We start from the raw sequence: 288,358 nt of genomic DNA on the forward strand, positions 1-288,358 counted from the left end.
GTTAACTGACTAAAAAATACTATAACAAATTACTTCCGTTTGCCACGTTATTTATATAGACCTAGGTAGATTTTAAAAAGTGACACAGATACAATTAATAATATATTAGTTCGGCATAAAAGTTGCTGTCACGACATCGAACAATAAATTAAAATTCGTAAAATAAATTAAAATTATAAAGATTTGTTTCTTTATAAAGAAACGCAAGTATACCAAATTTGGGCCCAATCGAACTCCAGGAAATGATATCATAATAGTGTACTATATTATGGTACCACTCGATATGCTTTAAGGTACCATAATATTGCAATGTCACCGAGATCCGTAGTATACCAAGTTTAAGCCCTATTGCCGCTATGTACCTAATATTGCTATGTCATCAAATATGGTACTATAGAAGGTACCACTTTATATGCTCCATGGTACCATGATATTACAATGTCACTGAAGATATAGTATACCAAGTATAAGCCCGATCGAACGCCATGTATCGTAATATGGTACTATATTATGGTATCACTTGATATGCTTCATGGTACCATAATATTGTAATGTCATGAAAAATAGTATATATCAAATACCGTATGATACCGAAAAAAACAGCGTCCAGTTGGCTGGAAAAGGACGATCGATGACATTTCCCATGTAAATTTACATATAAAATGACAGCGATATTCATTTCATAGCCATCGCTAACGCCGTTTTTTCCCGATTACACGATATGAACTTGGTATGAACACAATCGAACGTCAGGAAGTGGTCTCTTAATAGTAGAACAATACTTATTATATTGTCGCCGAATTACAATGAAAATTCAGGATTCAATTATACAATCAAACGTCAGGAAGTGATTGTAATTTAGCTCATAAGATTTAATTCCAACTAACACGGCAAACTGAAAAAATCAGCTCTGATCTATTTTAATATGTTTAAATGATTTGGTTTGGTTTGGTTTGAAGCTCGTAAGATTTAACTCCAACTAACATGGCAAGTTAAATACTTAAACGTTTGAAAAAAGAGCTCTTAATATGTTTAAATGATGTAGCAAATTTGAAGGTAGGCTTTATCAGGAAGTATTACGATATAAATTACACAATGGCAACACTGCACAAAATTCTTTTAAATTTTGTTTGTAGAAAACTGTTTTCTTTTAAATTTATTGCCCTCTATTATGTAGTAGCGAAACTACCACATCAAAATATCTGATTTGGAGACAGACTTTTAAAGCCTGTCTCCTTTTGCTACCTACAATTTTATACATGTAACGAGGCTTCTGTTGCGTAGCTAGATATTCTGTGATATAACGCAATTTTAACAGTTGCTATGGAAAAAAACATGAAGTAACAAAGAGTGCCTTGGTCTTGGGCTTGCATTTGCTTGTCACTATATACAAATAAAAAACTTACTTTGCAATAAAATCAAATTTATTTTATACTCATACGGTAAATTTTTATTTTTACACCTTGGATTAGCAATAAATTAGTAAAATATAGATACAATCAGAAAAGGGATATAGAGTATTTAATTATTCCTGTTTAACGCTATTTTATCTACTCCTAACCTTTTAGAACATGCCCATATATATGGCATCATCATTGTATTCTGCTAACCTCTGTAATACAAACAAAGAAAAATCTTTGTATTGAAATGCTGTAATGTTAAGGGCAGAGCCGTATAACCGTTAAGTCATAACAGTAAATAAATATAAAAGTTTGAATTGTATGCTTCTTTATATTGAATATATCAACAGTAAAATGTCACAAACTGACATTTTACATATTCACACCTTAAATATATTTTAATGCAATTAATCCACTAATAATTACGAAACAGCGGACTGTTTGAAATAACCGGAACAATCTTTGTTTTGGTTTCTATAACTCGGCAATATAGATAATGTTACATTCCTTTTGCAATGAAAACGCGCGCAATTATTTAAATTAAGTGCCTTTTTTTTCATACGTAATCATAACTGCATAAAAACTTGCTGTGAAATAAGACATAGTAAGTGGTTTAAGAACACTGTCGATAGTGTAGTAAACCGTTTTAAAAAGAATTAATATACGAGGGAAATGTTTTTACATTTTTACAGGATGTCGCTTTGATAAGGATCAGAATTTAATATAGCCTGTTCAGTACTGATATTATAGTCTGTCCAACGAGAAGATCCTTAACAGTGATAGATGTGTCTGTCATTTTAATTTCAAAGTAGTTTATTTTATTTTACAAAGAAATAAGTTGGTACAACTGGAACGCATAGCGATATCTGTGGCGATATATTTAAAATTTGATTGACAAGATGACAAGTGATTACTTCAAAATTGTATAAAACTGAAAAAATGTAATCGAGTTATTTTATTTAATAAAAACGGTATGTGTTAATACAAAACAAACAAGAACAAGGCACTACATACCAAAAAAATATAAAAAATAACTATTATTTACTTTCAAGCTTTATGAAACTACCCGCATTTATGATTATATTTATCAATATAACTTATGTACAAATACAAATTTGTAATATTCCACAGGTATAAATAAAACAACATAGGTAAATACAACAACTATTTTATTAATAATAACACCTACCAAATTTTATACCTTAAAGGTGGATTAATTACCTTTAATCTTAATTTTTTTAAACCAGTACCTTTTGACATTATTTTTCTGCACCAGTACTAAAATCCATTATTTACCTATCGTGTGATGTCGATATTTTACAGCTACTCCAGTTTTTAGTATGTGTTTAGTTTGATCCTTATATACGAAATGCACTTATCTACGACGAAATGGTATACAAACTTTATCGATGGCAACTTCATTGGTGTATAAGACTTTCTGCCTGGGCAGCGTGTATTAACCATAAACTGTGCTCTGGGCCTACAGTTAATTTTCACTCGATTTTTCCTCCACTTGACTTCAAAAGACACAAAACACACGTAATAATACGAATCAAAATGCATCATCTTTCAAAATGCAGGGTATTTAACAAAAGTTGACACAAAATTATAACCAATAATTTGGCAAGACTTTGACAAGCGTCAAAAATGACAAAAATCTAAAGGCGAGTTCATACGCATCGGCGTCCGTTTGTCGTTCATCGTTCCGTCAAACCAATAAAATTGAAATACGATCTGTCATTTTTTAAATAAACCAATAAAACTAGTTAAAAACAACAAGACACGACGCATGACGGATTTATATTTAAACCCATCCATAGATAACTTAAAAATTATTAGAAACTTTTTTTAGTAAAATAAATAGATTGGTATGGGACGTCATCTGCTTTTCTTCTGTCATCGTTTGTCGAAATCTTACCTGAGAAAAAAAACAGAGTTTAGTTTACTTAAGTAATAAATAATGAGTTGAATGTTTGGTTACATCGATTAGATTTACCGATTATCGGGTGGTCATAGCGCAGAATGCTTAGGTTAGGTTAGGTTGCTGAGATTTGGGATCATGTTTCCCAAAAAAAATCAACCAATTCAAATTATATCACTTACTCGAAGGCCTTGTGCCCATTGGGATACCCCTGTATTATTGTACTAAACCTTCCTCTCATTCTTTCTTTGCGTTAAATCACTTCCAGCTCTTTGCAAAATTCCCGATGTCGCTGATGTTGGCTTCTGCTGCTTTTTCTAGTCCCTCCAAAAAACCTTGCCCTAAAGTTTTAAAGCGTCGGTATTCCAGTGCCGGACAGTGGCACAGCAGGTGCTCTATGGTTTCTTCTTCCTCTCCGTATTCTCTGCAGTAGTCTTCGGTGGAAATCTTCCATCTCACGAGGTATACACCCGTGAGGCAGTTTCCAGTGATGACACCTACAATTATGTGTACTAGATTTTTTTGTGCTCTAGTAGTTGTTTTGTCTTTTTGGTATCTACCACTGGCCATAGTCTTCGAACTGTAGAGCAGTCCTCACGGTGTTGCCACGTGTCTTAGCGCAGGATGCGTATGTACCTTGAACTCATGATAAGCACATTAAACTCAGCATACAAGGAATGGGGCCTTAGTAGGAACATCGACAAAACGGAATATTTGGTGACCAATTCTATTAATAATAAATTTGATATTTTCATTGCCGATGACTCAAAGCTCAGACAGGTTGAATAATTTTTGACTGGACAAAACAGAAATATCTACTAGAATAGAACAAGGGCGGAAGATTATAGAAGCACTAAATTACATCTGGCGAAGTCTGTCCCAAGCAGCATTTGGACGTCGGGACAACGTTGTGTCACGCGACCAAACGTCGGGGCGCAACGTCGGCACAACGTCGTGCCAACCCTAGTCTGCACTAGTTTGGAGAATAATTTTTGGGTCGAAACGACGTTGGATACCGACGTTGGCTAGAAGCCTAATTTAGTACAAACTGCAACGTTGTTTAAAATCCTAATTCACAGAAATACAAAACTAATATGGCGTCTAAGTCGCGTTTTATCCTAAATTGGGATAATTATAGTAAAAATATTATTTTTATGATTTAGTTAGAGACATAAGTCAGATGGCAGTCAAGGAAAACAAAACAAAGGTATTTAAGTGTGGAGGATGTTTGAAGATAATAATTATTGAAACACTTTAACCGACTCTGTAACTCGTTACCCAAGGCAAAAAAGTTAAACGCAAACAACTTTATTGATAAATGTATTGTTTCTACTTTGAAAAATACTAATGGGCCTTAAAATTAAAGAAGTTTCAAATATTTTCTTGAATTTTTTTTAGTAAAATGAGAATAATTTATTCGCAGTCGAAAAAATTGTTTCCGCGTGTTTTTTAGGGTCAAATATTTCAAGTTAATGTATTCAAAAAGCAGGAATTGCATTTTAGGAACGAAACATTTTCTTATTTAACAACATGGCGGCTTTCACTTTGTTGTTTTGGAGATTAAGATGGAGTAGTTCGAGTAGTCACATACTGAACTAATAAAGTCGCAGTTCGGCCTTAACAGGTAGTATACTAGTCGCAAGATTGCCTAATTTAGTCATCCTAAAGTCTAGCTTGTGCCGCCCTCTATAATCTAAATAAACGAGGGAGTGGATAAACTATCGGTAATATATGTCGATGTATATTTAAATTTAGTTTTTATATACCTTTCTTGTAATCCCATTTTAATTAATTTTTTTTTTTTATAAAAACAAAAACAGCACTGAACTGTCTGACTGAACAGAACAATGAAGTGAAAATTTAAGATTTAAGGTTATGGTTCAATACAGTTGCAAAAAGGTAGTGACTCGACGTCCTACCAACGTAAGAATAAGGAAATCTAAACAACGTTGGAATTAGTAAAACAGACGGCGTTTGCATAACGTTGGAATAGGTCCTGAAACTGACGTCGGAAAACTCTATATTGTCCAACGTTGTAACTACGTTGTCCGAATCACCTAAAGATCACTTAAGCAAAAAAGGTTACAAGACAACGTTTATTCGACGTCGCAGAAGCTTCTACTTTGCTGTAGTACTAGTCCAACGTTGGCACAACGTTATAAAAACGTTTAAATTTATTTTAATACCCAAGGTAGGGAGCTAACTATTTTTTGTAACTAATCCAACGTTGTGTTTAGTAAACATGTGGTCGCAAGTCGTGAAAATGCTACTTGGGAAGTGTTAAAGCACTTAGGAAAATTAAGACACCCAAAATCTCATTCAAATCGGAATAAAGGTTCTTAAAATATCCGAAAAAAGTGTTTATATTCTTTTAAAGTTTTATGCCCACTAGTTGACAAACAAAGCACTTTTGTATAGAAGTAATTTATGTCGAATGAACTTATTTTGATTCTAAAAATACGTAGTAGTTCTATGTCCACGAAATATTGCGACACCCTATATACATATAGGTCTCAATAAAAACACAGTTGTTTTCTAGGTATTTTAAATAATGCCATACTGCAACTTTTCAAAACCACATTGTATATAGAGGATTTCCTAACCATATCGGAACTACCCGACAAACCGGGTCTATACTCATACACACAAGTGAAAATCAACAAAAGCCATTTCAGGAAGTAAACACTTCGTTTATAGTTTTACTTTTAGAGTCACTCCAATTAAATCGAAGAGAACCAGTCTTCTGCCACTTTCCCAATAGGACAAAATATCTTGTTTAAAGGAATTTTACTACAGGTGCGACAGTGTGTGTGTTGGTATGGCTGTACGATTGTTAATTTGCTCTCGATTTCTTTTAAGTGAAACTATTTTTGAGAAGAAATTTGCATAATTTGAATTTTGAACTGTCGCTTTCTTGATGACAACAGGTCTGGTTTTTGGGATGATCTAATCTACATACCCAATTGAAATTAAACCAATTTTTAATATAATTCTTGTCGTTCCTCTATATGTATTGCTATACAGGGTGTTTCAAAAAACATGTGCCTTCTCTCGTGGGAAGATTTCTCACGTAAAAATAAGATTTATTTTTCATATCCTCATAACTCCGATTCTGCTTTGTTTCGTAGATTCTTCTTAAGGTGCCGTGCAGAGTCCTGCGTAGGCGTTCATCTTTTTCTTCCTCATCAAATGGTTCTATTAATTGCAGCGACTTGGAGTGCTTGGAAGTCCTGTATGCCTGTCCAATGACGAATATTTCTCAGCCAGGATAGCTTCCTTCGGCTTATTCCTCTTTTGCCTCCTTCTATTTTACCCTGGAGAATCAGACGCTCAAAGTGATAGCGTTCTCCACGTAGTATGTGTCCCAAATAGGCTATTTTCCTCTTCTTGATGATTTCGAAGAGTTCACGTTCCTCTAGACCAGCTCTTCTGAGAATATCTTCATTTCTCACACGGTCGACTCAGGGCACTCTGTCCACATTTCGAAGGCTTCAATTCGGTTTATTGTTGCTGCCTTCAGTGTCCATGCTTCCACACCATATATCAAAACGGACCAGACATAGCGCTTCACCATTCTGTATCTAAGGCCGAAGTTCAAGTTCCTATCTGTGAGAAATCTTCGAAGTTTCAGAAAAGTAGATCTTGCTTGTTCGATCCTGCATTTGATCTCCTGATCTGGATCCCACGTTTCGTTAACCATGCATCCCAAATATTTAAATTGTGTGACCTGCTTGATGACCTCTCCATTTAAGCGAATTCTGGTGTTTGGAATGTTGTTTCTGCTAACAGCCATAAATTTAGGTTTTTTAGTATTTATGTTTAAACCCAGTCTTTGGCTTTTGTTGTTAACCTAATTTAGAAGAATTTGGAGATCATTTGCATTGTCTACCAATATCACTGTGTCATCCGCATATCGGATATTATTAATTTATTAGCTTCGTAGCTACAGGGTGTTAAAGTCTTATTATCTTTTCGATTTATTATAATTTTCTTCCAAGTACTTTTAGCGTTTCGAATGAAATTTTGAGGGTAAAAGTTACTATAAATTCGACATATTTATTAAAGCTAAAAATGTGTCGACATGTTCACCATGGACGTGCATATGGGTTATTACTGGAATATTTTTCTAAAATAAGCATGTACGCCACTGACTTTTTTTTCTTTTGTTAGCGACATAGTGTAAGCAGCTTAAAGCCGATTAAAATTTGTCTCTTTATATTTTGTCGATTTCGGCCTCCTTGATGAGATAAACGCAATTTTAATAATTTGCCTTGATCCAAGTATAATAGGAACCTTTAAAAAAATTTAATATCATTACCTTGCGAAAATTTTAAATAAGCACTCAATGATTTCTCATCAAAAAAAGTTCCTATAAACATGTGTATAGAAATCCATAATTTTAGAATTACAGGACGTTAAAACTTTTTAAAATTAGGTTCTTTGTAATTATCTTAAATACCATTATTTTTTTCTTTCAAATTGCTGTAGGTTGGACTAATAGTAACAATAACTAATAGCAATAATATTTAACAAGAAATTAGGTAAACTATATTATAATTTATTAATTTTATTTTTATTTTATTAATTGTGATTAATAAAAATGCGTTTATCTCATCAAGGAGATAACTTTTAATTGGAGTACAGCCTACACAATTTTGATATCAAAAGATAAAAGTCAGTGGCGCACATGTTTTTTTTTTTATTTTTATTTTATATGGGGAGTTATATGGTATTAATATTTTCCCATAAAAAAATAAGAAGAAAAAATATTATTTTGTATATTATGTATATTAAATATTTGTCTGTAAGACACGTTTGCTCAAAATACGAAAAAAGGTTCAAAAAGAACCCCACTAAACCGGCAGTACCGACCGTAGTGGGTGTTGTATAAGAACCAAAGCGACATTCTCCCGAGGACTTTCTTCGATACGGATATACAAGAAGTGGTGCCGCGGCGCGCGTGTGTCAGTGTGAACAGCGACTAAGTTTACTATGGTGATCGGTGATCGGTCCTTGCGATAACAATCGAGTGAGTTCTCTTGAGTGGTACCTTGACTCTCCGTGCGCTCTTATTGGATTACTTTAACGATGGTAAGGAAACAAAATGTGGTGATGTAATTGCGGTAATGATATATGTCGTCAAATATAATCGAAAGTGATCGATTTTTTTGTGATTGTTCGATGTTGTGACCTGTGGCCTGTGGCTATCGTCAGCAAATACGATATGATCAAAATTAAAAAAAACGGCGTCAAAGACGGATAGGAAATGAGAATCGATGATAATTTTGACGAGGTGAATGTCTAGACGTCATATCATTTTCCAAAAATTAACATAAACCTGGTCAAAATTAACACTAATTATAGAAAGATTAAAAAAGGATAGAATGTTTCCATGCACACAAATTTGTAAAACTAATGCAAAAAGGACATATCGTACAACAAATATGCTTTTTGCACATGCTGCACACATTTTTTCTACGATCGAATTGAAATTTTTATTAAAAAGTTTTTACAGTAATTTACAGAATATTATTACCACTAACAATGGCACTTTTATTTTTTTAATATTTTTTTTGAGTTCATTTTAATTTTAATGGTGCAGTTCCAAAAATTTACTAAGGTAATTGATGGACAAACTCCACTTCCAGTAGTCTTTTGAATTTTATTTTAACTTGTGCTCGTGGAGGTCTCGGGTTCTTGTTTTTCTCTTAAAACTCTTTTCCGGAATGTTGCTGCGAGGTGTCCAGTACTAGTACTGGGTTTATCTTCCAAGATTTGACAAATGTTTACCATAATTTACATTGTAAAAAATTGACTTTTAATGCAGTAGATGGTGTAAAAAATAGCTACTTTTTGCAGGACCGTAGAAAAAAATATTTATTCTCGAAATTACAGCATTTAAAAATAAATTTTACTCAATATGAAAAAATACAATCTTCTTAATCTCAACTGCCAGGAAGCGCCATTAAAAAATAAAGATAACTTTGGCAAAATTATCATCGATTTTCATTCCCCAGCCGTCTTCGACGCCGTTTTTTTTTGACCGCATGGAACTACCAGTACATAATAATGAAATTATTTTATCCACAATCATATAATAATGGGGGTTTTATACACTCATACGAAGTTCATACGAAGTCATTCCATTATTAAATTCGGCTAAAACTTTTCCGTAATGGTCGCTAGACTTCGCAGGCAGTAAATGGCTAGTTACTTCTTGAGCTCTCGCAAAAAAATGCTGCAATACCTTCATCATCTTGAATTTTTCCGGGATCTTTAATAAACCTTTGAAAATTCTTAAGATACAGGCTTGAAGCATGTTTGTATCAGTACTAAACAACATAGTAACTAAGTTGTTAATACGAAAGAACACAGTTACTAGTTACTAAACAACATATATATAGAAACAAAAAATGTAATAAATTTTTGCGAAAGTCTCTTTTTGGACGAATAAAAAATAAGTCGTCGTTGATGTAGGGCTGAGGGTAGATTTCTCACTTCTTGTATTCGTTCTGTATTTCTTTTTGAGAGTCATATCTTAAAGTACCTAGCAATACATAGACATACCCCAAATTCTATTCATATCGGAATATCAGACACAGACAATAAAGTTTATAGTTCATTCGCCAAATTTTACGGCAGACCTAATAAGCAAAGACAGAAATACTATTAAAGCTGTATTGGGTCTACTAACCGAACATTGTAAGACATCTAAAGCTAATATGAGATCTTGACAATCTGAAGGAGAAATGACAGAACATATTTTATGTCAGTAAGACAGCCTTGAAAATGTGCGGTTCTTTGTATTAGGCAATGACAGGCCACGGACAAAGCGCTACATGGGGAGTCCAAACTCCAAGTTGCTACAATTTTTGAAAAGGAGGACTAGAGATAGTCACCTCAAAAATTGTTCTTCAAAAAAGGCATTTTTTAATTTATTTTCAATTTTGATTAATATCGTTTTTGAAAACTAAAAAAATATCCAATGATCTAGGGTAGTGTAAGGCGTTCAATAATAAGTTATTATTGTCTTTTCTTTTTGTAATAATTTTGGGTTGGTTAAAGGCGATGTAATTTCAACATAGCTACAGTATTGTAATATTCTCTAAACGATAAGTATGACGAAACTATAATTGTTCCTTTAGACGGCTGAAATTGCTGTGACTAGACAAATTATGTTGAAATTCTTAAGAGGAGTTCGGCACTCTCGATGCTCTTGTCGTCTTTGATCAATATGAAGCGATATTTACTTTGTACCACTTTTGATGTATATCTAAATGTACATATTCATACATACATGTGTTTACATTTTTTCGTTCAGTCACAAATTACCTATAACAGATGCGAAAGAAAGCGACTGCATCGGAAACCGCTCGGCAAACCCGACACGCCTATTGAGTGGTGTAAATACACCAGTCGTTTAGTCCGGAAACATATGCTGTGTCGTATTCGCTTGCTGGAATGATTATACAGAAAATAATTATTATACAGAAAAGTCCACAGACTTCGAGACATAGGAAAATCAAGTCCATTTAGCGTGTGTCCAAATTTTGACAAGTTTTCAAAAATGACAGTTTTGTTTAGACTGACGTTTAATTTCACCTGACTTCTCGGTGAATGATTTCTTTTTATGAGGGTACATAAAATCTAAAATTTACAGCCATGAAGAAATTCAAAACTTGGAGCAGTTAAGGCAGAAAATATTTAATGCCTTTTACCCCTGATATGTTATCCAATGTGAGGAGGGGATTTTATGATCGTTTGGGTTATTGTTTAATGCAAGAGGGAGGCACTTTTGAACAATTTTTGTAATTTTTTAAATTTCATTATCCTGTTTTTTTTACCGTTTACCCATTACCTACCTTGAAGAAAATGGGAAAACGAAGGTCCTTTTCAGGACCACAAATATTTTGATTGAGAAAATTGGTAACTTTTTTTTGGATTAAAAAACAAAAGTTGTTAATATAATACCAATTTAAAAGTGTTTTAGTAGTTTTAATACACACTATGATATAAAATTTATTATTATTATAATGTACATTATTAATACTATTGTTCATTCGAAATGGCATTAAGGCCCAATTGCAACAATGATAATTTTTTTTTAAAGATAAGTAGAGCTTAGAATGAGCTGTATTTATATTTACTTTAATATTCACCTTAAATGAGGGAATTTGACTGATACAATTTTTGAATTTGAATTGTTTTTAATGATACTAACAATTTTAGTTCAATTTTTAATAAAATTTATTTAATATTAATAGAAATCCAAGAGATTTGAAACCTAATTTAGCGATTTATAACATTCTCAAATGAATTACAGGTGCCCTTATTTTCTATGAAAATCACACAGCTTTTTTCATAGTCGCTGCAGTTGCTATAGCTATAAAAAACTAATTTTTTAAGGTGTGAAAATTGCGACACACGCTAAATGGACTTGATTTTTCGTATGTCTCGAAGTCTGTGGACCTTTTTGTATGCCTCGATAACATATTGGTGCAGATTATTTTCACCCAAACAAATAATAACCCAAACTATACATTGATGCGGATTGTCTATGAACTCTTTCTGAAGGTCACAGAAACCTGAACGCGTAATTCGGTGTTCTTTCGCATCTGTTATAGGTAATTTGTAGTTCAGTTCGCTGTTTCACAGATATCTCTTTCGAGAAGAAATTTAAATATTATAATGACGAATAATTATGAATACTTTAATATTTAAAACAAACTAAAATTTAAAGCTATTAATAATAAAAAACGACAGATATTCAACTAGTAATTGTAAAACGAATTAAAAAATTTATACTGGGCTGTTTAAACTTTTCACTGAACCTTCACTGTAGATGCACAATTCTTTTAACAAAAGTTGATCGGAGATCAAATTGTTTCATTCTTCATCTTCGGTGTACAAATTACAGGAAACAAAAATTAGAGACACAATCCACAATTATCACTTTGGACGATTCATTACAAGTTGATCACTCGAAGTAAGTGTAATCGATACTTTAACCCTATTTGTGTACTTCGAATAGTACTAGACATACTCTACTTTATTTTATCGTATTATCACCATCATCTTCAGCTTATTCAACCATTTTCAATTATTGTGTAGCCTCCATTACATATTGAGATACTTTCTTTGTAGTTTGACCCATTGTTGTCTATTTTTGGCTATGCGGGCCCAAATTATCTCTGCTAATTTCCTAATATTATGGTCCCTTCTCAGGTTCAGTCTTCTTCTAGGTCTCTGAATTCCTCGTAGGTACCATACTGTCATTTTTGTGGTCCATCTGTTTTCCCTCCTGATTACCAGGTGTTCTGTCCATTGCCACTTGTGTGGTAAAGAATAGTGTATAGATGTTTCACCAATATAAATTTTCTCACATTCTTAGGTATTGCTTAGAAATTGACATGCGCTTCCAGTTTTCAAAAAATATCACTCAATACTTGAGCTCAATATGCCAAAAATTACAATGATTTTAAATATTTCTTTTATATCCCAACAGAGTTATAAAACAACCAACTAATCACTAGCTAGCATTTCTATGGTATTTGTTTCAGGCACTGATTACCTCTTGATCCGCGAACGATTATATTTTTTCCTATTACCGACCGATCGTTTAATCTAAAAACTATTTTCAATATAAAACAAGATCCGCAAAGGCAACACCATTTTAAGACAAACCAGCAATCCTCGAGTTTTCTCTTAATTTTCACTCGTTTTATTTTGCACACCATGTCATGCTCTGCTTTGCACTAATTCCACTTGTTCTAACTAAATTATGATTGGCGGAAATATATGTTTTGTATTATTTTACTAATACTCGATTTGAAAGTGGTAGTAGTATATTTGACACTTTTTTTATTCCATTATCGTTACATATACCTGGGCGATTTCAAATAAAATAAAGTTATTAAATAATGCAATGACTAAAGAATCCAAGGACAAATAACACCCGAGAGCAAATTGTGACGCTGTCACCAAACAGTGCCGTGGCACATATTTTTCTTAACCTAGCTGTTTGAAGCAATATTTATATTTTTTGATAATTGTTTTGACTACGCCTATGGTGTATCATTCTAATTAATTACGAAAAAAACGTATTAAAATGTTAACAAAAGGTACAAAACTAGTATAGTCTCTCCAACGAGAAGATCCTTGACTGTGATAGATGTGTCTGTCATTTTAATTTCAAAGTAGTTTATTTTATTTTACAAAGAAATAAGTTGGTACAACTGGAACCCATAGCAGGAAATTAATATATGTATTTAAAATTTGACTGACAAGTAACTTCAAAATATTGTGAAAAAAACTGTTTAAAACTGAAGAAATGTAATCGAGTTATTTTATTTAATAAAAAACGGTATGTGTTAATACAAAACAAACAAAAAAAAGACACCACATACCAAAAAATATAAAAAAGAACTATTTCTTACTTTCAAGCTTTATGAAACTTCCCGCATTTATCATTATATTTATCAATATAACTTATGTACAAATACAAATTTGTAATATTCCGCAGGAATAAATAAAACAACATAAATAAAACAAACTATTTTATTAATAATAACACTTACCAAATTTTATACCTCACAGGTTGATTAATTAACTTTAATCTTAATTTTTTAAACCAGTACCTTTTGACATTATTTTTCTGCAGTACTAAAATCCATTATTTACCTATTGTGTGGTGTCGATATTTTACAGCTACTCCAGTTTTTAGTATGTGTTTAGTATGGTCCTTCTACCATATTCGAGATGCACTTATCTACGACGAGATGGTATACGAACTTTATTGATAGTAACAAGATAGTAACTTTATTGGTGTATCTGTATAAGACTTTCTGCCTGGGCAGTGAGTATTAACCATAAACTGTGCTCTGAGTTCTACAGTTAATTTTCACTCGATTTTTCCTCCACTTGACTTCAAAAGACACAAAACACACGTAATAACACGAATCAAAATGCATCATCTTCTAAAACGCGGGTATTTGACAAAAGTTGTCACAAAATTATAACCTATAATTTGGCAAGACTTTGACAAACGTCAAAAATCTAAAGGCGAGTTCATACGCATCGGCGTCCGTTTGTCTTTCATCGTTCCGTCAAACCAATAAAATTGAAATACGATCTGTCATTTTTGAAATAAACCAATAAAACTGGTTAAAAACAACAAGTGGCGACGCATGACGAATTTATATTTAAACCCATCCATAGTTAACTTAAAAATTAATAGAAACTTTTTTTAGTAAAATAAATAGATTGGTATGGGACGTCATCTGCTTTTCTTCTGTCATCGTCTGTCGAAATCTTACCTGAGAAAAAAAAACAGAGTATATCGACCTATAGCACATATCAAGTACATATAGATGTTAATTGAAATTGAAGAATAATTATCGAATTCAATAAGAAAACGCTAAAAAGTTGGAGTGGACTGTTTATTTACCTTTGAAACGTAACTCCTGGCTCTTTCTTATCGCTGCTGCTTTTACACTTGAAAGCTGAACAACTAATCACCATTGTAATAAAGTTTATACAAAGTTTACTACACACAAACTATTAAAAATCGCTAAAATTGTCGCTGGTGACCAAATGATGACTCATTGTTTGCCATCAAAACAAAAAAAAAGGTCACAAATTCTGCTGCAGCCAGTTAAGGTGCGTATTCATTATCCGAACGAACGAACGAACGAACGAATGAAAGTGCGGTATATTTAGACGGGGACCGAACGCATGCGGCCGTTCGTTCGTTCGTTCGCTCGACCATCCGTTTCGAGTCGGTACATCAAAAGCGTTCGCCAACAAATGCCTCCGGTCTTCTCGTGCGGTCCTATCGTGCGGTCCCCGTCCATACCACTAGCGAACATTCGTTCGTTCGTTCGTGCGGATAATGAATACGCACCTTTAGGGGCGTTACATATCCTTATATTCTTTAGTCATTGAAATAATGTCTAAGAAGTTTCATGTTGAGGCAAGTTTCTAATGCCGGGTCCAGACCAAAGCGAAAAAAAGTAAACACGATTTTGAGATAAAAACAAGACAAAGTTGAGACAAAAAATGGGGAATTCTGATAAGACAAACTTGAGACAAATTGTCCACACCGTAAGGAAAAAAGTACAACAAAGTTAAAAGTTTAGTTATTGCGAATTAGTTTTATTGGTCATGTATGATTTCACTGGTCTCCTACTGTTGGCAGCACACACCATCCACTCTGCGTCGACAACTTGTTGTAAAATATACGCACAAAACATAGACACTTTCATCTTTACCGACTCGAGACGGGACATTGAAAAGTCTCCGAATTTTGAAACAAAACAAAAAAGAGACAAAAATGTCGCAGAAATGTATTGGATTTGTCAGAATTTTGACACCAAGTATATTTTATTATATTTATTATTTATTTATTTATTAAAATTTCTGAGATGTTAAGTCGCTAAAACTGTATCTATTAATGAAGTGAAAGGCGACCTATAAGAAAAAATGACTAATATGATCGAGCATCAAATTCGCTGCTAATTTTGTTCTAAAAATGTCGATTATATTGCTACTGTCGATTATGCTCTGCTACTTATGGAACTTTCTTTTCGTTTTTGTCGGTTATAAAAGTAGGTACTATTTTATTTAACCAAAACATTACCATCTAAACGAACAATATAAGTTCGAATGAGAATTTAAATTTCTCAACATATAAACAAAGATCGATATTTAGGTGATTTGTGATTGCAGATTATATTGGAGATATCGATACAAATAATGTATTTCTCCAGTATAATTACCAAACATAATATAAGTAATTAAAAATGGGAAATGGGTAAAAGTAACAACATAAATACATATTATACTGCATCGGAGCAAGATTTTAGTGTTAGTGATTGGTAGTGATGCTAAAACAAATTATCGATCAAAAAATTGTATCAAATTTTACTTAGGGTGTATTCCGTTACTTACCTTGGTTATGGTTATACCGTGCTGGCAACTGTTACTCTTAGGTCGGTATTTACATGTGTGGAAGTAAATCGCATAGGGATCTTATTAAGTCGGAGTGATAGAAATGCGACGGGAGTGCTGTTGCGGCGTTGCCGGTACGTCTTTCCCTATCAAGTAAAGTAAAATCACGATCGCAAACCGCTTATTTTTAAAAGACTTTTTTTCGAAAAGATAACTAGATAAAATCATTAGAAATGCTTCTGAGCATCTTTAGGGTGTATTTTTTTTTATAACGAGAAAACGTCAGTAATCGCGATAATTTAAAAACTCAACTTTTTAACACAACACGCCATAACTCAAGAAACACTTTAGATATTGAAACTTTTTTTTTTATTTTGAAGATAGGATCTTTTACAATATGTTTACATAAGAAAAATTCGATAAGGTTGTTTTTTTTTCATTCAAAAATTGTAAACAACCCATCTATTTACTTTTAGAGCATAACAATTATTAGCAGTCGTGTAATTTTTTTATTGATAAAGATTTTTACTAACTGTCTACGAAGAAAATACAGCAAAAATATTAAGAAAGTTTTTGAAAAAAACTACAATCAATTATTTCTAATAGATTTCGAGATATCGATTTTTGAATTATATAAGCTATAGGGAAAATTACAACGACTCGTTAATAAATGAACAAATACAGTATCACGAGACGTAATTAAATCGTGAAGCTGAACGCATGATGTACACCCCTCCCTAGAACTTTAAATACTGACAGAGGCTGAGTCGACCGGTCAACTCCGACAAATCTGCTATATTCCCTTCCACGTCTCTTAGCAATGTGCACAGTTTTTCCATTCATTTCATACGTTTGACACCATGTTTACTGTTCCCTCTTTGTTCAGTACATTATAAACGCATTGTACTCTTCTTACATACGGAAATCTCGACCCAAGACTAACCTTTGCCAGCCCTTAGTATGTCCCGTTTCTATCGGTTTCATGAAAGTTTTCTTATTACGGAACACGGTTTCTGAAAAATTCGGTTATAACTGTCACCAAACTAACCAGCGCGACAAGGCTGGTTTTTCTGGTTTTGTTTGTCAATCCACAAAACATCCCCCTTTAGAACTTTTTCATTAATGGCCATAAGCGGGAGTAAAAGCCCAACCGCCCGAACAAACACTAGAGGCGCCACCGGTCATCAAATGGTGTAAAAATTGCGAAAATTTAATCATCTAATTTTGACACAAGGGGTCGCGCTTAACTTTTTTAATTTTAATTCAATATTCATTGTTTTCAAACTATATTATTAGACTTCGTTGTAGGTATTTTGTGAATGTAGAAATGTTTTCTTAGTATAAAGTTGCATTATAATAATTCAAATTATATTACATACATATTTAAGATTCAAATATTATGACATATATGTCAGTTGCCGTCTAAAATGTCATCTTGATAACAAAAAGTTAGTTATTGTCAAATGTAGTTAAAATCATGTTAAAATATTAAAATTTACAAGTTATAATTAGATATTTTATATTATTTCAACAACAAACACATAATAGTACAGCGTAATGTTGATATGCAGGTCCAAGACAAAAAGTGCCGTTATATTTTTCAGTTTTCGTTGTCAGCCGCAGAAGTTTCAGTGATTTTAGTGTTGTCGGATATTTTTGTTTGTGAAATAGAATATTGCGTTTGGATTACAAAACTAAAAGTGGAAGTTTTATTGCAATGTAAGTAAGCGTTTGTGTATTTTATATTTAACTTTTTTCACCTACGACAAATATACATATATTGAAATTTTATAATTCGTTTTATTTAAAAAATGTTAGAAAACAAGCTTGTAATCCTGTAATTGACAATTGTTATGTAATATATTCCATTTAAATGTAGTATATTACTTTACAATTAAAAAAATGTAAATTTAAAAAATATATACAGGCATTAATTGAAATTTTTTGAGTACGAACAAACACGAGAGGCGCTTTATTATTTACTTTCATTTCTTAACATGACAGACGAAGTTCTAAAGGGGGATGTTTTGTGTGTCAATCAATGTAATTTATATGACAGAAATCAAGCAAATATTGGAAGTTTCATTTGAATAAGAAGACTAAGGAAGGAGCATATCAAAAATCTTAGGTACACCGCGATGGGCTTCAAATATGGCCAACTTAAATTCCGGTTTATCAGTGCTGTTCTAATTTTATTTAAAAAATGTAAAACTATGATGTAGGGTAGACGTGCGGTAGACTCAATAATTCGTTGTTTTATTTTACGTTGTGAATAAATGTTGGTAGTTATTAAAATTGTTATAAAAATATATAATTCTAATAAAAATAGATAAGTTATAATAAATATTTATTAACACAAACATCCGATACGCTACTGAAGCAGGTAAGTCAAATTAACGTAGCTAAATTCTTTGACATCTGATCTTTGACAAGTAGTAAATAAAAGCTAAAATGCAAGAAAAATATTTAATTTAGTTAATTTAATTGAATTTCATAAATGATCGGTTTACTACACGTATGTATATTATATAGTCACTTACTAGCGAAAAGTTGTTCCATTATTTCACTCGATTTTTGCCGAGATCTACCGCACGCTACACAACCAACTATTTTAAGAGTCTTTTTCGATAAATCGCGATATTGTAACTGTTAATTTAAGTTCTGCCACAATTTCCATCTAGATTTACTACCTTTATACAACTATCAGTAGTAGAATAAATAATAAATAACATAAAATAAGCTCCGTAAAGACTGACAAATCCACAAAATTTGAAATCAAATTCAAATGTGTCAAATGAATCGTCAAACAGAACTGTCAAGGATTCCCACCCTAGAGTGCTTTTTCCGCCCACCATGCATGAATACTTGGATAGCATTATGCTCCTTCCTTAGTCTTCTTATTCAAAGGAAGTTCCAGTGGAATTCTCATTTAATTTCTAAAATTTGTTATAATATTTTGTATTTATATCCAAAAGCAATGTGGAGGTAGGCAGTAAAGGTAAATAAATTAGACCATTTAAACTTATCATGCATCCATTGTTTGTCAGGAACATTTAAAGAAAACATGAAAAACAAGACAACAAGTAATCGTAAATGTTTTGAAAGCTATAAAAATATAAATATTGATTAGATTTGTTTATTTATTATTCATCCGTTTTAATATTGGACCTGCATCTTCACATGAGCTGTCTAACGAGTTTAACAGTTTATTAATAAAGTACTTTTCAATATAAAACTCCATTGAAAAGAAGAAGAAACGTAAAAGCAGAGAATAGGTACATTAAAAATGCATAAAAGATAAATTTTATAATAAAAGTATTGAAATTTAGAAAACGTCAACATTTGACATTTCCAGTATTTAACCAAACCGTTCCGTATCAAACCGATGTTTTCAGGAACCGCTCTTTACCGTAGTTTACCGGTCTGATTTGCCTGGTTTTGCAACGGAATACAGCCCTGTCATTACTCGCTGGCGAGTATTTGATACCGAGAAAGTTATGCGAGAAAATTAAATAAAACATAATAATGTATGGTTGAATTTTAGTCAAATTTGTTTTGGTCCAAGTCTTAAAAATCAAAAGGCGTTAGTAGCAAGTAATTATTAATTTTGATTAACGTCATATTTTTTGCTGTTGTTAAAGTATCACATTTTCCGGTAAATATTATTATCACCCTTTGCGTACCATTGAACAAATTAATATTTTTGCTTCTTTAAAAACAGGGAAAATATGACGTTAATTAAAATTCTGTCAATAACTAATCTATCAGGAAAGAAAAACAAAATTATATTACCATAGAAATACGTTTTGATTTTTAAAACTTTCATATATTTATGTTTTTTTTTAATTTTCTCTAAAAAGGTATCGAAATGTCGAAAGTATAGACGGAATTAACAATTTTAGATGAAGCAATTTTTTAAGAAGCAATTTATAAGAAGCAGCTGATAAATATTTGCATTTCTTAATTTTATTCCCAACCAATTGAGCAAAACCAGAATAGCAACGAAACCATTTCAACCATTGTTGATTGCTCCGTATAATGAAAAAAATGATCCATTTTTTTATAATATCCGTTCCAGTAACGGATATTTCAACATCCATTCTATGAATGCAAAGGTCAGCTAATAATACCCTTTCCTCAACATCTATTACAGTCTACTTACCTGAATCATGATCTTAGACGTATTGCAAGGCTACCGATATTTCATAATACTAGTGGCACTTTGTATATGACGTTTCTTGATGATACATTCATTATTAATTGCAATAATATTCGTAGATATCTTGATTTGGACATTGATCGCGTTCTATTTAAATGTATTATAGTTATTGTTATGGGTTATTGTTCGATAGAAATTCTATAACGTTATTTCTTAAAGGTTCTAGTGTCAAGGGCGAACAGAGACCATAAACCTACGACATAAAAAAATAAACGAATTGAACCTAAAGGTTAACTTTCTACAGTGATCACGATTTCCATACATGCCGCACCTAGTTATAGTAGATTTATTTATGAATAAGTAATGACACAAAAGAAATATTTGGTTTTATAATTATCCTATAATATTACAAATATACAGGGTGGTCCGAACTGTATTCCGGAAACTTCGACAGCATATTCTGCAGATAAAAATCAGTAAAAAAGTTCGTATAAACGTATGTCCTAAAATGTTTAGTTTGGGAGATACAGGGTGTAGAAGTTTCATTTTTATTCCGATTTTTTCCAAATATCTGATGTAACGTCATTATTTGGATGAAAATTGGTTCCTGGGAATTTTTTGATATGAGAAATGTGATTTTGATGTCAATATGACTCCTATTTGTAGGGGGCGCCACATACATGTGTTTTAACTGTTTTGAAGACTAATCACTTTTCGTCCGTACCTGTATATAACTACTGAGTGAAAAAATATACATTTCTATGATTTTTTACGTAACAAAATCTGTCTTGATAAAAATCGCTACGAGCAACCGTTTTTAAGATATTTAGAATGGTAATAGCCAACATACTTAATATGTCATTATTGTCAAAAAATAACAACTCAAACATGCGTTGAGTACAGGGGTGGATGGGGAAGTGGAAACCGGCCCGGGAAAAACAGACAACCGGCCCAAATCCACAAAAACATATTTTATTTATTAATATAAGGTGCCCCATATAAGGTAAAAAATGTTTTGGATTTTTTTTTTGTTTTTAGTTAAAAAACATAATTTCTTGATAATTTGGCAACATAGGTAAGTAGATTAAATTTACAAGAAAGAAAATCCAGAGAAGATCCAGTGATCCATTCTCAAAATTTGAGCAAAAAATTATTTTTTTTTTGGAAATTTTCAAAGTAAAATAACTGCATTGCATTTTGGACTTATTTGAAAAACGATGAAGAGAAAATATGTTTCATTTATCGAGATCTACCACTCCTTAAAATACTTGCACGTATTTCTGGGACAACCTGTATATAAGTAAGGGTGTTTTTCGCTTGTGCGAAAAAGCTCTTTTGCCTCCGATTTAAAAAAAAAATAAATTGTCTTGATCAAAATTTCCTAAAGACCTCTGAATCGGACATCTGAATTTTTACTACAAAATGGCTCAGTTTTACAGGGTTCTACTCAAAGATATTTAAACTCAGATGCCCGAGTTTAAATATCTTTGGTTCTACTGCTTTATTTCCATTATCGATAACGGTAATAACGTAAATAACGATAATTTGATCTTGAATAGGCTATGATTCTGAGTCACGATTTTGAGAAAGTTTAAGACTTCCTGATTAATTTTAAATTAAACCAGTAAAAAAATATGTAGGTGTCGCCCTCTAGAAGTAGTTATATTGTCATAAAAATAAAATTTCTCATGTCAAAAAAATCCCAATTTTAATACAAATATTGACGTTTGTTAAGAAATTATTTGGAAAAAAATCGGAATAAATATGAAACTGCTACACCCTGTATTTCCGAAACTAAGCATTTTAGGACATATGTTTATAAGAACTTTTTTATTTATTTTTATCTGCAGAATATGCTGCCGAAGTTTCCAGAATACAGTTCGGATCACCCTGTATAGTAGGCTTAACGTCAAATGTAACAAATGAAACGATATCAGAGTTAGATTGGAAGTAAAGTTGTCATTTTATTAAAAATTAAATAAATATAAATAAATGTTTATTAACGGACTTGCCAATTTGTACAAAAATAAAAGATAAAAATACAACAAATATAAAAATAATGAAAAACTCAATATTCAAGTAGCGTACAGCATCAATATAATTTAGTGTTAATATAATAGTTAATAAATTGGACACTTAAAACGGACATTATAAGGAAACTGCAGGTGGCTCAACGCTCAATAGAACGAAATATGCTGGGAATAACCAAAATGGACCGTAAAAGAATAGACGACAAAAGACCCAGGAAATATGTCATCCATAGAATAATCAAATCACTCAAGTGGCAGTGGGCAGGATACCTGGCAAGAAGACGGACAACAGATGGACCAAAAAATTACAGTATGGTACCCATAAGGACTTAAGAGACCTAGAAGAAGACCGAACATGAGATGGGACCATGATATTAGAAAATTAGCAGGAATAACGGATAGCCAACAATAGACAACATAATAAGTCCAACTACAAAGAGAGTATCTAAATATGTGAGGAAGACTACACCATAATTGGAAATGGTTGAATAAACTGAAAATGATGTAAAATGATATGCTGAATGATATAGAGTTATGTAGAATGATATGAAGAGATGAAGAATGGAACGTAGTGATTCCCACGGGACCAACGAGACGAGACTTTCATAAAGTCTTGTCTCGTCTCGTCTCGCGTCTCGTACGAGAGTCTCGTGAAAGTATCGAAATTTCTTCAAGTATAATCCTTGTTCCAGTGAGATATGTATTTATAATTTGTACAAAACAACCTTGGGATCACACGACATGTGTAAAGAAACCGGAACATTTTTGTAATTTATCTAATTTTTCTTGTTTATTTTTTAATAACTAATCGATATTTATTAGGCTACAACTAGCATTTAAACATTCAGGGTGTAAAAAAAGATTGATCTCAAGTCACGTGTTCCTAAAGTTGTTTTGTATGAGCTATAGTTGGCTATAATATAAAAGTAGAATGAAAAAATTACAAATGTTCAAAAATAAACCATATATTTCATACTAATACGTAAACACAAAACAAAAAACCAAAAACTTAAAAGCCGTCTCGGTCGCAAATGTTTTTGTTTTTCACCCAGTCATTTAGGCATAACAAACATCGTGTAGATTCATTATTAAGGCGATTTCTGTGTTTTCTAATGGTTAACGCAGCACGAGAGAATAACCTTTCCGCCAGGACTGAGGTAGCTGGTATACTCAAGAGCTCTCGTGCCATCAAACTTAAAATGGGAAGTTCAGAACCATGAGTACTCCACCATTGTAATGTGGTTTTAAATCAACAACATTTTGACATAATACACCAAGTCCATGTCTGCCTGTAAGAGCTACTTCCAACATATCATCACTGGAATTCCAGCGTGTAGGTAAATCCAACACAGGTGTCAGTTGCCGAGAATTACCAGTTGCTTCACACGCACTTCGGAACTTAAGTAAAAGTTTGTTTTTAAGTAAAGGTTTTTCAAGTGTTCACCTGCGAGACTCTCGTACGAGACACGAGAAGTCTCGCACGAGACTCGAGACGAGACCAGTAAAAGTATCGTCTCGTATTATCCGAGTATCGTCTCGAGTCTCGTCTCGAAAACGAGACGATACCATACGAGACTCTCAAAAACGAGACTCTCGTGGGAATCACTAATGGAACGGTGGAATATCCGTGGGGGCAGGAGGATAAATAACCTGAGCTAAGCGGATGATACCGTGATTATAGCCGCCAGCAAAGAAGAGTTGCAGGAAGTCATGACTGCACTGTGCTCTATTAGTGCAGAATATGGCTTGGAACTAAACAAACGGAAAAAAGACGATGATTGTTGACCGCCTTCGAAATAACGAACCTAATGTCCGAACCGTGGCTGGATACGAGATTGTGAGCCAGTTCAACTATTTAGGTTCTATGATAGCAAACTTTGGAGGATGCGAGGCTGAAATCAGGCGCAGAGTGGCAACGGCGAGGAATGCAACAGCAAAGCTGACTAAGATATGGAAGACTTCAGCAATTACACAAAGAACTAAACTACGCATTGCGAACTCCCTCATATTCCCCATAGCTATGTATGGCTCCGAAACATCCGAAAGTGATAAAATACAAAGAATAAAAATGGATGGCTCATCGAACAAACATTTTCCATTATAGAGTAACTAAAAATTGAGACACGTCTGGTTACCAGATTAAATCAGTCCATCCTCCGATATTTTGGCCATATTGCCAGGAGTGGCACCTCAATTGAGAGACTGATGGTGGAGGGGAAGGTAGAGGGAAGACGCGGAAGGTCACCTAAGAGGTGGGTAGACCAAGTCAAAACCCTAGTGGGCCACAACCTCCCCGAAGCTTCACATATGGCGCAGTGTCGAACAACTTGGTCCGAGGAAGTGAGGGGAATCAACACATGATGTCACCATACTCTCACGTAGAGTGAAGGACTGAAGAGAGAGAATGATATGGTGATTTGGTGTTCGTCATTTCCAAGTCAACTTGAAGCCATTTTTTTTCGATCATATGAAATTTTTTACCGCAATTCCGAATATAATAAATCTCAATTATTTTCTAATGACTTAATTATTTTAATAAAGAAAACATATGCGCCTAGGAATATCTATTTTTTTTTTTCATTTCTTGGTATTTTTTTCAATACACGTGTCTATAGAAGTAATTATAAATAAATGCTTTGAGAGATTGTTCTAATTAATCAATATGTTTTTAATTTCCAAATAACGAATTTAAATACTAGTTACTATAGCAATTTAACACATGACATGATAACTATACATATTTAGAAAAAATATAATGTTTTAAAATACTCTATTATTTAATGAAAATAATAAATAAAAAAAAATTGTGTGTGCACTATGTGCGAATATTTTTTGAAGTGAAAGTTCTACTTACTTTCATCTGCCCGTCGGTCCGTCTGAGGACTCCATTCGGGTACCTCTATCCACGTGCCGAGTTTTGTTCCAATCGACCCATAATTAAGAAAAATCCTGACGATTTCGTCTGTTTAGAGGAATCGGTTCGAAACGTCGAGGGCGTCATCCTGTAGCCCGGCCTCAATTACGCCAAAACCGATCCACATTTTTCTTCAATATCAAATCATTAGTGCCACTCTGATGAAGATGTAAACTAAACGTAGCGTCGTATCAAACTTTGCAAGGTGGGTTGGGTTGGTTTTACACTGTGACAATTAGTTTTGACGTAAGAAATGTCAAAACTAACTGTCACAGCGACTCGTGTCGTACACAATCAAGTTGGTTTTGGTCCAATCTATCGACATACCAAATTTCATTTAAATTGGACGATTTTTTTATTTAATTCATTGATGACTGGGTTTCCTTCCAGCCTAAACAACCATCATTCTACAGCAACAATTTTCTGTGATTTTCCTAAGGCGTTCGATTGTGTAAATCATAAGATCATGATTAATAAACTGCAGCACTATGGGTTCAGGGGATCATCTCTCGAATGGTTTAAGTCGTATCTGAGCAACAGAAGTCAACTTGTGAGGGTGGATACCACGTTGTCTTCTAGCAAGCCAATAGAATGTGGAGTACCACAAGGCTCAGTGCTAGGCCCCATTTTGCTTCTTCTTTTTATTAACGACATAGCTAACATAAACATCAGTGGCAAAATATGTCTTTTTGCCGACGACACTAGCTTCACTTGGAGCAACAAGGACGTCGCGGCACTTCATAGGATTATATCAAATGACTTAATCACCATTAAATCTTGGTGCGATTCGAACCTCCTGAGTCTCAACATTTCTAAAACTAAAGCTTTGTCGTATAAAAACTCGCTGCAGCCTTTTGTACTTAATAACACCACCATTGACGTCGTAAAATCTGTAAAATTCTTAGGGGTTATTGTAGACAATTCTCTGAAATGGGACATGCATATCGAAACTTTGTCGAAAAAATTGAGCTTTGTCTGTTTTGCGTTAAGATCTGTTTCTAAGGAGCTGAACTTGTCAGTGGCTAGAACTGTTTATTATGCACTTTTTGAGTCGCACTTCAGGTATGCCCTTCCATTCTGGGGTATGTGTTGTGCGACTCAATTTGACCGCATTTTCAAGCTCCAGAAGAGAGCTGTTCGATATTCACTGGAACTAAACAGCAGAACTCATTGCCGGGACTTTTTAAAGAATTAAAAATATTGACTCTTCCTTCCTTATTTATATTTGAATCCTTTGGCCTAATACGTAAACATGTATCAGCTTCTCAAGAAAGGCCATCTCACACTTATCTACTCAGGAACGCGGAGCAAGATCTTTATCTACCTACCCCACGCTCAGAGTTAGTTAAAAGTTCAATATAATACAACTCGAAAAAAATGCCATTTGAAATCAAATCACCTGCCATTTGAAATCAAATCCATAACATCATTTTTTTCATTTCGCAAAGCATTGAACTCTTATTTACTAGACAAGGCTTTCTACGCCGTAAATGAATTATATTTTGAAAGTCAAATTTGATCTTGTAAACACTGGTCTAATGTTTGCTATTGCTATATTTACTAATGACATCGAAATGAATTTATTTAGAGGTCATTGATATTTCACTATAAACTAGCTAAATATTTTTGAATATTATTTTTATTTTTTTGTTCTTTGACATTGTTTATTTTAACAATAAGACTGACAATATTATTTGTATAATGTTTTGTATTATCTTTTGTTTGTTTGTTACTGTACCTTGTTTTTTACTTTGTTTGTTAGTTTCCTTTGTCTACAAATTGAAAATTTTTTTGACAATAAAGGCCATTTATTTATTTATTTATTCTTAGCGCACGAAACGTCGTCTAAATATCATGAAAAGATAAACACAATCCGGGTTTCAACCCCTTAGCTCACATAGGGCCCGAGTTACGATGCTCCGTCTTAACTTCCAATCGTTACCACTTTTCCTGGCGCCTCTCGTGTGTCACGGCCTTGAACTTTTACTCCCATCAAACAATTTTGCTAACAAGAGAAAAGAAAGTCAGTGGTGCACATTTTTATTGAAACATTTTCCAGTGATAGCCTAAATACACGTCCCTAATGCATCTCTTGACACCATAGACAAGGAAAGAAAGGGGACGCGTAATCGACATATATATACGTGAGGAATCTCCTCACGAAGATGACACATACTTTTTAGAACACGCTGTATATACAGAGTGTCCCAGAAATAAGTGCAAGTATTTTAAGGAGTGGTAGATCTCGATTAAAGAAACATATTTTCTCTTTATCGTTTTTCAAATAAGTCCAAAATAAGGTTATTCTAAAAATGATTTTTTGCTAAAATTTTGAGAACCACTGGATCTTTTCTGGATTTTCTTTCTTGTAAATTTAATCTAACACCTATGTTGCCATATTATCAAGAAATTATGTTTTTTAACTAAAAACTAAAAAAATTCCAAAAAAAATGTTTTCCCTAAAAAAGCCTCATAGGCGTGTTTCTGGGGTTAAACTATACTACCAGTTAAAATACTTGCACTTATTTCTGGGACACCCTGTATAGCTAAAATTTGAAAGTACCTATCAGGTGTTTGGGTATTAACAAGTTTTAAAAATTAACAAGGCGCTGTTAGTATTTAAAATAAATTAGTTTTAATGATATTTGAAAATGGTAAACACACCCAGTTGAAATGGCTTACTTATGTCAGACTAAATTAAATGTTTTCTAATTTATCAGATTTTATCTGGACTGAATGAAAATAATAATAATTGTATTTTTAATAATTATTATACATATTTTTAAAAATATAAAACGGCATTAGTAAATTACTAAATGATATTAAAAGCCATTAGAACTAATTATTTTTGTTATTCAATATAACTTGAAATAATTGATACATATACACATAATATCATACTTTCTATTAGTTGATTTGAAAGAGAGTTATGGACTTGGATATATTTATATAATTTTGTTAACAGTTAAGTAAGCAATACACTATTATTTTCAGCATGACCGAGTTAACTTTTTCTAGAAAAAAGAAAATTAGTTTTTGTACCAGAATTTAGAGAGCGTTTAAGAAAAAAATAACATAAAATTGGTCACTTATATCATTTTTCTTTATTTTGTAACTTTGAGATATTGCTGTAATTTAATTTCCTTGAATATTGAGTATTGTAAGTTTGATATTATTTGGTTTTATAGATATATAAGAAATTGTTTTTGAATGATTTAAAACCATATGTTGGCGGATTGAGTTTCTGCTAAAACAATTATAGGGAATAACCCTATACACTAAATTAGGTTAGGTTAGGTTCGTGGGTTTTGGGATGCTGTTTGATTCCTCACTCGGAGGCCATGGGTCCATTGCGATACCCCTGTTATTATTGTACCAAAACCTTCCTCTCATTCTTTCTCTGCATTAAAGCACTTCCAGCTCTTTGCAAAATTCCCAATGTTGCTGATGTTGGTTTCTGCTACTTCATCTAGTCCCTCCAGAAGACCTTGCCCTAAAGTTTTAAAGCGTCGGTATTCTAGTGCCATATAGTGGCACAGCAGATGGTCTATGGTTTCTTCTTCCTCTCCGCATTCTCTGCAGTAGTCCTCGTTTGAAATCTTCCATCTCACGAGGTTTACCCCCATACGGCAGTTTCCAGTAGGTTCTTTCTGTGCTCTAGTAGTTTTTTTGCATTTTTGCTACCACTGGCCACAATCTTCGAGCTGTAGCGCAGTCCTCACGGCCTCACGGTATTGCTGCTTGGCCTAGATGGTAGTTTCTATAGCTTCCTTTAGTGTTTTGATCGTCACTATCAGTGTGTGGTGGGTTGTCTGCCACGGCCTCTCCACTAGCCCCCTCTTTGGTGAATCTCTCCGCTTCTTGGTTGCCAACCACTGTATAACTTTTGCATTTTTGGTTTCGTTTCTGATCACTTTACATAATCCTAAGATATTAATTATGTTTCAAAAATATTAATAAATAAATTTAAAAAAAAATGTATTTTCAGCCTTTTTTGAAAAAATTAATAAAAATACAAGAAAAATGTTCTGAAATCAAAACTATGCTAAATATTTACTATTGTTGGTCTGTACTTAATTTGCTATACATATCATAATCTTAAACAATACAGGGTCTTCAAAATTCTATGCCAAACTTTCTAAAATAAAAAAATCATTTTTCTTCTTTTTTTTTAATAGTATACACAATAACATAGTAGTAGCCCTGTATATTATTGCTTTGTTAGATGGAGAATTAAAAAATGAACATTTTTTTATATTATGTCAATATTGTCTGATGGATTGGATTTTTTTTGCCCCTCCCTAAAATTACAGTTAAGGGTTGGAACCTTTGGTTTTACGCGGCAAAATAAAACACTAAATCACCACAATACACCAAAACACTTTTACTTTTACACTGGACGCGCGTTTCGCTAACCATGTTAGCATCACCAGCAAATGATTATAAAGCGGCGTTTACACGATGCAAGTTTTGCTTGCGCAAATACTTGTTTGCGAGTACTTGCAACTGAACATTTTAAAATTGTATGTTTACACTAGTCAAGTTATTGTGAAGGAACTATGGATACCACAGAGATTGTTAAATGTGGTGTAAATATTTTATGTCATACGTTAAGTGATGAATTGCGTACTGTGTTAGAAAAAATAAAAAAACAAGGGTATGGGCAAACCATGGATAAATCTGTCGAAAACATATTTATTCCAAAACTCTTTCAGAGGCAGCATCTCATAATTTTATTTCTATAATGTACTCTTCTAACGATCTACAAACATTCGTGCTTTTCGTAAATTGTTAAAAACCTCATAATTTGGTAGTGAGACAACCTGCTTGGGGCCATTTTTTCGTGCAACTGCTACTGCAAGAACTTGACAACGTGTTTACATGTAATACGAGGCATGTTTTTTAAGTAAGTACCGTTTTGGAATTAAAAAAAAACGTGCAAAGATATCACAATAATTTTATTTTTACATGAAAGCCTGTACCTTAATCTACTTTTCTACATAATTTCCGTGAATATTGAGGCACTTGTCATAACGTGGCACCAGTTTTTCAATACCCTCCTCATAAAATTCTGCCGCCTGACTGGTTAACCACTGTATCACAACTGTTTTGACTTCGTTATCGTCCTGAAGACGCTGACCGCCCAGGTGTTGGGCGCCAGATCAGGGCTGTATGGAGGATGATCTAGAGTTTCCCATTTAAAAGATTTGATGAGATCTTTGGTCCGATTAGCCACATGTGGACGGGCATTGTCATGCAGCAAAACAATACCCTTACTCAACTTGCCACGTCTTTTGTTTTGGATTGCACGGCGCAGATTGTTCAATGTCTCACAATAAGATGCTGCCTTGATTGTCTCATTACGAGGCAGAAACTCCACTAGCAATACTCCTTTTCTGTCCCAAAAAACTGCACATGATTCTCCGGGCAGAAATTGTTTGCTTAAACTTCACTGTTTTGGGTGATGATGAATGTCGCCATTCCATGGACTGTTGTTTCGATTCTGGTGTGACGTAGGCCACCCATGTTTCGTCACCAGTAACAATTTTGTCTAAAAAATCTTCACCTTCATTGTGGTACTGCTCAAGGAAAGTCAATGCACTGCCTAAACGTTGGGTTTTGTGCAAATCCATCAACATTTTCGGAACCCAACGTGAACACAATTTCCGGTAATTCAAGTTCTCGGTCACAATGCGATACAAAACACTACGAGAACATTGAGGAAAGTAGTCGCACAATGATGAAATTGTAAAGCGTCTGTTTTCTTTCACCTCTTTGTCCACTTTCTGCACCGAATCTTCATTAACGACCGAAGGACGCCCACTCCGTTCTTCATCATGCACATTTGTGCGGCCATCTTTAAATGCTCTCACCCTTTTCCTTACCATTCCATCACTCATAATGGTTTGTCCGTAAACTTCACAGATCTCACGATGAATATCGATCGGTTTTACGCCTTTAGCACTAAGAAATCGTATGACAGCCCGTACTTCACAATCGGCGGGGCTCACGATTGTCGGAGGCATCTTAAACACTCAATAAACAACGTATACAATGAAGAATCAGACTGGACTGGCGTCTGTGCATAGACAAGAGATGTAGGTAACCAGCGCGCATGCGCGGAACGCCGACCGTAGCGCTGCGGCGGCGGAATCGTAAAACGGTACTTACTTAAAAAACATGCCTCGTATTTTCGTTCTGCAAGTACTAGCGTGCAAGAAAAGTAGTCCGTCGATCAACTTTACTTGCAAAGTAATTTTTCTTGTACAATCAGTTGGGCAATTACTTGAAACACAGTTTACATTAAGCAAATACTTGCAATCAAGTTCTTGTGCAAGCAAAACTTGCATCGTGTAAACGTAGCTTAAACTAAATCAGTCATTTAAAAAAAAACCTAGCTGTGCCCATGTAGGATACTTTAATAGAGTCTATTACGCTGTACTTTCGGGTCGCTCTCAGGGGTCGGTTAAAGCGGGTGTATTTTTTTTTTTTTCTTTCTTTGTGAGGGGGTGATTGAAAAATCTTTTATAGACGAATAGTGATCATTTCCATAACCATCTCGAGAGAGACGGTCATAGAAATATCCCCTAGACAGTGTCGGACTCGGTTTTGATACCCACTAAAAAATGTCCACCTCCGAGGAATAAGCCGCCGAAGAATGGTCAGCTATTATTCCTGCTAATATGTGAGGAAGAAAAAAGGGGGGTGTTGTGGGGTGATGGGAGGACTATATTACCAGAAGGGGGGGGGGACAAAATTTATTGTCTAGAAGAATGGTTTTAAGATGGGAGTATTTGACCCCAAGTAGCATTTTCACGACTTGCGACCACATGTTTACTAAACACAACGTTGGATTAGTTACAAAAAATAGTTAGCTCGCTACCTTGGGTATTAAAATAAATTTAAACGTTTTTATAACGTTGTGTCGACGTTGGACTAGTACCACAGCAAAGTAGAAGCTTCTGCGACGTCGAATAAACGTTGTCTTGTAACCTTTTTTGCTTAAGTGATCTTTAGGTGATTCGGACAACGTAGTTACAACGTTGGACAATATAGAGTTTTCCGACGTCAGTTTCAGGACCTATTTCAACGTTATACAAACGTCGTCTGTTTTACTAATTCCAACGTTGTTTAGATTTCCTTATTCTTACGTTGGTAGGACGTCGAGTCACTACGTTTTTGCAACTGTATTGATAACCTTAAATCTTAAATTTTCACTTCATTGTTCTGTTCAGTCAGACAGTTCAGTGCTGTTTTTGTTTTTATAAAAAAAAACTTAATTAAAATGGGACATAAGAAAGGTACATATAAAACTAAATTTAAATATACATCGACATATATTACCGATAGTTTATCCACTCCCTAGTTTATTTAGATTATAGAGGGCGGCACAAGCTAGACTCTAGGATGACTAAATTAGGCAATCTTGCGACTAGTATACTACCTGTTAAGGCCGAACTGCGACTTTATTAGTCCAGTATGCGACTACTCGAACTACTCCATCTTAATCTCCCAAAACAACAAAGTGAAAGCCGCCATGTTGTTAAATACGAAAATGTTTCGTTCCTAAAATAGCAATTCCTGCTTTTTGAATACATTAACTTGAAATATTTGACCCTAAAAATCACGCGGAAACAATTTTTTCGACTGCGAATAAATTATTCTCATTTTACTAAAAAAAAAATCAAGAAAAGTTTTAAAACTTCTTTAATTTTAAGGCTCATTAGTATTTTTCAAAGTAGAAACAATACATTTATCAATAAAGTTGTTTGCGTTTAACTTTTTTGCCTTGGGTAACGAGTTACAGAGTCGGTTAAAGTGTTTCAATAATTATGATCTTCAAACATCCTCCACACTTAAATACTTTTGTTTTGTTTTCCTTCACTGCCATCTGACATATGTCTCTAACTAAATCATAAAAATAATATTTTTATTATAATTATCCCAATTTAGGATAAAACGCGACTTAGACGCCATATTAGTTTGGTATTTCTGTGAATTAGGATTTTAAACAACGTTGCAGTTTGTACTAAATTAGGCTTCTAGCCAACGTCGGTATCCAACGTCCTTTCGACCCAAAAATTATTCTCCAAACTAGTGCAGACTAGGGTTGGCACGAGGTTGTGCCGACGTTGCGCCCCGACGTTTGGTCGCGTGACACAACGTTGTTCCGACGTCGAAATGCTGCTTGGGAAGTTTCTATAGTCCTCGGGATTGTAATCGAATATTTTTAGGGTACTATTGGGGATAGTACCGATTTTCTCGTAGAACTTCAAGGCACGATCTCGAAGGTATTTGGGGATGGGGTCGATGCGTAGGTCGGTACGGATGTCAGAGTTGCGTATATACCAGGGAGCTTTGGTGATATAGCGGAGGATTTTGTTTTCACAAACTTGGAGTCTGTGGATTTGGCTGTCGGAAGCTCTACACCATACTGGGGCTGCATAGAGGAGCTAGGGCGAATGACTGTTCTGAACAGCAGGACTTTATTTGAGAGGGAGAGAGTGCTCTTTTTGCTGAGGAGGCCATGAAGGCTAGCATAAGTGACACGGGCACCAGAAATTTTCTTGTCGATATGAGGAATCCAGGATAGCCGTCGGTCTAGTGTGACTCCGAGATACTTGGCGGTTTCCCCCCAAGGGATCTCTTCGTCGTCTATGACTAGCGGAGGAGGTGGTGGGAGCCTCATTTGTCCGGAGACGAACAAAGTTTGGGTTTTTGCTGCATTGATTTTGATTTTCCAATGAGAAAACCAATCAAGCAGCTGGGCTATGTGCGGTTGGAGCCTGCTCTGAATTCCATTGCTCGAGGCAGTGGAGTAGAGACAGGTGTCGTCTGCGAATAACGCAAGACGAGTCTCCAGGGATTTGGGGATATCGGATGTGAAGGTATTATAGAGTGTGAGCGACAGGACTGAGCCCTGCGGCACCCCCTCCTCTATAGCGCGAGGAGTGGAAAGAGAGTCACCGATGCGGACCTGGAATCTCCTATCGACAAGAAAGGATTTAATAATGAGAGTGATCTGTTGGGAAAAGTGGAAAACGTGGTGAAATTTGTACACAAGGCCCTCGTGCCAAACCTTGTCAAAGGCCTTCTCGATGTCAAACATGACAAGACCAGTTCCTCGCTTGGCGTTTAAACCCTGCGTAACATATTCCACCACGCGTGCGACTTGCTGTTCGCAGGAGAGGGATTGGCTAAATCCGAACTGCTCCTGAGGGATGATCTCGGCACTAGCCAAGAAGTTAATTCTAGAGAGAATAACCTTCTCAGTCAGTTTCGAGAGGGAGGAGAGGAGGCTGATGGGGCGCCAGTTTTCTGAGAAAGTGAGGTTCTTATTTGGCTTTGGGATTAGGATAATTATGGCTAGTTTCCAAACGTTTGGAAATTACCTGAGGGACATTATCTGATTAATGATGGCGGTAAATTGAGTTATAAGAACCTCGGGGAGGTGTTTCAGTGCGATGTTGTTTACTTGGTCGTGACCTGGGGCTTTTCTGCTGCGCAGTGTGGAGATGATGGACGAAATTTCTTTAGGGGTTGCTGGGGGGATGGGGGCCTCGAGAGGGGGAATGGGGGCTACAAAGTTTTCGTAGAATTCTTCTACAACTTCATCGAAATCGATGTCGTCATCGGGATTTCGCAGAGCTTCAGCATTTGCCATAAAATTGCGAGCAATTTGTTACAAAACCATATAAATTATATATCACTGTAATCACAAAACTTCAATCTATTTCCGTATTGTAACGGAATTTTAAATAATGTCTTTATTTTCAAGAAAATTTAGTCCAAACATAAGGAATATTTTGCTGATGTTTGACCATCAAAATATTAAAAACAAAGAAGTTGACTAAAAATATGCTACAATACATTTATAGTATAACCCTTTATCTTTAATTTTCTTCTTCATTTGTGTAAAAAATACCTAGCCAGTTTTGCATAAAACGTTAAATGCCGAACGCTTATTTCGCTACTTTTTCGGACTAGTGAAATGAACCCTTAATTATTTAGTTAACAAATTAGCAAGTTTTACAAAAACCATGTTGCATGCGAATTTATCTACTTAGTTGTTCGCTCGATTGGTTTGATAAATTATTCAAAAATATCCGAGCCAGATCCTGCTAATTTGCAATTTGTATAACGAAAAATTATTATTAATAGATCATTAGCATCCATTATCGAAAATAGCATGCAGAGAGAGAAATCTGTTCTTGTTTCTATTTGGCTCGTTAAAACCGGAGACGAAAGTCGATACACATATACATCCGCAAGGAAAGTCGTACCGATCCTAAGGAACAAGACGGCGCTGAAATCTGCCTAGTACCAGAAGTACTAATTATGCAAATTTCAAGTATATTTATTCTTTACTACTAAGCGGAAATATATCTCAGTGTGATAAAAACTAGACTCTAAATTAATATAATATATAGTCTGTCCAACGAGAAGATCCTTGACAGTGATAGATGTGTCTGTCATTTTAGTTTCAAAGTAGTTTATTTTATTTTACAAAGAAATAAGTTGGTACAACTGGAACGCATAGCAATATATTAAAATTTGATTGACAAGATGACAAGTGATTACTTCAAAATATTGTGAAAAAAACTGTATAAAACTGAAAAAATGTAATCGAGTTATTTTATTTAATAAAAACGGTATGTGTTAATACAAAACAAACAAGAACAAGACACTACATACCAAAAAAATATAAAAAAGAACTATTATTTACTTTCAAGCTTTATGAAACTACCCGCATTTATGATTATATTTATCAATATAACTTATGTACAAATACAAATTTGTAATATTCCACAGGTATAAATAAAACAACATAGGTAAATACAACAAACTAATTTATTAATAATAACACCTACCAAATTTTATACCTTAAAGGTTGATTAATTAACTTTAATCTTAATTTTTTTAAACCAATACCTTTTGACATTATTTTTCTGCAGTACTAAAATCCATTATTTACCTATCGTGTGATGCTACTCCAGTTTTTAGTATGTCGTGTTTAGTTTGATCCTTATATACGAGATGCACTTATCTACGACGAAATGGTATACAAACTTTATCGATGATGTATAAGACTTTCTGCCTGGGCAGCGTGTATTAACCATAAACTGTGCTCTGGGTCTACAGTTAATTTTCACTCGATTTTTCCTCCACTTGACTTCAAAAGACACAAAACACACGTAATAATACGAATCAAAATGCATCATCTTCCAAAACGCAGGGTATTTAACAAAAGTTGACACAAAATTATAACCTATAATTTGGCAAGACTTTGACAAGCGTCAAAAAATGACAAAGATCTAAAGGCGAGTTCATACGCATCGGCGTCCGTTTGTCGTTCATCGTTCCGTCAAACCAATAAAATTGAAATACGATCTGTCATTTTTTAAATAAACCAATAAAACTGGTTAAAAACAAGAAGACACGACGCATGACGGATTTATATTTAAACCCATCCATAGATAACTTAAAAATTATTAGAAACTTTTTTTAGTAAAATAAATGGATTGATATGGGACGTCATCTGCTTTTCTTCTGTCATCGTCTGTCGAAATCTTACCTGAGAAAAAAAACAGAATATATAAGATAAATTACCCACTATACAGGGTTGTTTACCACATAAGACACAATATACAGGGTTGTTTACCGCCTAGGAGTATCTTAGTTAAACGATTAGATTTTTGCAAATTGTAGTTTTGGGTTTTTGGTTGAAGGACTACTAGAGCCACAATTTAAAAATATTTTTACAAGATACAGAGTAGGTATCCCAAATAAATAAAAATATCAAAGTGGTATTTTTTTAAATGAAACACTCTGTATATTATTCTATTTTTAGATTCTACGATTGAAAAATTGATTGAAATTTGATTAAAGTTTATCACACTTCAACCTTACCGTTTTTGAAATATTTTCAATTTTGTGAAATTGCAGTAAACAATTTAAGACTTCATTTCTCCAAGGGTATCAAACTTAAGTATATTTATTGATCAGATATTTTGTTGCAATAATAAAAATTATACTACCTCATACAGAGTTTCCAAAAATTTATATTAAATAATTACTAGCTTTAAACGGCAATAATTTGTTTAATTTAAATGGAACACCCTCTATATTTTATGAGAATCAGATGCACAATTTAATTGTCTATCAAATTGTATTATACCATTTTTACCTATCTCTTCAAGTTTTCGTAGAAACTACATTTTCTTATAATTTAGACTTCATTTATCAATATACCCATTACCCATGGAATTTTATATTATTTTTAAAGATGTAACAAAATTTTTAAAGAGTACAGATGTACAGATACTAGTATTGTCGATATAGTTCGTTTATTTCATAAAAAAACTAAAAAAAACTGTTTAAATATTTATAAAAGAGAACCAATTACTTAATATGATTCTAGTATTCAAACTACATTAATTGACTGTTTGCGTTGATTAATAATAAATTGCTCCAAATCTTAAAAAATGACTTTTGTATGTGTATTAGACTGTGCGGGAAAAAGATATCCACATTTATTTAAAATAATTTATTAACTAACGTAATTAAGTATGTACTTAATTAATATTTTGGCAAAAATAATGGTGATATATTTAATTAAAGATATACTCTTTTATAAAGATTTAAATAGTTTTCTTTTTATATACAAATGGGCTAGTAATATTATCGTTTTTAGCACCTGTACATTTTGTACATTTCTTGCTTTACAAACAATCTAAAATGTCAATCTTCCATGGGTATATTGATAAATCAGGTCTAAATTATAAGAAAATACATTTTCTACGAAAACTTGAAGGAATAGGGAAAAAATGATAAAATACAATTTGATAGACAATGGCATTTTGTATCTGATTCTCCTAAAATATACAGGTTGTTCCATTTAAATTAAACAAGTTATTGCCGTTTAAATCTAGAAATTATTTAATATAAATTTTTGGACATTCTGTACGAGGTAGTATTATTTTTATTATTGCAACACAATAACTGATCAATAAATAAACTTCAGTAAATATTTGGTATTAAAAACTTTGACACCCTTGGAGAATGAAACCTTAAAATTTTTACTGCAATTTCACAAAATTGAATATATTTCAAAAACAGTTAAAAAAGATTTAAGTGTAATAAACCTTAATAAAATTTACCTTTATTTTAATCGTAGAAACATATAATATACAGGGTGTTCCATTTAAAGAAAATACAACTTTGATTAAAAACTATTATCTCAAAAAACTTCATTAACTCATTATTTTGAAAACGAGAAATGATAAAATTTCTGTTTATTTAGATACAGTTGTAAATATCTTCCATAAATCTTTAAAATTTATTTATTTTCAAGGTCAAGGTCATGGTAACATGATCCGATGCTGTTAAGTAAATTCCATTTAAATTTTAAACTAAATTACTTGCTGTTATATCTAAATAATTTAATCACAGCAATTTGATGCTGATATTAAACCGGAAAATTGTAATCGAATTGAAAAAAGTAGCTATTTTCAGTTTTAATTTAAGGAAAGATGTCTTCATGGTAGAAAATTTAAGAATTGGGAAATTAGATCAATCGTTACAACACGATTCTGTTTTTTTTTCAGAAATACCTAAGCTTTAATAAATCGAGCGTAAAAGTATGTCAGAAATACGAAAAAATGTTTAGGTTTCATAATCGGCTAAAAAGAATAATAGAATGTGAGTATTTTTGGCTAAAATTATTTGATTGACAATTATATCATTAATTATGATACTTTAACTTTAATAATTATGTATTAATTAAACGGTTAACATAGTGCTAATTCATAAAGGCTATTAATGCTCGAGCAACATGTGTTGCGGCATTGTCTTGGTAGAAAAAAAGTTCATCGGTTTTGAATGGGTTACTCCCATGGAGACCATACTTGTTCTCCGTTGCATTAACGCAGCAGTATTTAAAAAAAATATTTATTTTATTTTGTAGATTTTCTTTTTCTGAATAGAAATATATGCATATCATATGTCAACTTTTGATATTTTCGCATTTGGTTTATTCCTAGATCTTAATATACAGCCTTTTGTACTTAACAACACCACCATTGACGTCGTAAAATCTGTAAAATTCTTAGGGCTTGTTGTGGACAATTCTCGGAAATGGGACATACATATCGAAGCTTTGTCGAAAAAATTGAGCTCTGCCTGTTTTGCATTAAGGTCTGTTTCTAAGGAGCTTAACTTGTCAGTGGCTAGAACTGTTTATTATGCACTTTTTGAGTCGCACCTCAGGTATGCCCTTCCATTCTGGGGTGCGTGTTGTGCGGCTCAATTTGACCGCATTTTCAAGCTCCAGAAGAGAGCTGTTCGATATTCACTGGGACAAAACAGCAGAACTCATTGCCGGGGCTTTTTTAAAGAATTAAAAATATTGACTCTTCCTTCCTTATTTGTATTTGAATCCTTTGGCCTAATACGTAAACATGTATCAGCTTCTCAAGAAAGGCCATCTCACACTTATCTACTCAGGAACGCGGAGCAAGATCTTTATCTACCTACCCCACGCTCAGAATTAGTTAAAAGTTCAATATTATACAACTCGAAAAAAATGCACAATCACCTGCCATTTGAAATCAAATCCATAACATCATTTTTTTCATTTCGCAGAGCATTGAACTCTTATTTACTAGACAAGGCTTTCTACGCCGTAAATGAATTATATTTGAATTGAAAATCGAATTTGATTTTGAAAACACTGGTCTAATGTTTGCTATTGCTATATTTACTAATGACATCGAAATTAATTTATTTGGAGGTCATTGATATTTTGCTATAAACTGACTAAATATTTTTGAATATTATATTTTAATTTTTTTTGTTCTTTGACATTGTAAACATTTATAAACGTTTATTTTAACAATAAGACTGACAATATTATTTGTATAATGTTTTGTATTATCTTTTGTTTGTGTACCTTGTTTTTTTTACTTTGTTTGTTAGTTTACCTTTGTCTACAAATTGAAAAAATTTTTGACAATAAAGGCATTTATTTATTTATTTATTTATTTATACTTACGTGGATAAGTAAATCACTATGGAAACTGTCGCAAACATACATTTATCTTCTTTTTTTTCCTTTTAGAACTTCCACACACCAAATACTTTCTAGTCATTTTTACGAGTCCAACGAAAAAAAAAATATAATTGCACAAACTTAAAATTAACTTCTCACTGAACACACTTGCATCTTTGGCTATATAAAAGCGGTCAATAAAAGAGTGATTAATACAATTTTTAAATAAAAAACACAAAAAACAAGTAATGTGATAATGAGCCACCCTCGTTCCATTTGAAAAATTGAGATATGATTAAAAATACGATTTGGGCATCTTTTAACCTGTCATGACAAGACATGGAAAACATTAGACGATCAAAACTATTTTTCCAAGGCTCCTTGAATAAAAATTAGTGTTTTCAACACTGCCATGGCCCTCTATTGAAATTTAAAATTCGATTTTTCTAACAAAAATGTCAAAAGTTGACATATAATATGTCACTCTATTCAGGGTGTCACACAGTGCTTCGAACATATGGCTCTAGAGGACAAAAATCCAAAACTTCTCTTTTATTGTAGGCAATTTATTCAAACTAGGTTTATTTGACACAAATGATGAGTACTCTCATTGTATTAAATGATGATGTTCTTAGTCCCACGTTTATGAAAAAAAAATCTTATAAATAATAAAAATGTTGGAGCTGTGTTCCATCTAAGGAAATAATAATTTATAGTATGAAAACGGTGTAAGTATTAAATAAATCCCTGTGATAAAAAAGAATTGAAATAACATTAGAACATTCCTACAATAGATTCCTACAATATAAGCCTAATATAAGATAAAAATATTTTTCTTTAATTAAAAAGAAACATTAAAGTTATATTTAATTAAAAAAAAAACTTAAGATACTATAAATTTACTTCAACAAAATGCATAGATCGTAACTACTCTGATTCAGAAGAATCACTGCTGACAGAATCTTCCAAATTTATAGTATCCAAATCACAGGTAGATGAAGTATCCTCACATATAAGATATTTCTGTACATCATTTTCTAATATGTTACTTTTTCGCGTTGTTACTGTTCTTTTTGTTGGTATGAGGGGTTCGGATGTTAATAGATACCTCTTTAATAGACCATATCCATATATTATTTTTTCCTTTTCTTGGGTATGAGGTTTTATAATAAATTGAAAGATGGAAACTTTTTTTATGCGACGTTTCGCTCCAACATAGTGGACTTTTTCAGGCACGAATTTCAAGTGTGTCTCATTTGACTGGAAGGTCCATCAATATCTAATAAAGAACACATTTTTTGAAATACAAATAATTTTGAGTTCTTGTCCTTATGATCAAGCCAAGTATTAACAAGATCGGCATTGCTTATCAATTTTACTCCATCTGGAAAAGTATTATAAAATAAAGTTCGTCGCAAGCAGACGCAGGTGAACTATACAAAAATTAAAAGTGTATGAATATGACAACAAAAATATTCAATAAATACGATATGTTTTGATATGTTTTTTTTATATGCCTTTTTGAAGTTTGAAAACGTAAAATTTTTATACCCATTTAAGAATCATCTTAAAAAATAAATAAAAACTAAACAATCACGAACTTGTTTAGAAATAAATTTAAAGTACATACCTTGTTTAACAATATCCATAATCCAATATAAATAGTGGCTTTCAATTAAGTACGTACCGTTTAACTCCATAATATGCAGAACTACTATGAATATTATTATTTTCACTGATAAGATAATGATCGCAAAATTTATTTTTAGTGAAACTATTTGCTAACAAAAAACGCTGTTTATGAAAAATAATATACAGGATGGTTGAACATTGCTATAAGTGTAAAATTACATATCCAGATATTAGTAAATTTTAACTTATTTTTCGATTTTTGTCCATGGGACGAAGCACTGTGCATCATATCGAATAAAATAGAAATATACCGAGGGTGCCATTTAAAAATCAAAAGTTTTCATTTCCGGTGAAACAGGAAGTGACCAAAAACAATTGAATACGTCCAATCAATCCTAAATTATATTATATACTACCATACCAAATCTCGTTTTTTTATCTGAAAAAATAAAAAAGTTATGGGGGGTGAGCCACTTTCGAGACGCACCCGGTATAGACATTTTTCTTAAAGGTGTTCTCCTTTTTTTGTCGCTCATTATATTATTTACAGTTTAGTTACCATTATTCCTGTCTAACCTCAATTTTAAATTGGTCATATTATACTGAATAGATGTAACAGATTGAACTAAGTAGGTATAAGTTGAAATCATAGGTTGAAATGGATATCTCCTGAAATATAAAGTTACCACAACGTTTACCTTGAAATAATGTATTTGTTTACATATATAACTTTCTTAAAAATATCTACAGTATGTACCACAACAAATGAAGGATTTTTTTTTACACAATGATAAATTAAATCCTATGCCTACTCAAATGTGAGTAAACAATCAACACACTCACGCAAATTTAACAATGATCGTATTTCAAAATCGCAAAAGTAGGCGTTGTTTTGGTAACTATAATTAAATCTTATTGTTCTATCTAATTAACAAATTGACAAATTTAACAATATAGGTGTCATTATTAATCGTATAGCAGTAATGACACCATTTATAATCAAAGTGGTATAGACATAATTTTGTAATTATGTTTATTTCAAAATGCTAAGGTATATTTATGCTATTTTACAAGACTTTAATACTTTTAATTGCAGTTGAAAATGTACGTTATTTTTTAATAATATAAACGTTAAAAATGTGTCAGTTAAAAATACGTTTTTTTTTCAGATTCCACGAGAGCACAAATGGCACATCATCGTCACTTGTACACTTCTCCTGGTAGCTCAAACACAAGCACAAGGCGAACGAACATACGACACAGGAGAATGGATACCAGTTACGTCAACGCCATCCAAATCAAATGTACCTGTCAACCAAAATCAAGAACAAGTAGCCAGCGATAGAATACTCAATTTGGAAGTACCCGTCCAGAAATTTCCGGTCAGCAAAGAATACAGACCTATCAAACATGAAAAAATAAACCCGAATCATGTTCCGAGAAGACTGAAGAACCCGTCAGATTATAAATTCGAGACACCTCCACCACCTCCGTCTAGAAGAGTCCCTCAAATTAATTACTATGCTGAAAATTCTTCACCTTATACTTTTGAACACCCTCCTATACCATCCGCATCGCAAATAGTTGAGCAAGTGAAACAGAACTATCTGGCGTCGACTCAACAGAAACCTAACGCACAAGCTTTAACCAAGAACTACGTTCCAGTGCCGAGTATTAATCCAGAGGTACCTCCAGTTAACGCTCCTAGTGTTTATAATCAGTACCAGCCAGCACTAAACTCGAGCTATTATCAGTCTTTAAATCCAACAACCATAAACGACGGATTATATCAAAGTATCAATGCTATTAACAAGGTTAATGAGGTTATAGCACAAAACTCTCCTTCAACAACCATCCAGAAAACCTTACCGGTTTTAGAAAAACATACATCATCATATGAAGCACCACCACAACCAAACCAGAACGTCCAGTTGGTATATGTACCGGTAGAAAACCTAAAACCAACCCAACCACCACCAGTTCAACAATACCAAGCCCAACCTCAAAACATCAACCAGTTAAAATCATCACAAGCTGTTTATAGTTCTAAAATTCCAGCCCGTGAACCGCAACAGTTTGGATTCTCAAACCCTGTTAAATCAAATAGTTTTAACTATATCAACACACCTTCACCACCTGTGAAGAGTCCCGTTGAAAATAAACAAAAGAAACTCGATAATATCGAGAAAGACTTTGTGCAACAGGCTTACTACGCTCATAAATTGCAAGAAACGCTTCAGGACGAAATCAATCCGCTGTATCAAGATGGGACTACGGCCAAACCGAGACGTAAAGCACATCAACCACCGCTAGCTCTATTTTTAGAGTCACAAAGTGAAGCCGAAGTTTCTGATGCGCTAAATGTGCTTAAGGATGCTAAATCTATAGCTGTGCAGGATAGACTATCTCCTAATTCTCCAAGTGTATTTATTGGACCTTCAAGTTTGGAAGTATCTGAAGGTTATACCAAGTTTCCTTTGCCATACTTGAATAACTTAAACGGTAATAGAATTGAGCGAAAAATTGATCAACTACCTTTCTTCGTGGCACCAGTAAGTTACAGTACTCCACCTGGATACTCGAAAATCCCACTACCGTCTCCTCACGTAGGGTCTGTCGTGGTTTCCATACCCAGAGCTCCTTTAACAACTACAACTCGCCCGACTTATTTCAATCCAAATCCCTTTGGCTTAAATTATAACGGATACAATTTCGATTATCAGACACCAAGTCCTGTACAAAACTACGTAAACCCGAACTATCAAACTTATGATGCTGAAACAAATTCATTCCAAGCGACTCCAACAACGGAACAAGCCTCAGTTAATGGACAAAACTCTTTTAATGTCAGACAACCACCCCTTTACGAGACTCAAGATGCTTTAAGTAATCAACCTCAAAGAGGTGTACAAGAGAATTCTACACCTTTAAATACATACAAACCTATAGAAGAGAGTTATTCACGTGTACCACAAAACAATTATAATATCCCAACTACAACTCCACGCCAAAATGAAGTAAAAACTAACACCGAAAACGCAAATTCGTTAGATTTAGCTATAAACAACTTTGAATTACAACAGATAAACAATCAGTTTGAGCAGGAACATAGAAAAGTTAAGCATTCTACCACGACAAGACCACAAACTATCTCTCAGTATGATTTCGTGTCCAGTACAGTACAACCACTTCACACACAGAATGCTCAAGAATACAACACAGAAGCTCCCAGCAGAGGTAGGGTAAGAGATAGGAATAGAGGAACTGCTAAAGTATCTACAAAACCTCCTCTGGAAGAATACAAATATACAGTTCTAGAAGAATTCCTGGCTTCCATGAACAAACCCACAGAAAGTTATTTACTGGGAGGGGCGTTTGAGGATTCGTCGAAATTATTCGGTAATGAAGAAAGGACTGCTGTAAACCCTAATCAACCTTTAGAAAATGCAAAGGATGGTGAAAAAACAAAACCAATCCAGACAGGTGCACTTGAAACTCCCCAACAAGTTAATCAAGGTAATGTAAACATCGAAAATATTCCTGCATCAGTTTATAATTTGGGACAACAACAACAAACATATACCCTACTGGACAATACTCAGAATTCTCAAAACTTGCAAGGTGTATTACCAGTCAATTACAGTCCCACTGGTGCTGCACAAGATCAAAGAGAAAACAGTCATCTCGGTACTGTACAAAATAATCAAGCCGGTATTTCTGAACAATCCACCGATTCTCCAGCAGTTCAAACAAAGAGACGTAGATTACTTAGAAAGAAAGTTCAAAATACAAACAACGAACTGGAAACTACTGCTCCCGGTAGACAAATTACGTCTCCAGGTTTAGAACAAGCTCAAATACCAACCCAACAAGTCTTTGTTCAAAACATAAACAACGAAAATTATAACGCTGCCCCAGTTGAATCAAGTGTTCCAATTGAAAACTATAAAATTCCGGTTGATCCAAATGTTGCAACTGATCAAAATATTCCAATTGGTTCAAATGTTTCGCCTGATCTACAAGAACGATTAAAAGAGTTGGCTCCAAACTTGTTCCAGCCTAATTTCGATCAGACTTATATTAGCTTGCAGGACCAAGCAGTTAGAACGTTATTGACACCTAATGCTTTACCGCCTGCAACACAGGAAGAGCTTGTTGTAACTCCACTGAAAGATAAGCAGGTAATTTCTACTACGGAAGCTTATACAGAAATCATACCAAGCGTTGAGCCTGAAACTGAGAAGTCTACTACAGTTAGGGGACGAACTAGAGGTAGAGTACGAGGTAGAGCATCTACTACAACACCTGCTTCAACTGTTACGAGTAGTTCTCGAAGAACTGCCGGTAGAAGAAGGCCAACTTATACTAGAACTACGACGGAAAGAGTAACTTCAAGCTCCGAGTACGAACTTAAAGATGATTCAGTACGAACTAGTACGAATACTAGGCAAAGAACTCGAACTAGGGGTCGTCAATCACAGAATCAAGTCACCAAGAAACCCGCTGCAGTCCAAACAACAGAACAACAAGTTAAAGAACAACCAGTGGAACAAATTTATTATGCGAATGTAAATAATGAACAAATCGTACAAAATGTTCCACAATATACACAAAGTGATTTCCAACAAATAAATACACCGGTAGAAGCTAACCCCGAAATTAATGCCTATAATTATATACCAGTACAATCTTCAACAGCGAGGAACGTTTTAGTGGAATACGAAAATTATAACTATAACCCCACTTTGTCATCAAACATACCAATACAGAGTATCCCTACAGAAAATGCTGAATTACCTCTCGTACAAGAAATTGTTGAAGTCAAACCCATTCAAAACGAACAAGTTCAACAATATAACAATGCTAATATTCGTTCAGCTGGAATTCTTAACAACAATCCTGAAACAACAACCGCAAAAACTACTCCTACACGAGGAAGAGGTCGTACTAGAGGAAGATCTAGATTCACTCTTTCTACAACTACAACCACCACAACATCAAGACCTGTTACTAGACCAGCTACCACAGCTCGACCAGAAGCAGTGGTAAATGAAGAAACAGAGTACTACGGTTTTATAAGAAGTCCAAATTATCCTCAAAGAAATATTGAGGCTCAGGTTACACCTTCGGAAACAATCGATCAGCCAGCCATTCAATTTGTCGGAGAAATTAGACCTAAGTATACACCTACCAGAACAACAGCGCAAGCAGATGAAGAATTAGTATCTGTAGAAACACCCAGACCTAGAGTAAGATCAAGAACAAGACCTCCATCTTCAAGAACCACAAATACTTACAGACAGAATGACAATGATCTGGGAAACTCAAGAACATCTGAACAGTCTACAAGAAGACCTGCTAGGACTCGTGGTAGAGGATCGGCACATTATCAAGGAACAGAAAATCTTAAAAGAGGAAGCAAAGAAGAGGATGTGGCTAATCAAAATTATCCAGTAAACTTTCTGCAAAAATTTGAGTCAACGGCTGCTCCCCAAGTGACTACGCCAAACTTTCAAATAACTATAGGCCCCAATGAAGATGAAGATCTACTTGACCAGTCAGCTCATTCGTCGTTTTATCAAGCTAAAGTTTTACCAGCTCCAAACGATATTTCTGATGCACATGGTGCTAAAAAGGCATCGCTAAATAAGGAATACACAAAAAGTACTGAAGAAAAAGAAAATGATAGAAATGAAGAAATTTTAGACAATACAGAAAAGGATGATGATGTAACAGAAAGTTTGGTAACTACTCCTAGTCCTGAAGCACTTCCAATGTTAGGTACAACGAAAAAGTATGACACTGACTTCTCAGAGAAAGAATTTGAAGAAGTGATATCAGATTTAGAAAGCATACAAACCTACCCAACTGATGAGAGTGTTGTAACAACAACATCTACCCCTAACAGTAAAAGAAGAGGCGTTTGGAAACTTGTAAGACACGAACCAGTAGAACCACTTGAAGGATCCGAGTCGCAGAACTACAAAACTGTGTTGAATGGTTTTGAAACTATTGCAAAAGTTTACCCGTATACTAAGAACATTTACAGTGCCAAGAAGACATTCATCCCTACCACAGAGCTTAGTAATATAGTTTCAGAAGAAAATAGTTCAGATTCTGATGATAATAATGAAAATAATAATGAAGATATTATTACAACAACAGAGGATGATAAGAATGATGAAGAATCTTTAACCACGACAACTCAAGCAACCTTCAAATCTCAAGAGAGCATCTTTGATTCAATTTATGAAATGTTTGGATTGTTTAATAAAGAAAATCAAAATACCACTTTAACTGAACAAAGTACTACGATTTCAACAACTACACTAGTGAATCCAACGTTTCCTGACGAGATAACTGAAGACTCTAGTACTTCAGTTAATATTAATACAGATAAATACATCACTAAAGAAACTGAGGAAGATGTTAGTACTCCAACAACGACTACTGAGGTTTTTACGAGAAAATACGATGTGCACCCATGGAAAATGAAAGTTATTAAAACGTCAACTTCAACTGAAATATCTCATGAGACAGAAATTTGTTATAAGGGTCGATGTGTTAAATCAAAGGGAAGAAAAATGTCGAAATAAATGGACATAAACAGAAATTTCACTCAAATTTAATAGTGTATCATGAAAAGGCATGCTCTCATGATAACATAAATAATTATTTTGTATAGGTAGGTGTTTCCTACCAGATTGATGTACATAATATGATAACGTGACTGTTGTGTGTGATATAATAATAATTATAAAATTACGTTACTTCGAAGTGAACCAAAATACAATTTTTATTTACAAAAAAGAATTGTAATTTTGGATCACAATCATTCTGAAACAATATACTCATAAGTATTTTAGTGATGCTTGCCTAAAAAAATATTTTTATTTATTATTTCCTCTATTACAAAAATCATGTTATTTATTTTTCTAGGTAAACAGAAACTTGTATTACATTTAAAATAATGCAAATTTTTTAATATGTATAAAATTTATTAAAAATATAAGACAATAAATTAAATATTTTATAAGTTGTTTGATGGAACGACCAAAAATATGTGTACTTATTATTGGTTAATTAGTTCTATAATTTATCAATTATTTTAATTGTCATTTAAGAAAAATATGAATATAATAGGTTTCTTAATTTTATTTATTATCTGTAGTATATAAAAGTTAATAAACATTTATAATATAAATAGTGTTTTATTTTCCATATATAAAGAGCATTTCCAAATTCATAAGATTTTGATTTTAAAGTAAGATATGATGTCTACTAATTTCAACAAAATTGTAAATTTTATGGCAAAGTTATTTAAGTATAACTACATTTAAAAAAATTATTAGAAAAAAAAATTTTTTTGAATGTTAACTATTTAATTCAATTATGTTTTACTGATTTATAAAACGATGATTTAATATTATTTATAATACCATTTTAAGAAAAGATTCTAACAAATAAAATTGCTCAAAATCTTAAAATGGATATCTTGTTAGAGCATCCTGTATAAAACTAATATTTTTATTTACGTATCCATTTACACTTATTTATGAAAAATTATATTATTTACAAAATAAATCTATATAAACTAGATGATACTGTGGTGATACCTACTTCCAGATCTAATATCAATATGTTTCTTTTTATTAAATGCATTGTCTTTTTGTTATTTATATCAACCATACTAGCCAAAGTGGACGAGACAGTAAGTATTTAAAGTAAATTATAATATACAATCACTAATATACTAAATATTTTTTTACTTAATAGATTTTAGTGTAATTCAAAACGAAATATTCCTAATTTCACTTTTAAAAAATATATAAATTACTAGCTAATGAATAATAAATAACAAAATGTACAAAAGAATAAATAACAAATTGAACTAACAAACAAAAGTAAAATAATATTATTTTGACTATACATTTCTTTTTAGCAAAATTTACATTATTCTTTTGTCTATATTCAAAAAACTATATATCTATTTTTGCTATGTTTAAGTATCTTGCTGTAAAGTTTTGAATAATGATGAACAAATGCAAGACTCTCTTGGTCTTGGTCTTGCACAAAAAGCAAGGACCAAGACTAGCATTTGATCTGAAAACCCAAGACCAAAACTGACCAGTGCTAGACCAAGGCTGAGACCAAGTATCTGCAAGACCAAGACCAATAGAGTCTTGCATTTGTTCATCATTATTTAAAACTTTACAGTGAGATACTTAAACATGGCAAAAATAGATATAGTTTTTTAAATATAAAATAAACACTTAATCAAAATTTATTCATTTGCTACTCTTCGATAGTAAAGAAATGCACATATATTTTTATACCTATGTATATTCTGTATACAGCATCTTCCAGATGATCTCAAAAAGTCACTGCAAAAATTACATGATACATGCACTGAAGAAACCGGAGTGCAAGAAGGTAAGAGATTTTTTTATATAGTTTTTCCAACTATTAGTTTGTCCAATCTCAAATTTAGATTAACATTTTATTTCTTTTAAACAAAAATATTGAAAATATTATCAGATTTTTTTTTGTTTCATTTTAGAATTAATTGAACAACTAAAAAGTGGAAAATTTGTTGAAGACTCCAAACTCAAAGTAAGTATAACGGTATAGCTAAAATATTATAACTCGATGATGTAATGCTTGCCGTGAACTGCTATGTCCACGTTGGTTTTGTCATTTCGGGATCAACCAACCTCTCGCGACCGGTATCTGGACCTTTACCCTTCATCAAGTGAGCCCTGGTCGATTTCCTAAAATGACAAACACATATAACTGGATATAGAAAAGATTATTTTTTACATATTTATCTTTGATTAAAAATACCTACGAACAATTTTTTCAATAAGTGATAAATTTTGTATTGATTTCAGTGCTACGTAAAATGCCTCATGATGAAAGCTGGAGCTGTAAGTGTATTTTTTACTCGTCTCTAAAGTCGATTCACACATATCAGTCACATCTGTGACGGCTATTCATACATATCAGTCAAGAATTGTCCGCGCTTTAGTATAAATATACTATTTTTCTTAGATGGACACTGAAGGAAATATTGGTAGTGATGCAGCCAACAAATTCATCCCATCTGAAATCAAAAATGGACTAATATGTACGGTGGTCCATATATGCAACAAAAGACTAAGTAAGTTTGGAAAACATACTTAATAAGATTCATAAAGATATTTATATTGAGAATAAACTTTCAGAAAACGTGACAGATCATTGTGAAAAAGCTTTCTTAACAATGAAGTGCGTACATGAGGTTAACCCTGACGTAAGTAAAATCATAATCTTAATTTAATTAAATTAATAATTTAATTTCTTTTCCATAGGTATTTTTCATAGTTTAGCTCTTGCAACATATTCTGGGTAAAACTATTAGTAGAATAACCTTTACTAATTATTAATATTTTGTTTAAATAACAAAGTCAGTACCTACTGAGCTGACAGACACGTGCAAGGATAATATTGTTTAAAATGTATTTACAGAATGGTACATTTTGTTATTTTATATTATTTGTTCAAAAATAAAATATTTTATCTTAAAAAACAGTATTTGTATTTTTAATTATTTTATCTAAGTACATTTACATATATAATTAGGTAAATATAATTACCTATGTCGCATTAAAAAATACATACAACCCTAAATTTTCACCCTTCTACCATCAACCCCTATTTTTTAATAGGGATTTTTTAAAATTTTTTGTTACCATACTCCTTCAAAACGGCTTGACTGATTTTGATGAAATTTTATATGTAAATTCAGTAGGTCTGAGAATAGGTATTTATCTAGCGTTATGGTAGAATAGCTCTCTAGCTAAACTTCGCCCTATACCGTTTGTTTCAATTTTTCAACTTTCGAAATTAATGTATAAAGACGTTTTATTATTATTATTATCTATTTTTTATACCCCTAAGTGATAAGGGTGGTCTCCCCAATTTTTTGGATAAAAATTTTTATTTTTATTTTTTATGATGAGGCATTAAAAAATACATACAACCCTAAATTTTCACCCTTCTACCATTAACCTCTATTTTTTAATAGGGATGTTTTTTTTTAATTTTTTGTTACCATACTCCTCCGAAACGGCTTAACCGATTTTGGTGAAATTTTATATGTATATTCAGTAGGTCAGAGAAAAGGTTGTTATCTATTTTTTATCCCCTAAGTGATAAGATTGGTCCACCCCAATTTTTTTGACTTTTGGACAAAAGTTTGTGTCTATTTTTTTTAGGATGTGGCATTAAAAAATACATAAAACCATAAATTTTCACCCTTCTACCGTTAACCCTTTTTTTAATAATGATTGTTTTATTAAATTTTTATTACATATTACTCCTAAACGGTTTAACCGATTTTGATGAAATTTTATATGTAAATTCAGTCGGTCTGAGAATAGGTTGTTATCTATTTTTTATACCCCTAAGTGATAAGGGTGGTCTACCCCAATTTTTTTATTTTTTGGACAAAAATTTTTATTTTTATATCCTAAGTGATAAGGTTGGTTCACCCCAATTTTTTTTTACTTTTGTACAAATTTTTTTGTCCATATTTTTTTAAAATGTAGCATTAAAAAATACACACAACCCTAAATTTTCACCCTTCTTCTATCAAGCCCTGTTTTTTAATAGGGATTGTTTTATTAATTTTTTTATTACCTATTACTCCTCCTAAACGGTTTAACCAATTCTGATCAAATTTTATATGTAAATTCAGTCGGTCTGAATAGGTTGTTACCTATTTTTTATACCCCTAAGTGCAACGGTGATCTACCCCAATTTTTTTTATTTCTTGGACGAAAATTTTTATTTTTATTTTTTTTATGATGAGGCATTAAAAATACATAAACCCTAAATTTTCACCCTTCTACCATCAACCCCTATTTTTTAATAGGGATTGTTTTTTATAATTTTTTGTTACCATACTCCTCCGAAACGGCTTTACCGATTTTGATGAAATTTTATATTTATATTCAGTAGGTCTGAGAGACGGTTGTTATCTATTGTTTATACCCTAAGTGATAAGGTTGATCCACTCCATTTTTTTTTTACTTTCGGGCAAAATTTTTTGTCTCTATTTTTTAAGATATAGCATTAAAAAATACATACAACCCTAAATTTTCACCCTTCTACCATTAACCCCTGTTTTTTAATAAGGATTTTTTTTAATTTTTATTACGTATTACTCCTCCTAAACGGTTTAACCGATTTTGACGAAATTTTATATGTATATTCAGTAGGTCTGAGAATAGGTTACCTATTTTTTATAGCCCTAAGTGGTAAGGGTGATACACCCCAAATTTTTATTTTATTTTTTTGTAAAACGTTTTGTAAAAAATTTTCGCAAACAAAATTTTTTGTCTCCATTTTTTAAGATGTGGCATAAAAAAATACATACAAACCTAAATTTTCATCCTTCTACTATGAATCCCTATTTTTTAATAGAGATGTTAGTAATTCAATCGAGTTACCATACTCCTCCGAAACGAGTTGACCGATTGTAATGAAATTTTATTTGTATTATATTCAGTAGCTCTGAGAATATATTGTTATTTTTTTATACCTCTATTTTTTTAAGACGTGGCATTAAAAAATACATACAACCCTAAATGTTTACCCTTTTACCATCAACCCCTATTTTTTAATCGAGATATAAATAATTCAATAATTTGCAACCCCGGTCGATAACTGATCAATTATATTATTCAGTTATCCCCGCCAGGCATATAATCGTGTCGCTTAAATTCTGACCAAGTCAACAGCACGGAGTAGGGATGGGATGAATCCTAGAAATAATTTATATGGCAAAACATTTGTCGGGTCAGCTAGTTAGTGTTATAATTTTATATTTTGCACGCAATATTACAAATATGACACTCATTTTTTTAGCGTAATTTTTCTAAAACACGTCTTGACTTTTAATTATTATTTTTGCTATATCATTACCGAAAAAAAACTATTTAACTATAGTATTACCAAACACAAACCATGATTAGAATTGCCAAGTATAATTAGTAAACTAGTTATTAAATATACAAACATTGGATCAATATAAATCAAACTAATTTTTGAGGTGAAAAAATATTTCCGAATATTTCAACAAGTGAGGTAGTAGCATCATTAAAATGTCTCAGTTTACAAAGTATTTTGTTTTTTTGTTATGTGCTTCGAGTACACTGGCAATGTTTGATGAATCCGTAAGTATACTTAATTACAATTAAGTACAATATATACATTTATATTACACTACCCAAAACAATTATCGCATATTTGAATAGAAAAAATTATAACATAAATATTTCTAAATGAACCATGCATTTTTCTGCCTTTCTCTTGTGAGTTTATTTAGAAAAATTAGGCTATGCGCTGACAGGCAATTTTTAATCGGCCGACTATTTAGTTGCATATTTGTAACCAAAATATCCCTATGGAGCCGCGCTCACAAGCAATCAAATAATCGGCCGACATCGACTTCATAAGCATGTTTTCACTTTTGCAACTAAATAGTCGGCCGACTCAAAATTACAGGTCAGGAATTTCCCTTCACCAGTATCCATACTATTTAAAATCGTAAGTCAGGGAACTCAAAGTGTCTTGTTTTTCAAATGATAATTGTTTTTAGAAATGCGATAATTGTTTTGAGTATGTATTTAAATATAAAATTATTCGATAAATCTTATGAAAAACTTTCAACGAAAACTGTAAAAGGTAATTTTATTCTAAAAAAATACCTACTATTTCTTTCTTAAAAACATCACAAATTTAAAAATTGATAGTTTCATGTTGCTTTATTGTTAGTTAAAAATAAGATTGATATATGGTATAAATTGGTATAAAACATTGGTTTTGGTATAAAACTATACACAGTATGTCCCCCAGGATTGTCTTTACTAGAGGAAAAACTTTTTTATTATTGACATTTTGAGAAAAATGTATTCTTCACAAACATTTTTACTTTTCCAAATTTTCATACCGTTTTAGAGAAAATTGAAAAAAAAAAAACTTGAAAATATGGTTGATTTTTTTCCTGAGTGTTTCCTGAAGTCCTGAACATCAAGACGCGTTTCTATGGTGATATAAGTTCGTTATTGTTATATGTTATTGATAGAATTTTAATTAACGTCATATTTTTTTCTGTTTTAATTGTTAAAAAAGAACAAAATTGTGTTTAGTTCAATGCTAACGAAAAGGATGATAAGAGTTATCGAAAAATGTAATACTTTAACAACACCAAAAAAAATAACGTTCATCAAAATTAATAATAACCATCTATCAAAGAACGAAATCGAAATAATATTACCATAGAAAGACCTTTTTAGGATTTCCTTAGGATAATCCGGGACATGCTGTATATTAAAAAATTCAAACACACAAAGTATCTTTTTTATTTAAGGCTATAATTAATATTAAATGTCTTTGAAAATCATAACTTATATATATAATAATAATAATAATATTACAGGTAACTGTACGGGGTGTCCTATAATGACATATTAATATCCTTGTTTATATCGGGTGCGTCTCAAAAGTGGCTCACCCCTATAACTTTTTATTTTTTCAGATAAAAAACAAGATTTGGTATGTTAGTATATGACATAAATTAGGACTGATTGACATATTCAATTGAGCGTCCGGATTGCACAACGGCCTTAGCGCGTGGCCGCGGGCAGCCCAGTATGCAGGCGAGACAGCGACGCGATGTTATAACGATAATTATAACGAACAATATAAATAATTTTAAACCTGCCGTCATTTCGTTAATAATTATCGTATCGTGTTGATTTTTGCATAGACATACTCATGAGTCTTTAGCCCTTCCGACAAGCTTAAATAACTGGATTATTTTTTATATTTTCGATTTGTTTACATTGCCCGAGCATATTATAACTTTGAGATAAAAATCTCTGTTATAAATTTTAAAACTGACAGATATGAATACTATCATTTAATTAGTTACAACATATTCAAAATTTAGGTCTATCGGTTTATGTTAGCAGTAATAACGAGTATAAATAAAAAAATGGTCAGTACAACGCTCGCCGTTTTTAGCGCACGTTCAGCTTTGGTTTTAGTTTTAGCGCTATTTTTACAGATAATAAATTCTGAACTTTGATCAAATGACAAGAACATTATCATTGCCGATATCTCCTAGTTATAATGTAGTTCTATTTTTAAAATATTTTATTGTTTTAGCTTAAAAAAAAACTTAAATTATGCGGCTTTTTTGCGAGAGCTACCGGCACTGCGTTAATAAAGAGATGGCTATGTACGACAATCGAAAGACAGTATTTGCGATAGTCTTTTGTTTACACGGAGTATAGAAAATTTTTGCCACAGCTTGTTTACTACCAGTAGTATTTGTGCGTTTTTTTTAAATTATTTATTATTAAATAGAGGGAAATGCGACCGAAAAGAAAGGTCAAAAGTTAGTAGAAATCCGGATAAATGGAAGTGCAATATTTCCAAAAAATCTCGTGACGAGGTAAAATTACAGTCTATTGTGGCTATTTGATTGACGTACATAGCCATCTCTTTATTAACGCAGCTCCGGTAGCTCTCGCAAAAAAGCCGCATAATTCAATTTTTTTTTAAGCTAAAACAATGCAATATTTTGAAAAAAGAACTAAATTATAACCAGGAGATATCGGCAATGATAATGTTCTTGCCATTTGATCAAAGTTCAGAATTTATTTTCTGTAAAAATAGCGCTAAAACTAAGACCAAAGCTGAACGTGCGCTAAAAACGGTGAGCGTTGTACTGACCATTTTTTTTATTTATACTCGTTATTACTGCTAACATAAACAGATAGAACTAAATTTTGAATATGTTGTAACTAAATGTATAACTAATTAAATGATAGTATTCCTATCTGTCAGTTTTAAAATTTATAACAGAGATTTTTATCTCAAAGTTATAATATGCTCGGGCAATGTAAACAAATCGAAAATATAAAAAATAATCCAGTTATTTAGACTTGTCGGAAGGGCTAAAGATTCATGAGTATTTCTATGCAAAAATTTATACACGCTACGATAATTATTAACGAAATGACGGCAGGTTTAAAATTATTTATTTTGTTAAATCGGCGCGTCGCGTCGCGTCGCAGTCTCGCTTGCCTACTGGGCTGCCCGGGGCCACGCGCTAAAGGCGGGTTCTCACTTGTCAGTTTCGCTGACGCAGTCTGACTGATTCATTATCAATGAAAAATAAAAATCAACGATTGTATTCACACGTTTCATGTTTTGCTACATTCAGTATTCAGTTGGTCCAAACATTTTGGTGGTGATTTCGCAGACATGAAAATGGTTAAAACAAAATTGAAACCAGGTGTTCGCGAAGTTTTTAATTCGCGAAGTTTACAATTAGCAAATGAATTACAGAATATTCTGGTGAATCAGAAAGAAGAAAACGTTTTTTTTAAAGCAGATACGTCTACAAGAAACCGTTGACGTTCTATTTTAACAGAACGTCAACGGTTTCTTGTAGACGTATCTGCTTTAAAAAAGCGTGTTCTCATAATAGTTTGAATTTAAATATTTTAAATAGTTTGTTTTTCTTTATTCTTTGAATTTTTTTTGCTTCCGACGATAGACTTTCCGAAACGTTAAGCATTTTTTTCTTTGTTAAGCCAATTTGTATAACTGTAAACATAACTTCTGATAAGCAGTGTCCGTTTAGGTTTAACGCAGAAGTATTTACAAAAAATAACTATTTTATTTTGTAGATTTTCTTGCAGTGCAGTGGCGAAATACCCATAAAGGATTTTTTTGGAGATATACATTAAAATAATTAATTAACTTTAACTTGTAAACTGAACAAATCACGCAAATGTAGTTCTCACGCTTCAGTTTCTATTCATTATTCGATAATGATCAGTCAAAAATGAAAAAAGTAGAACTGGTTTTCACTTTAACTGAAAGTACGAATTTACTGATCATTTAACATGAAAATGTGTTCTGACGTTCATTATTTGTTCAGTATCACTGAATCAGTCAGACTGCGTCAGCGAAACTGACAAGTGAGAACCCGCCTTAAGGTTGTTGTGCAATCCGGACGCTCAATTGAATACCGTCAATCTATCCCAATTTATGTCATAATATGCTAACATACCAAATCTCGTTTCTTTATCTAAAAAAATATAAAAGTTATAGGGGTGAGCCACTTTTGGGACGCACCCGGTATATTCTTAACAAAGTTAATATTTAAGCAGGCGATTCCTGGACCTATTCTGAGAAAAAATAACTTGATATAATCCTTATATAATGTATATCCTGAGAATTTTAGCTTAAAAATACCATGTAAAAATACCTTATACACATGATATGCAAATACCTATTTGATCCATTTCAAAATGAATTGAATACTTTCAGTGGGTGGAGTAGGTAAAGATAAATATTATTATTTAATCATATTAGAGAGTTAAAACAGGTATTTCTTGTAACTATATAACAAAATACCATTATTTGCGAGAGAAAGAGAGAAAGAGAGAAAGATTAATATACTTAGTTAGGTCCTTTCACTATCAATTAGAAAAGCCACAATATATAGGGAAAGTAAAATAGTAAATGATACAGATACTGGCACAGTCTCATTATATACCGGGTGCGTCTCAAAGGTGGCGCGCCCCCTATAACTTTTTTATTTTTTCAGATCAAAAACGAGATTTGGTATGTTAGTATGTGACATAAATTAGAATTGATTGACGTATTCAATTGTTTTTGGTCACTTCTTGTTTCACCGGAAATGACTTACAACTTTGGATTTCTAAATGGCACTCTCGGTATATTTTTACTTTATTCGATAGAAAATGATGACACTCTGGGTAGAATGACATATTATATGTCAACTTTTGACATTTTCGCTTAAAAAATAGTATTTTTGATTTTTTTTTAATCATATCTCAATTTTTTCAAATGGACAATTGTGGCTCATCAGCATATTTGGAAAAAGCATATTTTTACGAATAATTTGATACCACACACTTGGTATTTCGAGTCAAGTTGTCGTTATGAACCGCATGTTACAATTTCGAATAAACCATGTGCGAAAATGTCAAAAGTTGACATATGATATGTCATTCTATTCAGAGTGTCATTTTCTATCGAATAAAGTAAAGGAATTACTGAAGGTGTTATTTTAAAAACAAAAGTTGTAGTAATTTCTGGTGAAACAGGAAGTAAAATTAAAAAATATTATTTTTTTTTAATTCCAAATTTTCGCAAAATAAACTTCATAGACGTGTTTCTGGGGTCCAAATATACCATCCCAAAAAATATTTGCACTTGTTTTAGACTCACCCCGTATATGAGCACTAGATAAATACTTGATTAACATACCGATTAGCTGGGAGCTATTCTCTAAAAAGCAATTTTTTTTCATCTAGATGGCTGAATATTGTGTACTTCTCTAAAATTAAAAAAAAACAATCTCAAATAAAGTTTTTCAAAATTCACCGAATAAACCCACTTTTTAGATATTTTTTATTACTTAAAATGTTAAATTTGCAGATATAGTCTGTCCAACGGGAGGATTCTTGACAATGACAGTCGTGTCTGTCATTTCAATTCACAGGCGAATAGGAATGTCTGTCATTTTTGGATGTCTTCTGTCTAAATCTTCCCTGAGTCAGGACAGACTATACAAAAATTTCTTTTTTCCATAGCAACAGAACTGTTAAAATTGCCTTATTATCTATCAAAAATAGTAAATAAAATAGTACTTTAAGCAAGGGTAGATTATTAGATAAATTTTTATATTTCTTTTCATAAGTTATTCGGGATTTAAATGGAAGTAGTTTGGATATGGCATTTGTTGCCTCAGCCTGAATATATGTTGGTATAGTCTATAAAATGAATAACTTTGAATTTTGACCGTTATTTTTTACCAACATGACAAATATAAAATCCCTCTGTCAAAAAACTTACTGATATTCTTTACGTATTCTTTAAATTGAGTGCCTGAACGAATCAGATAGGTAACTCTTTTTACTTTCGTGAAATAGAAAAGGAAAATAATAAAACAAGTGACAGTTCTTCCTCTTCTTGCAAAAATCAACACGAAACAATGCCTTCTATTAAAAGATCAGCCTACGGGCGAGATTTATGACGTCACGCTAGTTAGATATAACGGATTAATAAATATGTTGTAGAATACATGGAAAACATAATTATTCCTCAGATTTTTGGTTTCTATTTTAAAAATGATATAGTTTAAATGAAATATACATAATATACAGTTAATAACTACAACATATATACCTATTTATAGTAATAAATACTTTGGCAAATAAACTATGAACCATACATATGCAGCAAATGTTTTACAATGTACAAATAATGTATGGGTACATAAGATAATGGGTAAAATGTAAATATATTTTAAATTTTGGGGTTTGAAAATCGATCTAATTTAACAAAAAACATTGAATATCTACTAATAGTGATGTATTATTATTTGCATTCACAAAATTTATATGTATATTTTGCAAGTATCAATGTTCGAAAAATTATATTTACAAATAATACAATATTATCTAAAAAGGCGTCAGCGATGGCTATGAAATGAAGATCGCTGGCATTTTATATGTTAAATTATTCTAAAAATTTTGATTTTCTTGGGATTTTTTAGGTTCGGGAAAAACGCTGATTAAGTTTTCATTTGGGTTTTCATTATTTTTATTTGGTTTAAAAAAAACGTTTCGGCTAACTATAGCCTTCACAGTGTTGTGTCATATGAGAAAAATAGTGTCGAATATAATCCAAAAATTACATATACAATATAATTCACACCTCATAATGTTTACTGCAATTAATAAACTAATATAAACTTATCAAAAGATGACCACATATTTTTAAAATTATTATTCTTAACACTAAAATTATCTACATTGACTATGGAGTACGCAGTAAACATTATGTGCGTGGTGTGCATATTTTATATGCAATTTTTGGATTATATTCGACACTACTTTTTTCATATGACACAACACTGATGGAGGCTATAATGTTAGCCGAACCGTTTTTTAAACCAAATAAAAATAATGAAAACCAAATGAAAATCAATCAGTTTTTAAACCAAATAAAAATAATGAAAAACCAAATGAAAAATCAATCAAGCGTTTTCTGAACCTAAATTCAAGAAAATCAAAAAATTTAGAATATTTAGAATCAAGGTTCAAGAATATCAAATTTTCCAAGATTGTAAAATTCTAGTTAATTATTTTATGTGTACAGTTATTTAGGGAATGTCATCGATGTTCATTTCCAAAGCCAACTAGACGCCGATTTTTTTCGATGATACGGTATAATTCTTACGTAAAATGTAAATAACATTAGACCAATTAAAACAAAGAAATATGAATTTCTTAGTATTTTTAGTAACACCTTTATTCTTAAAACTTAATTTTGTATTATGCAAATATACCAATTTTATTGTTATTTTATTCATATTGTATTCAGCCATCACTTAAATATTTGATATTAATTTGGTATTATAAATAATCAATACTATTCCTTAAAATTACTGAACAAATATATGTTATGCTTAACATACATTATATATTATCAAACAAAAACACATTCTTCTTTTAAACTGTATCAGTCTTGTCTTTACAAAATCTTTTTAAAATTTGAACTCAAAATAATAATCTTTTTCATGATCTCTAATACACATATTCTTTATTTTCCCTAGATCATAATACCTACTTACGTGTTTGAATCTATCGAAGCTGAACCAGCAACACTTGGAGTGGAGATTCCACAATATGAATAAAATAAACATAATTGTCCAGTTTTCATTAATACCATCATGGGAGAATATTACTTTTAAATTTATTAAAGATATTTTCAATAAAATTCTCTTGATTTATAACTCGTACCCACTTTTCTTGCTCTTCCGGACACTTTAGGCTGCCTAGTATAATAACTATCCTTAGTAACCATCCTTTCCACCAGGAACACAACAAAGATGAGGCATAGCACCAATAACACACTCCACTTAAGCTTTATTGATGAATTGTTAGAGTCTTAAAAACACACACAAAAATCACGATAAGTAAAAATGTATGGGCACTTTTTAGGTTAAATCACTTGCACAACGTGTAATTTTAAAATTTCTATTTTTTTGTGCAGAAACCGAGAGTGACCATATATCTGGTAGTAGTTTATGTCACTTCAACACCAAAATAATTAGTTTTTTGCACTACAATAATAAATAATACCAAAAATCAAAGAGTGAAAACCAAAAATCAACCGACAAAATATGAAACGGAATCTAACCCAATATCTAAGTATGTACAGCTGATGAAGTAAACAAAAGTCCGCCCGTAGGCTGATCTTTTAATAGAAGGCACTGCACGAAATCGCATAATTGTCAAGAGTAAAATGTCATCAGCTTTTGACATTTCTAAATATCAGACCAATGCCGTCTCTAATAGAACAGCCTCGGAGCGAGATTTATGACGTCACGCTAATTAGATACGGATTGTTGTAGTAGGATGTTGTAGAATACATGGAAAACATAATTATTCCTCGTATTTTTGGTTTGTATTTTAAAAATGATATAGTTTACATGAAATATACAGTTAATAAATATAATATATACCTATTTATAGTAATAAATACTTTGGCAAATAAACTATGAACCATACAAATGCAGCAAATGTTTTATAATATACAAATAATGAATAGGTAGGTACATAAGATAATGGGTAAAATGTAAAATATATTTTAAATTTCGAGGTTTGAAAATCGACCAAATTTAACAAAAAACATTCAATATCTACTAACAGTAATGTATTATTATTTGCATTCACAAAATTTATATGTACATATATTTTGCAAGTATCAATGTTCGAAAAATTATATTTGCAAATAATACAATATCATAGAAAAAAATGTGTCAGCGATGGCTATGAAATAAAGATCGCTGTCATTTTATAATGTAAAATTATTCTATAAAATTTTTGATTTTCTTGCGATTTAGGTTCGGGAAAAACGCTGATTAAGTTTTCATTTGGTTTTTCATTATTTTTTGGTTTAAAAACGTTTCGGCTAACATTATAGCCTTCATCAGTGTTGTGTCATATAAAAAAATAGTGTCGAATATAATCCAAAAATTGCATATAAAATATTCACACCACAAACCACATAATATTTACTGCAATTAATAAACTAATATAAACTTGTCAAAAGATGACCACATATTTTTTAAAATTATTATTCTTAACACTAAAACTATCTACATTGACTATGGAGTACGATTTCAGCCATAGTCAAATATAAGGAATAATTATGTTAGCGTGACGTCATAAATCTCGCTCCGAGGCTGTTCTACTAGAGACGGCATTGCGTCAGAATGACCGCAAGTTGCTAACCTAATAAAATTAACACTAGAAAAGCCCGCGGGAACTGTCAAATTCAAAGTTATTCGTTTCACAGACTATAATATACTTATTTCGTTTTGTGCCAATTCTGGCTCCAATTCAATCAACAATCGACACGAAAGAGAATTAAAAAATATTGCCTCAAAACTGACAACTAAAGAGACAGCTTTATTTATTTGTCAAATTACGTAGAAACCAAAGCCAACCCAGCACAATATTTTTTCTACTCGTAATAAATTCCTTGAAATAATTTCTGAATATTTTTTAAAACGTAACTCGCTATGGAATTTGTATAAAAAATAACTAAAAGTAAACTTTTGATTTTTTTAGACATTGTCAGACGATATGAAGAAAATGTTCAAAATTTTACACGACATATGCGTTAATCAAAGTGGAGCAAGCGAAGGTATAACAATGACAGATTCATAAATACTTTATTACTAAATTGTTTTTCATACATTTCAGCGCTAATTAATAAACTGAAAATTGCAGAATTTCCAGAAGGAGATAAAAACATTAAGGTAAATAACTATAAAATTAAAACAATGATTTTATATATACTTTTATTTGTTTTTAGTGCTATGTAAAATGTCTACTGGTTCAGACAGGAGCTGTAAGTATATGATTTTTGTATAGTTCATATCAAATAAACTTTTAGTCACGTGATTAAGCTTGACCAGCACAGTGTTGCCCACTTTTACATATTTTCTTTAAATCGAAATATTTTGGAAACAAAAATAAATTAATTATAAATATATAAACACTTCTTAACAGCACTTAAGGGACATAAAGGGCCTTTACTACCACTTTCCCGTTCAAAATATTCTAATAAAGTTGCGATGAGTTTTTACGGCTATTAAGCCATCTTGTACCCACTTTGCACTAAAAGAGGTTCTAAAAAGAACAACATTTTTAGGCTAAAGTATCACAACACTGTTTATTTAAACCAAAAACTCGTTATACAAAACTGAAGTGTCAAAACAAATGACAATGTCAGGAAATAAATAAATAAATATGGCAACTTGACATTTTTTACAGCAGAGCTACCACCTGAATCCCCAGCGCGAAATTTAAATTCCAGTTAAGTTTACTTTTCTTCTTTTTTTACAATTTCTGTATATGTTAGACTCATATACAGGGTTGTTCACCACATACAACACGGAGTATTGTAGCTAAACGATGAGATTTTTACAAATTGTAAGTTTGGGGTTCATTGAAGGACTATTAGAGCTACAATTTAAAAATATTTTTACAAGATACAGAGTGTCCCAAATAAATAAAAAATATCAAAGTTGTATTTTTTTAAATGGAACACCCTGTATATTATTACATTTTTAGTTTGTACGATTAAAATAACGGTAAATTTGATAAAGGTTTATTATACTTAAACCTTACCGTTTTGAAATATTTTCAATTTTGTGAAATTGCAGTAAAATTTTAAAGCTTCATTTCTCCAAGGGTATCAAAGTTTTTAATACTAAATATTTAATGAAGTTTATTTATTAATCACTTATTGTGTTGCAATAATAAAAATTAGACTACCTTATACAGAGTGTCTAAAAATTTATTTTAAATAATTATTAGCTTCAAATGGCAATAACTTGTTTCATTTAAATGGAACGCCCTGTATATTTTATGAGAATCAGATGCACAATTTAATTGTCTATCAAATTGTATTATACCATTTTTACCTATCCTTCAAGTTTTCGTAGAAAATGCATTTTCTTATAATTTAGAACTCATTTATCAATATATGGAATATTGACATTTTAGATTGTTTTTAAAGCAACAAATGTATAAATGAGTAGAGGTAGTAATATTATCGTTTTTAGCAAAACGATAATATTACTATTTCATTTGTATGCAAAAAAAAAGTATTTAAATCTTTGTTAAAGAGGACCATTAATTAAATATAACACCATTATTTCCGCCCATATACTAATTAATTACATACTTAATTGTGTTCGTTAATGAATTATTATAAATAAATGTGGATTTGAGTTTGAAATCAATATAAGACAGTAGTCTCTGTTGTTATAAATAAGCATTTATAACAACAGAAATATCATTTTTAAGGTGTTACTTTATTCACACTGTCTCATGTCCATACAAATTTCAGTTTTTTAGTAACGAGCAATTATTATTAATCAATTAGCAAACAGTCAGTTAATAATGTTTGAATACTGGAATCATATTAATTGGTCCTCTTTAACAAATATTTAAACAGTTTTTTTTTATTTTTAATGAAATAATATTATTATATCGACAATAGATAGTATTACTGTACATTTTAAAATTTGTTACATCTTTTAAAATAATCTAAAATGTCAATAGTCCATGGGTATATTGATAACTAAGTTCTAAATTAAAAGAAAATGCATTTTCTACGGAAACTTTAAGAGATAGGTAAAAAGTGGTATAATATAATTTGATAGACAATTAAATTGTGCATCTGATTCTCCTAAAATATACAAGGCGTTCCATTTAAATTAAACAAGTTATTGCCGTTTAAAGCTAGAAATAATTTAAAATAAATTTTTAGACACTCTGTATAAGGTAGTATTATTTTTATTATTGCAACAAAATATCTGATCAATAAATAGACTTCAGCAAATATTTAGTATTAAAAACTTTGATAATTTTGGAGAAATGAAGCCTTAAAATTTTGACTGCAATTTCACAAAATTAAAATATTTCAAAAACGGTAAGGTTTAAGTGTAATAAATCTTTATCAAATTTACCTTTATTTTAATCGTAGAAACTAAAAATGTAATAATATACAGGATGTTCCATTTAAAAAAATACAACTTTGATATTTTTTATTTATTTGGGACACTCTGTATATTGTAAAAATATTTTTAAATTGTAGCTCTAATAGTCCTTCAACGAACCCAAAACTTACAATTTGTAAAAATCTAATCATTTAGCTACAATACTCCGTGTCGTATGTGGTGAACAACCCTGTATACATAGTGTCTCACATAAGAATGCACACTACAGAAATCCCATAAACCAGAATAGATATAGAGATGATTAAATTAGAAAAAAGTTGCACTTTGGTGAATCAAGTGAATCAACCTTACATCGAAATGTTTTTCAATTTTGCCTAAATATTTTTTGTCAATATAAGTAGTATCTATAAAGTTTTTTTAATTTTAGATGGACTTACAAGGTAATGTCGACGTTGAAGCTGCCATGGACGCGATTCCTGACGCTTTGAAAGATGGAATCAGGGTTGGTGCACAACACTGCGTTGCAAAATTCGGTAACTTTATATTGCTCACACAATAAATACATAAGTTAGCAACATCTCATTCTTTTAGACCACGTGACCGATCATTGCCAAAAAGCTTACTTATTAGTTCAATGTCTGTATGAAGTAGATGCAGAAGTAAGTAGTATACATTTTTATAGATTATAAATTAAATAGTGTATACAGGGTGGCGCTTCTCATACAGTTTAGAGCATTTTTTGAACATATAGAAAATTCTACAGGGTGTCCCAATAAAAAAAGTTACGCATCAAAGTTGAGTTTTTTTGTGATAAAAATAAAGGTGAGTTTTATTAAAAAAACATATCACTAAAATGTAATGATTTTGGCATATTTCACATTTTGTGAAAGAAAGCAGGTCCGTCCTGAGGGGTGGAGCAGAGGAGCAGTTGCTTGCCAAATTTGAGGGTGGCGGCGGCGGTTTCGGTACAATTTGGGTTTCGACGAATTCGGTACATTTTGACAAAATTCGGTACGTCAGTACTACATTTTGGAAAAATGGTCATTTTCGGTACGAAATTTTCAACAGTATAAATGCAACTATAAAAGTAAACTGCTTCAGAATGAGAAACTCGACATCATTGAGTCCACAAAAGCTTTAAAAGCTATCGACGATTATTTGTCAAAATAAAGACTGGACAACCATTTTAGAGAAATATTAGTGGATGCTGCAGAGCTGACAAGAGCTGGAAATTGAAGCAGTTTTTACTAATGACATTAGAGCTCGTCCCAGAAAAAAAAACTAGACAGTTTTTGTATGAATCAGTGATGGATGAGCCAATTTTAGATCCACAGGAAAAGTTTAAATTCGAATTTTTTTTTTGTTCTCCTGGATACAATCCATAACTAGTTATTAAAGTTGAACTAATTAGACAGCTATGTTGAAGTAACGTCAGACATATCACAGCCACCTAGATTTTATCAAAATAATAAAAATCTACTGACACTAAATCATAAAAATGAAAATATCTAGAAAATTTTTTGTTGGATGTGTAGGCAACCCTAGTAGTATTTTGGAGAGACATGAATTCCCGATTGAATATCGGAATAATATACTGTGTGTTCTATTTAAAATAAAAGAGTAACTTGCTTTTAAAGGTGACTATATAATGTTCAATATTAATTTCGTCTCACTCTGTATAATTTTTTGGTTCAAGTTTTAATTTGATTTAAAATTAATAGTTATTTTAACTAAATATTAGGATATACCGGGAAAATTCTAGTTTAGGTGGTTTTTATCGAAATTTAAAAATTATATTCTTTATTTTTTGAAAATGTTAAATATATCAAAAACCTTGCATTTTAGTCATATACTTCTCTAATGAAACTCACCTTTATTTTTCTCCTATAATCCAAAAATCAATTAATATATAGGGTGTTCCATTACAAAAAACACAACTTTAATTCGTAACTTTTTTTGGGGACACCCTGTAGAACTATCTATATTTTTAAGAAATGCTCTAAATTAGCTAAATCCATATGCTCACAAAATTTCACTTCAATGGAAACTGTCTACAGGGTGACTGAAAAAAGTGTGAGTGGATCGGGAATGTTTCTTCGTTCTTTTAAATGGAACACCCTGTTTATAATTTAATTTTAGCTTCTGTTCTGATCACTTTACTAATCCTAAAAAAGATATTATTAAATATGTTATGAATAGTAGCAGTTTTTAAACTATTTAGTAATAAACATATTTTCTATTATTGTTAAATTTAAATTAGTAAAATTAATTATATTTTTTATTTATTTGTAGGCCTACATGATGGTTTAACTCAAAATTCTAGAAAAATTTTTAGAAATGCAAAGTTAGAAGGTCTAAAATGAACCAAATATTTGTGTATTTAAACAAATTATAAATAAATATTAATATAAACAAAAGAGATTTTCAATTATTATTATTTTTTTTTCACATCCAATATTCAATCTTTTTGTCCCTATAATATGCAGTTATTTCATTCTTTCAGGGATGAAATAAACTAATAACTACGCCACTGCAAAGTTTCATAAAAAAAGATTCTCGAGAATAGACAACCCTTTATACAGTAAAAAGGGTATTAAATTGAAGTTAGCTATAGATAGATCAAAAAAGAAGATGTTGTTGGGATAACCTTAACATATTTCGTTATTTTGTTCAAATTTGAATAAGACTAATGAGATAAAACAGTTTTTAATTTTAACTACAATATATTCCACTAAAGATTATCCATGGAAAAAACAATTCCTAGCAGACACCGAAAAAGGAGTTCGCCCAAGAATCCCAAGTTGGCTGGAAAACAAAAAGTAAATACAAGACAAAAGAAATCTACAAAGAAAATTAATAATGATCGTGAAGCAATAAGTACTATGCCGCCGGAAACAAATAAAACTAAGTCTGAAAAAGAAAATATACTACCTTGCATATATTCCTATAACTGGGAAGAATTTAAAGATAGATTTTTTAATACAGAACCAGATACTAGTAACGTAAAGTTGAAAAAATGCTTAGGGAAAATGCAAGGTCAGGATAACATAATACATTTCACCGCATTACAGTATACGAGAAAAGCAATAATCGATTGCTTGTTAAAAAGACAATGGGACAATTTGGTAAAACTCTTACAATTGCTGTTTCAGAGATCCGGTGATCCAATATTTGTATTACTTCTACGTAATGTAAGTTACATATGGTTGTGAGCAGGCAGATTTTGAAAAGAATATTAAAATTGTTATTTTCAGGTATGCGAAATACTCAAAAATTTCCATCCATACATAAATTCAACAAATATAGGAGACGAAATAAATTTAGTCAAGGAGAAATATAGTCAAAAAAGATTAGCTGATGATTAGCATGCAATTGTTTCTAGATGAGACTGTTTAATTTAAATTGTATTTTTGACAAAAACCTTAATAAAAAAAGTGCAATTTTTTTGTAAAGTTTACTTTGTAGTTTTTGAGGTTATTTTCTATCTCACCTACTTTTTGATTGAAGAAACTAATTAGATAAAATTATAAACCAAATTTTATTCTTATAAATTAAATATAAAAGAGATAAAATTTACTTTTATTTTTAATAGATAAATTTTGTCAATATTGAAATGTCAGATCTGATGACAAGTTTTTTTTTGCTTTGTCAACCAAAATTTTCTACTTAACCTCACTTTTAGGTTACATAAACTCAAAAAAAATCTAGGTTTAACAAGAAATTACAATTTAATGTTAACTTATTAGTAATTCTTTTTTATAAAAATGTTGAGTGAAGTTGACGAATTATTTAAAACCTATATTCCGTACTATATATTAGTTTTTCTACCGATTTTCATTATTGTTTCACCAACGAATCCAGTATCAGCATCTTATGAATTCCCTGCTTACCGCATGCAACATTACGACTTACACGGAGTCCCCTACGGTAAATCCACAGTTTTTTTAAAGAAGTCTCTAATTCATACTCTTTTTTTTCAATTTTAGGGAGTAGAGTCGCAGCTATAAACCTTGAAGCTCGATCATTGTCGACTTGGAGTTCCTCAAGACACTGTATAGTTACAAGACTGGCCGATTTAACGTATGAAACCTTTTCAAATGTTAAGAACAAAGTTGGAGCATTGGTATTAGCGTTACCTGAAAATCTAACTAATTTTACTGCAGAGAAACAGGTATGTATTCAATAAAAACAATGTTAGTGTATGAGACGTTGGATATATTCTAGCAACATCTTATATTGGAGAATAAAATCGTATTTGATCAAGAGACTCAAATTCCTGTTTATTTTGTGAAACCTACAAAGGAATTTAATGGAATTATAACAGAATTAGCTTCAAATATTGATACGAATGATAAAAAGAAGTCAGCTACAGAGGCACTTTTTGGTTCAGTTGCAGCAAATGGTTATCAGATTGTTATTTCGGCCAGTACACCCAGTGTACAAACAAACAATAAAATCGCGACAATCCATGGTTATTTACAAGGATCCAGGTCAGACGGTAAAGTGCCTACTATTGTAATTGTTGCGTATTATGATAGTTTTGGAATAGCACCTGTAAGTTAATAAAAATCCATAACGTTACTCTTACAAATTATAAAATAATCAATTTTAGGATCTTTCTTATGGAGTGGACTCTAATGGATCAGGTTTAATAGTTTTATTAGAATTAGTCAGAATTTTTTCTACACTATATTCTCATCCATCGACAAGGGGCAAATACAATATTGTATTCGTTCTAACGGGAGGTGGAAAATTTAATTACCAGGGAAGTAAGAAGTGGTTGGATGATCAATTAGATGCAGCTGAATCTTCTTTAATACAGGTACCAAAAGAGATATGATAAAAATACAGGGTGACGCCTCTCAAACGACAGAGACGCACAGTTTGTATTGAAATGAAATTTTCTGAGCATGTGTAGGTTAATATAGAGCGTTTTTTAAAAATATAGAGAGTTTTACAGGGTGTCCACAAAGAAAGTGACACATCAAGTTAGGTTTTTGTAACGGAACACCCTTATGTTAATTGATTTTTGGATTCTATATTATGTAGCGAAATTTTATTAATCTTAATTGTAGGATGCTGCAATTGTGATGTGTTTAGATACTTTAGCAACATCGGACACTATGTTTATGCATGTATCAAAACCACCCAAAGAAGGCTCGGCAGCTTCAATTTTCTTTAAGCATTTGAAGGCAACCAGTGAGAAATTTCCAGGAAAAACAGTTGAAGGTGTCCATAAGAAAATTAACTTGGCTGAAGACATTTTGGCTTGGGAACATGAAAGATACAGTATTAGAAGGTAGGTATAAACATTTACCTATTAAACTTTTAGTTACATAATCGAGGGCGCGATATTTAAATTCATTGTTGCCAACCATGGACATATTCGGCGCCGGGCTGACTAACTGAAAATTAAATTTCACGCTGGGGATTCAGGTGGTAGCTCTGCTGTAAAAACTGTGAAGTTACCATATTTATTTATTTATTTCCTGATATTGTGATTTGTTTTGACACTTCCATTTTGTATTACGAGTTTTTGGTTTAAATGAATTTTGTTGTGAAACTTTATGCTTAAAAATGTTTACTAGCAGACTTTGCAATGGAACATTGTTCTTTTTAGAACCTCTTTTAGTGCGAAGTGTACAAAATAGCTTAATAGCCATAAAAATCTCATTGCAACCTTATTAGAATATTTTGAACGGGAAAGCGGTAGTAATGGCCCTCTATGTCCCTTAAGTGCTGTTAAGGAGACGAGTTTTGTTGTTGTAAATAATAATGGTTTATATAATTATAATTAATTTATTTTTGTTTTCTACAATACTTTGATTATAAGAAAATATGGTAAAAGTAGGCAACGCTGTGCGGGTCAAGCTTAATCACGGGACTAAAAGTTTATTTGGTCTCGCTAATATACATTAGGATGTCCGATATTTTCCAAACTGATTTTTTTTTGCTGCTGCCCTCTGAAATTTTAGTCTTGGCTTTAAAAAAAATTATCCAACGTAAACAAGCTCTTAATTTTTAATTTAAACCGTGCTGAAATCATGATACTTTTCTCATTTAAATAACATGGGATTTTCTGACACTTTACATTTAGTTTTTTAGCTCCAAAGCAAATGAACGTACAGCTTCGACAAAGACATATTCATATAATACAAAATTTTACGCTCTACAAAAAAGGTCTCTTTGGTTTTTTCCACAAAAACATTTCTTTAAATATCATTCACGGTCAAATTTATGCACATAGTGTATAATTAAATTTAAGATAAAAACCATAAAATAATTAACTAGAAAGAAGTGTCAACTCTGTGTCAAATCGTGGAAACACGATACGCCACCGAAAGCCTTCGTTGTCGTCTGGAGAACTAATTTTCCCATTGACAGGTTGACATGATGGCTTCATTTTTATTTCCGTTTCCGGTTATTCAATGGCGGGCCCTCTTTCAGTTTAAATGTATTTTGTACTCTTTCTTATCATAAATAAACAAAACAAAATTTTATTCAAACATATTTATTTGAAATATGAGACAACGCGACTAAATAAATATAAAAAATAAAGAATTGAATGATTTCTACAGCAATTACTTAATTATATGCAATTTTAACGTAAATTAGTAAGGTCACAGACTAACCTAAACAGATGCGACAAACAATGCAAATGTGAAAATTACATTTTGGCGAATGCGCCAGGCAAATTTTTCCGTTAGATTTGTCATATAGGCGAATTTTACAGCGGACCAGCAAAGTAACCTCCATTCGTTTACTAAGAAGCCACGCCTCCTTTGTGTAGAAAATAGAGTATAAAATATAAATATACTGTTTAAAAAAGCGTCCATTATTCCCAAAGAGACCTGGTTTATAAATCAAAAAGAAGCAAAAAGAGACTTTTAGTCGGATAACAATCAGATTGTATCAGTCAGATTTATTGCATTATTGACAATAAATCGCGCATACTGGAAATAACTAATGTTGGCTATAGTTAAAAATGATCTTACCTTGCTGTAAATTGTTTCCATTTTCAAAAAATCGCCGATCATAAACATAAGAAAATTTTCCTGCATCTAAAAAATACAGAAATAGTGTTTATTTACTACCTATTTTTAATATACATGGGACATACCTAGTACTGCAGAAAAGTCTTTTTCTCCAGGATTTTTCATGTAATATATATTTTATATGCTTTATTACTTTACAAAACAAAACTAAACGGAGGGAACATGGAGAGAATTAAAATGGCGTCGAAATTTGTTCTAGAACAAATCTGAAGTTGTTTCTGAAATCTGTCAATTGTAAACTGTGAAGTTAGACAGAAACATTGCTGTCCTTGTCTAGGCGGCCATACTTGTCGTTAGGAGAATGACAGACATGAATGAATGACGAATGAATGTTTCCAATTTTCCTATTTCACTGTCACCCCCCTGATAAAAACTACTCGAAATTTGTTCATTCTTTTCAATTGACACACATATTTGAATGTAGAATGAGTAAGAGGGGGGTTACACTGCGACCTTAAAGATCTATTGTGTGTGCCCCCCTTCCTTGAGTCATCACACAGTCTATAACCCATCATACCCCTGTTGTAGAGAGGACCCGGTATTTCCCATCCTCCTCTGACAACAGTTCTTCCTCCGAGGGTACACACCAAAGACATTATAAAGATAGACCGAACATCTCATTCATAAATACTCGTTGGTAGTGTATCAAACATTCCAATGTGTCAAACAAGGACAGAAGAGACAGAGAAGTCTAAAATTTCCGACACCGGCAACTAGGAGCATTTCGATTGTTCTATTGGCCAGTGGCGTATCGTTTTTTGGAAAGCATTTAATTAGTAAAGTAAAAGTAAATTAATTAGTACAATTTTTACTCCATATTAATATACTACATTAACAGTTTTTCATCAGATGAGTTTTGTTATAAGGTCTAATATAATAATATAATTAATATCCCACATATACCTATGTTGAAACGTTAGTAGGTGCTTTTCGAAAATCGCTCCTACGTCGATTTTCAATTTAAACTTTCAGTTACTTCTATATAAACTTTCAGTTACTTTTGAATATTTACAGGGTGACTCAGGCTTCCGAAACAGTTCTATATTAGGTGTGTGGTTGGTGACTTTTCTTTCAATTTTTTTTCAGAATATGGAGGCAATGGTAAAGCACATTTTAGACATTTTTGTAAACATAGGTGGCCGGAACATATTTTCAAACTAAAGTTGTAGATTTGCCATTAAATTTCCATTCCAGAAATACCTAGGGTTGCCACCTGTCCTTTTTTGAAAAGGACAGTCCTTTTTTAGAATAACTTGTCTTTTTGACTTTTTTTTTACTTAAAAAGTCATTTTTATTTTCGTATTTTCCCTGAGAAAATTACCTACAGCAACAGAAATATTCTTTTCGTCCAAATTTAATTAGAGTGTTATAAAACTTATAAATAAATTTTTCTTGTTTAGAATAGGCAACATTATTTAGAACTTCCCGTTTAATCTGAAATGAAGATCAAAAATGGTAAAACTTTTTAAGTCTAAAAAAACCTAAACTGTTTTAGTTTTACCATTTTTGATCTTAAAAAGAACTTCAAAATTAGTAATTAGTAACGATTTAGTTAGTTCGCAATCGATAGCTTCCTGTGAAGTACTGTGTAATAGTTGTTTAATCTTGTATTATTAATAACTTCCTATACCTAAAATCAATATTTAATGAGAAAATTGATTCATTAAAAGTATCAAACCTGTGTGCTACAGTATGGGATTTCTGTCGCATAATAATGAATAACGTTTGCTTCATCTACGTTACCGTAGATGGAGCTCAAGGCTTGGTAGGGTATGTATAAATAAACAAAATACAAGAAGCAACAAATTATTAAGGCCTAACCCCTACATATATGCTTATTTTCTGCATTAAGTTCATCAGACTGAAGGGAACAGCCATTCGACGGCCGGTTTCGGAGATTTATCTCCATCGTCAGGCCGACTTTGCTGTAACCCTCAATACGACAAACGAAAAGCATAAAAGCAGAAAATAGCATTTGAGTACAAAACGTACTACTATGGCGAGAGCAGCTAGTAGTAATAGGTAAAAAGCTTTTTTGGAGGCCTGGGTCACTCTGTATATAGGTATGTATAAAACTAGTAGCCTAAGAATTATTTACAGTTTGTCCCATTCTAAAAAAAAGGTAAACACACCGTACAAATAACTCTAGGAAGAGATATTTGTACAGTGGTAAAAAATTGTCTAAATAAGGCCGAAGGGGCAGATATAATAAAGCAATAAAATGTAAAAAAGGTCGGGTAACACCTTTGTTTATTTGTTGAGCAAAATTTCTTTAGAATATCGTATATAATGACTAGAAATGACGCAATTTTAAGAAAAAAATGTCACTTTCTGGCTTATAATAAAATTTCAAATGCAACGTTTATATTCAAATTTGTTATGATCTACAACAGTTAGGTAGTCATTGAGACGAATTATAATTCAATTACTGGCTACTACGTTCTTGTTTTAATAGATTAATTACAAATATAATTAGAAATTATTTTGATTGTGAGAGGCTCCCTTGTGGGACGCCTATGTACAATGACGAAAACAATACTCACCTGTGAAAAAGACAAATTCGGGTAATTTGAGCTTATTTTTCCACACACTTGACACTGTCGTACCATACTGAATCCGCAGATTCAAAAGTACGTTAAACAAAAACAAAACCACCGAAAAACACTGAAAGTTCACTTTCGTCTTGATTCCGACTTCAAACACACCGCAAGCTAAACGTAGTACGCTATAACGGACCAAGGGCCGTCGCGAGGGGTGGTGGGACGGACGGCTCATTTCATTCTGGAAGACTAGCAGCAGACGTTGCCAATAGTTCTAGACGTTTCAGCACATTAAACAGTAAACATGTCCTTTAATAGTAACGCATATATCCTCTGGTTAATAACCATATTATTACGCATGCTTCTTTAAAAATATACTATTAATTTAATTAAGAAATTGAGATTTATTGATATCCGGTAAAGGTTTTAAAGTCACCTTTTTCTGCAAATCAAACTGAGTAGATAGGCGCAAATTTGAGATGCGGCAATGTCGCCTTCTCTATCTCAGTTGGTTTTTACAGTACGTAGTCAACCTCCGATTGTTGGATCGGGTTAAAATGTCTAATGTGATATTTGTTCTTACTAAATCTATGGTACACACCCTTCCACGGTTGGAGTTTGGCCCTCCGTGCCGCCCTTCACAGTCGAGGAGCTTGCCTCCGGCTGAGGAACCCGTGAGGTGGAGGCTGGATCTATCTCCATTTTCTCCACCTCTTTAACTTGGTCTCTTCTTAGACCTGATACCGGTGTTGTCCCGTATCTATAATAGAGGATATGTCCCTCTTTCTCTATTGCCTCCTTCGATTTCAGGTCAATTTCTATTATGAGGACCTGATCATGACCCTCCTCCCTCGAGTTGATGACTCGCCAACTCGATGTCCTTACATTGAAGTTCTGACCCTGGATAAGGCTCAGCAGATAGGTGGCGTCTTTCCCCTTGCTCCTCGGCAGAAAGACCGTGATGGCAGGCCCTTTAGGGATGTTTTCTCCCTTTACTGCAACCAGTTCCGGCCCCTGTCAATTGTTAAGCTTAGGTGCGATTTCCACCAACCAATTCGCCGATTCTTGAGATACACAATCTATGAGGATCATGCCCACCCGAAACTGTATCCCCGCAAAACGTAGCTGACCCACATTTTGTAGATCGTTGTGTTGCGATCTGATTGCCACTACTTCGTCCAGTATAGCGTCTTCTAGAGACGTTTGTTAGTCGGTGCGGTGGTCAGAGCAACCTCTCGGAAATCCTTTGGCAGCACCGCCATTTTCACTTGTCCAGCAATAGCGGCAAAGCTGGTGAGACATATTGGCTGGTGAGACCTTTGAATAAGAAGACTAAGGAAGGAGCATAATGCTATCCATGTATTCATGCATGGTGGGCGGAAAAAGCTCTCTAGGGTGGGGATCCTTGACAGTTCTGTTTGACGATTCATTTGACACATTTGAATTTGATTTGAAATTTTGTGGATTTGTCAGTCTTTACGGAGCTTATTTTATGTTATTTATTATTTATTCTACTACTGATAGTTGTATAAAGGTAGTAAATCTAGATGGAAATTGTGGCAGAACTTAAATTAACAGTGGCACTATCGCGATTTATCGAAAAAGACTCTAAAATAGTTGGTTGTGTAGCGTGCGGTAGATCTCGGCAAAAATTGAGTGTAATAATGGAACAACTTTTCGCTAGTAAGTGACTATATAATATACATACGTGTAGTAAACCGATCATTTATGAAATTCACTTAAATTAACTAAATTATATATTTTTTCTTGCATTTTAGTTTTTATTTATTACTTGTCAAAGATTAGATGTCAAAGAATTTAGATACGTTAATTTGACTTACCTGCTTCAGTAGCGTATCGGATGTTTGTGTTAATAAATACTTATTATAACTTATCTATTTTTATTAGAATTATATATTTTTATAACAATTTTAATAACTACCAACATTTATTCAAAACGTAAAATAAAACAACAAATTATTGAGTCTACCCCACGTCTACCCTACATCATAGTTTTACATTTTTTAAATAAAATTAGAACGACACTGATAAACCGGAATTTAAGTCGGCCATATTTGAGGCCCATCGCGGTGTACCTAAGATTTTTGATATGCTCCTTCCTTAGTCTTCTTATTCAAAGGGTGAGACGAACACTGAAAGGCAATGAAACAATAACCTTAACTTATAGTTTTGATCAATTTATCATAGATGGCGCAACATTAGTTTGCCATATTAATATATATCCCTTTTTAGTCAAAGTCAAAAGGCGCAATTAGAATTTGCGGTGAATGATGTGAATGAAAAATTTGATTATAAACTATGTGCATAATTTTGACCACGAATAACTTTTATGGAAGGAATGTTTTTATGGAAAAAACCAAAGAGACTTTTTTGTAGATCGTAAAATTTGTATTAGAATATGTCGGTCTTTGTCGAAGCTGTAGGTTCATTTGCTTTGGAGATAAAAATTAAATGCAAAATGTCAGAAAATCCCATGTTATTTAAATGGGAAAAGTATCATCATGATTCCGGCACGGTTTAAATTAAAAATTAAGAGCTTGTTTACGTTGGATAATTTTTTTAGAGCAAAAACTAAAATTTCATAGGACGGCAACAAAAAGAAATCAACTTGGGAAATAACCGACACCCTAATATATGTACATAATTTTTTTTGTAATTTTGTGTAAAATATTTTAACCTTACTTTTAGGTTACCAGCGTTTACTTTATCAGCAATAAAACATCCTAAAGATCCATGGAGATTTACCGTTCACGATAATAGAGACAACCTGAAAACAGAGCGATTGATACAGAATGCTCAAATCGTTGTTGAGACTGTAGGAAAGTTTGTTTTTAATCTTTCGGAAGGAGATAGTTTTAATGGAAACTTAGTAAGATTTTTTTTTCAACAATTCTAGATTTTTTTATTAAAATAATTTTAATTTTCAGGATGTTAGTAAAGCGAATGTGGAGAACTGGTTGAAAAGCATCTCGAATCAGCCAAGATCAGCACAGTTACTCACTAACAAAGATAATGGTTTTGTATCGTCATTACAACATTATTTGAACAAATACTTACAGGAGGTCAAAGTTACTTACGCTGTCGCAGACAAAAGGGACCCAGACTACCAGTTTTATGGTAGTACACAAGCAACAATGAATATATACAGGTAAGTTTAGAAAAATAATAATATAATATACAGTATGTCCCTGGATTGTTTTGACAAGAGAAAAAAACTTTATTATTGTCATTTTAAGAAAAATGTATTTGTCATAAAGATTTTTGCTTGTTCCAATTTTGATGATTTTTTAAGCAATTTGTAGCTGCATCATTTGACTTTCTAGTGTCTTTTTCTAAATTAAAAACGCAAGTTACCATCTGTCAATTATACAAGGGAAAACAAAATATTGATATTTTGGTGGAAGTTTGAAACACCCTGTGGAGTATATTGGCAAAACAAGGAATTTAAAAATCAATTTATCATCTAGGTGTATCTTTTCTTGATAGTTTGTTTTTGATTGATCTCAATAGCTTTATTTTTTTTTGAAAATATTCCCTTTTGAAGAAGACACTAACATGTTTTCGTATTTTTTACATTACAACCATGCCTTTGCTTTTGGTCCTAGTCAACAGACCTACAAAATAGTGGTTATGATTTATGTAATGCCAATGTCTTTGAAAAATCATATATTATTGTTTATTGTGCAGTTACTCTAGCAGATATGGGGTTTTAGGTCCAATAGTCGAACTCTACCATGACCAATTAAAGCAATAATAGCCGATTGTTCAGAACTTAAAACCATCTCTACCAGAGTAAACATCAATAAACAATAATATAGTCCGTCCAACGACAAGATCCTTGACAGTGATAGATGTGTTTGTCATTTTAATTTCAAAATAATTTATTTTATTTTACAAAGAAATAGGTTGGTACAATTGGAACGCATAGCAGGAAATTAATATACAGTAAAACCCCGGTTATCCGAGGTAACGTGGGGGACATCCTCCTCGGATAACTGAAAACTCGGATAATCCGGATTTATTAAAAAATAAGCACCAATACATACTTTAAACGGTTTATTAACATTTTTAACATGTAAATACATAAGTACCTACATATGTAGATACTATCTACATTATAAAACAGTGAAATAAGTATCTATGCGCTGCTGTTTCATATTGCATCTTCTTTTTCTCGCTGCCATGTTTCTCCATCTGTTAAGAAGAAGCAAATCCGTTGGGGTTGCCTTTGATTGTTGTTCGATATACCTCAGAGCTGTTTCCAGAGAAGAAAAACCTTCTTGATGGGTAATCTTAGTGGAAGGCTGTTCATCCACCTCTTCTTCATAGTTATCGTCATCTGATTTTTAGGTTTCGCGAAAGGCGTTCGCTATTTCTTCAATAATCATTTCTTCTTCTAAATCATCTGCTGTAACCCATTCATCAACGTCTTGTCTTGTCACATTTTCGCAACCTTTCAAGTTTTGCATTAATTCTAATAAACTTTCTTCTTCTCCTCTCTCGTTTAAATTATATACAGGACATTTCTCCACAGCTTTTCCATTTCAAAGCCAATTCATTTAATGGAATATCATCTTCACTGTCATTATAGTCCTCAAGATCAATAACTTTCGACCAAGATTTTTGAATAGTGGAACCGCGTACGAATCCTAAGCTTGGCTTACCCAGTAAATAACATTTTTTAGTGTAATCTTCCTTATCCCAGTGATAATATCCTCTTTTTTTTTCTGTGCATTCTAGTAGATGTTCAAGATATAAACGCCTATATATTTTTTTATTTTTTCGAGGACGCCCTGGTCCATTGGTTGCATTATACTGGTTACATTTGGAGGAAAAAATTTTACAATTTCGCCCACGTGGAGTCCTTCTCCAGCGTGAGAGGGAGCATTGTCCATTAACAAAATTGCTTAAATAGGGAGGCTGGTTCTCTTTAAAAATTTAGTCACAGATGGCACGAACTCTTCTTTAAACCAGTTAGTAAATAACGTCGCATCCATCGATGCACTCTTCTGACTTTTGTAATAAACTGTTAGGGCTTTGGGTGAGATGTCTTTTAACGCTCCTGGATGTGCAGACTTGCCAATCACCATAAGTGGAATTTTGTGATTACCAGATGCATTGGAACATGCCATTATGGTTAATCTTTCCTTACTTCTTTTGTGCCCAGGAGCTGATTTTTCCTGTCGAGATGCCGATGTTTTTGATGGAAGCATTTTATAATTGAAACCACTTTCGTCACAGTTATAAATTTGATCACATGTATACCCACAATGTTTGATTAGCTTTTTAAAGTCCTGTTTAAATTTTTCAATTGATAACACATCAGCAGAAAGTTTTTCTCCACATATAGTCAGTTGTCGTACACCTTACCGTTTTTCCAGCGGTCAAGCCATCCAGAGCTGTCTCTGGAAATTGTTTACTAATCATTATTGCTTTCTGCTGCAAAATGGGACCTGACAGAGGCACACCTTTTGATCTTTGCTGAGTAAACCACGTAAATAAAGCTTCGTTAACTTTTTCATAGTCGCCTTTTTTCATTAATTTTCTTCTTGAAGACGAAGAGGCTTGTTTTATACACCATTCTTCTATTTTAGTGCTGTTTCTGTTCCAATCTGCAACTGTTACCTCACCTACTCCATAATCTCGTGCAACAATTTTAATTGTCTCTCCTGCTTGAATTCTCCTAATGGCTTTTAATTTTTCTTCAATAGGAACAACAATTCTTTTACGTTTGTTTCGTTCCATTATAATACGGCAAACGAAAATTAAAACAAAGCAGTTGGTATACACTTAACTAGAATTCCACCCAGATAACTGCATTTACTCAAATTTACATGCTAAAAGAGTCCAAAAATATAAATAAGGGGAACCACTTACACGGGCCAAGGGGATTCCCCGTCGGTCCCAACGATTTTAAACGGAAATATGTAAATATACATATAGCATATTTTAGAAGCTCGGTTAATACAGAGCATAGACGCGCGACCTCGGATAATCAGGGTCTTTAGATTGGATCGGTTAATCCGGAGCTCGGATAATTGCGACTCGGATAATCGGAGTTCTACTGTATTTAAAATTTGACTGACAAGTAATTACTTCAAAATTTTGTGAAAAGAAAAACTGTATAAAACTGAAAAAATGTAATCGAATTATTTTATTAAAAAAACGGTATGTGTTAATCCAAAACAAACAAGAACAAAAAACCACATAACAAAAAAATATAAAAAAGAACTATTTCTTACTTTCGAGCTTCAAGGAACTTCACGCATTTATTGTTATATTTATCAATATTTTATATACAAGTACAAATTTGTAATATTCCACAGGAATAGTTAACATAGATAAAACGAAAGCAATGATTATTAGACATAAGAATAATAAAAGCCCACTATTGGGCAGTAGGGCTTTACAAATAGATAATGTTAACATTGATACTGGATCACAAATCAAATACCTGGGCTGTATAATAGATAATAATTTGACTTTCTCAGAACATTATAAATATATAACAAATAAGATAGCTAAAAAAACAAATGTACTGGCTAGGGTCTCAAAAGAGCTGAGTATGTGGGCAAGGCTGACAGCATATAAAACCATCATAGCACCGCATCTCTATTTTTGTTCAACACTTTTGTTTTTAATGAATAATTCTGAAATTGATGTACTGCAAAAAAAGCAAAACAAAGCCCTTCGAACAATCATAGGATGTAATAAATTTACCAGTAGTCTGGATATGTTAAAAAGTACAAATTTGTTAAGTGTAAGACAAACAGTAACACATAATACAATAGTGTTTATATACAAAATGTTAAATAATTTATTACCCAAACATCTTAATAATTGTACGTTTGTTAGGGACATCCACAATCATAATACAAGGACTAGGAACAATTTTTATTTAAATATGTCAAACACCAATTATAGTCAAAATAGTTTATATTATAAATGTATAAAGCAGTATAATGAGCTGCCAGCTATAAAAACATGTGGAACATTGTCTCAATTTAAAAGAAAATGTATTGAATATGTTAAACAAACAATTGCGCTGTGAGAGGTATGGACTTTAATTATTTTAATATGGTTTATGTGATAAGAACATTTGTCATAATTTTGTTATTAATTTGTATTATTTTATACTAGCCAGGTGCTATAAATAAAGAGTTTATTATTATTATTAGGAATAAATAAAACAACACTTAAATAAAACAAACTATTTTATTAATAATAACATTTACCAAATTTTATACCTTAAAGGTTGTTTAATTAACTTTAATCTTATTTTTTTTAAACCAGTACCTTTGACATTATTTTTCTGCAGTACTAAAATCAGAGACTAAAATCCATTATTTACCTATCGTGTGATGTCGATATTTTACAGCTACTCCAGTTTTTAGTATATGTTTAGTACGATCCTTGTACCATATACGAGATGCAGTTATCTATGACGAGATGGTATACAAACTTTATTAATTGTAACTTTATTGGTGTATAAGTCTTTCTGCCTTGGCACCGAATATTTACTCTAAACTGAGCTCTGGATCTACAGCTAATTTTCCCTCGATTTTTCCTCCACTTGACTTCAAAAGACACGAAACACACGTAATAATACGAATTAAAACGCATCATCTTCCAAAACGCAGGATATTGGACATAAGTTGACACAAAATTATAACCTGTAATTTGCCAAGACTTTGACAAAGCTCAAAAATCTAAATACGAGTTTATACGGATCGGCGTCCGTTTATCGTTCATCGTTCCGTCAAACCAACAAAATTGAAATCTGATCCTAGATCTGGTACCTAGATTATAAAATGATTTTTAAATTCCTTGCTTTATTAACATATTCCAAAGAGTGTTTCAAACTTTCATCAAAATATCAACATTTTGTTGTCCCTCGTATAATTGACAGATGGAAACTTTCATTTTTAATTTAGAAAATGTTAATAAAAAGTAAAATAATTTAGCGGCCCATTTGAATAAAATATATTGAAATTTAAATTACAAGGTCTAAGGTGCCTGTTTGTCGTGCTGGTGAGTGTATATCTGTGAAAATAATACCTAATACGATTTATTGAAAATTCTTAGTAATGCGCTTGCTTTTATTTTTCAGAGTAAAACCTGCGGTATTCGATCTCATCTTAACGCTAGCAATAACGACATATCTAGGTGCAGTCTATTTCGCAATCAGTTATATACCTTCTTTATATTCCATTTGTTCCAATTTAGTCAAAAATAAAAAAGACCAATAAATATATAATTCTAGCATTTGTGTGTGTGCACCAGTTAATGTGCAAAAACGAACAATTTTACTAGTTTTAAAAACCTTTTTGAATATATAAATCAAATACTAGTTTGATTTATACATTATTGTAAGATCAACCACAGTTCAAACACTTTTTAATGTTACTATGCAAAAAGACTTTTAATGTTATTATTCTTTCAGTATGAATTATTGTATTAGTCATTAAAATAATAAATAGAATGTTTTGTAAAGAAGTATTATTTTTATTTATCTTCACCTTGAAGTAAGGGGAATGAGTATCATTACGTCAATAATTCATCTATACAGGGTGTGAAAACGGTAAGACATAATTTGAGGTGACTTAAATCACAGATAACATGTGTTGTTTATTAATTAAACTTTCTATTTGAAAATATATTTATATATTTTCAAAGTAGGTTTAATTTATCTACTGTGTGATGAATTTATATATATATTTATTTGATTATTTGAATTTTTGTACCTTTTTTGTGATATATTTTTCTCTCCATAAATTTTAGGAAATTTTTAAGTTTTACAGTTTTTTATAACAATTGCTCAAAAAGGAAGAATGTAGAATTTTTCGTTAATTCGAAAAATATACAAAAAATTAAAAAAAAAACAGTGGCGCGCAAGATTTTTGCCAAAATATTGGTTGAAAATGTACCTAAAAAACACTCTCTATCTTTAGTACTTTACGGTTTAAACTTCCTAAAAGGCGTCTTTACACATGGATATCACCCGCTGAAAGTGACACTCAGGAACCTGTAAGAAACCAAATCGATTATATTCTCATCAATAAACGCTTTAGAAACTGTATAAAAAGTGTCACAACCTACCCAGGATCTGACGCGGAATCCGATCATGTCCCGTTGGTGGCGAACCTCAAGTTAAAGTTAAAGGTTACTAAAAGTAATCCAAAAGACAACCTGTTAGATATGTCAAAATTAGAGGATCCACGAGTAAGAGAGCACTTGCGACAAGAACTCAACAGCGAATTGGCCAAAGTGGCACACAAAAATTGCCCACAAGTGCAACCCCTTTGGGAGGAGCTAAAGTGTATTCTTACCGGGGTATGTTCCAAAAACTTACAACCAGCCAAAAGACTCAAGAAGAGCAGGTGGATGACTGATGACATATTGAACCTGATGGAGAGACGAAGATTGGTTAAGAATAACAAGGAGGAATATAACCAAATGAACAGGACCATAAAAGCAGAAATTAAGAAGGCAAAAGAACGCTGGATGAGGGATAAATGCAGAGAAATGGAAGATCTTGAAAGCAGACACAACACCCACCAAATGCACAAAAAAATTAAAGAGATAGCTGGAATCAACAGGAAACAACATTCCTTGTCACTTTTTGATGGATTAGATCAGCCTATCATTAAGGAAGATGAAGTAAAAGCCACCTGGGAGCAATATATAGATGATCTTTTCAGGGACGAGAGACCACCCCTGCCCGACGCCCAGGATATTGTTGACGGACCAGAAATACTCCAGGCGGAGGTGATCCATGCTATTTCAACGGCGCAGACCAGAAGGGCTCCTGGTCCCGACGGGATTCCAATAGAGGTCTTAAAGCTTATTGAGGGGAACAACATAGGACTAATCACAAACTTATTTAACACAATATATAACACCGGAGTGATACCAAAAGACTGGCTAAACTCAACATTTGTGACAATCCCTAAAAAAACTCGTCCTAAAAAATGCGGCGACTATCGACTAATTAGCCTCATGAGCCACCTACTGAAGACCTTTCTACGTATTATTCATGCCAGGATACGACGGAAGTGCGAATTCGATATGGACGACGCCCAGATGGGATTCAGAAATGCGTTTGGAACACGAGAGGCCCTTTTTGGAGCCAATGTCCTACTTCAAAAATGTCGCGACCAACGGAAAGATGTCTTCGCATGCTTTATTGATTATGAAAAAGCCTTCGACAGGGTGCGCCACTCAAAGCTAATGGAAATACTGCGACAAATCCAACTAGACAGCAAAGATATCAGATTGATTGAAAACCTCTATTGGGGTCAAACAGCTGAGGTTCGTACTGGATCAATAAAAACTTCTAGCTTAGAAATCCAGAGAGGAGTTCGCCAGGGTTGTGTCCTCTCGCCCCTCTTATTCAACCTATATTCGGATAAAATATTTAAAGAGGCCTTGGAGGGCACCGAACATGGAATAAAAGTTAACGGTGTTCTCTTGAATACAATTAGATATGCAGATGACACTCTGATTATCTGCGATAGTATGGAGGGGCTCCAACATCTGATTGATAAAATAAGCTCAACTGGAGTAGATCTGGGACTAAACATAAACACCAGCAAGACGAAATTTATGGTGTTCAGCAGAGAACGACATGTAAATGCACAACTCAGCCTCAACGGTTCCGCGATTGAACGAGTAAATCAGTTTAAGTATCTGGGCAGCATAATCACGGAGAGCCTGGAACCCGACATTGAAATCAAATCCCGTATTGAAATAGCAAGAACAACGTTTAAAAGGATGAGATCCCTATTCTGCAACAAAGACCTAAATCTCAAACTGCGACAACGTATGGTCAGGTGTTACGTTTGGTCCGTCCTTCTCTATGGAGTTGAGAGCTGGACTTTGAAAGCTGTCATGCTTAATAGACTGGAGGCATTGGAGATGTGGATTCATCGAAGAATGCTGCGAGTCTCCTGGACCGATATGCTGACCAACGAAGAAGTCCTTCGGCGAGCAAGAACAGAACGACAGCTGCTAACAACGATAAAATGTCGCAAGATTTCCTACCTAGGACATGTGTTGCGGGGAGAAAAGTATCATCTCTTACAACTTATTCTAAAAGGAAAAATAGAGGGCAAACGAGGAGTCGGCAGAAGGCAGATGTCATGGCTGAGGAATATCAGACAGTGGACGGGAGTGTCTGGGGCTGGTGAGCTTTTCAGACTGGCAGAAGATAGAGTTGCGCTCTCTGCAGTGATCGCCAACGTTCGGAGAACCGGGCAGGGCACATAAAAAAGAAGAGATCTTTAGTACTCAGTATTTGCATGATATATTTTTCTGATCACTAAAAAAGTTAAAAAATAAGTTAATAATATACTTATAAGATTACTAGCGTGTACCAACGACTTCGTTCGCGTCGAATTAATCATTTGTAATGGTGCGGATAAAGCAAAGCAAGAATTTCCATTAACATACAAACTGGATAAAATTTTCTCACATTTATGTCAGCATGAGAAAAAAACATTACGGCGATATAATTATATAACTTGGTAATATTTGAGGGGTAGTTTTTCGAGACTTTCGAGAAATCCGTTTGCCAAAAATAAGCTTTTTACGTCAAGCAGTTTAAGCAGAATCGTGGTTAAGAAATTACCCAACTTTTTGGAACACCCTGTATGATTTTTTAAAAAATTTCAAAATATGTAAAAAACCAAATAAATTATGCTTGTCCAAGCGTTTTCCCGAAAGACTAACCGTTTTTTAAATTACAAATATTGTAACATTTGAGGGGTGGTTTCACCCAGGGGGGTGACAGTGAAATAGGAAATTCGAAAAGTCATTAGTGTCATTCCTGTCATCTAAAGACGACAAGTATGTTTTCCTAGACAAGGACAACAATGTTTCTGTCTAACTATTGTCTAACTTCACAGTTTAGAATTGACAGATTTGTTCTAGAACACCCTGAATAAATTTCGACGCCATTTTAATCTCCGTTTAGTTTTGTTTTGTAAATTCAATTTCATAGTTTTTCGCCTGAAATTTATAAATATAAAGGTAATGTAGCATTTTTCGGAAACTTTACCGTTTTTTAAATAAAAAATATTGTAATATTTGAGGGGTGGTTTCACCCTCTTGGAACTAGAATTTCGAAAAATCCCTTCTTATCGAACCTCTACATCCTAGAATCAACCTGTATGCCAAAATCGAGCTTCTTACGTTGAGTGGTTTGAGCAGGATCGTAATTAATCAGTATATCAGTCACTTAAGGATTTTTATATTAGTACAGATTTTTGTTTATTATTTGTATTTTTATTATACTAAGACACAACATTGAGTGTCTACGGGACATCCTTTTCTACCCAATGATAAATTTGGTGGACAAGTACTTTGACATTCGTTGTGTAACTGTCGGCAATTGAGTTGGTCTTGTGGTACTGAAAAAATATACAAAATAAGTACTCTCTCTCTCTCTCTCTCTCTTACTTTTTATTTTATTATATCTATTATCTGAATACTCTCCATAGTATGTTATTTATAATAAACTATTTTGAGTTACGTTATTAAGAATATTATATAACATTAAATAGTACATAGTTAGTGATGAGCACGACTGGGTCTTGGTTTTGATCTTATAGATTGTATGGGAGGGGGGAAATATCAAGAAAAATCTTAGATTTTTCTTGGTCGTAAGTCCTGGGAAATTTCTTCGAGTGTCTTATAGTCTTGGTCTGGCACAAAGAGAAAGAACAAGACTGGCGTTTGAGATACAAGATTAAGACCAAGCATGCAAGATTCTTGGGGTCTTGCATTTTTTACACTTTTATATGTATTTAGTATTTTTTGTACTTATTTGTTCAAAATGTTTTTATTTATTTATTACAAATAGTGTTTTCTTGACTATTACATAAATTTTTAAAGAAACAAATGGTTATTCTATATATTATATTAAAAATTGCATTTTCGTCAGACATTCCGGGTGCGTCTCAAAAGTGGCTCACCCCTATAACTTTTTATTTTTTCAGATAAAAAACGGGATTTGGTATGTTAGTATATGACATAAATTAGGATTGATTGACGTATTCATTTGTTTGTCGTCACTTCCTGTTTAACCGGAAATGACTACAACTTTCGGTATTTTTCGGCACCCTCGGTATTTTTTTAATTTATTCGATAGAAAATGACATTCTGAATGAAATGACATATCATGTGTCAACTTTTGACATACTCGCTTTATAAAAAATCGTATTTTAAGATTCAATCTAGAGTGCCATGGCTATGTTAAAATCACTAATTCTTAATTAAGGAGCCTTGGAAAAATAGATTTGATTGTCTAATGTTTTTGGTGTCTTGTCCTGGCCAGTTAGAAAATGCCCAAATCGTATTTTTAATCATAGTATCTCAATTTTTTCAAATGGAACGGAAAAAGCATTTTTTTACGAATAATTTGATACCACACACTTGGTATTTCGAGTCAAATTTTCGTTACGAACCGCAAGTTATAATTTCAAATAAACCGTATGCGAAAATGTCAAAAGTTGACATATGATATGTCGTTCTATTCAGAGTGTCATTTTCTATCGAATGAGTAAAAAAATACCGAGGGGTGAAGGAAGTGAAAAAACAATTGGATACGTCAATCAATCCTAATTTATGTCATATACTAACATACCAAATCTCGTTTTTTTTAACTAAAAAATAAAAAAGTTATGAGTTATGTGAGCCACTTTTGAGACGCCCCCGGTATATTCTACTAATTTATTTACCCATATTATAAGTTTTATTTGTATTAAATTACTAAAAATACTATTTAATTAAACATTTTCTATATAGACAGCGCCTGTAGTAAAAATCTATTAAAAAAATGCAAAACTTGCAAGAGTCTTGCAGTTAGACGAAGACTAGACCCTGCAAGACCAACTCCAAAACGACTACTTATTAAGTCTTGGTCTTGCATTTGCTCATCACTATGCATAGTTATTTTCTTATTAAATATTCTGCTGTATAAATCTTTACTTACTTGAGGTACAACAAACTGCTCCTTCCTTGTGTTGTTGGGGACATTTGTTCTTTACATCGGCTGTTAAAGGTCCAGGGCATTCTTTTTCCAGAACGCAGTATCCCTTTTTAGATGCACATGGTTCTTCTCTATAGAAATTTGATTCTGGAAAGAGTTTTTTTATTAATATGAAAGAAAATAACGAATATTTCTTGATATCGTCTAATTGGTTAATGATTAAGAATATAAGTTAAGGTTTATTAGAAATTTATGTTTTTTTATAAAAAACATAAAAGATATAGATAGCAATAATACATCACTAACATCTACAGATACCTGATCAATAAATTGATTTATATTTGATTGGATTAAAAAGTCTCTTTTATTTTTCCATTAGAAGCTATCGGTTTTTTCATTATAATTTTTGCACTGTTAAAGTCTACTATAGTCTATAAAATGAATAACTTTGAATTTTGACCGTTATTTTTTACCAACATGGCAAATATAAAATCCCTCTGTCAAAAAAGTTACTGATATTCTTTAAAATGAGTGCCTGAACGAATGAGATAGGTAACTCTTTTTACTTACGTGAAATAGAAAAGGAAAATAATAAAACAAGTGACAGTTCTTCCTCTTCTTGCAAAAATCAACACGAAATGGCATAATTGTCAAAAGTAAAATGTCATCAGCTTTTGACATTTCTAAATATCAGAGATAAATGCCGTCTGTAATAGAACAGCCTCGGAGCAAGATTTATGACGTCACGCTAATTAGATACGGATTAACAAATATATTGTAGAATACATGGAAAACATGTATGTATTTTAAAAATGATATAGTTTACATGAAATATACATAATATACAGTTAATAAATATAATATATACCTATTTATAGTAATAAATACTTTGGCAAATAAACTATGAACCATACAAATGCAGCAAATGTTTTACAATATACATATAATGAATAGGTATATAAGATAATGTGTAAAATGTAAAATATATTTTAAATTTTGGGGCTTGAAAATCGATCTAATTTAACAAAAAACATTCAATATATACTAATAGTGATGTATTATTATTTGCATTCACAAAATTTATATGTACATATATTTTGCAAGTATCATTAAAAATTATATTTGCAAATAATACAATATCATAGAAAAAAATGCGTCAGCGATGGCTATGAAATAAAGATCGCTGTCATTTTATAATGTAAAATTATTCTAAAATTTTTGATTTTCTTGGGATTTAGGTTCGCGAAAAACGCTGATTAAGTTTTTATTAGGTTTTTCATTATTTTTTTGGTTTAAAAAAAACTTTTCGGCTAACATTATAGCCTTCATCAGTGTTGTGTCATATAAAAATATAGTGTCGAATATAATCCAAAAAATTGCATATAAAATATTCACACCAAACCAAACCACATAATGTTTACTGCAATTAATAAACTAATATAAACTTGTCAAAAGATGACCACATATTTTTTAAAATTATTATTCTTAACACTAAAACTATCTACATTGACTATGGAGTACGATTTCAGCCATAGTCAAATATAAGGAATAGTTATGTTAGCGTGACGTCATAAATCTCGCTCAGAGGCTGTTCTATTAGAGACGGCATTGCGTCAGCATGGTCGCAAGTTGCTAACGTAATAAAATTAACACTAGAAAAGCCCGTGGGAACCAGGGAGGTGACAGTAAACCGGAAAATTGGAAACAGTTGTGGCGCGGTTCTACCCAGGCAGAAAGCATGGCCTTCTAGACTGTCCTAGACAAAAATCTGAATATTTCTATATGATTCCTGTCAATTTCTGCTACGGAACATTTTTATGCACGTCGGCGTCCTGTTCTTTTGTCTTTTGTCTGTGTGTCAGCGTCAGCCCCCGAGGCCTCTGGCAAGGTCGGGCGCCATTTTAATTTTTGCCGTTTAGATTTGATTGGAAGTTTGTTTCTGATATTTCGGCTGAAATTTATAAGTACAAAGATGTTTTTTGATATAAAGTTCCTTGTTAACACTTTAATAAAGTATATATGATATTAATTACATGAAGAAAATGATGAAATCGACGTTTCGGCGTGTAGCAGGTATGGGCCATATTATAGGTAAAAATAGGTAATATATTAACTGTTTTTATATTTTTTTAGCTTTAAACCCAAGGATCTTGGGATATTCTTTCAAGGATTTTTCCGTATCTCTACTTTAAAGACTGATCGGTGATTTTGAGCAATTGAAAGCAAGTTATACAAGGTAAATTATGATTATTGAACTATTATTAGCCTACGTTAAATTTCTACAAGATGAACAGAAATGCGTAATTACATATCACATAGGTACCTATTATGTATTTTCATAGCAATAATGCTATAAATCTATGTATGTAGATTATTTTTAAAATACAAATGAGGTATTAGATGTATATGTATCATATTTTTTATTCATTTTATTTTCATTCAAGTCCTGTTTGATTTAATTCACAAAAGTCTTATGTAGGTACCTATATTTATATTTTTTACATATTTTTTTTGATTCCAGGTTTTGTGTGGGTTCCGGTTGCCTTTTTCCTGCTTCCAGTTATTTATCCGTGAAGCTGTGAAAACATTTATTTATCTTCAAGTTTCTGTAAGTCAATGCACTGTTACTTTACTAATTCGCTTTAACACAGCATCTCTGATATTATTTAAATATTTAATATTGATACAGTAGTTTATTGGTTTATAGCTCTTTAATTGTGTTGATTTGCATATTTACATTGTTCTAAATTCCAAATAAATATTTTTGAGTAATTTTGTTGTATTATTTACTACTAGAAAGAGTAAAAAGTATATTAACCCTCATTTAAACCTCCTGAACAGCCCGCCATTAAAAACCGGAAACGGAAATAAATTTCATAAAATTGAAATTGTCATGTCTATGTCATGTCAAATGTCCCAGCCGCCATATCTGAAAATTAGTTACCCAGGCAGCCACGCTGTTTCCATAATTTAACATTGACTTGACACTTCTTCTTGTATTTATTATTTTATGGTGGGAACTGTCAAATTCAAAGTTATTCGTTTCACAGACTATATATGTCCTGTGTCCCATGAATGCTGACAAATCTTAGATATATTTGCGAAATCACCTTTTTTTATAGATAATCTTTATATTGTTTAATTCGAACGTTTAAAAGTCTATATGTTTCACCCATATAAAATTTCTCATATTCACATGGTATTTTGTATATCACATTTTTGTTTGTTATAAATAATAATTGTACCCGCTACAAAGGTATAAATATTATTTATCCCTTTTTTGGTAATGATATCATAAATATAATTATTAAAACAACTTACCTAAATCGCAGTAACTTAATGTTACGATACACACAATAATCAACACTTGTTTCATGGTTGCAATTTGCAATACCTACTAAATGCTTTTGTCAGTGTAACATGTTTTCATACACAAATAGCGTAAAATCCCGCGGTATTTATTTGTTTTGACTTTTGTATATTGTTTGGCTGTAATTATCAAGAAAAATACATAGTATATAAATATGGATGTTGCTATCTCGGATGACCTTAAAAAATAAATTTATGCTGTAATATACGCGCTTTCTACATATATTGTTTATGTCTATAATGTGCTAATATATAATTAGAAATTTAAATTTAAATGAATTATTTTAGTGTGTAGATATCAGGACATTGTATCATTATTAAAATATATTTTTACGTGCTGCTAATATTATATAACTTCGGTATAATACTTTTTTGTCGAAAAAATACACCCTTAAATTTTTGTTAAATCTTATGTTTGGTTTGGTTTTTTCTTTATGTTCTTTCGTTGCGTTTTTTGTCTTATTATCTTTCGTTTTTAGGGTTCCGTACTCAAAGGGTAAAAAACGGGAACCTTATTACTAAGACTTCGCTGTCCGTCCGTCCGTCTGTCACAAAGGTCTATCTGTGGTCTATCTTATGAACCGTTATAGCTAGACAGTTGAAATTTTTACAGATAATGTATCTATATACTAAAAACAGAATTAAATAAATGTTTATAAATAAAAAAGTACTTTCACTAAACATTATCTTTTAAGTAAGAATTTTACATAGAATCTTTCAAGCCCTCGGTGGCCGCGTGGTTAAAGCGTTTGGACTTTACGCTACTATGACGTTGAAGCCGTAGTAAGGCAGGTTCGAATCCTAATCAAGGCGACTTTTTTTAATCGTTTTTTTTTAATTTTTACGTATTTTTACATATTTGTTTTTACTTTCTACATATTTATTATTGATTAATACAATTTTTAGCAATGTGTTTCTTCATTTTTTTTTAAATTACTTATACGCGCATTCAAAATTTCAGCTAAATCGGAATAAAAGTTATAATAAAAAATAATAATACATATAATATAGTGTTTAATGTTGTATAGATCGTCGTGCGCGAGTTCGGCTCGCACTTGACCAATTTTTTGGATTTTATCTTGTTGTTTTAACACTAATGATTCGATTCTTAACTGTATAAGTTGTATAATTTATTATATTCAAGCAGGTATATCAAAATCATGTTCATTGTGTAAAAGAAGTTTAAAATATTTTCAAAATAAAAAAAGCGTTGGGGTATAATAACAAGTTATTTATTTTCAAAATTATTTACACTATTTAAAATTAATCAACATTTAACAAACAATTTAAGGAACATAAGTATGGGTATTCAATAACCTATATACAAATAAGTTTTGTATTGTTTAGATCAATTTTTAAGTTATATAGCATAATTTAATATAGACATATTAATTAGATGCACCGTTTATTTTTATTTGACCGAAAAAAATATAAAACAAACACTCAATATGGGTATTTTGCTCTACTACCTAAAAAAGCGTTACACTCTTTTAAAGTACATTACGTATATTTTTATTATTTATTCTATTAGCTATAACTTACGTTCTCTTTCTTAAGCTATTTTTCTTTAAGATATGAGCCTATCTTAAAACTATTATTTAGGATTTATCAATAACCTATTAAAATACAGAAGAAAATTATAACTTAGAGTATAATTTTGAATCTGGTATTATATCTAGGTACAAATCAACAATAATTCTATAAAATAGATAATGCTCATTAATAAATGTAAGCTACTTCGATATATTTACAATTTTTAAAAAATAATTTACAGTGTTTTTATCACAATTTTTGAAGTGAAACAAATGGGACTCGAAGAGCTCCATCTTTTCATGATATTTTGACGACATTTCGTGCACTATGAAACCCCATCATCAATGGCGAAAACATCTTACGATTTAAATGAAATTTGGTATGTCAATAGATTGGACCAGGGCCAACTTGACCGTGTACGATACGTGTCATTGTGACAGTTAGTTTTGACGTAAGAAACGTCAAAAGATGATGTCGTCCGATCGCGACCAAATTTCGTGGGTAGGCTATGTGAGCGACGGTGCACACGGTCCCACTCTCTAAAGTTGGATACAACGTTTTGTTTACATCTTCATCAGGGTAGGACTAAGGATTTGACATTGAAACAAAAATGTGGTCGTCTTCGACGTTTCGAACCGATGATGCCTCTAAATGGACGAAATCATCGTGATTTTTCTTAATTATGGGTCGATTGGAACCAAACTCGGTACGTGGATAGAGGTACCCGAATGGAGTCCTCAGACGGACAGACGGTCATTTTAATATCAAATTATTTATTAATTTTTAATTTATTCCTTTTTCAAAAAGAGCTATGGAACGATGTATGCTAGGGGTCTGTCTACGAGACAAAATTCCTAATGAAAACATCAGGAGGCAAACAAGAGTTACCGATATAAGGCTGGCCATGTTGCTAGACTCGATAAAGACAAATGGGCCCATAGAATAACAGTGTGGAGGCCAAGACAAACTAAAAGAAGTGTGGAACGAAGTCCACGAATGTTGGATGGCCGACATTAGGGAAGTGACAGGTAAAGGTGGTTAAATACAGCTCAAAACAGGGAGACATGGAAAAGGATAGGAGAGACCTATATCCAGGAGTGGATGAATCCGGGTTGAGGAAGGAGACTTCAACGTTTCAAACTACACTTTTTCAAACATGTCCTTCAATTCCTTTAATTTAATAGCTGTTAGTAAAAAATTTCACGTCAAATATGCGCACATAGTGCACACACAATTTTTTTAAACAAACAACGCATTAGCTTTGTTTGCAGTACAATGAATTTGACCATTTCATACTCAGCAGCTTTTAACGTATTTTTGAGTAAAATGCGTTTATCAATTTTATTTTTGATATTAGGTAGGTAGTTATTTTAAACGTAGTGATACAATGTTGGTAATAACAAAACAAAATGAAAATAAGAAACATGGCACGTACGGAAGAGAAGAAAGAAATGAGGATGTTCTTAAGAGTCCATTTCACTAGTCCGAAACAGTAACAAAATAAGCGTTCGGCATTTAACGTTTTATGTCAAACTCGCTTGGTATTTTTACACAAATGAAGAAGGAAATTAAAGATAAGGGTTTGTACTATATCCGTATTGTAGCACATTTTTAGACAACTACTTTATCTTTAAGATTTTGATGAGGAAATATCAACAAAATATTCCTTATGTTTGGACTAAATTTTCTCGAAAATAAAGACATAATGTAAAATTCCGTGACAATACGGAAATAGATGGAAGTTTTGTGATTACAGTGATATATAATTTATATGGTTTTGTAACAAATTGCTCGCTATTTAATGGAAATGCTGAAGCTCTTCAAACCCTCATGAAGTCTTAATCTTTATCAACGGACAAAAAGATCTATTTGACGTCTTGAATTCTTGCTTATGCTTCATTTAATTCTGCTGGATTGTTCATCTTATTTGTAATAAATAAAAATTCTGAACTGACTCAAATGAAAAGTCTTGTAAGTCTATTCAGTCAGTCTATCCAAAGATGGCGACGATATCACGAACCCGTACGGCCTCACTTCACTCTCAGCATGCGACCTCACCGATTTTGACTTCTCTGACTTCGACTTGGACCGATTGGACTCTGATCTCGGTTCAGACTTCTCCTCTTCCTCTTCGGATCGGTTGTCCAGCACCGGCTTCACGTTGCTGTTGAACTTGAAGAAGAAGATGATCTCTCTCTTGAGTCCCTCGCGGAAGGAGATGTGCAATTTGCGGCAGATACGGAAAATGTTGACGATGAACTCGAAGATGACCAGAACTATGCCGAGGATGGTGCCGAAAATCGTGACGTAGAAGATTCCCTCGACGTTCTCGAGGTCTAGGGGTGTAGCGGTGGGGTCGTTTTCTGCGCCCTGAAGTAACAGGAAATAGAAATTCGGGGTAAATTGGAATTAAAATAATAGTAAATTAATTTTTCGGTTTAATTATAAAATGTCTGTCATAGTGTTCACATCCCTAATCATCTCGTTCAAAGGAAAACCCAATAAAAAAATCAATTTGTAACGAACTTTTTGACATTTTATAATTAAACCAAAACAAAACACTAATTTACTTATTTCTTCTACTACTGTTCTTATTTGAATGAAATTTTGAGGGTAAAAGTTACTATAAGTACTACATACATATTTTAATGTTAAAAAGTGTCGATAAATTTATCAGGGACGTGCATATGGGTTATCACTGGAATATTTTTCGAAAAATAAAACATGTACGCCACTGCCTTTTTTTTTCTTTTGATAGCAAAATTGTATAGGCCGTTTAATGCCTATTAAAAGTTGTATCTTGATATTTTGTCGATTTCGGATCTCCTTGATGAGATAAACGCAATTTTATTAATCACAATGAATAAAATTAAATTAAAAATAAAATTAATAAACTATTTAGTTTATGTAATTTATTATTAAACATTATTTAGTCCAACCCAGAGCAAAAAATTCAAATAAAAAGATAATGGAATTTAAGATAATTACAAAAGATCTAATTTTAAGAAAATTTCCCAAGTAGCATTTTCACGACTTGCGACCACATGTTTACTAAACACAACGTTGGATTAGTTACAAAAAATAGTTAGCTCCCTACCTTGGGTATTAAAATAAATTTAAACGTTTTTATAACGTTGTGCCGACGTTGGACTAGTACTACAGCAAAGTAGGAAGCTTCTGCGACGTCGAATAAACGTTGTCTTCTAACCTTTTTTAACGGACAACGTTGTCTTCTAACCTTAACGGACAACGTAGTTACAACGTTGGACAATATTGAGTTTTCCGACGTCAGTTTCAGGACCTATTCCAACGTTATGCAAACATCGTCTGTTTTACTAATTCCAACGTTGTTTAGATTTCCTTATTCTTACGTTGGTAGGACGTCGAGTCACTACATTTTTGCAACTTTATTGAACCATAACCTTAAATCTTAAATTTTCACTTCATTGTTCTGTTCAGTCAGACAGTTCAGTGCTGTTTTTGATTTTATAAAAAAACTTAATTAAAATGGGACATAAGAAAGGTACATATAAAACTAAATTTAAATATACATCGACATATATTACCGATAGTTTATCCACTCCCTCGTTTATTTAGATTATAGAGGGCGGCACAAGCTAGACTCTAGTATTACCAAATTAGGCAATCTTGCGACTAGTATACTACCTGTTAAGGCCGAACTGTGACTTTATTAGTCCAGTATGCGACTATACTCGAACTACTCCATCTTAATCTCCAAAACAACAAAGTGAAAGCCGCCATGTTGTTAAATAAGAAAATGTTTTGTTCTTAAAAAACACGCGGAAACAATTTTTTCGACTGCGAATAAATTATTCTCATTTTACTAAAAAAAAAATTCAAGAAAATTTTTAAAACTTCTTTAATTTTAAGGCCCATTTGTATTTTTCAAAGTAGAAACAATACATTTATCAATAAAGTTGTTTGCGTTTAACTTTTTTGCCTCGGGTAACGAGTTACAGAGTCGGTTAAAGTGTTTCAATTATTATGATCTTCAAACATCCTCCACACTTAAATACTTTTGTTTTGTTTTCCTTCACTGCCATCTGACATATGTCTCTAACTAAATCATAAAAATAATATTTTTACTATAATTATCCCAATTTACGATGAAACGCGACTTAGACGCCATATTAGTTTTGTATTTCTATGAATTAGGATTTTAAACAACGTTGCAGTTTGTACTAAATTAGGCTGCTAGCCAACGTAGGTATCCAACGTCGTTTCGACCCAAAAATTATTCTCCAAACTATTGCAGACTAGGGTTGGCACGAGGTTGTGCCGACGTTGCGCCCCGACGTTTGGTCGCGTGACACAACGTTGTCCCGACGTCCAAATGCTGCTTGGGTTAACATCCTGTAATTTTAAAACTGCATTTCCATACCCATGTTTATAGGAACTTTTTTTCATATTTTTTGACTAGGAATCAACGAGGGAATCAATGAGTACTTATTTAAAAGTTTCGCAAGTTAATTATATTAATTTTTTTAAAGGTTACTGTTAGACTTTCAAGCAAATTAATAAAATTGCGTTTATCTTATCAAGGAGGCCGAAATCGACAAAATAACAAGAGACAACTTTTAATAGGCACTAAACAGCTTATACTATTTCTCTAACAAGAGAAAAAAGTCAGTGACTACCTACATGCTTTTTTTAGAAAAATATTCCAGCTATAACCCATATCACAACCTTTTTAGCATCAAAATATGTCGCATTTTGCAATCAAGTAATTATTTCCAGGTATATAATTTGACCTTACCGTACATTGACCACCACCTTTTCTTTCTTCCCACCATTTCTTCCGGATTTTTTCAATTTCTCCAGATGTTTGCAGTTTTAGAATAGCTAAACTGAGTCTAGTTCTATATGGCGAATCTACAATGATTTTTTAAAAGAATATGTATTAGTTAGTAAGTTATCCATAAACTAAATTCCTTGAAATTAATTTTTAAATTATTTTGAAAAAAGAATGATATTAGAAATTTAATGACAGAGTCAGTTCATTTTCTTAACATTTCACTTATACGGCATTTTTCAAAATTATTTACGAAATTTTGCATTATGTCTTCTACCAACGTAAAGTTTGTTAGCAATACCATTTAGTATTTAGTAAGAAACATTAGAATATAACAAAAACAAAACTATCATAAAATGATCTGAATTACCTTTTTTTAGAGCTATTCCATAGCCCTTCTCATCTAACCGATCTCCCACAATCGTAAGCGAACAGTGTCTTTGAATGGTATACTCTATGGTGGTAGATTCCATAAAGAAAGCATACTTCATTTCTTCGGCCATCTGGACACCTACCTTATTGTCCCCGGGCATATCTTCAGGGTGTTCTCGCATGTGCCTCGCAATTTCTTGATGTAGCTCGTTACCAGTACTTTTCTGAAAGTTAAGAGTACCTTAAGGTCTCAGTTTTGTTCAACGCAGATGATTACACATGTTGCACCGTGAATTGACCTTTATTCTCGTCTTATTGTCAGGTGTCTCCGTAACTTTTTTGTACGAAACACACGGTGTATTTGTTATCTAATCTAGCTTATTACCTCGAAAAAATCCAGGGTAGCTCCCTTGGCTTTTGCTCCGTAACGTATATTGTGCTTGTCGGCTTTTTCCAAAAGACTCTTGACGTCAGTGAACAGTTCTACGTGACTTTCAGACACCAGAAATGAAGCCAAGTTAGCGGTGTAGGAAGATACCATAATCAGGACGAAGAACCACCATACTCCTGATACTAAACGTGTAGGGATTGCGCTAAAAAATTATAGTCATCAAACACGTACCAGAGGGAAAATCAAAATTAGGTACTTTTGACTTATTTTTTAAAACCTGCCTACTTTGTGTGGTACATTGTTGAAAATCTAGTTGCTTTTTTATTTACAGTCTTTTAAGCAATAACTTAAATCGTAGCCCAAGCAGCATTTGGACGTCGGGACAACGTTGTGTCAAGCGACCAAACGTCGGGGCGCAACGTCGGCACAACCTCGTGCCAACCCTAGTCTGCACTAATTTGGAGAATAATTTTTGGGTCGAAACGACGTTGGATACCGACGTTGGCTAGAAGCCTAATTTAGTACAAACTGCAACGTTGTTTTAAAATCTAATTCACGGAAATACAAAACTAATATGGCATCTAAGTCGCGTTTTATCCTAAATTGGGATAATTATAGTAAAAATATTATTTTTATGATTTAGTTAGAGACATAAGTCAGATGGCAGTGAAGGAAAACAAAACAAAAGTATTTAAGTGTGGAGGATGTTTGAAGATCATAATTATTGAAACACTTTAACCGACTCTGTAACTCGTTACCCAATGCAAAAAAGTTAAACGCAAACAACTTTATTGATAAATGTATTGTTTCTACTTTGAAAAATACTAATGGGCTTTAAAATTAAAAAAGTTTTAAAAATTTTCTTGAATTTTTTTTTTAGTAAAATGAGAATAATTTATCCGCAGTCGAAAAAATTGTTTCCGCGTGTTTTTTAGGGTCAAATATTTCAAGTTAATGTATTCAAAAAGCAGGAATTGCTATTTTAGGAACGAAACATTTTCTTATTTAACAACATGGCGGCTTTCACTTTGTTGTTTTGGAGATTAAGATGAAGTAGTTCGAGTAGTCGCATACTGGACTAATAAAGTCGCAGTTCGGCCTTAACAGGTAGTATACTAGTCGCAAGATTGCCTAATTTAGTCATTCTAGAGTCTAGCTTGTGCTGCCCTCTATAATCTAAATAAACGAGGGAGTGGATAAACTATCGGTAACATAGACTTAAAATAAAATATAGACTACACTATTTACATCTCAACGCGGACAAACAACCTTTTTTGTACACATGTTTACTTCTGGGTACAGTCGACCGAGCCTTCCTCATCCAGCCTATGTTGTCACGTCTTTAATATTATCAATATTTTTTTTCTTGTTATACACATATATTGAGATATTAATACTACAGTTTAATAAAGTAGGTTTTAATATTCCAGAGATGTATTAAATAGTCCTTATACTACTAAATTATAAGTCGGATACTGTTTAAAAAGGATAAGTTCTTTACAATATGACAACACCGATTAGAGGCGAGGGAGCCTATTCATTCATTTATTACCTTGTAGTACGTGTCGCACGTGTGCGGTAAAGCTTTGTTGCCGCTATCTCCCCGGCTGTATTAACGCATTTTCTTAGCTTGTAGTGCTTAAGTGTTTATTTTATTGACTTTTTCTGTTCAAGAACTATAAAATATGGTTCGCCAGTGCCAAATTTGCAAGAAATTTGACTTAAATAATCCATTTAAGTCTTGAAACGACTTTTGACCGGTAGGCAACTCTCAATTTACCCATTGGGAGTCAGTGGCGTTGTTGTAGAAAGGCGCTTATTTAGATAATATTTTAGTAAAATGTAAAATCTGAATTTTTTCTCTTACATTACATTATTTACTTACTTACATTGTAACAAAATCATAATTATAACCCTGTTAATAATTAATAATGTTTTTATTAAAAATATATTCCGGTTTATTCTAAAATTATCTTCAGAATCTAAAATAACATACAAGAATTTTAAAATGATATTACATTATGAAACAATATTTTAATACACCGGGTCGTCTCTCAAAAGTGGCTCAACCCTATAACTTTTCTTATTTTTTTCAGATAAAAAAACAGATTTGTATGTTAGTAGGTATATGACATAAATTAGATTTATTGACGTATTCAATTGTTTTTGGTCTCTTCCTGTTTTACCGAAATGATTACATCTTTTAATTTTTAAAGGCACCCTCGGTATATTGCTACTTTATTCGATAAAAAATGACACTCTGAATAGAATGACATATCATATGTCAACTTTTGACATTGTCGCTTAAAAACATATCCTATTTTAAATTTCAATCCAGTTTTTTTCAATCCACTAAGTTTTAATCAAGGAGCCTTGGAAAAATAGTTTTGATCGTCTAATAGGTTTCGTGTCTTGTCTAGGCCGGTTAAAAGATGTACAAATCGTATTTTTAATCATACATATGTCAATTTTTTCAAATGGAACAAGGGAGACTCATTAGCATATTTGGAAAAAGCATTTTTTTATGAATATATTGATACCACACACTTGGTATTTCCCGTCAAATTGTCGTTATGAACCGCGTGTTACAATTACAATTAAACCATATGCGAAAACGTCAAAAGTTGACGTATGATATGTCATTCTATTCAGAGTGTCATTTTCTATGGAATAAAGTAGAAATATACCGAGGGTGCCGTTTAAAAATTAAAAGTTATAGACATTTCCGGTGAAACAGGAAGTGACCAAAAACAATTGAATGCGTCAATCAATCCTAATTTATTTCATATACTAACATACTAAATCTTGTTTTTTTATTTGAAAATATAAAAAAATTATGGGGGATGAGCCACTTTTGAGACGCACCCGGTATAATAAAGACAGTACCGAGTTAAATAAATGTAGTTTTTATTTTATCACCTTCCTTGCTTTAATGGAACAGATTTATGTTTTCTCTAATTTACATAATAAGACATCACTTAACCAGAAACAAAATTACAACAATCATATTTTTTTTTCTCTCCCTGTCGCCGATTCTATTATATCTGTGGAATAGATCCTGTTTTGATTAATATTAGGGGTTGTAAATGTTTGACTAAAATTAATAATTTATTATTAATTTCAAAAATTACCTAATTTCAATTATAAAATTTCTTCTATAACGTGTATTTTATTATTTTTATCCTTTTTGGACTCTAAATTGTTTTTTCTAAACTTATATTTAAAAAACCTGTCCTAAATCTTAATAAAATATAAAAAAGTTTAAATACGATATATTTTTAATTTAATTATAGCTTCATTAAAATAAAAAAATTACCCGGCTATGATACGGAGAGTTCAGGTGTACTTGAGAAACGAAAGTTTGTGTTGTGTTTCTCGGCAGAGTCGTCAGGGAACGACCGTTACGACAGAGACAACCTATCTATCGCTCGTGTCGCACTCGTTATAACCTAAAACAATAACACAACAATAACAAGACAGTGTCTGACCGCATGTTCCAGCTATTTATAATGAATTGTGCTGCCCTCTATAAGTCTATAAACGAGGGAGTGGATAAACTATCGGTAATATATGTCGATGTATATTTAAATTTAGTTTTATATGTACCTTTCTTATGTCCCATTTTAATTAAGTTTTTTTTTATAAAAACAAAAACAGCACTGAACTGTCTGACTGAACAGAACAATGAAGTGAAAATTTAAGATGAAGAAATCTAAACAACGTTGGAATTAGTAAAACAGACGACGTTTGCATAACGTTGGAATAGGTCCTGAAACTGACGCCGGAAAACTCTATATTGTCCAACGTTGTAACTACGTTGTCCGAATCACCTAAAGATCACTTAAGCAAATAAGGTTACAAGACAACGTTTATTCGACGTCGCAGAAGCTTCTACTTTGCTGTAGTACTAGTCCAACGTCGGTACAACGTTATAAAAACGTTTAAATTTATTTTAATACCCAAGGTAGGGAGCTAACTATATTTTGTAACTAATCCAACGTTGTGTTTAGTAAACATGTGGTCGCAAGTCGTGAAAATGCTACTTGGGAGGTACTATTAGTATATGAGATATTGGTGTTTAAAAGCATAACAATGTTACATTAGCTTGGTTACTGGGATACGAGGGTCATAAGTGTAACGAAAACACGGAAGAAATGGCCAAACAAGGCTCATCAATGTCATTTTTATAAGACTTAGAACCCTTCTGCGGCGCTGCAAATGCAGGTTCAAGAATGGTCACAAAACAGTGGATAGCCAACAAATCTCTAAAATGATGAAGAAATTGAATAGGACAGTGACAGGCTGATGGGATTAACGGACGAAGCCATGTGCAGGTTTTGAATCTGAAGAAGAAACGACAAAACACATTGTATGTCGGTGTGACAGCTTGGCAAATATGCGGTTCTCGGTGATAGACAATGATAGGCTATTGACAGAGAGTTATATATAGGGTTCAGCATCCAAGTTGCTAGACTTTTTGAAAAGGAGAATCACAGTAATCTGAAAGGGTCGATGATTAAAAGTGGATGAGGCCGATAACCACTTCTAAGAATCTAATTAAATTTAACAGTTTAGTTTTGATCATCTGTTACTAACATGGTAAAATCGCATCTATGCTGAAACTATTAGTATTTGGTGTATTGTATCGAACTAGTGTTTTATTATAATGTTAGAGATCTCGGTGATTATTTTGTCTAAGAAACATTCACAACCGCTATTTTTCAAATTGTAACCCTGTATATAATGTATGAAACATTAAGTAAAGGCGGACTCTAACGACTCGTGTACTTGTAGAAACATTTGTTATTGGCATATACTTGCCATGTCGTGTGAGAGGTTTACTTGTGAAATTATTTGTCACCCATCGTGCTGCGTGAGCGCCAAGCTTGTTGCAAACAAATGTTGTGATAAAAATGAGATAGTAGGTATACTTGCCAAGTACACGAGTCGTCAGAATCCGCTTTAAGAAATACTAAATACAAATTAACGACAACAGAGCAATAGTTAGATTAGATATTCTTAAAGAAACTAGAGTTATAGATAGTATAGTATAGTCTGTGAAACGAATAACTTTGAATTTGACAGTTCCCGCGGGCTTTTCTAGTGTTAATTTTATTAGGTTAGCAACTTGTGGCCATGCTGACGCAATGCCGTCTCTAATAGAACAGCCTTGGAGCGAGATTTATGACGTCACGCTAACATAATTATTCCTTATATTTGACTAGCGCTGGAATCGTACTCCATAGTTAATGTAGGTAGTTTTAGTGTTAAGAATAATCATTTTAAAAAATATGTGGTCATCTTTTGACAAGTTCATATTAGTTTATTAATTGCAGTAAATATTATGTGGTGTGTGGTGTGAATATTTTATATGCAATTTTTTGGATTATATTCGACACTATTTTTTTTATATGACACAACACATATAAAATGACAGCGATCTTTATTTCATAGCCATCGCTGACGCATTTTTTTCTATGATATTGTATTATTTGCAAATATAATTTTCCGAACACTGATACTTGAAAAATATATGTACATATAAATTTTGTGAATGCAAATAATAATACATCACTATTAGTATATATTGAATGTTTTTTGTTAAATTAGATCAATTTTCAAACCCCAAAATTTAAAATATATTTAATATTTTACCCATTATCTTATGTACTTATTCATTATTTGTATATTGTAAAACATTTGCTGCATTTGTATGGTTCATAGTTTATTTGCCAAAGTATTTATTACTATAAATAGGTATATATATTATATTTATTAACTGTAAATTATGTATATTTCATGTAAACTATATCATTTTTAAAATACAAACCAAAAATACGAGGAATAATTATGTTTTCCATGTATTCTACAACATATTTATTAATTTGTATCTAATTAGCGTGACGTCATAAATCTCGCTCCGAGGCTGTTCTATCAGAGACGGCATTAGTCTGTATTTAGAAATGTCAAAAGCTGATGACATTTTACTTTTGACAATTATGCAATTTCTTGTTGATTTTTGCAAGAAGAGGAAGAACTGTCACTTGTTTTATTATTTTCCTTTTCTATTTCAAGAAAGTAAAAAGAGTTACTTATCTGATTCGTTCAGGCACTCAATTTAAAGAATACTTAAAGAATATCAGTAACTTTTTTGATAGAGGGATTTTATATTTGCCATGTTGGTAAAAAATAACGGTCAAAATTCAAAGTTATTCATTTTATAGACTATATGTAGTTAATTTTAAATAAACTTCTCATACTTACATGGGTGCAATTTCCGAACCTTGCTGCAACATAGCACCAGTAGCGAACCACACAGCATTGGCCAAACTAAACTGATTAATCAGATATTCCGGTTCTTCGACACACGGGTACGGATTGGTCCATTCATCCGGACAAATCCTACCCAACAAGAAGAAGGAAAGCGATACAATCAAGAAGGCCACGGCCAGAGCAATCCAGGTATCCAGAGCGAAGGGTTGAGCAAAGGAAAAGAAGTTGGGTGGCGCTTTGGATGGTTTCTGGAACAGGATGCTGACACCCAGGTTCATGAAGGGCGAGGTGAAGTCCACGGCTTCTGCGCGATCCGAGGTGATGGTGAGGTCGGTGATTGCCATGTCAGCTCTCTGTTAAATATGAAAAAGATGATTATGTTATGGTATCTTCACATTAGGTCAGTCAAATTAGACACATCGCCACAGATAACATGTTATCTGTGATATCGGTGCGAAAAAATCCTAGAGTTTTGAAAATTATTTTAAAACGTTATAGGGTAAACCAACCAGGGAATGAATGTGACCCATTTAATGAACAAAATAACTTTATCTTGCTCTAATAAGGTATACGGCCATTAAACTCTATTGGTTGTCCTTTTTTAATCTAATTTACACTGCGTAGTTAATAAACGACACGTGCAAATCGCTGTTCAAAGTTGTGGTCTGACGTTGTTAGTCTTTTCAGCGCCATTTTCTTTAGGGTAAGTAGATACCATAGATTTAGTAAGAACAGATATCATATGAGACATTTTAACCCGATCAAACAATCGGAGGTTGACTACGTACTGTAAAAACCAACTGAGATAGAGAAGGCGACATTGCCACATCTCAAATTTGCGCCTATCTACTCAGTTTGATTTACAGAAAGGGTGACTTTAAAACCTTTTACCGGATTATCAATAAATCTCAATTTCTTAATTAAATTAATAATTTATTTTTAAAGAAGCATGCGTAATAATATGTTATTAACCAGAGGATATATGCGTTACTATTAAAGGACATGTTTACTGTTTAATGTGCTGAAAACGTCTAGAACTATTGGCAACGTCGCTGCTAGTCTTCCAGAATGAAATGAGCCGTCCGTCCCACTTACCCCTCGCGACGGCCCTTGGTCCGGTTATAGCGTACTACGTTTAGCTTGCGGTGTGTCTGAAGTCGGAATCAAGACGAAAGTGAACTTTTCAGTGTTTTTTCGGTGGTTTTTTGTTTTGTTTAACGTACTTTTGAATCTGCGAATTCAGTACGATACGACAGTGTCAACTGTGTGGAAAAAATAAGCTCAAATTACCTCGAATTTGTCTTTTCACAAGTGGGTATTGTTTTCACATTTTTATATTTCCGTCGTCATTGTACATAGGCGTCCCACAAGGGAGCCTCTCACAATCAAAATAATTTCTAATTATATTTGTAATTAATATATTAAAACAAGAACGTAGTAGCCGGTAATTGAATTATAATTCGTCTCAATTAGTACCTAACTGTGGTAAGCTTTGAGCTCCATCTACGGTAACGTAGATGAAGCAAACGTAATATTCATTATTATGCGACAAAAATCCCATACTGTAGCACACAGATTTGATACTTTTAATGATAAATGCCTTCTACTGAGAGACTAAAAGGTAATTGCCTCGTATCAGAGCCATCATAATACAAGAAGAAGAGCGAAAGTCAAATCTTGTCTTATATTTTCAAAAAAAACAATTTTCTCATTAAATATTGATTTTAGGTATAAGAAGTTATTAATGATACAAGATTAAACAACTATTACACAGTACTTCACAGGAAGCTATCGATTGCGAACTAACTAAATCGTTACTAATTACTAATTTTGAAGTTCTTTTTAAGAAAAAGGTAAGGCAAAAAAGGTAAAACTAAAACCTAAACTATAATTTCAGATTAAACGGGAAGTTCTAAATACTGTTGCCTATTCTAAACAAGAAAAATGTATTTATAAGTTCTATAATTTGCTGTAGGTAATTTTCTCAGGGAAAATACGAAAATAAAAATGACTTTTTAAGTCAAAAAAAGTCAAAAGGACAAGTTATTCCAAAAAAGGACTGTCCTTTTCAAAAAAGGACAGGTGGCAACCCTAGGTATTTCTGGAATGAAAATTTAATGACAAATCTACAACTTTTGAACTAGTTTGAAAATATGTTCCAAGCCACCCATGTTTACAAAAATGTCTAAAATGTGCTTTACCATTGCCTCCATATTCTGAAAAAATTGAAAGAAAAAAGTCACCAACCACAAACCTAATATAGAACTGTTCCGGAAGCCTGAGTCACCCTGTAAATATTCAAAAAGTAACTGAAAGTTTAAATTGAAAATCGACGTTGGATCGATTTTCGAAAACCACCTACTAACGTTTCACACCATAGGTATATATGGCATATTAATTATATTATTATATTAGACCTTATAACAAAACTCATCTGACGAAAAAGTATTAATGTAGTATATTAATATGGAGTATAAATTTTACTATTTAATTTACTTTTACTTTACTAGTTAAATTCATTCCAAAAACGATACGCCACTGGCCAATAGAACAGTCCAAATGCGCCTAGTTGCCGGGGACGGAAATTTTAGACTTCTCTGTCTCTTCTGTCCTTGTTTGACACATTGGAATGTTTGATACACTACCAACGAGTATTTATGAATGAGATGTTCGGTCTATCTTTATAATGTCTTTGGTAGATACATATCCTATTATTAATGATGGTATTTAATTGTTCATAAAATATAAAAGCTTGGCAGTGTGTGAGAATATATATTTCAACAATTCATCGTTATTAATCCAAAAGTTAAACATCTATTATCTTTTAGGTTATATTTTCATTTAATGTGTTTAATAACTGGCGGGAAAAAAAGTTCAAATTCCAGTGAATGACGGCTGTTCATTTACTGGTATTTTATTCGATTATCTGAAATTGCTTTAAAATGACCCTTAAGCTTTGTTTACATATGTAAATCCATTAAAATACCTTAAATGTAATAAAAATAAATGCCAGCCAGTAAATGAACAGGATTTTGAATCGTTTACTTACTGGATATTGTTCCTGTTCATTTACTAGATTAGGCATAAGACCTTTTTGCAAATGATTTCTGTCTCTTATTATTAGGATAAGTGGGCACTAGTTTTTGTTTTGGAGGTTAATTTTTAGTATTATAGTTTTATTAAAAGTATTCGGCGGTTACTAAAAATAAATATTTTTTGTTGGTACAGATGGAGCGGAAATACACTAGATTCAAATATTCCAAAGAGCAGTTGTCACTGGGTATCAGAGCAGTAGAATCAGGCAGCATGAACTTAAGTGTGCCGCTAGGCGATAACTTCAACAAAATGGGTAGAATTTCATCAAGAACAAGATAAAATAAAGCGTCAAAAAGAGGAAGACATTAAAAAAAGAAAACTCGATAGAGAAAGAAAGCGAATGGAACAAGAACGAAAAAATAAGATCAGGCGACAGTATGAAATAAAGAGACCTAACAGAGACTTGAGTGAAAACCTGTCACTTTTTGAATTAAAGCTAAAACAAGAACAAGAAAGAAAAACATGCAAAAAACAAGAGAAAAAGTCAGAAAAGCGGAAGTGTGATAAAGATCAGAAAATCGGGCAGCAGTATACAAAATGGTTTAACAGAGATGATTCCTCAAGTACGGATGAAAATCTGTCACTATTTGAACTGAAACTACAAGGACAAAAAAAGAAAACATACGAAAAACAAGAAAAATGGTCAGATATGACGAAGCGTAATAATGCTCAAAAAATCGAAGAATCGGACGAAGAAGGAACTAAGAATAAAATTTCCCCTAAATTGTTATCAATAAGTTTAGAAAAATCAACATCAAATTTTGACTTAAGTGTTCCTTTTGTTAAAGGTGATTATGTCTCTAAACTATGAGGATTCACATTATCCTGTCCTAATAAAGGCTGTTAAAAATAATGAATATAAAGTAAGTGCTCTCCATAGTACATTTATTTATTTATCGTATGGCAAACACATGGTACAATAAAAGTAATATGTATACAAATATACACAAAAGAATATAGAAAAACATGTACAACACTCAAAATTATAAACAAAATATATACACTGACAGAGGTAAAGATAAAAACATCCATAGTAAAAAAAAGAACACTTGGAAGTGGCTGTCACCACCTGATCAAATTTGGTATTACTCGGATAAAATTGTGAAAAAAATTGCTGTTCCAATACCTCATAGCGCTGAAGGGACTTTTGTTATTAATATGTAAATGCAGCATAATGTTTTTTATATTATACTCTTACCTGATTATGTTTATTAAAAGCTTATGTTTATTTAAACTTGAATTTTTGTAAAGCTTAATTTAATAAATACAACGTTCATTAACTGGTCTTTATGTGTTTATTCACTGACTTCTATCGTTCATTTACTAGATATTTCGCTTATTCACCGAAAATTGAAATTTGTGAAACCGTATTATTTTATTTTTATGTCTAGGTAATATTTTCTTAATTTTTCAATTATAGATAGTTGCCTTTGTACCAGTTTTACCCCATATTATATAAAATAAAAAATCGTGATTTATTTAAAGTTAATACTTCGGTTAACTGTTCATTCACTGGTCGATTGACCCTATCTAGGCTTGGGATAATATGTGTCCAAAGTCCGCAAGAAGATTGGTGTGATATTGCTCATTTTTGTCACTATTTTGCAGGTAAATATGACCCCTACCAAATAATACCTTGATACCGATTAAAAATTGATGCTCATGCATTCTTCTCATAGGTCTAACCTTTTATGAGCTAGAGGGCTGACAAAAGTATCGCTATTTTACAAATTCTTTGTTTTTACTAGAGATGAACAACTGCGATTCAATCGCAGCGATTTTAAGATCGCAATAATTGCAACCTGCGATTGGCTCTCAGAGGAAACTGCGACTGCGATTTTTTCTATTTGCGGGTTTCAATTTAGGCAATCAATAGTACTATAGTTGCGATTTGCGATTTCTTCTATTTGCGAGTTTCAATTTAGGCAACCAATATTACTATAGTTGCGAGTTGCAATTTTGCTGCGATGTCTTTTTTTTTATTATTTCTTGTATATTTCATAATTAGTTTTATGTAAAGTGTACAAATCTGGAATCAGATTGTTTACCTACCCCTTCTACTACTTCACCTATCATACCAGTCCAGCGTCCGTTTTCCTTATTGCCATTTTTGCCGTCAGCTTGGACGACAAAAGTATAGTTAAATCCCTCCAACTTTGCCAGTTCTTCTATTAGATCAATGCTGAATCCTTCGTATCTGTCATTACCCACCAGCTGTTCTGATGCCTCTTTGTTCATACCGTATGGATCCGTCTATATAATTACAGAAATAATCTATAATAAATATCTCTCTCTAGTCTTTAATTTATTAATATAAAATGAGAATGCATTAAATTATTTTTAACAGATTCCTTATTTATTTTTTATGCATTTATAAACTGTAATAATAATATACAATATGATCGGAAAAAACGGCGTCAGCGATGGCTATGAAATGAAGGTCACTGTCATTTTATATGTAAAATTATATGGAAAATGTAATCGATTGTCATTTCCAAGCCAACTGGACGCCATTTTTATTCGATCATACGGTATATAAAATCACCATTACACAGACATCTAGTGAGATGGGGATTCTATCATTGTATGAGTGATGGGTTTTAATTTTTTTTTATAAAATATAAAAAGTATAAAATATTTTAATGTCTTGGATTGAATAATGCCACAGACTAAACAGACTAAGTTAATCTGTGATAATGCCTATTATGAAATTAATTAATTTGAACATTATTTTTTATTTTTAATATTTTATAATAGACTAAAATTGTTTGGTGAAAGGTTAATAATTTTAAGTGAAATTAATTTTTGAAATATATATTACGATCAGTATATAAATAATCTTTCGTATAATATTATAGTTAGAGTATTAATGTAGAGTTTTTGTCATGGTTATGCAGCTTCAGTCTATTCTGCAATTAAAAAAAGTATAATCAGAAAATTTAATTTAAAATTATAAGTCAAATTACACCAATCTTTATTTAAAATATTTAGTGTATATACATATTTAGTTCATTATGTGTAGAGAGGTGAATGAATCATTTTGATCTAAAATCTTAATAATAAGTTTTCCTTAAAATTCAATTATTATTATATATATATATATATATATATATATATATATATATATATATGCTATATATATATATATATATATATACATGACGAATTTATATTTAAACCCATCCATAGTTAACTATAAAATTATTAGAAACTTTTTATAGTAAAATAAACATATTGGTATATATATCATCTGCTTTTCTTCAATCATCATCTGTCTTAATCTTACCGAGAAAAAAACAGAGTATACAAGGAAATTGCTCAAAGTAAGCATGGCTAAATAATTTGGCTAGTTATCAGACTATCCAGATTATTATGTATTATAAATATTAGATAAAGTATGAACCTAATATTCCTAATAACTGCCCTTTTTCACCTATATTATATGCACGCCACTGTATGTACCATGAGAACATTCAAATTTAAATATCGTCCATAATTTACTTACCAAGGTTATAAGGACAGTAAACGTTTTGTTGCGCATGCTATCCTTGCCCAGATCCTCAGCTTCTGAGTGTTTCTTCGTGATGTTGAGTCCTTCCGAGGAATTCCATGAAGCGACTGTCGTGATACCACTTTCGCGGATCTCGTACATTTGCAAGTTAAAAGCGCTGCGGGATCCCTGATTATCAAACTCGATCGGCCCAGTCAAACCTCTATGGCTACTCTAAAAAATAATACAGTAAATATATCAGTATAAAGTTGGCATGTGATGTCATTCTATTTAGAGTGTCATTTTCTATCGAATAAAGCAAAAAAATACCGAGGGTGCCAATTGGATAGTGTTAACGAACAAAGAATCAAGCGCCATTTCGCCAAAATCAAGTTTTCTTGACAGACTGGTAAACAAATACAATATCTTATGATTTTAAAAACAGCCACCCGTAAAATTAGAAGTACTGCCATCTAGCGACAGAAATTCCACCTTTGATGTCAGCCATTATTAAAATCTCATTTTTGAAAAAAGAACCACACGTTGCACGTGCTATGATAATGTTGTGCCGGTAAATGTTCTTTTTTAGTGCTTCCTTGTAGATAACATAGTAAAAAAATGATGTCAAGAGGAAAAAAGATGCAGATGCTTGAGGCTGAAAATATTTTAGAGGTAAGTAAAGATTTAAATAATATTTTTGTATAATAACCTAAAATTATATACATCTGTGGTTCCATTTTAAATAACCTAATTTTGATATGTGCGGCGTTTGGTTCCTTTAAGACGTTGTTTGGTTCTTTTTTAAATAACGTGGTTTTTAAAATTTAAAATTTTATTTGTTTTAATCTTAGCACGTTTTCTACATATTACATGATATATACATATTTTTTTTTTATTTTAGAGTCGCACTGACCAAAGTAATGAATTGACGGAAGAAGAAACAACACAAGTGTCTATTTCTTCTAATAATCAAATAAAGGTAGATCGTACAAATTGTTATTAAAATATAGTGAACAAACTTGTTTTTTAGATTCTTTCTACTACTTTCGACGATATAAATAACCAAAACAATAATCAGCAACTGAGCTATTCAGAATCATTGAAAGGGCGTTAAAATACCAGCAGCGACTGTATACGCCACAGGATTACATTAATGTCATAAAGACCTCGAGGAAGAAGAGTCCTTTTACAATACATACCATGAATAATGATGATTTCATATCATCTGAGATATTAGAAAAAAATATTGTTAATAGGAAAAAGGATATCATCGGTGAGAAAATAAACTGGTTAAATGTCAGAGAAATAAAAATTAATAAAAATTCACCCTACAGCATATTCTTTAAATTCGCTTACGATGAAGATGCCTATGTAGAGGTTGATATTAAGCCAAACAAAAGTTAAACAGTCAGAAGTGTTTAGTCTGAATTTGCCAGTACTTTTACCCTAATGGAAAACCAGTCTCAACACCCAAACTGAACGATATTAAATCCATCATGCATCTTATTCCAGAAGCAGATCAAGGCTTTTATACTTCCCTTATATCTAGTGAAGAAGTTGTAGATGACATCGATGGGTATAACGGAGATTTAGATTTTGAGTGTCAAGAAGACTAAAAATTCCATGGTTTTGTTTATCTTTAAAAATAATTTCAATTAAGTGTTCATAATTGAAATTATTTTTTAATGTTTATTTTTTTTATTTGGCCAAAGATATACCAAATATATAAATATTTATGTTCAATTTACTATATTATGATTAATACATATTTTTGTTAATATTTTGTGAATATATTTGTAAAAATAAAGTTGATATCTTTTCTGAACACACTGTCTACAATAGAAAAATTTGATTTAGTAAGCATTTTACATAATATTGTAAAACCTTTGTTACGGCATTTGAAGTTTTCTAAAAAGAACCATCCTATGTTTCATATACATTAAGAAAAAAAATCAAGATAAATGAAGAATATCTAATTTAAAGTTTATAATAGGGAACCATATATGTAAATCCTACACTTTAATAGTAATTGAAGACTGTATTTCTTTAACAGGGGGTTTTTGTGGAAGGAACCAGGCGTTTGGTTCCCTTTTTTTTATTGCACTATAATATTAGTATGAATGAACAAACAGAAAAAGGCCATGTAATAGTTTATAATTTCCTATAAATATAGCGTTATTTGGTTATAAATAGGTTATATAATAAGCTTATAAACGCAACTTTCAAGAAAAAGTCTGTATACTTATTTATAATCTTGTTTGAACCAATAAAATAATTTACTTAAATATCTCCGAATTAAAAATTGGTGCTTGGATCTTTGTACGTTAACACTATCCAATTAAAAATCGAAAGTTGTAGTCATTTTCGGTGAAACAGGAAGTGGCAGAAAACAACTGAATGCATCAATCAATTCTAATTTATGTTATATATACTAAATTTAAAAAAAAACACCGGGTATATGAAGGGTGCAGAGGAAAAGAGATCAGAGTCAATTTTTAACAAAATTTGGGTAAAAGCACTATCTTATATTTCTCGGCCCAAATTTTCCTATGCCACGGTCAGTTTTATGTGAAAACTTATCACTGCAGTTACTAATATACAAATAAATTATAATATATAAATAAATAAAAAACCTACGCAGCGCAAAAATGATCAGGGCTTTCCAAAAGGTTAAATCAAAACAGAAACTATCGCCGAAGTCAAATGTCACCAAAGACAATAAACAAAAAAAGGTCCATATGATGCGGACATTTTCCGTGACACTGTATTTTAAATACATACTTACAGTTTTTAACAGGTTGACTACGCTGTAACCCAACTCCCAACTGTCTGGCTGGTAGCAATCCAAACTAGCTCCGTAAGGTGGATGGTACTCCTCCATTTTCGATAATATATCCGAAAACATGTGAACCGCATCTGTCAATAAAGTACAAAGAATGTATACAGATCATTTGAAGATACCTAGTTCTATTTTACCATATGTCAGTGCTGTCTCTATTTCCAGTCTTGATGTTGTTACTGAAGGATCTTCCAATTCGTCTTCAGGCTCAAAAATGGTCTGGCTGATTTCCTGTACGTAGGCTGAGTCTGGGTTGACAAGACGTATCTATATAGATAAATGAATTAGATGTAACGAAAAAGGATCTTGGGAGTCTATATATCTTGAGATCGAGAGAATGATCAGTAAAGATGGCGAACTGCTGGACACAATGAAATGCCCAAAAGCAGCGTATATGTATCACGTGAAGTTTCCTTGTCCATTCTGATGCCGGGTCCAGACCAAGGCGGCAAAAAGTAAACACGATTTTGATACAAAAACAAGACAAATTTGAGACAAATTGTACACACCGCAAGGACAAAAGTACAATAAAGTCAAAAGTTTAGTTGTTGCCAATGAGTTTTATTAACCATGTGTGATCTCACTGGTTTCCTACTGTTGGTAGCACACGCCATCCACACTGCGCCGACAACTTGTCGTAAAATATACGAACAAAACATAGACACTTTGATCTTTACCGACTCGAGACGCGACATTGAAAAGTCTCCGAATTTTGAAACAAAACAAAAATGAGACAAAAATGTCGCCGAAATGTCGCCCAATTTTGTCGTTAAACATGAATGTTTCTGTCTTGTCGTTGTTTTGTCTGCTTGGCCTGGACCCAGCATTAGGTATAAGTTGACTATACCTAAGTGTGCGAACACAGTGCAAGCAGGTTTCCCGCTTTCCGCTAGTCGGCGCCGCGCCAGTCTGGGTACCTATTCTTGACATCGTTCGCAACTTTGCGTATACGCATCACGTGTATTGTTATAAACAGGGTATCCCAGAAATAAGTGCAAATATTTTAAAGGGTGGTAGATCTCGATAAAAGAAACATATTTTCTCTTTATCGTTTTTCAAATAAGTCCAAAATAACGGAGTTATTTTACTTTGAAAATTTCCAAAAAAAAAAGATCCTGCATATTTTTGAGAAAAACCCTGTTTTCTGATTGGTTATTAGAGAAACGCCCCCTAGCGGGCATTTTTCGAACTTGAAAATAATTTCCAGCGATTTCTCTTGGTTGATTTACTTATTATAATTTTTTCCCAAAGTTATACGGTAAGTAGTTTCTGAGATACAGCCGGCGTCCATTCTTAGTTGGCGTCCATTCTTCGTTGGCCACCCGGTACTATAAAATTGCGTGTCTGTACGACGTTAAAATGTTGTCAAGTGTATGATTTCACTCACACAACTTTCTATTCAATGTCTATACTTTTTGTTAATGATGACACACGTATTGATTATTTCGATTACAAATATCTTGAGAACCGTTGCCTTTAGCGATTTTTGCCAAGATGCCATTTTTACGTAAAAACGAACAGTCAAAAAACATGCAGCTACCGTTTCCTACAAGTAGAAGTCATATCGACATGGAAATCGGATTTCTTATATCAAAAAACACCCAAACACCAATTTTTATCCAAATATCAACGTTAATTCAGAAATTATTTGGAAAAAAATTAAATAAAAATGAAAATTCTACACCCTGTATCTCCAAAACGAAGCATTTTAGGAGATCATTGTATACAAACTTTTTTACTTATTTTTATCTGCAGAATATGTGGCCGAAGTTTCCCGATTACAATTCGGGCCACCCTGTATATTAGATATTTTAATATTCTTTCGCACTTATTTATTTGACCCTCTGTATTGGCGGGAAAAATGCTCGTATTGAAATTATTAATTTTTCTGTAATTAAATGAAGATTTATTTAAAGCCTTAACCTAAGTTGGCTTTGGTACAAGCCTGCGCTGCTTTGGCTTCGTATCCTAGCAACGCAGATTAAGTTGAAGAAAAAAATGAATGTTTGTTTATAACACAGTTTGGAAATTGAACGTCAAAATAAACGTGATTATAAAATTATATTTTCAATTATTGTAGGTTTTTTGGTGAATTATCTAGTAGTAATTGGTGAAAATGTAACTTTACAAGGTTCTGTGTGTGTTATTTGTGTTTTACCAGGAGTTTAATAAGGTAGGATGTTTTTATTTTTTATAGCCGTATAAATTTAGGAACGTTTTTTAATAGAGATATAATTATAGTTAAACAGAATGTTTTTTTTTTATTCTAACTAGTTTCTGTGACAGTAAAACTCGAGATTTTTTTAATATTAGTTAAATATATATTTTTTAATATTTTAAGACCTATAATAAAAATTAGTTCAAGAAATTTACTTCTATTACATAGTGATCTAATTCAGAAAGAAATCGAATGCTTCAAGTTAAGGATATTTCCAGGTGTTTTTTCTTTGTAAAATGTTTTCCACTTTCTGAAAATTTGCATTTTGTATAATCTATATTTATATCTATCTATCTCTCTTATCAATTTTTATATAAATTATACAAAAAAATCTAACTAGAATTGTTTCTCCTTAAGTTATTATTGGATATTAATATTATTACAATAATTATACAACATTTTTAAAATACATTGCATAATTGTGATTAAAAACCTATATACAGGGTTGTTAACGCTATTCGACACGGAGTATTGTCACAGTATTGTAGCCAAATGATGATTTTTTTAGGAAATTGTAAGAGATCGTTGGAGCACTACTAAAGTTATAATATTTTTTTTTTCAAAACAGAGTGTCCCAAACAAATAAAGAGTATCAATTTATTTTAAATGGAACACCCTGTATATTATATTTACATTTTTCTACGATTAAAATACATTTTGCTTGACCGATTTTGAGAAAAAAAATGATGTATATTCAGTAGGTCTGAGAATAGGTTGTTATCTATTTTTTATACCCCTAAGTGATAAGGGTGGTCCACCCCAATTTTTTTATATTTTTTAGACATCATTTTTAGACATAAAAAATACATTTCTACAACCCTAAATTTTTACTCTTCTACCATCAACCCCTATTTTTAATAGGGGTTGTTTTTTAATAATTTTAGTTACTATACTCCTCCGAAACGGCTTAACCGATTTTGATGAAATTTTATATGTATATTCAGTAGGTCTGAGAATAGGTTGTTATCTATTTTTTATACCCCTAAATGATAAGGGTGTTCCATCACAATTTTTTTATATATTTTTTACAAAATTTTTTATTTTTATTTTCTTATTTGATGTGGCATTAGAAAATACATACAACCATAAATTTTCACCCTTCTACCATCAACCCCTATTTTTTAATAGCGATATTAGTAATTCAATAATTTGAATTTAACCAAAAATTATTTTTAAAAATTGTTAGAACACTTTAAATTAAAAACGTGAGTATGATTAGGTATATTCTGGGTGCAAAAACGTGGGTATTTACCCAAATTTCAATATACCGTGTATTTGCCCATTACTGACCTTAGCCACAGCAACGCGTGGCCTGTTCTGCTAGTTTTCTTATAATTTGGACCTCCTTTATTAATATACCCATGCAGTATTGACATTTTAGATTATTTTTTAAAGATGTTTCGAAATAGAGCTGTTTCCTGGGCAAGTCCTGGGTATTTATCAACTAAAATTTAAATAAGTGGCAAGTATGGCCCCATACGTCAACAATTGATATTTATTTTAATGACAGGTAATGTCTCTGGCAACTGTTCGCACAGTTTAACTTTTATGCCCAGTTATTGTCATTTAAGAAAATGTTCAAAAAGGGGATGTTTTGTGAACTTACCCCAGTAATATTAGCTTGACTCCACTGAAACGGAGACAAATCCTTCGTATGTGCATCCAAATTAGTCAGGAAATAGTGATAGTCTTGCGTCATCAGCCCGACCTGTTGACACTGCACTAAAACTTCAATCAAATTATCATTGCTGCAATCGATGATAAGGAACTTTTGATTAGTTTTTCGGATTTTCTTCAATGCGTCCCTGAAATTTCCGCTGTTTTCTCTGTCCAGTTGTTCCACAGTGGCAACAATGGAATTTTCCTTGGCAAACAGGATTAAACCGGATAATCTAAGCAGGCTTTCGTCGTCTTCGTACAAACAAGTGAAGGTTTTCCACTTCCATTCCTGTATAAAGTCGATGTAGGCTCTGGTTAGGAGTGATGGATTGGGGTAGAAATTTAGAGCTGTACCTGTATGCAAAAAAAAAAAATTAATAAATAATTCTTACGACCAGACATAAATTTATACAGGGTATCAAAAAATAGTGTATGTAACTTCGGTGGGTGATCGATCCTACAGATAAAAATAAAACAAAAAGTTTCTATAGGCCCTAAAATGTTTCCTAAAGAAATTACAGCCCTCGAGAAGTTAAATAATAGTTATTTTTTATACAATACGATAAAATGTTTTTTTAATGTCGACCGAAAAAATTAAAGCCGGGACCCCATTAGCCAACACCCGACGTGATGCCACGCGATGCCACTCTATCCCACGTGTTGCGACGTGGGAATGGGTGTACACATTAGGTAACACGTGTTAACACACGAATTTTTATTACGAAAATACTAGAAGTATCGATACCCATACCGATATTAGATTATAATCATAATACCAGTACACCAATATATTCAGAATCGAATATCGATATTATTAAATCAATCTTTTGGGAATCAATCTTTTGTTGCCGATTTTTTCTGGATCTATCTTGTTATATCCGATGTTGAATCGATTCAAAATATCGATTTATTTTATTTTTGAGGCATCCCAACATCAACTACAAAAGCGGGACTAGAGAGGCAAGCGGGAAACAACACGCCGTAACACACGTCGCACAGTGCTTCGTCCAATGGACAAAAATCGAAAAAAAAGTTAAAATTTACTAATATCTGAATATGTAATTTTATACTTATAGCAATGTTGAACCATCCTGTATATTATTTTTCATAAACACCGTTTTTTTGTTAGCAAATATTTTTACTAAAAATAAATTTTGCGATCATTATCTTATATCAATGAAAAGAATAACATTCATAGTAGTTCTGTATATGGAGTTAAACGTAAACGAGTTAGTACGTACTTAATTGAAAGCCACTATGGATATTGTTAAACAAGGTATGTACTTTAAATTTATTTCTAAACAAGTTCGTTATTGTTTAGTTTTATTTATTTTTTTAAGATGATTCTTAAATGGGTCCTAAAAATTTTACGTTTTCAAACTTCAAAAGTCATTAAAAAAAACATATCAAAACATATCGTATTTATTGAATATTTTTTGTTGCCATATTCATACACTTTTAATTTTTGTATAGTTCACCTGCGTCCGCTTTGCGACGAACTTTATTTTTTAATATTTTTCAGATGGAGTAAAATTGATAAGCAATGCCGATCTGGTTAATACTTGGCTTAATCATAGGACAAAATTATTTATATTTCAAAAAATGTGTTCTTTATTAGTTATTGATGAACTTTCCAGTCCAATTTAATAACCACTTGTGCCCTGAGCCCACTATATTTGGAGCAGAAATATGGCATAAAAATGTTTCCATCTTTTCTATTTATTATAAAACCCTCATACCCAAAGAAACAGAAAAAATAATATGGATATATGGTCTATTAAAGGGGGTAACTATTAACATCAGAACCCCTCCATACCAACAAAAGAACCAGTAACAACATGAAAAAGTAACATAATATTAGAAAATTATGTACAGAAATATCATATATGTGAGGATGTTTTATCTAGGACGGGACAGATGGGCAGTGTACAGATGGGTTTGGATGGTAGAGCAGGGGCAGTATTCCCTAAGAAATTAAATTTATAGTATCTTAAGTTTTTTTAATTAAATATATCATTAATGTTTCTTTTTCATTAAAGAGAAACATTTTTATCTTATATTAGGTTTATATTGTAGGAATCATGTTCTAATGTTATTCGAATTCCTTTTTATCATAGGGATTTATTTAATACTTACACCGTTTTCATACTATAAATTATTATTTCCTTAGATGGAACACAGCTAATTTTCCAACATTTTTATTATTTATAAGATTTTTTTTCATAAACGTGGGACTAAGAACATCATCATTTAGTACAATGAGAGTACTCATCATTTGTGTCAAATAAACCTAGTTTGAATAAATTGCCTACAATAAAAGAGAAGTTTTGCATTTTTGTCCTCTAGAGCCATATGTTCGAAGCACTGTGCGACGTGGGAATGGGTGTACACATTAGGTAACACGTCTTAACACACGAATTTTTATTACGAAAATACTAGAAGTATCGATACCCATACCGATATTAGATTATAATCATAATACCAGTACACCAATATATTCAGAATCGAATATCGATATTATTAAATCAATCTTTTGTTGCCGATTTTTTCTGGATCTATCTTGTTATATCCGATGTCGAATCGATTCAAAATATCGATTTATTTTATTTTTGAGGCATCCCAACATCATCTACAAAAGTAGATAGCTGCGGGACTAGAGAGGCAAGCGGGAAACAACACGCCGTAACACACGTCGGTGAGATCTGGGACCGACGAATCGACCATCACACGTGTCATAGCGTGTTATAGCGTCGGATGGCGTGGCGTGTTGCCTAGTGTGTACGCAATACATGTAATTAAATGGAAAAACATACGCACTGATCCACACGACGTGGGGTAGCATGGCATCGCGTGTTGGTATAATGGGGTCCGGGCATGAATTAATTTCGGGAGACGATAATGCAATTTTATCGTCGTGTATAAAACAATATTTTTTCCATAGCGATTGCATTTTAAAAAATATTCAGAAATTATTATTTCAAAGAATTTATTATGAGTAGAGAAAAAAATGAGTAAAAAAAAACAAGAAAAATTGTGCTGGGTTGGCGTTGGTTTCTATGTAATTTGACAAATAAATAAAGCTGTGTCTTTAGTTTACAGTTTTGATAACTCACAAGATATACAGGCTGAGGCGACAAACGCCATATCCAAACTACTTCCATTTAAATCCCGAATAACTTATGAGAAGGAATACAAAAAATTTCAAAAATGGAAGCAATTAAAAAACGTGCGAGAAGAAATAAAGTTTTTAACCTATCCTCGCTGTTAAAGTACCTATTATTTAATGTACCCTTGCGGTTAAAGTACTACCTATTTTATCTACTCTTTTTGATAGATATAAGGCAATTTTAACAGTTGCTATGGGAAAAAATAATATACAGGGTTGTTCACCACACACGACACGGAGTATTGTAGCTAAACGATTACATTTTTACAAATTTCAAGTTTTGGGTTCGATGAAGGACTATTAGAGGTACAATTTAAAAATAATTTTACAAGATACAGAGTGTTCTAAATAAGTAAAAAATATCAAAGTTATCAAATAAATAATCTCCTGGAATACAGTTCGAACCACCCTGTATATTTGAAAAACTGTTAAGTTACTTGAAAGTAACTTACGAGTTTCTTATTCTTCTCTAAAGTAATTACTATGATATAAATGTAATTGGCTGTTATTTGAGACATGTTTAAGTAAAATTTTAAATTATTATGGAAACTATTCACCAATTTTGATCGTTAATACTCGTATACAGGGTTGTTCACCACATACGACACGGAGTATTGTAGCTAAACGATGAGATCTTTACAAATTGTAAGTTTTGGGTTCGATGAAGGACTATTAGAGGTACAATTTAAAAATAATTTTACATGATACAGAGTGTCCCAAATAAGTAAAAAATATCTAAGTTGTATTTTTTAACACCCTGTATATTTTTACATTTTTAGTTTTTACGATTAAAATAAAGGTAAATTTGATTAAGGTTTATTATGCTTAAACCTTACCGTTTTTGAAATATTTTCAATTTTGTGAAATTGCAGTAAAAATGTTAAGGCTTTATTTCTCCAAGGGTATCAAAGTTTTTAATACTAAATATTTACTGAAGTTTATTTATTGATCAGTTATTGTGTTGCAATAATAAAAAATTACCTCATACAGAGTGTCTAAAAATTTATTTTAAATAATTTCTAGCTTTAAACACCAATAACTTCTTTAATTTAAATGGAACGCCCTGTATATTTTAGGAGAATCAGATGCACACTTTAATTGTCTATCAAATTGTATTATACCATTTTTCACCTATCCCTTCAAGTTTTTGAAGAAAATGCATTTTCTTATAATTTAGACCTCATTTATCAATATACCCATGGAATATTGACATTTTAGATTGTTTTTAAAGCAACAAATGTACAAAATGTACAGGCACAAGTAATATTATCGTTTTTAGCAAAACGATAATATTACTAGCTCATTTGTAAGCAAAAAGAAAACTATTTAAATCCTTATAAAAGAGTATACCATTAATTAAATATAGCACCATTATTTCCGCCCATATACTAATTAATTACATACTTAATTGTGTTCGTTAATAAATTATTCTAAATAAATGTGGATTTGAGTCAGGAATCAATATAATAATAAGTTATCAAAATGAACGTCTCTGTTGTTATAAATAACCATTTATTAAAAAATGAAATATCATTTTAAGGTGTTACTTTTCACCACACTGTCTAATACACATACAAAACTCAGTTTTTTAGGTATTTGTAGCAATTATTATTAATCAACGCAAACAGTCAGTTAATGTAGTTTGAATACTGGAATCATATTAATTGGTCCCCTTTAATAAATATTTAAACAGTTTTTTATTTTTTAATAAAATAAACAAATTATATCGACAATATTAGTATCTGTACCCTTTAAAAATTTGGTATATCTTTAAAAATAATCTAAAATGTCAATATTCCATGGGTATATTGATAAATAAGTTCTAAATTACAAGAAAATGCATTTTCTATGGAAACTTAAAGAGATAGGTAAAAAATGGTCTAATACAATTTGATAGAAAATCAAATTGAGCATCTGATTCTCGTAAAATATACAGGGTGTTCCATTTAAATTAAACACGTTATTGCCGTTTGAAGCTGATAATTATTTAAAATAAATTTTTAGACACTCTGTATAAGGTAGTATTATTTTTATTATCGCAACACAATAACTGATCAATAAATAAACTTCAGTAAATATTTAGTATTAAAAACTTTAATACCCTTGGAGAAATGAAGCCTTAAATTTTTTACTGCAATTTCACAAAATTGAAAATATTTCAAAAACGGTAAGGTTTAAGTATAATAAACCCTAATCAGATTTACCTTTATTTTCATCGTAGAAACTAAAAATATTATAATATACAGGGTGTTCCGTTTAAAAAAATACAACTTTGATATTTTTTACTTGTTTGGGACACTCTAATACTCTAATAGTCCTTCATCGAACCCAAAACTTACAATTTGTAAAAATCTCATCGTTTAGCTACAATACTCCGTGTCGTATGTAGTGAACAGCCCTGTATTTTGATTATTTTTAAGAACATTTTTGGTAAACCGTTTTTCTTTAAATTTGGTACTCTGACACATTTTAATGCCAAAGCAATAGCGATGGTAATTGTATAAAATTCCGTAACAGCCCTGAACAGGTACTTTCTATTAGTAATTTAATTAGTAGGTAGGGAGACTGGTGGTACTTCTTTTATCTTTATAGATACAGTTATTTCAATAAACGAGAATTAAAGCTAGGACTCTTTATGTAAAAAAGGTGCTCTTCATTCAGTTCGAAACGGTGAACGGTTTTGCGTTTAAAGGTTCCGATGCATCGATTTTAGCATTAGCGAAATCAGGAGATTATTTATTTAAAATTTCTTTACATTTTATCATTTTACTAATACTAAAATCGACGCATCGTAATCTTTAAACGCAAATATCTTGAAAACCGTTTACCTTTTCGAACTAAATAAAGTATATAAAAAAACGGACAAGTACGAGTCTGGCATAAAAATAATTAAAAATCTAAAAATAATATTTTTACCTAATTTGGGTGGTCCGTTCATCCACTTGGTCAGAATATGGGGTATTTCCTTGGCATCGCACACTGCTTGGACGGCGTGAATGTTGGACAAGGAGCTTGGTCCAAACACTCCTATAATAGATTGCTTGGTGAGAGTGCAAGTAGTGTTCATTGCTACAAAAGGATTCTGACTGGGAATGATCACGTTGAACATGGACAAGGCATATTCTTCTTTTCTGTTAGTATTGGCGGTGGCAATGGCCACTTCGAATGCTTTTGCGTTTGCTTCGTTGTCATTTTCTTCAAAAAAGCCAGCTAAAATAGAAGTATAGTATATACAGTGTGTCCCAGAAATAAGTGCAAGTATTATATATCGTGGGCGTACAAGGAAAACCATGTAAGTCCAAAAACTAAAAAGGTGAGAAAAAGTGATTTTAATGTTTGAAGTGATATGTAAAATCCAATTTTATTTTTTGACTGCACTAAAAGAAATAGATTGACATTAGGGTTATCTAGGGCTAATTTAGGCTAAACAAATAAAGCACTATTTGGCAGTTCGGGCGCCAGATAGGATATCTGGGAGATAAGTTTAATTTATCTAATAGATACTGTTATCTATAGGTGAAGATACGCGTTTTTCTGCTATCCGTCAAATAAAATATATCTGGCAGATTATAACACGCTATCCGTACCTGAAAACACCGGGGGTTAAATGAATAGAACAATGCATACTATCCGTTCCGTTTCCCTTCGGTTCCATATCATTTCCTTCCATACATTTTTTTGGCGGGCAGACTCAAGCATATCGACAATAGCGTTCTTACATTTGTACCAGCTCTGTTAACATTATTCTGATATTTATTTATTCTTTCGTCTCTTAATTAAATCTATTACCTTTTTCAAAAGATGCAAAGTTTTAAAATAAAACTTTCGTAATGATATAAATTGTACAATGAAAAGTATGGAACTGATACGGAACGGAAGCTTACGTATAGCGTCAATACAATAAAAAATACGGAACGGATATGGAATGGAAAAGGAAGGTAGAGTGAGAGTCAACTTTTAAGCAGGTGTTACTTATTAGTTTAGATTTTTTTAATTGAGTGTTAAGTTTATTTGACTAATAAAAAAAAAATCTATGTATAATTTCTATCCTTCTGTTCTCATCTTTATTTCAGCATTTAATATAAACAATAGCAGAACTTTTAAACATTCATTTTGTGACTACCTCATGTCTCATGAGATACCTATCTCTAAATATGAGACAGCACTCTTTTCTACATACTGACTTTTTTAATGGTACCTTTGGTATAGTTTTTAGTTTTCTTGCAATAGTTTTCTTACCATCAAATATCTCTTATAGAAGAAATACTTTTGTATTTAAATGGTTGTAACTAAGAAAAAACTAAAAGTTTTGAAAAATGTCTTATAAATATAAGTAAGTCGACTGTACTTACCTATATTATATCCCTGACATCGAATTAGTTGAAAACACACACAAAACAACGTTAATCTAATCAACATTTTCTCGAAACTGACTGCTAGAAAGCAGCCAGTGTGTTGTGAAAGAAACTTTGATCTAATTTGGGACTGTATAAATATAACTTCTAGATACAGGCGCGGGGACAACATTCAAGTTCTAAATTAACACAAATAATTTTTCCAGAATAAACACAACTTGCTGTGTATTACCCGAATTAGGCACATTTTTTTATATTTATGGTATTTATTTTTCCACACCTAGCTGTTTTTTTTAGGGGAAACTACTAGGTACAATTTTAAATATCCGCAACATTGAAATATTGTTATATTATTTTTTATACTGCTTAATATATTTTTTTTTGTTAGATTTAATAGATTCTATTAAATTAATTTTTAGATACATTGTTACTAAATCTGTTAATTGGGAAGTTTTAGTGTGTATGTCTATCACATAATATGACATAAATCAGGATTGATTGATGTATTCAATTAGGTTTGGTCACTTCCTGTTTCACCGGAAGTGACGACTTTTGGTTTTTAAATAGTACCCTAACCCGGATGCGTCTAAAAAGTGGCTTACCCGTATAATTTTTTTATTTTTCTAGATAAAAAATCGAGATTTCGTATGTTAGTATATGACATAATGTTAGTATATGACATAAATTAGGATTGATTGGCCTCGTGATTGACTTATTCAATTGTTTTCGGTCACTTCTTTTGTCACCGGAAATGACTACAATTTTTGATTTTTAAATGGCACTTTTGTTTTAAACGAAAATGTCAAAAGTTGACATATTATGATATGTAATTCTATTCACAGTGTCATTTTCTATCGAATAAAGTAAAAAAATACCGAGGGTGCCATTTAAAAATCAAAAGTTGTAGTCATTTCCGGTAAAAGAGGAAGTGGTCGAAAAGGATTGAATACGTCAATCAATCCTAATTTATGTCATATACTAACATACCAAATCTTGTTTTTTATCTTTAAAGATAAAAAAGTTACAGGGGTGAGCCACTTTTGAGACGCACCCATAGTATCCTCGGTATGTGTACTTCTATTTTATTTAATAGAAAATGACGTTCTGCCTAGAATGACATATCACAATGTCATATGTCAACTTTTGACATCTGCGCTTAAAAAATAGAATGTATTTTAAATTTTGATATACAGGGTTGTTCACCACATACGACACGGAGTATTGTGGCTAAACGATGATATTTTTACAAATTGTAAGTTTGGGGTTCGTTGAAGGACTATTAGAGCTACAATTTAAAAATATTTTTACAAGATACAGAGTGTCCCAAATAAATAAAAAATGTCAAAGTTGTATTTTTTTAAATGGAACACCCTGTATATTATTACATTTTTAGTTTCTACGATTAAAATAAAGGTAAATTTGATTAAGGTTTATTATACTTAAACCTTTCCGTTTTTGAAATATTTTCAATTTTGTGAAATTGCAGTAAAAATTTTAAAGCTTCACTTCTCCAAGGGTATCAATGTTTTTAATACTTAATATTTAATGAAGTTTATTTATTGATCAGTTATTGTGTTGCAATAGTAAAAATAATACTACCTTATACAGAGTGTCTAAAAATTTATTTTAAATAATTATTAGCTTCAAACGGCAATAACTTCTTTAATTTAAATGGAATGCCCTGTATATTTTAGGAGAATCAGATGCACAATTAAATTGTCTATCAAATTGTATTATACCATTTTTTACCTATCCCTTCAAGTTTTCGTAGAAAATGCATTTTCTTTTAATTTAGACCTGATTTATCAATATACCCATGGAATATTGACATTTTAGATTGTTTTTAAAGCAACAAATGTACAAAATGTACAGACTAGTAATATTATCGTTTTTAGCAAAACGATAATATTACTAAGCCCATTTGTATGCAAAAGAAAACTATTTAAATCTTTATAAAAGAGTATACCATTAATTAAATATAACACCATTATTTTCGCCCATATACTAATTAATTACATACTTAATTGTGTTCGTTAATAAATTATTATAAATAAATGTGGATTTGAGTCAGAAATCAATATAATAATAAGTTATCAAATTAAAGTCTTTGTTGTTATAAATAAGCATTTATTAAAAAATGAAATATCAATTTTAAGGGGTTACTTTTATCACACTGTCTAATGCCCATACAAAATTCAGTTTTTTAGTATTTGGAGCAATTATTATTAATCAACGCAAACAGTCAGTTAATGTAGTTTGAATACTGGAATCATATTAATTGATCCTCTTTAACAAATATTTAAACACTTTTTTTTTATTTTTCAATGAAATAAACGAATTATATCGACAATATTACTATCTGTACTCTTTAAAAATTTGGTACATCTTTAAAAATAATCTAAAATGTCAATAGTCCATGGGTATATTGATAAATAAGTTCTAAATTACAAGAAAATGCATTTTCTACGGAAACTTAAACAGATAGGTAAAAAATGGTATAATATAATTTGATAGACAATTAAATTGTGCATCTGATTCTCGTAAAATATACAGTCTATTTAAATTAAACAAGTTATTACCGTTTGAAGCTAATAATTATTTAAAATAAATTTTTAGACACTCTGTATAAGGTAGTATTATTTTTATTATTGCAACACAATAACTGATCAGTAAATAAACCAGTAAATATTTAGTATTAAAAACTTTGATACCCTTGGAGAAATGAAGCCTTAAAATTTTTACTGCAATTTCACAAAATTGAAAATATTTCAAAAACGGTAAGGTTTAAGTATAATAAACCTTAATCAAATTTACCTTTATTTTAATCGTAGAAACTAAAAATGTAATAATATACAGGGTGTTCCATTTAAAAAAATACAACTTTGATATTTTTTACTTATTTGGGACACTCTGTAAAAATTATTTTTAAATTGTACCTCTAATAGTCCTTTATCGAACCCAAAACTTACAATTTGTAAAAATCTCATCGTTTAGCTACAATACTCCGTGTCGTATGTGGTGAACAACCCTGTAGAGTATCATGGCTGTGATAAAACCACTAATTTTTAATCAAGAAGCCTTGGAAAAGATTTGATTGTCTAATATTTTTCGTGACTTTTCCTGGCCGTTTAAAAGATGCCCAAATCGTATTTTTAATCATAACTCAATTTTTTCAAATGGTTCATTGGCATATTTAGAAAAAAACATTTTTAGGAATAGTTTTGTACTACATACTTGCTGTTTAGTGTCAAATTTTCGTTATGAACACAGCCATGACACTCTAGATTGAAAATTAAAACAGGTACTATTTTTTTTAAGCGAAAATGTCAAATGTTGACATAATTATGAGATGTGATTCTATTCAGAACGGGGTTTTTACTATCGAATAAAGTAAAAAAAATATCTAGGGTGCCATTTAAGAATCAACAGTTGTAGTCAGTTGAGGTGAAACAGGATCATCATATAATATAAACTTCTAAAATATATTTTTTATTTTTTTAGATTTCTTTTAGTAACTAGGTATATATTGTTTTTTAAGCACACTTATACAGGGTTGTTCACTACATACGACACGGAGTATTGTAGCTAAACGATTAGATTTTTACAAATTGTAAGTTTTGGGTTCGTTGAAGGACTATTAGAGCTACAATTTAAAAATATTTTTGCAAGATACAGAGTGTCCCAAATAAGTAAAAAATATCAAAGTTTTATCTTTTTAAATGGAACACCCTGTATATTATTACATTTTTGGTTTTACGATAAAATAAAGGTAAATTTGATAAAGGTTTATTACACACTTAAACCTTACCGTTTTTGAAATATTTTCAATTTTGTGAAATTGCAGTCAAAATTTTAAGGCTTCATTTCTCCGAGGGTATCAAAGTTTTAATACTAAATATTTACAGAAGTTTATTTTTATTGATTGTGTTACAATAATAAAATTATACTTATACAGAGTGTCTAAAATTTTATTTTCAATAATTACTAGCTTTAAACGGCAATAACTTGTTTAATTTAAATGGAACACCCTGTATATTTTATAAGAATCAGATGCATAATTTAATTGTCTATCAAATTGTATTATACCATTTTTTACCTATAGCTTCAAGTTTCCGTAGAAAATGCATTTTCTTGTAATTTTAAATTCATTTATCAATATACCCATGGAATAGTGACATTTTAGATTATTTTTAAAGATGTACCAAATTTTTAAAGAGTACAGATACTAATATTGTCGATATAGTTTGTTTATTTCATTAAAAAATAAAAAAAACTGTTTAAATATTTGTTAAAGAGGACCAATTAATATATTTCCAGTATTCAAACTACATTAATTGACTGTTTGCATTGATTAATAATAATTATTGCTCCAAAAACTAAAAAACTGAATTTTTTATGTGTATTAGACAGTGCGGTAAAAAGTAACACCTTAAAAATGATATTTCATTTTTTGACAAATGCTTATTTGTAACAAAAGAGACATTCATTTTCATAACTAATTATTATATTGATTTCTGATTCAAATCCACATTTATTTAGAATAATTTATTCACGAACATAATTAAGTATGTAATTAATTAGTATTTGGACGGAAATAATGGTGGTATATTTAATTAATGGTATACTCTTTTATAAATATTTAAATAGTTTTCTTTTTGCATACAAATGGGATAGTAATATTATTTATTAAAAACGATAATATTACTAGCCTGTACATTTTGTACATTTGTTGCTTTAAAAACAATCTAAAATGTCATTATTCCATGGGTATATTGATAAATGAGGTCTAAATTATAAGAAAATGCATTTTCTACCAAAACTTGAAGGGATAGGTAAAAAGTGATATAATACATTTTGATAGACAATTAAATTGTGCATCTGATTCTCCTAAAATATACAGGGCGTTCCATTTAAATTAAACAAGTTATTGCCGTTTAAAGCTAATAATTATTTAAAATAAAATTTTAGACACCCTGTATAAGGTAGTATAATTTTTGTTCTTCCAACACAATAACTGATCAATAAATAAACTTCAGTAAATATTTAGTATTAAAAACTTTGATACTCTTGGAGAAATGAAGCCTTAAAATTTTTACTGCAATTTCACAAAATTGAAAATATTTCAAAAACGGCAAGGTTTAAGTGTGATAAACCTTAATAAAATTTATCTTTATTTCAATCGTAGAATCTAAAATAGAATAATATACAGGGTGTTCCATTTAAAAAAATATAACTATAGCATTTTTTACTTATTTGGGACACTCTGTATCTTGTAGAATTATTTCTAAATTGTAGCTCTAATAGTCCTTCAACAAACCCAAAACTTAAAATTTGTAAAAATCTAATCGTTTAGCTACAATACTCCGTGTCGTATGTGGTGAACAACCCTGTATTTAGTATTGGACATATTAAACACACAATACCCAATATCCGAGTTTACTGGTAATCTGTTTAATACTCTAAAAGACTGGTAAATAAAACTCATTATGTACTAATGGTTCTTCTTTTTATTATTAAGGTTTACAATTATGTAGTATAAAAGAAAATATAAATCTAAACTATACCACAATTATACAAATCAACTAACTTGGCCACTGAAAATTTACAACGACATGATCTAAGTTTATTTCGGTGTATAAAACATAAACATACATAACTATTGAATCTCATCTAAGTTGAGGATTTTTTTTTCAAATATACTGGATAAAATCATTTGTAAATATCCAAAAGAATGATAAAGAAGTGGTAAATAAGGCACTACATTGAATATAAATAAATATGTTCTTTATACTATTTACATAAATGCATCGCAGTACAGTTAAGTTATTATCGTTGTTACATTTACAATAGTAGAAATAGTCAATTGGAATTAAAATAAATTATTTTAAGTTTCAGTGAAATAAACAAATAGAAATACCATTGAAATAGCAAGAAGTACGTTTAGGAAAAGCTTGACATTTTAGAGCAGTATTAATGTCGATTAGAAAAATACAACTGTTACACCTGGTAGGCACATACCAGAACTGATCTAACTAAGTTTAAGAGCTAGCAACATTTTCGAAAAAATATTTTAAGACGTCTGGCTCTTTGATATAGCTTTTACTATGCTCTCTGGAACAGCATGCAGCCCGTATGGCTGCCGATACTCGTTGCGTTCACTACTGCGCATCGGAAGAAGATCCTATATTTTTTATTAATTTAGTAAGTATTTACCTATATTCTGATGTAAAGTATTAAATAATTCTGGCGATTCAAAAAAAAACAAATATTGAATACTTTAGAATATAAACAGAATATAAACGAAAATAAAATTAAAAAGTCTTTGTCCTGACCCGGATTCGAACTCTGAATCATCGGTTCGTGGTCGGAAACGCTACGCACTGCGCTATGGAGACATGTTCGGTTTATATTCAATAGAATATAATATATAGAATATAATATATATATTCAATAGAATATAATATATATATTCAATAGAATATAATAATACTAGAATTTAAAGGACTAATAAAAATATAGGATCTTCTTTCAATGCGCAGTAGAGAACGCAACGTTTACCGGCCGCCAGACGGGCCGCATGCTGTTCTAGAGAGAATAGTAAAAGATATATCAAAGAGCCAGACGTCTTAAAATACTTGTTTTTCCGACGTTGCTAGCTCTCCTACTAGAACAGTACAGAGTTTATGCCCAAGCAGCATTTGGACGTCGGGACAACGTTGTGTCACGCGACCAAACGTTGGGGCGCAACGTCGGCACAACCTCGTGCCAACCCTAGTCTGCACTAGTTTGGAGAATAATTTTTGGGTCGAAACGACGTTGGATACCGACGTTGGCTAGAAGCCTAATTTAGTACAAACTGCAACGTTGTTTAAAATCCTAATTCACAGAAATACAAACTAATATGGCGTCTAAGTCGCGTTTTATCCTAAATTGGGATAATTATAGTAAAAATATTATATTTATAATTTAGTTAGAGACATATGTCAGATGGCAGTGAAGGAAAACAAAACAAAAGTATTTAAGTGTGGAGGATGTTTGAAGATCATAATTATTGAAACACTTTAACCGACTCTGTAACTCGTTACCCAAGGTAAAAAGTTAAACGCAAACAACTTTATTGATAAATGTATTGTTTCTACTTTAAAAAATACTAATGGGCCTTGAAATTAAAGAAGTTTTAAAAATTTTCTTGAATTTTTTTTTTAGTAAAATGAGAATAATTTATTCGCATTCGAAAAAATTGTTTCCGCGTATTTTTTAGGGTCAAATATTTCAAGTTAATGTATTCAAAAAGCAGGAATTGCTATTTTAAGAACGAAACATTTTCTTATTTAACAACATGGCGGCTTTAACTTTGTTGTTTTGGAGATTAAGATGGAGTAGTTCGAGTAGTCGCATACTGGACTAATAAAGTCGCAGTTCGGCCTTAACAGGTAGTATACTAGTCGCAAGATTGCCTAATTTAGTCATTCTAGAGTCTAGCTTGTGCCGCCCTCTATAATCTAAATAAACGAGGAAGTGTCGGTAATATATGTCGATGTATATTTAAATTTAGTTTTATATGTACCTTTCTTATGTCCCATTTTAATTAAGTTTTTTTTTTATAAAAACAAAAACAGCACTGAACTGTCTGACTGAACAGAACAATGAATTGAAAATTTAAGATTTAAGGTTATGGTTCAATACAGTTGCAAAAAGGTAGTGACTCTACGTCCTACCAACGTAAGAATAAGGAAATCTAAACAACGTTGGAATTAGTAAAACAGACGACGTTTGCATAACGTTGGAATAGGTCCTGAAACTGACGTCGGAAAACTCTATATTATCCAACGTTGTAACTACGTTGTCCAAATCACCTAAAGATCACTTAAGCAAAAAAGGTTACAAGACAACGTTTATTCGACGTCGCAGAAGCTTCTACTTTGCTGTAGTACTAGTCCAACGTCGGCCCAACGTTATAAAAACGTTTAAATTTATTTTAATACCCAAGGTAGAGAGCTAACTATTTTTTGTAACTAATCCAACGTTGTGTACAAGACAACGTTTATTCGACGTCGCAGAAGCTTCTACTTTGCTGTAGTACTAGTCCAACGTCGGCACAACGTTATAAAAACGTTTAAATTTATTTTAATACCTAAGGTAGGGAGCTAACTATTTTTTGTAACTAATCCAACGTTGTGTTTAGTAAACATGTGGTCGCAAGTCGTGAAAATACTACTTGGGCTGTATAATGATATTTCCATGTATTTATTTTACTGAAGTTTATCCAGTATATTCATACTTATTTAGGTATTACCATCGCTGTGAAAAATTGAATATGGCAGATTTATACTTAATAATTCGTAATATTGGTATCTCTTTATAGCAACATTCCAGTAAATCACACTGACGAAAAAAGCAATAGATGCCTTTTTATAATATTTGTCTTAATATAAGCTGGAGAAGGCTAAAATATAATAATATACCGACCAAAACATCAAAATTCTATATAACTTTAGGTGAAAATATTTGGCATTCTTTAAATTTTTAACCTATCATAAAAAAATATCAACATTTCTTGGTAAAGTTGGTTATTTGCCAATATTCAAGTTTTCGCAGTCATTATAAGTAAACATATAATAAACTATAGACAAATAATATGTATTGTGATAGAAGAATAATATAATAATATTGAGATCAATTTAAAAAAAAAAGTATTGTAGGAACATCTACATTTCTTCATTTGGGTACAAGTGATAAAATTCGTGATATTTTTTTTACCAAGGAAGTGTAACTGTGTGAGTTTGTAAAGTTCATCCAGTTATAAATATAAGGTTTCCAATATAACTTCAGAGCTACCAATTTATGTAAACCAAATACCCTGTTGCATAAGAAATTACAAATATTTTTTTTTGTAATCGTTTTTTTTTCATTTCATCTTGGAAAATCGTTTGTTGGAATTTTATTCTTGTTCACTAATTTTATTTTTGGATTAGATCAGGCTACCTCTCAATTTTAAAAATTAGGTCCTTAAAAAAGTAGTTTGTACAACGGTAATTTCTGAACACCAGAAATTCGTTAAAATTGAAAATGATGGATTTTTTTTACAAAAGTTGGTAGCTATTTCTGCCCTAGTATCATTTAATCAAGGTGACTTTCTCTTTAATTGAATATTTCACGGTACAAAAAATGTTTTAGACTTCAATGCTTCAAAAATGTGTCATAAAGCTTATATTATAAATTACTCTTGAACGGAGTGTTTTACCATTGTACAGGGCGAGTCAACAATAGAGTAAAGTCCATTATCTCATTTGTTTCGAGATTTACAAAAAAATGTTAAATATAAAAGTTATAGGGAAGATTAAGATACACATTTTAAAATTATTATAGAGTATACAGGGTGCTTCAAAAAGTGTGGCGGATATAACATATGTTTTTTTAAAGGCAATGCCCTATTTTTTATTTCATTTTTAGATTCTGCGTAAAATTCTATAACTTTTTTATATATAACGTTATATACCTAAAATTAATAGTTTTTGTTATATTTAAATTTGTTCATACAAATGTTAAATTGCAGTGTGGTAAAAAATTGTCAGTGGTACCATTGTTTCTGAAGTTGGAATACCAAAATTTGGTATGAGAGTTCTATAGAGATTAAAAAGAAGATAATTGTTAATATATTTTATTTAAATGCTACAGGGTGTTCAAAATATATTTCTAAATTTCAACTACTTAAAATTAAAAAATCTAAAATTTTTTAAATGGCACAGCCTATATATTTTGATTTTTTCTGATAGATTTTGCAAAGCTCTTCAACTTTTATTAAGTATGTCATATACCTATTCTTAATAATTTGCGATTTATTCCAATTTTTTCTATTTTTACCCATATCTTTAATACAGTTACGCTATAACATCATAGTTGCCATGATAAAAAATAATAATAATTTTAGCGTAGTTAAAAATTAGGGTAAAAATGAAAAAATTTAAATAAATCGCAAACTATTAAAAATAGGTATATGACATACTTAATAAAAGTTGAAGAGCTTTGCAAAATCTATCAGAAAAAATCAAAATATATAGGGTGTACAATTTAAAAAATTTGAGATTTTTTAATTTTAAGTAGTTGAAATTCATAAATATATTTTGAACACCCTGTAGCATTTAACTAAAATATCTTAACATATATCTTCTTTTTAATCTCTATAGAACTCTCATACCAAAGTTTGGTATTCCAACTTCAGAAACAATGGTACAACTGACAATTTTTTACCACACTGCAATTTAACATTTGTATAAACAAATTTAAATATTACAAAAACTATTAATTTTACGTATATAACGTTATATATAAGAAAGTTATAGAATTTTACGCAGAATCTAAAAATAAAATAAAAAATAGGATGTTGCATTTAAAAAAACATATGTTATATCCGCCACACATTTTTGAAGGACCCTGTATACTCTATAATAATTTTAAAATGTGTATCTTAACCTTCCCTATAACTTTTGTATTTAACATTTTTATGTAAACCTCGAAACAAATGAGATAATGGACTTTACTCTATCGTTGACTCACCCTGTACATTTTTTTTTCAAACGTCACAAAAGTATTAATTTTTGCGACGTGATTGACAATATAAAAGTCATTTTAAAGCCTATGCATAAAAGTAAAGCAATTTTACGCTTAAGCGCAAAAGTACGAAAATATATTATTAAACTGACATAAATTGTCAAATTCAACGTGTTAAAATACTTGCACTTATTTCTGGGACACCCTGTATAATTATATGCAAGGTATTACTTTTAAATATTTTTATATTATTTGGAACGTTTTAAATTGTTTAAAAAATTATTTGTGGCGTTTGAAACAAAATAGCATGTTCTATTCGGAGTAAAAGTGACTTTTTGTGGATCGACTGTCAAACGTACAGTCTCACCACAAGGAGTGTCATTTTTACTCCTTATAAAACAATATAAAGAAAACGCTACGAATGTTTGGGAGTGATTCATCGGTCGCTACCATGTGAACTAATCTGTTCAAGGTCACATAAAACTTAATTCCAGTGCCGTGGTGTTTCAAGTTATATAATAATCAATATATAATCTGTTGTAATTTGTTGTTTTAACTGTCAAAGTCTTGTCAAAACATATATTTGGTTATAAATATAAAATGGAATGCCCCATTGGTCGCACTGCAAGTACACCAATGGACTGACGCACAAAAACGAATCAATCAAAGAAACGCGATATAGTATCGTCTTTGTCAATCACGCTAACCAAACATTCGTGGCGTTTACTATACTATTTTTAATGGGCCTAATTTGAAACAGCAAAATAAAACACTAAATCGCCACAATACACCAAAACACTTTTACTTTTACACTGTATGCGCATTTCGCTAACCATGTTAGCATCATCAGCAGATGCTTAAACTAAACTACAATCTACAATTTGAAGGCCTAATTTTGCAAATAATTTTAAAATGATTTAGCAGAAAAGTCTTAAAATTGATAGATAGCCTGATGTAATCCAGTACTTAATATATGTACTAAAAAGTGCCATTAAAAATGTATTCAAAAATCAATAGGAAACCCAATAAACACCCTAAAAATTAACATGGGATTTTCTATGTGTCCTGAGCCGATGCATAACTCGGTATGTTCAATAATTATAACTATAAAATATATTATAATGTAGGTATAGTAGGTATATAATTATAGTTTTATTATAATTTTTTTATGTATGCAAAATAAATATTATAACTGGATTAACATTTTTACAATAATTTAATTTGAAATCGTTATTTTCAGATAAATGTGACAACAAATATCAGTTTTATCTATCGGAAATATATAAATGTATTATTACTAGTGACAGATTTATATGTACGACACGCTATAGACATAAACGTACTTCATTTGCACATCGAATAATTTTTCTAGAAAGTCTTATAATCACTTTTAGTATAAAACAGATATGATAATATTTTTTATTATTATTAAAATTTAGTATCTCCATTTACGCAAGATTCATTCCAGCATTAAGACTAACCAACAACAAATGTGTATAAAAAATATACCAAAAACAAATTTTTATAATTGTCTAAAAATGAACCTCTAACAAGAATTAAAGTAAACTTGGGATTGATTAACGTTGATAATACAGGGTTTTTCAAAAAATATGTTCCATCTCACGTAAAAATAAGATTTATTTTTTATACCAACAAAGGTCCGATTCTGGGTTTTATAGCTACAGGGCGTCAAAGTCTTATTTTTTTTAATTAATTATTATAATTTTCTTCCAAGTGATTTTACTAGAAGTGCGGCATATTTTAATGCTGAAAAAGTGTCGACATATTCACCAGGGACGTGCATATGGGTTATCACTGGAATATTTTAATAAAAAGATATGTGCACCACTGACTTTTTTTTCTCTTGTTAGAAAAATGGTCTAGACCGTTTAATGCCGATTAAAAGTTGTCTCTTGATATTTTGTCGACATTGCGTTGATCTCATCAAGGAGATCGAAATCGACAAAATATCAAACACAACTTTTAATCCGCATTAAATATCCTATAATATGTCAACCCTTTTTTAGCATTAAAATATATAGCAATTATAGTAACTTTTACCCTCAAAATTTAATTCGAATAACTAAAAGCTCTTGAAACCAAATTATAATAAACGGAAAAAATACTTTAACTCCCTGTAGCTACGAAAGACAGCACAATGACCTATAATGATATAAAAAAATCTTATTTTCACGTGAGGTATCTCCCAACGGGATCATATCAACACTCTGTATATTATATAAAGTATGTCCAACGTAAGAAAAGTAGGACAGTGACAGTTATTCTCTGTCATTTTAATTTAAAGGCAGGTGGTATTTTCTGACAATATTTAGATGACATCTCTTAAAATCTTAATTTCTTCACTTGGACAGACTTTAGTTATACATCACTGATATCACTGTAAATCAACCCTTAGTTATAGTATGGCAACATTTAGCTTATTTCGAAAGAATATACATTTTTTATTGTAGTCTATTGCAAGGTGACGCCCATACAGTTCTATAAGTTTCAGACAAAGACAACTATATGAAAATTTGCAAAATATAATCAGTACAGTCAATATAGTCTTTGAATAAAAATATTAAGAAAGAAGTATAATTCTATTCATGTATTCATGCATTAAAGATGGAATCATTAAGCCTATTTGTGACAGTTCTGTTTGACGTTAAAATAAATGATTGAGTTTGCCCTATATTATGTTTTTACACGTTTTCAATAAAATTAGAAGGGCCCTGATAAACTGAAATTTAAGTCAACTACATCAATCCCTTCTACATCAATCCTTCCTTAATCGTTTTATTTAGTGATGGGAAAATTCGAATTAAATAATACGACTAATTCGATAGTAAATTAAAACTAACTAATTCGATTATCTTTTTCGATATAATCGAGATAAAAATTAGTAGTATTTTATATTATATCTGTGGTAACCGAATTACAACCTCTTAATGGACGAATATTAGTAATTAGTACTATTAGTAGTATTCTTTCCTTCTGAACGAATTAAAAATTTTCACTTAAACTGATTTATAAAGGGAATCGACAAAGAAAGGAACGATCCGATATAGAAAAATCCAGAAATCATTGTTATTTCCTATACCACCTAGGAATGAATCAGTTTAAGTGAAAATTTTCATTTCGTTCAGAACGAAAGAATACTACTATTATTTGGTTCATTTCAATCTCACCCAAATTTCACCGAACACCTGCCGAACACTAAAATTAATTTTCCTCTTTTATCTAAATAATTATTGATTGCAACTGATAAAATAAAAAGAAATACGAACCGCACGTAAACAAGGACATACTTATATCGTTTTAGAAGAAGCTTTTATTTTAGATATGAGGTTTTCAATAGGAATTGAAATGTTTATAAAAGGCCATAACAATAACAATCATAAACTCGGCACTTTTATATTTAAAACTCTAAATTATGGTTTAATTTATTAAACGGCTTCGGCACAGTTAATAGAACACATTGAATAAAGAATATTTTTTTATTCTTTATTCAGTGATAGAATATAGGTATGGCAATGGTTCAGATTTGTTTAAAATAGCCCCTAGACGAGCACTAGCTGAGACGAATTTATTTTTAGGTTAAATTTATAATTCTACTAAATAATTCGAATTATTAATTCGATTGTCAAATATGGATTATTACTGATTATTCGATGGTGAAAATAATTTGATTATTCCCATCACTAGTTTTATTCAAAGGTTATCTATAAGTATGAGAGTGACAGGTGTGTCTGTCATTGTAATTAAGGTAAATTTCCTGTCATTTTTTCAATGTCTTCTGTCGAAATCTTCACTGACTTGTTGGATAGACTATACTATAAAGTTTGTAGTATGTATTGTATTGCACTTTAATCTTGATGATTTTATAATTTATCTACTAAAAACTTTTGGCACAATTGAATTATGATGTCTATCTCTTATAGAACTGTACTGCACTGCTATTTTAAACATAGACCAATCTACATGGTATGGTGACATTGGAATTATTTGTTTTCAGGCCATTAAAAGTAAAATCGTATTTGTCAGGCGTTATGCAAAGGTCAATAAACTAAATACATCCAGATATTAGTCTAACAATACGCAACTAAAAAGACAACACTTAATGTTTCTATACCTAATGGAATTTGGTAAAATCTATACCTATTTACACTTAAAGCTTTATTAATCAGACCCACGTATAGATGGCGTTTAGAACAGGATCGATGTGTGAATCAGCCCTTATATTGTGTAGTTTTAACAGAGATATAGGGGTAAAGAGAATGAGCATCAACGTGCGCAGAAATTCTAATCACTGTTACCTCCATGTTCTCGCTTAAGTCTATAGGGGAAGGTCAGAAAGTAATAGTGACTATAATTTCCTTGACGGTCATGTTTAGTTAGTTTTAAAAATAACACGTAACAATAATTAGGCTACTATATATTTCAGGTGCCCGGTGGCGTAGAGGTACGGGCTCTCGTCTACCAATCTCAAAGTGTGGGTTCGATTCCCACACCCGGCATTTCATCAACCGACTATTTTTATTAAAATAAAAATAGTTTGGTACCTAAGTCGACTCAGCCTTAAATGAGTACTTGGAATTCACAATCCTGAGGTAATAATAGGCGGTTGGAGCGTAGTGCTAGCCACATTACCTTCCTTGTATACCGAACGGCTCTAGTATGGCAAGCTGTACTTTGCTACTCCCAAGCAGGGTTCGGAAAACTACATGTTACTTTTAAAAACTACATAAACTACATTACATGTAGTTAATGTAGTTTACGTAGAGGGTGTAGTTTATGTAACCTATGTATGTGACTTTCAAATGTCAAAGGTTTGAGGTGAAGTTATAATAAGTTGAAGCTTTAAAAACATATAATGTATTTAAGAAAACAGGAGAAATATGGCTTTAAATATAATATTTACATCATATTATCTCTATTACACCTCATACAAAGGAAAATTATTCATAATATCAATACATAGTTTATTAACGTAGTTTTCATGTAGTTAATGAACGGGAAAAGACGTAGTTTTTGAAGAAAAACTACACGTAGTTAATCAGGTAAATTACGTCTTAATTAACTACTTCCGAACCCTGCTCCCAAGGCGTTAAACGCTATATACGGAAGCTATTATTATTATTATTATTATGTACCCTGTAGATCTAAGCTAGGCATGGCGGCCATTAAAACATTTATGGATACGTTAAAACTAAATCTGCCTACCTCTATATCTCTGCTTTACAAAACCATTGTAATCCACGCTTACAACACTCACAAAAATGTCATAAATTTCATTCTATTTTCTTTATTGAGAGGGTGAAAATAGTTGTATATTCAGAATAACCTTCGTATAACATGATTACTCCACATCAATCTTACGTTTAAAAATTCTGCTAAATCCTTAACAAAAATAGTACGTGTCAAAAATATGGACGCCCGTTCTTCAAAGAAATAAGTAAACATAGACGCTCTTGAACATACCATCATGGACAGTTCATCTCCGTGGTCTGTATTTTAATGCATGCGACAGAGATAAATATAAATGACCGGTTGACAGACAGAGAGACAAAATAAAAAGCGGCATACAGCGTTGCCGGTTTTTTCGTGTGTAGGACAATGTGAAAAAAAATAAACTATTTTAAAACTTTCATGTATACTACTGAAATGAAGATAATCTATGTATATCTAAGCTAAATATAATATATTACAGCTGTATTAAAATGAGTAACTATTTGTGAAAAATAAAGTTCCAACCCTAGAGGCAATACATTTTTCGTAAAAGCCTATTTGTGCGGTTTGAAATTTTGATGCAAAATCCGGCAATACCGCATTGATGAAATGGATCAACCCAACTTTTCTCTTCAACTCTCTTTTTAATGCATTTGATTTGTCATTAAGCTGTCTACATCGCTTTCTTACGCGTTAAAATCCGGACCACGCAGTTTCAATGGCCAGATCGGTATAAATAAATAATTGGTTTACAGTCAGTTACAACAAATCTATCGTATGAGCTAGAAAGATGACGTTAAGTTATTTTCATAAGTTCATTATATAATTCTACGTATAAAATGACGACGATCTCCATTTGTAAGCCAGTTCTGAAGCCTTTAGTTTATTTTAATCTGTTATTCCTATGAAATCTGACAACATTTTAAGATGAACAGGAATGAAATCAAGGTGACCTTTCTTTGCGATTAAGCTGCTTTAAAGAGGCAAACATTGACATTGTTTCATAACTTTTGGGGCTTTTGATGAAAACATATAGATCTTTCAGTTTGTTTTAGCTGCGTTCAATATCAATTTAAGGACCGTGAATAGAATACCAAAAAAAGTGAACCAATTTACAGCTAGCCAATTAGAACTTTACATTTCTCTGTTTGTGTAGACAAAGTAATAATATAGATATAAAAAAATATATGTATTGTTTCTAAAATTGAAATAAAATTTGACACTTGTCAAACATCAAAGTAAAAAAGTAGCCATGACAATATTGTGACGTGAATTTGTGAAATATTTGGATGAAGTGTCAACTTTTACTGATTTTCTTATAGAATATCTACTAGGTTTACTGATTTCTCCAAGGGCGTCACATAATATCAATGTTTTCATTACGGTGTATTATAAAATAAAAACGAACTAATCTAATTCATATATAGCATCACACTATCATCCATTGTGGCTCTATCACACCATATTTAACATTGTATATAATAAGATTTAATTTAACTTCCCTCATTTCGTCTTCATATGTTTAATGTATTAATTAAAAGGTACAACAAAATCTACCACCGCTTTATATACTCTCTCCACTTGATTTCCTCACTGGAGAACCTATATATCTTCTATTACAAATTAGTATTATACATTTATTTGGAATGCTTCTCTAGTTAATTTCGAGATCCCTCTAGGTTTATGATCCTTTTCGTAGTCGTTATCGGTGAAATCCCGCATTGATACGTCAGAAAATCTGTCAAAAGAAATAAAGAGTTAGAAAATCATCACAGAATTAGTAGGTTTTTACAAAAAAGATCAAAACTAGTGAATAGTTATCATGTTAATTTATAATTAGTCAAACATATCTGAGATTACAGACAACTAGATGTCCATTATAGTACTTTACAGGAGAACTTGCGAGTTTTCCCAGCAATTATACTGACTGACAAAAAAAAGAGAACACCATATATTTTATATTTTTTAGTTTATCAAAATTTGATATTTTTTTCTGAAGTAGCTTTTTATATTATTTTTTAATAGATGGAGAATTAAAAAATGGACATTTTTTGTATTTAGAATATTTCAAAATTTTTAACTGTTTCGCAGATATTCGCGGTTTAATTTTCATATACTAAGGGCTGGCAAAGGTTAGTCTTGGGTCGATATTTTCGTATGTAAGAATGTACCCTTCTTGTGTTTCTAATGTACTGAACAAAGAGAGGACAGTAAACACTTTGCTAAACATATGAAATTATGAAATAAACCGAGAAACTATGCACATTGCTAAGAGACGTGGAAGGGGATATAGCAGATTTTTCGCAGTCGACCGGTCGACCCAATGACTACCTCTGTCAGTACTTAGAGTTCTAGGGAGAGGTATACATCATGCGTTCAGCTTCACGATTTAATTACATCTCGTGATACTTTATCTGTTTATTTATTAACGAGTCGTTGTAATTTTTCCTATAAATTACATTTTTTTAAGCGCTAGTCGAAACACTTGCATTTTTGGTAAAAATAAGTGGAATTGAGTTGGTGTTCAACAGTGGTCGCGCTATTAGAACTCTGAACTCAAAAATCGATATCTCGAAATCTATTAGAAATAATTGATTGTAGTTTTTTCTAAAACTTTCTTAACATTTCTGCTATATTTTCTTCGCAGACAGTATGTGAAAATCTTTATAAATAAAAAAGTTACACGATTGCTGAAAATTGTAATGCACTAAAAGTAAATGGATTGGTTGTTTAAAATTTTTGAATGAAAAAAAAAACAATCTTATCGAATTTTTCTTATTTAAACATATTGTAAAAGATCCGATCTTTTAAATAAAAAAAAAGTTTCAATATCTAAAGCCGTTCTTAAGTTATGGCGTGTTATGTGTTAAAAAGTTGAGATTTTAAATTATCGCGATTACTAACGTTTTCTCGTTATAAAAAAATGGATACCCTAACGATATCCTTATAATTCCATTTCAGATGCTCAGAAACATATCTAATGATTTTATCTAGTTATATTTTCGAAAAAAAGTCTTTTAAAAATAAGCGGTTTGCGATCGTGATTTTACTTTACTTGATACGGAAAGGCGTACCGGCAACGCTGCTACAGTACACCGTCGCATTTCTCTCACTCCGACTTAATAAGATCCCTATGCGATTTACTTCCACACATGTAAATACCGACCCAAAAGTAACAGTTGCAACACGGTATGGCATTTCGCACAGCAAACGTTTATCAAAGCCATCCAATGATTTTTCTCTCGTATTTTATCTTTGAAATAATACCGCGAGTATCTACGCAACCGTTAAAATTTTTAAAATACTCTAAATACACAAAACCGTTAATTTTTTAATTCTCCATTTAATAAAAAATAATATACAGGGTGTTAGCATTTAGAAAAAAACGAAGAAAAATTATTTTATGTTTAAAAAGTTTTGCGTATAATTTTGAACACTCTGTATGATTTAAGATTACGATATTTCTAGCAAAGTAAGTATAGACCATCTAAAGTAAATACCTAATATAGTTTTGATTTCAGGACAGTTTCTGTATTTGTAATAATTTTTTTAAGAAAGGGTGAACATATTTATTTTTTACTAGTTAAAGCCTGGCGCATCCGCCACGACATCAGGGAAAAAATACTTCTATTTTTTTTAATTAAATGAAAAACTAAAAATCCGGCGACAGTTTTTAGCAGAGCCAATTAGCTATCTTTTAGTAAAAAAAGCAACTTTCTAGAGCAAGTCATTACTTCAGTAGAGACGACACACAGATAAACATTAGCATTTTATATATGCAATTTTTTTATTATCTCTAAAACTATCTCGAAATATATTTACTCATATCTTAGGATTATGTAAAGTGATCTGGAAAGTAAGCCAAAAATGCAGTAATATACGGGGTATTCTATTTAAAAAAAATCATCCCGATCCACTCATACTTTTTGGAGCCCTCTTGTAGAAGTTAAAATATTTTCAAGATATAGATACTAGTATATACTTTAGGTTTGCACTTAAACAAATTTTCCATTTTTTTTATTCTAGCAGCTACAGATACCGGACCCTGTATACTAAGGGCTGGCAAAGGTTAGTCTTGGGTCGAGATTTCCGTATGCAAGAAAAGTACAATGCGTTTATAATGTACTGAACAAAGAGAGGACAGTAAACACGTTGCCAAACGTATGAAATAAACCGAGAAACTGCACATCGCTAAGAGACGTGGAAGGGGATATAGCAGATTTGTCGCAGTTGACTGGTCGACCCAATCAATACCTCTGTCAGTACTTAAGTTTTAGGGGAAGGTGTACGTCATGCGTTCAGCTTTACGATTTAATTACGTCTCGTGATACTTGATTTGTTTATTTATTAACGAGTCGTTGTAATTTTCCCTATAGCTTGAATTTTTTTAAGCGCAAGCTAGAAACACTTGCATTTTTGGTAAAAATAAGTGGAATTGAGTGGGTGTTCGATTCGGTTTTCTCGTTATAAAAAAATGACACCCTAACGATATCCTTATAATTCCATTTCAGATGCTCAGAAACATATCTAGTGATTTTATCTAGTTATCTCTTGATAAAAAAAAGTCTTTTAAAAATAAGCGGTTTGCGATCGTGATTTTACTTTACTTGATAGGGAAAGGCGCATCGACAACGCCGCAACAGCACACCGCACAGTGCTTTGAACATATGGCTCTAGAGGACAAAAATCCAAAACTTCTCTTTTATTGTAAGCAATTTATTCAAACTAGGTTTATTTAACAAAAATGATGAGTACTCTCATTGTACTAAATGATGATGTTCTTAGTCCCACGTTTATGAAAAAAAAAATCTTATAAATATTAATAATGTTCGAGCTGTGTTCCATCTAAGCAAATAATAAGTTATAGTATGAAAACGGTGTAAGTATTAAATAAATTCCTGTGATAAAAAAGAATTGAAATAACATTAGAACATGATTCCTACAATATAAGCCTAATATAAGATAAAAATGTTTTTCTTTAATGAAAAAGAAACATTAATGTTATATTCAATTAAAAAAAAACTTAAGATACTATAAATTTACATTAGGACAACAAAATGCATAGATCGTAACTACTCTGATTCAGGAGAATCACTGCTGACAGAATCTTCCAAATTTATAGTATCCAAATCACAGGTAGATAAAGTATCCTCACATATAAGATATTTCTGTACATCATTTTCTAATATGTTACTTTTTCGCGTTGTTACTGTTCATTTTGTCGGTATGAGGGGTTCGGATGTTAATAGTTACCTCTTTAATAGACCATATCCATATATTATTTTTTCCTTTTCTTGGGTATGAGATTTTATAATAAATTGAAAGATGGACACTTTTTTATGCGACGTTTCGCTCCAACATAGTGGACTTTTTCAGGCACAAGTGGTGTCTCGTTTGACTGGAAGGTTCACCAATATCTAATAAGAACATATTTTTTGAAATACAAATAATTTTGAGTTCTTTTCCTTATGATCAAGCCAAGTATTAGCCAGATCGGCATTGCTTATCAATTTTACTCCATCTGAAAAGTATTATAAAATAAAGTTCGTCGCAAGCAGACGCAGGTGAACTATACAAAAATTAAAAGTGTATAAATATGGCAACAAAAATATTCAATAAATACGATATGTTTTGATATGTTTTTTTTAAATGCCTTTTTGAAGTTTGAAAACGTAAAATTTTTATACCCATTTAAGAATCATCTTAAAAAATAAATAAAAACTAAACAATCACGAACTTGTTTAGAAATAAATTTAAAGGACATACCTTGTTTAACAATATCCATAGTGGCTTTCAATTAAGTACGTACCCGTTTAACTCCATAATATACAGAACTACTATGAATGTTATTCTTTTCACTGATGAGATAATGATCGCAAAATTTATTTTTAGTGAAAATATTTGCTAACAAAAACGCTGTTTATGAAAAATAATATACAGGATGGTTGAACATTGCTATAAGTATAAAATTATATATTCAGATATTAGTAAATTTTAACTTATTTTTTGATTTTTGTCCATGGGACGAAGCGCACCGTCCGCGTCGCGCGTCGCGTCGGTCGCTCGCATTTCTCTCACTCCAACTTAATAAGATCCCTATGCGATTTACTTCCACACATGTAAATGCCGACCCAAAAGTAACAGTTGCCAGCACATAGGTGTTTCACTTCTTTTTTGTCACTCACAATATCTCTACTACTAAACGGAAATCCCTATAAAAGACTCAAAAACGGGACACCCGGTACAAACAAGAGCATACCTTGTAGGTGGATGTATTCTATCGCTGAAACTTGCAGCGTGCGATATACTAAACGTGGTCTCTTCGTTGTGGCTGGAATAGCCGCTAGATGAGCGCACGTGCCTAAGGCCCTTACCACTAGCCTTTCCCTTGCCCTTGGCCATGTTGTAGGGTTTGCGACCTACACTGCCCGAAGGAGGCGACTCGGAGGAAGACGAGGATCCTTCAGCGCCACCTGTACGAACAAGTTTACCTAGCGGTTAAAGAAATCGTGATTGATTATGATGTAAGAACAGATTATGTGATAAATGAACCTATTTCTTCTACTATACACTGTGTCAATTTTAAAACTCTCACCCTTAATATCTTTCTTGCAGTTAAAAACATGAAAAATCGGAAAGATATGTCAATTTTATTTGTAAGGGGACACTTTAATTTAATATTTTTAGCATTTTTCTTTCAACGTCCTAGGAGGGGTAGATGTCACCCTTACAATCTTAAATGGTAATGGGGGTCAAATGGCACATCGTTTTAAAAGGCGTTTAATTCTCTTTTCAGTGGTATCGTTGCTTTTTGTCCAGAGGTTTCCGAATATTCGTATTTCAAAGTTGCAGGAACAATTAAACATGCCTGCATTGAGATTTTGGTTTTCAGGCTAGTGTTTACACAAAAATTATTGCAATGGGTCTCCTTGTGGTAGAAATGATTAGAAGATTAGGTGGCAACATAGACGTAACCATTACGTAGCGTATTATGTATTTTTCTAGGGGAGTATATATTCAGATACTTCAAGAACTCTATGACGATGATTTTGATAAAAAATAGGGTTTTGTGAAATTGTGCTAACGCCAACCCAAACATTCTGCCGAATATCTGTTTTTGCGATAAATGTCCATTTTTTCTAAATGGAAATATTAGCAAACAAAATAATAAAATTGTCGATATCGGAATGTCGAAAACCCGGATATTTTCGAGAAGAAAGATACACAATATCCCCAACAACAACAACAAATAACGCTTTATTGTGCAAAAAGCAAAAATAGCTTCATCGACAAAGCATTTACAAAACAAACAAAAGCACAAAAAAAATATACAATACAAATCATACAATTCAAAAAAAAATTAAGTCATTAAAGTTACAAATATAACATACATGAACAATTGCAGAACACAAAAAAGGCGTATCAATAAAAGTTTACAATAGGAAGATTGTAAATAGATATAATTTAAAGAGTTATAATTTAGGAGTTATAAAAATATTAAATACTTGACCTTTGACCAGTACGTGAGATGATCAAAATTTTAAAATTCAAAATTGTTCATGATTAAACATCAACAAAAAAGTCGTTTACCACATATATAGGGCTCTCTCCAGTAACTATGATTTCAGAGCTTTGCGAAATGCGGGAAAGAATGAAAGCGACTTGATATTCAAAGGCAGATGATTGTACATTTTATTGGCATTGTACAGTATTGAACTTTTACTAGTTCTGAGCTCGGGGTTGGCAGATAAAGATCGTGCTCCGTATTCCTAAGAGGATAGTTATGAGATGGCCTTTCAGGAATAGCAGATATGGGCTTGCGGATTAAGCAAACGCCTAACCTAACCAAAAACTTAATGTTTGGGCTGGTATTCATTGAAGGAAACTTGACAGGTGATCTGTATCTTAATATGCTTCAAGAGACTATTGATCCTCTTATCACCCAAGAGCTAGAAACTCAAATTGATGCAGAGGGTAATCCAGTTTTACAATAAGATTTGTAAAACATTCCAGCAGGACGGTGCTCCATCTTTCGGTCCGACAGTGGTTAAACGAGAGATTTCCGGGAACATGGATTGGCAGAAGGGGATAAATTGAAGATCCGCGGTCACCGGATTTAACACTCTTAGACTTCTTTCTTTGGGGGACATCTTACATCCATTATTTACCAAACACAACCTACTAATATTCATCTTGAAAGGTGAATTACAGCAGAATGCCGGTCAATTCCCGGTGAAGTTTTCCGAAATGTTAGGGAGGAGTTTGAAAACAGACTTTATTATTGTTTACAGGAAAATGGACAACATTTTGAACAACTTATAAGATAGGGCGTTAGTGGTGTAACCTAATCTAATCATATGTACTACAAGGAGATCCATTGCAATAATTTTTGCCAATACTAGCCTGAAAACAAAAATCTCAATGCAGGCATGTTTAATTGTTTCTGCAACTTTGAAACGCGATTATTCGGAAACCTCTGGACAAAAAGCAACAAAGTAGGATACCACTGGAAAGAGAAGTAAACCCCTTTAAAACGATGTGCCATTTGACCCCCATTCCCATTTAAGATTGTAAAGGTAAAATCTACCTCTCCTAGGGGAATCAAAGAAAAGGACTACACATATTCATTTAAAATGTCCCCAATAAAAAAATAAAATTGACGTGTCTTTCCGACTTTTCATATTTTTAGCTGCAAGAAAGATATTAAGGGTAGGAAGTTTTAAAATTGGCACAGTGTGTATAAAGTACATAGCAGAATGTGTATTTGTAAAATTATTTCCTATTATTATATTCTGATGATTCTGAAAAACATCTTTTTATATCGGAATAAAATTGACCATGAGCAATTAAATTAATTATTGTCAATAAATAAAATTGATCAGGAATAATAGTTGGAACAGAATATCCGCCCATATAAATTTTCATTACCTCTCATCCGACGACCGAATGACATGAGATCCTGGCTGGCTGCGCGCGCATCCCCCTCAGAATCCGAGCCCAGCGTGTCGTACTCTGAAATGGGAAGGTGTAGCGTCAGAATTTTCTTTACTTCCGAGTCGGTACTTCCCAAATTATCCGATTCTAAGATAGAAAAACTGGTAAAGGCGCGCTTTATACAATTGCGTGTTGATTTTTAAAAAAGAAAGTGATGTTAAAAAAATAGTAGAACTTTACCTTGACTTTCCGAATGGGGATCTCTTAACCTGCCGCCTTTTCTCCGAACTTTTGTGTATTCTGGTTCTTTATTCTATAAAGAAAAAAATATTAATTTTAAGAATTTAGAGTTATAAATAAATAATAAATAAATATATATACATGTATATGTTACAGTGAAAGTTGGAAATCCAGTAAATGTTAACATCACTAGAAAATGCTAAGAATTAATCACTGGACCAGTGATTGTCGTAGTTTAAAGGAATTTGTCGACTTTTACTAGTAATTGTTAGCCGTCGCTAGTGACAGTAAGAAAAGTTGCCAGTAAAAGTCATTCTATTGTACAGGGTGGACCATTTTGGTTGTTTCTATAGGGTATCTAGAAAACCGTAAGAAATATTCAAATTTTGATTTTTTTTTAGAATTTAGAATGAGTGGGAGGGGGGTTAATCACTTCGACCTTACAGATCCATTGTGTCCCCCTTTCTTGAATCATAACTCATCATACAGTCCCAGGGCTTTGACAAAAGCCAGTATCTGGGACGGTTTTATAGAGGGTAGTTCTCCATCTCCAATATCAGTCGTACCAAAATTCATGGCACGAATGGTTGTCGTCTCGGCGCACTCAGTGATGAGGTGTACTGGTGTTTCACCATCTTCCCCACAGAATCTGCATTCGCCGTTTCTTCTTAGTTTCAATCTACTGAGGTGTTCATTGAGGAGACAGTGTCCTGTTAAAAACCCCTGACAATCCGAAGATTGTTCTTACTCAGACCTAGGAAGATCTGTGATTTTTATTGATCATAAGCCCTCAGAAACTTCTTCGAGTGTCCTAGACCATTGCAAGATTTCCATTCCAGGTTGCGGATGGAATCTTCCAAGTTCTTGAGTTCCTCCTTGAGTTGGTTACCACTTGGAAAGCAGAACGGTTCTGGTCCAGTTAGTGGAGTGTTCGCTCCTTTTCTACCTAGATTATTTGCTTTTTCATTGCCTTTTATCCCTTGGTGAGCAGGCACCCAGTGTAGGAGGACTTTGTTTTCTTTGCCTAATTTATTCAGCTTCTCTATGTATTCTTTGACCAATTTCGAATTGATTGAGACTGAGTTGATCGCCTTTAACGCTGCTTGACTATCAGATAAGATGGCTATTTCTTGTTTCCGATAGTTCCTATCTAAGATAAGTTGTACGCATCTCTCGATAGCGTAGATTTCTGCCTGTAGGATACTAGGGTAAGTGCCCATTGGTTCGGAGTAATTAGCTCTCGGCCCAAACACTCCGATCCCTGTTCCCGTATTGGTTTAGGAAGCATCAGTATACCAAGTTATGGTATGGTCTTTTAACTGCTGGGCAAGCGTTTTGCTCTTCCAATCCTTTTTATTGCCCAATACTACATTGAGATGTTTCTCAAAGTTGTAGGTTCTTGGCATATCGTCCACTGGGAGTTGCAGGAGTGGTATTTCCTTTATGAGGGTGTTCCAAGCCCCTGATCTGACAATTCTCCCAGTACTAATTCCGTTAGTGACCATTCTAATCATTGTCGCATTGGCATATATGCAATGACAATGTGCAGTGGTGTTAGATCTAGAATGACCTCCATTGCTGCTGTTGGACAGGTTCTCATGGCTCCTGTGATGCAAACGCATGCTAGTCTCTGGACTTTGCATATGTTTAGCCTTGCCGTCCGTTGCTCTAGTTTTGTGTACCAGGCAACTGCTCCATAAGTAATCATGGGTCTTACTATCATGGTATACATTCAGCGCAAAATGTTAGGGGAGCAGCCCCATCTATTTCCGGCCAGTCTTCTGCATATCATGAGAGCCTTTATGTCTTTGCTGGTAGTGTTCTTAATATGCCTGTTCCACAGGAGTTTACTGTCCAGGGTTATTCCCAGGTATTTAAATTCCTGTGTTGGCAGTATTTCCTTTCCATCTAGTTGGATTCTTTTCAAGTTTTTCAGACTTCGCCTTCTGGTGAATGGCACTATCGTGGTTTTGTCAGCCCGACAGTCCTACAGCCCGGCTGACTATCGCGGATACTCAGCCCGACAGTCCTACACCATCTCTCAGTGATACGGAGTCCTCTTTGGATAATATCACACAAGGTGCCTTCATGTTTCCCCCGAGCGATCATGACTATGTCATCTGCATACCCAATGCAGTGTATTCCCGCTAGAGTTAATTCATCTAGTAGTTCATCCACCACCAAGCTCCACAGCAAAGGGGATGTTACTCCACCTTGTGGAGTTCCTTGCGTTGTTTTAACAGCTACAGTTTTGATGCCCAATTTTTGATACTGCGGTCTCTCTTTTTTTGAAAAAATTACAATGGCGCAAACGGATCGTGGCTAACTTGATCGGTTTCGAAGCTACAGGGGGATTCTCAAGTATTGTACTTTTTAAAGATGTTCGATAGTTTGTTTATTTCAGCAACCACGGAAAAATTAATTATTCATTCTAAAGGCACTTTTCTGTGTAGAATGCAGTGGCGTAGTCAGACTTTTATCGAAAAAAATATTTTTTGAGATATTAACTATACTTATGTTTTTTTTAAATAGAACCCCCTGTATATTTTTAAATTTTATATTTCGGCTTGGCATGGGCTTCTCGAAAATATATAACACTCTATATTAATTTTCACTATTAACCTCAACATTTCAAATTTTTCTTAAAATATCCACTTAGTAGATAGTAGGCCGCGCCGAGTAACAAAGTAAACGATTGTCATGATGATCGGGACATACCTTTGATGGATACGTGACATTTCATTTCAACAGATTAAAGTGTGTGTATTTTAAATAATAAAAAAATTAGTAAATTTGAAAATTTTGAGAAATATAATGTTAGGATGTTATATTGAATCTAACAAACATAAGCAAATGGCAGCTGATGTATATTTTGAGCGGTATCCAGAGCGCGAGCAACCAAACCCAGCCATTTTTAAAAGGTTAAAAGATGGTTTAATCAATTTTGGATCTTTTCAAAAACCGCGTCCGAAAAATTATCAGAAAGAAGATGAAGAAAATCAATATGTTAATGTCCTCGGAGCCGAATACATGAATTAGCAATTAAATAAAATTGAACAATACGAAGCAAATAAAAAATAAGTGTGACAGAAACAAAAGAACAGAAGAAAGAAAATAAAAACACAAAGACTATATTAAATGTTCAGACTGCGGCGTTGTCCCTTATTATCTAGACAGACTTGGTACCGTCTCCGGATCTAGTGTTACGGCTCCGAGGACATTAATGTATTGATTTTATTCATCTTCTTTCTGATAATTTTTCAGACGGGGTTTTTGAAAAGATCCAAAATTGATTAAACTATCTTCTAACCTTTTAAACATGGCTGGGTTTGGTTGCTCGCGCTCTGGATACCGCTCAAAATATAAATCAGCTGCCATTTGCTTATGTTTGTTAGACTCAATATAACATCCTAACATTATATTTCTTAAAATTTTCAAATTTACTCATTTTTTTATTATTTAAAATACACACACTTCAATCTGTTGAGATGAAATGTCACGCATCCATCAAAGGTATGTCCCGATCACCATGATAACCGATTACTTTGTTACTCGGCGCGGCCTACTATGAGGTTAATAGTGAAAATAAATATAGAGTGTTATATATTTTCGAGAAGCCCATGCCAAGCTGAATTAGAAAATTAAAAAATATACAGGGGGTTCTATTTAAAAAAAAAACAGAAGTATATTAATATCTCAAAAAATATTTTTTTCGAAAAAAGTCTGACTACGCCACTGCATTCTATACAGAAAAGTGCCTTTAGAATGTATAATTCATTTTTCCGTGGTTGCTGAAATAAACAAACTATCGAACATCTTCAAAAAGTACAAAATTTGAGAATCCCCCTGTAGCTTCGAAACCGACCAAGATAGCCACGATCCGTTTGCGCCATTGTAATTTTTTGGTTTTAATACAAGTTTGATTGTTTTGACTGTATTGATTTTTAATGTCCGATTGTAATTTCAGGATAATAAATTACCAGCAGCTGCTAGAAGATAGTCAAAGAGCACATCAAATTCTATTGCTAGCATTCACTAGTAAGTTCCAATGAACGCTATCATTTACTAGTAAAAGTTTGTTTCAAAATTTGTTATTGAACTTTTACTGGCGTAGTGTTAGCAAATCAGTGAATGTCAGCTTTACTAGTAATTGTGAAAATTTACTGATTGCTGGCCTTTACTGTAACATGTACATCTCTGCAGGTTTCAAGTTCATTGCAAAAGTGTGTAAACACAACAGGTGAATCCTATATCTCAAGATTGTGCATTTTCTTAATTTATTAGATACTGAAGTATAATGAAGAATAACCAACTAATTTTATAAGTTTCCATTATAAAAATTTAATTATTAAGTAAAATAAAGTTAATAATCATAATAATAATATAATTTACTCTAATAGCAAATATAGTGAACATTAGATATACTCATAATGACTAAAATGTATGGGCTGGAATGTAGAATTTACTGATGAAATGGTTTGTGGTGAAAATATATTTAAATGCCAACAAAAAGAAAATATGACATAAATCCCGAAAAAATAATTATGAAACAGATGATTTAACTGTTTTTTTTGCCTAGATAAAGACATTAGAAATTTATTTCTACAAATGAGAGATGCAAAAACGGAAAACCTTAAAATGCGGATTAATCTTAATATAATAATTATTAATATAACATTTATTAGCGAAAACATGTAAAACTGTATTTTAGATGGTTGCATGCTCCGATCTTTTTTATCAAATAGTAAATAATTCCAATTGAAATAAAAAATGGTCTAATAGGTATATTTTGTATGAAATTAATGCAAAATTATGCATCGCGCAACCCTATTAAATATATAATTATATCGGAAATAAGTTCAATTTTTAATGCGCTTGCGTAAAGATCATCAGACAGGACAAATCTATTGAACACGTCATAAATGCAATAAAGATGGTATTATAAATATGGCATTTCGTGATGTTAGAATTTTCTAATGTAAATTTTATGGAATTGATATATCCATGTAGGTTAGGTTGCTGGGGTACGGGATCCTGTTTGATCCCTCACTCGGAGGCCCATTTCGATATCCCTGTATACCAAACCTTCCCCTCATTATTTCTTTGCGTTAAGCACTTTCAGCTCTTCGCAAAGTTCCTGACGTCGCTAATGTTGGCTTCTGCTGCTTCCTCTAGTCCCTCCCAAAAAACGTGCCATAAAATTTTAAAACGTCGGTATTTCAGTGCCGGACAGCGGCACAGCACGAGGTTTACCCCCATGGGGCAGTTTTCAGTGATGACACATACAATTATTTGTACTAGGTTCTTTTTGTAGTCTAGTAGTTGTTTTGTGTCTTGAGAGCTTGAGTCTTCGAGCTGTAGCGCAGTCCCCACGGTGTTAACACGTCTCTTGCTGCTTAGCCTTGACGGTAGTTCCTATAGTTTCCTTCAGTGTCGTCACAAGTGGTGGGTCATGTGGCCTGGCAATGTAGTGAGCATTCCACGGGATATATCCACGTAAGTACATTTGATCTAGGATTCTAATATAGGACACCGAGCATATGATGGATATAAACTACAATTTTATTAAGTTTCTCTTGGTGAAGATTGATTACTCAGTAGGAGCGTTGATATTATCGCATGTTCAACCACCTAAAACGACGTAAAGTTTTACCAAATCAAACATGTCCAACTCACCGAGGAACTATTTATTATTTTATTAACTATTTCCTCCAAACGATTTAAATACACAACTTAAAAACTCATGATCGTGTACGAGTGCGAAACAGAACCAAAACGACGATGAAACTTACATGGCCCAACTTAAACTTATCGCTAGGTGGCGGTTTAACGTCATGATAAACAAAAGAACCGCGTACCGAGTGGTACGGCCCGCTGTACACGTTGCCGCTGTACGAGCTCTCGCTGTACGTCGGCTTGGACAGCTGGAACGTGGCGTAGGGACAGATGTCCTCGATATAGTCGGACGATTCCGGTTTGTACGTGTCGTCGATGTCCAGAGGCTGGGGTCCACGGCCGGCGCGTACCGCCAGGTACTGCTGGTCGCGGTTCTGCTTGTTCTGGATCTGGGCGATGGAGGGTGATTCGTGCAGGGATTGGTCGTGGGAGTTGCGCTCTTGGACTATTCCTGGAACAGAACATGATTGTTACAATTAATATCTGTACCCTATCTGAATAAAAAGACTTAAGGAAGGATTATTCGAATACTATTCTAATATAGTAATGAGCGATATAATATAAAACCTCATTGTAGTATTGAACAACAAAAAGAATTGGAGGAGAGAAACGTTTGCTCAGCAGTTAAAACACAATACCATAACGTAGTATACCGATGCTTCCAAAATAAAGTATTTGGGTCAAAAACCAAAAACTGTGAACCAATGGGCACCTACCCCAGTATCCTTCAGGCGATAAATCTACGCTATCTAAAGATGCGTACAACTTATCTTAGATAGGAACTATCGGAAACAAGAAATATCCATCTTATCTGGTAGTCAAGGAGCCTTAAGAGTAATCAACTCAGTATCCATCAACTCGAAGTTGGTCAAAAAATGCAAAGAGAATCTGTATATATTAGGCAAAAAAGTCCTCCAAGAAGCAGACACCCCCACTGCCTGGACCAGAACCGTTTTGCTTCCCAAATGGAAACCAACTTAAAGGAATACCTGGAAAACTCCATCTGTAAATTGGAATGGGAAACCTCCAACGGTTGTAAGTCCTGAGAAATTTCTTCGGGTGTCTCTCTCTCTCGAGAGATTCTCAAAGATTATCTTTGATTTAAGGAAGAACAATCTTCAGATTATAACGGGGTTTTTACAACCTCTCAACGAACAGCTCAGTAGATTGAACCTAAGAAACAACACCAATGCAGATTATGTGGGGAAAATGGGGAAACTAACAACTGTAAAGTCGTCCCATATACTGGCTTTTGTCAAAATCATGATGATGAGTTATAAGTCAAGAAAGGAATAAAAAATAGATCTATAAAACTTCCCCCTCCCATATAATCTACAATAAATGTTTACTTACTTCTTCGCCAAAATAGAGCTACTATGAGGAGTACTAATACGAGTATCGAGATCAACATGGGCAGCAATACTTTCATGTTGAAGTAGAATGACTGGTCCCCAGAATGTGAAACCGGTGGAGATAGTTCAGGCACTACTAAAATTCAGAATAGTATCAATTCATTTGCATTACTATTATATTCTCCAGAATATTAATATAAACATAAAGGCCTTTTTACTACATTTATTTACTTACTTCCTGCAAAGGTTAATGTAGTAAAATTATAAACCATTTCTGTATCTCCGGCGTTATTGTGAGCTGAAACTCTGAGTCGGTATTCAGTGGCGGGCACTAGATCTGTGATGCTGTAGATGCGTTCTGTTGGCTTGATATGGTTGGAGGCTGTTATCCACGCATTATGATGTGCAGCTCTACAATAATAAATAGGTATGTGTTTAATTTAGAATTTTTGTACTTATACCATGTACTTGTGCCTTAAAATGTCCATTATAATAATCCATAATGTCATGTAAAGGCTAATTTACAGCATCCAGTAGCTGGCGCCAGAATCACTGATCACCTGCACCGTTCGTGGTAGTGATTGGTACGGAAAAATGTTTACACATTTTTAGTTACTCGATACGGGTAAATTAACCTTTACTGCAAATTCTTGATTCATTTAAATCGCAAGTTTTATCTTTTATTTTTAACTAATAATTTTATTAGATTCTATTTTTTAATATACTCTGTCCAACAAGAAGATATTATATGATAGCGATAATTGTGTCATTTTAATGCACAGTTAAATTGTATTTTCTGTCGTTTTTTTTTGGGCGTCCTCTGGCGAAATTCTCCCTGAGCTGTTGGATAGAATTTACAATAAAAAAGTAAAATACCATTAATCCTAAGACCTTAAAGTACCTGTACAAAATTGAGAAATAAAGTATGCCACAACCACCATCTCCCCATGAGTCTAACCAAACCGTTGCTACTGTTGCGTTTGTAGTTAACATCTGCGATTGCTTGGGCTGAACAGGCACTAAAATAAATACACAGCTAAATTATTGGTCCAATTTTGAATATGAATATTTTCTTTGATAATCTTGAGTATAAAATTAGTAATTTTAGTAAAGATACAATTTCTCCAGATTCCAATGCTGAACTGTCTTAGGCTATTATAATAACAATAGTATAACAATCATTATTAATAAATATTAAGATTTACTAATAATTGAAAGACAGCTATTAATTAAAAAATGCTTGCCTACTACTGATAGAGACAATTAGTACATGTTCAATTTAAATATTAAATTAGCTTGAAACTTACCTGTACCCTTTGTATGAGTAGTTACAATATCACTAGGCAAACCTGTGCCTATCCTATTAAAAGCTGTGATATATAGTAGATACCTAAGACAAAAAATCATCAAAATTATACAATCAAATTAATGTTATAACATTTAGAGGTATACCTGCTACCACACCAAAGATTTCTCAACATATGCTCGTCCGTTCTGGCGGGTATTTGAAGCTCTTCCCAGTCTCCGTGATCTCTTTTATAGTTAATAACATAACCTAGAATAGGCGAACCTCCATTTCCCTTGTCAGACCATCTAAATTCATTACAAAGAAACGATTTAAAATTTATTCAATAATATAACATGTGATTTTATGTTTTATAACTTTTTTATTCGTTTTTCATGATTTTCTTTTCGATTTATTTTATTTTATATTATTTTTTTTTGTTATTTTTATTTATTTTTATTTCTTACTAACTGATCCGGCTAACTTTGTATCACCTAACAGTGGATTGAAGTGAAGTGAGAGTTTTCTTGTCAATCTTGTGACACTAGTGACTGATTGACCGAATGATCCGTAATGATTGAGATCAATCGATTTGACAGTTATTGTCACTTGTTCTCTATATTTTTGTTTACATTTATATTCAAAGGTTTTCTACATACATATTTCAATATCTTTCTAAATTTTAATATTCTACTTTCCCACTTTTTTTCGTTGAATTTCTATTCTATGTCTAGTATGTCGCTGATTTGCAGTGGACATCAATTATTACAAATAAAAAATTACAATTTTTGAATATAATGTGCCTACCTCAACTGCAAACTATCAGTAAAAGCGTCCACCACATTGAGTATTGGTGGATCTGGTGGTACTATCACCCTCAAGGTATAAGTTATCTCGTCCCTTCCATACTGATTCTCTACAGTACACGTATAATTTGCCTGATCCACGCTCTGAATATCTTTGATTAACTGAAAATTATATTAATAAATCCCAAACTTATACAGGGCATCCCAATATTTCACGGATATAGGACTTGGCATTTTCTTACCAGTGTCCCGTTGGATAAAATGAATCTTCGACCTCCAACTTCTAAAGATTTTTCGTTCATTTTCCAACTGATCGAAGGCAATGGTATGCCGACTTTCTTGCAGTGCAGGAAAATATCCTGTTTCCAGGCACTGACCATTTCTCGGCCGAAAGAAGCGACTTTTGCAGGAACATTTTTGGACGGGGTGACGGTTATAATTTTAGTGCTTTCACCCTCTCCAATCTGTAAAAACATTTAAAAAGTTTTAAAAATAAATTTATTAACTTTAAATAAAAAAAATACACCTGAATTAAAAACAAAGAGTTCTGCCAGACTACACTAAGTGGGGAAGACTGGATAAAACTACACTGGATAAAGCTATAAGTCACTCACCCTCGTTGATGCGGTAACCCAGAATTGCAACGTTGCCGTATCGTGTGCTCTAACCACTTCGTGCATTTCCGTCCCAGGTCCCAGTACTCTCTTGTGAGTACCTTCTTCCTGTCCGTCCTCCACTACGCTCATATAAAATGTATAACCGGTTAGAGGTCCGTTACTAAATTTAGGCGGTAACCATGACACCAAAATTTTGTTGGGAGCACTGAGAACGGCTTTGATATCCGATGGTGCGGATGGAACTAAAAATAAACAAGCAATGTCAATCAAAGCAATATCTTTACTTTTGTGTTGGGATTATTAGTGTGGTCATAGTTTATTTAGTATCAAAGAAGCGCTTCCTATATACAGACGATGACAGAAGAAAAGCAGATGACGTTCCATACCAATCTATTTATTTTACTCAAAAAAGTTTCTATTATTTTTTAAGTTAACTATAGATCGTTTTAAATATAAATCCGTCATGTATCGTCTCTTGTTGTTTTAAACCAGTTTTATTGGTTTATTTCAAAAATGACAGATCATATTTCAATTTTATTAGTTTGAGGGAACGATGAACGAAAAACGGACGCCGACGCGTATGAACTCGCCTTTAGATTTTTGAGGCTTGTCAAAGTCTTGCCAAATTATAGGTTGTAATGTTGTGTCAACTTATGTCAAATATCTGCGTTTTGGAAGAAGATGCATTTTGATTAGTGCTATTACGTACGTTTTGTGTCTTTTGAAGTCAAGTGGAGGAAAAATCGAAGGAAAATTAACTGTAGACCCAGAGCACAGTTTATAGTTAATAATCGCTGCCCAGGCAGAAAATCTTATACACCAATAAAGTTACCATCAATGAAGTTTGTATACCATCTCGTCGTAGATAAGTGCATCTCGTATATGCTACACAAGGATCGTACTAAACATACTACTGGAGTAGCTGTAAAATATCGACATCACATGATCATCGCTAATGGATTTTAGTACTGCAGAAAAATAATGTCAAAAGGTACTGGTTTAAAAAATTACGATTAAAGTTAATTAATCAACCTTTAAGGTATAAAATTTGGTAACTGTTATAATTAATAAAATAGTCTGTTTTATTTCTTCTTCTTCCTGTGCCTTGTGCTTAGCCGCACGTTGGCGATTGTCTGTACTCTTCATACAATGTGTAGACTGCCGTTTTCGACTCTTCGAAATATGGTGGCTGCGTCGCTGATGTTACACCAATCCCGTATGTTTCTTAGCCAGGAATGTTGTTTTCTTCCTGGGCCTCGCCGTCCCTCTATTTTTCCTTGTAGAATCAGCTTAGGAATGTAATATTTGTCTCCTCTAAGGATATGGCCGAGGTATGAGACTTTCCTTTCTTTAACTATGTTAAGCATTTCTCGTCATAGCCGGCAGTTCTTAAAACTTCTTCGTTGGTGGCATGTGCGGTCCGTGGCACACGTAAGAGTCTCCGAAGAGCCCACATTTCGAAAGCCTCGATGCGGTTCAGGGTTCTAGCTTTGAGAGACCAGGTTTCTGCGCCGTATAGTAAGATAGGTCATATGTAGCATTTTACTACCCGTAGTCTAAGTGTTAGCGGGAGACTGCGTGCTAATAGGAAGTTTTTAAGTTTAAAAAATGTTGACATTGCATAATTCCTTCTAAGTTTAACTTCCTCATCGCAGTCCCATCGTTCATTCATCATGGCACCCAGATATTTAAATCGTGGAACTGCTCTATAATATTTCCATCCACGGTCAATGCGGTGTTGATTGTAGACTGGCGTCCTATTACCATAAGTTTGGTCTTGGCAGCGTTGATTTTAAGACCGAAACGATTTCCCATGTCCCCTATCTTATTTATTATTTTCTGGAGATCCTCTAAAGTTGGTGCTAGTATTGCCGTATCATCTGCATATCTTTCTATTGTTAATTGGAACTCCGTTAATCTTAATTCCTCCACTTTCTCCTTCCAGGGGCATTTGAAATATCTTTTCAACGTATATATTAAAAAGTATTGGTGACAGTATACAGCCCTGGCGGACTTGACACACATTGAAGGTGTCTGTGGATACATTTTTGTTAACTCTTATCTCCGCGGTTTGGTTCCAATATAGTTCCTGTATGATTCTAATGTCTTTGGCGTCTATTCCTATCTCGAGCAGTCTGTTTAGGGGAATATCGTGTTTAACGTTGTCGAAAGCCTTCTGATAATCTATAAAGCATACAAAAACATCTTGGCGTTGATCATAACATTTCTGGATTAGTAGCTTGATTGAAAACAAAACCTCTCTGGTACACAGCCCCTTGATGAAGCCGAACTGTGTCTCTCCGCTTTTTTCTTCACATTTCGAGTATATACGAGCATGCATGACTCGAAGAAAAAGTTTCAGAGCATGACTCATTAGGCTTATAAGTCTGTAGTCACTACAGCCTTTTTGGGAATTGTTATAAAATTTGATTTTAGCCAGTCGTTTGGAATTTTACCCGTATCGTATATTCGATTGAATAGATATGTGAGATGCTTTGAGTCAAATATTTTAAGAACTTCTGCATGCACGTTGTCATGACTGGGGCTTTTTCGATTTTTCAATAAATGCTGGAAGTTTCTTGAAGCTTGAAAGTAAGAAATAGTTCTTTTTTATATTTTTTTGGGATGTGGTGTTTTGTTCTTGTTTGTTTTGTATTAACATTATACCGTTTTTTTAAACAAAATAACCCGATTACATTTTTTCAGTTTTATACAGTTTTTTTTTCACAATATTTTGAAGTAATCACTTATCAGTCAAATTTTAAATATATTAATTTCCTGCTATGCGTTCCAGTTGTACCAACTTATTTCTTTGTAAAATAAAATAAACTACTTTGAAATTAAAATGACAGACACATCTATCACTGTCAAGGATCTTGTCGTTGGACAGACTATAAAACAGTTTCTGTTAAAAAATTTTGGATTTTTTTTTAGTTTTAGTTAAAAACATAATTTCCTGATAATATGGCAACATAGGTGAATAACCCTATATAAATAAGACGAAAAAACGCTTCACACCTAACCAAACCAAACTCGAAAAAATCGCTTTCTGTTTAGCCGTGGGCTTATTCAGTCCAAATCTGTGACAGCTATTTTTTGTAAAAAAAATTGTATGAAAAAGTTCCATGTCAATAATAGTAAAAACAATAAAGTTGTGTTTGAGATATTTACCATCTTCCTCAGTTTGACAGTAGACAGGAGACGATCGTACTCCATCACCGCTTCCGGTATAGGCCAGTACTGTGATACTATAGTTAGTAAATTTTCTCAGGCCAGATATGGTGGTTCTCAATTGGTTGATGATTTTGGTCTGCTGATCATCATTATCTGTGGTAAAAAAAATAGAGTTATATGACTATGCTATGTTAATTGATGAAAAAGTATTTAAAGTAAATTATTTTTAAAACAGTTAAATAAAAAAAATATTTATCTAGAAGAAGTCCCCATATACTTACCATACCATTCTCCTACTGAGTGGTAAGTAACTTTATATCCTTGGACTATACCATTCCTTCCTTCAAAAGCAGGTGGTTCCCAAGATATATGAAGGCTCTGAGCATTCAAAACAGAGCATTGGGGGTTTTCTGGAGGCAAAGATGGAGCATCTTCTAACGTTCTTGCAGTTACTGGATCACTCGCTGGTCCAGAACCCCTACTGTTGTAAGCCTAGGCAATGTCATTTTGGTGTAGAAATAAATAGGTATTAAGATAATTTTGTTTGTATTTGAAGATGAAGAATGTTTGAAAGAGTTGTGTAAAAAGAGATTTAAAAAAGGATTTTTTGCAAATAGTTCATTAAAAGTTTTTTTAAGATTTTATTGAAAACTACCTTGTTAACTATAGTCAGTTACAGAACTACAAAACTCTTTGAATCATTCCTTATTAGTGTGGCTTCAAAAACAAAATATAGTAAACGCCACGAATGTTTGGGAGTGATTCATCGCTTGATGAAGTTAGAATCGACACGCGCGCTATCATTTTTACATTAAAAACGTAAATTTTTACCGCAGACGTAGGTTTTTATAGGCCCGATCTAATCATCTGCCTGCTCTCCTCCTGCTTATTCTAAAATGTTAGCGTGATTAACAAAGACGACAATGTATCGCGTTTCTTTGATTGATTCGTTTTTGTGCGTCAGTCCATTGGTGTGCTTGCAGTGCGACCAATGGGGCATTCCAGTTTATATTTATAACCAAATATATGTTTAGACAAGACTTTGACAGTTTGCTGGAATGCTCCATATTATTGATTATTTTATTTTTGTGTTTTAGTATAAATTTAGATATTTTTAAACTGTTTTGTTAGTGAAACCATCGGTAAGTACGAGATTTGAGCTAAGGGGTAAATTAACAGATAAATTTAGTGTGTAAGATGGTCTTACCCCTTGGTGCTTTTGTTTGTAGTTGAAATTTTATCGATGGCCCTTTGCTCCCTGTTACACGAGTCCAGGAGGTACTATTGCATAATTTATTAAAAAAGGCAGGGTCCCAAATAATTACAAAAACATAAACAGATTATATATTGATTATTATATGACTTGAAACACCACGGCACTGGAATTAAGTTTTATGTGACCACGAACAGATTAGTTTGATTTGGTTTGGTTTGGTACATGGTAGCGACCGATGAATCACTCCCAAACATTCGTGGCGTTTACTATATATCTATACCTGTACAATAATGCTATACGTAGTATATTTCGAAAGACCCTGTAAAATGGCCTCTCCACCATAATGTAATCTAACCTCTACGCTCTTGAACACATAGCTCAGAGATATGCTTTTGTTTTCTTCGTCCATGGCTTGATAGCCTACGTGGTACCCTAACAAGTTACCGTTCCAAGTCTCCCTGGGGGGTGGTTCCCACGTTACCACCAATTCGGTTGAAGTTTTTGCTTCAGCTCTAATATCAACAGGAGCACTGCTAGGAACTGAAATAGATTACGTCTAATTTTTTACACTTGATGTAAAAAACACTAGTCTGCATGAAAATCAGTTCTGACACAATAATTCTTGCGGTTCTTATGTAAAACTAGTTTTTTACCGCTATTTCGTCCGCATAAAATTCGATTTTTTTTTTCATACATTCATTACATTTTCTGTGAACAGAACTATTATTCGCTGGTTTTGGGAAATGCTGTCAACACGAACAGCAGAGGCTCAGATGGGCACCAAAACTGTAGCTGTTAAAACAACGCAAGGAACTCCACAAGGTGGAGTAACCTCCCCTTTGCTGTGGAGCTTGGTGGTGGATGAACTACTAGATGAATTAACTCTAGCGGGAATACACTGCATTGGGTATGCAGATGACATAGTCATGATCGCTCGGGGAAACATGAAGGCACCTTGTGTGATATTATCCAAAGAGGACTCCGTATCACTGAGAGATGGTGTAGGACTGTCGGGCTGAGTATCAACTCAGAAAAAACCGCGATAGTGCCATTCACCAGAAGGCGAAGTCTGAAAACCTTGAAAAGAATCCAACTAGATGGAAAGGAAATACTGCCAACACAGGAAGTTAAATACCTGGGAATAACCCTGGACAGTAAACTCCTGTGGAACAGGCATATTAAGAACACTACCAGCAAAGCCATAAAGGCTCTCATGATATGCAGAAGACTGGCGGGAAATAGATGGGGCTGCTCCCCTAACATTTTGCGCTGGATGTATACCATGATAGTAAGACCCATGATTACTTATGGAGCAGTTGCCTGGTACACAAAACTAGAGCAACGGACGGCAAGGCTAAACCTATGCAAAGTCCAGAGACTCAGACTCCAGAGACTCTGTGTTTGCATCACAGGAGCCATGAGAACCTGTCCAACAGCAGCAATGGAGGTTATTCTAGATCTAACACCACTGCACATTGTCATTGGTAGATTGCCAATGCGACAATGATTAGAATGGTCACTAACGGAATGAGTACTGGGAGAATTGTCAGATCAGGGGCTTGGAACACCCTAAAAAGGAAATACCACTCCTGCAACTCCCAGTGGACGACATGCCAAGAACGTACAACTTTGAGAAACATCTCAATGTAGTATTGAGCAATAAAAAGGATTGGAAGAGCGAAACGCTTGCCCAGCAGTTAAAAGACCATACCATAACTTGGTATACTGATGCTTCCAAAACCAATACGGGAACATGGATCGGAGTGTTTGGGCCAAGAGCTAAATACTCCGAACCAATGGGCACTTACCCTAATATCCTACAGGCAGAAATCTACGCTATCGAAAGATGCGTACAACTTATCTTAGATATGAACTATCGGAAACAAGAAATGGCCGTCTTGTCTGATAGTCAAGCAGCGTTAAAGGCGATCAACTCAGTATCAATCAATTCGAAATTGGTCAAAGAATGCATAGAGAAGCTGAATAAATTAGGCAAAGAAAACAAAGTCCTCCTACACTGGGTGCCTGCTCACCAAGGGATAGAAGGCAATGAAAAAGCAAATAATCTAGCTAGGAAAGCAGCGAACACTCCACTAACTGAACCAGAACCGTTCTGCTTTCCAAGTGGTAACCAACTCAAGGCGGAACTCAAGAACTTGGAAGATTCCATCCGCAACCTGGAATGGAAATTTTCCAATGGTCTAAGACACTCGAAGAAGTTTCTGAGGGCTTATGATGAAGAAAAATCACAGATCTTCCTGGGTCTGAGTAAGAACAATCTTCGGATTGTCACGGGGTTTCTAACAGGACACTGTCTCCTCAACGAACACCTCAGTAGATTGAAACTAAGAAGAAACGGCGAATGCAGATTCTGTGGGGAAGATGGTGAAACACCAGTACACCTCATCACTGAGTGCGCCGAGACGACAACCATTCGTGCCATGAATTTTGGTACGACTGATATTGGAGATGGAGAACTACCCTCTATAAAACCGTCCCAGATACTGACTTTTGTCAAAGCCCTGGGACTGTATGATGAGTTATGATTCAACTTATGATCTGTAACGTCGAAGTGATTAACCCCCCTCCCACTCATTCTAAATTCTAAATTCTAATTCTACATTTTCTACATTCCTTTTATAGCTCGAACCAACAAAAAAAAAACATGTTCATCCCTAATTTGACCTCCGAAATGAATAAAGTTTATAGTGATCATTATTGCTTCATAGTGCTTAATTAAGTTACTTAAGAAACGTCTGTGTAAAATTTCATACCTACTTCTAAAACCGATTTTAACAAAATCTTATACCAACTGTTACCCCTTATCACTTAGGAGACGATTTCCCATAAAACCGCTTCTACTGTTTGACCAGCGGATCTGAAGCTACGGAAGGAATGCGAGAAAAAAAATCTATACTGCCACGGTTATCTATAAAATTGCAAAATTGCCAGACATGAACTATAAATTTAATATATTTTTATTATATATAATGTGTTCAGCATAAATTCTGACGTATATTACTAAGAAATTTTCATTAAGTAAGTATTCATTTTCTTCACTTAAAGCTTCCTTAAGTGAAGTAATTGAATACAAAATTTCATAATCCTAGAACTAATTTAAAAAAAAATCACACAAAATTGCACTCTCTTACAGATGGATTTCTGGAAATCGTTTCCAACCCCAATTACGCTACAGAAGGAACCTCAGTACAAAATTTCATACCTCTAGAATAGATTTTAACAAATTTTGATGTAATATTCCATCCCTAATTTTATCACCTTTAGAAGCAATCTCGGATGAACACGGGGAATGGTTCCATCAAGGCGTCGCTAAGCTAGACAGAATATTTTCAAGGAAGTAGAATGCAAGCATGTTGGCGGTGTACGGCTGGTTTTTGGAACGAAGGGTATAAATGGCAAGCAAGCACCAAATAAATGTAGGGTTCTTTGTATTTGTTATTTTTTACAACCAAAATAATTCTTTTCACCTCTCCAAATTAAATTCATGTCCATAATTTTTTTTTCATAGCAACTGTTAAAATTGCCTTATATACTTTGAATAAGAAGACTAAGGAAGGAGCATAATGCTATCCATGTATTCATGCATGGTGGGCGGAAAAGCCACCATAAAAGCTCTCTAGGGTGGGGATCCTTGACAGTTCTGTTTGACGATTCATTTGACACATTTGAATTTGATTTGAAATTTTGTGGATTTGTCAGTCTTTACGGAGCTTATTTTATGTTATTTATTATTTATTCTACTACTGATAGTTGTATAAAGGTAGTAAATCTAGATGGAAATTGTGGCAGAACTTAAATTAACAGTGACACTATCGCGATTTATCGAAAAAGACTCTAAAATAGTTGGTTGTGTAGCGTGCGGTAGATCTCGGCAAAAATTGAGTGAAATAATGGAACAACTTTTCGGTAGTAAGTGACATAATCGCTTTTCGCTAGTAAGTGATATAATATACATACGTGTAGTAAACCGATCATTTATGAAATTCATTTAAATTAACTAAATTATATATTTTTCTTGCATTTTAGCTTTTATTTATTACTTGTCAAAGATTAGATGTCAAAGAATTTAATGCGGGTTCTCACTTGTCAGTTTCGCTGACGCAGTCTGACTGATTCAGTGATACTGAACAAACAATGAACGTCAGAACACATTTTCATGTTAAATGATCAGTAGTACATTCGTACTTTCAGTTAAAGTGAAAACCAGTTCTACTTTTTTTCATTTTGACTGATCATTATCGAATAATGAATAGAAACTGAAGCGTGAGAACTACATTTTCGTGATTTGTGCAGTTTACAAGTTAAGTTAATTAATTCTTTTAATATAGTTTCACTAGCACCCCGTTTATTTCTTCGCAATATCTAGGACCTGATCACCTACGACGTTTTTTTTTTCTTTTCTGATTCACTAGGTAGATTCACTGGTTCTCACTTGTCAGTTTCGCTGACGCAGTCTGACTGATTCATTATCAATGAAAAATAAAAATCAACGATTGTATTCACACGTTTCATGTTTTGCTACATTCAGTATTCAGTTGGTCCAAACATTTTAACGTGGTGATTTCGCAGACATAAAAATGGTTAAAACAAAATTGAAACCAGGTGTTCGCGAAGTTTGTTTACAATTAGCAAATGAATTACAGAATATTCTGGTGAATCAGAAAAGAAGAAAACGTTTTTTTTTAAAGCAGATACGTCTACAAGAAACCGTTGACGTTCTATTTTAACAGAACGTCAACGGTTTCTTGTAGACGTATCTGCTTTAAAAAAAGCGTGTTCTCATAATAGTTTGAATTTAAATATTTTAAATAGTTTTTTTTCTTTATTCTTTGAATTTTTTTTGCTTCCGACGATAGATTTTCCGAAACGTTAAGCATTTTTTTCTTTGTTAAGCCAATTTGTATAACTGTAAACATAACTTCTTATAAGCAGTGTCCGTTTAGGTTTAACGCCAGAAGTGTTTACAAAAAATAACTATTTTATTTTGTAGATTTTCTTGCAGTGCAGTGGCGAAATACCCATAAAGGAGTTTTTTGGAGATATACATTAAAATAATTAATTAACTTTAACTTGTAAACTGAACAAATCACGAAAATGTAGTTCTCATGCTTCAGTTTCTATTCATTATTCGATAATGATCAGTCAAAAATGAAAAAAGTAGAACTGGTTTTCACTTTAACTGAAAGTACGAATTTACTGATCATTTAACATGAAAATGTGTTCTGACGTTCATTATTTGTTCAGTATCACTGAATCAGTCAGACTGCGTCAGCGAAACTGACAAGTGAGAACCCGCCTTTTTTTTAGATACGTTAATTTGACTTACCTGCTTCAGTAGCGTATCGGATGTTCGTGTTAATAAATACTTATTATAACTTATCTATTTTTATTAGAATTATATATTTTTATAACAATTTTAATAACTACCAACGTTTATTCACAACGTAAAATAAAACAACAAATTATTGAGTCTACCCCACGTCTACCCTACATCATAGTTTTACATTTTTTAAATAAAATTAGAACGACACTGATAAACCGGAATTTAAGTCGGCCATATTTGAGGCCCATCGCGGTGTACCTAAGATTTTTGATATGCTCCTTCCTTAGTCTTCTTATTCAAAGCTTATATATCAAAAATAGTAGATAAATTGGTACTTTAACCGCAAGAGTAGTTTAAATGATACTTTAACAGCGAGGATAGATTAAAAACTTTATTTCTTCTCGCACGTTTTTTAATTGCTTCCATTTTTGAAAATTTTTGTATTCCTTTTCATAAGTTATTCGGGATTTAAATGCAAGTAGTTTAGATATGGCGTTTGTCTCCTCAGCCTGAGAATATCTGTTGGTAATTTACCTATTTCATTTAGAGCCATTTCTCGCTCCATTCAATCAGCAATCGACACGAAAGAGAATTAAAAAAAATTGACTCAAAACTGACAACTAAAGAGACAGCTTTATTTATTTGTCAAATTACATAGAAACCAACGCCAACCAACACAATAATTTTTCTACTCCTAATAAATTCATTAATTAATCAATTAATCTTTTCGGTCGAAGATAAAATACCATTTTATCGTCTTGTATAAAAAAATAACTATTATTATCAAAAAGTGATAAAAATATGATAAAAATAGAGAGATGGGTGGTTTGAATAAAACGGGAGCTATAATTCGACTTTCAACAGATATAACTCATTTTACATAAGAATCAGCAGGAATGGTCTCAGGATTAAGTAGAAGACAAAAAATGTTTTTTTTAATCTAATTCTCTAATAATGTAAAGAATACCTTCTTCCAGTGTGCTGACTTGAACAGTTTGGCTTGGTTCACTCAAACCCAATCGGTTTTCTGCCAATATGCGAAGGTGGTATACTTGAGCTGGTCGCAGATTTGACAGGTTTGCTGTGGTTTGCGAACCTGTGACTGTAACTTTAGCTGGTTGATTTGGCCATGCCTCTGTAAATTGTGATGATGTTTTTTTTTATTGGAATATAAATAGTTGCCATTATATGTTAAGATGAAATGGAAAAAAAATCAGAAAAGTACTTTAAACTACAGAACAATCAACAATGATTCAAATAGTTGGATATTCTGATTTTGCTCATTTGGTTGGTAATAAATTTAAGTAATTGGAATATTTATCAGCTGTTATCATGCTGCCATAATATGATTATTTTTTAACGATTATCAAATTAGTTTTTCATAGTAATGAGACTAATTAAAACGAGATGAGAAATATATTAAAACTTTAGAGCCCTCAAAATTAGTGGTAGTAACTTTCAATTAGTAGAAAAAGTTAACAAATGTTTAACGTTCTCCAATAATTATACTTCAAAATTTGTAACATGTATATTTTATCATTTTCGCCCTTACCCCCGGTGTTTTCAGGTACGGATAGCGTGTTATAATCTGCCAGATAGATTTTATTTGATGGATAGCAGAAAAACGCGTATCTTCACCTATAGATAACAGTATCTATTAGATAAATTAAACTTATCTCCCAGATATCCTATCTAGCGCCCGAACTGCCAAATAGTGCTTTATTTGTCAGATAAAAATTTGACGCATGAGCAACGGCATGAGGAGATATTATTTTATTTGATATTTGACAAAATTGCTTAACATAACCAAGACATTGTTATTACTGAAGATTTCGTTTATTCCAATAAATTCGATTTTAGATTATTTGGAAAAGACTTACCTATTCTGACTATGTAGGCTATAATCATTTTAGAACGTATGGGGTATAAACACCAATAAACACATTGAAATGGTGCAAAAAACTATTGTTGCTAGTGCCGGACTTTATAAGGACTGTTACAAAATAAAGAGAGTCTCTGTTCTGTTAGAGCATCAGAACGAAGAGAATGCATTAAGTTAGGATAATAGTGATAAAACAGTAATTTATAAATTATTTTATTTAAATCCTTTCAATTATAAACCATAACTACATATTATATAAAATGCTAATGTTTATCTGTGTGTCGTCTCTACTGAAGTAACGACTTGCTCTAGAAAGTTGCTTTTTTTACTAAAAGATAGCTAAATGGCTCTTCTAAAAACTGTCGTGGCCGGATTTTTTGTTTTTTATTTAATTAAAAAAAAAGTATTTCTTTTTCCTGATCTCGTGGCGGATGCGCCAGGCTTCAACTAGTTTTTAATAAAGCTCTAATGTAGGTAAAAAATAAATAAAACTTTTTAAATCACACTATTTATTTCATTTTTAATTCGCATATCTTAATTCATTAATATTATAACAGGAACCTTATAAAACCTGTTATTCAATTCACATTTGCTTTTATTTCTTTTGTGTTACAATTTTAGTTTAATTTCTTGCACTATGTACCTTATACCGTATGATCGAAAAAAAAACGGCGTCCAGTTGGCTGGGAAATGATGTTCGATGATATTTCCCATATAAATTTACATATGAAATGACAGCAATCTTTATTTCATAGCCATTGCTGACGCCGAATTTTTTTCGATCATACGGTACATCTCTTCTCCATGCTGTTTTTTAAGTAACTCTCTAGCTAAACCTTGCTAAAACATCTGTATTGTGGTCCTTTGAATTCCAGTTAATTCAACTTTGTTTAGACAAGATTTTTCCTTTATTTTTTCTTTTTTTTCTGAAGTTCCATCACTTTGAGTTCTTAAAAATAAAAGTAATATGACAAAATTGTTTTTATTTAATTTTTTTTATTAAATAATTTGTACATATAATGTGTAAATGTAGCAATTATTATAGGTACTATTCATTTATTATTATTAAGACAAAAGTATAAGTGCATTTATCTATTTTATAAAATAAAAACTCAACTTAATTACTATCATTGATGCTATCCTACCTATTTCTTTACTATGAGAAGCCCTAGAACAACATATTTGTTATTACTAACAGTCTTATGCTATTTTTAATTTTCAATATTAATAACTTACCAGATGGTGGTTTTAGGATTGGTTTATAAATCTCTGCTTGCACTTCACCAGCTTCTTCCATATTTTCAATTATCAATTGTACTAAAATGTTAATATAATAAATATAACAGTAATATTATGTAATTAAACTATAAATTACTTACAGATTATTTTTTCTTGTTTTAATTTCTTATAAATCGCATTCCATCAATAGATCTATTGCACCACCACCACTGCTAAAATTGAATTATCTTTCCCTTTTTCCATAAAGGTAAATTTAAATAGCCTATACCATAATAGGACTAGTTGGAGTTAAACACAAAATATATTTTAGTTGAATTTTATTGTTTTTAATTTCATTTTGACGATCTTTTGACAACTGAACAATAACCTCACTTTTTAATCTAACGATTTGAAATTCCGAGTTTCTGTCTCTGTCTGTTGTATCGACTTTTCATATATAACCATCTCAATTTCAGATATCTTATATTGGCAACACTTTCTCTACGGAGTGTCTACCGGTCCGTAGGCGGCCGTCCTCCAAATTGTTATCTGTTGGATTATTTTGTATGAAAATACCCAAATCCTATAGATATCAGACTCTAGATTGTTTATCTTTTAGATGGTTATTTGTTAGATAAAAGTTATTTATTTATAACTGAAGAGACCGCGCCTTATTATTATATTATTATCCTTCAACTTCAAGAGAAATTGTGGTTAGAGATAAAAAAAATCTATTGTTCTATAATAAGCTATGGATACAACTGACTACCGCAAGCTGTTGCTAGGATATTCTATTAGTTTTAATTGTATTTTTAGACATTGTGAATACCGTAAATTTTCCAGTATAGTCTGAAGGTTTTCCTATTAAATTTTTGATTAAATATCTCAAAATAAATAAAAAGAATATAGGTTAGATTACGTGCTCGTTATAATTTTGATAATAAAATTCATATTAAGGGGTCACAGCTTATTCAGTGACAGCTAATGAATCTTATAAATACTATTGATCTTGAATTGTCACCTTTAGCACAGATTATACAGATTATAATCTTTGTTTTTCGTGGTTCCAATTTTCGGAATCGGGCACTAGTTAGGTTACTAGTTTGCGCACATAGCACACCCATTTATGGCCTCTAAAATTGTGCACAGCGCCTGACCGGCACAGTTATTAGAGAGATATCGGAAATATACCGAATAGCGTCATCCAGTATTTACGCGTACCTTATCATGGTTACGATATGCGCGAGTCAATTTTTAACGCAACACCCGCTAATAACGTTACCGCCTGACGTAATTTGCGGATCAATTACACCAAGCGCTCTTTCTAAATAACCTCTGATAACGTTTAAAAATTGCTTAAATGGGCATGTGTTGCGGGTATTTGACAACCGGAGCCGGCCGGCGAGATCTTTTATTTTAAGTTATGTTTGAATTGTTTTGAATTATTGCTTTAGTTTTATTAGGTAATTTGATATTTAAGTAGCTGGAATTAGTTTTAATTAAATAAATATGGCCCAAAATATGTAGATTCCACCTCTTCCAATACTAAAGAACCTATAAAGAGTCTTAGGTTTACAGCAGATGACGACTTAGTCCTTCTAAGAGAATTTGTTGCCTGTTGCCCTAAACCCACTGGCAGACGTTGAACAATAAAGCACTGGAAATAAGCACTTTAGCCCTTTAGTTTTAAAATACCTATTAAACAAAACAATTTCAAAGTTTCAAATTCAAGGTTAGGTTAAGTTTAAATAGCGGACGCGACGCGATCAGAATTCTTTCCGATCCGATAACTATAAATGAAGAGAGTTAATACCACCTCACGTAAAGGAAATAACACCTGGCCTTGTTAACGTCCATGCACGCTATTCGGTTTAGCGATATCTCTCTATTACGCTGTTTATTGTTATTTTACGCGAGTTTATTTTTGCGCACAGGAAATTTGACTCGTTTGCACATCGTCATAAAAAACAATTTTCGTACCACGAATTAGGGACAAGATTTTTATCTGTATACTTATAGGATACCTAATCTGTGCCTTTAGTGTAATGGACTATATATTTTTATTAAATTTATAAACACTAACCTGCTCCTAGCTTGTATTGAACCACATAATTCGTTATGGGACTATTTCCAGCATACGGATACGTCCAAGATATGCCAATAGATCTGGACTGCTGATCGATAACCCTAACATTTCGAGGTGGTTCTGGAATTTCCTGAACTATCAGCTGGATATTCATATCGTCGCTTCCATACAAATTTGAAGCAGAACAGGTAAAAATACCTGTGTCTTGTCTGATTGTATGTTCTATACCTGTAAGATTTGAGAAGATTTCCCAACTTTAATGTCCCTTCTTATGAAAAAATACTTTTTAAATAAAGGTACCATCAGAAATTCAAAATATGAAAGACGCAACTTTTAAGTTCAAATATTAACAGTATATATAAAAAAATATGTTGCTGGACAGTTAATGTAAAGTATTTTTAATACCCATTTAGAATAACACCATCCTTATTTATTATTAATAAATCAGTTGAAACAAAAAATTACCAACAAAAATGAACGTCGATTACTAATAATTTGTTAGATGTCACGTTTTTGAAGTTACGTTTCATGTTAATGTCATAACGCAAAATAAGATATAAAAATGCGATATTCTGATGAATCCAAAAAACTTATGCTTAATGTAGTAAACTATTTTCAAAACGATTTAGGATCTCGATTTAAGGCAATTCAAAAAGCATCCGAAGCACTAAAAGTCCCAGAATGCACATTATATAATCTAGAAAAACCAAACAGAGCTACAGATTTCGAATTTAGAAGAAATATGTCTGCAAGCGTTTCCCGGAGCAAAATCCGAATTACTAAGAATACCCTACATTGTTTGAGGGAAGTAATTTACAAAATGTATGCGCGAAAGGATAAAATCACAGTAGAAACTATTTTCCTGCAATTTATCGAAGAGTCTCCAGAAACTAAGATTTCCAAAAGTTCGTTATATTTGGGAATTAAAAAAATGGGTTTTCATTTCAAAAAACGGGATGGAAGAAAACAGTTATTGGAAATGCCTAAAAAGAATATTATTTTTGAACAAATACCATGCTGCTAAAAGCGAAAAGCTTTTTACACCTGTTTTTCTGGATGAGACATGGATTTTTAGTAAAAGCGGGGATAGAAGAATGTGGCAAGATGGTACTAAACACAGTGATTTTAAAAAAACTGGAAGTGGGACGCGATATGTAATTGTTCATGCCGGTAATAAAAATGGTTTTGTGGCAAATGCATCGCTAATTTTTAAATGCAATAAAAAAACAGGTGATTACCATGACAACATGAACACCGAAAATTTTGAAAACTGGTTTAAAAAGCAACTAATTGTAAACTTGGAAGAACCATCGTTAATTATAATGGATAACGCAACGTACCACAGTCGCCTGGATGAAGAAATCCCAAGAAAAAGTTGGAGCAAAACACGCATGTTAGAATGGCCCAAAAAGAAAAATATTCCTTTTCCAGATCACATTTTAAAGGATGCTGTTTGGAATATAATTGAAAAGCAAGTTTTTCCGGAAAAAAATTATCATTTAGACAAACACGCTGCCGAGCATTGTCATTGTGTTCTCAGGCTACCACCCTACCATTGCCATTTTAATGCCATCGAAATGGTATGGTCTGAAACTAAAAGGCATTATGGACCAAGCTATTATGAAAACTGCAGGGTCACCTACTGAAGTCTTAAAAATATGGAATGACGTTATAAATAATGTACCGGAGCAACACTGGCAGAATTACATAAAACATACAGAGAAAATTATTTCTGAAGCATGGGAAGTAGAAAACAAACTGGATCTACTAAACATCGAACCTATGGTGATCTCTGTATCCAATGAATCCGATGATGAACTATCACTTTCCGAAAGTTATTCTGATTTAGAAAATAATTAAACTTAGCCTTTAAGATCACGTTGTAATTTTTTTTAAATCTAGAATTTGTACTTAAACGAGCCCTTAAATAAATATTATTACTGCTTGCTCGACTTCTTGTTATATATTTATTATACTTTTAGTACTTCAGACGCTTTTTGAATTGCCTTAAATCGAGATCCTAAATCGTTTTGAATATAGTTTACTACATTAAGCATAAGTATAAGCCTTAAATCGAGATCTTAAATAATATAGGTATTTTTTTAAGAAAACTCGGTATCTAGTTAATAAAACAATATTTTTAAAATTAGTGCGCTTCTTTTATATTTTTTTTATTACGTCAACATCTTTAGAATTTCATAAAATTAATTTTTCTTATTATAAACCGCCACTGATAATATGAAATTTCAAGTCACTCCGCCAATGCAATAAGAAATATGTCAAGCATTTGACATGATAAAGGTCATAACCTAATTTTTTTCATGCGGGTTTAGATGGTGCAAGAAGCCGCATACGTTAAGTTACTAAAACAGCTGGTACCTCTAAATAGGTATTAAAAATACTATACAACAGACACTGCGCAAGATAGGATGGCAGGATTTTACGAAAGGTGCGGGGAGTGGTCGGGTGAGCACTTTCTAGAAAGCGAGGCTTTCTGTCATAAAATTGTCTCCTTTATGGAATTTATTTTCTTCTGAATATCATTTTTGTTCTTATATAATTAACTTTAAGTATAATTAACTTATATAATTAACTTTTGATTGTCTACGTGGTTCAGTAAAGTAGTTAGCCTGCGCCATACTTTAATATGTCATTTAATGCATGTTTATAGTTACCGTACTAAAGTTATATTGTGATTATTATTAATAATAATATTTACTAAACAAATATCTACCTAGCTCGGAAACCATTCCATCTACAAGCGTTTGTTCACGGACTGAGTATCTTTGATCATCTAAAAACAATTCTGTTTTAATTAAGATTGTTTCTTAAATTAAATTAGAGACTTACCATCTTTTATAATATGTTGACCTCCAACTTTCCAAGAGATTTGCATGGGTGTATCGCCATTAGCGGCGCATTGCAAGTGTGCTTGGTCGCCTTTTACTACTTGAACTTGTTTGGATTTTTGTACAAAATGAGCAGGAGCTAAGAAAGATATGTAATGATTAATACATTAAATCAAATCAAAGTTTCTGATTTATATACCGGGTGCGTTTCAAAAGTGGCTCACTCATATAACTTTTTTATTTTTTCAGATAGAAAAACGAGATTTGGTACGTTAGTATATAACATAAATTAGAATTGATTCACGTATTCAATTGTTGTTGGTCACTTCCTGTTTCACCCGAAATGACTACAACTTTTGATTTTTAAATGGCACCCTCGGTATTTTTTTTACTTTATTCGATAGAAAATTTCACTCTGTATAGAACGACATATCATATGCCAACTTTGACATTTTCACATATGGTTTGTTTGAAATTATAACATGCGGTTCATAACGAGAATTTGACTCGAAATACCAAGTGTGTGGTATCAAATTATTCGTAAAAAAATGATTTTTCCAAATATCTTAATGAGCCACTCTTGTTCTATTTGAAAAAATTGAGATATGATTAAAAATACGATTTGGGCATCTTTTAACCGGCCAGGACAAGACACTAAAAACATCAGACGATTAAATCTATTTTTTCCAAGGTCCCTTGTTTAAAAATTAGTGTTTTTAACATAGCCACGGCACTCTAGTTTGAAATTTAAAATACGATTTTTTATTAAGCGACCCTGTCAAAAGTTGACATATGATATGTCAGTCTGTTCAGAATGTCATTTTCTATCGAATAAAGTTAAAAATACAGAGGGTGCCATTTAAAAATAAAAAGTTGTAGTAATTTCCGGTGAAACAAAAAGTAACCAAAAACTATTGAATACGTTAATCAATCCTAATTTAGGTCATATACTACCATACCAAGTCTCGTTTTTTTTTATCTGAAAAAAATAAAAAATTATAGAGGTGAGCCACTTTTGAGACGCACCCGGTATATGAATACTAACCGTTAACTCTTAGAAATATCACTTTGCTAACTCCAGCACCGATATTATTCTTTGCCTCACATAAATATTGACCTTCACTTTCTTTTGATATGTGAGTAAAACCCAAAGAACCATTTTGGTACTGTTGAACGTTGGGTTCGTAATGGAAGTCCTTATATTCTCCTGGCTGTTTTCCTAAAATAATAAAAATATATACGATACGTTAGGTATTATATTAACAAGTACTTAATAATTTAATTAACTTAAAAAATGGTTTGGTGTGATTGAAATTAAGTTAATTTTTGGTGTAAAAAACTCTGATATCAATTTATACCGTACCAACAGCTTTTTTCCAAGTGATTACAGGTTTTGGGTATCCATCAGCCTGACAATGGATTATAGCTTCTTCACCAGCTGCAACACTTGTATCCAGGGGTTCTGTAGTCCATCTAGGTGGCACTAAAAATATTCAGTAAATGAAAATATCGTCGACTTCTTTGTTTATTGACCCAAAATTATTGGGCAATTATGAAGTATAATTATCTTCAAATTTTCTAAAAGAAATACTGTACAAATATACAGTAATAATAATGGTTAAGTATACAACAAAATTTAGCTTACCATTAACAGTTAAAGGTACTATGTATTTTTCCGACCCAGCTACGTTACTGGCAATGCAAGTATAGTTTCCAGTATGTTTCGAACTGACTTGATCAATAATTAGAGATGAAGAAAATTCATCGATTCTTCTTATTACTGTACCTAGAGCGGCGTTATTAACTACTGCCTAAAATTAGAACACAATTTTTAAATTGAGAAAACAATCAAAATATCAACAACAAAACATAAATTTACCATACAATCGAAAAAAAGGCGTTGACAATCGATGGTAATTTTGGCGAGGTCAAGCCCTAGATGTCATTACTTGCCCTGTACTATCCGAGAGCGAAGAAAGAACGTTTCCAGATATATAGTGGATAAACTTACCTCTCCATTTCTTTCCCATCGAAAATGAATAGGCAGATCGCCTTCCATAATTTGACAGGATACGGCAGCCCGCATTCCTTCCCTGAATAAGTCAGTCATCGGGTTAATGGGCAGAATTTTTGGAGGCACTGCAAGAACATTATGATCAACGATATAACAGAATAAAAAATAAACATCTAATATACAGAAAGGTCCACAGACTTCGAGACATAGGAAAAATCAAGTCCCATTTAGCGTGTGTTGCAATTTTCACACCTTAAAAAATTAGTTTTTTATAGCTATAGCAACTGCAGCGACTATGAAAAAAGCTGTGTGGTTTTCATAGAAAATAAGGGCACCTGTAATTCATTTGAGAATGTTATAAATCGCTAAAAGATGTTTCAAATCTCTTGGATTTCTATTAATATTAAATAAATTTTATTAAAAATTGAACTAACCAAAATTGTTAGTATCATTAAAAAGAATTCAAATTCAAAAATTGTATCAGTCAAATTCCCTCATTTAAGGTGAATATTAAAGTAAATATAAATACAGCTCATTCTAAGCTCTACTTATCTTTAAGAAAAATTTAAATCATTGGTGCAAATGAATAATAGTATTAATAATGTACATTATAATAATAATAAATTTTATATCATAGTGTGTATTAAAACTACTAAAACACTTTTAAATTGATATTATATTATATTTTTTTAACAACTTTTGTTTTTTTAATCCAAAAAAAATAAAAGTAACAAATTTCTCAATCAAAATATTTGTGGTTCTGAAAAGGACTTTTGTTTTCCCATTTCGTCAAGATAGGTTATGAGTAAACAGTAAAAAAACAGGATAATGAAATTTAAAAAATTACAAAAATTGTTCAAAAATGCCTCCCTCTTGCATTAAACAATAACCCAAACGATCATAAAATCCCCTCTCTCCTCACATTGGATAACATATCAGGGGTGACAGTGTCAAAGGCATTAAATATTTTCTGCCTTAACTGCTTCAAGTTTTGAATTTCTTCACGGCCGTAAATTTTAGATTTTATGTACCCCCATAAAAAAGAAATCATTCACCGAGAGGTCAGGTGAAATTAAACGTCAGACTAAACAAAACTGTCATTTTTGAAAATTTGTCAAAATTTGGACACACGCTAAATGGACATGATTTTCCTATGTCTCGAAGTCTGTGGACTTTTCTGTATGTATAAGTTTTAGTAAAACATGTAAAAACCAAAAAAAAAACATTTTTTAACAAATATAATATCGTTTGTATACTAAACAAGTGACGTATTTCCTTGAACCATTTTAAACATTCTTACCGATAATCTGAACTTCAACATCTCTTCTTGCCGAATTTCTTTGGCGATTTTGAGCTTGACAGGTGTATGTACCAGCATCTTCTCTTCGTTGAGCTTGTTCAACAACTAGTGTACCATTAAGATAAACGCGTTGCCTCCTGAAATTTCAAACCGACGTGAAAGTAACTTGGTAGTTTCAACCGCCTAAAGGGGTAGCAGAGGGCGGAGGTTAACTTGAGCCATGAACTGTAAAGGTGCGTCTAGACTTGAGCATTATAGCCCGAAAGGAAAGAACGAACCGAACGCGCAGGGCCCGAATTCTGTAACACCGAAAACGCTAAGCGCTTTTAGACGCTCAGCGTATATGACGTTAATTTTCGCTGAGCGCGCACTTAACTACCGATTTGGGTATCCTCATCTGACGCGCTTGGCGTCTTTACTGATTGCGCTAAGCGCTTTGAAAACGGTCGCCTTAAAGCTTTGAATAAGAAGACTAAGGAAGGAGCATAATGCTATCCATGTATTCATGCATGGTGGGCGGAAAAAGCGCCATAAAAGCACTCTAGGGTGGGGATCCTTGACAGTTCTGTTTGACGATTCATTTGACACATTTGAATTTGATTTGAAATTTTGTGGATTTGTCAGTCTTTACGGAGCTTATTTTATGTTATTTATTATTTATTCTGCTACTGATAGTTGTATAAAGGTAGTAAATCTAGATGGAAATTGTGGCAGAACTTAAATTAACAGTGACACTATCGCGATTTATCGAAAAAGCTCTAAAATAGTTGGTTGTGTAGCGTGCGGTAGATCTCGGCAAAAATTGAGTGAAATAATGGAACAACTTTTCGCTAGTGAGTGACTATATAATATACATACGTGTAGTAAACCGATCATTTATGAAATTCACTTAAATTAACTAAATTATATATTTTTCTTGCATTTTAGCTTTTATTTATTACTTGTCAAAGATTAGATGTCAAAGAATTTAGATACGTTAATTTGACTTACCTGCTTCCGTAGCGTATCGGATGTTTGTGGTAATAAATACTTATTATAACTTATCTATTTTTATTAGAATTATATATTTTTATAACAATTTTAATAACTACCAACATTTATTCACAACGTAAAATAAAACAACAAATTATTGAGTCTACCCCACGTCTACCCTACATCATAGTTTTACATTTTTTAAATAAAATTAGAACGACACTGATAAACCGGAATTTAAGTCGGCCAAATTTGAGGCCCATCGCGGTGTACCTAAGATTTTTGATATGCTCCTTCCTTAGTCTTCTTATTCAAAGCCTTAAAGGATCGTTTTGCTTGTCGAACTGTCAGTGAAAATCGAAAAAATTGTGATTTTGTGCGTTATCTTGCTCTTTAATGAAAATTACTACTTCTTCTCTAAATTCCTCAATAATTAATTGATAATTTACGACTTGGTAGCTATAAATATTGTTCAAAACATCGAAAATGCTGAGAAGCGTTTTCAACATTACCTACCCTTGTATAATAAGAATAATGACATCTATGACATATCCATAGAAAAATAGGTTGACATAGCTCAACAATAGGTTATGAAATTCACGTAACATTCAAATCGTAACATTGACATTTTTCATTGTTTTATTCACATTTGACTATTAGATACCTGCGAAATTGCGATGCTGTCAATATGTGCTCAACGCGTATCCAGAAAACGATTCGCACGGCAATGAGAATACCAAAATCGACTGCTTTGTGTTCCGCTAATCGCATACTTTCGCTCGCCGCTTTGAAAGTGTAACGTTTTTATGTCAAAGTTACAGAATTCGGGCCCAGGGCTCGTATTCTGTAACTTTGAAAACGCTAAGCGCTTTTAGGCGCTCAGCGTATATGACGTTAATTTTCGCTGACCGCGCACTTAATTAACAATTTCGGTATTCTCGTCTGAAGCGCTTAGCGTCTTTACTGATTGCGCTGAGCGCTTTGAAGACGGTTGCCTTAAAGGACCGTTTTGCTTGTCGAACTGTCAGTGAAAATCGAAAAAAGTGTGATTTTCTGCGTTATCTTGCTCTTTAGTGAAAATTACTACTACTTCTATAAAGTTCTCAATAAGTAATTGATAATTTACGTCTTCAACACTTCCCTCGTATAATAAGAATAATGACATATCCATAGAAAAATAGCTTGACATAACTCAACAATAGGTTATGAAATTCACGTAACATTGACATTTTTCATTGTTACATCCGTCAGTTATCAACTTTTGACTATTAGCTACATTAGAAATTGCGATGTTGCCAATATGTGCTCAACGCGTATCCAGAACACGATTCGCATGGCAACGAGAATACTAAAATCTACTGCCTTGCGTTTCGCTGATGGAATACTTGCGCTTACCGCTTTGAAAGCGTAACGTTTTTATGTCAAAGTTACAGAATACGGGCCCAGAGCAGAATTTGCTTCGTTTGGTTCGTTCTGTTCTATTCTGCGTTTTGTAAGAAAACTTTTGAGATTACTCTCATTCTGAATAGCGTGACCCTGATATAAATAATTATATTTGAGCGGTAGCCTGGATAAAGAGTACATAGATTTTTCGGTGCGCATATCTAATATTTTGTGTTGATAATTACTGAAGAATAAGAGGATAGTTGATGGCAATGCACTCAAGGCTCGTATAATTCCCGAAAGAGTTAGATCCAACCATAGATTTAGGAAGAACAGATATCACATTTTGCATTTTAACCCGATCAAACAATCGGAGGTTGACTACGTACTGTAAAAACCATCTGAGATAGAGAAGGCGACATTGCCACATCTCAAATTTGCGCCTATCTACTTAGTTTGATTTGCAGAAAAGGTGACATTTAAAACCTTCACCGGATATCAATAAATCTCAATTTCTTAATTAAATTAATAGTTTATTTTTAAAGAAGCATACGTAATAATATGCTATTAACAAGAGGATATATGCGTTACTATTAAAGGACATGTTTACTGTTTAATGTGCTGAAACGTCTAGAACTATTGGCAACGTCGCTGCTAGTCTTCCAGAATGAAATGAGCCGTCCGTCCCACCTCCCCCCGCGACGGTCCTTGGTCCGTTATAGCGTACTACGTTTAGCTTACGGTGTGTTTGAAGTCGGAATCAAGTCCGAAGTGAACTTTTCAGTGTTTTTCAGTAGTTTTTGCTTTTGTTTAACGTACTTTTGAATCTGCGAATTTTCAATATGGTACGACAGTGTCAAATATGTGGAAAAATAAGCTCAAATTACCCGAATTTGTCTTTTCACAGGTAGGTATTGTTTCCGCCGCCCCGTAATTGCCGTACATAGGCGTCCCACAAGGGAGCCTCTCACAATTAAAATAATTTCTAATTATATTTGTTGAATTTTGAGCTATTAAAACAAGAACGTAGTAGCCGGTAATTGAATTATAATTCGTCTCAATTACTACTTAACTGTTGTAGATCATTACAAATTTGAATATAAACGTTGCATTTGAAACTTTATTATAAGCCAGAAAGTGACATTTTTTTCTTAAAATTGCGTCATATTTTGGTCATTATATACGATATTCTAAAGGAATTTTGCTCAACAAATAAACAAAGGTGTTTACCCGCCCTTTTTTACATTTTATTGCATTATTATATCTGCCCCTTCGGCCTCGTTTAAACAATTTTTTACCACCGTACAAATACCTCTTCCTAGAGTTATTTGTACGGTGTGTTTACCTTTTTTTTTAGAATGGGACGAACTGTAAATAATTCTTAGGCTACTAGTTTTATACATACCTATATACAGAGTGACCCAGGCCTCCAAAAAAGCTTTTTACCTATTACGTTTTAGGTTTGCAATTTTTATTTCAATTTTTTACATAAGATGGGGGCCATTGTAACGCACATTTTCAAAATATTTTTGTCAACATACAGGGTGATTCTCGGAGTGATTTAAACCGCAATACATATGCTTAATACAGTTCATGAAGATTGGGACATTTAACTAAAATTTGATTGTTTGATGAAGCTACCTTTAAAAGTAATGGATTTGTAAATAAACGTAATATTCATTATTATGCGACAGAAATCCCATACTGTAGCACACAGATTTGATACTTTTAATGATAAATGCCTTCTATTGAGAGACTAAAACGTAATTGCCTCGTATCAGAGCCATCATAGTACAAGAAGAAGACCGAAAGAGAGAGTCAAATCTTGTCTTATATTTTCAAAAAAACACAATTTTCTCATTAAATATTGATTTTAGGTATAGGAAGTTATTAATAATACAAGATTAAACAACTATTACATAGTACTTTACAGGAAGCTATCGATTGCGAACTAACTAAATCGTTACTAATTACTAATTTTAAAAGTTCTTTTTAAGATCAAAAAAGTAAAACTAAAACCTAAATTATCATTTGAGATTAAATGTTGCCTATTCTAAACAAGAAAAATTTATTTATAAGTTTTATAACATCTCTAATTAAATTTGGACGAAAATAATATTTCTGTTTGCTGTAGGTAATTTTCTCAGGGAAAATACGTAAATAAAAATGACTTTTTAAGTCAAAAAAAGTCAAAAGGACAAGTTATTCCAAAAAAGGACTGTCCTTTAAAAAAAAGACAGTCCTTTTTTAAAAAAAAAGGACAGTCCCAGTAGGTATTTCTGGAATGGAAATTTAATGGCAAATCTACAACTTTAGTTTGAAAATATGTTCCGGCCCCACCTATGTTTACAAAAATGTCTAAAATGTGCTTTACCATTGCCTCCATATTCTGAAAAAAAAATTGAAAGAAAAGTCACCAACCACAAACCTAATATAGAACTGTTTCGGAAGCCTGAGTCACCCTGTAAATATTCAAAAGTAACTGAAAATTTATATAGAATTAACTGAAAGTTTAAATTGAAAATCGACGTTGGAGCGATTTTCGAAAACTACCTACTAACGTTTCAACATAAGTATACGTGGGATATTAATTATATTATTATATTAGACCTTATAACAAAACTCATCTGACGAAAAAGTGTTAATGTAGTATATTAGTATGGAGTAAACATTTTACTAATTACTTTACATTTTACTAATTACTTTACTTTTACTTTACTAATTAAATTCGTTCCAAAAAACGATACGCCACTGGCCATTAGAACAATCCAAATGCGCCTAATTGCCGGGGTCGGAAATTTTAGACTTCTCTGTCTCTTCTGTCCTTGTTTGACACATTGGAATGTTTGATACACTACCAACGAGTATTTATGAATGAGATGTTCGGTCTATATTTATAATGTCTTTGGATCCAACTCTACTTAAACGCACCTTATCTGCGCCCAAATCTGCATATTCCCGATATCGATGATCTTATGTATATTTTTTAAGTATTTTTAAAGTCAATCTCCGCCTTAAACCTAGTAGTTTTTGTAATAACTCATTTTATTAAAACTTCCATTACCTGTTTATAGGCAATATTTGCCCATCCCTTTCCCAAGTAACCGTCTCTATAGGATAACCAGCTACAGGGCATTTAATAATAAGCGATGATCCAGCTATGCCCGTAATTTTAGGCATGACTCTGATATAGGGCAGTCCGTAGACGTTGACTCTGGCACTGTGAGTAACCTTTCCCACGCTATTGTGAGCTATACAAGAATATTCACCACCGTCTTCCGCTTTGATGTTGGTGATGTTCACGTGAGAAATGACGTCGTCTTGGATTGTGACGTACTGTCCTAAAGAGTTAATAATGTGTTGTGACGATACAGAATGAAATAAATATACAGGGTGGTCCGAACTGTAGATATTCCGGAAACTTCAGCAGCATATTCTGCAGATAAAAGCCGGCTTAATATTCTCAGCAAATGCTGGTTGTATTAAAAATAAGTAAAAAAGTTCGTATAAAGGTATGTTCTAAACTGCTTAGTTTTGGAGATACAGGGTGTAGAAGTTTAATTTTTATTTCGTTTTTTTTCAAATAATTTCTGAAGTAACGTCAATATTTGGATGAAAATTCCTCACCTGTAATTTTTAACCAATCAAAACGTGTTTTTTTGACAAATCACCATGGCAACGGATAAATTTTAGTGAAAATTTTTTCCTTGTGGGCACCCAACAGCGAATTATACTGGAAATTTTTTGACGTTTTTGACGTTTAGAATGACAGAATATATTTTTGAGAGTCTGGTTTTTATTTGTTTACATGATAATGTTGATACATTTCAATTACAAAGCTGAGATGAAAGTTTGTAAACTGCTTCCATACGCTTGACTTCGATTTCCTAGTATTCGCGGGTGTCAACTGCTTAATCTCCTGGCGAATATTTTCTTTGCTTTCATGACCGAAGCGAAATATTTTTTTAAGCCGTGCCGCTTGACAGCTTCAAAACTGAAATAGTTTTTAAGTTTGGGTGTCTCTTAGTTGTCATAGTAACTAAATAATCAATTCGACCAAAAAGCGAAAAACACATTTTAATTATTTGATTTTCAAACACAATTTGGTGTGGAATTTTCTTACCGAATACAACACGAGGTCAAATTAAATCCGGACATTTTTTCTCGCTCATGAATATTTTTAGAAAATTATATATATATAATTTTCAAAATATTCATGGGCTCGAAAAAATTTCCGGAAATAATTTGACCTCTAGTGGTATTACTAGTGAAAATTGGTGTCTGGAAGTTTTTTGACATGAGAAATTTGATTTTGATGTCAATATGACTCCTACTTGTAGAGGGCGCCACCTACTTATTTTTTAACTGGTTTGAAGAGTATTAACTTTTTGTCCGTACCTGTATAAAACTACTAAGTAAAAAAATATATATTTACGCTTTTTTTACGAAAAAAAGGTCTCTTGGTGAAAATCGCTACGAGTAATGGTCCTTGAGATATTTGGAATCGAAATTATCAATACCTTTCATCATTAACATAAATTAAACATGTCAACTAAATAGTTATTAGACTGAAATCATAAATTTGAAAAGTTTTACTTAACTTTTGTTTATTTTTTGTCAATAATGACATGTATTGGCTATTTCTTGTTTATTCTAAATATCTTGAGAACAGTAGCAATTTTTACTAAGAGACATTTTTTACGTAAAAAGTCACGGAAATGTACATTTTTCACTCAGTAGTTTTGTACAGGTATGGACGAAAAGTTATTAGTTTTCAAAACAGTTAAAACACATGTAGCTGGCGCCCCCTACAAATAGAGGTCATATTGACAACAAAATCAAATTTCTCATGTCCAAAAACTCCCGGACACCAATTTTAATCCAAATATTGGCGTTATTTCAAAAATTATTTGGAAAAAATTGAAATAAAAATGAAACTTCTACACCCTGTATCTCCGAAACTAAGCATTTTAGGACATACATTTATACGAACTTTTTTACTTATTTTATATGCTGCCAAAGTTTCCGGAATACAGTTTGGACCACCTTGTATTTTAAATATCTAAGTTTCCTTATCATTGAGAATCTCGTAAAAGGACATCTTAAAATAAACGATTTCCTCAGCAGCAGCGTTAGATATTTTTATGCGTCCTTTATTGAAATTGCCAGATATATTTAAGCCGTACAAGGGCGCTTGGAAACTTACCAACTAGAAATCTCGGATGGTCCGGAATAGGGAAGCCGTCCAGTGTCCAGGTAAATTGAGGTGGCGGATTGCCAGACGCTACACACTTTAATGATACGGTGGGACCGGGCTGCAAGGTCTGCTCGGAAAACCTGAAATGCCATTTACATTTATTGCTGGAAAGGGTATATTTTAGATTAATGTTAACTGATATTATTGAAATAGATGTTGAGATTCCATGACATTTTTTATTTTACTAGGACGAGATTTAAAAAGAAACGAATTGTAAGCAGTAAACTGCTAGACTCATCGGTGCGATAGTCTGAGCAAAGATTATTCAATGGAACTATTCTCAAGCAACCAAAATATAAAATATTATCTGACAAACCAATCTACAAAAGCGAAAATTATGAGGGAAAAATTCGAGATTGACAAGTTTAACACTACCAAACCAAAATTGCTCGATACTCCCTATAAATGTAATATATTTTTAAATCATTCCTGCATACCTACATAATTACACATATACAGAATACTACCACAGATTAGGTATCCTATAAGTATACAGATAAAAATCTTGTCCCTAATTCGTGGTACGAAAATTGTTTTTTATGACGATGTGCAAACGAGTCAAATTTCCTATGCGCAAAAATAAACTCGCGTAAAATAACAATAAACAGCGTAATAGAGAGATATCGCTAAACCGAATAGCGTGTATGGACGTTAATAAGGCCAGGTGTTATTTCCTTTACGTGAGGTGGTATTAACTCTCTTCATTTATAGTTATCGGATCGGAAAGAATTCTGTTCGCGTCGCGTCCGCTATTTAAACTTAACCTAACTTTGAAATTGTTTTGTTTACTAGGTATTTTAAAACTAAAGGGCTAAAGTGCTTATTTCCAGTGCTTTATTGTTCAACGTCTGCCAGTGGGTTTAGAGCAACAAGCAACAAATTCTCTTAAGGTGCGTATTCATTATCCGCACGAACGAACGAACGAACGAACGTACGCTAGTGGTATGGACGGGGACCGCACGATAGGACCGCACGAGAAGACCGCACGCATTTCTTCATTCGCGCGCCAGTTCAAATCGTCAAGATATTGTTATAAACCTGTTTTTTTTTGTTTATATACCGTCATTGAATTATCGATAAGCAAGTTACTATGGAGCAGTGCATATAAGGTCGGGCTAGGAATCGAGAGACCGGAGTTCGAATCTCGGCCGGAACATCACTTTTTATTTTTTTTAAATACTGTTGTATTCTATAGTTTATTTTTGTAGTATAAGAAAAAGAACTATTTATTCTGTTATTTTTTAATCTCCGTTATTAATATAAATTGATTGTTAGTACAATACCTCATTCAATATAAAATAATATTCTACTTTTTGAAATGTATCGGGCCCTAATTGTACCTAAAAGTAATATATTTATAGTGATTTATATATTATATTTTTAGTGATATACCATATTGTAAACTATTTAATATTTCAGTCGCTTAAAAAGTTAATTTGCATTGAATAATTGCCTACCATTAAAGGAAATTTGAGCTATATAACCCTTGATGGGCATATTCTGGGTATGCAAATACTTCCTTTAAATTTTGGGTGTGGTTCAACCGATTTATTCTCAAAACCAGAAACATCTACATATAAAAAGAAGCACAGGTCACTAATTATAATACTTCAACTTCACCCTTGGTATTACTTCCACTAATTATAATAAACTTCACCCTTGGAATTACTTCTATCACAATTACAATACGTTCATCTGCATTGGCATTTTCTACTTTTCGATGGGAAACAATAAACTTCCCAACATTTTTAAATGATGTAACAATTCCTCTTGTGGTTACTTTTCCATAGATATCCTCATCTCTGTTCTCATGTGAATTCAGAGGCAATAAAAATGAAAATTATTTACCATAAACATCGCAAACTAAAAACCTAATTAACAATTTTATACCGAATATAGAAATAAATTTAGTATTTTTACCTATTATCGTCCAAATCCATGTTAATAGATAATTATTATTTTTAAATATATTTTTGGAACTGCTGGTTTTAGTAATTATTAAATTAAACGAACTAAAAGTCTTAAAAATAAACAATTCTTAACCATAACCTCAAAAATGCAGATCTCCTGTCAACTTTCTTTATTTTTATTTATTCATTATTTTCCTAGTGACGTCACAGGTGGTGGGCGCGAACTGAACGAAATTGGAGCCGCTATCGATCATACCTTGTATTCTTTGTACCATGACGTCTAAACGCCTTTGATGTACCGACTCGAAGCGGATGGTCGAGCGCACGAACGAACGAACGGCAGCATGCGTTCGGTCCCCGTCTAAATATACCGCACTTTCATTCGTTCGTTCGTTCGTTCGTTCGTTCGGTCGTTCGTTCGGATAATGAATACGCACCTTAAATCTGAAAGCGCACGCAGGCGAACGCCTTTGATGTACGGACTCGAAGCGGATGGTCGAGCGCACGACCGAACGAACGGCCGCATGCGTTCGGTCCCCGTCTAAATATACCGCACTTTCATTCGTTCGTTCGTTCGTTCGTTCGTTCGTGCGGATAATGAATACGCACCTTTAGAAGGGCTAAGTCGTCATCTGCTGTAAATCTCTTTATAGGTTCTTTAATATTGGAAGAGGTGGAATCCATATTTTGGGTCATATTTATTTAATTAAAACTAATCCCAGCTACTTAAATATCAAATTACCTAATAAAACTAAAGTAATAATTCAAAACAATTCAAACATAACTTAAAATAAAAGATCTCGCCGCTCGCCGGCCGGCCCCGGTTGTCAAATGTACCCGCACATGCCCATTTAAGCAATTTTTAAACGTTATTTAGAAATAGCGCTTGGTGTAATTGATCCGCAAATTACGTCAGGGGGTAACGTTATTAGCGGGTGTTGCGTTAAAAATTGACTCGCGCATATCGTAACCATGATAAGGTACGCGTAAATACTGGATGACGCTATTCGGTTTTCCGATATCCCTCTAATAACTGTGCCGGTCAGGCGCTGTGCACAATTTTAGAGGCCATAAGTGGGCGTGCTATGTGCGCAAACTAGTCACCTAACTAGTGCCCGATTCCGAAAATTGGAACCACGAAAAACAATAAAGAAAAAACAAAGATTATAATCTGTATAATCTGTGATACTACAAATTCGAGATACGAGTATTGGTATTTCGGTAACCGTAATAGATACAAACATGGTTAAATTCGGGCAAAGTTGCGCTTTGTGACGTTCACCGAGATACCATCAAAAAGTTTTAAAAATTTCGAGGATTGCTGAGTTTTTTGGAAAAACGGATTTTTTTGAAAATCCATTTTATTTTTTCCTGTCGTTACTTTTTAGAAAATCAAAAAACTAATTGCACATTCTCGTAGCCACTTTATTATATTTTCAAATTAGCTGATAATTTGTGAGATACAGAAGCCAACTTAATTTTTTTAAATACGGATTTTTTTTTGTTTCGGTAACTTTAACATAATTCATTTAAACTAATTTCAAGTCCGGCTCTGTTTTTTTAAATATTTAATCTATTCATCGTTACAATATTGATAAGATAAAAGAAGATCTGTTCAAACAGATATAAATAAAATTGAACGAAAAATAAATTTGTGCAAGAGGGAGGGTGGTAACCGGTAACTCTCTCGAACATGTAGAAAATTAGAAACTAGTTTGTAGAAGTTGATTTATTTATAATAACTACGATTAATATTATGCAAATTATTACATCGTTTAATGGGGGTTAAATCTTAAATGACTACAATTGTGTTCTGCAATGTCCACGTATGTTCCATTTGTGATTTTAATTACTTGAATTGTTGAATTTTTTTGAATTGTATGATATTTTTTATTATTTGTATATTTTTTCCGCTTTTGTTTGTTTTGTAAATGCTTTGTCGATGAAGCTATTTTAGCTTTTTGTACAATAAAACGTTATTTATTTATTATCGTACACTGAGTACGATAATAAGGAGTATTCGTACACTCAAATTCACAATAGAAAAAGTTAAAAATAATATCTTTAAACTGCTGAACTCGATATAACTTAATTGAATCGTTCAATTGGCTCGATTTTTCTTATTCAATGTTGATCAATATTGTTGCGATGAATATAATCAGATATGTATAAAAAAAATTGGCGCCGGGAGGCACGTATAGCCGCCCATACTAAAATATGTTAATAATCAATTATCTCAAAAACTGCGACTTCGACTGATTTTGATGTTATTACAAATTTTGTTGCGAATATTATTCCTAATCTTAAATTGAAAACCGCGTTACGATTTTTTAAAATTTTTAACCCCCTCCCATACCCCCTTACCAACCCCTCACCAAAAACTAATGGTCAGATTCTGGGGTGCCACAGTATTTTGGTGCCAAATTTGGTTAAAATCGGTTTAGCGGTTTTTGAGTTATCGTGTTACAGACGGACAGACAGACAGACACCATACCCGTTGGTATGGTGGGCTAAAAATTCTAATGGCTGTAAAAATTCATCATTGCATCTCGGATTCAAAAAATGGTTGCTGGAAATTCTCCCACGTTTGCCAGGCGGCTGGACATGCGCATAATGTTTTCCTGTTGACCAGTACTACCCCATAATTTAAGCTTAATAATACAAACTGACCAGTATATCAATTCTGGACTGGCGTCTCCCATATTGAGTTCAGCAGTTGCCTGAGCCTGATCCCAGTTGTTACTGGCAAAACACTGGTACATTCCACGATCTTCTTTGGTCAGTTCTTTGACCGTCAGTCTTGGTGGATCGTTTAGCACCTCAACTCTACTATCAGGAGCAATTGGCTTTCCTGCAATAAAGCAATAATTCCATTAATAACATTATTATCAGTACTGTGGGTTAAATTATTAGTAACTGATTTTTTAAAATTAATAATAAATATACCTAACAGTTATTACGCAGATAAAATCCTTTCAAATTTCTTAACTTTCCTTATTTATTTGATAGCTGTCAATACGAATTTCTTACCGTTGTGCATCCAATTGATTCTCGCTATTGGATAACCATTAATAATACACTGGAAGTGAGCTGTTTTTCCTACGTCTACTATTTGGACTTGGGGTTGTACGTGAACGGAAAGAGGCGAAGTGACTTCTAAGGTTACCCTGACGCTTTCTTCTCCGACGCTGTTGTTCGAGAAACAAATATAGACACCTCGATCTTCTAGGCGGATCTAAAACATAATAGCTAATTATGGAATCTGGTGAGCAAATGCAAGATCAAGACCAAGACTCCTTTGGTCTTTTGGCCTTGGTGTTACAGTTAATAAGTAGTCTTGGTCCTAGTCTTGCTGCAAGACTCTTGCAAGTCTTGCATTTTTAATAGATTTTTACTAGAGGCACATAAAAAAATATTTAAACAAATAGTATTTTAGTAATTTAATGCAAATAAACCTCTAAATGAAGAAATCATTAAAATATGTCGATTTGATAACAACATCTCCAAAATTTGTAAATTTCCAAGAGAAATAAGTAAACTCAAAAAATAGATTGAGCTAGCAACTATCGCACCTATCGATAAAGAAAATTTTAATAAAAAAAATTATATTTTTTTCTTATAATATATTTAGAGGTAGGTAATATTTTTACCCTATCCCGAGCAGTTGGGCCCTGGAGGCATCTAATCTATCCCGGCGGTATAATAAATATCACCCTTGTCACGTTTTTTTTGCTGGCGTTATTAAAATATAGATTAAGTTGTATCAACCCCTTTAAAAAATATTTAAAGTAGTCTATGTAGTTATTTCAATAATATGTGTTTTATACCGGGTGAGTCTTAAAATAAGTGTAAATATTTTTAGAGGTAGTGTATTTCGACTCCAGAAACACGATTATGAGGTTTTTTGCGCGAAAAAAATTGAAAATTGGGAATTCTTTGAAAAAATTTCAGGAATTTTTTTAGTTAAAAACCATAATTTCTTGATAATATGGCAACATAGGTAGTAGATTAAATTTACAAGAAGGAAAACCCAGAAAAAATCCAGTCTTTCTCAAAATTTAATCAAAAAACTTTTTTTGGGAAATTATCAAAGTTAAATGGCTCCTTTTGAAATGTTTCCTTTATGGAGATCTACTGAAATCCTAAAAATATTTGCACTTATTTAAGACTCACCCTGTATATTATCACACTTTATTACTAGCGTGTAACCTAACCTATATTTTTTAATACCACTTGTTCAATAATTACATTAGAAAACTTTCAGATTAAATCAATTTAATTTTCATCTCGTTTTGACTAGTCTAACATTATTAGGGAAAACGAATTTAAATACCGTCAAAAACAATGACTAAAGAATACAAGGACAAATACCACCCGAGACCAAATTGTTACCATACCACCAAACAGTGCCGTGACACATATTTTTCTTAACTTAGCTGCTTGAAGAGATATTTATATTTTTTTAAAAATGTTTTGACTACGCCTATGGTGAATGCCTCAAATCCAAGGAGGCAATAGAGAAGGAGGGATATATCCTCTATTATAGATACGGGACAACACCGGTATCAGGTCTAAGGAGAGACCAATTTAAAGAGGTGGAGAAAATGGAGACAGATCCTCCAGCCTCCACCTCACGGGTTCCTCAGCCGGAGGAAAGCTCCTCGACTGTGAAGGGCAAACTCCAACTGTGGAAGGGTGTGTACCCTTGGAGGAAGAACTGTTGTCAGAGGAGGATGGGAAATACCTTGTCCCCTCTACAACAGGGATATGATGGGTTATAGACTGTGTGATAACTCAAGGAAGGAGGGCATAATAGATCTTTAAGGTCGCAGTGATTACCCCCCCTCCCTCTTACTCATTCTACATTCTACATTCTACATGGTGAATGCGGTGGTATCATACTAATTAATTACGAAAAAAAAAACGTAGTAAAATGTTAACAAAAGGTACAAAACTAGTATCGACGTATAGCACATAATATCAGAATAATAATGATCAAATTCAATAAGAAAACTAAGAAAACGCTAAAAAGGTGGAGTGAATTGTTTATTTACCCATGAAACGTAACTCCTGGCTCTTTCTTATCGCTGCGGCTTTTACACTTAAAAGTTGAACAACTAATCACGATTGTAATAACTTTTATACAAAATTCACTACACATAGACTATTAAAAATCGCTAAAATTGTCGCTAATTGCCAGCTGTCGACTCATTCGTTACCTCCAAAAAATGGGGTTTAATATCACGAATTCAGCTGCAGCCCGTATATGGGCGTTACATGTCCTTGAATTCTTTAGTCATTGGTCAAAAATTAATCATATCATTTAACTTTGAGTTTTTTTTGAAACAAGCAAAATCAGAATAGCCATCTATTTCAATCATTGCTGTATCATAGTCATCACAAATAAAATCAATCATAATAATAACATTAGTAAAACAAACAAAAAAAAAATCAACAAGGTGTTTATCTAGCAGCATCTACCTTTGATATTCTTAATAAACCAGCACTAAGCAACGTAATCCTTTCTCCCAAGGCTACGGGAACCATTTGGCCATCTAACTCCTTTTTCCAGTAGTATCCGGGTACTGGATAGCCTTGAGCGACACAAGGCAAGGTCACGTCATCTCCCACTGATATTCTGGTAGCTTTGAATTTGTCTACGGTTACTCTTGGTTGAACGTTGCCTTTGGGCTCCGTAACAATGATACGGCCAGGGTATACTGAAGCTTTAACTTCACCTGTAAAAAATAAATTGGTATATATTTACTAGAGTCTATAATAATTTTTTACAGTACGGTCATACTTAAAATATAATAATAACATACTTAAAATTGTGTAGTAACTTCGTACTGCCCAACAGTGAAGTGAAATAAGTCAGTTTTTTGTCTATCTTGTGACCGAATAATCTAGAATGACTGAGACAAAAATTGAGACTAATCGAATTGACAGTTGTTATCAAACTTCTGTCTCCGTTCTTCTGTGTTGTCAAGGCAGAAATTGACATAAAAACTAAATTTACAGAGAAACTATACAAGGTGTCCCAGAAATAAGTGCAAATATTTTAACTGGTAGTATAGTTCAACCCGAGAAATAAACACGCCTGAGGTTTTTTCGCGAAATTTTTTTTTTTGAAAATATGGCACGGGTAGTTAGATTAAATTTACAAGAAAGAAAATCCAGAAAAGATCCAGTGGTTCTCAAAATTTAAGCAAAAAATATTTTTTTTTGGAAATTTTCAAAGTAAAATAACTCTGTTATTTTGAAAAAGAGAAAATATGTTTCTTTTATAGAGATCTATCACGCCTTAAAATACTTGTATACTTGTTATTTCTGGGGTACAATGTATATTTGCAGAAAAAACTGTAAATTTGCATTGTAATATATTTATTTACATTTTTATTCACATTTATTTACATGTAAATTTACACTTTTGTGTAAATTTACAGAAATAGTGTAAATTTACAGAAAAATTGCAACTTTACAGAATACCCGTAAACTTACTGGAAAAGTGTAAATTTAAAGAATAGTGTAAATTTACAGAAAAATTGTACATTTACAGAAAAAGTGTAAATTTATAGCAAGTGTAAACTTACAGGAAAAATGTAAATTTACAGAAAAATTGTAAGTTTAGAGAAAAAGTGTAAATTTATAGAAAAAGTGTAAATTTACAGAAAAAGTGTAAATTTACAGAGAAAGCGTAAATTTATAAAAACTGTAAATTTGTAGGAAAAGTGTAAATTTACAGAAAAAGCGTAAATTAAAGGAATAGTGTAAATTTACAGAAAAAGTGCAAATTAACAGAAAAATTGCAAATTAAAAAAAAAGTGTAAATATATAGAATAGTGTAAATTTACAAAAAAAATGTAAATTTATAGAAAAAGTGTAAATTAACAGAAAAAGTGTAATTTACAGAAAAAGTGTAAATTTAGAGAAGAAGTGTAAATTTACAGAAAAAGCGTAAATTTATAGAAAGTGTAAATTTACAAAAGTGTAAATTTGTAGGAAAAGTGTAAATTTCCAGAAAAAACGTAAATTTACAGAAAAAGCGTCAATTGAAGGAAAAGTGTAAATTTACAAAAAAATTGCAAATATACAGAAAAAGTGTAAATTAGCAGAAATATTGCAAATTTAAAGAAAAAGCGTAAATTTATAGAAAAAGTGGAAATTTATAGAAAAAGTGTAAATTTACAGAAAAAGTGCAAATTAACAGAAAAATTGTAAATTAAAGAAAAAGTGTAAATTTACAGAATACAGAAAAATTGTAAATTTATAAAAAAAGTGTAAATTTACAGAAAAAGTTTAATTTATAGAAAAAGTGTAAATTTACAGAAAAAGCGAAAATTTATAGAAAGTGTAAATTTACAAAAGTGTAAATTAGTAGGAAAAGTGTAAAATTACAGAAAAAGCGTAAATTTACAGAAAAAGCGTAAATTAAAAGAAAAGTTTAAATTTACAGAAAAATTGCAAATTTACAGAAAAAGTGTTAATTTGCAGAAATATTGTAAATTTAAAGAAAAAGTGTAAATTTATAGAAAAAGTGTAAATTTACAGAAAAAGTGTAAATTTACAGAAAAAGCGTAAATTCAAAGAAGTGTAAATTTATAGAAAAAGTGTAAATTTACAGAAAAAAGCAAATTTACAGAAAAATTGTAAATTTACAGAAAATGTGTAAATTTACAGAAAAATTGTAAATTTATAGAAAGTGTAAATTTACAAATTTCAAATTTACAGAAAAAGTGAAAATTTTGTTAAAAGTATTACATAATATTAGCATAGCTCTACACTTTCATATTATTCATTGCATTATCATTTCTATCTTCCCGTAGAATTCACCGGGGCATTCCCGTGACAATCTAGACTTTGCGCATTAATTCCAACGGTCGCAATAAGTCGGAATGACGTCGCAGATGTCATCGAACTTCCGCCAGGACACGAAATACATTTCAATTTTGGAAACTTAATTGGTCGTTAGCGGAAATCGACATCGACTCTCGCGAGCGCACTAATACAACCTAATTTAATTGGATATTTCGCTGTGGCCGTAGCACTGGAACAATAAACGAAAAGCTCCGCGAATATATAATTACGGGTAAGTTTCTGGATAAATTTTAACTAGGAATCGTTGAAGTAAAAAGGTTTTCAAGATTAACAACATTTATAGATGAAATGCCAAATAACGTTGTGCTCAATTCATTAATTATTAATTAATTCTATTCTCGGTTATTATCACATTTTCATTTTCATTAAAAAAATATTGCTATCTTTTGGGCCTCCTGAGTCGAGCGGCGGTAGAGCAATCGTGCAAACCTAGGAAACCCTTTCCCGTCAAATGAACCAATCAAATCAATCATTAGCTTTCAAACACTTTTTTTCAAGTGACCCCTCTAATTTGATTGGCCTATACAGGGTGTCTCAATATTCTGTGGAGATAGAACTACTCGAGGGGTGTCTCACTCGGGTAAAAAATGTACACGTACTGCCGGGATTCCTTCTTCTCTTGATCGTAAAACAAACGTTCCAAGAGAAGAAACTCGTGATGAATTTAGACCCCAGCATGCCATTTCTTGCACAACTAGGACACTGGATATGATGACCAAAAGGCCAAACGCCAAGATGGCGAAGGATATCATTATCCACCCTAGCCACCCTCCCTGGACTCGATGCTTATGAGTCATATTTAAAGTTGAAGTTTGAATCTTTAAGCCAAGTACGATGGATCACGATAAAGGATACTGATTAATTAATGTAGCATTTAAGAATATTTTTACGTTTATATTATATTACTAAAAAAAAACAAGAGACTGATAGAAACTAATCTATTTTTGAGTATTTTTAGGTGACATATTATTTGTTTTCTAACATTGAGCAAAAATAAGGATTAAAAAAAAAGGAAGAACAGAAATACTTTCAAGGTAAGCTGAGGTAAAGTATACTCAAACCTACTACATTTACAGCTCCTGGTGGAGGGATTAAATAGCTACGTTAGTTTTAAAGAACTGCTCGGATTATATTTGTTAGTTGATTTGTTGTTATTTTTATTCCTAGTATCAACGTCACGTGACTATTTTGGCCTAGGATGCCCATTATTTTTTAAAAAGCCGTGATTGTTTTAGAGGTACTAGTTGAATTTGATTATTTTTTTCCCGAGTCAGAAACAATACTATTTAAAATTTATGTTAGTAATAAAAAAGAAAAATAAACTGGGCGATAGTTTGGTCAATATGTATGTATGTTGTTCTGTTTGTGCTGTGTTGTTTTCTGTAGACTGTTTATTGTATATGTTTCCATGTTGACAAAACATGTTATTAGAAGCCACGCGACTTTTCCCAAACAATCTTTCACCACTTAGGACATAAAGGACATGTAATGTAGTAGGCAGAATTAAAAAGATACGTAACGATTTTTGTTTCTCAAGAAAGAATTTGATGAATTTCGCCATATATATATAATTTTTCCCCTCGTCCTAAATGAAAAGAAAATGTAAACGTTATAATAAATACTTACTCTTCTACTTTTGCTGAAGTACAAATAGTTGGAGGCTATTTTTAAATATAAATAATAATACAAAGTGCTTAGCTTGACTAATTAAATAGTAATAAGTAAAGTCATATTTTAAATCTTTATTTTTTTTATAAATATAAGGAACTTCAGCAAATAATTAGAACTATATATATTTTTTTTGAGCAAATGCATATTCAAAAAATATTTAAGACAAACATAAACTGTACATATTTCATAGGGAATTAATAAGAATAGTTGATAACGTAAATGTTATTCTGTTTTAGATATTAGAGATGTGAATTAAATATCGTACTTACTCTTTAATCCTTCATGAATCTTTGTATCACACCTGCCGATGCCACAATCAACACTAAGAAGTCGGAGGAAGAAATGAGTTGCTGTCTGGAAACACGTTCCAACCACACCAGTAAGATGAAACTTTCCAGCATCACAAGCTCTGTTCAGTTGAGTAAATGTTAAACACGCCGCTCGCCTTTTTGCCTCGAATTCTAATGGATTGGAGATGTATGGAAATTTTGGATACGGATATGGAAGCAATAACCAGCCTGGAGAAAAAACTAATTTGGATGGTTGAAGTAACAAGCCACTGAACCCATAATACCGCAGAGAAGCCAGAAAACCAAGAAATATTAACAAGTAAATTTTGTTTGGCTCGAATGAAAACAGTACACTAATGAAGAAAAGAAAAAAATAATTGTCCAGTATTCCGCTGATTCCAGCAATTTCAAAAGGCCGTCGCCCGTTTGACACTGAAACAAAGCGCGCGGACGGAGAGAAGTATACGATGGATAAGAAGGCAACCAGACAAACAAAGGCGAAGGCAGTGTTGGCGTGTGCATTACTTAACTGATATGAGCTACGGTTAAAGTCTATGGTTGAAATGGACGCAACAGGACGCAACGTACAAGGACGACGCACTTCTTCAATACGGGTGGTATCGAGTAGGACCCTTATTATTGTACAGGACTAAAGAGTGAACGATAAAAATATATTTTTTTTATTTTATTTTCATGACTTTCAGGATCACTGTAGCATTGTAATTAACTTTTATTTTGTATTTGTAAAGAATTTATTGTGTGTTTCCTATTTAAGTCTTTATAGAATATTTTTTTTATCGCTGGGGACCAGCTCTCCAAGCCCGGGGGATATGTCAAGACTTAAATAGATGTCAACTTGGGTTTAGATCAAATTGGGGAAAAAACACAAATAATATAATCCTAGTAAATAAAATATAATTCGAGTAAACCAATTTGATATAGGCCCAAGAGATCGGTTACCTGCATGACATCGACCCAGATATGTTTTTAAATAACATTGATAATTAAACAATTAAAATACAACAATCTCGGGTCGATAGTCAAACGCAGGCTACCAAAGTTCGATTTCCTCATGGTCATAGCCAGGTGAATGTAATTAGACGAAAACAGATTGAACGACGTAACCGGCGATGACCACGAGGGATAGAAAATATAAAAATGTATGCTAAAGAGAGTCGAGGAAGTTAGTCCGTCGATGTGAGTCGCATTATTACGGTCAGTAATTCGCGTTATCAGTCCGTTAGCAGAAGACAGCGCAGAGTGAAGATGTTCCTGTAAGTACTTCTTTAAGTAAACCGTAAAATCTTGGCATTCCCCAAAATTGTATTATACTGTGAACTTTATATTAAATAAATGCACATTTTGTTCAATGGTTGTTTTGATTGAGAGAGAGAACCTGGTATAGCGACCCTAGCAAACAACCCCCAGCTAGGTCGCGACAATATCCTTCCACTGCTAAGCGACTGCCAATGACTATGAAGAAGACTGCCTATGACTGCCATGTAATTATTATAGGCGACTGTCATGAGACTGCCAATGACTGCCAGCGACTGTCAAGAAAATGTACAGGTAATTCCAATAGTGAGACACCCCTCGGAACTACTACATATTTTTGGAATAAAAATAAGTTCATTGAACAGAACTTACCTCTATCAAAGAATATTATAGTTTTCCTCTATACAAATGTTCTTAATTTGTAAAAAAAAACACATTTTTTTAGATATTTTAAGAACCGTTATTCCGATTTGAGTGAGATTTTGAGTGTTTATATTTTGCTAAGTGCTTTAACATTTGACTTTCACAAAAAAAAAACAAGAAAAAATGCGGGAAGAATGAAAACTAACTCCAGCTTTCCATAAATTTTAGTATAAATACTTTCCAACTCATAATATATAATAAGCAACAAAATAAAAATAAAAATAACTTAGGTTAACTTTACCTGTTAATCGATGCAGCGTGCGACAGGCGTAGTTCTTGTACCCGTCCCCCGGGCCGGCGTTGCTTATGTACAGGTCTCCGTTGCCCAACACTACGTACTTGCCCCCGATATCCGTATTCGGGTAAATATTGATGTTCTCGTCCTGGATCCAGGACGTTACCATAACGTAGTCCGAAACGTAATTCGGCACTTTGCATTTGAGCACGGCCGTGTTGCCGGCGATCACGTACTCGTCGTGAACCTGAATGTCGTACTTCTGTTTAATCACTGAAACAGAAACACATCAACTATAATATACAGGGCGATACGATGTGTTGAATAAGTTAAAGTATTAAGCTTCATTCAAAACCTCGAAATCAGTGGAATAAATTAGTAGTTTCAATTAGTCGTAGAAGTTTGTTCACCTAATTTTAATGTAAGCAAAACTTAAGCGACAGTATCAATTTTTACCTCTCTAGCGCAGTTTAACAGCTAATGAAACTCGTCAGGCTCTCTTTCCTGTTCAAAATAATAGAGTAGAGACGAGACAAGTTGCTACATTTTGACTATTTAGTGGATTTGACTTTTATTGCAATAAAGATCCCAATTTGCACTAAACAAAATGCAGATTTAATTTCAAATTAGTCAAAAAAATATCAGAATAATATTGAAAATGACAAATATCAGATTTGCAAAGAAACATCTCATGACAACCGGCAATATTTGCCATAGGCACGACGTAATATTATGATAATGATACAAAGGGCTTTAATGATAATGAGAAAATACATGACAGAAAAAAACGACGCCAGCGATAGCTATACAATGAAGATCCCTGTCATTTAATCTGTAAAATTATATGGGGATTGTCATCGATCATAATTTCCAGACCAATTGGACGCCGTTTTTTTTTCGATCGTACAGTACTTTCTTAAATTATTATTATCGACTAGTTTGTGTCTATAAATAGTCCATAGAAATGTAATCATTTGGATAAAATTCAAAATGGAATAGTAGACAATATCTATCTAGCTAAATTGAAAAGTTAAAAACTAAATGTGTTTAAAAGGACTTTTGCTTCTTTTATTCAAACTGGCATTAGAATAACAAAGAGAACGGAACAAAACAACCTTTTAGCTCTGCAAGTTTAAAACAGTTTTCTGCCTTACTTATAGAATAGAATAATATATTAAACGTTAATAGGTTTTCTTACGGAATACTAAAGTTTTTAAATTAATTCACAGTTGTTATACAGTTCATACAAAAATAAACTTTTAGTCACTTGATTGAGCTTGACCGGCACAGAGTTGTCCACTTTTATATATTTTCTTTTAATCAAAATATTTCAGGAAACAAAAGTAAATGAATTATAAATATATAACAGTTATTATTTATACCAACAAAACTCACCTTCTTAACAGCACTTAAAGGACATAAAGAGCCATTACTACCGCTATCCCGTTCAAAATATTCTAATAAAGTTGCGATGAGTTTTTTACGGCTATTAAGCTATCTTGTACACTTCACACTAAAAGAGGTTTCTAAAAAGAACAATGTTCGACTGCAAGGTCTGCTGGTAAACATTTTCAAGCTTAAAGTTTCATAACACTATTTATTTATACCAAAAACTCGTAATACAACACTAAAGTGTCAAAACGAATGACAATGTCAGAAAATAATAATAAATAAATGCGGCAAATTGACATTTTTTACAACAGAGTTACCACCTGAATCCCCAGCGCGAAAATTAAATTTCAGTTAATCAGCTCGGGCCGAATATGTCAATGGTTGGCAACAATGAATTTAAAAATCGCGCCTTCGATTACGTAGAATGTAGAATGTTTAGGAGGGGAGTTAATCACCGCGACCTTATAGATCTCTATTGTGTGTGCCCCTTTCTTGAGTTATAACGAGTTATAACTCATCATACAGTCTCAGGGCTTTAACAAAAGCCAGTATCTGAGCCGGCTCCACAGAGTCCAGCTCTCCATCCTCGACATCAGACGTACCAAGGTTCATGGCACGAATGGTCGTCGTCTCGGCGCACTCAGTGATAAGGTGTTCTGGTGTTTCCCCATTTTCCCCACAAAATCTGCATTCGCCGTTGTTTCTCAGTTTCAGTTTACTGAGGTGTTCGTTGAGGAGACAGTGTCCTGTTAGAAACCCCGTGACAATCCTTCGATTACGTAATTATTTACGATTAATTATTGATATGAAATATAGAAAATGTGGTGTGTGAATTAAAATAGTCTACAAGTTCAAATATTTGGGGTCCTGGATAGCTAACACCTTGAACAACGACGTGGAAATAAAAACCAGAATAGAACAAGCCAGAAATGCATTTTTAAAAATGAAGAACGTTTTCCAGAACCCCAGATTGGACCTTGAGCTGAGAACTAGGTGTAACTACTACTAGAGGAACGACCTCTGTGTGCTAGCTCATAAATTATCGCGAATAACTATTATTTTTGCATCATGTTTACTATAATTTTATTGTTAAATATTATTTTATTTAAATTTTAAAATTATGCAACCCGATATACACCGCGATATTATACAGCTACAGCTACATTTTGATAATGAATTGTCACTGGACCGGGCACACCAGCTAGTAGGCTTTTTGTCGAGCTCTCTATATCTTTGATCATCACCTGTCCGTCACTTGTCACTGTCAGATCAAATCAGATGTTTTTGGATTTATTTATCCTTTGTTTTGGTTATTGAAATTTTAATTATGAGATAAAATTTCGTAGTTAAATTGTTTATTTTTGATGTGGATCGCAGTGTGCAATTCGTTCATTTAATTGTGGGAATTTCTGAGTTAAGTTCGTTCATTGACCGAATATGAAATATGGCTGTGGAAAAATATTCTAGAACATCATTTTTTATTTTTGCCTTTTTGTGAGTTTTATTTTTGCCTTTTTGTGAAATCTGATTTTGTGAAGGAAATCGAATCCTTGCATCACTTGTGTATTTCCCGACCGAAGAACATCGTGTGAAGAACTGGCTGCCTGTTTCATGAAGCATTCCCTGTTGATAATTAGCAGGTCTTCCTAGAGAAGGACTAAGAATTCCGAAACACATTTGGTCACAGACGTGGTTGGATTTTGTTGAATTTGTATGGAGCACCGACCAAATTTCCGTCAAGGGATTAAATAGCCGAATTTTCACCCCTTGTTCCGATTGTACGTGCCCATGAAGTCCCTGAGTAGAGTTCGAAGGTATGCTATAATTCTTCTGCCTATTCTGAGTCAATGCTCAACTGATTTTTGTTCGTATTGTTGACTGGTTTTCGACTTTTCCACGCCCACGTGGTGTAGAAACATTAGTTGAGTGTTATCTTTCTTAGATCTTATTTGGTTGTTCGTAATTGTAGAGCAAGAAGACCGATCCAGACCGTACAGCACAGAACAGTCCATAATTCCATCCGTTCCTGTTGTCCGTGTAGAGGTACCCGTTGGACATCATAAACCCTCGTTGAGGTAAAGTTCAGATCTAATTAGTCCCTCTTTATTACGTTTATTAACTCCTACACGTTGTGCTAGTCCTTGTTCTATAATTGAGGCTCTTTTCTAAGACAACTAATATTATTTAGGGTTTTTTATGTTCACCACTTGAAGTCTCAACAACTGCCTTACACCTGTACCTCTGCTAACATCCGTGGGCGCCAGTGACAGTATACCGAGCTGCTGTACCCTGCTGTAGCCACCCCATAGCTATACACCGTAGCTCACAGTAGTTCTCATAGTTAAGTTAGAGTTACTTAAGTTTAAATAATTATAGTAACATTTGAAGTTCATGGTAGTTACACTCAACAGTTCGAGGTTAGTGTTGAAGTCTACTTAATAGTAACATCTTTTATGCCGAGTTCATAGAGTATAATCTCGTGGCGCCTTGTTATTAAGATCTTTGAACCCCGACCACCCGGCTGTAAACTTGTGTTTTATTGAACTTCAAATTAGAAAAGGACGTGGCATTCTATTATACGGAGCAGAAACATGGACATTGAAAGTTCAAGAGATGAATCACCTCAAATCGTTCGAAACATGGATATATCGAAGAATGCTGAAAATTCCATGGACAGCCCACATCACAAATGCCGAAGTTTACAACAGAATAGGCCGAGAAAGAGAATTGCTCAATATAATAAAAATAAGAAAAACATCATATTTAGGGCATATATTGAGAAATGGAAAACACCACGTTTTACAACTAATAGTTAAGGGTAAATTTGAAGGAAAAAAATGTCTCGGCAGGAAGAAACTATCTTGGCTGAGGAACATCAGAAATTGGACTCACTTAACTTTTGAAGAACTCATAAGGAAAGCCGTGAATCGTGAAGATTTTGCCAATGTGATCGCCATCCTCCACGAAAGAGACAGCACGTAAAAAAGAAGATGGTGTATGAATAAAAATGCTTAATAAATATTTCGAAATTCAAATTAAACTATGTTCAATATTCCTTACAGCAGGAGTTTATATGGCTTTTGCTATTAATATACCATACACATGATACAATTATTCTAACTATACCATCGTACGAAGCCCAAGATTCATTTGGCACTGCACTTTACGACCGCTCTGCCCTATATTACGGTTACGAAGCGAAATCCCACATTTCAGAGAACAATAAGCTTCTCTTATATATATTTTGACACGGTTCGCCAGAGGAGTTAGTTTCGGATCTGTCTGAAATAATCCTTACCTTGTTAATGCTAAACTTTGACAAACTGCCTAAGGTGTTGAAAGCAAGATGATGTTAGAGGTATTCTAAATTATATTATACATTTCTAAATAGATTGTCTAATATACAATGAAAATGATTACTTAATTATTAAACAATAATCGAATCTATTCAGGAAAACATACCCTGAAACCTTACACAAGTTAAAAAATTTAACAATTTTTTTGGACTGGATGTTTGTGATATTGCGAACATTAAGACCGTGCACACACGGATTGAGTGCACACATGGCAGGTCTTAATAGTTGCCCTATTATGGTGCGTTTAGACTTGAGCAGGCACGCACTGATCCTTTGCGAATGCTCAAGTACGCTCACTCTGAATCTGACTGTGCGCAAGCCGCCGCGAACGCGAGCCGTCTAGTGTCGGTTTTTGGTCGGTGCTCAAAGGGATTTTATGTGTACGCGAACGCTCAGTTTGCACCGGCAATTTGTTTTGTGCGCGTACGTGCGTGCGTTCACCAACACAACACTGCTGTTCGCGCACAAGTGGATCACTTCATTCGTCGAAAAGTAAGTTTTTAATTTAAACGGAGCCGAGAGCGCGAACGAATGCCGTTCGCGTACGCTCAGCTCGTGCGTGCTCAAGTCTAAACGCACCTTTAGACCTGTTAGTTTCCTAAATCGTACTGGTACAAATTGAGCAACCATACAGAGGTACGGTTTAGGTAACATCATTGAAAATAAAATAAATTATTTAGAGTTCCTTTTAGAATTAAGGTTAACCACGTGGAATGTAAGAACATATTTTCCAATTTGAGAAAAAAATACACACGATTCTCAATTATCAATTACATTCCCTCAAGCCAAACCAGATCACTTTCTATAAGCCATCGAAATATTAGAGCAGAGATACGAAGAATCTTTGATATGCTTTATTGTTGTAAGTATTAATAAAATGATATTCACTTCCAGCACAGAATATCTAGCTACGCAACAGAAAAATACTCGAAATGAAAGAGCTAAAATTGCACAAATAGAATACTAGATGGCGCGACAATATCATAATCAGAATATAATTAGAAATTTTGAACTTTCGGTTTTGGATCGACGGCTCGTCGACGGCCTTATAGCTCGGCTAAATATGCACAGTTGCCAGATTCAAAAAGACTTGAATTGGCATCCCATTCTTTTTATTGTGTATAATGCAGTATGTGTTTCTTTCTATTCTTCTTTTCTTGTCAGATACACTTATATTAATTATTCCTTTGGCTATTAAAATAGTTTTAAGTATATTATTACAAAACATATACATTTTTAATATACACTACCTTATAATGCTAACTAAGAAAATAAATTTAATTACCTTTAAAATTAATAATATACAGGGCGATGGATAGTGATATTTATTAATGCTGGAACGTTAGTAATGAAATATAAGTTTAATAATAATGGAAATAATTTATTAAAATGCAGTACAAAAAATGTTAACTGACTAAAAAATACTATAATAACAAATTTCTTCCGTTTGCCACGTTATTTATATAGACCTAGGTAGATTTTAAAAAGTGACACAGGTACAATTAATAATATATTAGTTCGGCATAAAAGTTGCTGTCACGACATCGAACAATAAATTAAAATTCGTAAAATAAATTAAAATTATTAATTAAACAAATCTTTATAAAGAAACGCAAGTATACCAAATTTGAGCCCAATCGACCTCCAGGAAATGATATCATAATAGTGTACTATATTATGGTACCACTCGATATGCTTTAAGGTACCATAATATTGCAATGTCACCGAAGATCCGTAGTATACCAAATTTAAGAGCAATCGAACGCCATGAAATGGTATCGTAATATGGTACTATATTAAGGTACCACTTTATATGCATCATAGTTCAATCATATTAAAATGTAACCGAAGATACGTAGTATACCAAGTTTAAGCCCAATCGAACGCCATGTACGTAATATAGTACTATATTATGGTACCAGTTGATATGCTTCATGGTACCATAATAATGCAATGTCATCAAAAATACGCAAGTATATATCAAATATGAGCTCAATCGAACGCCAGGTAATGGTATTGAAATATGGTACTATATTAAGGTACCACTTTATATGCATCATAGTACCATCATATTACAATGTAACCGAAGATACGTAGTATAATAAGTTTAAGCCCAATTGAACGCCAGGAAATAGTATCGTAATATGGTACTATATTATGGTACCTCTTATTATGCTCCATGGTACCATAATATTACAATATCACCGAAGATACGTAGTATCTCAAATTTAAGCCCAATCGAACGCCATGTACATAATATGGTACTATATTATGGTACCAGATGATATGCATCATAGTACCATTATATTACAATGTCACCGAAAATACGTAGTATACCAAGTTTAAGCCCTAATGCCGCCATGTACCTAATATTGCTATGTCATCAAATATGGTACTATAGAAGGTACCACTTTATATGCTCCATGGTACCATGATATTACAATGTCACTGAAGATATAGTATACCAAGTTTAAGCCCAATCGAACGCCATGTATCGTAATATAGTACTATATTATGGTATCATTTGATATGCTTCTGAAAAAAACGGCGTCCAGTTGGCTGGAAAAGGACGATCGATAACATTTCCCATATAAATTTACATATAAAATGACAGCGATATTCATTTCATAGCTATTGCTAACGCCGTTTTTTCCCGATTATATGATATGAACTTGGTATGAACACAATCGAACGTCAGGAAGTGTTATCATAATAGTAGAACAATACTTATTATATTGTCGCCGAATTACAATGAAAATTCAGGATTCAATTTTCAATCAAACGTCAGGAAGTGATTGTAATTTAGCTCATAAGATTTAATTCCAACTAACATGGCAAACTGAAAAAAACATCTGTGATCTATTTTAATATGTTTAAATGATGTAGCAAATTTGAAGGTAGGCTTTATCAGGAAGTATTACGATCTGAATTAGACAATGGCAACACTGTACAAAATTCTTTTAAATTTTGTTTGTAGAAAACTGTTTTCTTTTAAATTTATTGCCCTCTATTATGTAGTAGCGAAACTACCACATCAAAATATCTGATTAGGAGACAGGCTTTTAAAGCCTATCTCCTTTTGCTACCTAGAATTTTATACATGTAACGAGGCTTCTGTTGCGTAGCTAGATATTCTGTGCTTCCAGGTTTTAACCACTTTTCTGATATACAGTATGTTCCCGGATTGTCGGACAAACTTTTTTATTATTGACACTTTGGAAAAAATGTATTCTTCATAAAAAAAATTGCTTGTTCTAAAATTGCCAATCCCGTTTATACTTTTCCAAATTTTCACAACGTTTTAGAGAAAATTATATTGTATATAGGGTGGTGCAACTGAAGATATAAATTTAACATCGTTAAGGTAAGAGGTTAATGTTAACATTTTAACTTAACTATTAATTTATTTAGATTGCTCTAGAAGTTAAATAAACCCCGTTTAAAGTAAAGTAACTGGAATTACCTGCTTTAACGTGGACCTCTCTACTGAGAATGGCTCCCAGGGGACTCTTTAGCTTGCACCTGTATATGGCGGTGTGCACTTCGTGGCTGTAGCGATCGTTAGGGAACGACGGGAAAATAAGCGAACCATTCGGAAATATCAGTCGCAGGTCGGAAATCTGGAAAAAAATCAAGAAAATTCGTTAAAAATAATCACCACGTACTTGAGTTTCGTTAATCGGTAGTTTGTACAAAGTCATAGATGTGTGAAAGGGAATAAGGTTGAAGAGTATAAAACTTAAAAATATGAAACGCGGACCTTATTACGTTTGTAGACTAAATGGGAGGGGGGAAGTTGATCACCGCGACCTTATAGTTCCCCTAAATTGCGATCTAAATTGTGTCCCCCTTTCTTGAGTTATAACTAGAGCGCGGATTTATAAGCATTAAAAAGCCTAAAATAAGCACTTAAAAAAGCCCAAAATACTTCGAAAATAAGGATATAAATATGCACGTAAATTTAAAAAAGCATGAAAAATATTAATATTTTTTAATAAACGAGCATTAAAAATAATTATACAGAAAAACAACTATACACTTATATGAACAAACTAAACTATAATGAGTTATATACCTAATATTTTGTAATAAAAAATATTTAAATAACAAAAACTATAAATAAAAAATATTGAAATAACAAAAACAAATGAAATTAGGACTTAATCTAAATAAACTAATCATCGTTTTTAAATAAACCAATAACTAACTGTTTTTCTAAATTTTCTACAGAAAATCCCATTCTCCTATCACTAAGGACATACAGGGTCCGGCAATAGTGCGTCGGGCATCTGTAGCTCCTAGAATAAAAAACCCGAGCATTTTGTTTAAGTGCAAACCTAAAGTATGTACCAGGATGTATTTTAGGAAAATATTTTAACTTCTATAGGATGGCTCAAAAACGTGTGAGTGGACCTTGATGATTTTTTTTAAATGGAACACCCTGTATATTATTGCATTTTTGGCTTCCTTTCAGATAACTTTACATAACCCTAAGATATGAATGCATGGATTTCGATAGTTTCAGAGATATTAAAAAATAAATCAAAAATATATATTTTTCAGCCCATTCTTAAAAAAATTATTAAAAATACAAGAACTGTTCTGAAATCAAAACTATATTAAGTACTTACTTTAGATGGTCTGTACTTACTTTGTTATAAATATGAAAATCGTAAATTATACAGGATGTTCAAAATTCATGCCAAACTTTCTAAAATATAAAATAATTTTCTTTGTTTTTAAATGGAACACCCTGTATATTATTTTTTCAATAGACGGAGAATTAAAAAATGAACATTTTTTGTATTTAGAGTATTTCAAAATTTATAACCGTTTCGCAGATATTTGCGGGTTTATATTTCATATGGCATTTTCTACAGTAAATTTTTATCAAAGCCACCCAATGATTTTTCTTTCGTATTTTACCATTGAAAGCGCCATATGAAATAATACTGCGCGTATCTGCGAAACCGTTAAAAATTTTGAAGTACTCTAAATACAAAAAATGTTCATTTTTTAACTCTCCATCTAATAAAAAAATAATATACAGGGTGTTCCATTTAAAATAACAAAGAAAATTTATTTTATATTTTAGAAAGTTTGGCGTAGAATATTGAACATCCTGTATGATTTACGATTACCATATTTATAGTAAGTAAGAACAGACTATCTAAAGTAAATACCTAATATAGTTTTGATTTCAGAACAGTTCTTGTATTTTTAATAATTTTTTTTAAGAAGAGCTGAAAAATATATATTTTTGATTTATTTTTTAATATCTCTGAAACTATCGAAATATATTTATTCATATCTTAGGGTCATGTAAAGTGATCTGAAAGGAAGCCAAAAATGCAATAATACACAGGGTGTTCCAATTAAAAAAAATCATCCAGGTCCACTCACACTTTTTTTAGCCACCCTATAGAAGTTAAAATATTTTCCTGAAATACATCCTGATGCATACTTTAGGTTTGCACTTAAACAAACTTCTCAAGTTTTTTATTCTAGGAGCTACAGATGCCCGACGCACTATTGCCGGACCCTGTATATTTTAATGGGGAAAAACTTCGTTCAACATCTACACTTGTAATTGGGGCATATTTAAATTTCGGAATTAAACTGGCATTAATAATGAGATCTTCAACAATGTTTCCTTGAATAATATTTGCCATTTGAGTTAAAAATGTATACCCTGTATTTTTAATTAAAACGTCAGTCAATTTATTAAAAATTATAACCTGAAGCACCACGTACTTTTGAGATCTCCGTCTTAAATATCTCAACTATTTCCACTGCATCGGCTAGCGCAAGATCCTTGATTTCGAGTTTTGTGCTCACAAAGCTATAGTTTGTTGATAAACGCTAAGTTTTGTTTTTTCTCTTCATTTTTCACAATCTCTTGACACTTTTTAACTGCTTGGGAAGCAGATTGAGGAGATTGTAATATAATGTCTTTAAAGGAATCAAAATTATCAGCATAAAAATAGGCAGCATCCATCCACGTACCCCACCTAGTAATCACCGATTCAGGAGGAAGTGGTATACTTGGCAATCTTTCTCGATCAAATTGAACCCTCAAAGGAACTTCGGTTTGCCTCGACCTACTTTCGATTCTTAAAAGCGCCTGAAAACTACTCGAGCGGAGGGCGTGGGAAGGATTTTTTTGGCGTTTCTTGTTGCCTCGTTCAATTTTGTTTCGTTTTGAGCTATTTCCAAAACGTGGCGCTATCTGTCGCCGAGGCAAAGGACTTTTTTTCATAAATCTCAGTGAAATAAGTAAACCTAGACGTTTATAAAATAGCTGTTGTTACGATGATATTTCGTTAATTACATCTCGTTTTATGTTATATTTATATTCCACAGAATTAATATTCGAACACGTGTTTATTATTTATCGTAGATATTTAGGAACAAAACTTTTCACTCAATCTGCAGGATTATAATTACAATATGTTTATTATTTAATTGTTTTATAATGAATTAGTAGGTATATCAAATTATCGTATACAGGCCCGGCAATGGATCTCTAGGCATAGGAATTACATGCATTGGAATGAAACGCCTATAAAAAGTCTATGCTTAAACAGAGATGGACAACAACTTCCCCGTTTCCACTTCCACTACGACTGTCTACTTAGACAAACTCCAATAAGATAACAAATTTTGGAAATTCCGCCACCTCCCATCCACTCATGATACCCAGCCCTTTATTCCACTCTCCCTGCCCTTTATTTATCGCCATTATTTTATTTCCCTTCCCGCGCCTCCGCACCTCGCTATTCCGACTCCCGTCAGTTCATCACAGAGTTGCCAGGTCTACCGGTTTCGTCTGTAAACTACCGATCTACCGATTTAAAGAAAAATCTAACGATATATTCAACTGCGTCTTTAGTTTTTACAATAGAAGCACTTTTAAAAAAAGCTGACTTATTTGACTAAAAATTAAGCGACTGCCGCGTTGGAATCTGTATAATCTGACTTTATTATTATTTCATTAAATTTTATTTAGTAATAACACACCTACAGGTCATCGTTCTGTCTAGTTGCAGAGTTACAGAGATATTCCTAAAAATCCTTATTACTCCTTATTAGGCGCGGTATTGGCGACATGCCCGAAAAAGTTGATATCTTTTGAAAATATTTTATTTCATTCATCTACTAAAGTTAAAATATGGGTTCATATTTTCCCCCAAAAAATAAAATTTAAGTTAAGAGACAACCTAAATTCGGACAAATATTTTAGTGATTTTCCCGTCAAAAAAATATATTAATATGAAAAAAGAGTTGAGAGTTGCTACAGCTTTCCCATTGAAATGAAATTAATTTTAGATATCACTGATCAAAATTTGTACAAAGGTAAAAAGTGACTGCTACACTAATTTGTGACTGCTATCCCTACTTGTTATAGTTTTATATGTTTTTATTAATATATTAATATTATTTAATTCAATATTTTTTTTAATATTAAATAATATACCTAGCTATTTCTAATTCTTGTTATATTTATTATATTTGTATTTTATTTGAGTGATCTATTATTACGACACATAGGAATGCTAATTTTGGACTTAAATATTATATTTTATTTCGTTTCTGTACTTTTAATTTTTGTTGAAGATCTACCGAGAATTTTGTTCTCGTATGGAATTATAATCTAACAAACCCGGCAACCCTGTTCGTCTACTCCTTATAAAGTTTTTTTCGGCCTAATTCCTTTGTCACAGCCGCGGCTTTGTGAAGCGCCGCCGCCGACCGACTGTGTCGGGGCGACTGCTAGGAAGATCGTACAGTATTGCCATTTCATAGAATTGCACTTGCTATTTTAGAAATGATATCAAAGTTTTGCATGTTACTTTTCGTTTTAGAAAGAAGTTATGTGCCTAGAGAAAACATTCGTAAAATTGTTTCGTACTTTATTTATAATTCATTAAGTAGGCAAGATAATGGGATTAGAAGATTTAGGATTTTGACAAGCCAACATAATTTCGATTTAATTGAATGGCAACACTGTCCGTCCTGTTTCTATTTTTTCGATTCTGTTCTATTAGTAGGCGGTAGCCCCCACACAAGCGTCTTAAAGACCCGCCCGGCGCCTCCTCTCGCAGGGGCTCTCTCGTCGTATCACTTATTCTATGATCACTTCCCCTATACGATGGTAGGGAAAAGACACTTTATCCGTCTCTGTTGCACTGCAGTGTATTTTGCAGCCTTACTATCTTTTTTTATCGCATTGAAAACCTCCTATTGCTAATATTCCTTTGCCAGTAGTGTATGTTGTTTGTTTACGCGGCCTTAATTGATTGATCTCATACTAGTATTGCTTGATGAGTAATACTGGCAACATCATCAATATATCGAGCTCATTGGGAATATTATTGATTGACACGATGTCAATAAAAGATACTTTTATATATAGTAATAACATGGTTTGATATAAATCCATTCAAAAATAAGAAATAATTAGACGATTTTTTAAATAGTTTAAAACCATGGATTATAACCTATAAAGGCGGACCGCCAGTAGAATTAGTCACTGCGTATTGCCCTGCAATTTTGCGATTTTAAGTTTTGGAAAAATATTTTCTACTATATTGTAATAAATAATGTTAGACAATGATTAAAACTAAATATTCTTGTGTAACCTTAGAGGAATAGCCCATTTAATCTACCATCGGTAACTGTTTTCTAAATGCATTGTTTCTGATTTTTCATATCAGTTTAATATAGTTGTATTACCCTTACACTCCATTACAAATTAATATTTATTCATACTCCATGTTTACTTATTTTTCTGAAGTCACCACAACTTTTGACCTTGATTGTTTAGTGCTATTTCACAAAATAGTGATAAATATAAGTCCGTGTTATAAAAATTAGTTCCCACTATTCCTGCTTTAGATCGAGACGCGCTATTCGTGTGACGATCGTGATTGGTTGTTTGTTTTTTATTATTAATCTGGGTTAAGAATAATTTGTTTTTATTGTTAACCCAGATTAACAATAAAAAAGAAACAACCAATCACGGCGCGTCTCGATCTATTTCAGGAAACGTGGGAACTAATTTTTATAAAACGGGCTTATATTTGAGTTTACTTCTGGAAGTATTTCCAGAAATATTTTGCGAAATGTTTCACGAAATATTTCTGGAAAAATTTCGTAAAATAACATTTCGGTGATAGTGTAGAGGCTGTTTGAGAGTGGCGGATATTTCGCCACTGTCAAACAGCCAGAGAATTTTTTTTGAACAAACCCTATGGTTTATTAACATTCTGAGATGTAATTTGATTTTAAAATATAGCCCACTTTTTGACACTTTACTGTAAGTGGCTGTCATTGCATATTTTTCTCAGCATTTGACAAAAATATTCAATAGGTTTCTTCAATTTTTCATAAAATTTTAAAAAAAAAATCATACCCTGCATTGGTAGCAGTTTTTTACAGATGAACCATTTAGTGATATTAGATTTTTTGCATTGCAAATTGTTCAAAATATTTATTATTAATAGCTCTATAATTTCAAATATTCGATACGCATTTATAAATGACCGTTAAAATTAATTTATATTTAATATTTATATTAAAGACCGTATATACTAAGAACAAATAAAATATAACTGATATAAAATAATATATTTCATGAGCGATACCGAATGTATTTACATACATTTAATAGTAATATATTCCTATTTTTATTAAAAATAAATACATGCATTAAATGGGAAGAATTCCTAATATTAATATTATTTTACAAATTTCAACTATTTATTTTTCTCTAGGTATATTAGGTAAATGTTTATTTTAAAATAAATTATTTCCTCTTACGTTTTTTTAAATTTATATAGCAGAGTTCGGAGGATATACAGGGTGTCCCAGGCTGAGCGTGCATAAGAAGTTTCAAGAGAATCACAATATCTAGACCGGAGAGTTTTTGCACAGCATTGTTCTATAACGAGATCTGTCGATTAAAAATATTTCCAATATGGCGGCACTTCCGGAAGTACCAGAAGTTGAGAGCAACTTTCTTATTTTAAATGTAGATATTAGCTTAGTTTTAATCATCAGCTGATGATGCTAACATGGTTAAAAAAACTAACGTGTAAAAGTAAAAGTGTTTTGTTATATTGTGGCGATTTAGTGTTTTATCACTACAGACACAATACATGACAAACCTAGTACTGAGTGGAAATTTAAACATTAATAACATACCTTTGGAACAAGTGCATATACAGGGTGTTTCAAAACAAATGCGAAAAACTTCAGGGGGTAATTCCTTGTTCAAAATAAAGGGTAGTTTGCTTTATAAATGTTGGGTCAAAAGTCAACCATTAGGGAGATATCGCGGTACAAAGATGGCGGAAAAATAATGTTTTTATTTTTTATCTTGAAAACGATAAGAGATAGACTAATGAAATTTTACGGAAGCATTACTGTTATGAAAACACACTTTCTGGTAATTTTTTCACTTTTTTAAAATGAGTGGAAGGGGTTGAAATAAACTACCCATATCATTCTTGTTAATGAAATTTAAAGACAAATCTTATCAAACACATGCGAAAAAAATTAATTTTGATAGTTTAGTTTATTTAGAAACTTTTTTATCTCTTGTGTTTTTTTGATAAAGCTCACCGATTTGAAATTAAAAAATAAAATGTAAAGCATTACATGTCAGGACAAAAAACATTTTTAGATAAAGAATCTAGTGGGCAGCTGTAATTTTTTTAGGAAAAAATCTAGTCGGCCGCTGTCACTTTTTAGGATGTTTCTAATATTGTTTTATTTGACCCTACTGCAATACGTTATTATCTAGATTATTATTATTATCATTATTATCACTAGATTCTTATCTAAAAATATGTTTAGTCCTGACATGTAATGCTTTACATTTTATTTTTTAATTTCAAATCGGTGAGTTTTATAAAAAAAATACAAGAGATAAAAAAGTTTCTAAACAAACTAAACTATCCAAATTAATTTTTATGCATGTGTTTGATAAGATTTTTCTTTAAATTTCGTTAACAAGAATGATAGGGGTAGTTTATTTCAACCCCTTCCACTCATTTTAGATCAAAAGTGATACCAGAAAGTGTGTTTTCATAACAGTAATGCTTCCATAAAATTTCATTAGTCTATCTCTTTTCGTTTTCAAGATAAAAAATAAGAACATTATTTTTCCGCCATCTTTGTACCGCGATATCTCCCTAATGGTTGACTTTTGACCCAACGTTTATAAAGCAAACTACCCTTTATTTTGAACAAGGAATCACCCCCTGAAGTTTTTCGCATTTGTTTTGAAACACCCTGTATATAAATACTTAGGGCATGAGATCGGTATTAGAAGGGATAATCAGACCCACGAAATTCTACGAAGAATAGGTTTGTCGTGGGCGGCATTCGGTAAACTAAGGTATCTACTGAGATCTGATCTTCCCATATCTTTAAGAAGAAAAATATTTAACGAGTGTGTCTTGCCTGTCCTCAAGTATGGAGCAGAAACACTTACTTTGACAAAAAAGAACATACATAGAATACAGGTCATGCAACGGAAAATGGAAAGGTCCATGTTGTGAATTACACGAGATAAAATACTCAATCATACAATACGAAATCGAACAGGAGTAAGAGATGCGGTGATATGTGTCTTATATCTTAAATGGAATTGGGCAGGACATGTGGCTAGGATGACAGATGGACGGTGGACAAAGAGACTTGTGGAATGGAGACCAAGATACGAGGCCTAAGGAAGCAGAGGACGACCTCCTAGTCGATGGACAGATGATATTAAGAGGGTGGCCGGAAACTGGGTTCAAGTGGCGCAAAATAGAATGAAATGGCTAGAGTTAAGGGAGGCTTTTGTTCAGCAGTGGACGGTATAAGCTAAATGATGATGATGATGATTATCTAAAATCTGTTTTAACAAGAATTATTTCTCTTGTTCTCGTTATTTTAAGGAACTCTTGATATAAAATATAAACCTAACTGTAGAGTACAGAACAAGGAAATAATTACAGATGACTAAATAAAGCATAAAGACTAAGTACAATTAGGGAGACTGTAATAGTATAGTAATATTTCACGGGGTGTACGTCTGGATTTGAAATTAGAGAGTGAAGTAGGAACTGAAAAATATGGTTTTAATTAACTTTTCCTCTGTTGGAGAGGCTTAAAATCTGATTTACGACGTTGAACATCTTCTTTCGGTTTGTTTTAGCCCAAGTTTTTAGTTGTTAAAACTTTTCATTGGCGCACTACTTTATTAATTCAACTTAATTTAGTATTCCCTTGCAAATGTATTATGTTAATTATAATGGTTATAACTAATTATTTTATCTTGAAAAAGTCTGTTGTTTTTCGCCACTGAAAGAGTAATCTATAATATACAGGATGTCTTAAATAAGTGCAAATATTTTTAGGGGTAGCATATTTCGACCCCAGAAACAAGTAATTTTTTTTTAAATTTGCAATTTTTAGCACTTTTTTTAATTTTTTGTTAAAAAAATATGATATATTTATAATATGGCCACATAGGTAGTAGGTTAAATTTACAAGAAAGAAAATCCAGAAAAGATCTAGTAGTTCTGAAAATTTAAACGAAAAATCATTTTTTTTAATTTTCAAAGTAAAATATCTGGCTTATTTCTGACTTATTTGAAAAAACGGCAAAGAAAAAGTATGTTCCTTTTATCGAGATCTACCAGCCCTGAAGATATTTGCACTTATGTAAGACTCACCCTCTATAAAAGTTATTTTTTATACCACTCACTGTGTTGAATCCAAATGGAAACCAGCTTTTTTGCCTGGCCAAAAAATCTATTGTGAATCTATTTAAAAAAATTGCTTAACCAACAAAAAATGCTTAACGTTTCAAATGTTATCTCCTACCGTCATCAGATGCAAAAAACACAAAGAACAAAGAAAAAATATTTGTAGTATAACATCCAGGGTCTTCAACAAAGTTTTGCATGTCATATTTTTTGTTTGTTGTCCATAATATCCCGACTTTGTTTGTGACTTTGTTTTATTTATTTATCTACGTCAGTGAGTTAAGAAGCTCTTAACTCACGCATTTTGAGTGAGTTAAGAGCTTCTTAACTCACGCATTTTCATTACCGCACACCTTGTTTAGATGACTACTAAAGAGAAAAACATATTTTGTGAAACATTTATTTTGCACTAAATTGGAAAAATATGTTATGAGTACCTTTTCATTTCCATAGTTGTGTACTTTTTTTCGTTGCACCATTTTTCATACTTAGAGAATGTATATTCATACTCCTGTTTCGATCTTGCTGGAAGCAATCCAGAAATGGCTCTGAATGCCTCTTCTTCAATGTCAGAGGGAATATTTTCCGAATCGCTCATTTTTTAAACTAGTGACATCAATATTATGAATATTATTTACTGTCATATTGACGTTGCAATGCATGGTCTGGCATGGTGTTATTTGAACAAAGGTATTAAGGTAATTGATTTTTAGGATGGGTATATAGTTAAGTAACAATCACTTTTAAAATTCATTGTGTGTTTTTATAGTTATAGGCCAGTCGCCAAGTATTAAAAAATAGCTTATGGTGGGAGCAAATCCGGACAAGCTAGAATAAATTTTATTTTGTTTAGTTTAGTGTAAGGAACCACGTGCTAAATTTGCACAACCCCCAAAGCCCGGATTTGGCCGCCATCTTGGAAAAAGTGGCTAAAATTCGGTTTATTTTCCATTATTTGTCAATAACTCGATTTCTTTCTATCAATTTTAGTGCAAAAAAATGTTCAAACTAAAATTAAAGAAAAGGAAAAACTCCATAAAAAACGTTCTAGGTACTTTTTCCGCGCGACTACCCGTTTAGTTTTAGTTTAGGTTTAGGATGGTCTGGCTGCCGCGCCGGTAGGTTGCGTTCACTACTGCGCATCACCTGTGTACAGGGTGTTCCATTTTTGTGTGTTTTTTTGGGATTTCTCGTTTATAATTTCATTTTAAAGATTTAAACATAATATATAAAAATTAACATTTTAATGCTTTATTAAGGTAATTTCTGCCTGTCTTTTTCAAAATATTTTTTTCAGCTGTTGTTTATTATTTTAATAATCATTTTAATAATACTTTTTTAACAGTTGTTATCTAAAAGCTACACAAGTTTATTTTCAGTTCAGTTTGTTAAGATAACGATAGAAAACAAAATTATCTGGTTAAATTAAATTAAATAAAATAATAATACATTTTAAACAAGATTGATTAATGTTAATGTGTAGAAAATGCGCAAATCTAGGGGTAGAATATTTAGTTACATAAAAAACTAGCGAAAGTAATGTGAAAAAAAACGCATCATTCTATCTCCACTCATAAACGAGAAATCCCAGATATCCCAAATCCCAAAAAACGCACGAAAATGAGACACCCTGTACCCATGTGATGCGCAGTAGTGAACGCAACCTACCGGCGCGGCAGCCAGACCATCCTAAACCTATCTAATAATTAATTACCACAATAATCCTTCAAAACAAATGAAAGTATTAAATTCTACTTATATACACTACGGATCATAAACCCATAAACGCTATCCGTTCTGGTGATAAAAAAGCAAATATTTAATACTTTCCTCTCAGAATATAAACGAAAAAAAAAAAATAAAAAAGTTCCCAGCCGGTATCGAACCACTGACCTTCGCTTCATAGGTGAAAGCTCTACGCGCCGAGCTAATGGAGACTTGCTCGATTTTTATTCAACACCGGAATTTAAAACGCTAAGTAAAAAATAGAGGATATTCTTTGGATGCGCAGTAGTGAACGCAACGTATATCGGCAGCCAGACGGCCTGCACGCTGTTCCAAAGAGCATAATAAAAGATATATCAAAGAGCCAGACGTCTTAAATACTTTCTCAAAAACGTTACTAGCTCATAGACTATTACTCCTGTTGTTAAGCGGAATCTTTATCTCAAGGTCATGTACGATTGCTGCTCGACTGCTGGAGACACAATTATATAGTAGTCGTCTGTTATTGGTTGCAGAAAGAACTTGTTGCAAACGCATCCCCAGAAGATATAGAAAAAGCTGGAGAACGATTTCTTCTTCATCTATATGGATCCAAAAAATGCGACTCATTAGATAAGTACAGATACCAGTGTTTCGTAAAATCCAAAAATTACCAAAAGCTTACCAAACCTAGCATCATTACCACCGACAAAAGACGCAGCTCGTTTGCACTCCTTCCGTACGTACAGTCAGGTATAGATATGGTATGGGAATGAAAAATCACCTCTAGATTGGGGATGGAAGATTTCAAAGAATGGGTTGATGCCCATTGCTACTTCCCAAGATGCAGCTCCCCAAGAATTATTAAATCTGATTTTATGTAAATGTGCCAAAGGTTGTAAAACATCTTGTAGTTACCGCAAAGCAGGTTTGCGTTGCTCAGTAATGTGTGCACTTTGTCAGGGCAAATCATGTTCGAATAGTTTTGAGTTGGCAAAATTAGACGAAGATAAGTACGAGGACAATTTTCCTCTCGATAAAGATCAACGAAAAGAATATTCTGCACCTTATGAACCAGATCCGGAATATGATACAGATGTGGAAGACATTCAGGAAGATTATATTGAACAGCCAGTAACATCAAAAAAACGAAGGAACTCTGATGAACCTTCCACCTGAAAAGAAACCTAAGTTGACGACATGTGGATTAGGCCTATTGGAAATGGGTAGACCACTCAAAAAAAAAACGCGCCGGGTACTTTACCTCAACGCAGCTGAGAGATAAGGCGGTTAAACTTGATTTTCCACCAATCGTGCAACAATAAAAATTTAGTCCGTTATTGCGGACTAAATTTTTATTGTTGGACTAAATTTTTATTGTTTAACAAGTAGCAAACAAGTTTTTTGTTTTCGTAAAATTCGATACTTTGGGTAGTCGCACTATACAATTACAATACAATTTTTTATAGAGTTTTTCGTCTTCTTTAATTTTGGTCTCTACATATTTTGCACTAAAGTTGATAGAAATCGAGTTATTGACAAATAATGAAAAATAAACCGAATTTTAGCCAATTTTTCCTAGATGGCGGTCAAATCCGGGCTTTACGGCGAGTGCAAATTTAATACGTGCTTCTCGACACCAAACCAAAATAAAACTTATTAATAATAAAAATAATAATAATAAAGACTTTATTGCGAAATTTAAAAAAATCACAAAAGGCGAAGTTGAAGCTTAGCTTCCTAACTTAACCCTAATTAGTAGACATAATTAATATATATTATATAAAAATATTATAATAAATCAATAATAATTATAATAGAAAACTAAAGGGTAGAATAACATAGTTTGGTTTGGTTTGGAAAGAATATACCGAAAATCAATTAATTAAATATTTATACATGAAACATGAAATAATTGATAAGTATTTATATATGGTAGATACACAAAGAGAATAATTCTATGAGTAAAAAAAAGGCAACCAATAATTAATCCCGTATTATAGATAATTATACAGAAAGTAATTAACAAGTAAGTACATTAAGTAGATAAATAAATAAATCAAAACAAACTAAAATGGCGGCATGACGGGAGATTATAAGATCTGAACATTTAAATGAAGAATTAAATATTAACTGTCGTATAGAACTTTTAAATTTCAAATAAGAGTTAATTTTAAGATTTACAGAAATTCTATTATAAAGAATACATGCCTGATAACTGAATGATCTCTCATACAGCGTTGTGCGATGTATAGGGGGAGCGATATTAAACTTGTGACGCAAGTCCAGTGAATGTTCATCATACCTAAATTTAATTTTATCAAACAAATAACATGGACTTTTATTATTGATTATCTTATAAATTAGTAAGTATGAATGAAATTTTCTTCTCCCAGCCATGTTGAGCCAACCAATTTCCGCCATTTTATTTGTGATACCTGTATCATATTTTTTTATACTGCCTATCAAACGGATACAACAGTTCTGTAGTCGTTGAATGCGTTTAGCATCATGATCTAAAATACACGGTCCATATAGTGAGTCACAATAGGTAAATTGTGAAAGAACTAAGGTGTCACATAATTTCTTTTTGAGATTAGGATTTAAGATGTAACGTTGATTGTAGATCAGTTTTAAATTTATGAAGGCCTTTTTTATACATTTGTTAATATGTTCAGTAAACCTTAAGTGAGTATCCATAATCACACCAAGGTTCCTTGCAGATTTACAGCTATTCAACCTCTTTCCGTCCAAAGACACAGAAAACAATTTTTCATATTGGTCTCTAGCCTGTATTCTACCAAATAAAAGACCGTAACATTTATTGGGATTAATGTCTAAACAATGATTAGATGATGTCTTTAGAAGTATACTAAGTTCACTAGAGAGGATGGCATTGGCTTCCAATATTTTTCCTGGTTGGAAAGACATATACACTTGCGTGTCGTCTGCATATAAGCGAAGCGACGTTGAATCTCTCAAACCCGAATCGAGCTGTGATGTGTAGAGGATAAAGAATAATGGACCCAGAATTGATCCTTGTGGGACACCACAATTAATATGTCGAACACTAGACAGCGTGCCATTTAATCTTACAGATTGTGTCCTATCTGAGAGATAACTCTCGACAAGTTTCAATGCGCGACACTCAAGCCCAAGAAACTTTAATATTGCTAATAAGAGCTGATGATTCAACTTATCAAAAGCCCTCGAGTAATCCAAGAGAACCAAACCAGTGAGGTCACCCCGATCAGCAGCCTCCAGAATATCATCCGTTACCTTGAGTAATGCTGTTGTACAACTGTGGTTTTTCCGAAATCCCGACTGAATCGGAGGCAAGAGACTATGTTTATTTATGTATTCTCTCAGGTGGGATTCAAGAACCCTCTCAAATATCTTAGAGAGGGTTGGAAGGATACTTATTGGTCTTAGATCACTCATACTGGTGATACTGGATACTTTAGGCACAGGAAGTAGAAATGAATACTTCCAACCCAAAGGGAATGTGGAAGTTTCAATGCATGAATTGATAATATGCACAATGTACGGAAGAATAACTGGATAACAATAAAGAATAACTGGATAACATATTCCAGCTTGTCCGGATTTGTTCCCGCCATCGATGCACTTGCCGACAGGCCTATTAGACGTAGAAAACATATTGTACAATACACGCGAGTTAACTTCATTAGAATACTTGTGTGATTACACAACTCGTGCTACGCACTCGTTATGCAACTTTTACACACGTGTCTTAATGATGCTGTTAACTCATTTGTATCGTAAATATCTATTATTTAGATGTATTGGAAAAAAAACTGTGTAAATTTTAGTTAAAAGAAGATCAACAACATTCTTTACCTGTTAATTAATTATAAGATATTTTCGTTTGCTCTCTCAGCTTAACTTTCGAAATAGACGTAATTGTTGATTTTTAGCAATCCCTAATTGTAGTCTTCCGTTCCTTCCATTTTCCATTTTCCCTTTTTGTAACATGACTCGTCTGGTTTGTTCAGAAAGGCAACGTCTGCTTTGCCTCCGGCTAAACGGGAACATCGTATTTGAAAAACGTACTTAGAATATTGCTGCAGTGCTACAGCGAGTCGAAATGTAATTAGCTAATAGTAAAATATTTTTTGAAATTTTATAATTAAATAGATGCTTCGATAACAAAGTAGAATATTTACTTTAGATTTACTTATTTCCATTTCAAATATCTATAATTTCAAACTTGACTCTCCACTCTAGACTCTCTAAACTCTAGATATAGGGTGGCTCAAATTGGGGTAAAGTTGCCTGTAGATGACCCCACTAATAATCCGTTTAGTAGGTGAATTTATATTTGCCATTTCCGCAAATATGACAAAAAAACTTAAATTTTCTTTCTTGTTTTTTTACGAGTTTATTTTGACATATTTGGACATATTCGATAAAAAATAAAATTCGATAATGAGATGACCTGCTGTTTTTCATTCAGTTTTAAGACACGCTGTACAATCATTATTTATTTTTAAAATATTATTTGCAAACTAGGGAGAGAGAAATCAGACAACGAACAGAGTTGATAGGTATTAGGTAATAATACCTGTTAGACTACCGTTCGAGACGCACTGATGTTACTTTGTTTGTAAATTTTGGTTATTGTGACAAAAGGTAAAGTAAATGCCCCCATTATTTAACTAATGTTAACTAGATCATATTACTTTGTTTTCCTGTTGTAATATTCTGTGCGTAAAGTATTTTATTTTATAAAAGTATTTAGAGAATACGTATTTAATATCTAGTATTTCAAATACCTTTTTCATAAGTATTGCTTACCCCCGGTGTTTTCAGGTACGGATAGCGTGTTATAATCTGCCAGATATATTTTATTTGACGGATAGCAGAAAAACGCGTATCTTCACTTATAGATAACAGTATCTATTAGATAAATTAAACTTATCTCCCAGATATCCTATCTGGCGCCCGAACTGCCAAATAGTGCTTTATTTGTCGGATAAAAATTTGACGCATGAGCAAAGGCATGAGGAGATATTGATTTTATTTGATATTTGACAAAATTGCTTAACATAACCAAGACATTGTTATTATTGAAGATTTCGTTTATTCCAATAAATTCGATTTTAGATTATTTGGAAAAGACTTACCTATTCTGAGTATGTAGACTATAATCATTTTAGAACATATGACGTATAAACACCAATAAACACATTGAAATGGTGCAAAAAACTATTGTTGCTAGTGTCGGACTTTATAAGGACTGTTACAAAATAAAGAGAGTATCTGTTTTGTTAGAGCATCAGAACGAAGAGAATGCGTTAAGTTAGGATAATAGTGATAAAACAGTAATTTATAAATTATTTTATTTAAATCCTTTCAATTATAAACCATTACTACATATTATATAAAATGTTAATGTTTATCTTTGTCGTCTCTACTGAAGTAACGACTTGCTCTAGAAAGTTGCTTTTTTTACTAAAAGATAGCTAAATGGCTCTTCTAAAAACTGTCGTCGCCGGATTTTTTGTTTTTCATTTAATTAAAAAAAAATAAAAAGTATTTTTTTCCTGATCTCGTGGCGGATGCGCCAGGCTTCTACTAGTTTTTAATAAAGCTTTAAAGTAGGTAAAAAATAAATAAAACTTTTTAAATCAAACTATTTATTTCTTTTTTAATTCGCATATCTTAATTCATTAATATTATAACAGGAACCTTATAAAACCTGTTATTCAACTCACATTTGCTTTTATTTCTTTTGTGTTACAATTTTAGTTTAATTTCTTGCACTATGTACCTTATACCGTATGATCGAAAAAAAACGGCGTCCAGTTGGCTGGGAAATGATGATCGATAATATTTCCCATATAAATTTACATATGAAATGACAGCAATCTTTATTTCATAGCCATTGCTGACGCCGTTTTTTTCGATCATACGGTACATCTCTTCTCCATGCTGTTTTTTAAGTAACTCTCTAGCTAAACCTTGCTAAAATACCTGTATTGTGGTCCTTTGAATTCCAGTTAGTTCAACTTTGTTTAGACAAGATTTTTCCTTTATTTTTTCTTTTTTTTGAAGTTCGATCACTTTGAGTTCTTAAAAATAAAAGTAATATGACAAAATTGTTTTTATTGAATGTTTTTTATTAAATAATTTATATATATAATGTGTAAATGTAACAATTATTATAGGTACTATTCATTTATTATTATTAAGACAAAAGTATAAGTGCATTTATCTATTTTATAAAATAAAAACTCACCTTAATTACTATCATTGATGCTATCCTACCTATTTCTTTACTATGAGAAGCCCTAGAACAACATATTTGTTATTACTAACAGTCTTATGCTATTTTTAATTTTCAATATTAATAACTTACCAGATGGTGGTTTTAGGATTGGTTTATAAATCTCTGCTTGCACTTCACCAAATTCCATATTTTCTATTATCAATTGTACTAAAATGTTAATATAATAAATATAACAGTAATATCATGTAATTAAACTATAAATTACTTACAGATTATTTTTTCTTGTTTTAATTTCTTATAAATCGCATTCCATCAATAGATCTATTGCACCACCACCACTGCTGAAATTGAATTATCTTTCCCTTTTTCCATAAAGGTAAATTTAAATAGCCTATACTATAATAGGACTAGTTGGAGTTGAACACAAAATATATTTTAGTTGAATTGTATTGTTTTTATTTTCATTTTGACGATCTTTTGACAATTGAACAATAACCTCACTTTTTAATCTAACGATTTGAAATTCCGAGTTTTTGTCTCTGTCTGTTGTATCGACTTTTCATATATAACCATCTCAATTTCAGATATATTATATTGGCAACACTTTCTCTACGGAGTGTCTACCGGTCCGTAGGCGGCCGTCCTCCAAATTGTTATGTATTGGATTATTTTGTATGAAAATACCCAAATGTTATATCCTATAGATATCAGGCTCTAGATTGTTTATCTTGTAGATGGTTATTTGTTAGATAAAAGTTATTTATTTATAACTGAAGAGACCGCGCCTTATTAGTAGTATATTGTTAGGTACTTGTATTTTTCAGATACTTTTTATGAGGTATCTTGTATATCTCTGTTTGTGGGTGAGAAAAAAGAGACGTCATAGTGAAGGAGAAGTAAAAGACGACGATATTTATGAGAAGGAATTTCAGAGAGACATAGCAGGCTAGGATTACGCTGGTGAAGAAAGCACTCAAAGCCAATCTCAGAGAATAATAACAGCGTCCAGTGTTAAAGGTAAAGTATTTTAGTGTGTACTGTGGTAAATCTATGTTATATTTTATTAAATTTTACAGCAAACAAGAATATTAGGATGAGTTTTACCTGGCTTATGGGCGTGCCATCCACGGCTATCCATTCTACGTTAGGCGAGGGACTGCCGTGGCCGGCGCAGTCGATCCTTCCGCCTGTGGCTGCCCCAAATTCCACGTGATGAGCGGGTTCGATGATGAACACGGGGCCCTGCAAGTCGGAACCGCTGCTTCCCGATCCACTCCATCCTATAACTGCAAATAAAAATACAAGTGAGTTTTGTATTATTTCTGCAATGTAACTAAATATTGTATTAAAAAAAGTCATACCCATGATCCATGTTACAAAGAAAACAAGGTATGATATTGCGCAGGTTGGTCACTACGTCACAAGTGATAAACGGCACCATTGGTCGGCAAGCTCCGCGCGCCAATTTCAAATTGTCAAACAGATGACACATAATAAATGTGAAAATAATTTTTCAAATGTCAAGCTCGATGATTTGACATAACTTTTGGGGTTATGTCTTAATTCTTCCCTATTGGTAGACTTTTTTTATTAGTCGCAATTGAACAATATGGATATTTTTTTCTATGGCATATGACGTCACAGGTGATATGCGCAAACTGAACGAAATTGGGGCCGCTATCGATCATACCTTGTTTTCTTTGTACTATGAGTCATATCACTGTTATTTTTACTGACATTTGTCCGACAGTGTTATTTTGCCGAAAAAATGTGTAACTATTATATATAAACTATTGTCGTAACGTTATATTACGCTGCATTAGATACTCTATACTAAATAAAAAAAACGTTAAGGACTAACGATACAGTCGTGGTTTTAATAAACACATATAACGATAACCCAAATAACGATATTAAAGAAAACATCTGTAATACTCAAGCATACAAACAGAAAAAAAAATTGTAAGAAATACCCTAATACTTTGTATTGCCTCCCTTGGCTCCTATAACTGCGTGTAAACTTCCGTTCATACTGTCATTGTGACTGCATATATCATATTGCTTTATGTTTTCCCATTCTTCTTCAAGGACCAAGCGAAGTTCATTTAATGAAGCTGGTACCGCTTAACGGCCTCTAACCCTCCTACCAAGCATTTCCCAAACGTCGAACATGATGGACAGTTCATAGTAATATATAGTTCACAATAATCACCAAAACCACCTTGTCATATTGAAAAATTCTTCAAAAAGAAATGATAAATAAAAAAATTGCAAATTGTTGGTGGCAAATTCATTTCGCTCTTAAAAATTAACCAAGACATGATCCAAAAAACAAAAAGCTCAGGAGACATGGTTCTAACCTTAAAATATATACACACCGGAAAAATCTAGGGATATCATTTTATTAAAGTTAAAAATAAATGTTTTGAATAAACAACCACATATTTGTAGGCCGATTCTTTCTACTTCGATTGAAACGAAGTAGTCACACTAGTTATTTCTAAATTTGGGATATTTGCAAGTGTTTGTGCATTTTTTGTCAAATGTATAAAAAACACCTAGCATCAATTGTTCGAATTTAACCTGTACTGGCTATGTTTTTATGATAACTGGCCAGAATTCATTCAAATAACTCTGTTTAGTATTAAACGACATTATGGAGCGTAGACATCTTAACAGAGACGAAATGCTAAGGGCCATGGGTATGCTCGAAGCTGGAATGCGCCAAATCGACGTAGCTAGAGCATTAAATACAACGCAAAGTGTAATATCGCGATTAAGTGCACGCTACCGTGAAAATGGTGATGTTGCTGAAAGGCACACAGGGCGACATCGCATTACTACCCCTCAGCAAGATCATTTTTTACAATTAAATGCTCGACGCCGACCGACTCTTACAGCACCAGAGCTTAGTTTAATTCTCCAGGAAACACATAATGTAACCTTTAGTCTTGACACTGTTCGCAATTGATTAAGAGAGGTTAACTTAAGAAGCAGACGCCTCTGGAGAGCTCAACCCTTAACGAGAGGAAATCGAGAGGTACGATATTTGTGGGCTCAAAATCATGTTCAGTGGTCGAATGAACAATGGGCCAATGTTCTCTTCACAGATGAGTCACGCTTTGTAATTCATCCGGATTCGAGAAGGCTTAGGGTATGGAGAGAACCGGGAAATCTTATTCGTTGGATCATGTTCAGGAAGTGCACCATTATCAAGGTGGAACAGTTATGGTCTGGGGAGGAGTCCAGTTAGGTCGAAAAACCGATCTCGTTTTTCTTGAAAGGTTTCTAACAGGAATCACATATCGTGATTTAATTCTTGAGCCTGTCGTGTTACCATATGCCAATGATTTTGGGAGAAACTTCATTCCCATGCATGACAATGCACGGCCTCATACAGCCAGAGTGGTAAGTGAGTTTATCAATGCTCATCAGTTAAACATCTTACCCTGGCCGGCACAATCTCCTGACCTCAACCCCATCGAGCACGTATGGGAGGCGGTCCAAAGAAGAATTTTGAGAATGGATATGCCTCGTGAAACTCGTAGGGATCTGGTTCGGGCCGTGAATGCAGCGTGGCAGGCGGTACCTCAAGAAGAGATCGACAACCTGATGAGGAGCATGGAGAGACGATGCAGGGCTGTAATGAACAGTAGAGGAGGCCGTACCCTTTATTAAGTAAAAATGTTTTTTTCTTTTTTTTTAATTCACAGTTTAGAATAAAAAAAAATGTGTGTATTTTTTTGAGTTCAATAAAAATCAAGGTAAATTTGAAAAATTCGGTAAATTTTGCATTTTTAGTTCCAATACGTCCTGTAAACTATTTGTTTATTTTAATTTTATTATATCAGAAATGCAAATAATAAAATTACTGACGATGGCTGGATAAAATTGCAATATCCTTAGACTTTTCCGGTGTGTGTATTTTAGGAAAATTTACATACGAAATGATTGCACAGGGTGTTTTAAAGTTAGAGTAAAAAAACAACCCCTCAATTAACCCTGTATAATATGCCAAATACTAAAGTATATAAAAAAACTAGGTTTACGAATTAAAGTTGATATAATTATATACAGTTTGCTAAAAAATTCATGAAAATAGGGCTAAAAGTAACAAAAATATAACACTTTAAAAAATTTGACCCAAAATTTCTCCGTTGCGTTTCTTTTTGCATCTGAGTGTATATTGTCATAATTCACAAAGATGTGATTCTCGATTCCTTAATTTCATTGAAACAGTATGCTTGCCGTAGACAACAAAATACTGACGCAAGAATTTCAAAGGCCGACAGGACAAACTCTAAATAAAATTTCCGAACTTTTCCTTTAGAGAATGTCAAAGTGAGAATGCTGGAAGGAACTTTCCAGGTCGACGTTCGTGGCTACGTGTTTCGGCAGGGTAACACGAAGTTTGCGCTTATCTAATATTATGTTGTGTGCAAGACGAAACTTGAATACCCTACCTTGATACCGCGGCGGCATAACATCGTATGTTTCCGTTAAAGTTGTTCGTCACATATTTGTCTCTATATTTAACCTTTTAGAAGATGTAAATCATGTTTAACGACGTATGTATGATACAATGTGTTTGTATCAAACTTAAAATATTTCGAAATTCCTAGACTTGTCGTCAAGACTTGACGAAGTCCCTGGTTGCGGAGATCGACGCTAAAGTTGAAGGTTTGGTACAAATATCTTTAGATCATAAGTAATTATATTTGTTGTTTCTGGTTGCCCTTTTGCGAGCTAAGATATTCGTCCATGCACGGCCAAGAAATATTAGTAGACTCAACAAGGCCCTTATTCCCACAAACCACAAACATCGGCACGAAGGAACAGTAAACGATTTTATTTAGATTACTTTTAAACTGAAATTATTTACAGCATAAATAGATTCCATTAAATTCAAACACATGTTATGTAGTTTATACACATTTTAATATTTCTTTGTTAGATCAAATAAATAAAGAATGCTTTAGAACAGAATCACAACAGCAAAAATGAAATATATTCTTTAGTTAACAATAGTTAAATAATGAGAAAACATTTACTTTACCTTTAAAAACACTTTGTCGCAAAACTCATGAACCAAAATAACATCAATGCGTCTCGAATGGTAGTCTGAAAGCTATATCTCTCAAATTGAACAAAAAATAAATTTGTGCAATAGGGAGGTTGGCAACCCTTTCGAACATGAGAGCATTAAAAACTAGTCTGTAGAATTAAAGTGTGTCTTCACCTTTATACACACCTTCCTGTGAAACTTTTTAAGTTTTTTTTCCAATACCTCTACTCTACAGATTAAACATGAAAAGTAAAGACGTTTAATATACAGTTCAGAAAGTTTTCTAATTATAATTTCGAATGTTGTTTCGACAATCGTTAAAACGGGAAGCTGAGACTGAACTATTAGAGCTGCAAAATAAAAGTTTCCTAACAAGCGTTATTGGAATTATTATGGCGCAACCTCAATAAAAAAATAAAAAATGGCAAAAACGGAATTAATTCAGTCAAACTTTTAAAATTCGACTTACGTATACAGGAACTAAGAAAATATACAGGAACTAAGAAAACTAGGACAAATCTCCGTGTCTTCTTCTTCTTCTTTTAGAAGGCGTATCGCCTGTTTAGTTCCGGTTTCCTCCTCGTCTAAGCAACTCTTGCGAGGTTGACTGCCAACTGTCTTGCCAACGTTTAGGTGGTCGTCCAGTAGGTCTTCTGCCATGGGGTACGTTATTGCGAATTATTATGGCCATTCTGTCGGGGCCCATTCTATTGACATGCTGGTTCCATTCTCTTCTTCTCTGCCTTATCCATCTGACAACGTCGTTTTTTGGCACTTTTCTCTTATGTCTACATTTCTCTGTCTGTCCCTCAATGTGTATCCAGTTATCATTCTTAAGGTCTTCATTTCAGTAGTTCGTAGGATTCTCTTTGTTACTGATGTTTCAGCTCTGGTTTCCGCACCATATGTCATCACTGGTCGTATGCAGGTTTTGTATATTCTTGACTTACATTCTGTACTCAAATGTTTGTTTTTCCATATGGGATATTTAAGATGTCCTGATATTGCGGCAGCTTTATTGGCTTGTTTCCTTACTTCTTCTTCCAGGAATCCTGAGCTTGTAATTTTGCATCCGAGGTATTCGAATGACATTATCTGATCAATAGTTTTGTATTTTATTACCAATTTGCACCGTAGAGGCTCCTTTGTAATGGTCATGCATTTGGTCTTATTTGTGGAAATTTGCATGTTAAGTTTTTCTGCCTGTCTGTTAAAAGCTTGTAGTATTCTTTGGAGGTCGTCCTCTGACTCTGCAATAAGTACTGCGTCATCGGCATAGCATAATATGTTTACTTTATGCATTCCCATTCGATATCCTAATCCAGTATTCTTGACGGTTTTTATAACTTGATCCATGATTGTGTTGAATAACAGAGGGCTGAGGCTGTCGCCTTGGCGAATACCAGTTGTAGTTCGAAGATGCTGCGTTAAGGTAAAGTTTGTTCTTATTTGGGTTGTTGTATTTGTGTTTAAGTCCTTGATAAGTTCTGTGAGTTCTTTCGAGACATTACTGCTTTCCAAGATGGTGATGATGTCTTTTAGTTGGACTCTATCAAAGGCCTTTGTTAAATCTATAAAACATAGATTAAAATGTAGTAAATCTCCGTATAGCGTCTTTATTTCATAAAAAAACTAGCATAGTGATGGGAAAACCGCATCTTTATACTCTACCCATAATCGAGAAACTTCATAAAGCACACAAAAATTGGACACTCTGTATATCCCTCTCTGGCGTAATATTCACACCGAAACACCAACGGCTACTCAGATTAATTAATTCTCTAATGCTCTCTCCGAAACTCAACAACCGCAAAATAAATATTTTCTCATACAGTATTACATCTCAACATCAATCTTATTAGAGAAACAAACAGAGTTACCTGCAAAATGCGTGCTGTTGGTTACTGCGAGCTCACGTGAGATTCATAATGGATAACAAACTGTATAACAGATTCAGACGTCATCAAAGCATTAATTAACTCGTCCATTTACTGGAACCCCATATCTCGATCACTTCTAGCAACAATGACTTGGATAGCTGCGAGCTTATACGCAATTTCACGATATTGAATAATATAGAGCGGGAGAACAGGTAGGTAGGTGTGTATACAGGGTGCTACAAATTCGAGGTGCGAGCATTGCTATCACGCAAACCTAACAGATACGAAGATGGTATAATTGGGGCAAAGTTCGCCAACATACTCTCAAAAAGACTTCAAGGATTACTTAGTTTTTTGAGAAAAAACAATTTTTTTGAAAATCAGTTTTATTTTTTCCTGTTGTTACTTTTTAGAAAATCAAAAAACGAATTACACATTCTCATAGCCATCTTATCAGGGCTATCTAGTAGTATTTTTAGATTTTCAAATTAGCTGATAATTTGTGAGATACATAGGCAAACTTATTTTTTTAAAATAAGGAGCTGCATTTTTTATTTAAGTTTTTGAAAGAATTCAGTCTCCTGAGTAGAACGATATGCCACACTTTATACAGGGTGTTTCAAAACAAATGCGAAAAACTTTAGGGGGTGATTCCTTGTTCAAAATAAAGGGTAGTTTGCTTTATAAACGTTGGGTCAAAAGTCAACCATTAGGGAGATATCGCGGTACAAAGATGGCGGAAAAATAATGTTTTTATTTTTTATTTTGAAAACGAAAAGAGATAGACTAATGAAATTTTATGGAAGCATTACTGTTATGAAAACACACTTTCAGGTAATTTTGTTACTTTTTTAAAATGAGTGGAAGGGGTTGAAATAAACTACCCCTATCATTCTTGTTAACGAAATTTAAAGAAAAATTTTATCAAACACATACAAATGCTTTAATTTGGATAGTTTAGTTTGTTTAGAAACTTTTTACCTCTTGTGTTTTTTGATAAAACTCACCGATTGGAAATTAAAAAATAAAATGTAAAGCATTACATGTGAGGACAAAAAACATTTTTAGATTAAGAATCTAGTGATAATAACGATAATAATAATCATCTAGATAATAACGTATTGCAGTAGAGGAATGTCAAATAAAATAATATTAGGAACATCCTAAAAAGTAACAGCGGCCGACTAGATTTTTTCCTAAAAAAATTACAGCAGCCCACTAGATTCTTTATCAGAAAATGTTTTTTTGTCCTGACATGTAATGCTTTACATTTTATTTTTTAATTTCAAACCGGAGAGTTTTATCTAGCAAACGAAAAAGGCCTACGTTCTCAAAATACTAAAGAATTAAAACCCATTTTATCAGAGCCAACCATTACTTCACACTTTCGAGTATCTCAACTATAGATTATTCAATATCGTAGCATATACGTCAACAGTCATTACCATCTAAGGCATTGTTACCAGCAATGACCGAGAGATGCGGCTTCGGCAAATGGCCGAGTTAATTAATGCTTTGATGACGTCTGAATCTGCTAGACGGCGGTTTGTAATCCATTATGAATCTTACGCGAGCTCGCAGTAATGAACACACGTCTTGCAGGTAATTCTGTTTATTTCTGTAATAAGATTGATGATGAGGGATATAATGCGGTATAAAGGTAAATAATTACTATTTATTTTACGATTATTGGGTTCTGGATACGGCATTACGAATCTAATTGGTTTTTGTAAGTTATGTGTCCCATAGATAAATGAAACAAGTTTAGATTGGAAAGTGCCCATAAGGACAATGTAAATATACTCTGTTTTTTTTCTCAGGTAAGATTTCTACGTGTATGTTCGAGACGATGACAGAAGAAAAGCAGATGACGTCCCATACCAATCTATTTATTTTACTAAAAAAAGTTTCTAATAATTTTTAAGTTAACTATGGATGGGTTTAAATATAAATCCGTCATGCGTCGTCTCTTGTTGTTTTTAACCAGTTTTATTGGTTTATTTTAAAAATGACAGATCGTATTTCAATTTTATTGGTTTGACGGAACGATGAACGACAAACGGACGCTGATGCGTATGAACTTGCCTTTAGATTTTTGACGCTTGTCAAAGTCTTGCCAAATTATAGGTTATAATTTTGTGTCAACTTTTGTCAAATACCCTGCGTTTTGGAAGATGATGCATTTTGATTCGTGTTATTACGTGTCTTTTGTGTCTTTTGAAGTCAAGTGGAGAAAAAATCGAGTGAAATTTAACTGTAAACCCAGAGCACAGTTTATGGTTAATACTCGCTGCCCAGGCAGAAAGTCTTATAGATACACCAATAAAGTTACCATCAATAAAGTTCGTATACCATCTCGTTGTAGATAAGTGCATCTCGAATATGATAGAAGAACCATACTAAACACATACTAAAAACTGGAGTAGCTATAAAATATCGACATCCACACGATAGGTAAATAATAGAATGGAATTTAGTACTGCAGAAAAATAATGCCAAAAGGTACTGTTTTAAGAAAATTAAGATTAAAGTTAATTAATTAACCTATAAGGTATAAAATTTGGTAAGTGTTATTATTAATAAAATAGTTTGTTTTATTTATGTTGTTTTATTTATTCCTGTGGAATATTACAAATTTATATTTGTACATAAGTTATATTAATAAATATAATCATAAATGCGGGAAGTTTCATAAAGCTTGAAAGTAAGAAATAGTTCTTTTTTATATTTTTTTGGTATGTGTTGTCTTCTGCTTGTTTGTTTTGTATTAACACATACCGTTTTTTATTAAATAAAATAACTTGATTACATTTTTTCAGTTTTATAAAGTTTCTTTCACAATATTTTGAAGTAATCACTTGTCAGTCAAATTTTAAATATATTAACTTCTTGCTATGCGTTCCAGTTGTACCAACTTATTTCTTTGTAAAATAAAATAAACTACTTTGAACTTAAAATGACAGACACATCTATCACTGCCAAGGATCTTCTCGTTGGACAGACTATACTATTTGGCGCTATTCTTGCAACGATCGCGACCCAAAGCTTTTGATAATTTCGAATCGGTTCGGTTTTTTCCGGAATTGTGTCGCCAAATACTTTTTATTCAAATTTATTATTATTTTCTTTTAATTTTATAAATAAAAGACAGTGTGTTGCATACAAAAAACTTAATTTTGTATAAAGACATGTATGAAATACCTATGAAACATTGGAAACCGACGTTATGCCACGATCCACGATGGTTTTTGCAGTTTACAGTTCACAGCACAGCTTTTTAAATTTTTAATGCCACTTTTTCACAATTATCACGGGTTTGAGGAAAAAAAAATTAAATTAAACTCACAAGATAGTAATAATTACTTTGAAAATGGACGCTTTAAACACTTTTCGGTATTTTTTCAATGCGGTTTAAATTTTAAAATATTTTATAATTTTTGAAGATTCTGACTTTGACAAGAGAAAATTATTTCTGTTTTTGTTTGCGGTTATTCTTAGCAACTGCTATAGCAGCGCCAGATCACGTACAACGGTCGCGATCCAAAAGAATTATATATTTTGACGGGCATTCCAATCTAAATTTATTTTCTTAATCTATGATGTGTCCGTTGACAATCTGTCAAAATTTAATGGAATGAAAAATTGATGAATGTGATGATTTATATTTTGATTCCAAAAAAACGCAGTAGTTGCATGTCCACGGAATATTGGAACACCCTGTATTTTAACGAATGTTTATTTTTCATATTTTTCTACATTTTTTGTTGTAAAAATGCTTTTATCGAGCAATATCAGCCAAAACGCGTGTAACAAACAAAAGCTAAATATTTATTACTATTAAAATTTTGTGTCAGCACCCATGTTTTATATATAATTGCACCAATTAATTCCGGTTTTGCCATTTTTTATTTGTTTATTGAGGTTGCACCATAATAATTCCAATAACGCTTGTTAGCAAACTTTTATTTTGCAGCTCTAATAGTTCAGCCGCAGCTTCCTGTTTTAACGATTGTCGAAACAACATTCGAAATTATAATTAGTAAACTTTCTGAACCGTATATTAAACGTCTTTACTTTTCCTGTTTAATCTGCAGAATAGAGGTACTGCGAAAAGAAAAACTTAAAAAGTTTCATCATATGATACCTTTGAATAAGAAGACTAAGGAAGGAGCATAATGCTATCCATGTATTCATGCATGGTGGGCGGAAAAGTCACCATAAAAGCTCTCTAGGGTGGGGATCCTTGACAGTTCTGTTTGACGATTCATTTGACACATTTGAATTTGATTTGAAATTTTGTGGATTTGTCAGTCTTTACGGAGCTTATTTTATGTTATTTATTATTTATTCTACTACTGATAGTTGTATAAAGGTAGTAAATCTAGATGGAAATTGTGGCAGAACTTAAATTAACAGTGACACTATCGCGATTTATCGAAAAAGACTCTAAAATAGTTGGTTGTGTAGCGTGCGGTAGATCTCGGCAAAAATTGAGTGAAATAATGGAACAACTTCTCGCTAGTAAGTGACTATATAATATACATACGTGTAGTAAACCGATCATTTATGAAATTCACTTAAATTAACTAAATTATATCTTTTTCTTGCATTTTAGCTTTTATTTATTACTTGTCAAAGATTAGATGTCAAAGAATTTAGATACGTTAATTTGACTTACCTGCTTCAGTAGCGTATCGGATGTTTGTGTTAATAAATACTTATTATAACTTATCTATTTTTATTAGAATTATATATTTTTTATAACAATTTTAATAACTACCAACATTTATTCACAACGTAAAATAAAACAACAAATTATTGAGTCTACCCTACGTCTACCCTACATCATAGTTTTACATTTTTTTAATAAAATTAGAACGACACTGATAAACCGGAATTTAAGTCGGCCATATTTGAGGCCCATCGCGGTGTACCTAAGATTTTTGATATGCTCCTTCCTTAGTCTTCTTATTCAAAGTATGATACTATAGGAATATTTAGTTATTAAAGTAATTATCATAAACACTGAAAACGCATTATATTAACTCTTTATATTTTTTATTACAGCTATACCTTGGAATGTAATGGTCAAAGAATGGCTATAGGAGCTGAACTAATTAGGGAAAGGAAGTAAAATCCTCCTACTCTGGGTACCAGCCCACCAAGGGATAGAAGGCAATGAAAAAGCAAACGATCTAGCTAGAAAAGGAGCGAAAACTCTACTAACTGGACCAGAACCGTTCTGCTTCCCAAGAAGAAATCAAATTAAACTCAACAGACCTGGAACAACTCAATAACCTGGAAGACTTCATGCGAGTAACCTGGAATGGGAATCATCCAGCGGTCTAAGGTACTAAAACAAATTTCTCAGGATACAACCGAGAAAAATCAAAGATTTTTCTTGATTAGTAAAGTACCAGTCTACTGGATCTGTGTGATCACAATATTGGAGTATGATCAATTTACTACAATACACAATTAAATAAACAGTAATATATTTTATAGATCGCTACCTATATACAAGTGACAGAGTCCACGTGGACTTGACGAGTATGTCACCGCAAGACAGACTCCGCCCACTCATTACATTGGCTAATAATAAATTACAACAATTATTAGGTAATCCAAAGGATAAAACACCTCCACTGGAAAGGTCGGGTATTTATGAAATTTCTTGTAAAGATTGTAATCAGAAATATGTTGGACAAACTAGAAGATCAATATTAACTAGATTTAAAGAACATTTAGCTCAGATAAGATATGGTAGACCGGATAAATCTTGCGTTGCCGAACATATTGTTGATAAAGAACATTGTATAGATCTTAATAATTTAAAATTAAACAAGTCTCAAATTACAGCCAATTAGATGCATATGAAAGAATCAAAATTAATAAATGTAAAGATAGTATGAACAGAGACAACGGTCCAATTCCTTCAAGTTCTTTGTTCCTACTACTCTAGTGGCGGAAATCTAACTGTTCTAAAGGCTCGGTGGGCTCTGACTCGGTTGGCTAAATCTTGCCACGCCCACTCGGTGCCCACTGAGCGAGTATATAAACGCTCAACTTGTAGATTGTAGTCTAGTTTATAATCATCTGCTGATGATGCTTACATGTTTAGCGGAACGCGCGTCTAGTGTAAAAGTAAAAGTATTTTGGTGTATTGTGGTGATTTAGTGTTTCATTTTGCTGACTTGCAAATTTCTAATTTTTCTAATTTTTTACAAGAAATATCCATTAAAACTTTTTTCGAGTTTTTTTATTGATGTTTTATTGTTTTCTTCTTATTATTTTTGAACATTATGTCTCATTTATGTAGAATAACATTGAAAAATGGAACTGATTGGGTATTTTTGAAATATTTGTATAAATGAATTGCCGGCTAAGAGAGAATTTTGTTTTTTTTGTCACTCTAAATCGCTATCTTTTTTTGAACAGATGTCACTTGGTTTGTCATTATTCAATTCATTATTCGAATTCTCAGAATGTTAACACAAGTTTCATCTTAAAATAAGATCTTAATCAATCACAATTGTTTGTCTCCACCATTTACCGGATTAATAATACAAAAATTACAGTTCAATTACAAACAATTCATTATTTATAGTAATTTTATTAAATTATACAAATATTTTCATTGATTATTGGTTTAAAATAAATATGACAGTGTCCTCCATTGAAAATGCGAGTTAGTAACTCGCTCTAAGATCGATATCAATTTTGTGACGCTTGGCGATTTTGGCGTGATGCTTCGCGTAACGCTAGCTCGTGTGTCACATCCTTGAATTTTTACTCCCAACACGCGTAAAGAAGTTTTACTTTAAAAAGGAGGACACAATAGATCTATAAGATGACGGTGGTTAACTTCCCATTTCCCATACATTTTACATTCTACGACTAAAATCACAAATCACTGATTAAATAATTTTATTTCTTTAAAATATATAATTAGTTAATTCCAAGTGAATTTCATAATTAATTTGTTTACTACACATAACGTATATTATTTAGTTACTAATCGGTGAAAAGCTATTCCCTTATTTCTCTCAATTTTTGAGCGAGATCTACGCTGCACTCGACGCTGCACAACTATGTCTTCACACTTTTATTCCGGAACACTTGAAATCAGGCAAGTTTTCTTGAGTTTATCTTACATTTGAATATCTCTAAGGTCTATTTTAGCGCTCAAACTTTTTGCCGGAAATTTATAGTGCTTTAGTCTTTCAGCGAATAAGATAAGTATTTTTTTGGATTATTAGAAAAGTTTGTTTAATTACGTTTCCGCTTGAAACTTGAACATTCATAATAGTTTTGAAATTTAAATTTAAAGCGAATTATATAAGGCTTTTTAAAGCCACAATTAAGCTAAAAAGAGAGAGAAATTAATTTAAAATTTGTATTTTTTAAAATGGTTGTTGTTCATATAAACTTGTTTAATAGATAGACTAGCCATATACAAGGTTATTCACATCATTAGACACGGAATATTGTAGCCACACGATTAGATTTTTAGAAATTGTTACTAAAGTTACAATTTAAAATTATTTTCTAAAAGTACAGAGTGTCCCAAATAAAGAAAAAATATCAAAGTTGTGTTTTTTTAAAAGGAACACCCTGTATATTATTACATTTTTAGTTTCTATGATTAAAATAAAGGTAAATTTAATTAAGGTTTACCGCACTTTTATCTTAGCGTTTTTGAAATATTTACTATTTTGTGAAAATACAGTAACAATTTTAATGCTTCATTCTCTAGGCATATTTCAGTTTTTAAAACAAAATATTGTACTGAAGTTTTTCTATTTACGAAATTTTGTGATGCAATAATAAAAATAATACCACCTTATACAGAGTGTCTAAAAGAGTATTTTAAATAATTACTAGCTTTAAACGACAATAACTTCTCTAATTAAAACCGAACACCCTGTATAATTTATATAGAACCAAATGCACAATTTAATTGTCTATAAAATTGTATTTTACCATTTTTTACCTATCTCTTGAAGTTTTTATAGAAAATGCATTTTCTTATAATTTAGACCTTATTTATCAATACAGGGTGTTTCAAAATATATGTGCCATCTCTCGTGAGGAGATTCCTCATGTAAATATAAAATTTATTTTTCATCAGGGGCGGGAAAGTGAAATAGCAAAAGCGGTTCCACCGTTTCCATGGAAATTTCAAATAAAATATTTCCAGCCTCAGCCGCTAGGTGGTAGTGCAATTAATTTTTAGGTTAAAAAGTTGCTACTAGTTATTGCCAGATGGCGTTCAATCAGATTTTTTTTGTAGTTGCCATAGTTTCCAACGGCCATTGTCATATTATTGTTAAATTCTCAAAAAATATTGTCGTTGTCATAGCGCCAATCATAATATTATCAAAAATAATTATCGAAACCATCAAAACATTTTTCAAAGTAATTTGTTATATGTGTTTTTATTAGACAATTCATTTTGTTTGTGGCCCTAAAAATATAATGTAAGTCATTTATTTTTGCTATCATTTAAGTACCTATTTATATTTACTCCATTTACAAAATTTTGGGCGTATTACGTTGGTCTTGTTTTATTATAATAAACGATGTTTAAATATTCGACTTATAATTAAAATCTTTAAATAATAAATAATATTTACACATGTTTGGCTTTAATTTTATTTAATAGTTGTATAAATTATACTGTTAAATCCTTTGAATAAGAAGACTAAGGAAGGAGCATATCAAAAATCTTAGGTACACCGCGATGGGCCTCAAATATGGCCGACTTAAATTCCGGTTTATCAGTGTCGTTCTAATTTTATTTAAAAAATGTAAAACTATGATGTAGGGTAGACGTGGGGTAGACTCAATAATTTGTTGTTTTATTTTACGTTGTGAATAAATGTTGGTAGTTATTAAAATTGTTATAAAAATATATAATTCTAATAAAAATAGATAAGTTATAATAAGTATTTATTAACACAAACATCAGATACGCTACTGAAGCAGGTAAGTCAAATTAACGTATCTAAATTCTTTGACAAGTAATAAATAAAAGCTAAAATGCAAGAAAAATATATAATTTAGTTAATTTAAGTGAATTTCATAAATGATCGGTTTACTACACGTATGTATATTATATAGTCACTTACTAGCGAAAAGTTGTTCCATTATTTCACTCAATCACAACCAAACTATTTTAGAGTCTTTTTCGATAAATCGCGATAGTGTCACTGTTAATTTAAGTTCTGCCACAATTTCCATCTAGATTTACTACCTTTATACAACTATCAGTAGTAGAATAAATAATAAATGACATAAAATAAGCTCCGTAAAGACTGACAAATCCACAAAATTTCAAATCAAATTCAAATGTGTCAAATGAACCGTCAAACAGAACTGTCAAGGATCCCCACCCTAGAGAGCTTTTATGGTGGCTTTTCCGCCCACCATGCATGAATACATGGATAGCATTATGCTCCTTCCTTAGTCTTCTTATTCAAAGGTTAAATCTTATTTTTTACACATCACAACGATACTTGTTATTAGTATTGTTGAATTTGAAATAATTAAAAAAGCCCGCGCTTCGATCCATTTAAAACGAGCCCTACTCAATAGATGGCGCCACTTCTGTAGGACCATTTTTCAGTATGGCAGAGTCCATTCTTTTTCTAGCTAGGTATATTCTTTGTTTTTCATATCAACACGGGTCCGATTCTGCTTTGTTTCGTAGCTACAGGGTGTTAAAGTCTTCATAATTTTTCGATTTATTATAATTTTTTTCCAAGTACTTTTAGCGATTCGAATGAAATTTTGAGGGTAAAAGTTACCATAAGCGCTACACATTTTAATGCTAAAAAAGTGTCATTTCAAAATTTTTATTTTTTTTCGCTTTAATCATAATGTTCTTTCAAGTGCTTTTAGCGATTCCAATGAAATTTGGAGGGTAAAAGTTGCATATATGGGTTATCACTGGAATATATTTTTTTCTAAAAAAACATGTACGCCACTGACTTTATTTCCTGTTATATTGTATAAGCCATTTAATTAAAATTGTTTTTTGATATTTTGTCTATTTCGATCTCCTAGATGAGATCTCCTAGATGCAATTTTATTAATCACAGTTAATAAAATTAATAAATTATTTATTTAATGTAATTTATGACTAAATTTTGTTAAAATATATAACACTGATCTACAGTGCTACCAAATCTAGCAAATTCCTCAAAAAAGTGGTATTTAAGATAATTAAAAAGTTTTAATATCATGTAACTTTAAAACTATGCACTTCCGCACCCATGTTTATAGGAACTTTTTTTCATATTTTTTGATGAGGAATCAATGAGTACTTAATTAACACACTGTAAAGTTAATGGCATTATTTTTTTTAAGGTTGTTATTAGAATTAGATTAACACAAATTAATTAAACTGCGTTTATCTCATCAAGGAGAGCGAAATCGACAAAATATCAAGAGACATCTTTGAATCAGCATTTAGCGGTCCACTCAATTTTGCTAACAAGCGAAAAAAGTCAGTGGCGTACATATATATATTTTCTTAAATATTCCAATGACAACCCCTATGCACGCCCCTGGTGAATATGTCGACACTTTTTCAGCATTAAAATATGTGGCACTTATTGCAACGTTTACCCTCAAAATTTCATTCGAATAGCTAAAAGCACTTGAAATAAATCGAAAAAAGATAAAGACTTTAACCCCCTATAGCTAAAAAACTAAGCACAATCGGACCTAGGTTAATATGAAAAACAAATAATATGAAAAACAAAACAGAGAAAATAAAAATCGATAATTTTCGGACTGTGCCAATTGGTTATTAATCGACCAGATACTTTTTGTCTATTAGATATGCTATAAAAGCTGGTAATTATACAATTCGACAATTGTAAATACCCGACAAATTCCGCAAGGCCGACGAGGCCGATGCTTTTCACTGATAAGAAAAAAAAATGTTTGTTTAGATAATTTTCGAGATATTTTTTCTTTCTGAATGCACATTTTTAAAGTATTTTATATTCTTTGTCCGCTTGATCTATTATACTGGTTGCACGTATCGAAGTTCTGTTTCTTCTAGTTTTAAAAAATGTTCTTATTTCTTTGTAGTTGTAGTGGTTGTAGTGTAAAATTAGATTAATTTTATTAAGTTTAATTATAATGTTTAGTGTAGAATACCAGAAATAGTTTAGTTGTGTTTTTATAGTTTATTATTTTGTAGTTAAGTAGTAGGTAAAGGGATAATTTGGTTATTTTATCTTTTTGTTTGATTAATTAGTAAGTTTGATAATTTTTTCAGTGTAGAATACAAGAAGTAGTTGTGTAGTATTTTTATAAGAGATTATATTAGTTTATTTTGTAGATGAGTAGTAGGTGAAGGTATTTGTGTATTTTTCCTTTTTGTTTTTCTTCTAATTGTAGTAATTCTATTAAGTATTGTGATATCATATAATTTTGGTTTTCTGGTAGAATATACGAAAAAAAAATCTGATCAAATTTATTTTAAATTAAATTAATCGAGACTTATTAATCAAATTAATCTAGTCAAATAATAATAATAGTTAGTTTCTAAATACTATACAGGGTGAGTTTCCTATGATGTTCTCTATGGGTATCTCGGAAACTACTGGAGATAGAGAGTCGGTTAAATGGGGAAAGAATTGCAGTTTTGTGGGGTCATAAATATGCGCCTTTCTGATTTTCGGAGAAGTTCAAGGCTTACTAGATATTTCGAAAAAAAAACAAATTTTGGCTATTTTAAAACTTGTCTCTAATTCCATTATAATCTACCGTATGATCGAATAAAAACGGCGTCAACGATGGCTTTGAAATGAAGATCGCTGTCATTTTATATGTAAAATTATATGGGAAATATCATCGATCGTCACTTCATAGCCATCGCTGACGCCGTTTTTATTCGATCATACGGTATTTTAGACAAAAAGTTTTCAGATAAAAGTTGTAGATAATCACATACCTAATATGAGTTTGTGTTTTCTGTTTTCTTTTTCTAAAGCCTGTCATTTTTGACATATGACACAAACATTATGTTTTGTTTAAATGGAAACCATAGTTGGCCATGACTTCATAAAAAGCGCCATTTTTTAAGCTTTTCAGCGATATAGGTATAATATGTTTTTTTCGAAAAATTACAAGTTATAGCCAATACTTTTCTTTCTTGGCTAATTTCCATACCAATAATACCATGCCAATTAGTTGGCATCAAAAATGTAAAAAGTTTTATGTTTTCAAAAAAATATCATAAAATTCGTAAAGCACTCAATTTAGAATGAAATAATCTAAGAATGAAATGAACCTTTTATAAACCTGCATTAAATCAAATTAAAATAGGTATGTAACTTTTTTAAAATATTAATTAACAGCAATTAGCATTATCATAAATTATTATAAATAATGTACCAACATATCGAAATAATTATTTCTTTGTTAATACGGTTTAGAATTCTTAAAATAAAAGGCAAAAATAATCCACAATTCACAATAAAATAAAAGTTTCGTTTAAATTTCTTAATCAGCTGGTCACTATTAAAGTTCGCAGAAACCCGGGGCTATATTATTACATTACTCTGAGGAAAATAACGAAAATAATCGATATTTTTGACTCCGCCCCGAAAGGTTCACGATTTGTCCTCCAGTTGGGAGCACATTTTGTTTAGTCGGTTGAACAACTTTAAGAATATATAAACAAGGATAATACTTTATCAATTTGGTATCCTTACAAGCAAATCAAAAAAATGTATTTAGTATGTATAGTATGCCGGCCGTGTTCAAAGGAATGATTTGAAGGAAGGAATCTGCCCACGAGGGATGGCACATGTTTTTTGAAACACCCTGTATACCCATGGAATATTGACATTTTAGATTACAACTGACTCCAAAATTATTCCAAGTTTTATACTTGTAGGTAATATCAACCAAACAAATAAAGATTGGAAAACTAGAAAAAGTTGGTGTCATAAAAAAGACCTAAATTAACTAGATCTATCCCTTGGACCGCCCTTAAAGTGCCCAGCATAAAAATCGAGTCGTTCCGATAGCGACGAAAGGGCCCAACTTTTTTATTCTTTTGTTTTGCCGGAATATTCGGAAGACAAATGTTGGAAAGGAAAAATAAAACCTTATCTCAACAGCACTTCCGATTATCTATCTAGTCCCAAGATAAAATAGACTCGGGAGACCGGTTTCTGCCCTTTTATAGGTTTAACGGTCGGCTCGGACACTTTACGTTATGGGACAGTTGTTATGAGAAAGAATGGACGATTAAATGTCACTATAACAAACATCGCAGTATATCTTTTTTATCGAACATAGCTTATTGCCACAAACATTTACTGCACTGACTGTACTCGCAATTGCTATACAAAAATATAGGATTTTTTGGAATTTTCTGTTTTATTTATAGATATTTATGTATCAAAAGAATTATAAAGGTGTTAATATACAGGGTGATTCCTATAAGTGGGTCATGCTTTCGGGGAATGATGGGGGATGTCGAAATATTAATTTTTGATATAGCACACTATGGTTCGGAAATGCCTCTTACGCAAGATAAAAGGTGTTAAAGTTTTTGAAAAATTAAAGATATTGTTTAATAGTTTTTTGACAGTTGAAGGTATCGTTATAAAATTTTATTACAGGACTCTACCTAAAAGAGACACTTTAAATGTAAAAAAGGCTTTTTAGTTTCAACCAGTGGCGTAGATGTGATACGCATCGGGTAATTTTTTCAAAAAAAAAAATAGTACGCCACTGATAAAAATAAAAATTTCGGAGGTGTTTTATTTACTCGGTTTATTTCCAAGAAAAAATGTCTCTTCCAACTTTCTCTTATCTAACACCATTTTGTCACAATTTAAAAATAAATAATTTTTTTAATGAGAACCTTCCCAGTGAGCGTTTTATTCCTTTCACCCCCGGTGTTTTCAGGTACGGATAGCGTGTTATAATCTGCCAGATATATTTTATTTGACGGATAGCAGGAAAACGCGTATCTTCACCTATAGATAACAGTATCTATTAGATAAATTAAACTTATCTCCCAGATATCCTATCTGGCGCCCGAACTGCCAAATAGTGCTTTATTTGTCGGATAAAAATTTGACGCATGAGCAAAGGCATGAGGAGATATTGATTTTATTTGATATTTGACAAAATTGCTTAACATAACCAAGACATTGTTATTATTGAAGATTTCGTTTATTCCAATAAATTCGATTTTAGATTATTTGGAAGAGACTTACTTATTCTGAGTATGTAGGCTATAATCATTTTAGAACGTATGGGGTATAAACACCAATAAACACATTGAAATGGTGCAAAAAACTATTGTTGCTAGTGACGGACTTTATCAGGACTGTTACAAAATAAAGAGAGTCTCTGTTCTGTTAGAGCATCAGAACGAAGAGAATGCATTAAGTTAGGATAATAGTGATAAAACAGTAATTTATAAATTATTTTATTTAAATCCTTTCAATTATAAACCATTACTACATATAGAATGCTAATGTTTATCTCTGTCGTCTCTACTGAAGTAACGACTTGCTTTTTTTACTAAAAGATAGCTAAATGGCTCTTCTAAAAACTGTCGTCGCCGGATTTTTTGTTTTTCATTTAATTAAAAAAAATAAAAAGTATTTTTTTTCCTGATCTCGTGGCGGATGCGCCAGGCTTCAACTAGTTTTTAATAAAGCTCTAAAGTAGGTAAAAAATAAATAAAACTTTTTAAATCAAACTATTTATTTCATTTTTAATTCGCATATCTTAATTCATTAATATTATAACAGGAACCTTATAAAACCTGTTATTCAACTCACATTTGCTTTTATTTCTTTTGTGTTACAATTTTAGTTTAATTTCTTGCACTATGTACCTTATACCGTATGATCGAAAAAAAAACGGCGTCCAGTTGGCTGGGAAATGATGATCCATCATATTTCCCATATAAATTTACATATGAAATGACAGCAATCTTTATTTCATAGCCATTGCTGACGCCGTTTTTTTCTATCATACGGTACATCTCTTCTCCATGCTGTTTTAAGTAACTCTCTAGCTAAACCTTGCTAAAACACCTGTATTGTGGTCCTTTGAATTCCAGTTAGTTCAACTTTGTTTAGACAAGATTTTTCCTTTATTTATTCTTTTTTTTGAACTTTAATCACTTGAGTTCTTAAAAATAAAAGTAATATGACAAAATTGTTTTTATTTCAATTTTTTTATTAAATAATTTGTATATATAATGTGTAAATGTAACAATTATTATAGGTACTATTCATTTATTATTATTAAGACAAAAGTATAAGTGCATTTGTCTATTTTATAAAATAAAAACTCACCTTAATTACTATCATTGATGCTATCCTACCTATTTCTTTACTATGAGAAGCCCTAGAACAACATATTTGTTATTACTAACAGTCCTATGCTATTTTTAATTTTCAATATTAATAACTTACTAGATGGTGGTTTTAGGATTGGTTTATAAATCTCTGCTTGCACTTCACCAGCTTCTTCCATATTTTCTATTATCAATTGTACTAAAATGTTAATATAATAAATATAACAGTAATATCATGTAATTAAACTATAAATTACTTACAGATTATTTTTTCTTGTTTTAATTTCTTATAAATCGCATTCCATCAATAGATCTATTGCACCACCACCACTGCTGAAATTGAATTATCTTTCCCATTTTCCATAAAGGTAAATTTAAATAGCCTATACCATAATAGGACTATATAGTTGGAGTTGAACACAAAATATATTTTAGTTGAATTTTATTGATTTTATTTTCATTTTGACGATCTTTTGACAACTGAACAATAACCTCACTTTTTAATCTAACGATTTGAAATTCCGAGTTTCTGTCTCTGTCTGTTGTATCGACTTTTCATATATAACCATCTCAATTTCAGATATCTTATATTGGCAACACTTTCTCTACGGAGTGTCTACCGGTCTGCAGGCGGCCGTCCTCCAAATTATTATCTATTGGATTATTTTGTATGAAAATACCCAAATGTTATATCCTATAGATATCAGGTTCTAGATTGTTTATCTTTTAGATGGTTATTTGTTAGATAAAAGATATTTATTTATAACGGAAGAGACCGCGCCTAAGGGAAATGTGTTTAAGATTCTCATTAAAAAAATTATTTATTTTTAAATTGTGACAAAATGGTGTTAGATAGAACAAAGTTGCAAGACATTTTTTCTTAGAAATAAAGCCAGTAAATAAAAAAACTCTAAACGTTTTACTTTTTATCAGTGGCGCACTATTTTTTTGAAAAAATTACCCGATGCGTATCACATCTACGCCACTGGTTGAAACTTAAACCTCTTCTTTTTACATTACAGTAAAGAGTCTCTGTTAGATTACTCCTATAATAATATTTTATAACGATACCTTCAACAGTTAAAAAACTATTAAAGAATATCTTTAATTTTTCAAAAATTTTAACACCCTGTATCTTACGTAAGAGGCACTTCCGGCCCATAGTGTGCTATATGATAATATTTTGACGTCCCCTATCATTCCCCGAAAGCATGACCGACTTACAGGAATCACCCTGTATATACATACATATTATATTATAAGTCGAAGTCTCAAAATATTAACCCACAGAAATAATAGCGACAATAAAATCAAAAGCTACATTGCCTTACCCTTTATTAGTGGTCTATCACAACCTCTGCAAAAATTATACAAAACATATAACATTGAAGTATGTTATAAAAGTTGTAATCTAACATCCACAATATTTTTCAAAACTAAAAACTAAAACCCCAACAAATAAAAAAAGCAACGTTTAATTCTATACTGTTTAAATAATTAACTTTAAGAGTAAACTGAAAGTCCCGAGAACTTTAGTATCCTAAAGTTAACCTTAAAGAAATATTAATGCAGAATATCTTTGAACAGTAATTAAAATGCAGCACAAAAAACTACTACTCTGCATGCATAAATTTAGCCAAAATGAGTCTGTTCCTACACTGGGCCTGTGTATAATTACATACAGGCTGTTTCTGGATGACGTTGCTTTAGAGGCTGTTAGAGACCTATAAGAAAAAACACTAGAGCTTTTCTAGTTTTGAACATTTTTTCTAGTTTTCTTTTTTTTTGTACATTTTTTTTCTAGTTTTTTATGTTTTCTTTTGTAAGCATATTTCATACTATTATATAAGGGAAATATTATAAACATATACAGCGTGGTCCGGGGGGGAACTGTGTTCCGGAAACTTCGGCAGCATATTCTGTAGATAAAAATAAGTAAAAAAGGTCGCATAAATGTATGTCCTAAAATGCTTAGTTTCGGAGATACAGGGTGTAGAAGTTTCATTTTTATTTCGATTTTTTCCAAATAATTTCTGAAGTAATGTCAATATTTGGATGAAAATTGGTGTCTGGGAGTTTTTTAGTAGGGGCGCCACCTACATGTGTTTTAACTGGTTTGAAGAGTTACAACATTTCCGTGATTTTTTACGTAAAAAATATCTCTTGGTAAAAATTGCTACGAGCAACCGTTCTCAAGATATTTAGGATGGAAATAGTCAATACATGTCATTATTGCAAAAAAATAAACACGTTGAGTTGAGTTTAATGGCTTACAATTTATTATTTAGAAAATCCGCCAAGATGGTTTTGGAAATCTACAGAGACGTGCATAAGGCCCCCAAAGCATGTATGGGATTGGGCACCATAGGGAAGGAGACGAAGAAGACCTAGAAAGAGTTGGAAAGAGGGAATTGACAAAGAACTATTTATAAGTTTAATTTCTAATGCCGGGTCCAGACCAAAGCGGCAAAAAGTAAACACAATTTTGAGACAAAAACAATACAAACTTGCGACAAAAAATGGGGAATTCTCACAAGACAAACTTGAGACAAATTGTCCACACCACAAAGACAAAAGTACAACAAAGTCAAAAGTTCAGTTGTTGCGAATGAGTTTTATGAAACATGTGTGATTTCACTGGTTTCCTACTGTTGGCAGCACACGCCATTCACACTGCGCCGACAACTTGTCGTAAAATATACGAACAAAACATAAACACTTTGATCTTTACCGACTCGAGGCGGAACATTGAAAAGTCTCCGAATTTTGAAACAAAATAAAAATGAGACAAAAATATCGCAAAAATATATTGGATTTGTCGCAATTTTGTCGTAAAACATGAATGTTTCTGTCTTGTCGTTGTTTTGTCTGCTTGGTCTGGACCTGATAAGAAATGCATATGAGATTCAAAGTGTACGAGGACGAAATCGCGCGCAAAATCTAGTTATATTTAATATCTTTCTTTTTTTAATTTATTAATAAAAGAATGCCATAAAACGCAGCATAAAATGGCCACTCTAAAGCTGTACAGCGTCACTGCTTAATATATTATTAGAGCTCGTCAATTATGCAGGCTGTCTGTGGCAGTGAAACTTTACGGCCACTGTAAATATAGGGTTTCGTTGTGATGAAACTTTTAAGGTTATTCGTTAGAGTTTTATCGCATTGTCCCCCGCCGGGTTTAACCTAAAAGAGACTAAAGAAAACTAGAGAATAGTTCTTATGTACGGGTCAGGAAGCTTTCTAATTATTTTGTCAAATTTTATTTCGACAATCGTTAGAACTAAGCGGCTTTATTAGAGCTGCAAAGTTGGAAAACAATAGGGAGTATTAAAATTATTTTTCGGCTTAAATTCGTAGAATAAAAAATGGGAACAACAAACTTTTCTTATTTATCAAATTAAACTTTTACCCTTAACATAGTATTCGCTTTATTTTTAACATTAATCAAACAATTCTATGGTAATACAATTTCGTTTTGATTCTCTGATAGACTGTTATCTTCGAATAAGAAGACTAAGGAAGGAGCATATCAAAAATCTTAGGTATACCGCGATGGGCCTCAAATATGGCCGACTTAAATTCCGGTTTATCAGTGTCGTTCTAATTTTATTTAAAAAATGTAAAACTATGATGTAGGGTAGACGTGGGGTAGACTCAATAATTTGTTGTTTTATTTTACGTTGTGAATAAATGTTGGTAGTTATAAAAAATTGTTATAAAAATATATAATTCTATTAAAAATAGATAAGTTATAATAAGTATTTATTAACACAAACATCCGATACGCTACTGAAGCAGGTAAGTCAAATTAACGTATCTAAATTCTTTGACATCTAATCTTTGACAAGTAATAAATAAAAGCTAAGATGCAAGAAAAATATATAATTTAGTTAATTTAAGTGAATTTCATAAATGATCGGTTTACTACACGTATGTATATTATATAGTCACTTACTAGCGAAAAGTTGTTCCAATATTTCACTCAATTTTTGCCGAGATCTACCGCACGCTACACAACCAACTATTTTAGAGTCTTTTTCGATAAATCGCGATAGTGTCACTGTTAATTTAAGTTCTGCCACAATTTCCATCTAGATTTACTACCTTTATACAACTATCAGTAGTAGAATAAATAACAAATAACATAAAATAAGCTCCGTAAAGACTGACAAATCCACAAAATTTCAAATCAAATTCAAATGTGTCAAATGAATCGTCAAACAGAACTGTCGAGGATCCCCACCCTAGAGTGCTTTTTCCGCCCACCATGCATGAATACATGGATAGCATTATGCTCCTTCCTTAGTCTTCTTATTCAAAGACTGTTATTGATAGAATTTTAATTCACGTCATACTTTTTGCTGTTGAAATCTTAAAGAAGCACAAACTTTATTTAGTTCAATGCTACGGAAAGGGTGATAATAGTTATTGGAAAATGTTTTTATTCAAAGGAAAATGTGATACTTTAACAACAACAAAAAATATGACGTTAATCAAAATTAATAATAACCATCTATCAAAGATGAAATCGAAATTATATTACTATAGAAACTCCTTCTGATTTAAAGGACTTCCTGATTTAAAGGACCTTCTGATTTAAAGGAAGTATAATTAGTGGAAAAGTTAAAAGTTTGATAACTTGTTCTACTAATAAAAAATCGGAAGTGTTAGTAGTCTCGGAAGTGTGAGTAGTCTGACAATTTTCCTGATTTAGCACCCATAAGCGTGGGGCTTTGAGAAATTTTTACTCGTAACATTTCACTGGAGTCTGACAATTTTTCTTATTAATTTTCTTACATTAATTTTTGTACTTTAATCTTTTTTGGCATGATACAGAGGAGGAAACAGTTGTAGTTTCTCTTGGTACGATTTAAGACTGAAATTTTTATTCTCCTATTTTTGATATTTCTATTTATTATTACTTGGGTCACAACCTATATTTAGATGTCTTTGCTTGGGTCTATAGAATTTAGACAATTTCATATAACGGAGATATATCAGCTGTGTATTTTGATATTTATGATATTTTGATATATTTTTGAACCTGGTATACAGGGCGGTCAAGATTTAATGCTTGGACCTGAATTTTCTTTGGGGTTAAAATTTTTTTAATAGTTGTTTAACATTTTTCTTGGTAGATAAACTTGAAAGTTTATCTATTGTTGGGACTTCCTTATACAGGGTGGTCAATACTTTTTTGTGACTTTGAATTTTTTTTAATTTCAAGGTGTTTGACATTTGATAAAGTTTGAAACTTTATATTTACAGACATTTTGGTTTGTATTTTCCTTATACAGGGTGGACAAAAAGAATTTAACCATATTTTCATGTTTTCTTTAATTTCCTCTAAATTAGTATGGAAATTTGGAAAATTATAAACAGGATTAGCCATTTTAGACAAGCAAAACTTTTATTGGCGAATGCATTTTCCTCAAATTGTCAATAATAAAGAATATTTTCCTCTTCTAAAGACAATCTTAGGACATACTCTAGGTATTCGATTAATTTATAAAGTAATTAATGTGAGAACTTGGTAATTCTGTAAAATAAATAAATACAAATTGTAAAAGATCAGCTTCGAAAATGTCATTTATTCAGAATTTCCTCCGTTTTGGCTTTTTAAACGAGCAGAACTAATCGGAACGAATCCTCAAGGATTTGCATGGGAAATGTCTTCTATTGTTCTCTCTAATAATATAATCTCTGAAAGCGTACTAAAGGATCTTGCAGTATTGCAATAGCATAATCTTCCAGATCCTTCATCGTTTTTTTCTGTAAAAAATGTTCTTCAGAAACTTGTTCCTTCAAAATATACAGGGTGTCCCAGAAATAAGTGCAAATATTTTAACTGGTAGTATAGTTCAACCCCAGAAACACGCCTATGAGGTTTTTTTTGCAAAAAAAAATGTTGAAAATTTAAAATTTTTCTTGACATTTTCCGGGAAATTTGAAAAAACTTTTTAGTGCCACTTGTTTATTCACCTGAGATTTCCCTACGGTGTATTTAAACCTTGCAGTGTTGCAACCTCCTATGTTATCCACATTTTACATGGTTCGGCGAAACATAGTTCTACATTTATAAATTCATAGACAAATTTCTATTAATACTAATTAAATTCATAGACAAATTTCTACTCAAAAAATTAGGAATGTTAAATTTAATCTTTTATCAGTGCTCATTATTAATAATTATAGAAAAAAAAACACATTAATTATTTTTAGTACTTACCCTTTCAATGTAAACTTAACAAAAACCACCGAAAATTAACTAAAACATTACGTTTATGACGTTTACGAAAATCTTTGTTATGCTGCAAAATAACTTTATTTTGGAATGAATTTAATAAAATGATTCATATTATTCACAATCAGGTCATAAAAAGAAATTCCTAAAATGTTTATCGTAATTTAGAATTCAATTCAAGAAATTTAGAAAGCAGCCCAACGAATAATTGATTCATTTTTGTTTTGTTTGTTTTGTTTCATGTTTCTCTGTTTTATTTGAACCACTGTTTTACAAAACACCTTGAAAAGCATACATTACTATGAATACCTTTCTAAAAGAATAAATGTTGAGAATTATTGTCTCTTATCGCCACTTTACGGACTACTTTCAATCTAAGAAAATACATGTTTCACTCAACAATTATTGACAACGTATTTTGTTTTTTCGCTATTTTTTCGATGTATTTCGACAATTCCATCGACAGCCTAACCGGCCGTTCTTCTCTGGCCTAACCGTCAGCCAAGAACCGCCGCGTGTGAACTGGTCCTTTGAGTCGCCGGTCGTCGCACCGTCGTGGCGGGCTTGCGTCAGACGACGATGTTAAGCAACGTTGCCGTAGTTACAACAATTTCAAATTCAAGACATTCGAAGCAATCAAATCGTATTAAATTTTAAAAATAAAACAGAGAAACATGAAAGGAAATAAACAAAACAAAAATGAATTGATTATTCGTCGGGCTGTTTTCGATGTATTGAATTCTGAATTACGATAAACATTTTAGAAATTTCTTTTTTGTGACCTTATCAATAACCAATTCATTTGTGTTTTGTTTGTTTCTTTTCATGTTTTTCTGTTTTATTTTTAAAATTTAATAAGAATTTGATTGCTTCGAGTGTCTTGAATTTGAAATTGTTGAAACTACGGCAACCTAGCATGTGGCAAGCTCGACACGGCGCGGCGGCGCGACAAAGGAGCAGTTACCAGTGATGCGCCGCTCTCTTGGCCGGCGGGAATTGTTGAAATACATAGAAAAAATAGCGAAAAAACAAAATACGTATTTAAAATTGTTGAGTGAAACATGTATTTTCTTAGATTGAAAGTAGTTCGGAAAGTGGCGGAAAGAGACAATAATTCTCAACATTTATTCATTCAGAAAGGTATTCAAAGTAATGTGTGCTTTTCAAGGTGTTTTGTAAATCAGTGATTCAAATTGTGATGAGGCCTATATGAAAATAATGTGTTAAAAATGGGGACTGTTATTTTATTAGTTATTATAATAACTACAGCATGTACAAGTAAAGCAGCACAGTGAAGTGTATATCGAAAAAGAGAACTGTCACAGTTACATCGATCTGCCATAAGTATCTTTTTTAATGTTGGGTAAGTTTTTTAATTTAACTTTTTTAACACATTATTAAACATTTAACTTTTAATTTATTTTATGTAATAATATCACAATCTTAAAAATGTAATGCATCTCTGCAAACTCCTCAGGTGTTGTGATTTTATGACTTACCTTTAACATATACTTTCTTGTCCCTATGGCAACACAGTGCGTCGAATTAACTGAAATCCGGGCTTGATCCGGATAATTGGATGTAGTTGGCGATATCTGCCGGCGGTTCTCAAAATGTTGCGATTATTTTTTTAAATTTTCAAAGTTAAATAACTCGGTTATTTTCAATTTATTTTAAAAATGGTAAAGAGAAAATATGTTTATTTTGACCAGATCTACCACCCCTTAAAATATCTGCACTCATTTCTGGGACACCTTGTAGATACGAAAGAAGGTCGAATCATGGTAAAGTCGTGCAATTGTATGACAAATTGAATGCTGTTGTAAAATATTGTAAAATCTCTTTTAATTTCTTTTGGGTTTATTTGAAGAATTATTTAAAAATAAATAAAAGGGTATTTATTTTTAAATTGTAGGGACTTGCAATGTAACTTGCAAGTAGGGACTCGCAATGCAATGATGAATTATGCTTACACACAAAATGTTGCTTGTTTTTTTTTATACACAAAATCAAAGTGATCTGTATAACCATCGCTCTCCAAAACATTGCCTCTTGCCTCTTATTGGTATTTTCTTCAATACAAACTTTTTGAATAAGTGAGCCTACATCAATGTATATGGTAGGATTTGTTGGCCCTAAAATTGCATTACTTTGCTATTATTTGACCTCTTCTTATAGTTTCCGAGATCCCAATGGACACGTTCAAATTTGGGACCCCCTGTATGTGCATTTGAGATCTTTCTGAGAGTATTTTTTGTGAAATTAATATTTCTGATTGCCAAGTTTAAAATTATCACCCTGTATATACACTTACTTAATGAAATGTTCATCGGACTTTTGTATTTTGCTCGCCAGTCTTACGACAATCAATTCGACTTTTCTTAAAGTCTAGCGGAAAATCGTTTTTCTTTTCAAGAGACTTAGTAAGTGAACGATTCCACACAATTTTCTCTGATGCTTGAAGGTTCGATTTTAAAAGACTTCGTTCTGAAATGGAAAAATTCGATAGTGGTTCTGTCCATTCCTAGACAGTGACGGCACGAGAATATTTTCGGTGTGCAAAACATTTTTTATTCAAAATTAAGGGGCCGTCTTATGATGAAAATACTGTTACCTGTTGTATTTGTCCTATTTCTATTTCTGCACTTTTTGTCACGTTTTGTATTTTTATGTCTGCACTGCGTTTTCTGTCCCTTTGATGGTTATCTAAAGTCAAGGATACTATAGAGATAAGGATAGTTCGATTCCTATCTTCCTGCACTCTCAGTTTTTTTACGTCATCTACTGACCGAGTTGAAGTTGGCGCTAAAGATTTTAGACAGTGACAGTTATTTTTGCATTTGACGGACGAGCGCACAGTGCGTTGGAAGATAAATTTAGCGGGACAAAAGCGTTTGGTTAGAAATAAGCCAAAAAATGTGTACTGATAAGAATAAATAGTAGACATTCCAATTGATAAAAAATGCATGAATATTCTTTGTATTTCGATACATTTTTATCAACCAAATTTGGTCGTTTTCTGCTCAGCAAGGCAGAGATCATACGAAAACAAAATATTTACAAATGCTTATACATTTTATTAGAAAGCCAAATTATGTTGAAGATTGCCAAAGGTATGTACTTTTCTACTGTATGTATATTATTTGTTAAAATCCTTCGTGCCTTTGTTCTGCAGATATCAAACTTACACTTTTTTTTCAAATATCGATATATTGAATGATGTAGATCTTTTGAGTTACCAATAGTTACCAACACAGGTAGTCGCAGTCACAGGGAGTTCAAGCTTAACAGGTGAATGCCCAAAAAGATTCATTTCAATCGGATAGTATAAAAACAAAACAACTCCATCAAAAGGCACTGAGTTTAAAAAATTGTCTTAGATACTTAATATATGAATTTACAATTACCGAGTGTTAAAATTAAAATTAAAATATCTATCTTATTTATTATTTTCAAAATAAAATATATTTTTTTAAAATAAATTATAGAGGGTGTCACAAGATTACAAATTAATTTAAAAATAACTGCTAAAGAGTTTTTTGATATCATAATTTTATGTATTTGGCAATAGTTTACAATACGGTTTTTGTGTATCATGTACGAATAATATCATATCGTTTTATTATCTTGTATTTATTTATTAATAAATTAAGTTGTTAATAAATAAATAAATTTAACCATATAGTTGCTATATATTAGACCATTTGCTACGTTCTTAGAGTTTAAGTCCCAAACATTGCTCTTGAGATTTTGTCCCGCTAGAGTAACCATCCGCCGCACTGTGGAGCGCTGGTCAGCGCGTGACGTAGCATTCCACGGCGACTACGACAGCGGCGATTTGACGCGATCGAACAGTCCTTTAGAATATATACAGTCCTTGATATAAAGTATATTATGTTTGCCCATTCTCTATGGCTGCACCCAAAGACTGTATATATTCTAAAGGACAGTTCGATCGCATTAAATCGCCGCTGTCGTAGTCGCCGTGGATGCTTACGTCACGCAGGGACCAGCGCACCACAGTGCGGCGGATGGTTATTCTAGCGGGACAAAATCTTAGGAGCGATGTTTGGGACTTAAAATCAAAAAAACGTGGCAAATGGTCTAATATAATATAGCAACCATAAGTATGGTTAAATTTATTTATTTATTAACATGTAATGGAATATTTTAGAGCAGACAACAAACCAAGCTTGTTAAAACTTTGTCATGTGTTTCCGCCCTTAAATTGGTATTTTTTCAGAAGATGGTAAAAACTGTTTAGAATGAAGGACCCGTTTCTCTGGGAAAAACTAAATATTTTTCTGTTAGGTTTAAAATCCCACGTCCATAAATTAATATAATACTTGCTTTGAAACAGCTAGAAACGACTAGCATCAATCATTAAAGCTGTAAAACCCTAAATTTTAACTTCGAGATTATATAAGCAAAACCCCTAGAAAGCAATAAAACTCTAAAACGACACTCTTCTCACGATAGACCTCCCACGGGCCAATACAAACAGATTTTGGATAAAAACAAGTATAATTGTTAATTTAAATATTAAAGTAAAGTTCACGTAATGATATTCTGAAAGTTAAGGAGTGTCCTCCTTTTTTATCCAAAATATCCAAAAGTATGTGAAATAAATAAACGCATAAGATAAAACAGCGAAATCTAATGAAATGAAATTATAAATATGATTTGTTTGGTTTTTTTAAGGACAGACCTTAAAATATACTTTAGTTAGGGTTAGATTTAATCATGTGTAATTGTGTTTACGGTAATTATAATATTTACACGGATATTAGTAATAATTTGGAAAATAACGTAGAAATGGTCATAGTAACGACATCTGTGACAAGTAGGGCGAACTAGACCGGGAACGACAGGGTAGTTGAGGTTTTCTCAGACCAATCAGACGATTCCTGAAAAGCAAACCCGAAGAGGATTTGAGAATGGCTCGGCTTTTGGTGGTTCCCTATTCTTTTTACCCGCCCATTTTAAAGATTTCGAGATTTAGGAAAATAGTTTTTTGGATCAGTTCGGTACTCGGTACTGACTTTTAAATTAGATGGTCGAATTTTCTCCGTGTAGATCTTATATTATCCAGTGGTTTCTTTTTAATAATTTTAGTAAGTTTTCTATTTAAAGATTTTCTTAAATATTCAATTCTCAAGTTAGGAAATTTTAAACATTTCATGTATAAAGATTTTTAATTTGTTGTTTTAGATTTTCTTTAATATTTTATATATTGACGATTTAAGACTTTCTATTTGTTCTAAAGGCTTTAGTAAAAGTTAGATATCATCACACAAATGATTATTTTGCAATTGTTCTTTTTATTAAATTCTAATTTAAATCCAATTGTTCAGTTAATATTTTTTTTATCATATTAACTTTCTGGCAACGAAAGTTCTAAGAGAGATTTGGATTGTATACTAATTTTAGATAATTTAGATTAGACTAATAAGAAGAATATTTTGTATTTTTAACTTTATCACTTCTGAATTTTAATATTATTCATTAATTATTTTTGATTAAATTTCTTTCCTTTTTTTATATTTCATTAATTACAAATGTCTTGTTAAATCTTTTTCTTTATTTTTATTTATTTATTTATTTATGTTAAATATAGTTAGGTGTTGTGAAAATCGGCATTTTATTTTTTAATCTCACCTTTTCACTAAAATATTAAACTATCTAAAAGAACACTGTGATAATCGGTCGAGTGGTTTAATGTAAAGAATGAGTCCAAGACCGAAGTGGAAGATCTACAAGGAGATCAGTGAAGTCTTCGCCAGGTTCTTGTTGTTGATCAAATGCTGACGGATGTTGACGTAATAAGGTAAGTGGCAATACAGTTTATAGTAACTGAATTTAGAAAGAGCCCTTACCATAAAAGTGCGATACCTTAATTTCTATTTTTAGCTGGCTATATTTTGTTTTTTATATATAAACGAAACTATATTTACGCTCTGAAAAGACGGTGTTCTCATTAATCCAAGTTCTGCCTACCGCTCAATAAATTATTTTAATTATAAAAATTATATAAAGGCCACACTACCACGATAACGGACAAAATCTTGAAAGTTTTGTCACAAACAATTTAAAAAAAGCTCCGGCTTCAAGGCCAAGTCCCCAGGCCGGGCCTTTCCGTGTATGGGCAGCTATTCATTTTTTAAAATCAGTGCCTTTCAATGGAGTTAAGGTTTCAACAATTACAGCAGCATCCTTACTCCCACTAGCCCTAAAGCTCATAATACTTGCAAAACCTAATTCTTCTTTTGAATGCTCTTCAATTAACCCTTTAACGAGTCTTTGTTTCGTTTTTGTACTATCCGATTGAAATGAAACTTTTGGACAATCACCTGTTAAGCTTGAACTCCCTGTGACTGTGACTACCTGTGTTGGTAACTATTGGAAACTCAAAAGATCTACATAATTCAATATCTCAATATTTGAAAAAAGTGAAAGTTTGATGTCTGCAGAACAAAGGCACGAAGAATTTTAACAAATAATATACCTACAGTAGAAAAGTACATACCTTTGGCAATCTTCAACATAATTTGGCTTTGGAATAAAATGTATAAGCACTTTTAAATATTTTGTTTTCGTATGACCTCTGCCTTGCTGAGCAGAAAACGATCAAATTTGGTTGATAAAAATGTATCGAAATATAAAAAATATATACGACCAAAAAATAATTCATGCATTTTTATATCAATTGGAATGTCTACCATTTATTCTTATCAGTACACATTTTTGTTTCTAACCAAACGGTTTTGTCCCGCTAGATTTATCTTCCGCCGCACTGTGCGCTCGTCCGTCAAACGCAAAAATAACTGTCACTGTCTAAAATCTTTAGAGCGAACTTCAACTCGGTCCCTAGATAACGTAAAAAAACTGACAGTACAGGAACATAGGAATCGAACTATCCTTATCTCTATAGTATCCTAGGGCTGCACCGATTATTTTATCCCAGTACCCTGCACAAGCTTTTACACCCAATAAAATAATTTTAACTTACTTTTATCCTATCTACAATAATATAATCATTAGTGATGGGAAAACCGATTAATTTCAATTATCGAGTACTCGAGTATCAAGCGATTGCAATAACCGAGCGATCGCTCGAGCGAAATATCGCTCGTATTTAAAACACACGGTTTTTCGTCCGCCGCTTGTTGTAAGTACTCGTTAACGCCAAGCGACAAGCAGTAAGTTGCGTACGCAGGGTACAGATTCTTTCGGTGAGGAATGGCAAGTAGCAAACGACGAGCGATTCGCTTGATCGCTTGATTTAGTTTATTTCAAACCATTGTCGATGTAAGTCGTAAAATTTTGTCGCTCAGATACTCAACGGATAAATATATATACGGCGTCGTATAAATTTGCTACCTGCAATGTATGTAGAAAATCCGCTCAGCTTTTTATAGAGTATGTCTCATTAAAATCGGATTTCAATTTATTTCATTCCAGGATCGCTTGCGTTCGTCGCTTGCATCGCTCGTTCATAATCGAGCGATGTCGGTTATTTCAATAATCGAGTACTCGAGTGAATTTTCGCTCGAGTTATCCCATCACTAATAATCATCCATTTTAACAATTACGACTGTGTTTTCCCCTATATTTCTTGCCTGTATTCGATGTATTCTTAAGAAAAAAAAAAACTTTAAACTTATTCTTATTTTTTTTTAGTTTCAGTCTAATTTAGTTTTCTCCAGTAAAATACGAACAAAGCTACAACCCAGTTCTCCGAATAAAACAAGCTGTCGGACATTAAGGGACTATATCGCTACACCATTATTTTGGCGCCCAACGTAGGGGACAAATCCACGACTCTGAGATAGAGGGGTCCTAAATAGAAAGTGGAGCTTGCGATTCTGTTTCAAAATCTTTATCGCAGAGTCTGCAACAAAGACTTCCTTGATACAGGTTGAGCTTGTTCAGGTAGTACTTGACAGCCATATGTCTTGTCAACAGACGTGTTGTAATACGTTTATATGGCTGTCATCATCTCTAACTCATTTAATAGAAAACGTTACAAGCTTTTAAATGTTTTCATTAATTATAATTGAAAACGTTATAGTGCATGTGCGCGTAATGTCATTTGGACCTCTGAGTATCATCTGTCAAGAGAAATTGTAGTTAAAAATAAAAAAGGCAATAAATTTAGGAATTCCCGTGCACGTGTGCACTTATTGAGGCACCGCCTGTGTCCCAGATCGTCCGATCCTTTCACTATTATACAGATCGCGCTCTAAAAGCTAAAATTTTAACAGAGTTCCGCTAATGGACCCAGAGTTAACTTTGTTAAAATTGCGCGGATTCCATTAGGTCTTGGTCAAGATCCATGATTCGATTTGGTTGTACCACTCTAGTTGACTGTCTATATATTAGATACTGATAATTATATTTTTTTATATACACAAAGAGGCATATAGTCAGTCTAACAAAAGAATCCATTACAGTGAGAGTTGTGTTATTTTAATTCACAGGTAAGATTAATGAAACTGGTAGGAAGTCAGATTGAAAATCCGATTTTAGTGATAAGTTAGTAGTAAGTAGTAGAGTCAAAGCAATGGTCGGTCTACTATACTCTGTTTTTTTTTCTCATGTAAGATTTCGACAGACGATGACAGAAGAAAAGCAGATGACGTCCCATACCAATCTATTTATTTTACTAAAAAAAGTTTCTAATATTTTTTAAGTTAACTATGGATGGGTTTAAATATAAATCCGTCTGCATCGTCTCAAGCTTGTTGTTTTTAACCAGTTTTATTGGTTTATTTAAAAAATAACAGATCATATTTCAATTTTATTAGTTTGACGGAACGATAAACAACAAACGGACGCCGATGCGTATAAACTCGCCTTTAGATTTTTGAGGCTTGTCAAAGTCTTGCCAAATTATAGGTTATAATTCTGTGTCAACTTATGTTAAATACCCTGCGTTTTGGAAGATGATGCATTTTGATGCGTGTTATTACGTGTGTTTTTTGTCTTTTGAAGTTAAGTGGAGGGAAAATTAACTGTAGACCCAGAGCACAGTTTATAGTTAATACTCGTTGCCCAGGCAGAAAGTCTTATACACCAATAAAGTTAATATCAATAAAGTTTGTATATCATCTCGTGGTAGATAAGTGCATCTCGTATATGATACAAGGATCGTACTAAACATATACTAAAAACTGGAGTAGCTGTAAAATATCGACATCACACGATAGGAAAATAATGGATTTTAGTACTGCAGGAAAATAATGACAAAAGGCACTGGTTTAAAAAAAATTAAGATTAAAGTTAAGTGTTATTATTAATAAAATAGTTTGTTTTATTTATTCCTGTGGAATATTACAAATTTATATTTGCACATAAATTATTTTGATAAATATAACAATAAATGCGGGAAGTTTCTTGAAGCTTGAAAGTAAGGAATAGTTCTTTTTATATTTTTTGGTATGTGGTGTTTTTTCTTGTTTGTTTTGTATTAACACACATCGTTTTTTTTTTAAATAAAATAACTCGATTACATTTTTTCAGTTTTATATAGCATTTTTTCACAATATTTTGAAGTAATTGCTTGTCAGTCAAATTTTAAATATATTAATTTCCTGCTATGCGTTCCAGTTGAACCAACTTATTTCTTTGTAAAATAAAATAAACTACTTTGAAATTAAAATGACACACATCTATCACTGTCAAGGATCTTGTCGTTGGACAGACTATATCAGGATATTGTAAACCTAATAGGCATCTAAAACTAATGGGATTGACGAACGAAGTCATGTGGAGATTTTGTCAATCAGCAAAAGAAACAACAGAACACAATTTATGTCGTTCTGATAGCCTGGCAAATGTGCGGTTTTTTTAGGCAACGACAAACCATTAACAAAGAGCTACATACAGGGTGAGTTTCCTACGATATTCTCTATGGGTATCTCGGAAACTACTGGAGATACAGAGTCGGTTAAATGGGGAAAGAATTGCAGTTTTGTGGGGTCATAAATATGCGCCATTCAGATTTTTGAAAAAGTTCATGGCTTACTAGATATTTCGAAAAAAACAAATTTCGGCTATTTTAAAAATTGTCCCTAATTCCATTATAAGCTATTTTAGACAAAAAGTTTTCAGATAAAAGTTGTAGATAATCACATCCTTAATGAGATCGTGTCCTCCGTTTTTTTCTAAAGCCTGTCATTTTTGACATATGATACAAACATATGTTTTTTTTTAAATGGAAACCATAGTTGGCCATGACTTCATAAAAAGCGTCATTTTTTAAGATTTTTAGCGATATAAGCTATGATATGTTTTCTTCGAAAAATTACTGAGTTATAGCCAATTCTTATCATTTTTAAACAATTTCACTTAGTTAGCCATGGAAACGAGTTCAATCGCCGTTGCTCTCAGAAATGTGAAGCTGTCACATCCAAACTTTGTAAATTAAAATAAACAAAAATTGTAAATATGAATTTTTCAAATGAAGAAAAGCATGTAGCATAATTGGTTCAACTTTTCTTGACCATACATTTTCGAGGATACGTTGACTGGTGAATGTTTCGTATTTTAGAGAACGGTTTTCAAGACATGTTAGAAAAGTTTAATTTAGTTATAGCCAATTCTTATCTTTCTTGACTAGTTTCACTTATATTGCATCGTATTATTATATAATAATAGCTCCCGTATATAGCTTTTAACGCCTTGGGAGTAGCAAGGTACAGCTTGCCATACTACTGCATGGTATTATTCTGTTATGATTAATAACTTATTAAAAGTCAGAATATATTACTAAACGGTTCTTTACAATTTAGATTACACAAACTAAAACTTAAAAAAATTATATCATGACATACACTTTAACTTATTTTAGAAAATGTTCAAAAAATTCGCTATGGTTTTGAGAGAGAGTTACATCTTTTTAAAACTGAAATACTAACTGTTCTTACAGAAGGACCGGTCGACTTAATTAAACTTCTCTCGTCCCGCCACTTCGAGTGCCTCTCTTAATTCATAAGTTCTTTTGTAAACCTTATTGTTAACCATACCGCATAAAAAATCTAAAATGGAAAGGTCATGTGATTGAGGAGACCAATGCAATTGGTCCACCTATCCCTATCCCTGGGTGGAGGGGGTTATAATGAAAATCATGTTGGAACCACTCTATTGATGCGCGAGTTTCTACACGCTTTCCTTCATTTCAAAAATTCATATTTACAATTTTTGTTTATTTTAATTTACAAAGTTTGGATGTGACAGCTTCACATTTCTGAGAGCAACGGCGATTGAACTCGTTTCCATGGCTAACTAAGTGAAATTGTTTAAAAATGATAAGAATTGGCTATAACTCAGTAATTTTTCGAAGAAAACATATCATAGCTTATATCGCTAAAAATCTTAAAAAATGACGCTTTTTATGAAGTCATGGCCAACTATGGTTTCCATTTAAAAAAAAACATATGTTTGTATCATATGTCAAAAATGACAGACTTTAGAAAAAAACGGAGGACACGATCTCATTAAGGATGTGATTATCTACAACTTTTATCTGAAAACTTTTTGTCTAAAATAGCTTATAATGGAATTAAGGATAATTTTTAAAATAGCCGAAATTTGTTTTTTTCGAAATATCTAGTAAGCCATGAACTTTTTCAAAAATCTGAATGGCGCATATTTATGACCCCACAAAACTGCAATTCTTTCCCTATTTAACTGACTCTGTATCTCCAGTAGTTTCCGAGATACCTATAGAGAACATCGTAGGAAACTCACCCTGTAGAGTGTTCAATCTCCAAATTGCTAGACATTTTGAAAAGGATAGGATTGGAGAATGTAATCTAAGAATCAGAAGAAGACCACAATATATTTGAAAAGGTCGATAACCACCTTATATTATTATCGCTAAGTTAAATTTACATCAACATTGTTTCTTCATTCAAAATACTGCTGAGCTTAGAAACGGTTTACGGATAGAATAGATGTGTAACATTTTCTGAAACCCTTGCAAGTTATGTGTGTCTGACGTTGAGACAGCAAAGCATGATATAGGTCCTGCTTTATCCCTAAACTGTCCTTTCCTTTACTTCTACACGTATAGTGAGTTTCCGTGCTTTAAAAGTTCAAATTTTAACAAAGTTGGGCCTAATGGAAACCGCGTACGCGTTGTGTCGGGCAGGGTTACGCGTTGGTCGTCGTGCTTTTACAACTCCTCAATTATTCATAACCGCTGTCACGCCGAAACTTTAGGGCCTTAAAAATAGAAAAGGAAATGGAAAAAAGATGCGGCCGTGATGTGAATTTTTACGACAGTGAATTTTAGTGTGTGAAAAACGGTAACATATTCAATAGAATACAATTTAATTATTGGATCGCGCGTAACGCAGAATTTCATAACTTATTTGGATACGATACACCTTACATAATATAAAAAATTACAAATTGGTACATTCTTTGTCGGGTGAGTGGATATTATTTTGTAACTATTAAAAGTGACATTAATGTGAATTTCAGAAAAAAAAATTGGCGCCGGGAGGCACGTATAGCCGCCCATACTAAAATATGTTAATATCATATGTTAATATCTCGAAAACTGTGACTTTGACTGATTTTGATGTTATTATAAATTAGGTTTTTCCCGCGACTACGTTCGCGTTACACCTCGAATAGTTCATGCATTGATTTAAATGATTTACTTTGTATATGGAGCTAGTGAGCCTTACAAATGCCCTATTTAAACTATGTTTTTAAGAGTTTTAGAGCTACTCATATTTCATATGAAAGTTATCAATTGTCGATTTTCTGGGTATTATACAAGGCAAGTCTTGAATAAGTGCAAATATTTTCAGGGCTGGTAGATCTCGATAAAAAACCATATTTTCTCTTTACCGTTTTTCAAATAACTCCAAAATAACTGAGTTATTTTACTTTAAAAACTTCCAAAAAAAATATTTTTTGCTTAAATTTTGAGAACCACTGCAGCTTTTCGGGTTTTTCTGTCTTGTAAATTTAATCTACTACCTATCTATGTTGCCATATTATCAAGAAATTATGGTTTTTAACTAACAACTAAAGAAAAATCCAAAAGGTTTTTCAAAAAATTCCAAATTTCCAAAAAAAATTTCGCGAAAAAGCTCGTAATCGTGTTTCTGGGGTCAAATATACCTACTACCGCTAAGAATAATTGCACTTATTTAAGACTCGCTCGACAAAAAATCGATATTGTTATTTTTTACATATTACATATTTTTTACTTAAAATTTATAAAAAGCCGTCAATATTCCAATTTCAAGAGAATTTTTATTCTCTTTAAATATTATTATGTACTTAAGAAAATTCGAAAATTTAAAAACCGTTTTTTATTTTTTCATCGCCTGTATATGACTTTATGACACACTTTGTATACCAAAAATAAAACTTTTGATTAGAGCCGTCTGAAATAAAAAAAATCTTAATAATTCTAGAAGTTATCGAAATCATAGTATTTCAAAGAAGTTCAATTTTGGCCACAAAATGTTTTTGAAATCTTGCTTTTTTTAACACTTTTTTTCAATTTTTTTGAACTATTTCCATTGACTGAAACTAATTATGTATGGTTGGATAGAGGGTGGATGGCGATCTTCCAGGGCGGTTTTTTATTTCCTATTTATATATAGATCATTTTCGAAATCGAACCAAAGTCAATTTCAAAGAAATTTTGCAAATTCTGAAAAAATAAAATTTCTCCAAAATCATAAATAGCATAATGATTATTTACCCTCTATAGATAGAACCCCTACCTATGGTCCCATATAAACTGTATTACTAAAATAAATAGTTTTAAAATATGAAGTTTTCAAATGAATATTTGAAATGTTCAATTGTCGCTTTACTTAATATACTCCCTTGATATTTTTTTTTATTTTTCATCTCTTTTTTTGGTTTATTAAGAGCACTAATACTCCATTTATAGTTATTTTTTATTCCTTGAAGGATAATTGAAGAAGAAATATAGAAGTTTATATTATTGATGTGTCACTAAATAAACCCTTGTATAAAATTTTATACTGCTAGATGTTATAGTAATGCATTTTCGTACAGCAAACTTGCATTCCCTATTCTACCCCTAAGATTATAAATTTCATAAAATCGCTTTATCCAAATAATTAACTCATGTCTTTTAAATGATCCTTTGTGCCAATTTTTATGTGTATAATCCAGAGGTCACCAAGTTTTATATAAATTTTTATTAACTTTACCCATTTGGTTGATGAATTTCAAAAATCTCTTCTAATTCTTTTTGTAGGATTTCATTCTTCTAGACCACATAGTAAGGAATTTTCATACAACAAATTGTTCGGACGTAATTTTACTCTCTAAGAGGACGAATTTCCTAAAATCGCTTTGTGTAGCTAATTCACTAATGTCGTTTAAACGAACCTTTGTTCTAATATTTATGTATCTAAAGCTGGCTCTATGAACTGATCCCTAAATTATCTAAAAACTTGATATATAATCTAACTGACAAACCACTGACAATGACAAATAATTTATTTCTGGAGGTATTGTGTATAGGTGTTTTTCAGGTATGTTTTAATATTTAGTCGATTTACACAAAGAAATAGCCATTCAACAATTTAAAAATACTTCATAACAAATCTAGACATATATACATTTCATTTAAAAAAAAACGCGTTTCGCTAGCTACTGTAATTTTGGAGTTACGATTTTTTAAAATTTTTAACCCACTCCCATACCCCCTTACCAACCCCCCACCCCCACCAAAAACTATTGGCCAGATTCTCGGGTGCCACAGTATTTTTGTGCCAAATTTGGTTAAAATCGGTACAGCGGTTTTTTAGTTATCGTGTTACAGACGGCAGACAGACAGACAGACAGACAGACAGACACCACGAAAATATTTTGTATTTAGGTCATTTATGACCCAAATAACTCATTTTGAGTGAAATTAAAAAAACTTTTTTTTTGTCGATCCTAATAGCCTACCATACCTATTGGTATGGTCGGCTAAAAACTGTAAAATAGAGCTGTAGATAATGAAGATAAATAGGTTGAAAATGGAGATAAATAGATAAGAAAATAAAAAAGTAAATGTAATGTCAAATTTCTCAACTGTCGAAAAAATTCCAAGTGGATATTACTTTGTCTCAAAAAATTTCTGGAAATTTTTCATAATGTCAAAATTAAAGCATCTTTTTCGTTTTAATATACAGGGTGGTCCGAACTGTATTCCGGAAATTTCGGCAGCACATAATTTCTGCAATAAAAATAAGTAAAAAACTTCGTATAAATGTATGTCCTAAAATGAATAGTTTCGGAGATACAGTGTGTAGAAGTTTATTTCGATTTTTTCCAAATAATTTATAAAGTAACGTCAATATTTAGAAGAAAACTAGTGTCTGGGAGTTTTTTGACATGAGATATTTGATTTTTATGTCAATATGACTCCTATTTGTAGGGGGCGCCACCTACATGTATTTTAACTGTTTTGAAGAGTAATCATTTTTTGTCCGTACCTGTATAAAACTATGGAATGAAAAAATATACATTTCCGTGACTTTTTACGTAAAATTGTCTCATGCGTAAAAAATCGCTACGAGCAACCGTTCTCAAGATATTTAGAATGATAATAGTCAATACATGCCATCAGTGACAAAAAATAAACACGTTGGGTAGATAGTTACTTGACAAATAATAAATTTGGGAAATTTTTATTTTTTTGAAATTAATCATAAATTTTTTCTGCGAAAAAATGATGGTAAAACAGTTTCTATTAAACTTTGGTACAAAAACATTTCAAATTTATGATTTCAGTCTAATAATTATTAGTAAACATGTTTAATTTATGTCAATGATGATAGATATTGATAATTTCGATTCCAAATATCTCGAGAACTATTACTCGTAGCGATTTTTACCAAGAGACATTTTTTACGTAAAAAACGTCGTAAATGTATATTTTTTTACTCAGTAGTTTTATACAGGTACGGGCGAAAAGTTATTACTCTTCAAACCAGTTAAAAAAATATGTAAGTGACGCCCTGTACAACTAGAAGTGATATTGACATCAAAATCAAATTTCAATGTCAAAAAACTCCCAGGCACCAATTTTCATCCAAATATTGACGTTACTTCATAAATTATTTCAAAAAAATCGAAATAAAAATGAAACTCCTACACCCTGTATCTGCGAAACTAAGCATTTTAGGACATACATTTGTAAGAACTTTTTTACTTATTTTTATTTGCAGAATACGCTACCGAAATTTTCGAAATACAATTGTTCGGACCACCTTGAAGAAGTGTGAAATTGGTATGGCTTTAAACATGTGTGAGAAGAAAGTTTAAACAAGTGCGAAATTGGAATTCGACACGTTAAAATTCACTTTAGCACCAAAAACATTCACATATCCACCGATCTTCCTGCCTGTTTCTTTCCTATTTTTAATTTTGGCTAAAATTCCAGTGCCACGGACCCATCCAGGCGCTGCTTATGAATAATTGAGAAGTTGTAAAAGCCGGTAACCGAGGGGTAACTCTATTCGGACCGCCGCTATACGCGGATTCCATTAGCGGAACTTTGTTAAAATTTCAGTTTTTATCACGCCAGCCTCTTAACAGAGAAAGGGCCTTGCAATATCTCCCGCTAGCTGCGGCAGTATTAACTAAATGTAGCGTTTGCTGGGACCTTTATTTTCGGTATAATCTAAATCCAGTCTCGGTAGTGCCGGATCCAACAAAAAATTAATTTAAATTAAATTGGTGTGCATCCATTCTTAAACATTTGTTTTCAAACTAAAAAAAATAATGTCTGCATAATAAATACTAGTTGAATGGATTTATATCAAACCATCCTGGGTGCTAATAAAAGTATCGTTTGCAGATTTTCTTAAGAACAATAAAAGAACATTGCGTTTAAATAATGTGCATGGAGCATACTTTTGTTGACATCGGGTCAGTTAATATTATGATGTTACCAGTATTACTCATCAAGCAATACTACTGTTATATTAATCAATTAAGGCCGTAAACAAACATATCATATACAATTTTATATACTAATTCATTATAATAAAATTAAATCATAAAAATATTGTAATTATACAGGGTTGTACACCACATACGACACGAAGTATTGTAGCTAAACGACTAGATTTTTACAAATTGTAAGTTTTGGGTTCGTTGAAGGACTATTAGAGCTACAATTTAAAAATATTTTTACAAGATACAGAGTGTCCCAAATAAATAAAAAATATCAAAGTTGTATTTTTTTAAATGGAACACCCTGTATATTATTGCATTTTTAGTTTCTACGATTAAAATAAAGGTAAAATTTGATTAAGGTTTATTAAACTTAAACCTTACCGTTTTTGAAATATTTTCAATTTTGTGAAATTGCAGTATAAATTTTAAGGCTTCATTTCTCCGAGGGTATCAAAGTTTCTAATACTAAATATTTACTGAAGTTTATTTATTGATCAGTTATTGTGTTGCAATAATAAAAACTTTATTACCTTATACAGAGTGTCTAAAAATTTATTTTAAATAATTACTAGCTTTAAACAGCAATAACTTGTTTGATTTAAATGGAACATCCTGTATATTTTATGAGAATCAGATGCACAATTTAATTGTCTATCAAATTGTATTATACCGTTTTTTACCTATCTCTTCAAGTTTCCGTAGAAAATGCATTTTCTTGTAAATTAGAACTCATTTATCAATATACCCATGGAATACTGACATTTTAGATTCTTTTTACAGATGTATCAAATTTTTATAAAGAGTACAGATACTAATATTGTCGATATAGTTCGTTTATTTCATTAAAAAATAAAAAAAAACTGTTTAAATATTTGTTAAAGAGGACTTATTACTATGATTCCAGTATTCAAATGACATTAATTGACTGTTTGCGTTGATCAATAATAATTGCTCCAAATACTAAAAAACTGAATTATGTATGTGTATTAGACAGTGTGGTAAAAAGTAACACCTTAAAAATGATATTTAATTTTTTGACAAATGCTTATTTATAACAACAGAGACGTTCATTTTCATAACTTATTATTACATTGATTTCTGATTCAAATCCACACTTATTTAGAATAATTTATTAACGAACACAATTAAGTATGTAGTTAATTAGTATTTGGGCGGAAATACTGGTGGTATATTTAATTAATGGTATACTCTTTTATAAAGATTTAAATTGTTTTCTTTTTGCATAGAAATGGGCTAGTAATATTATCGTTTTACTAAAAACGATAATATTACTAGTCTGTACATTTTGTACATTTGTTGTTTTAAAAACAATCTAAAATGTCAATATTCCATGGGTATATTGATAAATGAGGTCTAAATTATAAGAAAATGCATTTTCTACGAAAACTTGAAAGAATAGGTAAGAAGTGGTATAATATAATTTGATTATTGTGCAATTGTGCATCTGTTTCTCATAAAATATACAGGGTGTTCTATTTAAAGTAAATAAGTTATTGCCGTTTAGAGCTAGTAATTATTTAAAATAAATTTTTAGACACTCTGTATAAGGTTGTATAATTTTTATTATTGCAACACAATAACTGATCATTAAATAAACTTTAGTAAATATTTAGTATTAAAAACTTCGATATCCTCGGAGAAACGAAGCCTTAAAATGTATACTTCAGTTTCGCAAAATTGAAAATATTTCATAAACGGTAAGATTTAAGTGTAATAAACCTTAATCAAATTTACCTTTATTTTAATCGTAGAAACTAAAAATGCAATAATATACAGGGTGTTCCATTTAAAAAAATACAACTTCGATATTTTTTATTTATTTGGGACACTCTGTATCTTGTAAAAATATTTTTAAATTGTAGCTCTAATAGTCCTTCAACGAACCCAAAACTTAGAATTTGTAAAAATCTAATCGTTTAGCTACAATACTCCCTGTCGTATGTGGTGAACAACCCTGTATTCCTCCAGTTTAAGTGAAAAGTTTTGTTCCTAATTATCTACTATACATATAATAAACACGTGTTCGAATATTAATTCTGTGGAATATAAATATAACACAAAACGAGACGTAGTTAACGAAATATCATCGTAACAACAGCTATTTTAAAAACGTCTAGGTCTACTTATTTCACTGAGATTTATGAAAAAAAATCCTTTGCCTCCGGTAGAGATACCGCCACGTTTTGGAAATAGCTCAAAACAAAACAAAATTGAACGAGGCAAAAAAAATCCCCCCTCGCCCTGCTCGCGAGTAGTTTTCAGGCGCTTTTAAGAATTGAAAGTAGGTCGAGGCAAAGCGAAGTGAGTCAAGACAACTGGAAATAAATCGAAATGCGTCAAAGTTGGGCGACGAAATGCGACTTTGACATGTTTCGAATTGTTTCTCGCATAGTATGTACGTTGTTTAAAAATCGCACTCTCAATTACGTAAGTATAGTTTTTACGCAATATACTTTCTGTCAATTATATTGACAAAATAATGGCAGTCTGAAGTATGGTCTTACGCACTGTTGTCATTTTGGATCAATAAGCAGAAGCTTTTTGATATGAAATGTATAAACTCGGAATATTTATTTAAGTCAGTTGAATTACTGTGACTTGATCAATTTGCTTGACTCCTAAAAAAGCGTCTATGTTCTAAATTTGCTTTGGTATTGTGTATATTTATTTTAGTAGTCCACTATAGTGAGATGTTTGGACTGCATCTCAATGTCTCCAAGACCAAACTATTGGTCTTTTCTAAGACTCCAATAAATGCACACCTGCGTGTCAAAGGACAAACAATCGAACAAGTGACGTCAATAAAGTATTTAGGAGCTCACATCAATAGTCAGTGCGACCCGAAAAGAGAAATATTTTCAAGAATTGAGCAGCTTAGTGAGAATGAAATCATTTTTTACAAGAAGAGACCTCAGTGCGGATCTCAGAACTCGAATGGCCAGATGCTACGTCTTCTGTGTTACTCTATGGATGTGAGAGCTGGACACTGGATTCACAGACCGAGAAGAGAATAGAAGCCTTCGAAATGTATATATACAGACGGATGCTGCGAATCTCATGGGTATAAAGGATCACCAACAATGAAGTACTTCAGCGCATGCAGAAACAAAAAGAGATACTGAACACCATCAAGGAAACAAAAATGCAATACCTGGGTCATGTGATGAGAGGTGGTAGATACGAAATACTGCGCCTCATAATAGAGGGCAAAGTGCAAGGGAAAAGATCAGTAGGAAGACGCCAGAACTCATGACTAAAAGATTTGAGGAGATGGTTTGAACGCTCGTCTGCGGAAATCTTCCGGGCTGCAGTTTCCAGAGCCACAATTGCCATTTGGATCGCCAACCTTCGGCAGGAGAGGGCGTGATAAGAAGAAGAAGAATATTTATTTTAAATTTTTAGGGTATTAAGAATTTTATAATACAATTAAATTAATTCCTTACTGAAATTATATTAAATATAGAAATACCAAATCCATTTTAATGAGAAGATTTAAAAAAAAGCTTTTACCTAAAAGTGGAACTGGGAACGATTTATACTTCAAATACAAGCATTTATAAGAAAACGAGGTAATAAATTTGCAAATAAACTTTATTAATTAGAGCAAGAGAGATAGGACAATATTAATTACTTAACGAAATTAAATTTCTTTGTCGGACTATCTCGCGAAAAATATTCTGAAATGGTCTATAGAACCAACTGTCAAGATAAAAGAAAATAAGTCTTTGAAGAAGGAAGTTTTGAGTATTTGAATTTTAGGTTATTATAATAATTAAGATTTTCCTAAATTGTTCCAAAATGTAGTAATGAAATAAAAATGGTATTCCTTCAAAAGTGGGTCGCCCCTATGACTTTTATTATTTCAGATTAAAAAAAAAGAGATTTGCAATGTTAGTATTATACATAAATCAGGATAGATTGAATTATTTTTGGTCACTTCCTGTTTTACCGGAAATGACTACAACTTTTGATTTTTAAATGGTACCCTCAATAGTATTTTTTACTTTCTTGTTCAAGTGTCATGTTCCTAGTGAACGTTGACGACTGCCATGTTAACAATATCTCTGTATCGCTCTCGATCTTGCGCTACATGGAGTAATTCATCCGCGCTTAAGCCTGTCCATTGCCGCAAGTTTCTCAACAACGAAAGCCTCTTGCGCCCAATCCACTTCTTTCCTTCGATTTTTCCGTTAAGGATCAGTCGGAGAAATTTATATCGAGGTCCTCTGGTTATATGGCCAAGGTATTCGATAATATTCAGAAGTAGTCAGCCTGTCCAGCTCCATTCCTCGAAGAAGTTCTTCATTTCTGGTTCTGGTGCAAGGACTGTATATATTCTAAAGGATTGTTCGATCGCGTCAAATCGCCGCTGTCGTAGTCGCCGTGGAATGCTACGTCACGCGCTGACCAGCGCTCCACAGTGCGGCGGATGGTTATTCTAGCGGGACAAAATCTCAAGAGCAATGTTTGGGAATTAAAATCTAAGAACGTGGCAAATGGTCTAATATATAGCAACTATATGGTTAAATTTATTTATTTATCAACAACTTAATTTATTAATAAATAAATACAAGATAATAAAACTATGATATTATTCGTACATGACACACAAAAACCGTATTGTAAACTATTGCTAAATACATAAAATCATGATATCAGGTGAAATATATACTTACAAAAAACTCTTTAGCAGTTATTTTTTAATTACTTTGTAAACTTGTGTTACTTGTGTTGGTTACTCTTGTGGCACCCTCTATATTTTATTTTAAAAAATTATATTTTATTTTAAAAATATTAATTAAGATAGATATTTTAATTTTAATTTTAACACTCGGTAATTGTAAATTCATATATAGTAAGTATCTAAGACAATTGTTTAAACTCAGTGCATTTTGATGGAGTTGTTTTGTTTTTATACTATCGGATTGAAATGAAACTTTTTGGGCATTCACCTGTTAAGCTTGAACTCCCTGTGACTGTGACTACCTGTGTTGGTAACTATTGGTAACTCAAAAGATCTACATCATTCAATATATCGATATTTGAAAAAAAGTGAAAGTTTGATATCTGCAGAACAAAAGCACGAAGGATTTTAACAAATAATATACATACAGTGGAAAAGTACATACCTTTGGCAATCTTCAACATAATTTGGCTTTGGAATAAAATGTATAAGCACTTGTAAATATTTTGTTTTCGTATGATCTCTGCCTTGCTGAGCAGAAAACGATCAAATTTGGTTGATAAAAATGTATCGAAATACAAAGAATATTCATGCATTTTTGTATGAATTGGAATGTCTACTATTTATTCTTACAGTGCACATTTTTTGGCTTATTTCTTACCAAACGCTTTTGTCCCGTTAAATTTATCTTTCAACGAACTGTGCGCTCGTCCGTCAAATGCAAAAATAACTGTCACTGTCTAAAATCTTCAGCGCCAACTTCAACTCGGTCACCAGATGACGTAAAAAAACTGACAGTTCAGGAAGATAGGAATCGAACTATCCTTATCTTTATAGTATCCTTTGTTCTGGTGGTCCAAGATATTTTAACCCTTCTTCTGTATGTCCACATTTCTTTCCAATGCTTCGATTTTTTTATAGTTTCTTTATTAAGGGTCGACGTCTCACATCCATATACAAAAGAATCGACAACACATAACACTTTGTAAACTTCTCCGGTATTTTGATGTTTAGCGATTTAAACTTCTGAAATGCATTTCTTGCTTGTTCTATATGACATCTGATTTCGCATGAAGGATCGATATGTTGGTTATTCCAACAGCCTAGGTATTTAAACTTCGCCACTCTCTCCAACGTTTCCTCATTCAACAATAATGAGGTTTGTACTTTATTTGATAGAAAATAATCTACTTAAGTTGATTCTTAATAGAATGACATCAAGGATAAATGAAACAAGTTTAGATTGGAAAGTGCCCAAGGACAATGTAAACACTATTGGCGCTATTCTTGCAACGGTCGCGACCCAAAGCTTTTGATAATTTCGGATCGGTTCGGCTTTTTCCGGAATTATGTCGCCAAATATTGTTTATTCAAATTCATTATTATTTTCTTTTAATTTTATAAATAAAATACAGTGTGTTGCATACAAGAAACTTTATTTTATATAAGAACATGTATGTGAAATACCTATGAAACACTGGAAACCGACGTTATGTCACGATCCACGATGGTTTTTACAGTTCACAACACAGTTTTTTAGTCTTTAATGCCACTTACTCACAATTATCACGGGTTTAAGTAAGTAAAATTTAAATTAAACTCACAGGATATCAATAATTACTTTGAGAATGTACGCTTTAAACACTTTTCGGTATTTTTTCAACAAGGGCGGTTTAAATTTTGAAAGATTTTATAATTTTAGAAGATTCTGACTTTGACAAGAGAAAATTATTTCTCTTGTTGTTTGCGGTTGTTCTTAGCAACCGCTATAGCAACGCCAGATCCCGTACGACGGTCCCGTACGAACAATTATATATTTTGACAGGCTTTCCAATCTAAATTTATTTCCTTTATCTATGATACTTTGACTGATATCAGAGATGGAGAACCTTACCTAACCTAACCTCTGTAAAACCGTCACAGGTACTGGCTTTTGTCAAAGCCTTGAGTCTATATAACTGAATATAATATACTGTATGATGAGTTATACATACAATCTACATCTACATCTACATCTATTGTTCGACCGCTTAAATGAAATAAAACCAGATTTTTTTCATAAAAATATCTTCTGGTGCATGGTCTATAGCATCATGCCTTTCCAATCGAGGAGTTTTCCGTTTAAGAACGTTCGAAAAATTGCTGACGGCCCGAATTTTTGTCGAGCTGCCGTATTTTGATGGCCGGTTTACGACGAGACGACAAAATGATTTTTCCGAGCGTTTTCCGGAAAATCGCTATTCGCTTCTCGAACGGCTTAGCCAGGGAGTGATTCCGCACCATTTTCTCTGATACTCGACGAATGCGCCTATTTTAAACGGCTGCAGCTTGAGACGATGGAGGGCGTCGCCTGTTCTATCTTCCTTCAATTTTCAGCTTGGTTAGCTATAATTAGCATGCTAAAACCCGAATTTTAATAAGCTTCTGTAATAATAGAATAAAAACTAGGGGTATTCTTATTTATATCTTGCAACTCTAACAAATTTCAGAGATTTATCAACTAAAGTTTGTTCAACGAGTCAGGAGAGATTCCAACAGACGACATCGAAGAAAATACCATTTAAAAAATTATCTGAATAAATTAAATTAAATAAAATAATTACAGTTGAGGGTTGGAACCTTTGGTGTTACACAGCAAAATAAAAACATGGCCGCCTAGACACAATACATTAAAACATTTTTTTTTTCACTGGACGTTGACTATACCATTTAGCATCATCAGCAGATGATTATAAACTAAAGTACAATCTACAAGGTGAACCTGAATGAAGTTTTCACCTTGTAGATTGTACTTTAGTTTATAATCATCTGCTGATGATGCTAACATGGTTAGCGAAACGCGCGTCCAGTGTAAAAGTAAAAGTGTTTCGGTGTATTGTGGTGATTTAGTGTTTTTATTTTGCTGTGTAACACCAAAGGTTCCAACCCTCAACTGTAATCTTCGATGGCTTCACGGTCAACGGAACTGAATCTTTATCGTAAGTTTAGTACTAAGATTAGGTTATTAGAGCAGATATTTGGTTTCTTAAATCATGCAAAGCATTCAGTTTATCCTAGTTTTATTAAAGTTGAAATTCCGAAAAGTAACGTTAGTGATAAGGTAGAGAAAATTGCAAAACAAAAATGGCTTGATTTAGAAATCAAATTTCTGTATAGTAAACGAAGTATGCTTGAAATTGAAGCCTATGGACTTTACAAAAAAACTTACTTATAAGCTAACTAATGTAGAGTATGAATGTTGGTGTCTCTTTCAGAGAAATATGTTTGTGGTTATCAATTCAAAATTTGTTAAGAAAATGTCCATTTTGAATAATAAGTTTAAAAAATTAAAAAGCTCTAAAAACAAACATGTTTTCCAAAGAGACATAAACATAGTGGAAAATCTTTCTTCGCAGACTTTTGATAAACAAGAGTTCAGTTTATTAAACAAAGGTTTAAAGTATGCATTGCCCAACTCTGGTGGCGCTTTGGAGGAAATCGTCGTTGGTGTTGAAACTGCTATTCAGCACTTGCCCGAGGCTTCTAAAGTATTTACGAGAGAGGCTTGGAAACTCAGTTATCAAAAAATATTGTTTCAAGTAATTCATTAAAATCTAACAGAGAGCACAATATTGTCAAGAGTTTGCGTAACAAGGATTGTTTCTATCTAAAAGCTGATAAGGGAAATAAGGTTGTTATATTAGATAAAAAAGACTATTACGATAAGGTTAACAACTTAATCGATAATGGCCCCTACATAAATTTGAAAAGAATCCCTTGCCGAAGATGGTAGCAGACGTTAAAAAAACTCTAAAAGAATGTAACACCCTTATTGATCTTTCTTTAAAGAGGAAATTGCAAGTATCCAATCCCTCATTACCAAAAATTGTATGCTTTATGAAAAATTCATAAACCGGACAAGTCTATGCGCCCAATTGTTCGGCTGTAGGTTCTCCGACTTATAATTTGGCAAAATGATTATCAAGGGAGTTCGAAAATTTACCTGATCATGAACCTTCTTTCTCAGTTAAAAATAATATTGAATTCATTAACAAAATTAAAGATATAACATTGCATGAAGGTGAAATTTTGGTCTACTTTGATGTATCTTCGTTGTTCCCAAGTGTTCCAATTCCACATATTTTAGGCTACTTAAAGGAATTACTGAACGCAAATGGTCTCGACAACAAAACTGTGAGTGAATATATTGAGCTTACATCGTTATGTATGAAACAAAATTGTTTTCAATTTAATAACAACTTTTTTGAACAGCGGGAAGGTACAGAAATGGGTAATCCATTGTCTCCATTTTTGGCTAATTTATTCATGAGCAGGTTTGAAGTGGAGGCTAAGAATCAGTTTGGGTATTTTCCAAGAGTATGGTTTAGGTATGTGGATGATATTTTTGCTGTTTTTGACACACATTCAGACACTATAGATAATTTTATTTCTAAGTTAAATAATCGTTTCCTTCCATTAAATTTACGCATGAAATTGAGAACAACGACAGATTACCATTTCTAGATGTATGAGTTATTAGAAATATTAATAATTGCCTGGAATTTAATATCTATAGGAAAAATACGACCACACGCAGATATATTCCTAATGAATCACATCATAGTGTTGAACATAAAATGGCTAGTTTAAATTTCCTAGTTCATAGATAACTTAGTTTCCCACTTTCCAAAGAAAGATATGAAATAGAAAGAGATTACATTAGGAATGTAGCTGAGTGTAATGGATATTCTCCTTCACTAGTTGATAAATTAATTAGAAAACGTAGGTATAGGTTAATGATTTCTGAAAATTCGACTTTTCAAGTGGAGAAAGACACGTCTAAATATTTTTCGATGCCGTTTGATAGAGAGTTATCCCGTGGTCTAAAAGGAATTTTGAAGAATGTAAATTATAAACTTGTGTATAGTGCTAATAATAAATTACAACAATTATTAGGTAATCCAAAGGATAAAACACCTCCACTGGAAAGGTCGGGTATTTATGAAATTTCTTGTAAAGATTGTAATCAGAAATATGTTGGGCAAACTAGAAAATCAATATTAACTAGATTTAAAGAACATTTAGCTCAGATAAGATATGGTAAACCGGATAAATCTTGCGTTGCCGAACATATTGTTCATAAAGAACATTGTATAGATCTTAATAATTTAAAATTAATTAAACAAGTCTCAAATTACAGGCAATTAGATGCATATGAAAGCATCAGAATTAATAAATGTAAAGATAGTATGAACAGAGACAACGGTCCAATTCCTTCAAGTTCTTTGTTCCTACTACTCTAGTGGCGGAAATCTAACTGTTACGCTCAGTTGGCTCTGACTCGGTTGGCTAGATTTTGCCACGCCCACTCGGGGCCCACTGAGCGAGTATATAAACGCTCACCTTGTAGATTGTACTTTAGTTTATAATCATCTGCTGATGATGCTAACATGGTTAGCGAAACGCGCGTCCAGTGTAAAAGTAAAAGTGTTTTGGTGTATTGTGGCGATTTAGTGTTTTTATTTTGCTTAAATAAAATAAACTTAATTTTATTTTTTTCTGTCGTTACTTTTTAGCAAATCAAAAAACCAAATGCACATTCTCATAGCCATTTTTTCTTTATCGGCTCTGTTTTTTTTAAATATTTAATCTATTCATTGTTACAATATATGTAAGCAATGTTAAGTATTGTGACAATATAAGTAAGTTACAATGTATGAGAAGCTTTCAAACTTAACAATGAAGTGGCATAAAACATTGAATACGGAAAATGCAATAAAATAATAAAAAATAATATAAAAATTATTTCCCCAGAAGATGGATTGGAAATGGTAGAGCAGTATAATGGCCAGCAAGGTTCTGTGGACCTGTCGCCAAGGGGCGGGGAGGACATTACTTGACGTCATTTTTTAAAAGTGTCAATCAATACATCTCACTATTTACAACAAAGAGTACAAAATGCATTCGGAAGTATAAGAAGAAAGTTGAAAGAGCTATAAATTATGGATATTATTTATTTGAATCTTCCAATTAGCTCGATTTTCCTTATTCATTGTTAATTAGCGCTGATCAATATTGTTGCGATGAATATATTCAGCTTAAATAATTTTAAAAACCAGAGTCGGACTTGAAATTATTTTAAATGATAATTAAATAGTTTTGTTGTTGTTAAGGTACTCAAAACAAAAAAAAAGTATAAAGTGTGGCATATCATTGTACTCAGGAGACCAAGTTCTTTCAAAACCTGAAATAAAAAATGCAGGTCGGTATTTAAAAAAATTAAGTTGGCCTCTGCATCTCATAAATTATCAGCTAAATTGAAAATCTAAAAATACTAGCAGAAAGTCATAATAAAGTGGCTATGAGAAAGTGCAATTGGTTTTTTGTTTTTCTAAAAAGTAACGACAGGAAAAAATAAAATTGATTTTTAAAAAATCCGTTTTTTCCAAAAAAACTCAGCAATCCTTGAAATTTTTAAAACTTTTTTGATGGAATCTTGGTGAACATCCCAAGGCGCAACTTTGTCCTAATTTAACCATAATGTATTACGGTTACCGAGATACCAATGCTCGTACCTCGAATTTGCAGCACCCTGTATATTTGACAATCAAAAACCACTTATGACATTTTTTATTTGGTGTGGAAAAAATACCAACGATAAAACTAGTCCATTTTCAATATTTTCTGGATATGCCATCCTGTAATACACTAAAAGCTGCAATAAAAATAAACTTCTATTGCAGATCTGATTCCCTTGACTGTCTCAGCACGTAAAATGCTAGATATGAATGAACTTTGCATGTTAAATTAAAATCAATATTTTTCTTGCACTTTACAACCAGCCGTACACGCTGCATACGAGAGATTTCGCAGATATAACGTATCACTGTCAAACTCCGTACAAGCGGATTTCCGGATTTAATATATCCGGTTTAGTTTTAAGATAAATCCCGTCTAAAGACGCTTTATGCTGTCTATAATTCTCCAGAAACGTTTATGAAAGGGTTGGTGCGTTAAGAAAATTGAAAATTATTTAAATTGACGAAATAATTCATTAGAAATCATATTATGCAATTGAAAATTTTGAAACATTTTCTTTATTTAATACCATATACCAACTAATAGAATCATATCAATTCTCTCTGATGTAGGATAACTTTTCATTATCCGCAAATTTCTGAGAATTTTTTTTGTTTTAAGTGACAGAAAAAAGTTGGACTAATTAGACAGCTATGTCACAAATTACCTATAACAGATGCGAAAGAACACCGAATTACGCGTTCAGGTTTCTGTGACCTTCAGAAAGAGTTCATAGACAATCCGCATCAATGTATAGTTTTTGTTATTATTTGTTTGGGTGAAAATAATCTGCACCAATATGTTATCGAAGCATACAAAAAGGTCCACAGACTTCGAGACATACGAAAAATCAAGTCCATTTAGTGTGTGTCGCAATTTTCACACCTTAAAAAATTAGTTTTTTATAGCTATAGCAACTGCAGCGACTATGAAAAAAGCTGTGTGATTTTCATAGAAAATAAGGGCACCTGTAATTCATTTGAGAATGTTATAAATCGCTAAAAGAGGTTTCAAATCTCTTGGATTTCTATTAATATTAAATAAATTTTATTAAAAATTGAACTAAAATTGTTAGTATCATTAAAAACAATTCAAATTCAAAAATTGTATCAGTCAAATTCCCTCATTTAAGGTGAATATTAAAGTAAATATAAATACAGCTCATTCTAAGCTCTACTTATCTTTATATCTTTAAGAAAAATTTAAATTGTTGCAATTGGGCCTTAATGCCATTTCGAATGAACAATAGTATTAATAATGTACATTATAATAATAATAAATTTTATATCATAGTGTGTATTAAAACTACTAAAACACTTTTAAATTGGTATTATATTAACAACTTTTGTTTTTTTTTAATTAAAAAAAAAAAGTTACCAATTTTCTCAATCAAAATATTTGTTGTCCTGAAAGGACCTTCGTTTTCCCATGTTCGTCAAGGTAGGTAATGGGTAAACGGTAAAAACAGGATAATGAAATTTAAAAAATTACAAAAAATTGTTCATAAGTGCCTCCCTCTTGCATTAAACAATAACCCAAACGATCATAAAATCCCCTCCTCACATTGGATAACATATCAGGGTGACAGTGCCAAAGGCATTAAATATTTTCTGCCTTAACTGATCCAAGTTTTGAATTTCTTCATGGCCGTAAATTTTAGATTTTATGTACCCCCATAAAAAGAAATCAT

General features: G+C 32.3%; 8 protein-coding genes and 1 long non-coding RNA gene across 14 annotated transcripts; 6 read left to right on the forward strand and 3 right to left on the reverse strand.

The window, feature by feature from the left end:
* Positions 1 to 8,242: 8,242 nt before the first annotated feature.
* On the forward strand, positions 8,243 to 49,174 carry LOC115877660. Its single transcript, XM_030893922.1, has 2 exons — positions 8,243 to 8,412; positions 43,223 to 49,174. Exons 1-2 carry the CDS (start codon positions 8,410 to 8,412, stop codon positions 48,647 to 48,649), a joined length of 5,430 nt encoding a protein of 1,809 aa, XP_030749782.1. The 5' UTR covers positions 8,243 to 8,409; the 3' UTR covers positions 48,650 to 49,174.
* Positions 49,175 to 49,587: 413 nt separating this feature from the next.
* LOC115877671 (general odorant-binding protein 83a-like) lies at positions 49,588 to 51,597 on the forward strand. Its single transcript, XM_030893940.1, has 7 exons — positions 49,588 to 49,764; positions 50,411 to 50,486; positions 50,614 to 50,666; positions 50,945 to 50,980; positions 51,105 to 51,213; positions 51,278 to 51,345; positions 51,404 to 51,597. The coding sequence occupies exons 1-7, from the start codon at positions 49,609 to 49,611 to the stop codon at positions 51,419 to 51,421; spliced, it is 516 nt and encodes a 171-aa protein (XP_030749800.1). The 5' UTR covers positions 49,588 to 49,608; the 3' UTR covers positions 51,422 to 51,597.
* Positions 51,598 to 53,884: 2,287 nt separating this feature from the next.
* LOC115877661 (general odorant-binding protein 72-like) lies at positions 53,885 to 68,620 on the forward strand. Its single transcript, XM_030893923.1, has 7 exons — positions 53,885 to 54,271; positions 63,788 to 63,863; positions 63,923 to 63,978; positions 64,035 to 64,070; positions 66,617 to 66,722; positions 66,781 to 66,848; positions 68,482 to 68,620. Exons 1-7 carry the CDS (start codon positions 54,200 to 54,202, stop codon positions 68,497 to 68,499), a joined length of 432 nt encoding a protein of 143 aa, XP_030749783.1. The 5' UTR covers positions 53,885 to 54,199; the 3' UTR covers positions 68,500 to 68,620.
* Positions 68,621 to 68,802: 182 nt separating this feature from the next.
* On the forward strand, positions 68,803 to 69,635 carry LOC115877672. Its single transcript, XM_030893941.1, has 2 exons — positions 68,803 to 69,380; positions 69,444 to 69,635. The coding sequence occupies exons 1-2, from the start codon at positions 68,934 to 68,936 to the stop codon at positions 69,552 to 69,554; spliced, it is 558 nt and encodes a 185-aa protein (XP_030749801.1). The 5' UTR covers positions 68,803 to 68,933; the 3' UTR covers positions 69,555 to 69,635.
* Positions 69,636 to 69,817: 182 nt separating this feature from the next.
* LOC115877663 (nicalin) lies at positions 69,818 to 84,301 on the forward strand. Its single transcript, XM_030893924.1, has 8 exons — positions 69,818 to 70,116; positions 70,176 to 70,360; positions 70,414 to 70,743; positions 70,802 to 71,011; positions 71,265 to 71,488; positions 78,494 to 78,674; positions 78,733 to 78,953; positions 83,916 to 84,301. The coding sequence occupies exons 1-8, from the start codon at positions 69,954 to 69,956 to the stop codon at positions 84,052 to 84,054; spliced, it is 1,653 nt and encodes a 550-aa protein (XP_030749784.1). The 5' UTR covers positions 69,818 to 69,953; the 3' UTR covers positions 84,055 to 84,301.
* Positions 84,302 to 88,035: 3,734 nt separating this feature from the next.
* LOC115877673 (U-scoloptoxin(19)-Sm1a-like) lies at positions 88,036 to 93,269 on the reverse strand. The gene is made up of 3 exons (XM_030893942.1): positions 93,117 to 93,269; positions 89,799 to 89,942; positions 88,036 to 88,215 (listed from the first exon to the last, which is right to left on the reverse strand). Exons 1-3 carry the CDS (start codon positions 93,169 to 93,171, stop codon positions 88,094 to 88,096), a joined length of 321 nt encoding a protein of 106 aa, XP_030749802.1. The 5' UTR covers positions 93,172 to 93,269; the 3' UTR covers positions 88,036 to 88,093.
* A 3,141-nt stretch (positions 93,270 to 96,410) lies between these two features.
* On the reverse strand, positions 96,411 to 127,472 carry LOC115877664 (glutamate receptor ionotropic, kainate 2-like). Its single transcript, XM_030893925.1, has 12 exons — positions 127,367 to 127,472; positions 125,931 to 126,224; positions 119,796 to 120,202; positions 116,109 to 116,238; positions 115,918 to 116,048; positions 113,148 to 113,366; positions 111,695 to 111,895; positions 106,538 to 106,899; positions 100,268 to 100,475; positions 99,881 to 100,106; positions 99,475 to 99,590; positions 96,411 to 97,067 (listed from the first exon to the last, which is right to left on the reverse strand). Exons 1-12 carry the CDS (start codon positions 127,431 to 127,433, stop codon positions 96,675 to 96,677), a joined length of 2,754 nt encoding a protein of 917 aa, XP_030749785.1. The 5' UTR covers positions 127,434 to 127,472; the 3' UTR covers positions 96,411 to 96,674.
* Positions 127,473 to 143,717: 16,245 nt separating this feature from the next.
* Positions 143,718 to 228,055, reverse strand: LOC115877665 (Down syndrome cell adhesion molecule-like protein Dscam2). 6 transcript variants are annotated; one of them, XM_030893929.1, is made up of 34 exons: positions 227,837 to 228,055; positions 227,511 to 227,691; positions 212,648 to 212,804; positions 204,443 to 204,709; positions 198,146 to 198,402; positions 195,695 to 195,899; positions 195,335 to 195,515; positions 190,704 to 190,834; positions 188,562 to 188,838; positions 183,143 to 183,279; positions 181,840 to 181,967; positions 181,474 to 181,639; positions 181,192 to 181,311; positions 180,874 to 181,047; positions 179,830 to 179,967; positions 179,714 to 179,773; positions 176,977 to 177,207; positions 172,761 to 172,928; positions 166,730 to 166,989; positions 165,515 to 165,725; positions 165,231 to 165,386; positions 162,057 to 162,301; positions 161,685 to 161,906; positions 161,444 to 161,604; positions 160,804 to 160,944; positions 160,659 to 160,741; positions 160,253 to 160,370; positions 159,587 to 159,762; positions 159,353 to 159,487; positions 158,116 to 158,450; positions 152,324 to 152,396; positions 152,078 to 152,230; positions 149,409 to 149,640; positions 143,718 to 144,887 (listed from the first exon to the last, which is right to left on the reverse strand). In XM_030893929.1, the coding sequence occupies exons 4-34, from the start codon at positions 204,603 to 204,605 to the stop codon at positions 144,779 to 144,781; spliced, it is 5,346 nt and encodes a 1,781-aa protein (XP_030749789.1). In that variant the 5' UTR covers positions 204,606 to 204,709; positions 212,648 to 212,804; positions 227,511 to 227,691; positions 227,837 to 228,055; the 3' UTR covers positions 143,718 to 144,778. The 6 variants fall into 6 exon arrangements, with proteins under 6 accessions (XP_030749789.1, XP_030749788.1, XP_030749786.1 ...); XM_030893928.1 differs by having other exon boundaries at positions 227,511 to 227,742; XM_030893926.1 differs by having other exon boundaries at positions 227,511 to 227,767.
* A 2,742-nt stretch (positions 228,056 to 230,797) lies between these two features.
* On the forward strand, positions 230,798 to 242,470 carry LOC115877666. Its single transcript, XR_004049379.1, has 3 exons — positions 230,798 to 230,919; positions 230,979 to 231,206; positions 241,915 to 242,470. It is a non-coding gene; the product is annotated as an uncharacterized LOC115877666 (long non-coding RNA).
* The last annotated feature ends 45,888 nt before the right edge of the window (positions 242,471 to 288,358 follow it).

This window comes from Sitophilus oryzae, unplaced genomic scaffold (assembly GCF_002938485.1).
Source record: "Sitophilus oryzae breed Bouriz unplaced genomic scaffold, Soryzae_2.0 scaffold_1496_pilon_pilon, whole genome shotgun sequence".
Taxonomy (NCBI): Eukaryota; Metazoa; Arthropoda; class Insecta; order Coleoptera; family Curculionidae; genus Sitophilus; species Sitophilus oryzae.

What these genes read in the sequence shown, in the direction of transcription:
- LOC115877671 (XM_030893940.1), top strand. Translation starts at nt 49,609, where the DNA reads ATGAAAAATTATATTATTTACAAAATAAATCTATATAAACTAGATGAT. An exon ending in TTGAAGACTCCAAACTCAAA is followed by an intron (nt 50,667 to 50,944) that starts GTAAGTATAACG and finishes TATTGATTTCAG; the next exon opens with TGCTACGTAAAATGCCTCAT. An exon ending in TATATGCAACAAAAGACTAA is followed by an intron (nt 51,214 to 51,277) that starts GTAAGTTTGGAA and finishes ATAAACTTTCAG; the next exon opens with AAAACGTGACAGATCATTGT.
- LOC115877661 (XM_030893923.1), top strand. Translation starts at nt 54,200, where the DNA reads ATGTCTCAGTTTACAAAGTATTTTGTTTTTTTGTTATGTGCTTCGAGT. An exon ending in TCAAAGTGGAGCAAGCGAAG is followed by an intron (nt 63,864 to 63,922) that starts GTATAACAATGA and finishes CATACATTTCAG; the next exon opens with CGCTAATTAATAAACTGAAA. An exon ending in TACTGGTTCAGACAGGAGCT is followed by an intron (nt 64,071 to 66,616) that starts GTAAGTATATGA and finishes TTTTAATTTTAG; the next exon opens with ATGGACTTACAAGGTAATGT.
- LOC115877672 (XM_030893941.1), top strand. Translation starts at nt 68,934, where the DNA reads ATGGAAAAAACAATTCCTAGCAGACACCGAAAAAGGAGTTCGCCCAAG. An exon ending in TTGTATTACTTCTACGTAAT is followed by an intron (nt 69,381 to 69,443) that starts GTAAGTTACATA and finishes TGTTATTTTCAG; the next exon opens with GTATGCGAAATACTCAAAAA.
- LOC115877663 (XM_030893924.1), top strand. Translation starts at nt 69,954, where the DNA reads ATGTTGAGTGAAGTTGACGAATTATTTAAAACCTATATTCCGTACTAT. An exon ending in CTTACACGGAGTCCCCTACG is followed by an intron (nt 70,117 to 70,175) that starts GTAAATCCACAG and finishes TTTCAATTTTAG; the next exon opens with GGAGTAGAGTCGCAGCTATA. An exon ending in ATAGTTTTGGAATAGCACCT is followed by an intron (nt 70,744 to 70,801) that starts GTAAGTTAATAA and finishes AATCAATTTTAG; the next exon opens with GATCTTTCTTATGGAGTGGA.
- LOC115877673 (XM_030893942.1), bottom strand. Translation starts at nt 93,171, where the DNA reads ATGAAACAAGTGTTGATTATTGTGTGTATCGTAACATTAAGTTACTGC. An exon ending in ATTAAGTTACTGCGATTTAG is followed by an intron (nt 89,943 to 93,116) that starts GTAAGTTGTTTT and finishes AACTCTTTCCAG; the next exon opens with AATCAAATTTCTATAGAGAA. An exon ending in AGCAGTTTGTTGTACCTCAA is followed by an intron (nt 88,216 to 89,798) that starts GTAAGTAAAGAT and finishes ATATTTTTTCAG; the next exon opens with TACCACAAGACCAACTCAAT.
- LOC115877664 (XM_030893925.1), bottom strand. Translation starts at nt 127,433, where the DNA reads ATGTTGATTAGATTAACGTTGTTTTGTGTGTGTTTTCAACTAATTCGA. An exon ending in TAGGTGAAGTAGTAGAAGGG is followed by an intron (nt 106,900 to 111,694) that starts GTAGGTAAACAA and finishes CATATTTAACAG; the next exon opens with AGAGCTGACATGGCAATCAC. An exon ending in CTACCCTGGATTTTTTCGAG is followed by an intron (nt 100,107 to 100,267) that starts GTAATAAGCTAG and finishes CTTAACTTTCAG; the next exon opens with AAAAGTACTGGTAACGAGCT.
- LOC115877665 (XM_030893929.1), bottom strand. Translation starts at nt 204,605, where the DNA reads ATGGTAACGTCCTGGATCCAGGACGAGAACATCAATATTTACCCGAAT. An exon ending in CGTATAGCATTATTGTACAG is followed by an intron (nt 165,726 to 166,729) that starts GTATAGATATAT and finishes GACATTGCCTAG; the next exon opens with GCTTACAACAGTAGGGGTTC. An exon ending in CTGTCAAACTGAGGAAGATG is followed by an intron (nt 162,302 to 165,230) that starts GTAAATATCTCA and finishes GTTTATTTTTAG; the next exon opens with TTCCATCCGCACCATCGGAT.